This window comes from Hyperolius riggenbachi, chromosome 2 (genome assembly GCF_040937935.1).
Source record: "Hyperolius riggenbachi isolate aHypRig1 chromosome 2, aHypRig1.pri, whole genome shotgun sequence".
NCBI classification, from domain to species: domain Eukaryota; kingdom Metazoa; phylum Chordata; class Amphibia; order Anura; family Hyperoliidae; genus Hyperolius; species Hyperolius riggenbachi.
The window spans coordinates 564,760,764-564,981,037 of NC_090647.1; the positions used below are offsets into that span (position 1 = coordinate 564,760,764).

The 220,274-nt window shown below is 48.7% G+C and overlaps 1 protein-coding gene across 6 annotated transcripts; it reads left to right on the forward strand.

The window, feature by feature from the left end:
* Positions 1–25,775: 25,775 nt before the first annotated feature.
* On the forward strand, positions 25,776–193,643 carry GSK3B (glycogen synthase kinase 3 beta). Of its 6 annotated transcripts, none has more exons than XM_068270964.1 (12): positions 25,786–27,917; positions 115,481–115,674; positions 139,197–139,280; positions 142,788–142,898; positions 144,004–144,134; positions 148,562–148,668; positions 153,109–153,206; positions 178,444–178,539; positions 179,381–179,482; positions 187,623–187,827; positions 188,513–188,611; positions 193,408–193,643. In XM_068270964.1, the coding sequence occupies exons 1-12, from the start codon at positions 27,830–27,832 to the stop codon at positions 193,473–193,475; spliced, it is 1,383 nt and encodes a 460-aa protein (XP_068127065.1). In that variant the 5' UTR covers positions 25,786–27,829; the 3' UTR covers positions 193,476–193,643. The 6 variants fall into 6 exon arrangements, with proteins under 6 accessions (XP_068127067.1, XP_068127065.1, XP_068127066.1 ...); XM_068270965.1 differs by having other exon boundaries at positions 25,789–27,917; positions 187,641–187,827; XM_068270966.1 differs by lacking the exon at positions 188,513–188,611 and having other exon boundaries at positions 25,776–27,917.
* Positions 193,644–220,274: the final 26,631 nt, after the last annotated feature.

Genomic DNA, 220,274 nt, shown 5'->3' on the forward strand with positions numbered 1-220,274 from the left:
CCATATAAACTCTTACTCTACCACACACAGTCTGATCGTGAGATTAAACCATAACAACCCTAATTCATGGAGATGGGGGGGGGGGGGTAATCGGGGAGGGGGGACATTTAGTATCAATGAGTTTTTACACAACTGGTGTGAATATGTTGTCTATGCTGTACTGTGTCTGTGTGGCTTTTGTGCCTATGTGGCGTTGTGTCTATGTGGCTTTGTATCTATGGGCCTGATTCACAAAGCAGTGCTAACAGTTAGCACGCTGGTGAAAAGCCCTTTATCATGCCTAAACTCATGATAAGTTTAGGTGTGATAAGTTTAGGCATGATAAGTTTAGGTGTGATAAGTTTAGGTGTGATAAGTTTAGACATTATTATTATTATTATTATTATTTAGTATTTATATAGCGCCGACATATTACGCAGCGCTGTACAATGTATATATATATCTTGTCACTAACTGTCCCTCGAGGGAGCTCACAATCTAATCCCTACCTTTGCCATATTTCTATATTATGTAGTGTAAGTACTGTAGTCTAGGGCCAATTTTTTAGGGGGAGCCAATTAACTTATCTGTATGTTTTTGGAATGTGGGAGGAAACCGGAGTGCCCGGAGGAAACCCACGCAGACACGGAGAGAACATACAAACTCTTTGCAGATAGTGCCCTGGCTGGGATTCGAACCAGGGACCCAGCGCTGCAAGGCGAGAGAGCTAACCACTACGCCACCGTGCTGCCCATGACATGATAAGTTTAGGTGTGATAAGTTTAGGTGTGATAAGTTTAGGCATGAAAAAGTTTAGGCATGATAAGTTTAGGCGTGATAAGTTTAAGCACCAACTGGGTTAGCACCGCAGTGCACAGCTGATCAAAAGTTTTGCGCTAGCAAAGTCTGGTGCACTTCGCATAGAGTTTAATGGCGCTGCTTTGCGTGCGGGACTTTGCGCGCGATCTAAACTTATCTAAACTTATCATGCCTAAACTTATCATGCCTAAACTTATCATGCCTAAACTTATCACACCTAAACTTATCACACCTAAACTTATCACACCTAAACTTATCTAACCTAAACTTATCACACCTAAACTTATCTAACCTAAACTTATCTAACCTAAACTTATCACACCTGGGGCTCGATTCACAAAGCGGTGATAACCCAGTTAGAGACTTTAGGCATGATAACCATTGCACCACTCTGGTGAAAAGCCAGGTTAGGTGTGATAAGTTTAGGCATGATAAGTTTAGGTGTGATAAGTTTAGGCATGCTAAGTTTAGATAAGTTTAGATCGCTTGCAAAGTCCCGCACGCAAAGCAGCGCCATTAAACTTTATACGAAGTGCACCAGTCTTTGCTAGCGTAAAACTTTTGATCAGCTGTGCACTGCGGTGCTAACGCAGTTGGCGCTTAAACTTATCATGCCTAAACTTATCACACCTAAACTTATCATGCCTAAACTTATCACACCTAAACTTATCACACCTAAACTTATCATGCCTAAACTGAGTTTAGGCATGATAAAGGGCTTTTCACCAGGGTGCTAACTGTTAGCACCGCTTTGTGAATCAGGCCCCTAAACTGGCTTTTCACCAGCGTGGTGCAATGGTTATCACGCCTAAAGTCTCTAACTGGGTTAGCACCGCTTTGTGAATCGAGCCCTATGTGACTTTTGTGTCTATGGGCCATATGCAATTCACTTTTTCACCTGAGTTTTCTCCTCGGAGATAAGTTTTCATCTTCAATTTAAAATAACTTTTCAGTACTTTTTTTTTAACTAAAAAAGTACCAAAAAGTAGGTTAAAAAGTACTATCAAAATAATTTTGAGTATTTCCTTGCTTGCTGGTGGCTTAAAGGGACTCCGAGCAATGCAGTAACTATGGAAAGATGCATATCACTTTGAAGCTCTCTTTCTCCTCTTTCCAATGATATATAAACCGCCTACGACTTTTAGTTTTCGCAATTTTCCCGATCGAAATCGCGACCGCTGCAATTTCGATTGCGAAAATAGCGAAACTAAAAGGCGTAGGGCGGCGGTTTATGTATCATTGAAAAGAGGAGAAAGAGAGCTTCAAAATGATATGCATTTTTCCATAGTTTCTGCACTTTTTGAGTCCAGCATTGTATTACACACGTTTAAAAATATTACCTAGGAGAAAACACAGGTGAAAAAGTGAATTGCATATGGCCCTTTATGTCTCTGTGACTTTTGTGTCTATGTGGCTTTGTGTCTCTGTGACTTTTGTGTCTATGTGGCTTTGTGTCTCTGTGACTTTTGTGTCTATGTGGCTTTGTGTCTCTGTGACGTTGTGTCTGTGTGGCTTTGGTTACATTGGAGACGTACTGTATGTGCCAGTCAGATTCCAGGAATATACCATGTCAGGAAGGATGGGGGAAGGTGCAGGAAGATAAATTATGTACCACAAAATATGGGTGACACTGTTTGTTAAATGTCTGGGGAGGTGGCAGCCCCTCATAGGGAAGATTGAAGAGATCAAATACGACTTCATCCAGAAACGAAACTGATCTCTAGAACTGGCCCTTCACAAAATGAGCTGATTTGTGCCTACGCATTCATTATCTATATCTGGCAGATCACATCTCCACTCCTCCTCATTACCTTCATTTTGCACTTATTGTTCCCTTTCCTGCCCATTAATTTCTGTCTGTTTCCTGTACATGTATATCTGTGTTATACCTTTTAGGTAGGGTCATATAAGTCATTGTCACAACCGCCCCCATGCTTGTGTGACTGGGTAACCCAGACAGAAGAGTATGATGGAGCAGAGTGTCCTGTACACACAGATAGGCACCCAGTATAACAAGTTACAACCCCTTATGGAAAAAACATGCAGACAAAAATCATACACACCATCAGGAAATGCAACTTACTTGGAACAGAGAGGAACACAGGAAGTAACAATGCCATAGAGATCATCATAACATTTTATACACAGTGACACCTTGTGGTTGTTTTACTATACTTCAGTATAGATAATAATCCAGTTGATACTTACAACAGAGATCACCTGATTTGCACAGTGAGGCAGGTTGGCACTTGGCCTTGCCTACCTAATGGTTTGTCCGATATCAGTTAGAGAACCAAGAAAGCTTTGAATAGTAGAAAACCTATGTGACCATTTCTGGGGGTGGAGCTTGAAGCCATGACCATCTCAGGAGATATGGGGAGTACCTGAGGCATGTAGGTGGCCTCACCAGGTGAGTGGGACTGTATGTAGCCCAGGCAGTGGTGGGCATGGCTCCTAGGTCACCGCTTTTCTCAGCATATGCTGCCTCTTTGTATGTCAGCTGCAGAGCCGAGACAAGGTCCTCCAGCACGCAAGGCTGAGAGACCAGAGTGCGCCCCTCCATCCCTCCCACCCCAGCTGTCACACACTAGTTGCTATTAGACTAAGAGGCGCACCAAGGCCCCCAACACCTTCATCTCTAGTTATCTGGCTTGCAGGCACTGCCATGTATCCCCTTTTCTTATTTTACTATGCTTCAAACACAATAGGAGAATGATAGCAGAGTGAGTTGTGCGCCCCTCCTACACTGCGCCCTGAGGCTGGAGCCTCTCTCGCCTCTGCCCACCTCCTCCTACACTGCGCCCTGAGGCTGGAGCCTCTCTCACCTCTGCCTCAGCCCTGCACCCCCTCCTACACTGCGCCCTGAGGCTGGAGCCTCTCTCACCTCTGCCTCAGCCCTGCACCCCCTCCTACACTGCGCCCTGAGGCTGGAGCCTCTCTCGCCTCTGCCCTGCCCTGGTCAGCTGTTTGGAAATAAAGGTATGAAGGTTTAGGAATCCAGTATACCCAGTTTGTGTACATTTATGTTGCTTTTAGACATATTTTATGTATGGAATTTGAGCAGCTGTTATATACCTAGCAGCTGTAATGATCTGCTAGTGTGTGGGAACACTAGCAGACAAACGAATATCAAAATGTAACGATCTGCCAGTGTATGAGGGCACAAGCAGATCGACAATAATCAGACGTTCCCAACAGGGGAAATGTCTTACAGCCAGTGACAGCAGAAGGCAATACTGTCACTGGTACAGATGTATAGAATGGTCAACAAATTGGGTCGGTAACAGATCTGACAGATAAGGTACAAAATCGGCAGGCAAGATCAGAGTAAGTATTCAGGCAGAGGTCGGCAACAGATCAGATAGGCAGAGGTACAGAATCGTTAGGCAAAATCAGAGTGAGTATTCAGACAGAGGTCGGCAACAGATCAGATAGGCAAAGGTACAGAATCGTTAGACAAAAGAGTAGTTAGAGCAAGGCAGAGGTCAAATAATACAATCACAATAATATATATTTATTCCTGAGCTAGTGTGAAATCCCCGGGGTCCTGCCGGTTCAAAGCACACACGGATCTGACTAAGGTCTGAAGCCTTCACTGCGAAGTGTTAGCTAGAGCAGACAGTGAGCAAGTGTCAGCACAGCTCTTAAATAGCCCGGGTAAGCAGGCAACCACGCCCCTAAGCCGCTTGGCCAATCTGGAACCGGAGGTGGAGCCATGCGTGTCAGCTGACAGGTGATCAGCTGACACGCTTCCTTAGAGCCCTTTTATAATGATGAGGTAATTACACTTCTCACACTAGTTATTTATAATTCAATTTCAAATATTTTTTTTTGTAAGTTTTTAATTAAAAAAAGTTCCTCTGTTTTTATATAGAATTGCAGGATTGAAACCGGTACTCTTTATGTGAAGTGTGAATTGTGTTTTACGTTGGACTGGTGATGAGTAATTTAATTGTGAAAAAAGTATTTCCTTTAAATTAAAGCAACACTGATCTTATAACTGTTCTGTGTCTTTGTGAACTGAAGTATGGTATGTACTGGCGTTAGTCGTGGAGCAGATGTGAAACCAACTAACGGTGATTTTGGTAAGACCTTTACTGATTAACTGTACATGGATTATTGCACGCTTACCAAAAGTTTCTTCTTCGTGCATTAAACAGAATCGGGGGCAGCTTGGTGGCGTAGTGGTTAGCCTGGGGCGTAGCAATAGGGGTTGCAGAGGTTGCGACCACATCGGGGTCCGAAGGGCCCTTCCTCAACTGCAGTATTAGCTCTCTATTGGTCCTGTGCTGATAAAAATCACTTCTATAGATACTTTGAATATTGGTAATCATAAACAAGCTGTTCCCCATCCCCTTCTTACCCCTCTGACACTGTAGTTGCCATTGGCAGGTTTTGGTGCGCCGTATCAATTGTTACGTATAGAGTGCTTGGGGGGGCCCCATTGTAAAACTTGCATCGGGGCCCACAGCTCCTTAGCTACGCCACTGTGGTTAGCGCTCTCGCCTTGAAGTGCTGGGTTCCCGGTTCCAATCCCAGCCAGGTGAACATGTGCAAGGAGTTTGTATGTTCTCCCCGTATCTGTGTGGGTTTTCTCCGGGCACTCTGGTTTCCTCCCACATCCCAAAAACATACAGATCAGTTAATTGGCTTCCCCCTAAATTGGCCCTAGACTACGATACATACACTACACAATACATACATAGACTATGACTATGGTAGGATTAGATTGTGAGCTCCTCTGAGGGGCAGTTAGTGACAAGACAATATACTCTGTACAGCGCTGCGGAAGATGTCGGCGCTATATAAATACTTAAAATAATTAAATAAAAAAAAAAAAATAAACTGGATCAGAAGCGTACAAAAGTGCATGTAACATACAGAGATTTATGTCTGATTCTGTAGGCTCCATCTGACATCATGTCACACAGTATTACCTCCTTTAAAATGTAAAAGACTTCCTCAATGTTCAGATCTATTTGATAATCATTTGCAAATCGGTGCTGCCAAAATCTGGCCTGATCACCAGTAAAGGGCTGAAATTTGTCAAATCGTCGGAGTGCATTGATTGTACATGCTGCAAGATGTCAAGCCAACTTTGTCGATGGAGTGTATGACGGTTACAGCGTGCGATATCGGGACAAGCAAGGAACACGACTGAACCTCGGCACTGTTTCCCCTAATGTGAATGTGCCCACTTCACCAGTCCGCAGTCTCCTGCCGTGGTCCCCATGCATTGTTCGCATTGACGCTGGGTTCCTGTGAAGCACTCGGTGTGTGTGTGACGTCACACGTGTCATGTGCTTAATATTGGACCAGGGCGGAAGACAGGTAAAGTCTTCGGGTGCCCGAGTGCTCCTAAAGATGGGCGGCTCTGTACTGCTCATGTGTGAGTGTGCGAGAGAGCGGGAACGCGCATGTGCACCACAGATTTACTGCTCATGTGTGAGTGCGCGAGAGAGCGGGAACGCGCATGTGCACCACAGATTTACTGCTCATGTGTGAGTGTGCGAGAGAGCGGGAACGCGCATGTGCACCACAGATTTACTGCTCATGTGTGAGTGCGCGAGAGAGCGGGAACGCGCATGTGCACCACAGATTTACTGCTCATGTGTGAGTGCGCGAGAGAGCGGGAACGCGCATGTGCACCACAGATTTACTGCTCATGTGTGAGTGCATGAGAGAGTGGGAACGCGCATGTGCGCCACAGATTTACTGCTCATGTGTGAGTGCACGAGAGAGTGGGAACGTGCATGTGCACCACAGATTTACTGCTCATGTGTGAGTGCACGAGAGAGCGGGAACGCGCATGTGCACCACAGATTTACTGCTCATGTGTGAGTGCGCGAGAGAGTGGGAACGCGCATGTGCACCACAGATTTACTGCTCATGTGTGAGTGCACGAGAGAGCGGGAACACGCATGTGCACCACCGATTTACTGCTCATGTGTGAGTGCACGAGAGAGTGGGAATGCGCATGTGCGCCACAGATTTACTGCTCATGTGTGAGTGCACGAGAGAGTGGGAACGTGCATGTGCACCACAGATTTACTGCTCATGTGTGAGTGCACGAGAGAGCGGGAACGCGCATGTGCACCACAGATTTACTGCTCATGTGTGAGTGCGCGAGAGAGCGGGAACGCGCATGTGCACCACAGATGTACTGCTCATGTGTGAGTGCACGAGAGAGTGGGAACGCGCATGTGCACCACAGATGTACTGCTCATGTGTGAGTGCACGAGAGAGAGGGAACGCGCATGTGCAGCACAGATGTACTGCTCATGTGTGAGTGCGCGAGAGAGCGGGAACGCGCATGTGCACCACAGATGTACTGCTCATGTGTGAGTGCGCGAGAGAGCGGGAACGCGCATGTGCACCACAGATGTACTGCTCATGTGTGAGTGCACGTGAGAGCGGGAACACGCATGTGCACCACAGATGTACTGCTCATGTGTGAGTGCACGAGAGAGCGGGAACGCGCATGTGCACCACAGATGTACTGCTCATGTGTGAGTGCACGAGAGAGCGGGAACGCGCATGTGCACCACAGATTTACTGCTCATGTGTGAGTGCGCGAGAGAGCGGGAACGCGCATGTGCACCACAGATGTACTGCTCATGTGTGAGTGCGCGAGAGAGCGGGAACGCGCATGTGCACCACAGATGTACTGCTCATGTGTGGGTGCACGAGAGAGCGGGAACGCGCATGTGCACCACAGATGTACTGCTCATGTGTGAGTGCGCGAGAGAGCGGGAACGCGCATGTGCACCACAGATGTACTGCTCATGTGTGAGTGCACGAGAGAGCGGGAACATGCACCACAGAGCCGCCAATCTTCAGGAGCACCTGGGCTCTCGAAGGCTTCCGAAGTCTCCTGCAGTGGAAGAGAGCCGTCTCTGTCCCATCAGATGGAGACTGTGTGGAACGCGAGCATCAGGAGAGGAGTGGGAAGGCTCTATAGCACCCAGAGCCTTCCTTAGCTGACTAGCTGTTTTTTTTATTTGAATTACACTTCAGGCTCACTTTATGTATGGGGACTGTAGACAGTCATGAAATCCCCAAAAGTAGGCAAAAGCAACTTTCATTGGATAAGTTCCTTGTTAAAGCCACACAAAAAGAGAGCTCTGATGAGCCACCAGAAAGCAATGGTTAGTTATAGATCACACACCTCCCAACTTTTTGAAATGAGAAAAAGGGAAACTTAAGGCACGCCCCTGCCACACCCCTGATCACGCCCCTAGTCACGCATACCATAAAGATTTAATACGAAAAATATGTTGTTTTATAAGTCAAACCACACTGGTCCTTTCTATCCTGGTTCATTTTCCTTCATGGTAATATTTTAAAATTAGTAATATATCAATTTAAAGGATGGGAATAAAGTTTAGAGTCAAACACATTGTTTAGTAGAGAAATATATATATTTACATAGAAAGAGGGACAAAGTCCTGAAAGAGGGACAAATGAGGAGGAAAAAGGGAAGGTTAGGAGCTATGGAATCAGAATCATTTATTTTGCCAAGTACAAAGCGAGGGGCAGCACCCGGAATTGCTTTTGCCTCATACAGGTTCTGGAAGAGGGGGGGGGGGGGTTAGTTGGATGGTGAGAGTAAGAGGGGGGGATGTCTGAATGTCAAGAGCCGAGGCTGTCATACGGCGCCACCAGTCGCTAGTGAAAGTCTTGTTTACATTTTTATTTTATACAGTACAGTCAGTGCTTTGTATTAAACATTTTCTCTATAACTGTATTTGGATTGTGGAGAGAATCACCTGCGTTTCCATCAAAGGTGTATCTAGAGGGGTGCAGGCATGGCTCACGCCATGGGCGCCATGTCTGCCCCTGTGCTGCACCCCCATGCCTGTGCCTGTGCCTCCCTGTCACTCAGACCTCAGATCAGATTAATTCTGTTACCCGGGGAACATGGTTACTTAACTTATAAATGTAGGGCGCACTTGGCTTAGTGTTCGAAAAGAGGGCAGAGAGGAAATAAGAGGAAATATTAAAAAAAAAAAAAAAAAAACAACAGCCAGCCACAGACAGGATCTGTTTGTACAGGGGAAGGTGGCACTGATCCGTGGAAGGAAAGGGGGAGCGTTTTTAGAGGGGATAGGGGCTCTGACCGGGGGGGGGGGGGGTTCTCTGCACACCTTCAGTGTTTGCCATAGGCTCTTTGACATATGAGTGCTTTGGATTACAGGTCTCTGGGAGGAATTGTTCTGCATATATCACGTTTCATCTTCTTCTTGTGGTCGTGGCATTGCAGGAAGCACAAGTGGCAGATAAGGAGAGGGTGGCTGTCACTTCGCATGCTGTTCTGTACCTGTAAGGTCCTCTGGCCGCTCATGGCGGCAGAACGCCGAGACCCACGCCGAGGCGCAAGCCTCTGGGTCTCACAGCCCACTGACGTCACTGGAGCGCAGGGCGCTCAGCTCCCATTGGATTCGCAGCGGACGCGTTCTCAGTACGCGCTCCGTCGCTGTAAACAATAACCACATGTGCTCACTGCGTGTCAGCTGACCTGCTGACACGCTGCTATGGGATTGGGTACTTTAGATGCCTTTGCTTTCTGATTGGTTAGTCCTTGTATAAATGAAAGGTGAGCGCCCTCAGTTATCGCCCGTGATAGCCTATGCTGGGCTTGTTGATGAGATTACACTCACAGTTGATTGATATCGTTGCCGACTTTGCCTGTATCCTGACCAAGCTTTATTCTAGATTGATTTCCTGTTACCGACCACTGCTTGTTTCTGACCACGCTTTCTGATTGGATCACCTGTTACCGACTCTGCTTGTACCTGGACTTCCCAGATTGACCTCGGACTGGATAAGGACTTGCATGAACGCTGCCTGCTCTGACAACTGGCTAGTATGGACCACGTTATCTCTAAGCACCTGATCTGCATACCATTACTCCAGCTTGCAGTCATCAGATTCTCATCTGGATAGTCTCATCCGTCAGGCCTCAGGTGACTATATCATTGTAATACTGTGCTTGGTATTATCGCTATTGGTTCTGTTTGGTGGATACTATCTGTCAGTTTGTATGTTAAATCTACCTACAGGGTTATTGTAGTTTTGTACTAGTATTCGTGGAGAGAGCTGAGAAAAATCGGCACAAGATGTGGACCTGGCAGGTCGGGAGATGCAGGTGCAATAAGCAATTGTGCCTCCAGCTGAGGAAAATATGGACAAGAAAAAAAGAAAGAGATTTTCCGGGCACCAATTGGTGAGTTGTCACCTATTTATTAATGCTCCCGACACCTTCAATGTACATGCAAAAAATCTATCCATACAGCTGTTTCATGGGAAAACCTGCTTCTTCAGAGGCAGCAGATACAAGTTAAGTCATACAAAACACGATATATATATATATATACATAAGCAATAACAGGTCTTACCCCACGCTGCAATTGCCCATCACTGCCGAGCGCGTGCCAAAGTGTATCACCGCCCCGAGCCGGTCAGTCCGCCTGCTGGAGGAGGCACGCCCCCTTTCTGGGAGCGTGCAATGGGATTTCCCCAGGCGTCACGTGATACACGTTGTGGTCCGGAATATTTTAGCCTTTTACCTACAGTGACCACCTTTACGTGTAGCTATAGTCCCTGTTTATCTAGACATGTTGCTTATTGCCAGTGTTGTAGCTGGGTTTTCTCACTCAGCACGCTGGTGTAGCTTTAAGGGTCTCGTTGATTGCTGATATGCGACCGCATGATCGTGCTTTGTTTATTGATAAATATGTCATGTATTTTCAATTGCATTATCTTATAGCTGAAACTCTGAATGATCACTGTAACTGCGTTTTAAACTTATGTTTTTACTTGTATTGTTTATATTTCAGGTCCACCCTTAGCGTGCCTAGTTGCTAGGCAACTCTGTGTGACGCTGTCTTCCTCACTGATACCGGCAGCCAATCAGGAGCGGAGGATGTGACGTTGGCGGTTCACGTGACGTGTATCACGTGACGCCTGGGGAAATCCCATTGCACGCTCCCAGAAAGGGGGCGTGCCTTCTCCAGCAGGCGGACTGACCGGCTCGGGGCGGTGCTACACTTTGGCGCGCGCTCGGCAGTGATGGACAATTGCAGCGTGGGGTAAGACCTGTTATTGCTTATGTATATATATATATATATAGTGTTTTGTATGACTTAACTTGTATCTGCTGCCTCTGAAGAAGGGGTTTTCCCGTGAAACAGCTGTAAGGCTAGATTTTTTGCATGTACATTGAAGGTGTCGGGAGCATTAATAAATAGGTGACTACTCAGCAATTGGTGCCCGGAAAATCTCTTTCTTTTTTTCTTGTCCATAGTTTTGTACTAGGTAGGAGTTTGTGTTACGGGCTGCGCTATAGGTCAGTCATATGAGCATACAGCCGGACCTATAGTCATTGACCAGATAAGCCTGACAGCACCGGTGACTTGATTTTACAGCAAGATGTCACTAGAGGGCGCAGCTCCTCCACTTGTAGCCTAGGCAAGATGGATGCTATGATAGACCACAGGATAATTGTATTTGTAGGCTGGGTAGTTGTAACGGGTACGGGTATAAGGCCCGGTACTCATTGGCCTATAAAACGGACGGTTTATCGTGCCGTAACAGACAAGTACAAAAGCTATGAAAAGAGATTTTGCAGCATTGCTATACTTAACATTGAATCTCGATCGCTAGTGCGGGTAAAGCGATTGGCTCTAGGGGGCTCGTCTCCTTCCACTTTCATTGGCAGAGCTATTTTTGGAATTGCCGGCATACACAGTTCCTGAAACCGTTCTCGTGGCTCCTAGGCCCAAGGCTTAGCTGACACTGCAAGATGCAATCGTTACGTGCTCAGCGATTGCGATTTTCAGAGTGATTTTTTATGGAATGTGCATTTTTCACATCCCTTAAGATGAATCTCCGAAAAAAATGCTACATGTAGCAAGATTTTGGTTTTCTAAAAATCGAAACGCTGCTGTGCAACAACCTTGGCGAGCTCAGTGCAGTAGTCGCACACGAGTCCAAAGAGGCAACCGGTCCATCCGCGAGGGCGGTGCCAGCTCACGTTCTGTAGCTCCGCCCCATGCTGCATGCACGCAAGCGAAATATGTATTTACACACCTCAGTTGGGTCCTGAAGGATAAAAAGTCCAAGCAGCCCAACAACATGCCGGACTATATCCCAGGTCGGAGTCCATGTGCCCCCATGTGTTTATATTATTTGGCTCAGCATTAGAGATTTCCCGAACTGTTCGCCGGCAAGCAGTATTCTGCAAACATCCGAAGTTCGCATTTGTGGCGAATAGTGAACATTTGCCGTGTTCGATTCCCCCCTATACATCATCATTGAGCTAAGCTTTGACCCCTTACCTCACAGTGAGCAGTCACATGGCAGCCAATCATCTAGCACCCCCTGCTGGACCCCCTCCACCCCCCCTATCAAAAAGCAGTTGCGGTGGCCATATTGGATTAATTCTCTGCTGGCTGCTGACTGTTAGAGAGAGCAGGGTCAGACTTGCTGCAGATATGCAGGGAAAGCATTAGCTAGGCCTGTGTTCTTGTTCCTCACTTGCTGTGAAAGCACCCCAAACAGCCCTTTTGAGGGCCAGCACATCGTTCTCCTGTGTTTTGTGTGTGCGACACTCCACAGCCCACTGACACCCAGAGCCGTGTGGGCACTACTGCTGTTGTCTCATAAAGTAACAGGCACAGAACCACTCCAGTGCATTATTTCCACAAAGAATGCACAAAAGGACTCTAAAAGTTTGAAACTCAGAAAAATAATTGACATCCATCATGTATTCTGTATTTAAAGGGCACCCCAAGTTTGCTCAACAATGAATGTTAACTCATCAACGTTAGGCAATAATAATAGTTCGGTTTGCAAAAATGTGTTTTACGCATCCGCTCGCCCGAAAAACATGTGGGTAGCTGAGAGCCCCCCTTCCAACTAAACTGCTGTGGCGTTTTTTCCCGAAGCAATGCTAGGCCAGCCCCCAGCTCTGTGACCGCACCCAGCTCTGTTACCTTGGCCTGCCTCCCAGCCTGGGGAAATCCCATTGCACGCTCCCAGAAAGGGGGCGTGCCTCCTCCAGCAGGCGGACTGACCGGCTCGGGGCGGTGATACACTTTGGCGCGCGCTCGGCAGTGATGGACAATTGCAGCGTGGGGTAAGACCTGTTATTGCTTATGTATATATATATCGTGTTTTGTATGACTTAACTTGTATCTGCTGCCTCTGAAGAAGGGGTTTTCCCGTGAAACAGCTGTATGGATAGATTTTTTGCATGTACATTGAAGGTATCGGGAGCATTAACTACTACTAGTGACTACTCAGCAATTGGTGCCCGGAAAATCTCTTTCTTTTTTTCTTGTCCATAGTTTTGTACTAGGTAGGAGTTTGTGTTACGGGCTGCGCTATAGGTCAGTCATATGGGCATACAGCCGGACCTATATTCATTGTCATTGACCAGATAAGCCTGACAGCACCGGTGACTTGATTTTACAGCAAGACGTCACTAGAGGGCGCAGCTCCTCCACTTGTAGCCGAGGCAAGATGGATGCTATGATAGACCACACGATAATTGTATTTGTAGGCTGGGTAGTTGTACCGGGTGGGTATAAGGCCCGGTACTCATTGGCCTATAAAACGGACGGTTTAGCGTGCCGTAACAGACAAGTACAAAAGCTATGAAAAGAGATTTTGCAGCATTGCTATACTTAACATTGAATCTCGATCGCTAGTGCGAGTAAAGCGATTGGCTCTAGGGGGCTCGTCTCCTTCCACTTTCATTGGCAGAGCTATTTTTGGAATTGCCGGCATAAACAGTTCCTGAAAACGTTCTCGTGGCTCCTAGGCCCAAGGCTTAGCTGACACTGCAAGATGCAATCGTTACGTGCTCAGCGATTGCAATTTTCAGAGTGATTTTTTATGGAATGTGCATTTTTCACATCCCTTAAGATGAATCTCCGAAAAAAATGCTACATGTAGCAAGATTTTGGTTTTCTAAAAATCGAAACGCTGCTGTGCAACAACCTTGTCGAGCTCAGTGCAGTACTCGCACACGAGTCCAAGGAGGCAACCGGTCCATCCGTGAGGGCGGTGCCAGCTCACGTTCTGTAGCTCCGCCCCATGCTGCATGCACGCAAGCGAAATATGTATTTACACACCTCAGTTGGGTCCTGAAGGATAAAAAGTCTAAGCAGCCCAACAACGTGCTGGACTATATCCCAGGTCGGAGTCCATGTGCCCCCATGTGTTTATATTATTTGGCTCAGCATTAGAGATTTCCCGAACTGTTCGCCGGCAAGCAGTATTCTGCAAACATCCGAAGTTCGCATTTGCGGCGAATAGCGAACATTTGCCGTGTTCGATTCCCCCCTATACATCATCATTGAGCTAAGCTTTGACCCCTTACCTCACAGTGAGCAGTCACATGGCAGCCAATCATCTAGCACCCCCTGATGGACCACCCCCCTATCAAAAAGCAGTTGCGGTGGCCATATTGGATTAATTCTCTGCTGGCTGCTGACTGTTAGAGAGAGCAGGGTCAGACTTGCTGTAGATATGCAGGGAAAGCATTAGCTAGGCCTGTGTTCTTGTTCCTCACTTGCTGTGAAAGCACCCCAAACAGCCCTTTTGAGGGCTAGCACATCGGTCTCCTGTGTTTTGTGTGTGTGACACTCCACAGCCCACTGACACCCAGAGCCGTGTGGGCACTACTGCTGTTGTCTCATAAAGTAACAGGCACAGAACCACTCCAGTGCATTATTTCCACAAAGAATGCACAAAAGGACTCTAAAAGTTTGAAACTCAGAAAAATAATTGACATCCATCATGTATTCTGTATTTAACCACTTTGTCCTCCTTGACGTATAAAAACGTCAAGGAGGACAGGCGCGCTCCCGCGCGCTCCCGCGGCCGATCGCGCGCGTGCACGCGCACTCCCGGCCGCGGAGTCGGTAGCCACGGAATCAATGTATCGGGCTGGGGAGCCCGATCATTGATTCCTCTCCCCCGCTGAAAAAGCGACAGCTTCTCTCGGAAGCTTCGCTCTTTCTGAAGCTGTGTCCCTCTAAGCGTACATTGTACGCTTAGAGTGACGTCATGTAAAAAAAATCGAGATTGCCATCTTGTGGCCAAAAAGTAAAACTACAAGTAAATACCCAAAAACATTACACTACACCAATATTTCCCCAAATAAAACACTTTTATATCCCACCCTCCCAAAAATGCCCACATAAAATGTTTAATAAAAAAAACAAAAAAAAACATTACTATAAAAAAAAAAAAAAACATAAATATTTACCTAAGGGTCTAAACTTTTTAAATATCTATGTAAAGATAAAATATTTCTCTCTATTTTTTTTTTATAAGCTTGTAAATAGTGATGTATGCAAAACGGAAAAAATGCTCTTTTATTTCCAAATAAAATATTGTCGCGATACATTGTGATAGGGACATAATTTAAATGGTGAAATAACCGTGACAAATGGGCAATAACAATACGTGGGTTTTAATTATGGAGGCATGTATTATTTTAAAACTATAATGGCCGAAAACTGACAAATAATGAATTTTTTAATTTTTTTTCTTATTCTTCCTGTTAAAATGCATTTACAGTAAAGTGGCTCTTAGCAAAATGTACCCCCCAAAGAAAGCCTAATTGGTGGCGGAAAAAACAAGATATAGATCAGTTCATTGTGATAAGTAGTGATAAAGTTATAGGCTAATGAATGGGAGGTGAACATTGCTCGGATGCATAAGCTGAAAACGACTGAGATGTTAAGTGGTTAAAGGGCACCCCAAGTTTGCTCAACAATGAATGTTAACTCATCAATAATAATAGTTCGGTTTGCAAAAATGTGTTTTACGCATCCGCTCGCCCGAAAAACATGTGGGTAGCTGAGAGCCCCCCTTCCAACTAAACTGCTGTGGCGTTTTTTCCCGAAGCAATGCTAGGCCAGCCCCCAGCTCTGTGACCGCACCCAGCTCTGTTACCTTGGCCTGCCTCCCAGCCTTATCGCATTAGATTCTTCCTTGAGAGAAGCCTCAAGCTCCTCATGTACAGCTCCTTTGGACATGTGTTGCACCATTTGTGAAGCCTCCCTATTCAGTCTGCATTCTGCTCTTCCATATACAGCAACCCCTCTTCTATGTCTATCTCCTATTAGGGCGGTAGCCATCTTATGGCCCTGTCCATGTGATCTTTGCAGAAATTCAGCCTTGGTCTCCAATATTCAGTCTCATCATTACCTGCAGTGCTGTTTATGTGTATCATAAAAGCATATAAATATTTTTTACAGTTAGTCTAATTAACTGTAGACTAAATAAAATGTAACTTGTTGAAGACGAAACTTCAGACAGAAAGGGCCACAAACAGCAATTGAAAGCCGCTGCAGTAAAGAGTAATAACAAGGAGGAAACCAGCATATGGTGATGTCCACGAGCTTAAGACTTCAGGCTGTCATTCATTGCCAGCAAAGGAGGAAACCAGCATCTGGTGATGTCCATGAGTTCAAGACTTCAGGCTGCCATTGTCAACAAAGGAGGAAACCCAGCATCTGGAGATGTCCATGAGTTCAAGACTTCAGGCTGTCATTGCCGGCAAATGAGGAAACCAGCATTTGGTGATGTCCATGAGCTCAAGATTTCAGGCTGCCATTGCCAACAAAGAAGGAAACCAGCATCTGGTGATGTCCATGAGTTCAAGACTTCAGGCTGCCATTGCTGACAAAGGAGGAAACCCAGCATCTGGTGATGTCCATGAGTCAAGACTTCAGGCTGTCATTGTCAACAAAGGAGAAAACCCAGCATCTGGTGATGTCCATGAGTCAAGACTTCAGGCTGTCATTGTCAACAAAGGAGGAAACCCAGCATCTGGTGATGTCCATGAGTCAAGACTTCAGGCTGTCATTGTCAACAAAGGAGGAAACCCAGCATCTGGTGATGTCCATGAGTCAAGACTTCAGGCTGTCATTGTCAACAAAGGAGGAAATTAGCATCTGGAGATGTCCATGAGTTTAAGGCCACATACACACATCAGACTATAGTCTTTGGAAAATGAAAGATCACAGACCAATTTTACCCCCTTCCATGTAGTATGAGAGCCATACTCTACACAGTCTATTCTATGGAGCTGCACTCCCCATCAGAGAAAAATCTTTGCAAGATGCTGCACACAAAGATGCCCGTACACACTCAAAAGATCATTATCTGCAAAAGATCTGTTCCTGCAAAAAATCCATTCCTGCAAAATGCATTCATAGTCTATGAGATCTGCAGATCCTCATACACACCTGGTTTAACAGACAATCATCTGCAGATCAGATCCACCAGGATGGATTTTCAGATCTGCAGATGATTGCCAGATATGCAGATGAAGTCTGTTAAACCAGGTGTGTATGAGGATCTGCGGATCTCATAGACTATGAATGCATTTTGCAGGAATGGATTTTTTGCAGGAACAGATCTTTTGCAGATAATGATCTTTTGAGTGTGTACGGGCATCTTTGTGTGCAGCATCTTGCAAAGATTTTATCTGATGGGGAGTTCAGCTCCATAGAATAGACTGTGTAGAGTATGGCTCTCATACTACATGGAAGGGGGTAAAATTGGTCTGTGATCTTGCATTTTCCAAAGACTTTTATCTCAAGTGTGTATGAAGCATAAGACTTCAGGCTGTCATTGCCAGCAAAACCCAGCATCTGGTGATGTCCATGAGCTCAAGACTTCAGGCTGTCATTGCCGGCAAAGGAGAAAACCCAGCATCTGGTGATGTTCATGAGCTCAAGACTTCAGGCTGCAACTGTCAGCAAAGGGGTTTCAACCAAGTATTAAAACATTTTATTTCCAGTTATTTAATTTGTTCAATTACTTTGGAGCCTCTGAAATGAAGGGATTGTGTAAAAATTGCTTTAGTTGCTTCATATTGTTATGCAATTATTTTGCTCAACCCATTGAATTAAAGCTGAAAGTCTGCCTTTCAACTGCTTCTAAGTTGTTTCATTTAAAACTCATTATGGTAATGTACAGAACCAAAATTAGGTAAAAAAAAAGTCTTTGTCCAAAGACTTATGGACCTCACTGTACGTAACACTGCATATTCTAGAAGCATGGTAGATGAAACTTTTATCTGTAGTTCCAAAATATATATATATATTTTTTTTTTTTCCGGAGGAACAGACCCTCTTGAGAACCAAAGGCCCCTATCCCTCTTTCTTCTGCATTTGTCCCTCTTTCAGGACTTATGTACAGATTTAGGTAAATTTACTTGTATTCCCATCCATGGAATTAATACATTTCTTATTTTCAAAGGTTAATATGATGAAAGAAAGAACCAGAGTGGTTTGAATTATAAAACGTCTTTTGCTTATGAATTCCTTGGGGCGTGTATGACTAGGCGTTTCGTAAAGGTGTCCCTCTTTTTCATCTCAAAAAATTAGGATGTATGAGTACAGATGAATTCACGTTATTCGGAAATTCAGGTGATCGACGCTCTCAAGCAACCAGCACAAATACCCCTAGAGAGGCTACTTGTGCTGCAACTACTGGGCTCCCAATAAACTACGCCACCTCTCCAGGGCTCAGGCAAGAGCTCCAGAGTTGTGTGCTGCCGATCTACCATGCGACATCCGTTGCTGCCACCTTCAACTCGAGGCCTTGGCTTCTGAATCGCCTAGGTCTGTTTCTAACATTGACTCTCATGCAACCAGCTGCCACAGCATTGCGAATTGGCTGAGCTGGTGAAATCAGACCTCAAGGAAATGATCTTAAAATGCCACATATGTTGCATCTCGTGGTTCTATTATTATGATTTGTGAAGTGTGGAAAACAAAATCTCTTGTTTTAAATGATGTTTCGTATCCCCAGCGGGGAGCTTGTCCTCAGGGACACAGACGGTAATAAACAAAACTTTTCTTTTGCAGGATAGAGAAATGTTAGACCCCGCCTTCACGTTTTCACCGTCCCTCATTTTCTGCACCTGAGAACCCCGGACTCCATTCTGAAGACAAAATCCCAGGTACGGAAATGAGGGAAACCAGCTCCGGGTTCCCAGTTAAATTGTAAGCTTGGAAGGGCAGGGCTCTCTCACCCTTTTGTGTATTGGACCATGATTCTTTCAGAGCAGTCTGTGAACTAATGACCTCTCCTCTGGCAGATAAAAAGAAAACTGTTCACTTACAGCTGAGATAATAAAAGTCAGAAGACAGCCCTCTTCTAAAAGTCATAGAGGTTAATGGCTTTTTTTGCATATAGATAACAACTGGAGTTTCTTAACTCTTCCTGTACTGGAAACAATTAGACTGATGTATCTGATCTTAATGTTTTATTTCTTAGCTGTACTACACATACAAATCATAATATCATCATTTTTTTTCCGCTTCAGTGTCTCTTTAAGGACAATTTCCTAGGTGTGTAGTACCATCTCATTCATAATTTCTGACTCAACTCCCTGTGATTAATACAGTGAGAAAGGTTAAAGAGTACCCACTCTGGGGGGTACTCACCTCGGGAGGGGGAAGCCTCAGGGTCCCAATGAGGCTTCCCCCACCCCTGTAGCTGCAGGCAGTCCAGCGCTGGCTCCCCGACACGAGAGGATTTATTTTCCTCTTCGGCATCCAGCGCAGGCGCACTAGCAGCTCTTCCTTTGGGCTAGAGCTGTCAATCACCGCCACGTGGGCCAGAGTGGACTGTGCAGGCACAGAACTACTACCACCTGCGCAGTCCGCTCCGGCCCACGTGGCAGTGATTGACAGCGCCGCCCGCGCATGTGCAGTACAGAGCGACCTGGAGGTCACTCTGACGTCATCGCCGGGGACCGGGACGGAGCTGCGGCGAACGACTGCGGGCAGAGCTGCGGCGAGGGACATGCTGGGAGCTTGGGGCTGGAGGAAGCCCCCGGTAAGTAGCGCTTATTTTATTAAATTTTCCCTGATAACTCCTTTAAAGGAAACCTAAACCGAAAAAAATGAGTTTCACTTACCTGGGGCTTCTCCCAGCCCCCTGCAGCCGTCCTGTGCCCTCGCAGTCACTCATGGCTCTTCCGGTCCCCCGCTGAGCCCCCTGCAGCCGTCCTGTGCCCTCGCAGTCACTCATGGCTCTTCTGGTCCCCCGCTGAGCCCCCTGCAGCCGTCCTGTGCCCTCGCCGTCACTCATGGCTCTTCTTCCAGTCCCCCGCCGCCAGCTAGTTTCGTTTTTGCTGACTGGTAGTCGGCCGGCTGCCATGTGTACCTTTTTTACGCATTCCCGCTGGTGCAGGAAGCTATCGTGGACATCAACAAATGCTTTTTTACGCGTTACGGGTGCCATGCATAAAATTTTACGCATGGCACCTGTACTGCGTAAAATGTATTTGTTGATGTCCGCGATAGCTTCCTGCACCAGCAGGAATGCGTAAAAAGGTACGTATGGCAGCCGGCCGACTACCAGTCAGCAAAAACGAAACTAGCTGGCGGCGGGGGACCGGAAGAGCCATGAGTGACTGCGAGGGCACAGGACGGCTGCATGGGGCTCAGCGGGGGACCGCAAGAGCTATGAGTGACTACGAGGGCACAGGACGGCTGCAGGGGGCTCAGCGGGGGACCGGGAGAGCCATGAGTGACTGCGAGGGCACAGGGTGGCTGCATGGGGCTGGGAGAAGCCCCAGGTAAGTGAAACTCATTTTTTTCGGTTTAGATTTCCTTTAAAGAATAAATAGCCTTTGTTTATTGATACAATCTTTTCTTTTTCATTTGAGAAGTTTTCTTTTTTCTCTTTACATAAGAGAATTAAGATTTACTGTATATATAAATATATATTGTTTTCTTTCATTTATGTTTTAAATAATAAGAGCACATAGAATTCCATATTTTATACAGTACTTATGATATAATTTGTGCTTGTTTATAGAGATGTCGCAAACCTCCGATTTTTGGTCGCTTTCAGCGAAACTTTCAGCATGTACTGTTGGTGGTATAATGGTTAGGATAGCAGCCTACAGAGTGGTAGGCCTGGGTTCTATTCCCAGCCAATGTGAGTTGGCTTTTGACATGCTACAAATCCTTAAGCAAGCTAATTTTTATCTTGGATTGATCATAATGGTACATGCTAGGCTGGCTTCAGCATGTAGTGTTGGTGGTAAAACTTCCTCTCCTTGCCCCGGATCTTCTCTGAATCTGTCTAATAGTCTTTCTAAACAATCTTGTATTTAACCATTTACTGACATCCTAACATATTAAAACATCATGATTACCGCTATTAACAGCAACATGACGTTTTAATACGTTGCGCGTTCCCACCGCTGCTACCGCCGTGTGCACGCGGCTACCGCCGCTGTTTCCGTCGGGATCCCGTGCTGGGTGATTGGGGAAGAAGACCGAACGGTCCTCTACCCAATCGCAGTGCCTGGAGTGAATGGACGTGACCGCGAACAGCGGCTATGTCCATTCACAAAAACAGGAAATGTAACAATTAAATAAAGTGAAGAAAAAAAAAAGTGAACACTTCCTATGACGAGTGTTCACTAGCGCCATCTTGTGGCCAAAAAGTACATTACACCTACAAAATACATACATTTTCAAGTACATACACATCATTAATAAAATTACACTTCCAACCCTCCCTCCCCCCCCCCCAAAAAAAAACACTTGTAAAAAAAATAAAAAAAAAATAGTTGCCTTAGGGACTCAGCTTTTTTAATCTATATTTTATGGGGGAAAATTAATTTTAATTTATTACATAGGGGCTTGTAATTATGGCCAGAACAAAAAAAAAACAGAACAGAAAAATAACCACTTATATTTTAAAATAATATACTGTCGCCATACATTGTGATAGGGACATCATTTAAACGGTTTAAAGAGACACTGAAGCGAAAAAAAATGATGATATTATGATTTGTATGTGTAGTACAGCTAAGAAATAAAACATTAAAGAGACTCTGTAACAAAAATTGCATCCTGTTTTTTATCATCCTACAAGTTCCAAAAGCTATTCTAATGTGTTCTGGCTGACTACAGCACTTTCTACTATCACAGTCTCTGTAATAAATCAACTTTTCTCTCTCTTGTCAGACTTGTCAGCCTGTGTCTGGAAGGCTGCCAAGTTCTTCAGTGTTGTGGTTCTGTGATGCATCTCCCCCCACCAGGCCCCTCTATGCACACTGCCTGTGTATTATTTAGATTAGGGCAGCTTCTCTCTTCTCTCTTATCTTTTACAAGCTGGATAAATCCTCCTCTGAGCTGGCTGGGCCTTCACATACTGAGAAATTACATACAGGCAGAGCTGTCTGCACTCTGCAGGAAGAAACAGCCTGACACTTCAGTGGAAGATAGCTGCAGGGGGAAAGAAACACACAAATGATCTCTTGAGATTCAAAAGGAAGGGTGTATACAGCCTGCTTGTGTATGAATGTATTTTCTATGTGTGGACATACTGTACATCAACCTACTTCCTGTTTTGGTGGCCATTTTGTTTGTTTATAAACAAACTTTTTAAAACTGTTTTTAACCACTTTTAATGCAGCGAGGAGCGGCGAAATTGTGACAGAGGGTAATAGGAAATGTCCCCTAACGCACTGGTATGTTTACTTTTGTGCGATTTTAACAATACAGATTCTCTTTAAGATCAGATATATCAGTCTAATTGTTTCCAGTACAGGAAGAGTTGAGAAACTCCAGTTGTTATCTCTATGCAAAAAAGCCATTAAGCTCTCCGACTAAGTTAGTCCTGGAGAGGGCTGTTATCTGACTTTTATTATCTCAACTGTAAGTGAACTGTTTACTTTTCCTCTAGCAGAGGAGAGTTTATTACTTCACAGACTGCTCTGAAAGACTCATTTTGAATGCTGAATGCTGTGTAATCTGCACATATTATAGAATGATGCAATGTTAGAAAAAACACTATATACCTGAAAATAAAAGTATGAGAATATTTTCTTTGCTGCTAATCTTCTAGTAATTATTCATAGTACACAACCAATTCATTATATCATATATTTTTTTTCGCTTCAGTGTCTCTTTAATAATCGGGACAACTGGGCAAATAAAACGTGTTTGTTTTATCCACAGGAGAATGTTTAACCACTTTACCCCCGCGCGTACGTATTTCTCCGCCCCTTTTTCCATCCTTTAAAAACCAGGGACGGAGAAACACGTACTTTCCGCGTTCCCGACGCTGTCCGCGCTCCCGCTCGTAAACACGCCGCCCGCCGCTAGTAAAACCGCCGCCGCCCGCTCGCCCGGAGATCAATGAACGGGAAAATCCATTCCCGTTCGTTGATCTAAGCCCCACAATGACCCGCTGCTCTCCTATGGGCAGCGCGATCATTGTGAGAAGAAACTCACGTGTCCAGCTTCCTTATTCTTCCTCCAAGCTTCCGGAAGGAGGCTTGGAGGTCGCAATAAAGCAAAAAGTTACTGTGGCCATCTTGTGGCCAAATAGTAAACTACACCCTACACATTTTTCACATACAAATAAATGACTTTTACACAAAAAATTAACTCATTACCTCCCACACTCCCCATTTTTTTTTTTTTGTAATTAAAAAAAAATTCAAAAATTTACAATTAAAAAAAATACATAATTAGTTACCTTAGGGACTGAACTTTTTAAATATTTAAGTCAAGAAGGTATAACACTGTTACTTTATAAACTATGGGCTTGTAATTAGGGATGGACGCAAAACTGAAAAAAATGCACCTTTATTTCCAAATGAAATATTGGCGCCAAACATTGTGATAGGGACATAATTTAAACGGTTTTATAACCGGGACAAAAGGGCACATAAATTTCATGGGTTTTAATTACAGTAGCATGCATTATTTAAAAACTATAATGGCCGAAAACTGAAAAATAATTTTTTTTTCCCCCACATTTTTCCTATTTTCCCATTAAAACACATTTAGAAAAAAATAATTCTTGGCATAATGTCCCACCTAAAGAAAGCCTAATTGGTGGCGGAAAAAACAAGATATAGTTCATTTCATTGCGATAAGTAATGATAAAGTTATAGACGAATGAATGGAAGGAGCGCTGAAAGGTGAAAATTGCTCTGGTGGTTAGGGGGTAAAACCCCTCAGTGGTGAAGTGGTTAATTTCAAAACTATAATGGTTGAAAACTGAGAAATAATGATTTTTTTCTTTTTTTCTCATTAAAACGCATTTAGAATAAAAAAAATTCTTAGCAAAATGTACTATCAACAGAAAGCCTAATTGGTGGCGAAAAAAAACAGGTATAGATCATTTTCTTGTGATAAGTAGTAATAAAGTTATTAGGGAATAAAAGGGAGGAGCACTGACAACTGAAAATTGCTCTGGTCCGTTAGGATAAAAACCCTTGGGGGTGACTGGTTAATTGCCACAGCTTAGAAGAATTCAAGAAATGTTACACATGCAGGCTTTCTGATGTGAAATTTATCTGAAAACAGGTACCCAAGGGGTTAACAAACACAGCCTTGGTATTCCAGAAAGCCTATTTTGTTCTGTTCTCACTGCTGCTGCCTCGGAAGGTCTGTCTCCATTAGCTTGCCTGTTATCCGCTCTCTTATCATTTCTAAACAGACGGTATTCTCCGTCCCAATATTGCCTGCTCTAATCTTTATGAATTGACATGTGTTGAGATAATCACCGCATAAGGAGGTAATTTCCCGCACTGATCAGGAATTTCAGCTTTTCATGCAGTAACAGCTTTTATGAATTGACATTTTGCTAAGTGGTCGGTAAAGTCAGCTGTTTTGAGCATTACCGCATGCGGGAATGCTTTATGAATAGAGGCCATAGTCTTTGTCTTTCTTTTTTCTCTTTCTTCTCTCTGGATGCACAATTATCAGAGAATTTGTATGTTTATGACCTCAACTACCTTCTCTGTTTATTTTGTATTGTATTATTTTAGGATTGTATTTTCTATACTCTTCTTTGCACATCCTATTATTTACTCAGTTGATATTCACTGTTCACTTCAGTTCCCCGTTGTTATGACTGTAGTGAAGCTCTAACAAGTATGTACTGTTTATCTTCATTTTCAATAAAGATTTTTGATCGCAAAAAGAAAAAAAAAACATATTTGATGTATAGCATTGTCTGTATCATTATGTACCCCATGTTTGCTTTTCTTTTATAAATGAATATAAATTAGCGGTCTCGGCCCAACTGCAGCGAACCGATGTTGGTCAGAGAAACACTGCAGGGTGGCCTCTTGAGCGCGTCCCAGTGGCTGCAGCTCTTGAGCGCTTTGAGTCCGACAGGAGAAAAGCACTTTACAAATGTCCAGATTATTATAGGAGTCCCGCGAGGTGCCCTCAAATAGACCAGTGACAGAAAACCTCTCCAGTGGGGACACTAACAGCAATAACAAACAGAAGCCCCTCACCCTGCAGATGGGTGGATATATTGGAGTAACAGTGCATTATGTATATTATATATGTATATATGGCCCACAGAGCACAGAGGACACAGGAGGTCTCTCATTCTCCACAAGCCACGTGACCTGGCTGCTGCCACCCTTCACTGTCCCCTCACATTGCCATGGCAACGGAGCCCCCCTGTCAGAGCAAGTGAAAGGTCACACTTCCGGCAGCTTAAAAGGGATAGGCCCCACCCATTTCCGCGCTATCAATGCGGGGATAACCGCTCCTCCCAGCCAATCAGGGAGGGCCTTTCATCCTCGGGCCGCCTCGCCTTTCTTCTCAGGCCTGAAAGAATGACAGGCAAGGCCGTCGGCCAATCAGGTTCCTTCCTTTCTCCGGAGGCGGGCCAGAACGCGTGCTCTGGCCTCCCATTGGATAAGATGAGCAGAGAACGCTCAGCCCGCAGCCAGTGAAAGGCGAATATCCGGAGCAGCGCGCCAGGGGGCGGGACCGCTGTGAGCGCAGGGCGAGACGGCGGCTGGCATTGGACGTCTCCTGTTCAGTTGCCCCGCCTCTTCTCCCTGTCGCTCGTGGACATTGGCTGCCGAGCGCTGGCGATTGGGGTGGGCGGGGCCAGGCGGGATCATGACGTCACGAAGGAACTGGCTACGTGCTCCCCGCCCCTCCTCCTATTCTTCGTATCGACTTGCGCCACCTGCGCAGCGTAGCGGCCGTTGTGAGGGCGGGCGCTACGTCACTGGAGCACAGAGGGAGGAGGGCATTGCGGGAGAGCAGAGAAAAAAAAAAAAAACCCGACAGGCAGATGCGGTCAGGCGGACGGAGGGTGACAAAGGGAAAGCGAGCAGCGAGGAGCGGAGCGGAGACGTCACACCGCCCGGGAGGCTGCTGAGGAGACAAGCGCCATTACCGGGGGAGGAGGAGGCCGCCATGACCCCTCCCTTACCGCGGCTGTGACCGGGGCCCGAGCACCTGTCACCGGACTGGAGGGACCCCCATTATCCATCCCTCCCTTCATAGTGATACCCCGGCCTGAGGGGTCCCCAATATCTCCCCTCCCCCCCATAGTGACACCCCGGACTGAGGGCCCCCCTATATCCAACCCTCCCCCCACAGTGATACCCCGGCCTAAGGGCCCCCAATATCCTGCCCCATATTGTTAGCCCTGACTGAGGGGCCCCCAATATCCTCACTGACACCCCACACTGAGGCCCACAATATCCTCCCCCCAGAGTGACACCCTGGACTGAGGGGCCCCCCAATATACTCCCCTCATACTGACACCCTGGCCTGAGGGGCCCCCAATATACTCCCCTCCCCCCATACTGACACCCTGGCCTGAGGGGTCCCCAATATCCACCCCTCCCCCATACTGACACCCTGTGCCGAGGTTTAAATTAATCACACCCCAAGCCAGGGTGACCCCACTGGACTGAGGGGCTCAGATATCCCATGTGCCAGGGGACCCCAGAACATTTACCTCTGGAATTAGGAGGACCCTAAAATTGCCCCTATACCCTAAATCATCCACCTGGGCTGAGGGACCCCCAGTTACCTACAGCCCCCTTTTATTGCCAGGACGCACAATCATTCAAAGCCTTGGATTTAGGGGAAACCATAAAAATCTGCCGCCTTCTATCCCTCCACCTATAATCTCCCTGGTCTGCAGGGCCTTTTACATTTCACTTCCTTTGAATAGTAGCCCTCCCCCCAAATTTTTAATCCATTGACAGAGACCCCAAAACTGAGGGACCCCTGGCACCCAAGGACTCTAGATTAGCACCCCTAACCCCAAGAGCCCAGTATATTGGTACTCGATATAAAATCAGAGCATGCTGTGCTGAAGCCCCCTAAACTATATATAGACAGCAGACCCTGCAAAATTGGCCTTTCAGGATTGGAAGCTGTCAGATTTAAACCCTTGCATTGATTTTTCACCAAGCTGAAGATAACCTCCAATAGCCTTAGTAGCTCTGATTTGGCCAAATACGCCTATGCTGAGATTGATAACGTTGATACTTTAGTGTTTGGTAGACCACCACCCCTAAACTGAAGATTACCCAGCATTTGTCCTTTCACTAAGAGTACCCCTCTCTGCATCAGGAGAACCCCATTATCTAAGAACTGCCCGGCAACACCCATTACTCTGGTGACCCCATATTGGCTTTTCATATATAGAATTTCATTTCAAGGTGAACCTGCTAAGGGTACCCCCATTTTCCTTCTGTAAAGATTGGCTTCATAATCTGAAATCCATGCTTTGGACTGGACAGGACCTTACTTGTCTGTGAGACTCATATATCCCTGATTCACTGTCTGCATAACCCTACAAATCCTACCGCATACTCCAGACTGAGGAATCTGAACGTTTTAGCCTTGCACGGCCCTTGGATCCAGGCCAAGAGACCCTCTCTTTTATCCAGTGCACTGTTTTATTGCTTCATGGGCCTGTGACATCCTCCTCAGCTGCTGCCATATTGTGCCCCCGAGGACAGACTCCCAGGGATGCTGGATAAGGAGTGACTGGAGCAGACACAGGAGGAGAGATTTGGTGACCGTACCGTAGGGGGTGTTGGACGGAACTCTCATAGAACCCTTCCCCCCTACATTGCCTGGCTTTAAAGGGGTGACTGTTTGCTTGGCTGGGGTCTTCTTGATGGTTTTTGTCCTTGCTGGCTTTTATAACTAAGTGAAGGAGGAGCAGTACCACCACCACCATGTCAGGGAGGCCGAGAACCACTTCCTTTGCAGAAAGCTGCAAACCGGTGCAACAGCCGTCCTCGTTTGGCAGCATGAAAGTGAGCCGTAAGTATTCTTTACCTCTGCATTACTGGTTTTACATTGAAATGTTCTATGGCTGTACCCTGGAACCTGCATTGGTGTGAAGGCACCTGCTTCTCAGGCCCATCTGTCACTGTGTGAGTCTCTAGGAACCCCCCCCCCCCCCGGCCTAGGGTGGGCCCTGAGAGCTACTGGCACTACTTCACCTCACTCCACCTCCGCCTTCCATGTTGGTGATTTGTCTGGTGGTGTTGAGTATATCCCTTGGAGGACCTGTCATTAAAATTGCATTGCTTCTAGGAAAGTTAAAATTGGTGGTAACAAAAATTAGAAGATACTTTGCGCCCCTTCACTGAGATAGGAGGTTGCCATGTAATATGTTACTAGGCCATTTACCATTCCGTCTCCACCCATTGGCTGACACGCATGTACAGCTTCTGTTTCTTGCCTATGGCGGACCAGTACCATCATTATGTATTGGCTTGGTGCTTGGTGTCCGGAGGGCGGAGAGGGAATTGGCCATGCTTCAGCACTTAGCAGAATGGTGCTACATTGCCTTATGCCTGCTACACACCATGCAATTTCCCATCAGATTGGTCAAATTGATCATTTCCGAGGGGTCCGATTTGATTTCCAATAGTTTTTCTTATTTTCCGATCACTTCTATACAAAAATGATCGGGAATCAGATCAGACCTGTCGGAAATCTTTGATCTGACCATTCTATATGCCGGGAAATGACATGGTGCGTACCAGGCAATTAGAAGAGGTGGTCTCAGTATTACAAATACTGCTGGTATTTATTTCGTAAGGGAAGGGGGTAATGTCACAAGCCTCCCCATTTTCTGTCTCTTCCGGTGGCAGGTCCTCTTTAAATGTCTAGTGAGTTCAGTACCAGGATAATGTCGCCTAGCAGGCTGGCACGCCTCGCACTCCTTTCATAATTTACAAGTTGTAGTAACGCAGTGGCGGTTATGGACATTGCTGCATGTGGCAGCTGTGATTCATGGTGTGTGCTGCCTGCTTTACATTTGGGGTTTCTAGGCCTGGAATATTCAGAGGGGCAGGTTGTGCGTTAGGGGCATCAGAATGGACTATAGCAATAATGACATCTGATGTCCAGAGGGGCAGGTTGTGCGTTGGTGACATCAGAATGGACTATAGCAATAATGACATCTAATGCCCATGCTCCTCCTGTGCCCATCATGGGCTTAGAGATGGTTTGTGGAAAATGTAAAGAGCTTTAAATGGGCTCTGCGGTTCCATCAAAGCTGGATAACTACAAATCTCAGCAGTCCGGGCCGGCTGGAGCCTGCAGTCTGTGCACAGTGCGTGTAAGTGATTTATCCCCCCCCCCCCCTCCATGACTGATGGTATGACCTCACCATATCTTCCAGGCACAGCTGCCAGTATGTGGATTGTGCAATGCCAGCCGTGCCCGCCATTGCTGCAGTCCACAGAGGCAGATTCCTTCCGGCAGCCGCACGGTTAAATACTATGGCAGCATAATAGAGAGAGCAGTGTCCTTTTCATGTCTGTGCTGTATAATGGGGTGGCTGTCTGCGGCGAAGCTTGTCGCCTTCTTTCAGCGGCTTTCATTCAGCGCTCCATCGAGGTTTCCTTGCATTGTGTAGCAATATGCAGCTGTCTCCATGGGCTTGCAGACAGCCCCACCTTAAATGCAGCCCACAGCATGAAGAGGGCCGCTCTCGCTCGAGCGGGCTAATGTGTGAGCCCTCCTCCGCATCCGCCGTGCACACACACACCAATCTCTGTCACTGGCTCCTGGGATCTCCAGTGTGAGGAGACTACTGGCAGCAGATGAGCCCTGTCACCCTCCCACCCCCCATTCTTCTTTATAGCTGCTCATCCAATCCTCCAACCCCACCCTATTCACCTTCAGTAGACACAGAAAATGCTGTTACAGCTGCGGATCTGTCATGCCCTGTGCTGGATTCCATGCGGGAGTCTGCCAGGTGCATAGCTCTACCCACTGACTCATACTGCCACCTGATCAGGCCTTCTGTGGATTCTGTTGTCCCATCCGCCCGTCTCAGGCCCATTGTACAGCCTCATCAGTCCTTTCTATGAATAGGGGGACCAGTGTTGGATTATATGTACTATCAGGCTGCCTATACCATGCCTCAGTCTTGGGTAATCTTTCACAATCCTATGCAGTAAATGGATCAACAGACAGAAGTCTTTTCTGAGGCCCAGTGCACACCAAAAAGCGCTAGTGTAATCGCAAATGCTCAGCTCTTCAAGTGATTGTTCTAGGCCATTCTAGGCTTGTGCACAGCGATTTTTCTAATCATGCCTAGCGATTTTTAGAGCGTTTTGGTGTAGCATTTTTATTTTTTTGTTACAGTAGAGCTGTAACTGAACAGTTTCTGTAGCAAAAACGCTTGGAATATCGTTCTAATCTAGCGATTTTTCACTTTCCTATACTTAACATTGAGGCTGAATCGCCTCAGAAATCAGCAGAAATGCTGCTAGACCTGCGTTTGGGAGAAAATCACATCGCTCTGGTGTACTCCATCCCATTCACATACATTAGTCAATCGCTTTTCATAGCGCTGGCGTTTGTAAAAGCGCTCAGAAGCGCTCTTGGTGTGCACCAGCCCCAAGATGATGATTTAGCTAGACCTATAGGGTTCACACTGTACTTAAAAAGAAGAAAAATTTCAATTTAGCAGAACGAAACAGATCCCAGCGGATGTGACTGGATCCTATGTTAATCCATAGGATCAGTTTACATAAGTCAGTTTGATTTGGATCCGTTTAGTCCATTCTGCCAAACGGAATGCAAATATGAGCATTTCGGATCAATGGGTCCGTCGTATTGACTGAGCTGTAATGGAATGGAACTTGCGGAGGAAAAAGCTGATGCCCAATGTAAAAACTGATCTGTTTGGATCAGTTTTTACTTGGATCAGTTTTTGATCCATTCAGTGTTAACCGAGCCCAAAAGTGACGATACATCTAGCCAGGGCTGTGGAGTCGGAGTCGTGGAGTCGGGCAATTTTGGGTGCCTGGAGTCGGAGTCGGGAAAAAATGCACCGACTCCGACTCCTAATGAATTTGTAACTGTAATTAAAATAGAAAATATGATAAAATGTTCTATTTCTCAGATAATAGTCATTAAAAATAATGTATATATACAGTAATAGCTGTGCTTAGTCCACAAAAATGAAATAAACCAATCAAAATTAGTTACTTGTGCTGCTTCAATAAAGCAGTCCCCGTATTTTTAAGGTCAGATATACACATCTGATTGTGACTGTATATATGATGTGTACACAGGAATCTCTTATATATACTAAATAACATCTATGCTGTAAGAATAAAGCCTGATGTGTAGCTGTGTCACTAATAGAGATGGTCAATGAGATGGAAATAATTCTGCACTGATGCTGATTTATGCAAATGTATGCACTCCCTTTGCTGATGAAATCAAATAATTTGATATGTTATTAAAATTTGGTTTGGTGACTACAAATTAAAGGGTACCTGAGACGGATGAAAAGTAAAGTTTTATACATACCTGGGGCTTCCTCCAGCCCCCTTCAGGCTAATCAGTCCCTCACTGTCCTCCACCACCCGGATCTTCTGCTATGAGTCCTGGTAATTCAGACAGTCAGCGCAGTCGGCCGCATGCCACTCCCACAGCCAGGAACATTCTGCACCTGCGCAATAGTGCTGCACAGGTGTAGTATGCTCCTAGCGGTGGAGTGTGTTCATGCGCACTACGCCAGACTGGCTCAAGTACCTGGACTCATAGCAGAAGATCCAGGTGGTGGAGGAGGACAACGAGGGACTGATTATCCTGAAGGCGGCTGGAGGAAGCCCCAGGTATGTATAAAACTTTAATTTCATCTGTCTCAGGTTTACTTTGTTACACAGTAGTACTATACTCTACATATGCACTCCTCACAGAGCTGCAGGGAATCCACTGAGAATGCTGTGCACATTGAACACAGAGGTGTTGTCTGTTTACAATCTCCTCATTCCCCTGCAGAGTACCTGCACATCATTCTTACATGTACCCACAGTTACATTGCCTAGGGCCTGATAGATGTTCTTTGTTCCGGTTTGTACCTTTTACACGTACTATTACTAAGGACTAGTTTTAGTCTAAAGGGAATAAATATAGTAGTCTACATATCCTTCTCACTTCAGTTGTCTTGTAAAATTCCTAAGCGTTGGCAGTTATGAGACGAATTTCATGTTACATACTTTTAATCAACAAAATTGTAATATGCAAATTAGAGGAGTCGGAGTCTCGGAGTCGGTGGAATCCTAAACTGAGGAGTCGGAGTCGGTGGATTTTTGGACCGACTCCACAGCCCTGCATCTAGCGCGATGATGGGCAGATTTGACCAAGAGACAAATCTCTGATCGAATCTGATTTTAGAGAGATCTGTGAGCTGCCCATACACCACAGGCCGATTCCTGATCAATTTCATGCTTAAATCGATTCGGAATCGGACTTGTGACGCCGCCTCCGTCGCCTCGCTGGCTCGATGCTGTCCCCCATAATGTTCAATGTGTCTCCCCCCCCGGTGCCCAACACATTACCTGTCCATGTCCGCAGCTGGCTGTGTCCTCTCTCCATACAGGCACCCCACATGGTTGCCGGAGCAACGTGGGCACATGTATGGATGTAGCCTGGAGCCAGCGGTGGGCATGGACAGGTAATGTATTGTGCACGGGGAGGGGGGCACATCTGTTACTGCCACGCAACCAACCGACCACCTGACGGTTTGCATCTCCGATGTACATGCTCGGCCTGAAATCTGTCACGCCGTCGATCGGGCGTGCACTTGGCGGTACCAATTTTTATTCAATGCTTATCGAATCGGATGTTCGATCGGCCGCCAAGTCGCTACATGTATGGCTACCTCAAAGATGGAGAGGAGATAGGTTAAGGTAACCATACACTCTACAATGTTTGTTTTTTGTCCAATTAAACATTTGATTAGTCTCAAATCATATAATCGTTTGTAAATTAAAGTGGATTTAGGCTGCTTTCACAATAAGACGTTACAGGCGCACGTTAGTGCAGCCTGTAACGCACCTCACCGCACAGTAATGAAAAATCAATGGGCTGTTCACAGTGCCCACGTTGCGTTACACTGTAACGCAGCATGTCTACATAACGTACTGCATGCAGTACTTTACATGCGGCTAAGCCACGTTAGACTGTTTGTACATGCTCAGTAGGTTTTTTTTTTTTTTTTTTTTTCCATTTTATGGGCGGAGAGGAGGCGGGGAGAGGCCACTACGTAGCCAGGCACATGGCTACTTATTATTCACTGCACTTGCAGTGTTTACATCCTGCAGCGGCTGCGGATTGGCTGGCGGGACCACGTGATGCGGAGAGCTCCGCTCACGTGGTCTCCGCAGTGCCTCCGACAGAGCAGGCGCACCAAGAGCTGCTTGTAACGCGGCTCTTGGTAGCATCCTGCTCCAACACCACCAGGCGTTGCGTTAGGGGCACGTTATGTGCCCTATAACGTCCCCTAAACGCAACGTCCTGGTGTGTAAGTAGCCTTAAATGTTAAGGTGCGTAAACACGCACTACGGCCGCCAACGACTGGTCCGACAGACCCTTCTGCTGGGCGGTCGTTCTCCCGACAGTAATGCGTGCGTACGCACTGTCGGCGGACTGATAAGGCTGTGTCTGAGCGATCCGTTCAGCGGGAGGGTCTGACGGACCCGTCGTTGGTGGCCGTAGTGCGTGTGTACGCACCTTAACATTTACATCCACTTTAATTTACAAATGATTATATGATTTGAGACTAGTCAAATGTCTAATTGGAGTACGCACCTTTAGGTTTGGTACACACAATGACATTTTCCCATTGGATCGACGGAAAACTTCCCATTTGATTTCCAAAAAACATCCAACTCCTCTGTTTATGAAACCAAAGACTCCGACTCCAGGTACTCAAAATTGCTCCGACTCCGAATCCTCGACTCTTTCGTCTAATACTTACCTGTTATACTGTTGAATTGGTACAAAAAAAAAATCCGACTCTTCAAGTTGACTAAACCACCGACTCCTCGACTCCAAATCCACAGCCCTGACTTTTTGTGCAGTAGTGATCTCAGTCTCTCCCTTTTTCAATCGGAAGTAGATCTGACCAGCAGGAAATTATCGAACGACAAGAAATTTCCCATTGATCCGCTGCGAAAATTGCATGGTGTGTACAAGGCAGTAATGATCATATTGTGATCACTATCAAGTGCTAAAATTGATGAAAAGATTGATCTGCAGTGTTGATCTTTAATCAGTCATAAAATAATCTATATATTGATTGTAATATCAAACAAAATCGTGTGATAATTGGCTATTGTATGGCCAGCTGTAGGCTAATGGGTAGATGTATTGATGGCATTCGCATCTTCATATAAAGACCTGGTGTGGCTGTACAACCAAGACTGGTGACTATCCAACCTAGGAGCTTTCCTCTGATTTATGCCATTCTTTACTGATCGACTCCTTGCATCCAGAATTCATCCGCTTCACACAAGCACCAGGATTTGTTGAGTAGCAGATATATAACTGATATCCTACATAGAGGCCATGTAGTGACAAGTAGTAGAATGCATTAAATGATTCAAGATACCCAAGTTTATGTTGGTTATCCTGGTTTAAGAGTCAAAAGCATTTCCTATATCTGTGTATTACTGTTTGATATTTACCCCCCCCCCCCCCCCCCAGTGCTGTTTAGCTACCATATGTGTAATTCCCCCCCCCCCCCCCCCTTCATGCCTTCTGGGAGGCCAGGTATATTTTGTACTGGCTTTGAAATTCTCAGAAACAAACATTCCGCAGAGATCACCTGCCAGCAGTTGTCGCCACCTGTGAAAATTGTCAGACTATAAATCAGGATGAGGAAAGATTTTACAATGGCAAACACTGAATAAATCATTTTATACATAATTATTGTGAAAATGAAGCGCTTTATTACATCATTTTCACTGGAGTTCCTCTTTAAAGTAAACCTGTTAGCATGGAACATTTAAAACTTAGGTACTTACCTGGGGAGAAGGACGCTTTTTATTTTTTTTTAAAGAGGCTTTTATGAGAAGATGGAGGGGGTGCTCTGGCAAGCACCTGGCAGAGGGTGGGCTGTGGAGTTCCTCAGGTACCCAAAATTGCTCCGACTCCTCAACTCTGACTCCTTAGTCTAATTTTTACAAGGGCTATGGATTTGGTTTAAAAATATGGCTATATCTCTCGCTTCAGTTGTCCTTTAAAAGGAAGTAAATATGGCAGCCACCATTACGCTTAACTTTTCCATCTCAATGCATCATAAACGATCATAATGGGTGACAAGGGTATAATCAAGTCTGCGGCCTTATCAGTATAGTTTCAGTAAAAAATTGCCTGCAACCGGTTTGTCCCGTCTGTTGGTGTGTAGCGTATCCTGTATGCTGGATCCTCCGATCAGCAAGGTATCTGGGATAGGGCAGTGCAGAGACCACTAATGATCTGTGCAGAGTACGGCTCTCCGGCCAGCCAGCCAATCAGCTCTCAGCAATCTGTAACCAGGTCAGCGGAATATCACATGGATTCCGATCGCCGGAGCTTACAGCGCTTCGCTAATGTTCCCCGCCTCGTCGGATGCTGCAGATTGCTCATCAATAAGTGATGACTCATTATTGGTGAAATCCTGGAAGGGGTCAGCCTCAGAGGCCCTCCTGAGAGCATTAAGCATCTGGTGATCCTGCAGCGAGATGTGCGAGAAGTACTGACATCACTAAAGAGAACCTCCGCCAAGATGTGTCTATACGTGCCACATCCAGGTATCGGCTCCCCGCAGGCCATTCTCTGCATTTCTGAATATTCAGGAATGAGTCCGTCATGACGCTGTGCGGCCTCCAGGCTGTGCTGTATGTAAATCTGCAGACAGATGCTCACTTTCTGCTCCCCCAGGACAGTGGTAAATAATCTTTAGAATGCTGTACAGACACTTTCTTGGCCAAATCCTGAGCTGTGTAGCCAAGGCTTCCTAAAGCACCTTTATTCACACATTCACGCTTAACCACTTGAGGACCCTGGACTTAATCCAAATCCCCTCCCCAGGACTTTATGCCGCTCTGTGTTAGGCGATCCTGGGGCTGCCCCCCCAAGCACGCCAATCGGCGTGACGCAGTCAGGTAGTAGTTAATATATACATTGAATATCATCCTGTTAAAGTACACTTGAACTGAGAGGTCTCTTTGGCATCAGTAGTATCTGAATTACACACCTGAAACAAGCTAATCTAGTCAGACTTCAGTCAGGGCACCTGATCTGCTGCACTCTTGTTCAGGGTTTTTGGCTACAAGTATTAGAGGCAGAGGATCAGCTGAAAAGCCAGGCAACTTGTATTATTTTAATGGAAAACTGAAGTGAGAGGTATATGGAGGCTGCCATATTTATTGTCTTTTAAACAATACCAGTTGCCTGGCAGCCCTGCTGATCTATTTGGCTGAAGTAGAGTCTGAATCACACCAGAAACATTTGCGTAAGTAATGAGGGGGACGGGGGAGTTTTCATTTTTTAATTTCTTTCATCTCTGGTATCCTTTTGAAAGGAAGTAAATGTCAGCCACCCTATGACTTTCACTTCAGGTGTGTTTTAAAGGATGCAGTAGTGGTCACATGATTGTTGCTGGTCCTTGTTGTCCCCCATTGTTGGAGCTGACAAGTTGGGTTGTCCCGGGTCTATCTCTGTATATGTGTCTGGAATTAGGGAGATGACATCACTTCCTGCTGCGGGCTATGTCACAGGAAGTGAGGCCAAATCTCCCCAGCGGTAACCTTTTCTCCTGCATCCAAAAATAAAGACTGGAAATAGTTTAGAGTTCCACAGAAAAGCTTCTACTTGTGCAGTACATAGAGTGTAAGCTGTACAGTGTACTTCCTGCTCAACTACCAGCAGCCCACATATCAGCAGATGAGTAACCCGGCATCATAAGCTAGCCAAACTACTTCTGCTTTTTGTGGCAAAGGTTGTGTCCCTTCCTCTGTACGGGGGAGTGCTTCCGTCCTAGAACACTGTACCCATTCAAGACAATCCCTTGTTTAAAGGGAACCTAAACTGAGAGGGATATGGATGTTTTCTTTTAAACAATACCAGTTGCCTGGCAGTCCTGCTGATCCCTTTGGCTGCAGTAGTGGCTGAATCGCACACCTGAAAAAAGCATGCAGCTAATCCAGTCTGACTTCAGTCAGAGTACCTGATCTGCATGCTTGTTCAGGGGCTGTGGCTGAAAGTATTAGAGACACAGGATCAGCAAGAGAGCAACAGGTGGTATTTTAAAAAGAAAAATCCATATCCTTAGTTTAGGTTCCCTTTAAAGAGACACTGAAGCCTAAAAAAAGCTATTTTTACCTTGCAGTCGTCTTCAGCAATAATGCCATAGCTGAAACACCGCATTCCCGCAGCACAGCGAGGGCTTAATCACCCCACAAATCCCTGGGGCAAGATTCGGGGCTCCTGCCGGGTAGAGGCAGAGCTTTGTGCAGCAGCTCTGCCTCTCCCCGCCCCTCTGTCTTCTTTCACTGTGAGGGGCGGGGAGAGGCGGCAATCAGCGCAGATTGACTGTACTGGAGGCGGAGCTACAACACAAAGCTCTGCCTCCCCCGGGCAGCAAAATCCACGACTTGGACTTTTCCCCGGGATTTTGGGGGGTTAACACCTCGTTGTGCCGCGGGGATGCGGTGTTTCAGCTCTGGCATTAATGCTAAAGAGGATTTAAATGTAAAAACAGCAATTTTTTTTTTTTTTTTTTTTTTTTTTTTTTTTTATACACTCCAGTCTCTCTTTAAAGAGGACCTGTATTGACATACATTAGAATGCAATAAATGATCCAGGATACCCACTTTTATGGTAATATTCCTGGTTTCAGCAACTCTTCCTATATCTGTATATTGGTATGTAGTCCCGCCTCCCAGTGATGATTAGCCATGCGGAATTCTTCTGTCAGAGCATTCTGGGAAACCAGGTATATTTTGTACTGGTGTTGGAATTCTCAGAAACAAACATTCCACAGAGATGACCTGGCAGGACTAAAGCTGTCACCACCTATGATTATATTTCAGAATGAAGGTCAGGGAGAGGGAAGATTTTACAGTTGGCAAACACTGACTAATCTATAAATGGATGGTGTAAAAATAGATTTTGAAAACAAAACAAAAAACTATTTGACTTGTTGTTGCCATCCAGTGGCTTAGTGATCAGGCGGTACCTTGCTTTGTGAAATTAGGTTTCCACAACTTAAAATCGCATCCTGAAATTTTGATCATATGACTACCAATTTCAATGACTTGATGGCATCATCCCCACTGGACTGCAAGGGGGCATTTCCAGTGGCTGATCATGTGACAATCTGCTGCAGCAGAGATCAGAGGCTGCAGTCACATGACTGAGCCTTGTCCAGGTCTGCATTACCCTGTAGGCCTGGTTATGATGGCGGCATTGTTGGCTCACAGTGGCTGATCATGTGACTCTGCACTACAGCAGTCGGTAGAGATCAGAGGCTGCCGTTAGGTGACTGAGCGTTGTTCCCTGTAGGCCTGTGTGTGATGGCGGCGTTGTTGGCGCACAGTGGCTGATCATGTGACTTACAGTGGGCAGAGATCAGAGGTTTCAGTCACATGACTGAGCCTTGTTCCTTGTAGGCCTGGGTGTGATGGTGGTGTCAGTGGCTGATCATGTGACTTACAGTGGGCAGAGATCAGAGGTTTCAGTCACATGACTGAGCCTTGCTCCTTGTAGGCCTGTGTGTGATGGTGGCGCACAGTGGCTGATCATGTGACTTACAGTGGGCAGAGATCAGAGGTTTCAGTCACATGACTGAGCCTTGCTCCTTGTAGGCCTGTGTGTGATGGCGGCATCAGTGGCTGATCATGTGACTTACAGTGGGCAGAGATCAGAGGTTGCAGTCAGGTGACTGAGCCTTGCTCCTTGTAGGCCTGAGTGTGATGGCGGCGTCAGTGGCTGATCATGTGACTTACAGTGGGCAGAGATCAGAGGTTGCAGTCAGGTGACTGAGCCTTGCTCCTTGTAGGCCTGAGTGTGATGGCGGCGTCAGTGGCTGATCATGTGACTTACAGTGGGCAGAGATCAGAGGTTGCAGTCAGGTGACTGAGCCTTGCTCCTTGTAGGCCTGAGTGTGATGGCGGCGTCAGTGGCTGATCATGTGACTTAAGCAGCCCATACACTCAGCCGATTTTCTGGCCGACCGATCGATCGCGATCGATCGATCGATCGCAAATCGGTTGGCCAATCGACCGATCGACGGCCGATTTCGATCGATTTCGATGGATTTCCATCGAACTTGCAGGGTGGAAAATTTAGGTCGATCTGATGAGATTGCTTATCAGTTTGCATTGGCCTTAATGGAAATCTGATGGCAAAAAAATGCCATCAGATCGAATTTCAACAGATTTCAAACTGAAATCTATTGGAATTCTATCCTGGTAAAAAATGTTCTAAAAACGCATCAGATAGATCATCAGATGCATTTCTTATCTATCTTCTGCCAATCTGACGAGTGTATGGGCACCTTTACAGTGGGCAGAGATCAGAGGTTGCAGTCAGGTGACTGAGCCTTGCTCCTTGTAGGCCTGAGTGTGATGGCGGCGTCAGTGGCTGATCATGTGACTTACAGTGGGCAGAGATCAGAGGTTGCAGTCAGGTGACTGAGCCTTGCTCCTTGTAGGCCTGAGTGTGATGGTGGCGCACAGTGGCTGATCATGACTCTGCACTACAGCAGTCGTTAGAGATCAGAGGCTGCAGTCACATGACTGAGCCTTGTTCCTTGTAGGCCTGGGTGTGATGGCGGCATTGTTGGCGCACAGCGTCCGCACTGACTGTTGGGTATTTCCATTGCCAGTTGCTGGAGATGAGGACACCTACGGAATCGCACACGTTCCTCCGTGTAGTGGCAGCAGTCTTGGGACGCCGCACAACAGCTGATCAGCCGTAAACACAGTGGGCGTACGCAGCCAGGCTTCACATTGCCAAATCAAATGTTCAGTCAGCGCTGCAGTTGTCTTGGTCTTCTTGCGAAGGCATCCTGGAGCCGTCCATGCTTATGTGACGTCTCCTGAGCGAGATCATAAAATCATTTCATTACTGGCTTTCCCGTGTGTCACGTTACAGGTCCACCCGTTATAGAACAGCCAGGCTTCCTTGTCCCAGAGAAGCCATATTTGCTACCCCATGTATGTATCCATGGATGTGAATCGAACAATAAAGGCCAGTATTCTCCCCAGAGATTTTTTCCAGCCAGGTGGCATGAAGTAGCCGGGTGGGGCGAGATGACAGAATGCAGGGCCGGTGCTTATCTGCACAATACTGCTTACAGCATATGAGGCGGTGAGCCGATGACAGCCGGGTGCTCACCAAAACTAGCTGGGCGGAGCACCCGACTAAAAGGGCTTGGGGAGAACACTGAAGGCTATGTGAAAATTATGTGGTAGGTACAATCAGGGCTGTGGAGTCGGAGTTGGAGTCAGTGGGCTCATAAACTGAGGAGTCTGAGTCGGTCGTCGGATGATTTTTGTACCAAATCTACAGCCCTGATAAGTATTAGACGGAGGAGTCGGGGGCGTAACTGACACAATCACATTTTGGCTGATGCGTAGTGTGAACACATGCAGCGCTGTCTAGTTAAATCCACGTGGACCCTACTGTATGAGGCTGTGGCACGACTGGGATGTGTGTTTTACGTGGAAAGCGACCATCAGACCTGCAATTTACTGCGAAAGAGCAACTATGTCAAGAACGTTGTGTCTGCGCTGTCACAGTGCAGGTCCCCAATCTGTTGGTGGCTTACATTAAATACCAGCCACCAGTGGTGGTGACAATTCATCAGCTGCCAAACTTTGGCTTCATAGAAACATCATACTACCAGTTAATTAACCAGCAGCTGCTGAATATGATTACCGTCCCCCACCCCCCCTCTAAAAGTCTTCTTTGCAACCAAGATTTCACCGTGAAAGGAGCTGGAAATAAGTTCAGACGGGTGTTCAGGGAGCGTAGTGTAAAATGGCTGCCGGTTCATTTAGGCGCAGGGTAGAGAAGAAAGACCCGTAATTTGGGCAGAGACTATTGCTGGTGGACAAACTATTCACTGAGCACCGCTATAGCCGTAATACTCATTACGGCCTATGGCGGCACCCAGAGGATCTTCGTAGCACTGCGCCGGAATTAGCCGATCCGTTTGTGGATGTCTCGCTTAGCCGATGCTAAATGCTTTTCTGCAAATGAGTAGAGAAGCGTTTGGCATCGTTTCTCGTCTTTCGCATCGCGTTTTGTGTCTCCTAAGGGGACACAAGTGGCGATGTTGCTGTTCCTGGAAGCCAGACGGAGCATCCAGGACGAGAAGGGATAGATTGCTGCGTTTATGCAAATGACGTGAAAAGCCGGAATTATGTATGTGAAAGGACCGCGCTGGAGCGAAAAGCGCCATGAATAAGGCCCATGTGAAGCGGGCTTTACCAGCGTGTGATTTCAATGATTGCTTTCCTAGGACCGCTGTGTATCTGGGCACATTCTTACTGTACAGCAGCACTAATATCTATAGACCTCCTGCGTGGAGATTGGTATTAATTCAGGAAATTGGCAATCGTTCCTCTGTTAGTAGCTCTGTCGCCCGGCGTCCAGCGATCGTCCGATGACATCATCATGAGCTTTGGCGTATATTGATACCCCGGAGTATAGTGTGATGTGTTTAGGGCTGTCCTGTGTTGGATTTCGGTTGTTCGGTTTGCAGTCTTGCCTTTCTCCGGACCGGTTCCTTTCATTCACTGCATTTACTTTTTCTCTTTTAGTCTTTTGCACAGTAGATATGGAAATGGCGCCCCCTGGGGTGGCGTTTGTTGTGACACCTGTCCCTGCCCCCTGGGGTGGCGTTTGCTGTGACACCCCTCCTTGGTCCGTGGGTTGTGCTGCTCTGTGCGCCCTGTTGGGCTCTCCTCCATGCGGAGGAGCAGAGAGTGCTTGCTATGCCACTAGTCAGCTGCTGCTGTGAGCTTATGTTATGCTCATGTGTTGTGGTGGGCGGAGCCCTGTCGCCCAGGTGACAGATTGCAGGTATGACATTCCCAGGGTGCTTGTCCTGGAGTCACCTGCTGTGACATTGCTGGAATTCGGGAAGTGACAGTTGCCAGCGCTGGGACACGTGCTGCTGCTTTGTGTAATTGTTGACTGACTGACTCCTTCCTGGAGGCCTTCCTCCTGATTGCTGGATACCTCCATCCATTATTACATCCTCCTCCTTGGAGCTGCACAGCGCTGCCTTACTGTCACTCTGATATATTACGGTCCCCTAGTTTCAAACTCCTTGAGTTGCAATGTAGCAGAGAGAGAGTGCTTTTCATGTATAGAGTACACAGTACTACTTTTTTATGACATATTTTTATGGGCAGCACGGTGGCGAAGTGGTTAGCGCTCTCGCCTTGCAGCGCTGGGTCCCCGGTTCGAATGCCAGCCAGGTCAACATCTGCAAGGAGTTTGTATGTTCTCCCCGTGTCTGCGTGGGTTTCTTCCGGGTACTCCAGTTTCCTCCCACATCCCAAAATCATACAGATAAGTTAATTGGCTTCCCCCCAAAATGGCCCTAGACTATGATACATACACTACACGATACATTCATAGACATAGGACTATGGTAGGGAATTAGATTACGATACATACACTACACCATACATAGATATAGGACTATGGTAGGGACTAGACTGTGAGCTCCTCTGATGGACAGTTAGTGACAAGACAATATACTCTGTACAGCGCTGCGGAAGATGTCGGCGCTATATAAATGCTAAATAATAATGTTACTGTATTGTATAAACTGCTATTAAGCCCCATCTACACAATACAATTTTTTGTGGATTTGATCAAATCGAATTCGATTGCTCGATTTAAATCAGACATGTCCGATCGGGATTCGATTTTTATCGGTAGTGTGATCGATTTGCCATTGTTTTGCAATGACATTCAACCACGCAATCTAATCGAATTCCGATCGGACACGTCGGATTTAATCGATCGATCGAAGTCGATCCGATCGAATCACACAAAAAAATTGTATCGTGTAAATGGTGCTTTAGTCGTTTTAAACACTTTGAAAACACCCGAAAAAAGTTTTTTGTACTAAAAGGCCTCATTCACACTAGTGCGCTCCTGTCCTCAGCAATGCGTATTCATCTGTAACATTGATGCGCTGATATAAAGCGGACAGAAGCTGGCATAGTGTGAATGAGGCCTAGATCCAGAGGTGTCCGACAGGAAATCATTTATCCAGGTTTCACCGTGTGTAACACAGGAATCAACTTACACACAAATTCAACTTACAAACGCCTGGAACGGAACCTGCGTGTAAGTAGGACACCGCCTGCATGGGTCTTATAGTCTGACTACTGGTGAATTTTAAAGGGAACCTGAAATGAGGATATGGAGGCTGCCATCTTAATTCCCTTATTAACAATGCTAGTTGCCTGGCTGTCATGCTGTGTTTTTTGGCTTTAGTTGTGTTCCAGTCATACACCTTGAACAAGCATGGAGTCCTGGAACAAGCATGCAGCCAGTGGGGTCACAGCATCTGATTTGCTCCCGATTCTGGAGGAGTGACTTATAGTATTAGAGGAGGAGCTTCCGCACAGGAGTCGGGCAACTGGAATTGTTAATTACTGAATGAAGATGGCCTTCTCCGTATTCCTCTCACTGCAGCTTCCGTTTAACTCGGCTACACATTTAGCAGCCTTTTTCTTTTTAAATAATTATGTTAGTCAATTAAGATCTGTTTACGTACACCTGACATGAGAGGGATATGGAGGCTGCCATATTTATTTCCTGTTAAACAATACCAGTTGCCTGGCAGTCCTGCTGATCTATGGCTGCAGTACTGTCTGAATCACATCAGAAGCAAGTATGCAGCTAATGTTGTCACACTTCAGTCACAGCACCTGATATGCTGCATGCTTGTTCATGGGCTATGGCTAAAAGTATTAGAGGCAGAGGATCAGCAAGACAGCCAGGCATCCTGTATTGTTTAAAAAAAAAAATACAACAGCCTTCATATCCCCATCAGCGCCCTCTATCAATATTCAGTCTTTTTATCAGGGCTGTGGAGTCAGAGTCGGAGTCGTGGAGTCGGAGTAATTTTGGGTGCCTGGAGTCGGGAAAAAATGCACCGACTCCTAACGAATTTAAAATGTAATTAAAATAGAAAATATGATAATGTTCTATTTCTCAGATAAGTCATCATAAATAATTTATACATACAGTAATAGCTGTGCTTAGTCCACAAAATGAAATAAACCAATCAAAAATTAGTTACTTGTGCTGCTTCAATAAAGCAGTCCCCGTATTTTTAAAGTCAGATATACACATCTGATTGTGACTGTGCAGTATATATGATGTGTACACAGGAATCTCTAATATATACTAAATAACGTCTATGCTGTAAGAATAAAGCCTGATGTGTAGCCGTGTCACTAATAGAGATGGTCAATGAGATGGAAATAATTCTGCGTTGATGCTGATTTATGCAAATGTATGCACTCTTTGCTCATGAAATCAAATCATTTGATATGTTGTTAAAATTTGGTTTGGTGACTACGAATTAAAGGGTACCTGAGAAGGATGAAAAGAGAAGCTTTATACATACCTGGGGCTTCCTCCAGCCCCCTTCAGGCTAATCAGTCTCTCGCTGTCCTCCTCTGCCACCTGGATCTTCTGCTATAAGTCCCGGTAATTAAGCCAGTCAGCGCAGTCCGGCCGCATGCCGCTCCTACAGCTGGGAGCATTCAGGAACCTGTGCAATAGTGCTGCACAGGTGTAGTATGCTCCTGGCGGCGGAGTGTGTGCATGCGCACTACGCCCGATTGGCTCAAGTACCTGGACTCGTAGAAGAAGATCCAGGTGGTGGAGGAGGACAGCGAGGGACTGATTAGCCTGAAGGGGGCTGGAGGAAGCCCCAGGTATGTATAAAACTTTAATTTCATCTGTCTGAGGTTTACTTTGTTACACAGTAGTACTATACTCTACATATGCACTCCCCACAGAGCTGCAGGGAATCCACTGAGAATGTTGTGCACATTGAACACAGAGGTGTTGTCTGTCACCCATAAACCTGGTTCAGATTGTGCATGAAGAATGTGTAATACAGGAAGAATCGCCTCATTCCCCTGCAGAGTACTTGCACATCACTCTTACTTGTACCCACAGTTACATTGCCTAGGGCCTGATCCATGTTCAGATTGTGCATGAAGAATGTGTAATAGAGGAAGAATCCCCTCATTCCCCTGCAGAGTACCTGCACATCACTCTTACATGTACCCACACTTACATTGCCTAGGGCCTGATAGATGTTCTTTGTTCTGTCTGTACCTTTTACAAGTACTCTTACCAAGCACTAGTTTTAGTCTATGACTAAAGGGAATAAATATGGCAGTCTCCATATCCTTCTCACTGCAGTTGTCTTTTTTAAAATTCCTAAGCGTTGGCAGTTAAGAGACGAATTTCATGTTACATAATTTCAATCAACAAGATTGTAATATGCAAATTAGGTTTTTAAGTCGGAGGAATCCTAAACTGAGGAGTCGGAGTCGGTGGGTTTTTGTACAGACTCCACAGCCCTGCTTTTTGTCAAACATTGATTCAGAAAGGTCATGATATCGGGTAGATCTTCTTCTTTTCCTTATTATTATTATTATTATTAATATTATTATTATTATCATTATTGTATTTATAAAGCGCCAACATATTACGCAGCGCTGGACATTAGTTTAGGTTACAGACAATATTTAGGGGTGACAAACAGCAATATGACAATACAGGAATACAAGAAAGACCAGATCACGTAGCACAGTATGAGTACAAGGTAATGCTTAGTCACTGGATGGAGCATGGAGATCACACAGCACAGTATGAGTACAAGGTAATGCTTAGTCACTGGATGGGAGCATGGAGATCACACAGCACAGTATGAGTACAGGGTAATGCTTAGTCACTGGATGGAGCATGGAGATCACACAGCACAGTATGAGTACAAGGTAATGCTTAGTCACTGGATGGGAGCATGGAGATCACACAGCGCAGTATGAGTACAAGGTAATGCTTAGTCACTGGATGGGGCATGGAGATCACACAGCACAGTATGAGTACCAGGTAATGCTTAGTCACTGGAGGGGAGCATGGAGATCACGCAGCACAGTATGAGTACAAGGTAATGCTTAGTCACTGGAGGGGAGCATGGAGATCACACAGCACAGTATGAGTACCAGGTAATGCTTAGTCACTGGATGGAGCATGGAGATCACGCAGCACAGTATGAGTACAAGGTAATGCTTAGTCACTGGATGGGAGCATGGAGATCACACAGCACAGTATGAGTACAAGGTAATGCTTAGTCAGTCACTGGATGGAGCATGGAGATCACACAGCACAGTATGAGTACAAGGTAATGCTTAGTCACTGGAGAGGAGCATGGAGATTACACAGCACAGTATGGGTACAAGGTAATGCTTAGTCACTGGATGGGGCATGGAGATCACACAGCACAGTATGAGTACAAGGTAATGCTTAGTCACTGGATGGAGCATGGAGATCACACAGCACAGTATGAGTACAAGGTAATGCTTAGTCACTGGAGGGGAGCATGGAGATCACACAGCACAGTATGAGTACAAGGTAATGCTTAGTCACTGGAAGGAGCATGGAGATCACACAGCACAGTACGAGTACAGGGCAATGCTTAGTCACTGGAGGGGAGCATGGAGATCACACAGCACAGCATGAGTACAAGGTAATGCTTAGTCACTGGATGGAGCATGGAGATCACACAGCACAGTATGAGTACAAGGTAATGCTTAGTCACTGGAGGGGAGCATGGAGATCACACAGCACAGTATGAGTACAAGGTAATGCTCAGTCACTGGATGGGAGCATGGAGATCACACAGCACAGTATGAGTACAAGGTAATGCTTAGTCACTGGATGGAGCATGGAGATCACACAGCACAGTATGAGTACAAGGTAATGCTTAGTCACTGGAGGGGAGCATGGAGATCACACAGCACAGCATGAGTACAAGGTAATGCTTAGTCAGTCACTGGAGGGGAGCATGGAGATCACACAGCACAGCATGAGTACAAGGTAATGCTTAGTCAGTCACTGAAGGGGAGCATGGAGATCACACAGCACAGCATGAGTACAAGGTAATGCTTAGTCAGTCACTGAAGGGGAGCATGGAGATCACACAGCACAGCATGAGTACAAGGTAATGCTTAGTCAGTCACTGAAGGGGAGCATGGGGATCACACAGCACAGAATGAGTACAAGGTAATGCTTAGTCAGTCACTGGAGGGGAGCATGGAGATCACACAGCACAGTATGAGTACAAGGTAATGCTTAGTCAGTCACTGAAGGGGAGCATGGGGATCACACAGCACAGAATGAGTACAAGGTAATGCTTAGTCAGTCACTGGAGGGGAGCATGGGGATCACACAGCACAGAATGAGTACAAGGTAATGCTTAGTCACTGGAGGGGAGCATGGAGATTAGGCAGGTTAGGTTCACTCAACGCCTGGGTTCTCAACTTGTGGTACGCGTACCACAAGGGATACTTCTGATGGTTCCAGGGGGTACTCAGGCTTGATATACTTAACCAAGAATAACAAATTTAGAGTTTTAAAAAATGAAATGATAAATCTTATTTAAAGAGACACTGAAGCGAAAAAAAAAATGATATTATGATTTGTATGTGTAGTACAGCTAAGAAATAAAACATTAGGAGCAGATACATCAGTGTAATTGTTTCCAGTACAGGAAGAGTTGAGAAACTCCAGTTGTTATCTCTATGCAAACAAGCTATTAAGCTCTCCGACTAACTAAAGGTGCCCATACACTCGTCAGATTGGCAGCAGATAGATAAGAAATGCATCTGATGATCTATCTGATGCGTTTTTAGAACATTTTTTACCAGGATAGAATTCCAACAGATTTCAGTTTGAAATCTATTTAAATTCGATCTGATGGCATTTTTTTGCCATCAGATTTCCATTAAGGCCAATGCAAACTGATAAGCAATCTCATCAGATCGACCTAAATTTTCCACCCTGCAAGTTCGATGGAAATCCATCGAAATCGATCGAAATCAGCCGTCGATCGGTCGATTGGCCAACCGATTTGCAATCGATTGATCGATCGGGATCGATCGGTCGGCCAGAAAATCGGCTGAGTGTATGGGCTGCTTTAGTCCTGGAGAGGGCTGTTATCTGACTTTTATTATCTCAACTGTTCCTGGACTATTTACTTTTCCTCTGCTAGAGGAGAGGTCATTAGTTCACAGACTGCTCTGAAAGACTCATTTTGAATGCTGAGTGTTGTGTAATCTGCACATATTATAGAATGATGCAATGTTAGAAAAAACACTATATACCTGAAAATAAAAGTATGAGAATATTTTCTTTGCTGCTAATCTTCTAGTAATTATTCATAGTACACAACCAATTCATTATATCATATTTTTTTTCCCGCTTCAGTGTCTCTTTAAAGGATACCCGAGGTAACGTGACATGAGATAGACATGTGTATGTACAGTGCTGAGCACAGAAATAACTATGCTGTGTTGCTTTTTTTTTTTTAATCTTTCTCTGCCTGAAAGAGTTAAATATCAGGTGTGTAAGTGGCTGACTCAGTCCTGACTCAGACAGGAAGTGACTATAGTGTGACCCTCACTGATAAGAAATTCCAACTATAAAACACTTTCCTAGCAGAAAATGGCTTCTGAGAGCTGGAAAGAGATAAAAAGGGTCAATAGTTTATATATTTTAGCGTTGGCATACTTCAATTAATGTGTCATTGAGTACAAACAGTTAAAACACAAAAAGTAGATTTAAATATAAAATAAAACTCTGGAATATCTTAAGTCATTTTTAGGAGAAGGAAGATGGATAAAATTGTTTTTTTTTCAGTAGTTTTTTGCCTCGGGTGTCCTTTAAACAACACCAATTTAGTATTTTAGCTAATAAAAAGATCTTCGTGTCACTGCCCTGAAGGGTGGCTTCAAAACGTCAAATGATCGATTTAATAGCAGAAACAAAATTTATAAATTGGTTCAAAGCTGTGGAGAAGGGTTTGAATAAGGACAACAACTTTTTATATTGGTATGAGGCTGATGATATTTGAACTGTCTCAGCCATTCTAGCTGAACTTGTGAACTAAGAATTTACGATACCTCTGGGTCAATCCTAATCCCAGGTCTGTGAGCATGGAGTAAACAAGGATCCTTATCTCAGCTAACAACCTCTAACCCCATTTAGATGGTCTGTTTGAATTAAGGCATCTTAATGACATGTATTTATGCTTGAAAAAAATTATCCGTTTTCCCTTTTGATGTTGCATGTATATAGCTGTCTGTACCACCAGCCTGCAAACTAACAGGATGTAAAGCCCAACGAAGGCTGCAAGGCCGAAAGATTGGTTATTTGTATTCATTTTTAGATAGCCAATAAATGGTATCATCCAGATTTAAAACTTCTAGCTAATAAAAAGCAATAGTAAATGCTTGGAAGTTGTTTAGAACCAATTATCTGCTACGATTAAATATATATTTGTCAAGGGGTACTTGTGATAATGTTTACTGTGCTAGTGGGGGTACTTGGTGAGTACAGGGTTTGAAAGAGGTACATACCAATAAAATGTTGAGAAACACTGGTCTAACGCATCTAACAGTGTATGGCCACTTTTAGACCGTATCAGTCTGAAGCATGGCCGACCGTTACAGTCTCGCCAGTCAGGGTGACGGACAGCTGCGCACTTCTGTAGAGATCTAGCCATACTGTGGTTCAGCTTGTTTGTGATTTAAAACCAGGAAGTTACAGTAAACATGGGGTTAAACGGAAGAGAGAGACGCTGCTGTCTCTGTGGCCAGCGTCACGGCAGACGTGTTTCTTTGATGTGGTTGGAGACGATAATAAAAAGGATTGCTTAACTTTTTTACATTGTACGAAACTTTTTTCTTTTTTTAGACCCAGTTTGAAGTCTGTCCAGATAATTACGTTTGACAAATGGAAAAGCTGGTTGTCCTGGCAACAAAACATCCTAAGCGCGTGTTTAGATAGCCGCCCTGATTGCAGCGTTCTAATGTGCGGTGATCAAAATCCAGTGATAGGAATGAGGCACTGCGCGGGTTCTACTTCCTGTCTCCAGCCTTGGCAGGGGCACAAGTCAAATGAGGGGAGTGGGCGGAGCACAACAGCAAGAGCTCGGGGCATCCAATCAGAAGACGGGACATAGCACAGTTCAGGCTCAGATCTTTATAAGTGGCTAATAATAATTTTTTATGAATCATCCGTTTTTAGTTTTGAAAGAAAAGTTGTAGTTTGCAAAATAAAAAAAAGAAACCATCCTTTGCAGCTCCTCATAGCGTCATGTTTGGCGCTCAAACCCACTAGCAGCCTTTTCTAAGCGTTAGTGATTTGGAAAGCTCTTGCTAAAGGTGGCCACACATCCATACAATTTTTAAAATATTTTTTTCAATTCAAGAATTGCACTCAATTTTTCTGATTGGTCAGATTTTATCAAATATTACAATGTACCACACACGTGTGGTCAATTTTTTGACATGCTGGGTTCTCTTTTTTTTTTTTTTTTTTTTTTGCTTCTCTAATTTCCCTCAGACTTGACTAATGCTGCCTGATTGGCTGAAGCCTCTTTCCCCTTCCACGCCTCTGTTCCTCTGATTGGCCAATATTTCTCATGCTGAGACAATGCACTTTCTATAGTGGAAGGCGGGCAATGCATACACACTCAGGCAGAGGAGAGTGAGGGAGGAAATGGCATCAGGATTGGCTTCAAAATAGTTAAAATGGGAAATGCGAAGAAGGATTTTCTTTTAGGGCTCGTTCCCACTGTTGCGACGCGATTTCGGCCGCATTCCGACGCTTGTAAAAACGCATGCGGATGAGTTTCAGCATGCGTTTTTACCCGCGATTTCGCGTGCGATTTCGCATGGCAGGGTGCCATGCGAAATTAACCATGACACTGCCAGGGCTAAATAAAATTGAAAAAGGTGCGAAATCGCACGCGAAATCGCGGGTAAAAACGCATGTAACAAACGCATGCGTTTTTACTATTAAATACATTAGCGGCGATTCGCACGGATTCCCGACGCAGGCGAAATCGTTGGCTCTTTTGTGCGTTTTTTCACGCTGAAAAAAACGCACCTCAACAACGCTACAGTGGAAACGGGCCCATCCACTTGCATTACATGTGCGGATATGCATGCGTTGGACGCATGCAGATTCGCGATAGTGGGAACGAGCCCTAAGGCTTCTTGCACACCAAGACGTTGCATTAGGTGGCACGTTAAGGTCGCATAACGTGCACCTAACACAACGTATGGTGCTGCAAGAGCCGACGGTAGAGTGAGCCGCGTTAGGCGGCTCGAGTCCTATAATGTCTCCCAGAGTGGCGCTGATTGGCCAGCGGGACCACGTGATGCGGAGCGAGACACTCCGCATCACGTGGTCCCGCCGGCCAATCAGCGCCCGCCAGTGCAGTGAATATTAAGTAGCCATGTGCGCGGCTACTGTAGCTGGCTCTCCCCGCCTCCTCCGCCCCCCACTGCGCATGTGCAAACAGTCTAACGCGGCTATAGCCGCTTCAACGCCGTAGCATGCTGCACTTTGCACAGAACGTGCAGCGTTACATGTAACGCAACGTGGGCTGTGTGAACAGCCCACTTGTGTTACATTGCTGTGCGTTGGGGGAGCGTTACAGGTGCACTAACGTGCGCCTGTAACGTCTTGGTGTGCAAGCAGCCTTACTGGCTGACAGCTCCTTTTAATGACCTCCTGCTGCCTGCTCACTCCCAGTGGTCAGTCTGAAGCCGTGGTAGGGGATGGTAGTAGCAGGGCTGCGGAGTTGGAGTGGAGGAATCGGAGCAGTTTTTGGTACCTGGAGTTGGAATCGTGATAACATGTTCCAACTCCTAACAAAGTCATTAACCTCCCTGGCGGTTTATTTATTTTGCCAGGGAGGCTGAAATGGGGTTTTTTTTAAATTAAAAAAAAAAATATTTCATGCAGCCAACTGAAAGTTGGCTGCATGAAAGCCCACTAGAGGGCGCTCTGGAAGCGTACTTTCGATCGCCTCCGGCAATCGAAAGTAACAAGATAGGCCGCAATGAGCGGCCTATCTTGTTTCGCTTTCCTCGTCGCCATGGCGACGAGCGGAGTGACGTCATGGACGTCAGTCGACGTCCTGACGTCAGAGCCGCCCGATCCAGCCCCTAGCGCCGGCCGGAACTGTTTGTTCCGGCTGCGCTGGGCTCGGGCGGCTGGGGGGACCCTCTTTCGCCGCTGCACGCGGCGGATCGCCGCGGAGCGGCGGCGATCGGGCAGCACACGCGGCTGGCAAAGTGCCGGCTGCGTGTGCTGCTTTTTTCAGAATGCAAATCGGCCCAGCAGGGCCTGAGCGGCGACCTCCGGCGGCATACCCCGAGCTCAGCTCGGGATTACCGCCAAGGAGGTTAACAGGAAAACATATAAGATAAAGTTTTCTAGTTCTGAGATAATAGTCATCATAAATAACTTATATATACAGTATCAGTAATAGCAGTGCTTAGCCCACAAAAATAAAATAATAAACCAATCAAAAAGTAGTTACTTGTGTTGCTGCAATAAAGCAGTCACCGTATTTTTAAAGTCTGATATACACATCTGATTGTGAATGTATATCTGGTGTGTACACCGGAGTCTAATATATAGACACACATCTCTGCTGTAAGAATAAAGTCTGCTGTGTAGTTGTGTCACTCGTACGGATGGTCAAGGAGATGGAAATAATTCTGAGTTGATGTAGGTTTTATGCAGACTTTTTTATGCAAATGAATTCACCTTTAAAATGAACAGATCAAATTTCACTCTTTGCAGGATTTGATTATCCTATTCCAAGCTGCATACATTTTATAGACATTTGCATAGTCTTGCATTTCATCGACCTTCACTTGTGACATTCAGCTGAGCTGTTGTGCAAACTGACATTCATGTATCATTATACATCGGACCTGAACTCTGAACTTCCTTTCTGCTCTCTTTTAGAGCAGAGAGGAAGCAACAGCATAATAACCATTGAGGCTGGATTCACGGTGGGAGGTTATTGTCCTGCGTTATACAGTCATTATAACGCAGCTTACCGCACTGCAATGGTAACCCTATGCGACGTTCACATTAGTCGTGTTGCAAATGTTGCGTTTATTGACGCACTGCTGAAGTGTGTTACCGCTAAACGCAGACGTTAACCGGTACAGGGAAGCATACTGTTCATTGGCTTTATGCTCTACTGTATTAGTATGATTATTTATAAAGCGCCAACATATTCTGTGGCACTGTATGCGACAGTAATGCAGTGTTAAGGTTTTTTTTTTTTTTTTTTTTGGTGCATTACGATTTTAACGTCGCATCACAGCGCAACGTCCCACTGTGCACCTAACTTTTGTTACAGCTGATACAAATCCTGCAATGAATCTGCAGTGTCTACTTCCTGCTTTCACTAATGCAGACATAGGGTTAAAGGGAACCAGAGACGAAAGCACCCTCATGTATTTTACCATATATATCAGTGGGAACATTAGAAAAAACACCTATCCTGCTCTCTGCTTCATCCTTCACTGCTCAGCCTGCTTGTTATCAGCCCTGATAAAATCTCCGCTTTGCTCAGGAATCATCATAGCTGAGTCTGTCTTCTGTGCTGTCTTGTCAAGCCCAAGCCTGCCCCCTTGTGGCTCTGCTCAGGAATCATTATGGCTGAGTCATTATAGCAAAGCCAACAACAACAACAAATAACATTTGTAAAGCGCTTTTCTCCCATGGGACTCAAAGCGCATAAGCATGGCTCAGACCATCGTGGTACAGAGGAAGAATTTTATAAGTCTGGAAATGCCAGGCTCAACAGGTGGCTTTTCAGTCTGGATTTGAATAGCTCCAGGGATGGTGCTGTCTTTACTGGGTGTGGCAGGGAGTTCCAGAGAGTAGGGGCAGCATGACAGAAGGCTCTGTCTCCAGATTTTTTGAGGTGCACTCTGGGAGTGACCAAGTTTATAGAACTTGCTGATCTGAGGTTGTGAGAGGTGTGGTGCAGCTTCAGCAAGTCCTTCATGTATCCAGGGCCCAGATTGTGCAGGGATTTGAATGTCAGCAGTCCAATCTTGAAGAGTATTCTCCATTCTACTGGTAGCCAGTGCAGTGAGCGAAGGATCGGTGTAATGTGACAGCGGCGAGGCTGGTTTGTTAGCAATCTGGCAGCAGCATTCTGCACTAATTGCAGGCGACGCAGGTCCTTTTTGGGGAGGCCAGCATAAAGGGCATTGCAGTAGTCCAGCCATGATGTGATGGAGTGGATTAGAATTGGAAGATCCTCTGGGGGAATCAGATGTTTAATCTTTGCAATGTTCTTCAGATGAAAGAAGGAAGATTTAAAGAGAATCTGTATTGTTAAAATCGCACAAAAGTAAACATACCAGTGCGTTAGGGGACATCTCCTATTACCCTCTGTCACAATTTCGCCGCTCCCCGCCGCATTAAAAGTGGTTAAAAACAGTTTTAGAAAGTTTGTTTATAAATAAACAAAATGGCCACCAAAACAGGAAGTAGGTTGATGTACAGTATGTCCACACATATAAAATACATTCATACACAAGCAGGCTGTATACACCCTTCCTTTTGAATCTCAAGAGATCATTTGTGTGTTTCTTTCCCCCTGCAGCTATCTTCCACTGAAGTGTCAGGCTGTTTCTTCCTGCAGAGTGCAGACAGCTCTGCCTGTATGTAATTCCTCAGTATGTGAAAGCCCAGCCAGCTCAGGAGGATTTATCCAGCTTGTAAAAGATAAGAGAGAAGAGAGAAGCTGCTCTAATCTAAATAATACACAGGCAGTGTGCAGAGAGGGGCCTGGAGGGGGGAGATGCATCACAGAACCACAACACTGAAGAACTTGGCAGCCTTCCCGACACAGGCTGACAAGTCTGACAAGAGAGAGATAAGTTGATTTATTACAGAGATGGTGATAGTAGAACGTGCTGCAGTAAGCCAGAACACATTAGAATAGCTTTTGGAACTTGTAGGATGATAAAAAACAGGATGCAATTTTTGTTACGGAGTCTCTTTAACTACAGATGAAATTTGGTTTCTGAAACTCAATTCCCCATCGATTAGTACTCCAAGGCTGTGCACAAGGTTGGAGCTGTTTATGTCTGAATTCCCAATCCTGATTGGTGTTGCTTTAGGATAGAGCTGTTTTGATGGCGAGTGTTGGCTTTGGACAAACAGGACCTCAGTTTTGTCAGCATTCAGTTTCAACCAGTTATAATTCATCAGTTATCAAGCCAGACTGAATGCTCAGTCGGTGATTTTATCAGAGCTGATAACAAGCAGGCTGAGCAGTGAAGGATGAAGCAGATAGCAGGGTAGATGTTTTCTCTAATGTTCCCACTGATATATATGGTAAAATACATGAGGGTGCTTCATCTCTGGTTCACTTTAACATCTTGTGTTTACCAATGAGCAGTCAGCTGACACAGCTGAGAGAAAACATTACAGTTGTGATTAGTCACAGATGAGGGGGGATTAGACAGGCTACACTCTCGTAAATGCATACAGGGTGCATTTCTGTGTTTTTCCTTCCTTCATGTGCAAGAGTTCAGGCCCACTTTAATATACAGTGTATATTGTAATACATTTCAAAGAGTAATCATTTTGTGAGCTGCAATTTGTTTAAACAATTGCATTTGCGTGTTAACTTAACACGTGCAACTTTTGTCAGCTTCTGTAGCAATTCTACATGAGTTTAGCGTGTCCGCTTCCTGGCCAGGAGCTGTGTTTTGTTCTCAAAATCAGATGCCATCTTAACCTCTTGAGGACTGCAGGGCTAAACTCCCCTAGTGACCAGGCAATTTTGAGTATTGACCACTGCAGCTTTAAGGCCAAGCTGCAGGGCCGCACAACATAGCACACGAGTGATTCCCCTCTCCCCCTTTTCTCCCCACCAACAGAGCTCCCTGTTGGTGAGGTCTGATCGCTGTGTAATCTGCACATATTAGAGAATGATGCAATGTGAGAAAACACACTATATACCTGAAAATAAAAATATGAGAATATTTTCTTTGCTGCTAATCTTCTAGTAATTATTCATAGTACACAACCAATTCATTATATCATATATTTTTTTTCGCTTCAGTGTCTCTTTAACATAACTTTAAAATCCCTAAAGGGGCCCATACACTAACCCGATTTCCCGCTGATATACAGCAGATTCGATCACTGTGATCGAATCTGCTGTGAAATCGTTGCACAAACGCTGACCGAACGATCGATTTCCGTCTGAAAGGAGTAGGGACGGCAGCAGCTCCACAGATTGTGAATTGGTTTCATAGTGAAATTGATTCAAAATCTGTTTGCAGTGTAGGCAAGCAATAGATCCCTCTTTGTTCAGATTAGATCACAGAGGGATCTATCTGCTTGTCGATCTGGTGGCAATCGACCAGAGTGTGGCAGCCTTTATCGTTGCCAGTGATGAGATGCCTTTTATGTTACATAGTTTTCAATCAACGGCACGGGGGCAGCACGGTGGTGTAGTGGTTAGCTCTCTCGCCTTGCAGCACTGGGTCCCTGGTTCGAATCCCAGCCAGGGCACTATCTGCAAAGAGTTTGTATGTTCTCTCTGTGTCTGTGTGGGTTTCCTCCGGGCACTCCAGTTTCCTCCCACATTCCAAAAACATACGGATAAGTTAATTGGCTCCCCCTAAAATTGGCCCTAGACTACAGTACTTACACTACATAATATAGACCTATGGCAATGGTAGGGATTAGATTGTGAGCTCCTTTGAGGCACAGACTAACCAGCAAGCTCATGGTGACCCAGAACTCATTGGGGTGTGTGAGGTACTACAATGGTCCTAAAAGCCCCCTTACTAAGATGTTAAGAAAAACAAGTTTGCTTTCCTAAAACAGAAAGAATTTGCGATAATTCAGGTTGGAGTGAGCTCGAGATGTCTCCCAGTGCATCACTGCTGAATATATGCAAATTAACCATTGTACCCTTTGAGGGACAGTTAGTGACAAGATATATATATATATATATATATATGTATGTATGTATGTATGTATGTATGTATGTATGTATGTATGTATGTATGTATGTATGTATGTATATATACATACATACACACACTGTACAGCGCTGCGTAATATGTCGGCGCTATATAAATACTAAATAATGATAATAATAAACAAGATTGTTTTATGCAAATGAGTCAGAGGAGGTGGTATCCTAAACTGACTCCGCAGCCCTGGTTACTAGGAAGGCGGTGAGCCTCAGGGCATGTATTTATGACAGGAAGAGAATTTTGTGCTGCACATAATGCTGTTATTTGTGACATGCCTGCTGATTCATGGGAAGTGTCATCTGACTGGCATGTCCCCTTTAACTGATGACATGTCACAGGCATAAACTTTCCTGAAGCAGAACATGCCTTGTTGTCAGGTACAGCCAATCTGGTTTCTTTTTTTTCTTTTTTTTTTTTTTAAAGCTTATAAAAAAATCCGTTAGAGGATGTGTAGAATAGTTTCTATGGTAGAATTAGAGTGTGAGCTCCTCTGAGGACAGTCAGTGACATGGCTATGTACTCTAAAGTGCTCCAGAAGATTTGGGTGCTATATAAATACATAATATGGAAGGCCTCTCCTCTCCCCTCAGTGTAGTGATATGGAGGCACAGGTGAGATGTAGGAGGGGTGGAGGCTGTGGCCTGTATATAGATGAGGCTCCCCACACAATGCAGTGATATGAAGGCACAGGGGAGATGTAGGAGGGGTGGAGGCTGTGCCCTGTATATGGTTGAGGCTCCCCACACAATGCAGTGATATGGAGGCACAGGGGAGATGCAGGAGGGGTGGAGGCTGTGCCCTGTATATGGTTGAGGCTCCCCACACAATGCAGTGATATGGAGGCACAGGGGAGATGCAGGAGGGGTGGAGGCTGTGGCCTGTATATGGTTGAGACTCCCCACACAATGCAGTGATATGGAGGCACAGGGGAGATGTAGTGAAGGGAAATGAAGCCTGAGGTAGTCTGGTGATGCAGGGATCCGGGGTGGAGCCCAGTCACTTGCATGTGTAGACATGTTGCCGGCAGCTGTGACTCGCACACCTCATCTTACACGTCTCTCTCTTACACTTGTCTACAGCTGTGGTAAAAGCTATGTGTGGGTTGTTTTGTTTTTTTTAAATTAGGATAGGAAATGATTGTTCTTTTGTGATCCGACCTGCTTGTAATGCTGGGAATACACGGTTCGTTTTTGCCTTCGTTTAAACCTTCGATTCGTTCGGTAAACGAATCGAGTGTTGAAAACGTATGTGAAAATAGTCATAATCTCATTATAGTTTCGATTAATAGACCCCAAAAACGAACGACTAGTGATCGAACATGTTTGATATTATCTCTCTTTATCCATCTAATCGAGCCATTGGTAGGCTTGATGGCTGTTCAGATCGATTATATATTCGTTTATGCTAGTCCGTCCCTGTAAAAAGGGATTTTCGTTTCTTTGCAGCCTTCGATCATTGGAAAAATGAAACCATCAGAATCGGAAAAAAAAACGAAACCGTGGGTGGTGATATTAACCGTATGACTGATTATTTCGGGATCGAAAAGGACAAAAGGCACAATCGAAACGAAGGTTTAAACGAAGGCAAAAACGAACCGTGTATTCCCAGCATAAGAGAGGGAAGGGCAATTGGGGCAATCCTTTCCTCTGAGGTATGGTCGGCCCCTCTCACACTATGAGCTCTCGGTCTGCACATCTGTCTGTTGGGTGCGGCGTGCGTGTTTCGGTGTGCGCTGGCATTTCTTTCTTCTATTGAGTATATTAAATTGCCTGTTTCCTGATTACCAGTCCAGCACCCTGCACTCTCAGAATGTGACGCAGTGTGAGGGAACGCACGTGTGTGAGAGCTGCAGGGGTCTTCCTGTGGCACTCTGCAGTGTGAGGGAACGCAGGTGTGTGAGAGCTGCAGGGGTCTTCCTGTGGCACTCTGCAGTGTGAGGGAACGCAGGTGTGTGAAAGCTTCAGGGGTCTTCCTGTGGCACTCTGCAGTGTGAGGGAACGCAGGTGTGTGAAAGCTTCAGGGGTCTTCCTGTGGCACTCTGCAGTGTGAGGGAACGCAGGTGTGTGAAAGCTTCAGGGGTCTTCCTGTGGCACTCTGCAGTGTGAGGGAACGCAGGTGTGTGAAAGCTGCAGTGGTCTTCCTGTGGCACTCTGCAGTGTGAGGGAACGCACGTGTGTGAAAGCTGCAGGGGTCTTCCTGTGACACTGCAGTGTGAGGAAACGCAGGTGTGTGAAAGCTGCAAGGGTCTTCCTGTGACACTCTGCAGTGTGAGGGAACGCACGTGTGTGAAAGCTGCAGGGGTCTTCCTGTGACACACTATGCAGTGTGAGGGAACGCAGGTGTGTGAAAGCTGCAGGGGTCTTCCTGTGGCACTCCGCAGTGTGAGGGAATGCAGGTGTGTGAAAGCTGCAGGGGTCTTCCTGTGGCACTCTGCAGTGTGAGGGAACGCAGGTGTGTGAAAGCTGCAGGGGTCTTCCTGTGGCACTCTGCAGTGTGAGGGAACGCACGTGTGTGAAAGCTGCAGCGGTCTTCCTGTGGCACTCCGCCGTGTGAGGGAACGCAGGTGTGTGAAAGCTGCAGGGGTCTTCCTGTGGCACTCCGCAGTGTGAGGGAACGCAGGTGTGTGAAAGCTGCAGGGGTCTTCCTGTGGCACTCCGCAGTGTGAGGGAATGCAGGTGTGTGAAAGCTGCAGGGGTCTTCCTGTGGCACTCTGCAGTGTGAGGGAACCCAGGTGTGTGAAAGCTGCAGGGGTCTTCCTGTGGCACTCCGCAGTGTGAGGGAACGCAGGTGTGTGAAAGCTGCAGCGGTCTTCCTGTGGAACGCTGCATGTACTGCTATACAATGCTGCCAGTGTGATCGGGGGCGTGTGAGCGTGTGACTAATGCATAAGCCTCTGACGCTTGGTCTCTTGGGATTTGTGCTTTACGTTGCTCATTAACGGTACGATTTTTCCTTCAGATTAAATCTTTCGATGCAGTTGGAATGTTCGACTTGTATAGAAAACTGTGACGTGAGTGGCGCAAATCAATGTGAAATTATTCCTTTGTCAATTTGGAAATATCAATCTGAAAGTTGGATTTTATGTTCAAATTGGAATGCAAAACCTTCTTAAATCGTATTAATGGGAGTAATTTATAATTGTCTTCCTATTACATAGATTGAGGACTGGGACGCACCAGGGGTGCTTTGACGGTGCTTATCGATAGCCGGATGAGTTGTGTGAGGGTGCTCAGCAGGGAGTGGCTGGTATTTGGCGCTCAGCAGGGAGTGGCTGGTATTTGGCGCGCTGCAGGGAGCGGCTGGGATTTGGCGCTCTGCGGGGAGCGGCTGGGATTTGGCGCTCTGCAGGAAGCGGCTGGGATTTGGCGCTCTGCAGGGAGCGGCTGGGATTTGGCGCTCTGCTGGGAGCGGCTGGGATTTGGCCCTCTGCGGGGGGCGGCTGGGATTTGGCGCTCTGCGGGGAGCGGCTGGGATTTGGCGCTCTGCGGGGAGCGGATGGGATTTGGCGCTCTGCGGGGAGCGGCTGGGATTTGGCGCTCTGCAGGTAGTGGCTGGGATTTGGCGCTCTGCAGTGAGCGGCTGGGATTTGGCGCTGTGCGGGGAGCGGCTGGGATTTGGCGCTCTGCAGGGAGTGGCTGGGATTTGGCGCTCTGCAGGGAGTGGCTGGGATTTGGCGCTCTGCAGGGAGTGGCTGGGATTTGGCGCTCTGCAGGGAGAGGCTGGGATTTGGCGCTCTGCGGGGAGCGGCTGGGATTTGGCGTTCTGCGGGGAGCGGCTGGGATTTGGCGCTCTGCGGGGGGCGGCTGGGATTTGGCGCTCTGCGGGGGGCGGCTGGGATTTGGCGCTCTGCGGGGGGGGCGGCTGGGATTTGGTGAATATATGGACCACGCAGGTTTGAAGCGCAGCCAGGGGACTGAGCATAAATTGTGACATAATTGCGTTGTTACCACGTGTGCCGTTCCAGAGGGAAAGCAATAAACTCCTATCGTAAATGCTATTAAATTAGCTCTTGGGCGTAGGGGATCCTGTGACGCCAGAGCGGTATAATTATGTAAAGCTGGTATAAGCTGCAGTGGAAGTGTGCCCAGAGCTGCCAGGCGTGGTGAAGTGTTTGAAGACCTCTTTCCTGAATGTGTTCATTAGCAACATATTTTACGTTCTGAATGCATATAAAATATTATTTATAAAGCAGTTTGTGCAATAAAATAAATGTAAAATACCTGGTGCGGAGGTTCCTCACCCTCATCCGGAATGCAGCTCCCTGCGGTGACCTCCTCAGAGGCCACGCCTCCCTACTGACCCCACACCTACCTACCTCCTCACCGAGGCCATGCTTCCTACTGTCCCCACACCTACCTTCTCACTGAGGCCACGCCTCCCTACTGTCCCCACACTTACCTCCTCACTGAGGCCACGCCTCCCTACTGTCACCACACCTACCTCCTCACTGAGGCCATGCCTCCCTACTGTCACCACACCTACCTCCTCACTGAGGCCATGCTTCCTACTGTCCCCACACCTACCTCCTCACCGAGGCCACGCCTTCCTACTGTCACCACACCTACCTCCTCACTGAGGCCATGCTTCCTACTGTCCCCACACCTACCTCCTCACTGAGGCCACGCCTTCCTACTGTCACCACACCTACCTCCTCACCGAGGCCACACCTCCCTACTGTCACCACACCTACCTTCTCACTGAGGCCACGCCTCCCTACTGTCCCCACACCTACCTCCTCACTGAGGCCACGCCTTCCTACTGTCACCACACCTACCTCCTCACCGAGGCCACACCTCCCTACTGTCCCCACACCTACTTCCTCACCGAGGCCACGCTCCCTACTGTCCCCACACCTACCTCCTCACTGAGGCCACGCCTTCCTACTGTCCCCACACCTACCTTCTCACTGAGGCCACGCCTCCCTACTGTCCCCACACCTACCTCCTCACTGAGGCCACGCCTTCCTACTGTCCCCACACCTACCTCCTCACTGAGGCCACGCCTTCCTACTGTCCCCACACCTACCTTCTCACTGAGGCCACGCCTCCCTACTGTCCCCACACCTACCTCCTCACCGAGGCCACGCCTTCCTACTGTCACCACACCTACCTTCTCACTGAGGCCACGCCTCCCTACTGTCCCCACACCTACCTCCTCACCGAGGCCACGCCTTCCTACTGTCACCACACCTACCTCCTCACCGAGGCCACGCCTCCCTACTGTCCCCACACCTACCTCCTCACTGAGGCCACGCCTTCCTACTGTCCCCACACCTACCTCCTCACTGAGGCCACGCCTTCCTACTGTCCCCACACCTACCTTCTCACTGAGGCCACGCCTCCCTACTGTCCCCACACCTACCTCCTCACCGAGGCCACGCTCCCTACTGTCCCCACACCTACCTCCTCACTGAGGCCACGCCTTCCTACTGTCCCCACACCTACCTCCTCACTGAGGCCACGCCTTCCTACTGTCACCACACCTACCTCCTCACCGAGGCCACGCTTCCTACTGTCCCCACACCTACCTCCTCACTGAGGCCACGCCTTCCTACTGTCACCACACCTACCTCCTCACCGAGGCCACGCCTTCCTACTGTCACCACACCTACCTCCTCACTGAGGCCACGCCTTCCTACTGTCCCCACACCTACCTCCTCACTGAGGCCATGCTTCCTACTGTCACCACACCTACCTCCTCACTGAGGCCACGCCTCCCTACTGTCCCCACACCTACCTCCTCACCGAGGCCACGCCTTCCTACTGTCACCACACCTACCTCCTCACCGAGGCCACGCCTCCCTACTGTCCCCACACCTACCTCCTCACCGAGGCCACGCCTCCCTACTGTCCCCACACCTACCTCCTCACTGAGGCCATGCTTCCTACTGTCACCACACCTACCTCCTCACTGAGGCCACGCCTTCCTACTGTCACCACACCTACCTCCTCACCGAGGCCACGCCTCCCTACTGTCCCCACACCTACCTCCTCACCGAGGCCACGCCTCCCTACTGTCCCCACACCTACCTCCTCACCGAGGCCACGCCTTCCTACTGTCCCCACTCCTTACTGAGGCCATGTTGCTTAGGCTATTATTTTTTAAGGAGGTGTGGTTTCAGTCCCTGCAGTGATCTATCTACTGTGAAAGCCAATGCATAGACTAGCACCTGGGTGGACTGCTGCCAGCCTGACATGTTTGTGGCACTGGGGGCAGCGGGGAGGATTGCTGACATGTTTGTGGCACTGGGGGCAGTGGGGAGGATTGCTGCCAGCCTGACATGTTTGTGGCACTGGGGGCAGTGGGGAGGATTGCTGCCAGCCTGACATGTTTGTGGCACTGGGGGCAGTGGGGAGGATTGCTGCCAGCCTGACATGTTTGTGGCACTGGGGGCAGCAGGGAGGATTGCTGCCAGCCTGACATGTTTGTGGCACTGGGGGCAGTGGGGAGGATTGCTGCCAGCCTGACATGTTTGTGGCACTGGGGGCAGTGGGGAGGATTGCTGCCAGCCTGACATGTTTGTGGCACTGGGGGCAGCGGGGAGGATTGCTGCCAGCCTGACATGTTTGTGGCACTGGGGGCAGTGGGGAGGATTGCTGCCAGCCTGACATGTTTGTGGCACTGGGGGCAGTGGGGAGGATTGCTGCCAGCCTGACATGTTTGTGGCACTGGGGGCAGCAGGGAGGATTGCTGCCAGCCTGACATGTTTGTGGCACTGGGGGCAGTGGGGAGGATTGCTGCCAGCCTGACATGTTTGTGGCACTGGGGGCAGCGGGGAGGATTGCTGCCAGCCTGACATGTTTGTGGCACTGGGGGCAGTGGGGAGGATTGCTGCCAGCCTGACATGTTTGTGGCACTGGGGGCAGTGGGGAGGATTGCTGCCAGCCTGACATGTTTGTGGCACTGGGGGCAGTGGGGAGGATTGCCTCCAGCCTGACATGTTTGTGGCACTGGGGGCAGCAGGGAGGATTGCTGCCAGCCTGACATGTTTGTGGCACTGGGGGCAGCGGGGAGGATTGCTGACATGTTTGTGGCACTGGGGGCAGTGGGGAGGATTGCTGCCAGCCTGACATGTTTGTGGCACTGGGGGCAGTGGGGAGGACTGCTGCCAGCCTGACATGTTTGTGGCACTGGGGGCAGCGGGGAGGATTGCTGACATGTTTGTGGCACTAGGGGCAGTGGGGAGGATTGCTGCCAGCCTGACATGTTTGTGGCACTGGGGGCAGTGGGGAGGATTGCTGCCAGCCTGACATGTTTGTGGCACTGGGGGCAGCGGGGAGGATTGCTGCCAGCCTGACATGTTTGTGGCACTGGGGGCAGCGGGGAGGATTGCTGCCAGCCTGACATGTTTGTGGCACTGGGGGCAGCGGGGAGGATTGCTGCCAGCCTGACATGTTTGTGGCACTGGGGGCAGTGGGGAGGATTGCTGCCAGCCTGACATGTTTGTGGCACTGGGGGCAGTGGGGAGGATTGCTGCCAACCTGACATGTTTGTGGCACTGGGGGCAGTGGGGAGGATTGCCTCCAGCCTGACATGTTTGTGGCACTGGGGGCAGCAGGGAGGATTGCTGCCAGCCTGACATGTTTGTGGCACTGGGGGCAGCGGGGAGGATTGCTGACATGTTTGTGGCACTGGGGGCAGTGGGGAGGATTGCTGCCAGCCTGACATGTTTGTGGCACTGGGGGCAGTGGGGAGGATTGCTGCCAGCCTGACATGTTTGTGGCACTGGGGGCAGTGGGGAGGATTGCTGCCAGCCTGACATGTTTGTGGCACTGGGGGCAGCAGGGAGGATTGCTGCCAGCCTGACATGTTTGTGGCACTGGGGGCAGTGGGGAGGATTGCTGCCAGCCTGACATGTTTGTGGCACTGGGGGCAGCGGGGAGGATTGCTGCCAGCCTGACATGTTTGTGGCACTGGGGGCAGTGGGGAGGATTGCCTCCAGCCTGACATGTTTGTGGCACTGGGGGCAGTGGGGAGGATTGCTGCCAGCCTGACATGTTTGTGGCACTGGGGGCAGTGGGGAGGATTGCTGACATGTTTGTGGCACTGGGGGCAGTGGGGAGGATTGCCTCCAGCCTGACATGTTTGTGGCACTGGGGGCAGCAGGGAGGATTGCTGCCAGCCTGACATGTTTGTGGCACTGGGGACAGTGGGGAGGATTGCCTCCAGCCTGACATGTTTGTGGCACTGGGGACAGTGGGGAGGATTGCCTCCAGCCTGACATGTTTGTGGCACTGGGGGCAGTGGGGAGGATTGCCTCCAGCCTGACATGTTTGTGGCACTGGGGGCAGCAGGAAGGATTGCTGCCAGCCTGACATGTTTGGGGCAGTGGGGAGGATTGCTGCCAGCCTGACATGTTTGTGGCACTGGGGGCAGTGGGGAGGATTGCCTCCAGCCTGACATGTTTGTGGCACTGGGGGCAGTGGGGAGGATTGCCTCCAGCCTGACATGTTTGTGGCACTGGGGGCAGTGGGGAGGATTGCCTCCAGCCTGACATGTTTGTGGCACTGGGGGCAGTGGGGAGGATTTCCTCCAGCCTGACATGTTTGTGGCACTGGGGGCAGTGGGGAGGATTGCCTCCAGCCTGACATGTTTGTGGCACTGGGGGCAGTGGGGAGGATTGCCTCCAGCCTGACATGTTTGTGGCACTGGGGGCAGTGGGGAGGATTGCCTCCAGCCTGACATGTTTGTGGCACTGGGGGCAGTGGGGAGGATTTCCTCCAGCCTGACATGTTTGTGGCACTGGGGGCAGTGGGGAGGATTGCCTCCAGCCTGACATGTTTGTGGCACTGGGGGCAGCGGGGAGGATTGCTGCCAGCCTGACATGTTTGTGGCACTGGGGGCAGTGGGGAGGATTGCCTCCAGCCTGACATGTTTGTGGCACTGGGGGCAGTGGGGAGGATTGCCTCCAGCCTGACATGTTTGTGGCACTGGGGGCAGCGGGGAGGATTGCTGCCAGCCTGACATGTTTGTGGCACTGGGGGCAGCGGGGAGGATTGCTGCCAGCCTGACATGTTTGTGGCACTAGGGGCAGCAGATCCCCAGGAAGGTGAGAGTAAAGCTGCAGGCTCGGCAGGCTGATAAGGCTGTGTGAATCATAGCAGTGGCTGGCCAGGATCACACGCTTTGTTAGAAGCTGTAGGTAAATCCTCAGTCATTGAGTGGAATGTGCAGGATGTTCCTGCTGGGATTCCAGACATCACTAGTTGCCTGCAGGATGTGATGAAAGGAGCGAGAGGGATGTGGTTGATGGACGGCCTGAGGTCACAGAGCAGCCTGCTGGAGTCAGGTCATTACTATGTATGTCATCTCATGCATGAATCAGGCTTCCGCTCATGTCTTGGGTGACTGCCATGGATGGTCCAGCCTATAGAGCACGTCACAGCATTCCAGCTACTGCAGCGTGTTCATCTGCAATCCACGGCCTCCTCTTCCTAATACTTCCCAGATTGGCTGACCTCTCCTAACACTTCCCAGATCAGCTGACCTCTCCGGGCCTCAGCCATGCGTTCATCTGCAATCCACGGCATCTTCCTAACACTGCCCAGATCGGCTGACCTCTCCTAGCACTGCCCAGATCGGCTGACCTCTCCTAGCACTGCCCAGATTGGCTGACCTGTCCTAGCACTGCCCAGATCGGCTGACCTCTCCTAGCACTGCCCAGATCGGCTGACCTCTCCTAGCACTGCCCAGATCGGCTGACCTCTCCTAGCACTGCCCAGATCGGCTGACCTCTCCTAGCACTGCCCAGATCGGCTGACCTCTCCTAGCACTGCCCAGATCGGCTGACCTCTCCTAGCACTGCCCAGATCGGCTGACCTCTCCTAGCACTGCCCAGATCGGCTGACCTCTCCTAGCACTGCCCAGATTGGCTGACCTCTCCTAGCACTGCCCAGATCGGCTGACCTCTCCTAGCACTGCCCAGATCGGCTGACCTCTCCTAGCACTGCCCAGATCGGCTGACCTCTCCTAGCACTGCCCAGATCGGCTGACCTCTCCTAGCACTGCCCAGATCGGCTGACCTCTCCTAGCACTGCCCAGATCGGCTGACCTCTCCTAGCACTGCCCAGATTGGCTGACCTCTCCTACAGGGCTGTGGAGTCGGAGTCGTGGAGTCGGGCAATTTTGGGTGCCTGGAGTCGGAGTCGGGAAAAAATGCACCGACTCCGACTCCTAATGAATTTGTAACTGTAATTAAAATAGAAAATATGATAAAATGTTCTATTTCTCAGATAATAGTCATTAAAAATAATGTATATATACAGTAATAGCTGTGCTTAGTCCACAAAAATGAAATAAACCAATCAAAATTAGTTACTTGTGCTGCTTCAATAAAGCAGTCCCCGTATTTTTAAGGTCAGATATACATATCTGATTGTGACTGTATATATGATGTGTACACAGGAATCTCTTATATATGTTACGGCCAGAACCCGAAGTTTGGCCAGAACTAGAAGTGGCCGGCCACTTCGGGTTCTGGCCGGCCAATGCGCGAACTGGCCGCTGCGCTGCGGCCAATGTGAGAAATGAAACAATTCCTGTAAGGTTAATGTGATGTTGTGGCCGCAGCGCAGCGGGTAAATGTATCACACATCTTTACTTTATTCAATGGCATTAAGCCGCCCGGCTTTTTCCCTCCGCCTCTCTCTCCTCCCCCCGCCTCTCTCTCCTCCCCCCCCCGCCTCTCTCTCTCCTTCTCTTTATGGGCACAGCCGGGCCAGGGACACGCGTGTCCCTCCGGAGTCGTTCGTCGCGGCAGGGGAATCCTGCCGTTCTTGCAGAGCGGGTGCTGGCAGAAGCAATGTCTGCAGCCTCCCCGCTCTGCTCTCCTGCCGCGAGGAACGACTCTCCTGGACACGCGTGTCCCCCGCCCGGCTGCCCATAAGAGAGAGAGGCGGGGGGGGGGGAGGAGAGAGAGGCAGAGGAAAAAGCCGGGCGGCTTAATGCCATTGAACAAAGTAAAGATGTGATACATTTTGCCCTGCTGCGCTGCGGCCACAACATCACATTAAACCTTACAGGAATTGTTGCATTTCTCACATTGGCCGCAGCGCAGCGGCCAGTTCGCGCATTGGCCGGCCAGAACCCGAAGTGGCCGGCCACTTCTAGTTCTGGCCAAACTTCGGGTTCTGGCCGTAACATATATACTAAATAACATCTATGCTGTAAGAATAAAGCCTGGTGTGTAGCTGTGTCACTAATAGAGATGGTCAATGAGATGGAAATAATTCTGCATTGATGCTGATTTATGCAAATGTATGCACTCTTTGCTCATGAAATCAAATAATTTGATATGTTATTAAAATTTGGTTTGGTGTCTACAAATTAAAGGGTAACTGAGACGGATGAAAAGTAAAGTTTTATACATACCTGGGGCTTCCTCCAGCCCCGTTCAGGCTAATCAGTCCCTCGCTGTCCTCCACCACCCGGATCTTCTGCTATGAGTCCTGGTAATTCAGCCAGTCAGCGCTATCCGGCCGCATGCCGCTCCCACAGCCAGGAACATTCTGCACCTGCGCAATAGTGCTGCACAGGTGTAGTATGCTCCTGGCGGCGGAGTGTGTGCATGCGCACTACGTCTGACTGGCTCAAGTACCTGGACTCATAGCAGAAGATCCAGGTGGTGGAGGAGGACAACGAGGGACTGATTATCCTGAAGGCGGCTGGAGGAAGCCCCAGGTATGTATAAAACTTTAATTTCATCTGTCTCAGGTTTACTTTGTTACACAGTAGTACTATACTCCAGTGTTCTCCCCAGGCTCTTTTAGCCGGGTGCTCCACCCAGCTAGATTTGGTGACCACCCGGCTGTCATTGGCTCACCTTCTCACCTCCTCCTATGCTGTAAGCAGAGTTGCCCTGCATTTTCATCTCAACCCACCTGGCTACTTTTTCATGCCACCCGGCTGGAAAAAAATTCTGGGGAGAACACTGTACTCTACATATGCACTCCCCACAGAGCTGCAGGGAATCCACTGAGAATGCTGTACACATTGAACACAGAGGTGTTGTCTGTTTACAATCTCCTCATTCCCCTGCAGAGTACCTGCACATCATTCTTACATGTACCCACAGTTACATTGCCTAGGGCCTAATAGATGTTCTTTGTTCCGGTTTGTACCTTTTACAAGTACTCTTACCAAGGACTAGTTTTAGTCTAAAGGGAATAAATATAGTAGTCTACATATCCTTCTCACTTCAGTTGTCTTGTAAAATTCCTAAGCGTTGGCAGTTAAGAGACGAATTTCATGTTACATACTGTTAATCAACAAAATTGTAATATGCAAATTAGAGGAGTCGGAGTCGTGGAGTCGGTGGAATCCTAAACTGAGGAGTCGGAGTCGGTGGATTTTTGGACCGACTCCACAGCCCTGCTCTCCTAGCACTGCCCAGATCGGCTGACCTGTTCTAGGACTGCCCAGATCGGCTGACCTGTCCTAGCACTGCCCAGATCGGCTGACCTGTCCTAGCACTGCCCAGATCGGCTGACCTGTCCTAGCACTGCCCAGATCGGCTGACCTGTCCTAGCACTGCCCAGATCGGCTGACCTGTCCTAGCACTGCCCAGATCGGCTGACCTGTCCTAGCACTGCCCAGATCGGCTGACCTGTCCTAGCACTGCCCAGATCGGCTGACCTGTCCTAGCACTGCCCAGATCGGCTGACCTGTCCTAGCACTGCCCAGATCGGCTGACCTGTCCTAGCACTGCCCAGATCGGCTGACCTGTCCTAGCACTGCCCAGATCGGCTGACCTGTCCTAGCACTGCCCAGATCGGCTGACCTGTCCTAGCACTGCCCAGATCGGCTGACCTCTCCTAGCACTGCCCAGATCGGCTGACCTCTCCTAGCACTGCCCAGATCGGCTGACCTCTCCTAGCACTGCCCAGATCGGCTGACCTCTCCTAGCACTGCCCAGATCGGCTGACCTCTCCTAGCACTGCCCAGATCGGCTGACCTCTCCTAGCACTGCCCAGATCGGCTGACCTCTCCTAGCACTGCCCAGATCGGCTGACCTCTCCTAGCACTGCCCAGATCGGCTGACCTCTCCTAGCACTGCCCAGATCGGCTGACCTCTCCTAGCACTGCCCAGATCGGCTGACCTCTCCTAGCACTGCCCAGATCGGCTGACCTCTCCTAGCACTGCCCAGATCGGCTGACCTCTCCTAGCACTGCCCAGATCGGCTGACCTCTCCTAGCACTGCCCAGATCGGCCGACCTCTCCTAGCACTGCCCAGATCGGCCGACCTCTCCTAGCACTGCCCAGATCGGCCGACCTCTCCTAGCACTGCCCAGATCGGCCGACCTCTCCTAGCACTGCCCAGATCGGCCGACCTCTCCTAGCACTGCCCAGATCGGCCGACCTCTCCTAGCACTGCCCAGATCGGCCGACCTCTCCTAGCACTGCCCAGATCGGCCGACCTCTCCTAGCACTGCCCAGATCGGCCGACCTCTCCTAGCACTGCCCAGATCGGCCGACCTCTCCTAGCACTGCCCAGATCGGCCGACCTCTCCTAGCACTGCCCAGATCGGCCGACCTCTCCTAGCACTGCCCAGATCGGCCGACCTCTCCTAGCACTGCCCAGATCGGCCGACCTCTCCTAGCACTGCCCAGATCGGCCGACCTCTCCTAGCACTGCCCAGATCGGCCGACCTCTCCTAGCACTGCCCAGATCGGCCGACCTCTCCTAGCACTGCCCAGATCGGCCGACCTCTCCTAGCACTGCCCAGATCGGCCGACCTCTCCTAGCACTGCCCAGATCGGCCGACCTCTCCTAGCACTGCCCAGATCGGCCGACCTCTCCTAGCACTGCCCAGATCGGCCGACCTCTCCTAGCACTGCCCAGATCGGCCGACCTCTCCTAGCACTGCCCAGATCGGCCGACCTCTCCTAGCACTGCCCAGATCGGCCGACCTCTCCTAGCACTGCCCAGATCGGCCGACCTCTCCTAGCACTGCCCAGATCGGCCGACCTCTCCTAGCACTGCCCAGATCGGCCGACCTCTCCTAGCACTGCCCAGATCGGCCGACCTCTCCTAGCACTGCCCAGATCGGCTGACCTCTCCGGGCCTCAGGATTGCTGTAGCTCCAGATAGGCAATGCTTGAGCCAGGCAGCGACAGGGGGGCGCTTATTTCTTTTACCGAATTCCTCCACCTCCACTATAAACTGCTGTACCAGTTGTCATCACACTCACCTTTTGTATTTAAATACAACGGAAGTGAGAGGGATATGGAGGCTGCCGTATTTATTTACTTTTAAGCAATACCAGTTGCCTGGCTGTCCTGCTGATCCTCTGCCTCTAAGACATTTAGCCATAGCCCCTGAACAAGCATGCAGCAGATCAGGTGTTTCTGACATTATTGTCAGATCTGACAAGATTAGCTGCATGCTTGTTCCTGGTGTTGTTCAGACATTACTGCAGCCACATAGATCTTCAGGGCTGCCAGGCAACTGGTATTGTTTAAAAGGGAGTGCAAATTCACAGTTCAGTCAGTACCAACCTTCCCAGGTGATCACGCCTTGCAGAGACACTCAGATGTTGGGAAATGTGCTTTCTGATGTGTGCTGACATCTGCTTAAAGGGAACCTGAACTAATAAAGATAAGGGAGGCTGCCACATTTTATTTCCTATTAAACAATACCAGTTGCCTGTCAGTCCTGCTGATCTGTTTGGCTGCAGTAGTGTCAGAATCATACCAGAAACCAGCATGCAGCTAATCCAGCCGCACTTCATTAAAGAGACTCTGTAACAACAAAAACCTCCCCTGGGGGGTACTCACCTCGGGTGGGGGAAGCCTCCGGATCCTAATGAGGCTTCCCACGCCGTCCTCTGTCCCACGGTGGTCTCGCTGCAGCCCTCCGAACAGCCGTCGACAGAACCGACTGTAGCTTCAATATTTACCTTTGCAGGCTCCAGCGGGGGCGCTGTGGCTGCTTTCAGCACGGAAATAGACGGAAATACCCGATCTCCGTCGGGTCCGCTCTACTGCGCAGGCGCTGGAAACTTGTGCCTGCGCAGTAGAGCGGTCGCGACGGCGATCGGGTATTTCCGTGTAGTTCGGAGCCGACAGCCGTCAGAGCGCCTGCGCAGGAGCTGGGAAGGTAAATATTGCGTCACGGCTGTACGGAGGGCTGCAGCGAGACCCCTGAGGGACGCAGGACGGCGTGGGAAGCCTCATTAGGATCCTGAGGCTTCCCCCACCCGAGGGGAGTACCCCCCAGGGGACGTTTTGTCGTTACAGTTCCTCTTTAAGTAATAATGTACAACCAAGGAAAGGGTGATGCACACCAATACTTATGCCTGATACATGAAAACCATACATGGTTGTGGTGTAACATCCAGATGAAGAGGAACCAACACCTGTCTTCAAGTAGAAATATAATCCAGGAGTAACGCACTGTGTATTACATGTATAAAACTTCCAAACCTGAAACCCAGTCTTCATAAAAGCGAAAACGGCATATGAGAAAAGCGTGTACTTATCAGCACATGCGGAGGAGGGACTTCAGTCAGTAACATCTGATCTGCATGCTTGTTCAGGGGCTATGGCTAAAAGCATTAGAGGCAAATGATCAGCAGGATAGCCAGGCAATGTGCATTGTTAAATATGAAATGTCAGCCTCCATATCCCGCTCACATCAGGTGTCCTTTAAATCCTGACCCAATGCCTGAAACGGACGGATTAGAATTCTGGGAAGTGTAGAATTCTGTGTCTTGCTGCTGTGGTATTCAGCAGTTATATTAGTAAGCAATAGCTGCTACAGACTTAAAGGGAAATAACCAGGGCTGTGGAGTCGGAGTCGGGGCAATTTTGGGCGCCCGGAGTCGGAGTTGGAGTTGGAGTCGGAGTTGTGGTTTCAGAAACTGAGGAGTTGGAGTCGGAAGATTTTTGTACCGACTCCACAGCCCTGGAAATAACATATAACTGCATTAGATTATAAAATTATTTGTGCTGTATTGATATCTATATTGTAATTTTTCTGAAATGAGGGTGGAGCTTGACTTGTTAGGCCTGGCTGCACCGTTCTTGTGTACACTTGGGCAGGCTAAATCTGGCTTGACTTGTCAGGCCTGCCCTGTTCTTGTGTATGCATGGGCAGGCTGAATCTGGCTTGACTTGTAAGGCCTGGCTCCACCATTCTTGTGTACACTTGGGCAGGCTGTATCTGGCTTGACTTGTCATGCTTGGCTCCACCATTCTTGTGTACACTTGGGCAGGCTGTATCTGGCTTGACTTGTCAGGCCTGGCTTCACTGTTCTTGTGTATGCATAGGCAGGCTGAATCTGGCTTGACTTGTCAGGCCTGGCTGCACTGTTCTTGTGTATGCATAGGCAGGCTGAATCTGGCTTGGCTTGTCAGGCCTGGCTGCACTGTTCTTGTGTACACTTGGGCAGGCTGTATCTGGCTTGACTTGTCAGGCCTGGCAGCACGGTTCTTGTGTATGCATGGGCAGGCTGAATCTGGCTTGGCTTGTCAGGCCTGGCTGCACTGTTCTTGTGTATGCATAGGCAGGCTGAATCTGGCTTGGCTTGTCAGGCCTGGCTCCACCGTTCTTGTGTACACTTGGGCAGGCTGTATCTGGCTTGACTTGTCAGGCCTGGCAGCACGGTTCTTGTGTATGCATGGGCAGGCTGAATCTGGCTTGGCTTGTCAGGCCTGGCTGCACTGTTCTTGTGTATGCATAGGCAGGCTGAATCTGGCTTGGCTTGTCAGGCCGGGCTGCACTGTACTTGTGTACACTTGGGCAGGCTGTATCTGGCTTGACTTGTCAGGCCGGGCTGCACTGTACTTGTGTACACTTAGGCAGGCTGTATCTGGCTTGACTTGTCAGGCCGGGCTGCACTGTATTTGTGTACACTTGGGCAGGCTGTATCTGGCTTGACTTGTCAGGCCTGGCTGCACTGTTCTTGTGTACGCTCAGGCAGGCTGCATCTGGCTCGGCTTCTTTGGTCTGGCTGTGTTGCTGCAGTGTCTGGGGACACATCTGGAATCACTTAGCAGGATGAAAGGAAGGAGTGTAGAGCCAGAAACTCGCAGGACATTTGGTCTTGCTTCTTCCCATTCTGCAGACAATTCCATATCTGGAGGAAACGGTCAGACTTGTTGTGTCCCTGAAATCTCGCGTCACATGACATTCATCTGCATTGCAAAATAACATTCTTATTTTCGCCTGAGAAGGATTATTCTTGGATAAGAAATGGCTGCTCAGCTGCTTCCCCTGTGCCTAGGCATTAGTGTTCATCATTGAGAGGCTAATACTTTCAGCTTGCGTTTCACTTGTACGCTGCTAACATTCATGGCGGCTGCTATACACACCCCAGAGTCTCAGCAGAAACTAGCGTGCTTCTTACAGGGAAACTGAAGCGAGAGTTATGTGAAGGCTGCCATATTTATTTCCTTTTAATTAATACCAGTTGCCTGGCCATCCTGCTGATCACTTTGGCTGCAGTAGTGTCTGGATCACACACCTGAAAAAGCATGCAGCTAATACAGTCAGAGCACCTGATCTGCATGTTTGTTTAGGGGCTGTGGCTAAAAGTATTAGAGGCAGAGGATCAGCAGGACAGCCAGGCAATGTGCAATGGTTTAATAAGAAATAAATATGGCAGCCTCCATATCCCTCCCACTTTAGGTTCCCTTTAAAGGTAGAAGCTACCTGATCTTCTAGGTCTTTGGCCTTCAATAGATGAGCGCGTCTGTACTGCGCATGCGTGGGCTTGAACTCAGTACGGACGTGCTTGGCTTCGGAAATACTCAGGGCTGCGAGTAGTTCTCCTGAAGTGAGGGATATGGAGGCTGCCATATTTATTTCCTTTTAAACAATACCAGTTGCCTGGCACAGGGATCAGAAAGGAGTGAAATGGGCGGAGCATGGGCTGGGAATGCTGTATGTTATCCAGAACCCTCCGCCAACATAGGGATGTATAAAAACGGAGTTTGACTTTAGCCTTCGGATTTGCTTGGTTTAGCAGGTTACTATTATACTTGGAAGAAGTTTTGAATCCGGATGATACCATTTATTGGCTAACTTAATCGGCTAGAATAAGAGTAAGCTTTTGGCTGTGCAGCCTTCTTCTGTTTAGGATCACACCTTGGTCACATTAGGCATTTGGACACCAGTGGCCGCCTGGTAAAAAGGGCGCAGCAGAGAACGCTATGCTAATCGCGGCTGTGCCGGTGGCTGACAGGTAATGTGGGTGCTGGACTTGCTCAATGCCGGCGTTAAGCAGGACGTTGCGGCTATTGTCTGTTTATATAGCCGATGCTGAACATCCAGGGCCGTAGCTGCTGTTGTGTGCCGAAGGGCAGACATTTGTGGCAACTGTTGGCGGCGGTAGCCTTGGGGGGGGTGTGGTTGCTGCTTGGATGGGTGGTGTTCGGTTAGTTAGTGTTAGGCATAGGTTTGGCTTTAGCAATAGGAAAATATCGGTAAAGTTACCAATATTTTACTATCAAAATGAAAGTGTAGCTGAGAGAAGAAATGTCTCAGGTTCCATGCTTGCCTGGGGCTTCCTTAAGCCCTGTCAAGGCTGCTCGTCCCTCGCCGTCTCCCCGGGTTTCACCAGTCCCCCGCAATTCAGCCCGGAAGCCTGGCCGAGTCGCGCTTCATACTGCACAGACGCAGAACACTCCCAGGGCACGCGAGAGTACCGGCCACCCAATGCGCAACTCTACCAGGTTTTCGGCTGCATTGCCGGGGACAGGAGCCACCCGGGGAGACTGGGAGGGACGAAGGGACGAAGCCCCAGGTTAGTGTGTAACCTGCGACGCTGCTCATCTCAGGTTCCCTTTAAGTAATAACAAACAATCAGGGGTTGCTGAGCTGGGCTTCAACACCAGGTATCTCACCTGGTCCGCCGGTGCACAATCCCTCTTTCGTGGTTCACCACTCCACATTGACTGGATCCAAATAGAAATGAAGGAGGCACTCAAATGGCGTTTTAAACTTGCGTTTATAAGAACAGTGGCAGACACGACATGTTTCGGGGTTTCCCCCTTTAAGTAATAGAATATTGGTAATTTTACTGATTCTGGCAGCTGTCTCCTGCACCAAATCACTGCAGCACCATTTATGAAGTGTACGCCACATCTGGAGTCCTGGGGACTGGAAGTGAGAGGATTTTCCGTATTAGGTTCCTTATTTAGCAACCTGGAAAAGAATCAAACAGTAAAAACAAATAAGAAACAAAATGCGTCTTTTGCCGCCCTGCGTCCTTCCTGCCCAGCCGAGCTGAACGCTGGACTCTGTGTGCCTGAAATCCAACACTCAGGGATGTGTGAGAGTGGCCTGAGAGACAGGCCCAGCCGCCGGTATCCAGGGACTGGCTGTACACAATGCATCGCCTGGTTGTCAGGCAGGAAGTTTGCTGTCAGTAAACTCTCCCGTTGCCGTGCTGGGCTCGCCCGAGTGCGTAGAAACCACTGCTGGCCCCGTCTGTGCTGATGTGCAGCGCTATGTCTGCTTCAGCTCGCTCTGTGAGAGAAATATCCCTCCAGAAACCGCTGCTGGCCCAGTCTGTGCTGATGTGCAGCGCTATGTCTGCTTCAGCTCGCTCTGTGAGAGAAATATCCCTCCAGAAACCGCTGCTGGCCCTGTCTGTGCTGATGTGCAGAGCTATGTCTGCTTCAGCTCGCTCTGTGAGAGAAATATCCCACCAGAAACCACTGCTGGCCCCGTCTGTGCTGATGTGCGGTGCTATGTCTGCTTCAGCTCGCTCTGTGAGAGAAATATCCCTCCAGAAACCGCTGCTGGCCCCGTCTGTGCTGATGTGCAGCGCTATGTCTGCTTCAGCTCGCTCTGTGAGAGAAATATCCCCTCCAGAAACCGCTGCTGGCCCAGTCTGTGCTGATGTGCAGCGCTATGTCTGCTTCAGCTCGCTCTGAGAGAGAAACATCCCCTCCAGAAACTACTGCTGGTCCCGTCTGTGCTGATGTGCAGCGCTATGTCTGCTTCAGCTCGCTCTGAGAGAGAAACATCCCCTCCAGAAACTACTGCTGGTCCCGTCTGTGCTGATGTGCAGCGCTATGTCTGCTTCAGCTCGCTCTGTGAGAGAAATATCCCTCCAGAAACCACTGCTGGCCTCGTCTGTGCTGATGTGCAGTGCTATGTCTGCTTCAGCTCGCTCTGAGAGAGAAATATCCCTCCAGAAACCGCTGCTGGCCCCGTCTGAGCTGATGTGCAGTGCTATGTCTGCTTCAGCTCGCTCTGAGAGAGAAATATCCCTCCAGAAACCGCTGCTGGCCCAGTATGTGCTGATGTGCAGTGCTATGTCTGCTTCAGCTCGCTCTGTGAGAGAAATAACCCTCCAGAAACCGCTGCTGGCCTTCTCTGTGCTGATGTGCAGCGCTATGTCTGCTTCAGCTCGCTCTGTGAGAGAAATATCCCTCCAGAAACCGCTGCTGCCCTTGTCTGTGCTGATGTGCAGTGCTATGTCTGCTTCAGCTCGCTCTGTGAGAGAAATATCCCTCCAGAAACCGCTGCTGGCCTTGTCTGTGCTGATGTGCAGCGCTATGTCTGCTTCAGCTCGCTCTGTGAGAGAAATATCCCTCCAGAAACCGCTGCTGGCCTTGTCTGTGCTGATGTGCAGCACTATGTCTGCTTCAGCTCGCTCTGTGAGAGAAATATCCCTCCAGAAACCGCTGCTGGCCCCGTCTGTGCTGATGTGCAGCGCTATGTCTGCTTCAGCTTGCTCTGTGAGAGAAATATCCCTCCAGAAACCGCTGCTGGCCTTGTCTGTGCTGATGTGCAGTGCTATGTCTGCTTCAGCTCGCTCTGTGAGAGAAATATCCCTCCAGAAACCACTGCTGGCCCCGTCTGTGCTGATGTGCAGTGCTATGTCTGCTTCAGCTCACTCTGTGAGAGAATTATCCCTCCAGAAACCGCTGCTGGCCCTGTCTGTGCTGATGTGCAGCGCTATGTCTGCTTCAGCTCGCTCTGTGAGAAACATCCCCTCCAGAAACCGCTGCTGGCCCCGTCTGTGCTGATGTGCAGTGCTATGTCTGCTTCAGCTCGCTCTGTGAGAGAAATATCCCTCCAGAAACCGCTGCTGGCCCTGTCTGTGCTGATGTGCAGAGCTATGTCTGCTTCAGCTCGCTCTGTGAGAGAAATATCCCACCAGAAACCACTGCTGGCCCCGTCTGTGCTGATGTGCGGTGCTATGTCTGCTTCAGCTCGCTCTGTGAGAGAAATATCCCTCCAGAAACCGCTGCTGGCCCCGTCTGTGCTGATGTGCAGCGCTATGTCTGCTTCAGCTCGCTCTGTGAGAGAAATATCCCCTCCAGAAACCGCTGCTGGCCCAGTCTGTGCTGATGTGCAGCGCTATGTCTGCTTCAGCTCGCTCTGAGAGAGAAACATCCCCTCCAGAAACTACTGCTGGTCCCGTCTGTGCTGATGTGCAGCGCTATGTCTGCTTCAGCTCGCTCTGAGAGAGAAACATCCCCTCCAGAAACTACTGCTGGTCCCGTCTGTGCTGATGTGCAGCGCTATGTCTGCTTCAGCTCGCTCTGTGAGAGAAATATCCCTCCAGAAACCACTGCTGGCCTCGTCTGTGCTGATGTGCAGTGCTATGTCTGCTTCAGCTCGCTCTGAGAGAGAAATATCCCTCCAGAAACCGCTGCTGGCCCCGTCTGAGCTGATGTGCAGTGCTATGTCTGCTTCAGCTCGCTCTGAGAGAGAAATATCCCTCCAGAAACCGCTGCTGGCCCAGTCTGTGCTGATGTGCAGTGCTATGTCTGCTTCAGCTCGCTCTGTGAGAGAAATAACCCTCCAGAAACCGCTGCTGGCCTTCTCTGTGCTGATGTGCAGCGCTATGTCTGCTTCAGCTCGCTCTGTGAGAGAAATATCCCTCCAGAAACCGCTGCTGCCCTTGTCTGTGCTGATGTGCAGTGCTATGTCTGCTTCAGCTCGCTCTGTGAGAGAAATATCCCTCCAGAAACCGCTGCTGGCCTTGTCTGTGCTGATGTGCAGCGCTATGTCTGCTTCAGCTCGCTCTGTGAGAGAAATATCCCTCCAGAAACCGCTGCTGGCCTTGTCTGTGCTGATGTGCAGCACTATGTCTGCTTCAGCTCGCTCTGTGAGAGAAATATCCCTCCAGAAACCGCTGCTGGCCCCGTCTGTGCTGATGTGCAGCGCTATGTCTGCTTCAGCTTGCTCTGTGAGAGAAATATCCCTCCAGAAACCGCTGCTGGCCTTGTCTGTGCTGATGTGCAGTGCTATGTCTGCTTCAGCTCGCTCTGTGAGAGAAATATCCCTCCAGAAACCACTGCTGGCCCCGTCTGTGCTGATGTGCAGTGCTATGTCTGCTTCAGCTCACTCTGTGAGAGAATTATCCCTCCAGAAACCGCTGCTGGCCCTGTCTGTGCTGATGTGCAGCGCTATGTCTGCTTCAGCTCGCTCTGTGAGAAACATCCCCTCCAGAAACCGCTGCTGGCCCCGTCTGTGCTGATGTGCAGTGCTATGTCTGCTTCAGCTCGCTCTGTGAGAGAAATATCCCTCCAGAAACCGCTGCTGTCCCCGTCTGTGCTGATGTGCAGCGCTATGTCTGCTTCAGCTCGCTCTGAGAGAAGCTTCCCCTCCAGCCTGAATTACCAGGAGTGCCTGGAGCCAGCTATGGTCACTGGCCTGCCTGGACTTGTGGGGAAGATCTGACAGCTGAGGTGACGTGGCTGCCATGTGATCTCTGCCGGGAAATTTTCACTACAGAGCCCAATGTTCAGAAATAATACTAAGGCTGGCGGGGAAATGAGCTAGAAATCTGTGTGTTTCTAGAGAATTATCATTTATATAGCGCTGACATCTTCTGCAGCACATTACAGAGTACATAGTAGGCCTGAAGGATTTTAAGAAAAAATTGAATTGAGCGATTTCTTTCTGAAATTGCGATTTAGATTCGATTAATGATTTCCTTCAAATCTAACTTTGTTCCCCTCTTTGCCTGTTCCCAGTCTGTCTCCCTTTGTGCCCCCTTTGCCTCCTCTGGGTCTTTCTCTTGCCCCCTTCGTGTCTCTGTGCGCACTCTCTCTTTCTCTCTCTCTCTGTCTCTCTCTCTCTGTCTCTCTCTGTGCCCACTCTCTCTTTGTCCGCTCTGTGTCTCGCTGTGCCTCCTCTGTCCCCCAAGCTGCATCTGTTCTGGACATAGCTTCAAGCACGAGTCCAGCGATGCCCGTCTATCCACCTTGCCTCCTGCAGGCTCTGATGCACGGATCACTTCCTGTATGTCACATGACAGAGTTTTGCCAAGCACAAGAGTCGGCAGATGTTGATAGAGGACGGCCAGCTTTTTGACTCGTGCGGAAGGTATGTCCAACGCTGCAGGCTGCGCTCGCCGAGGCTTTGGGAAAGTTTTAAGCCGCTTCATCAAACTTTCCCCATGTGGAAATGACGTGATTGCGATAATCGCCGCTTTGACGATTCTGAAGTTGTGATCTTGGTGATCGCGATTTTGATTTAAATTTGATTTATCTTTCAGGCCTACTACATGGTCATGTCACTGACTGTCCGCAGGGGAGCCCACACTCTAATCCTACCACAGTCATAGTCTAATGTCCTACCATATTATTATTATGTATTTACAGTATATATTACTGACATTTTCTGCAGCATATTACAGAGCACATAGTCATGTCACTGACTGTCCTCAGAGGAGCTCACACTCTAATCCTACCATAGTCATAGTCTAATGTCCTACCATATTATTATTATGTATTTATATAGCACTGACATCTTCTGCAGCACATTACAGAGTACATAGTCATGTCACTGACTGTCCTCAGAGGAGCTCACAATCTAATCCTACCATAGCCATAGTGTAATGTCCTACCATATTATTATGTATTTATATAGCACTGACATCTTCTGCAGCGCTGTACAGAGTACATAGTCATGTCACTGACTGTCCTCAGAGGAGCTCACACTCTAATCCTACCATAGTCATAGTCTAATGTCCTACCATATTATTATTATGTATTTATATAGCACTGACATCTTCTGCAGCACATTACAGAGTACATAGTCATGTCACTGACTGTCCTCAGAGGAGCTTACTATCTAATCCTACCATAGCCATAGTGTAATGTCCTACCATATTATTATGTATTTATATAGCACTGACATCTTCTGCAGCACATTACAGAGTACATAGTCATGTCACTGACTGTCCTCAGAGGAGCTCACACTCTAATCCTACCACAGTCATAGTCTAATGTCCTACCATATTATTATTAAGTATTTACAGTATATATTACTGACATTTTCTGCAGCACATTACAGAGCACATAGTCATGTCATTGACTGTCCTCAGAGGAGCTCACAATCTAATCCTACCATAGTCATAGTGTAATATTCCACCATATTATTATGTATTTATAAAGCACTGAAATTTCTCGCAGCACTGTACACAGTAAATAGGCATGTCACTGACTGTCCTCAGAGGAGCTCACAAGCTAATCCTATCATAGTCCTAGTGTAATGTCCTATCATATTATTATGTATTTATATAGCACTGACATCTTCTGCAGCACTTTACAGCATACATAGTCATGTCATTGACTGTCCTCAGAGGAGCTTACAATGTAATCCTATATTATAGGTTCAGGGGTGTTGGATCCCTGGCCAGTCATGTCTGGGACATAGTACCAGCTCTGTGGTGGTGGATCCCTGCCCAGTCATGCCAGGGACATAGTACCAGCTCTGTGGTGGTGGATCCCTGCCCAGTCATGCCAGGGACATACCAGCTCTATGGTGGTGGATGCTGCCCAGTCATGCCAGGGACATAGTACCGGCTCTGAGGTGTTGGATCCCTGCCCAGTCATGCCCGGGACAGAGTACCCAGCTCTATGGTGGTGGATCCCTGCCCAGTCATGCCAGGGACATAGTACCGGCTCTGAGGTGGTGGATCCCTGCCCAGTCATGCCAGGGACATAATACCAGCTCTATGGTGGTGGATCCTGCCCAGTCATGCTTGACATAGTACCGGCTCTGAGGTGGTGGATCCCTGCACAGTCATGCCAGGGCATAGTGCCAGGTTTTGTCAGCGCTCCCCACCCTGCCCCTCACATTCTGAGGACCTCTGTGCTCTTTTTCTTTGTCCTTCTTGTCTCTGGCTTCTCAGACACCCAACAAAATGACATTTGGCCACCAGCGAGAACACAAGGAAGGAACAATGAGCTCTCTGTGACTGTCTGAAGTTACTCAGCATCACTGAGCTCTGCCAGGACTTCAGTCTACTGTCACAGCTACCAGATCAGCAGTGGCCGCTGCGTGCAATGAGGAGCTGATCCAGCCACTCGCCAGCCTGAGGAGCGTGACCCTGCCACTGTATGAGCGAGCCTCCTGCCTCCAGCAACACTGCTGCTCCCCCGACCTCCAGTGACGCTGCTGCTCCCCCGACCTCCAGTGACGCTGCTGCTCCCCCGACCTCCAGTGACGCTGCTGCTCCCCCGACCTCCAGTGACGCTGCTGCTCCCCCGACCTCCAGTGACGCTGCTGCTTCCCCGACCTCCAGTGACGCTGCTGCTTCCCCGACCTCCAGTGACGCTGCTGCTTCCCCGACCTCCAGTGACGCTGCTGCTTCCCCGACCTCCAGTGACGCTGCTGCTTCCCCGACCTCCAGTGACGCTGCTGCTTCCCCGACCTCCAGTGACGCTGCTGCTTCCCCGACCTCCAGTGACGCTGCTGCTTCCCCGACCTCCAGTGACGCTGCTGCTTCCCCGACCTCCAGTGACGCTGCTGCTTCCCCGACCTCCAGTGACGCTGCTGCTCCCCCGACCTCCAGTGACGCTGCTGCTCCCCCGACCTCCAGTCACGCTGCTGCTCCCCCGACCTCCAGTCACGCTGCTGCTCCCCCGACCTCCAGTGACGCTGCTGCTCCCCCGACCTCCAGTGACGCTGCTGCTCCCCCCCAACACTGCTCCTGCTCACAATGAGGAGCTGATCCAGCCACTCGCCAGCCTGAGGAGCGTGACCCTGCCACTGTATGAGCGAGCCTCCTGCCTCCAGCAACACTGCTGCTCCCCCAACCTCCAGTGACGCTGCTGCTCCCCCGACCTCCAGTGACGCTGCTGCTCCCCCGACCTCCAGTGACGCTGCTGCTCCCCCGACCTCCAGTGACGCTGCTGCTCCCCCGACCTCCAGTGACGCTGCTGCTCCCCCGACCTCCAGTGACGCTGCTGCTCCCCCGACCTCCAGTGACGCTGCTGCTCCCCCGACCTCCAGTGACGCTGCTGCTCCCCCGACCTCCAGTGACGCTGCTGCTCCCCCGACCTCCAGTGACGCTGCTGCTCCCCCGACCTCCAGTGACGCTGCTGCTCCCCCGACCTCCAGTGACGCTGCTGCTCCCCCGACCTCCAGTGACGCTGCTGCTCCCCCGACCTCCAGTGACGCCGCTGCTCCCCTACTGGCGTCCAGTGACGCCGCTGCTCCCCTACTGGCGTCCAGTGACGCCGCTGCTCCCCTACTGGCGTCCAGTGACGCCGCTGCTCCCCTACTGGCGTCCAGTGACGCCGCTGCTCCCCTACTGGCGTCCAGTGACGCCGCTGCTCCCCTACTGGCGTCCAGTGACGCCCCTGCTCCCCTACTGGCGTCCAGTGACGCCGCTGCTCCCCTACTGGCGTCCAGTGACGCCGCTGCTCCCCTACTGGCGTCCAGTGACGCCGCTGCTCCCCTACTGGCGTCCAGTGACGCCGCTGCTCCCCTACTGGCGTCCAGTGACGCCGCTGCTCCCCTACTGGCGTCCAGTGACGCCGCTGCTCCCCTACTGGCGTCCAGTGACGCCGCTGCTCCCCTACTGGCGTCCAGTGACGCCGCTGCTCCCCTACTGGCGTCCAGTGACGCCGCTGCTCCCCCTACTGGCGTCCAGTGACGCCGCTGCTCCCCTACTGGCGTCCAGTGACGCCGCTGCTCCCCTACTGGCGTCCAGTGATGCCGCTGCTACTGGCGTCCAGTGACGCCGCTGCTCCCCTACTGGCGTCCAGTGACGCCGCTGCTCCCTACTGGCGTCCAGTGACGCCGCTGCTCCCTACTGGCGTCCAGTGACGCCGCTGCTCCCTACTGGCGTCCAGTGACGCCGCTGCTCCCTACTGGCGTCCAGTGACGCCGCTGCTCCCTACTGGCGTCCAGTGACGCCGCTGCTCCCTACTGGCGTCCAGTGACGCCGCTGCTCCCTACTGGCGTCCAGTGACGCCGCTGCTCCCTACTGGCGTCCAGTGACGCCGCTGCTCCCTACTGGCGTCCAGTGACGCCGCTGCTCCCTTCTGGCGTCCAGTGACGCCGCTGCTCCCTTCTGGCGTCCAGTGACGCCGCTGCTCCCTCCTGGCGTCCAGTGACGCCGCTGCTCCCTCCTGGCGTCCAGTGACGCCGCTGCTCCCTCCTGGCGTCCAGTGACGCCGCTGCTCCCTCCTGGCGTCCAGTGACGCCGCTGCTCCCTCCTGGCGTCCAGTGACGCCGCTGTTCCCTCCTGGCGTCCAGTGACGCCGCTGCTCCCTCCTGGCGTCCAGTGACGCCGCTGCTCCCTCCTGGCGTCCAGTGACGCCGCTGCTCCCTCCTGGCGTCCAGTGACGCCGCTGCTCCCTCCTGGCGTCCAGTGACGCCGCTGCTCCCTCCTGGCCTCCAGTGACGCCGCTGCTCCCTCCTGGCCTCCAGTGAGGCCGCTGCTCCCTCCTGGCCTCCAGTGAGGCCGCTGCTCCCTCCTGGCCTCCAGTGAGGCCGCTGCTCCCTCCTGGCCTCCAGTGAGGCCGCTGCTCCCTCCTGGCCTCCAGTGAGGCCGCTGCTCCCTCCTGGCCTCCAGTGAGGCCGCTGCTCCCTCCTGGCCTCCAGTGAGGCCGCTGCTCCCTCCTGGCCTCCAGTGAGGCCGCTGCTCCCTCCAGTGAGGCCGCTGCTCCCTCCAGTGAGGCCGCTGCTCCCTCCAGTGAGGCCGCTGCTCCCTCCAGTGAGGCCGCTGCTCCCTCCAGTGAGGCCGCTGCTCCCTCCAGTGAGGCCGCTGCTCCCTCCAGTGAGGCCGCTGCTCCCTCCAGTGAGGCCGCTGCTCCCTCCAGTGAGGCCGCTGCTCCCTCCAGTGAGGCCGCTGCTCCCTCCTGGCCTCCAGTGAGGCCGCTGCTCCCTCCCGGCCTCCAGTGAGGCCGCTGCTCCCCCCCGGCCTCCAGTGAGGCCGCTGCTCCCCCCTGGCCTCCAGTGAGGCCGCTGCTCCCTCCTGGCCTCCAGTGAGGCCGCTGCTCCCTCCTGGCCTCCAGTGAGGCCGCTGCTCCCTCCTGGCCTCCAGTGAGGCCGCTGCTCCCTCCTGGCCTCCAGTGAGGCCGCTGCTCCCCCCCGGTCTCCAGTGACGCTGCTCCCTCCAGTGAAGCTGTTCCCTCCAGTGACGCTGCTCCCCCCCCCCCCCCCTAGTCTCCAGTGACGCTGCTTTCCCCCCCCCCCCCCTAGTCTCCAGTGACGCTGCTTTCCCCCCCCATGCCTCCAGTGACGCTGCTCCCCCCCCATGCCTCCAGTGACGCTGCTCCCCCCCCCAGTCTCCAGTGACGCCGCTGCTCCCCCCCCATGCCTCCAGTGACGCCGCTTCCCCCCCCCTAGTCTCCAGTGACGCTGCTTCCCCCCCCCATGCCTCCAGTGACGCTGCTTCCCCCCCCCCCAGTCTCCAGTGACGCTGCTTCCCCCCCCCCCCCCCTAGTCTCCAGTGATGCTGCTTCCCCCCCTCCTCCCTCCAGTGACGCTGCTCCCCCCCCATGCCTCCAGTGACGCTGCTCCCCCCCCCTAGTCTCCAGTGACGCCGCTGCTCCCCCCCTCCTCCCTCCAGTGACGCTGCCCCCCCCCCTAGTCTCCAGTGACGCTGCTCCCCCCCCCCATGTTTCCAGTGACGCTGCTCCCCCCCCCCCAGTCTCCAGTGACGCCGCTGCTCCCCCCTTGCCTCCAGCGACTTCCCTCCCGGTGTGACATCTGCCCGTGTATGGGTGAGTTATCACTGCTGCATTCTCGTGTAATCCGAGACTGTCTGAGCTTCCCTGGCAACCCGTGCAGCTGCAGCGCTGTGTAAGCTGTGTACACGTTGCTAGTGTGGTGGGTAAAGTGAAAACACACACAGGGCCAGCAGGTGGGTTCAATTACCCCCCCCCCCCCCCCCCCCCACACACACACACACACACACACACATTCCTTCCAGAAGCTCATTTCATCAAATTCTGGCGAAATTCCAGCCAAACAGCTGAATATCCCAGCTGCAGCCTGGCCTGGGATGTGATACCTGCCTCACTACAGACCTGGTGTGTGTGCCTGTGTGTGTGCCTGTGTGTGTGTGCCTGTGTGTGTGTGCCTGTGTGTGTGTGCCTGTGTGTGTGTGCCTGTGTGTGTGTGCCTGTGTGTGTGTGCCTGTGTGTGTGTGTGCCTGTGTGTGTGTGTGCCTGTGTGTGTGTGTGCCTGTGTGTGTGTGTGCCTGTGTGTGTGTGTGCCTGTGTGTGTGTGTGCCTGTGTGTGTGTGTGCCTGTGTGTGTGTGTGCGTGCCTGTGTGTGTGCGTGCCTGTGTGTGTGCGTGCCTGTGTGTGTGCGTGCCTGTGTGTGTGTGTGCCTGTGTGTGTGTGTGCCTGTGTGTGTGTGTGCCTGTGTGTGTGTGTGCCTGTGTGTGTGTGTGCCTGTGTGTGTGCGTGCCTGTGTGTGTGCGTGCCTGTGTGTGTGCGTGCCTGTGTGTGTGTGTGCCTGTGTGTGTGTGTGCCTGTGTGTGTGTGTGCCTGTGTGTGTGTGTGCCTGTGTGTGTGTGTGCCTGTGTGTGTGTGTGCCTCTGTGTGTGCGCCTGTGTGTGTGCGCCTGTGTGTGCGCGCCTGTGTGTGTGTGTGTGTGTGTGTGTGTGTGTGTGTGTGTGTGTGTGTGCGCCTGTGTGTGCCTGTGTGTGTGTGCCTGTGTGTGTGCGCCTGTGTGTGTGCGCCTGTGTGTGTGCGCCTGTGTGTGTGCGCCTGTGTGTGTGCGCCTGTGTGTGTGTGCGCGCCTGTGTGTGCGCGCCTGTGTGTGCGCGCCTGTGTGTGCGCGCCTGTGTGTGTGTGTGCGCGCCTGTGTGTGCGTGTGCCTGCGTGTGTGTGTGTGTGCGTGCGCAACGTGGAGGCTGCCATAGCTGATTCCTCCAATGTGCGTGTATTTATTATGTATTCGTATACTGCTGACACTTTGCATTGTACTTTACTGAGTTCACTAATTAATGAATGTCCCTCAGGAGCTCACAATCTAATCCTACCATAGTCATAGTCTAATGCCCTACCATATTATTATTATTATGTATTTATATAGCACTGACATCTTCTGCAGCACTGTACAGAGTACATAGTCATGTCACTGACTGTGTTCAGAGGAGCTCACACTCTAATCCTACCATAGTCATAGTTATTAATGTCCTACCATATTATTATGTATATGTATAGCACTGAAATCTTCTGCAGCACATTATAGAGTACATAGTCATGTCACTGACTGTCTTCAGAGGAGCTCACAATCTAATCCTACCATAGTCATAGTGTAATGTCCTACCATATTATTATGTATATATAATATATATAATTTCTTATTAATGCAATTATCTAATCAACCAATCACATGGCAGTTGCTTCAATGCATTTAGGGGTGTGGTCCTGGTCAAGACACTCTCCTGAACTCCAAACTGAATGTCAGAATGGGAAAGAAAGGTGATTTAAGCAATTTTGAGCGCGGCATGGATGTTGGTGCCAGATGGGGTGGTCTGAGTATTTCACAATCTGCTCAGTTACTGGGATTTTCATGCACAACCATTTCTAGGGTTTACAAAGAATGGTGTGAAAAGGGAAAAACATCCAGTATGCGGCAGTCCTGTTGGCGAAAATGCCTTGTTGATGCTAGAGGTCAGAGGAGAATGGGCCGACTGATTCAAGCTGATAGACGAGCAACTTGACTGAAATAACCACTCGTTACAACTGAGGTATGCAGCAAAGCATTTGTGAAGCCACAACATACACAGCCTTGAGGCGGATGGACTACAACAGCAGAAGACCCCACCGGGTACCACTCATCTCCACTACAAATAGGAAAAAGAGGCTACAATTTGCACGAGCTCAACAAAATTGGACAGTTGAAGACTGGAAAAATGTTGCCTGGTCTGATGAGTCTCGATAGTCAGAATTTGGCGTAAACAGAATGAAAACATAGATCCGCTAGCAGACCCAAGCCCATTAAAAAACGGGCTCTAGGGTCTGTTTCTCGCTCCCACATGTTACAGTGCGCACCAGCCGTACGCACACCCGGCCACCCGCTCACACGCCCGCCCTTCTCCCTGGCCCTGTCCCCGCTTTCCTGTCTCTGTGAGGCTGTGTCCGTGCTGCGCACATGCGCAGTAGCAAAAAGCACGGACCCAGCTACACAGGGATGGCATGACGCAGGGACACAGGTTTTGTTATAGAGGATCATGCCTTGTTACCACTGTGCAGGCTGGTGGTGGAGGTGTAATGTTGTGGGGGATGTTTTCTTGGCACACTTTAGGCCCCTTAGTTCCAATTGGGCATCGTTTAAATGCCACGGGCTACCTGAGCATTGTTTCTGACCATGTCTATCCCTTCATGACCACCATGTACCCATCCTCTGATGGCTACTTCCAGCAGGATAATGCACCATGTCACAAAGCACCAATCATTTCACATTGGTTTCTTGAACATGACAATGAGTTCCCTGTACTAAAATCGCCCCCACAGTCACCAGATCTCAACCCAATAGAGCATCTTTGGGATGTGATGGAACGGGAGCTTCGTGCCCTAAATGTGCATCCCACAAATCTCCATCCACTGCAAGGTGCTATCCTATCAATATGGGCCGACATTTCTAAAGAATGCTTTCAGCACTTTGTTGAATCAATGCCACGTAGAATTAAGGCAGTTCTGAAGGTGAAAGGGGGTCAAACACCGTATTAGTATGGAGTTCCTAATAATCGTTTAGGTGAGTGTATATAGTACTGACATCTTCTGCAGCACATTACAGAATACATAGTTATGTCACTGACTGTCCTCAGAAGAGCTCACAATCTAATCCTACCATAGTCATAGCCTAATGTCCTACCGTATTATTATTATTATGTATTTATATAGCACTGACATCTTCTGCAGCACTTTACAGAGTTAATAGTCATGTCACTGGCAATAAATAGAGAATATTTGCTGAAAGGGAACCAGAGATGAAGCACCCTCATGTATTTTACCATATATATCAGTAGGAACATTCGAGAAAACACCTACCGTGCTCTGTTTCATTCTTCACTGTTCAGCCTGCTTGTTATCAGCCTTGATAAAATCCCCGGCTGAGCATTCAGTCTGGCTTTGCTCAGGAATATTTATAGCTGAGTCTGTGTTCTCTACTGTCTTCAAGTCCAAGCCTGCCCTGTACTGGCTCTGCTCAGGAATCATTATAGCTGAGTCATTATAGCAAAGCCAGACTGAATGCTCAGTCTGGGATTTTATCAGGGCTGATAACAAGCAGGCTGAGCAGTGAAGGATGAAGCAGAGAGCAGTGTAGGTGTTTTCTCTAATGTTCCCACTGATATATATATATATTAAAATACATGAGGGTGCTTCGTCTCTGGTTCACTTTAAAGCGGACTATAAAATGTGATAGTTCTGAAATGTAGATCCTCAAAGCTTGAAAACTCAACAATGCAGTGATAAGTGTCAGTTATTCCATTTTTTTCACATGGAATTCCATGGTGAGGTAGTGCCTGTGCTTCTCGATAGATAGATGAATGGATAGATGTAGGACCTTTACAGCCTTGGTTTTTGTTTTAGCAGGTTGAGGTCTACAGCTGCTGCATTTGTGGTTGGTTGATTTCCAAGTTGCATAAGTAAGCATATAATTTGCATCAACTCTGAACTGTTAGCATCCCATTGACCTTCCATTCTCACCACCCTGATCTACAACTTTCCATCCTCCCATAGAGAGCTTCTTCTACGGTGATGCAGGGAATAGTAGTCGGGGATCTCTTCTTCCTGCTTTGGGTTTCACATGGTCCTACCAGATTAACCACTTCACAACTGAGGGGTTTTACCACTTGAGCACCAGAGCAATTTTCACCTTTCAGCGCTCCTTCCATTCATTTGTCTATAACTTTATCATTACTTATCATAATGAAATGAACTATATCTTGTTTTTTTTCTCCACCACTTAGGCTTTGTTTAGGTGGGACATTATGCCTAGAATTATTTTATTCTAAATGTGTTTTAACGGGAAAATAGGAAAAAATGTGGGAAAAAAATCATTATTTTTCAGTTTTCGGCCATTATAGTTTTTAAATAATGCATGCTACTGTAATTTAAAATCCATGAAATGTATTTGCCCATTTGTCCCGGTTATTACACCTTTTAAATTATGTCCCTATCACAATGTTTGGCGCCAATATTTTATTTGGAAATAAAGGTGCCTTTTTTTCAGTTTTGCGTCCATCCCTAATTACAAGCCCATAGTTTATAAAGTAACAGTGTTATACCCTCTTGACATAAATATTTAAAGAGTTCAGTCCCTAAGGTAACTATTTATGTATTTTTTTTATTGTATTTTTTTTCTTTTTATTACAAAAAAAACCCAAAAATTGGGAGTGTGGGAGGTAATGAGTTAATGTATAATATAACACTATGTATTTATATATGGAAAATGTTTTTGGGTGTAGTTTTACTATTTGGCCACAAGATGGCCACAGTAGTTTTTTTGTTCATGCGACCTGTAAGCGTAGGAAGTACACTTACAGGAAGTGCAATGAGGCTGGGGATTTTTTTATTTTTTTTTACAATGATCGCGCAGCTTCTCATAAAAGCAGCCGATCATTGCTGGGGGGCTTAGATCAACGAATGGGAATGTTTTTCCTGTTCATTGATCCCTGGGCGACGGGGTGCGGGAGTGCACGAGTGAGCAGGAGCACGGACATCGGCGGTAGCTGCGGAGGTGCTACGCCCCTGGTGGGGAAAGGGTGTTAAAAGGGGCATAGATACACGCACCTGTGGTGGTGAAGTGGTTAATTCATTCATGAGCTTAATCCAGGGAGGAGAGCGAGCCAGTCATGGTAAAGGATGAGCAATCTCTGGCCCATGAAATGGGTATCCAGTCCAGCGCTTTGCTTCTACACATTGTTGATATTTGCTTAGCCTTTTGATGGCTGTATGAATTCAGCAAGTTTTATTTTAGATTTGGTGAGGTTTTGACTGGTTTCCTGGTAACTCCTCTTTCACAGCCTCCTCCCATAGAGCCCTATCCATGTCTTACACTGATGAAGCCAGCGTAGGGTGAAACAGCTGCCTTCACGTTGGTTGGTATTCTGTAAAATGACTCTGGTAAAGATGTGCTATAAACCAGCAGATCTGGAGATTATAGGGGCATATTCCATCTGCTGGCATAGAGTGGTGCATTATGGGTGGTATTATTTAAAATAGCCATAAATGACCACTGGATTTCAGTTTAGTAGTCCTCTCTAGTGCATAAAGTGATTGATTGAAAGTGATGCTGAACTCGGTACAGTCATTTCTGGAGTCTTACAAATGAATTAAGAAATGAGTTGTCGGTCTTGTCACCCACCCATATGGAGAGTGAGACACCGTGATACTGTATGATAAACCATGGAGAAAAGCTTCTCCCTAACTAGTTCTAGAAACACCCCTTACTCTTCTGTCTCCCCATATTGTATTCCCTTCTACCAAACAAGCCCAGCTGTTGGCTAGTTACTCAGACCCTGCAGTTCATACACAGCCCTCCTCTCTACACTCTGCTGCTCGGGCCTAACAGATAACACAGATCTGCACTCTGCTGCTTAGGTCTAACAGATCACACTCCACTCTCCCCTGCACTCTGCTGCTTAGACCTAACAGATCACATTCCACCCTCCCATGCACTCTGCTGCTCAGGCCTAACAGCTCACACACAGCTCTGCACTCTGCTGTTTAGGCCTCACAGCTTACACACCACTCTGTACTCTACTGCTCAGGCCTCCTCTCTGCACTCTGCTGCTCAGGCTTCACACTCCACCCTCCTCTCTGCACTCTGCTGTTTAGGCCTTGCACTTCGCCCAACTCTCTGCCTTCTGCTGCTCAGGCCTCACAGCTCACACACCACTCTGCACTCTACTGCTCAGGCCTAATCGGTCACACTCCGCCCTCTTCTCTGCACTCTGCTGCTCAGGCCTTACACTCCGCCCTCTTCTCTGCACTCTGCTGCTCAGGCCTTACACTCCGCCCTCCTCTCTGCTGGCTGCATGGAGGGATTTGCCTCTGGTGATGTCACATCCATATTCCATACGTGTATAATCATTAGAAGAGGACCATCTATTCCTTGTAAGCGACGTGTTTGCTGCAGTCCAGCTGCCCTGGGCCAGTTATCCGTATTCAGTATCACTTTACCAGTAAACGAGTGATGAGCGAGTGATCACAGCAGACTGGGGTTTCCTGGTAACGTGTTGTGTGTTGTTGTTCCGCCGTCTCCGGTCACACATGCACCGTGATGGAGCAGCACAGGTGTGTCGCTGCCCGCAGTACACCTCTATTCCCTGCGGGGAGCGCTCTCTGTGGGAGAACCTCGCCTGCCCCGGGGGATTGTTAGATGGCAGGCTTCATGTGTTTGTTTTCACTGCTCGGAATAAAGATGTGAAATGTCACGAAGCGGAATCTGCTGAAGTGTCAGCCCATTTGTGAGGCATCTCAAACCTCTGACCCTCAACTCGCCTATATTGGTGCAAACACTCCAGAGCCTATGGGAATACACTGAACACGAGCCCTTGTTACAGATTGGATTGTTACAGTTTCAGGTGATATTCATGTGTGTGTTTTTCACTATTGCTTTGCTGTGATAAAGCCTGGCTCGTATGTTCTCTGTTTCTGCTGGGCTCACTTTCACCCCTCTGCCCAGAGATATACTGGTAAATTGTTTTGTTTCCTTCTTTCCCATGGACTGAAGATGGGGACTTCAGATTGGCATCCCCTGCAGTGTTCTCCCCAGGCTCTTTTAGTCGGGTGATCCACCCGGCTAGTTTTGGTGAGCACCCGGCTGTCATCAGCTTACCTCCTTCTATGCTGTAAGCAGAGTTGTGCATTTCCTCATCTCGCCCCACCCGGCTACTTTTTCCTGCCACCCTGGTGTAAAAAAATTCTGAGGAGAAAACTGCCCTGTTAGGGGCAAGTTGGTTTGGGAGACCCTGTGACGGCTGGTTAGATTGTGGTTTGATGCAGTGTGTGTGTGTGTGTGTGTGTGTGTGTGTGTGTGTGTGTGTGTGTGTGTGTGTGTGTGTGTGTGTGTGTGTGTGTGTGTGTGTGTGTGTGTGTGTGTGTGTGTGTGTGTACGTGTGTGTGTACGTGTGTGTGTACGTGTGTGTGTAGTGTGTGTGTGTAGTGTGTGTGTGTGTGTAGTGTGTGTAGTGTGTGTAGTCTGTGTGTAGTGTGTGTAGTCTGTGTGTTGTGTGTGTGTGTGTGTGTTGTGTGTGTGTGTGTGTGTGTGTGTACGTGTGTGTGTGTACGTGTGTGTGTGTGTAGTGTGTGTGTGTACGTGTGTGTGTGTGTGTGTAGTCTGTGTGTAGTGTGTGTAGTCTGTGTGGTGTGTGTGTGTGTGTGTGTGTGTGTGTGTGTGTGTGTGTTAGCTGCAGATGTGGAGTGACGGCACATTTTTCTATTTTTCTGTGTTAGCTGCAGAGGGATGATTCTGCGGAGCCCTCTTTCTTTGATCAGCAGTCATGTAGCGGTGGTGATGATGCAGTGACACTGGGCTGTGATCAGCAGTCCGATAGCGGTGATGATGCAGGGACACTGGGCTGTGATCAGCAGTCAGATAGCGGTGATGATGATGCAGTGACACTGGGCTGTGATCAGCAGTCCGATAGCGGTGATGATGATGATGCAGTGACACTGGGCTGCGGGGATGATGACATTGGGCTGCAGGGGACACAATAGGCTGGCGCACCTTGCAGGCCGGGAGATGCTCAGTATTGCAGCATCAGCAGTCTCCGCTGTCAGGCCCATTTCTCTGCAGTAAGTGAAACTGATTGCTTTCCTGCTGCTCTGGTCTCTTCCTGTCCATTAATAGGATTGCAGCAGTATGCCGCTGTGCTAATGCGCTTTCTTGTCACGTGACCCCAGTGCATCTCACAACTCGCGTCTCAGGCAGAGAGGGCGGACGACGCTACCCGGCTGCTACACATATCTGAGTGGTTTTGTCTTTTCACTACTAAACATAGCACAAGTAGCCAGTAGTATGTGTGTATTGTTATAGGGCAGGGTAGGTGACACTATGCCCATAGACGTGATCCAGGCTGCCACAGACGTGCCTGTCCCCATTGGTCATGTGACGATGTTCCCATAGCAAGCGGGGCTCCGCTGAGACACATGTACGCACACGTGTGCGGTATGCAGAGGGGTTGGTCTCTCGGTTGGTGCGCAGAAATTACAAGTTGTGCAATCACCTGGTCATGCGGTCGGTCATGACTTCAGGTTGGTTGTGCGTAAAAGTTGGACATGTGTGTGCCCACTTTAAGGCAGCCTCACCACTACCCCTGCATTGTCCTATCGTGATCTGCAGAGGGTCCTTCACTTCACCAGCTGCTTACCCAGGACATCTAGTATAAACTATAGTTTTGATAGTTCTCAATGTGCTTTTAAAGTGTGTTAATCTACATATAACAGTTTATATAAAACTGTACCATTTAACAACAAAAATATATAATAATAATAATAAAAAGCAGTGCTGTATATTATGTACATGGAGATAACTTTATCCGTGTCTCTGAAATGTGGTAACTTGAGTCATTTGTTAGTAGGGAACTGTCTGTACATTAGTTTCCTCCCACCGCTTCAATACTTAACATCCCTACTGTTCTATAGTGAGATGAGGACGTCACTGACCAATAGGAGAGCTTTGCAGATACAGGCCCACCCCCCCCCCCCCCCCCCCCGATATACACAAATGCCTGATAGCTTTTCAGAAGGATTATTGTTTGTGGCTGCGAATCTTCCCATAACAGGGATCAATGAATGCACTGCTGACCGCACAGGAATTGGGCTTCTGCTGAAATCTGATTGTGGTTGTTACAGGGTGTTATCAATTGGTGCACCCAGAGCAATTGGTTGCCGGATGGGGACATTATTGACCAGTGTGTGCCTAGTTTTAGGAGCTTGGCTTTGCCTTGTGGATGATGGTGTGATGCCACGTGACCTGGGATATCGTTGACCAGTGTGTGCCTAGTTTTATGGCCCATACTCACGGGCTACAATTGTCACAGCAACACGCGGCACACGCGTGTTGTGGCGACAGGTCGCCCGTGAGTATGCGGCGTTGCACGGGCGCGCACCCCGAACTGTCGCCCGTCGCTGATGTCGCCAGGCGATTGAACCGCTCAATCACCTGGCGACAGTCGCGGCCGCAACTGTCGCTAGTCCGCGTGAGTACGCGGACTAGCGACAGCAACATACATAAAGGAATACGGAGCTTCCGCCGGGGGGAGGAGGAACGTCGGCGACAGCTTCCGTCGCACCGCTGGTCCCTCTTCCGCGTGTGTACGCAGAGGGACCTGGCGAGGAGCTGTCGCCGGCCTGTTGCGCACACGCTCACGTGTGCTGGCGACAGGCCAAAAAGTTGCCCGTGATTATGGAGCTTGGCTTTGCCTTGTGGATAATGGGGTGATGCCACACGGCCAGGGACATTGTTGACCAGTGTGTGCCTAGTTTTAGGAGCTTGGCTTTGCCTTGTGGATAATGGTGAGATGCCACGTGGCCGGGGACATTGTTGACCAGTGTGTGCCTAGTTTTAGGAGCTTGGCTTTGCCTTGTGGATAATGGTGAGATGCCACGTGGCCGGGGACATTGTTGACCAGTGTGTGCCTAGTTTTAGGAGCTTGGCTTTGCCTTGTGGATAATGGTGTGATGCCACGTGGCCGGGGACATTGTTGACCAGTGTGTGCCTAGTTTTAGGAGCTTGGCTTTGCCTTGTGGATAATAGTGTGATGCCACGTGGCCGGGGACATTGATGACCAGTGTGTGCCTAGTTTTAGGAGTTTGGGTTTGCCTTGTGGATAATGGTGAGATGCCACGTGGCCGGGGACATTGATGACCAGTGTGTGCCTAGTTTTAGGAGCTTGGCTTTGCCCTGTGGATAATGGTGAGATGCCACGTGGCCGGGGACATTGACCAGTGTGTGCCTAGTTTTAGGAGCTTGGCTTTGCCTTGTGGATGATGGTGGGATGCCGCGTGGCCGGGGACATTGATGACCAGTGTGTGCCTAGTTTTAGGAGCTTGGCTTTGCCCTGTGGATAATGGTGAGATGCCACGTGGCCGGGGACATTGTTGACCAGTGTGTGCCTAGTTTTAGGAGCTTGGCTTTGCCTTGTGGATAATGGTGTGATGCCGCGTGGCCGGGGACATTGATGACCAGTGTGTGCCTAGTTTTAGGAGCATGGCTTTGCCTTGTGAATAATGGTGAGATGCCGCGTGGCCGGGGACATTGTTGACCAGTGTGTGCCTAGTTTTAGGAGCTTGGCTTTGCCTTGTGGATAATGGTGTGATGCCACGTGGCCGGGGACATTGTTGACCAGTGTGTGCCTAGTTTTAGGAGCTTGGCTTTGCCTTGTGGATGATGGTGTGATGCCACGTGGCTGGGGACATTGTTGACCAGTGTGTGCCTAGTTTTAGGAGCTTGGCTTTGCCTTGTGAATAATGGTGATGCGCCGCGTTGCCGGGGACATTGTTGACCAGTGTGTGCCTAGTTTTAGGAGCTTGGCTTTGCCTTGTGGATAATGGTGTGATGCCACGTGGCCGGGGACATTGTTGACCAGTGTGTGCCTAGTTTTAGGAGCTTGGCTTTGCCTTGTGGATGATGGTGTGATGCCACGTGGCCGGGGACATTGTTGACCAGTGTGTGCCTAGTTTTAGGTGCTTGGCTTTGCCTTGTGGATAATGGTGTGATGCCACACGGCCGGGGACATTGTTGACCAGTGTGTGCCTAGTTTTAGGAGCTTGGCTTTGCCTTGTGGATGATGGTGAGATGCCGCGTGGCCTGGGACATTGTTGACCAGTGTGTGCTTAGTTTTAGGAGCTTGGCTTTGCCTTGTGGATGATGGTGGGATGCCGCGTGGCCGGGGACATTGTTGACCAGTGTGTGCCTAGTTTTAGGAGCTTGGCTTTGCCTTGTGGATAATGGTGTGATGCCGCGTGGCCTGGGACATTGTTGACCAGTGTGTACCTAGTTTTAGGAGCTTGGCTTTGCCTTGTGGATAATGGTGAGACGCCACGTGGCCGGGGACATTGTTGACCAGCGTGTACCTAGTTTTAGGAGCTTGGCTTTGCCTTGTGGATAATGGTGTGATGCCACGTGGCCGGGGACATTGTTGACCAGTGTGTGCCTAGTTTTAGGAGCATGGCTTTGCCTTGTGGATAATGGTGAGATGCCACGTGGCTGGGGACATTGTTGACCAGTGTTTGCCTAGTTTTAGGAGCATGGCTTTGCCTTGTGGATGATGGTGAGATGCCACGTGGCCGGGGACATTGATGACCAGTGTGTACCTAGTTTTAGGAGCTTGGCTTTGCCTTGTGGATGATGGTGTGATGCCGCGTGGCTGGGGACATTGATGACCAGTGTGTACCTAGTTTTAGGAGCTTGGCTTTGCCTTGTGGATGATGGTGTGATGCCGCGTGGCTGGGGACATTGATGACCAGTGTGTACCTAGTTTTAGGAGCTTGGCTTTGCCTTGTGGATGATGGTGTGATGCCGCGTGGCTGGGGACATTGATGACCAGTGTGTACCTAGTTTTAGGAGCTTGGCTTTGCCTTGTGGATGATGGTGTGATGCCACATGGCCGGGGACATTGTTGACCAGTGTGTGCCTAGTTTTAGGAGCTTGGCATTGCCCTGTGGATAATGGTGAGATGCCACGTGGCCGGGGACATTGTTGACCAGTGTGTGTCTAGTTTTAGGAGCTTGGCTTTGCCTTGTGGATAATGGTGTGATGCCGCATGGCCGGGGACATTGATGACCAGTGTGTGCCTAGTTTTAGGAGCTTGGCTTTGCCTTGTGGATAATGGTGTGATGCCACGTGGCCGGGGACATTGTTGACCAGTGTGTACCTAGTTTTAGGAGCTTGGCTTTGCCTTGTGGATAATAGTGTGATGCCGCGTGGCCGGGGACATTGATGACCAGTGTGTGCCTAGTTTTAGGAGCTTGGCTTTGCCTTGTGGATAATGGTGTGATGCCGCGTGGCCGGGGACATTGACCAGGGTGTACCTAGTTTTAGGAGCTTGGCTTTGCCTTGTGGATGATGGTGTGATGCCGCGTGGCCGGGGACATTGTTGACCAGTGTGTGCCTAGTTTTAGGAGCTTGGCTTTGCCTTGTGGATGATGGTGGGATGCCGCGTGGCCGGGGACATTGTTGACCAGTGTGTGCCTAGTTTTAGGAGCTTGGCTTTGCCTTGTGGATAATGGGGTGATGCCACGTGGCATTGGTTTCCTGCTGGGTCACAGTAACATGGCCGTCTGCCAGTCTTGCGTAGGGGTTTGTTGTGACACTGGACGGCTTGGCTCTCGTTCAGGTGAGTCTGCAAACCAAATGTTTGCCGAGAGTACACAAGAGTCTTCCCATGAGCCAGGAAGTGACAAGGTACAAGGTCCTCGGGTGTGCTGATGTCATCAAAAAGAGACAGATGTGGGCACCTCACCAGGGCTACGGGGAGAAACATGCTGTAAGATGACTAGCTCATGCGGCTGGTTGTGTTGTCCATCTACCATCAGTCTGCTGCTGTGTAAAAGGGCAGTTATCATGAGCCGCTCAGCCCAACACATGTATACTGTGTGTCTACACTACGGAATGGGAATGGTGCTATAAAAATCACCTTACCGCCTCCATCTCTGTCTCCAAAAGAGCAGGCCTTGTGCAGTGTCCTGGTATGCAGCAAAAAGTACCTACCATAAGTGGCATAAGGGTGCACACTGGGGTGATGGGCACTGAAGGCTCCGGTGTGTACAATGCTGGCCATGAGAGAGAGCTGTCAGTACATTGCAGTGGCTGCAGACATGTCAGTGCCCATGTGATTCCTGTCCTCTGCTGTACAGTGGGCACCATGAATGTCAGAACCAGGCAATAGAGGAAGGTGGCCTGATCTGAGGATTGGCCTTTCCTTCGGCCTCCATTTGTCCAAACCTGAACTTCTGAACGTCTGTGGGCTGTGCTGGAAAATTAAAGGACAACTTAAGCAAGAGTGGTACGGAGGCTGCCATATTTATTTCCTTTTTAAGCAATGCCAGTTACCTGGCTGCCCTGCTGATCCTCTGCCTCTAATACGTTTAGCCTAATGCTGGGAATACACGGCTCGATTCTGAGCCATTTAGATTGCTCGATAGATAATTTCCGACATGTCTGATCTCCCGCCCGATCGTTTCCACGCTCGATTCTACATGTAGGACAATGGGAAAAGATAAGAGAATCGTGCGGCAGATAAGTGAATCGCCTGCAGAATTGAGCACGGAAAATGATCAGGCATGGAATCGAGCCGCAAAATCAAGCAGTGCCCAGCATTAGACCCTGAACAAGCATGCAGCAGATCAGGTGCTCTAATTAAAGTGTGACTCGGATCAGCTGCATGCTTGTTTCAGTTGTGTGATCCAGACACTACTGCAGCCAGAGAGAGCAGCAGGGCTGCCAAGCAACTGGTATTATTTAACAGGTAATACATATGGCAGCCTCTATATCCCTTGCACTTCAGTCATCCCTTTAAATTGGACCCAAATCAAAAGTACAAGATTTCAGAAATAAAATCTATTTTCTAAATTACAATAATAAATAGCAGCCTTTTTTTCAGCTGCATGATGACAAATATAAGATATTTTATATTTATTGGAGGGACCCCTCCCTTCCTTTCATATTGCCGGGACAGAATCCAGCAGACTGGTGGAGGAGATAAAAAGAAAAACACAGGCTGCTACTGATGATGTCACAGGGGAAGTGATCTCAGCTTGTGTGAGATTTCACATAGACAACGCCCCTGTGAGGGAGGGTAGCTGATGACAAACACACCCATGATCTAAAACCTCCGACTAAGCTCAGAAGTAATGGCTGCCACCTGTATAACCCTAGTTATGCAAGGAGAAGGGTGAAAAGCATGCACTGAAATGCTCATAGGCTTGAAGGAGTGTTTATTTATCTCTGTATGTGTCAGAGTGGTGCAACTAAATATTTTGAATTGAAAAAATGTTTGGTTTGGGTCCGCTTTAAGTCTGAATCTTGGAAGCCTCACCTCACAGCTTACAGGAATTAAAGGATCTGCTGCTAATGTTTTGGCAGGACACCTTGTGGAGTTCAGGCCCCAAGGGGTCAGCCAAAGAACCTGCACAATATATAGACAGGAGGTTTTATGTTGTGGTGTTCAGTCAGTGGATACTAGTACTGTACTTATATACATGCTGCGTATTCTTGTGAGTGCAATAAATAGTATATAATGTCACCTTATGCATTTTTGCCTTCAGCTCACTTTTGTGGTTAGAGCAGTGTGATTATATTTAGGGCTTAGTAATTGCTGTGTGAAATCTGCGCTGTATGCAGTCATCCCTGTCTGTGAAAGGCTGTCATTACACTGTCCTGGTGTCACCTCTCTCCACACTCCCTTCCCACATTCACAGCATCTCCAGAACCTGCTCTCTCTCCATAATACCTCTCACTATCCAAAGACCAGCTAAGGCCCCATGCATGCCGTCATAATCTGTGCTCTGGAGTACAACCTCTCCTCTAACTAGACTCTGCTAGAAATGCTGCAGCAAGACTAAGCTATCCTTTTTACCACTCCTCCTCAGCTGCTCCTCTCTGCAAATCTCTGCATTGGCCCCTCCCACTGCTCCTCATCTGCTGCTCCTCTCTCCAAATCCCTTCTCTGGCTCCTCCCATTACTCCTCATATGCTACTTTTCTCTCCAAATCCCTTCTCTGGCTCCTCTCACTACTCCTCATCTACTGCCCCTCTGCAAATCTCTACATTGGCTCCTCCCACCACTCCTCACCTGCTGCTCCTCTCTGCAGCTCTCGACACTAGCTCCTCCCACCACTCCTCATCTGCTGCTCCTCTCTCCAAATCCCTTCTCTGGCTCCTCTCACTGCTTCTCATCTACTGCCTCTCTGCAAATCTCTACATTGGCTCCACCCACCACTCCTCACCTGCTGCTCCCCTCTCCAACGCTCTACACTGGTTCCTCCCACCACTCCTCATCTGCTACTCCTCTCTCCAAATCCCTCTTCTGGCTCCTCTCACTGCTTCTCATCTGCTGCCCCTCTGCAAATCTCTACTTTGACTCCACCCACCACTCCTCACCTGCTGCTCCTCTCTCCAACTCGCTACACTGGCTCCTCCCACCACTCCTCATCTGCTTCTCCTCTGCAAATCCTGACCCTGGCTCCTCCCACCACTCATCTGCCTCTCCTCTCTGCAAATCTCTACCCTGGCTCCTCCCATTACTCCTCATCTGCCAGGGGATCACCGGAGGGGGATTCGTGTCAGGGCACATGACATACAGAAAGAAGCCGGGTACTAGAGTAAGCAGGAGGCAGAGAGAAGAGGGAGATCAGCACTTCTGCTGCAGGGGAGCTCTGCAATAAAGATTAGACCAGGGGGTCACAGGAGGGGAATGCGTGCCAAGGCACGGGAAAAGTCTGAAGCTGCCCCATCAAACTTCCCCCTCGGAAATGACATCACTGCGACGATTGGGCCATTTGTATCTGCAGGTCACCCCCAACTTGGGGACTACCTGTACTGTATTTCTACATCACCAATAACTACTGTCCCACCTACACATGCAGTCTTGTATGGTATTACACCCCTTGCCATGTTTCCTTACTCATAGCTTTTTCCTATGCATGTTTCCAGGACTTCTCAAGGGCTGTCCCTACTCTTTCAGAGAGTGGGGAAGCCTAACAAGGCAGTAATAGGTGTACATCTGGGCATATGTGGTAATAAGTGTATATTGGGGTATATATGGTAATGGGTATATCAGTGACATGACTATGTACTCTGTAATGTGCTGCAGAAGATGTCAATGCTATATAAATACATAATAATAGTAAGGTAGGACATTACACTATGACTATGGTAAGATTAGATTGTGAGCTCCTCTGAGGACAGTCAGTGACATGACTATGTATGCTGTACAGTGCTGCAGAAGATGTCAGTGCTTTATAAATACATAATAATAATATGGTAGGACATTATACTATGACTATGGTAGGATTAGATTGTGAGCTCCTCTGAGGACAATCAGTGGGATGAGTATATATTCTGTAATGTGCTGCATGAGATGTCAGTGCTGTATAAATACAAAATAATAATAATAATAATAATAATAATAATATGGTAGGACATTAGACTATGACAATGGTAGGATTAGATTGTGAGCTCCTCTGAGGACAATCAGTGACATGACTATGTACTCTGTAACGTGCTGCAGAACATGTCAGTGCTATATACAGTAAATACTAAATAATAATAGGTGTATATGTGGTGATAGGGGTATATTCAGGTCTAATTGGTGATGGTAATAAGGATATATCTGGATATATATGGTTATAGGTGTATGTGTGGTAATAGATCTATACTGGGAGATCTATATGGTAATAGGTGTATACCTGGGTACAAATAGTGATAGGGGTATAGCCAGGTATAAATTGTGATGGTAATAAGGATATATCTGGATATATATGGTTATAGGTATATGTGTGGTAATAGATCTATACTGGGATCTATATGGTAATATGTGTATACCGGGGTACATATGCTGATAGGGGTATAATTGGGGATGGTGATATTGGTCATGCTATGTAGCATGGTATATTCTGTACATAGGAGTGACACATGTGACTACATGCGGGTGAGATGTAGATGTTATCAGCAGATTGTAGGGCAGGAAGTGACTGGTAATTATTACATGAAAGCATTTTGCTTTAGTAGTGATGACTCAGTCCATCTGACTCACCCGGCACTGTCTGTACCTCGTATTACTGCTGCTTCACCTCTCTTCCCCCTGCCAGGGCTCCAGGTTCATGCTCTTCTCATGTAGGGGCGGGAACACCCCAGGGTGGGTGTGCCTCTCCCAAGCTACAGCTCTGAAAGTAGCACAGCTGGGGATTTGTGATTGGTGGAGTCTGAGATGGAAGAAACAGCGTTAAGGGGGGGATGAGACTCCACTTTAAAACCTTTCATATGAATGTAGCTTCACTATTGTAGCTGTAAACAATGGAAAGTATGTGCTGCTGAATTGTGGGGTGTGCAATCTCTGTCCTCAGATTTGGGTGTCTTCTCTCCCCAGCTCAGTGTCTTGTGGGTGCCCAGATGAGCCAGCTCTGTGGTGTGTCACAATCAGTGCGGTCGCTGGCTGTTTCCTTTTGCGATGTGGCCTAGCTGTGTGCTCACCAGTATAAACAGGATAAAGGGGAAAGAGGCACCCAGAGAAGATAAAATGCGTTAAAAAAAAAATAAAATGAAAAAAGCGATGTGGCTAACCTCAATGAAGACAAATTCACGTATTAATAGAATTTTATTGCACTGGCAATGCGTTTCGTGGGTGCATAGCCACTTCCTCAGGCCAATTAGCAGTGCCTAATAGTGCTTGCAGCCACAAATTAGGCGCCTCACTTATTTGTGGCTACAGCACTATTAGGCACTGCTATTTGGCCTGAGGAAGTGAATATGCACTCACGAAACGTGTTGCAATAAAATTCTATTAATACGTGAATTTGTCTTCATTGAGGCAAGCCACCTCACTTTTTTCATTTTATTTGTTTTTAACGTATTTTATCTGCTCTGGGCGCCTCTTCCCCCTTTACCTTGTGCCTTTACCCTCCTTTTGGAGGGGGATCCTCCCTCTTTGACCAGTTTAGGCCATTTGAGGTTTGCTTCTTACCAAGCGTGCGACCATCACCAGCTCTGTCTGGTCACCCGAGTGGAGGCGGGGTTATACGTCTCCACCTGCTTCTAGTGGTCGGTTGCCCTTCTGCAACCCACCTTTGTGAGTATAATCTATCCGCATATTTTATATACTTCTGGTACTGTGACATACTGCACCATCTGGGCTCCTGTTGTCTGTGTTTCTGCAGGGTGCAATTTTTATTATCCCTACTTTTTGACCAGTATAAACAAAGCGACACAGCTGTGCGGGGGCATCTGAGGGCACAGAGGGGCGGGGCCATGCAATGCCAGCTGTGTGAGGGCACAGAGGGGCGGGGCCATGCAATGCCAGCTGTGTGAGGGCTTAGAGGGGCGGGGCCATGCGATGCCAGCTGTGTGAGGGCACAGAGGGCGGGGCCCTGCGGTGCCAGCTGTGGGGAACAGATGGACTGCCCAGCTGGTGCCTCCCCCTTCACAGGGAACCATTACTCTGAAGATGAGCCTGAGTCCGGCTGCCTCACGGACTGCTCATCTCTCTCGTTTACTAATCTTTCCCTGAAAAAGGGATCATCAGTGTCTCCGAAATGTCAGATGAAGAGAACATGCTACTTTGCCAGCGTCGTGTGCGAAGAATGGGCATTCCCGATGAAACTAAAGCTGGCCATTAACTGTCCAATTTCTAGTGAAAAATCGTTCGAGCGATCAGAAATTCTGATCGGACGAAAAATCGTTCACTACACCATCAACTAACCAATCATTGCTTCCTAACTATCACGACCACCAAGAAAATCCAAATTTTCGTTCGACGAAAATTCATTCGGGCGAGATTTTTTTCACTCGTTCATAATAGATTGTGTCCACCAATGGAGATTTACAACCAATCCGATCAGAATTTCTGATCGCTCGAACGATTTTTCGCTAGAAATTGGACCGTTAGTGGCCAGCTTTATCAATACCTTGGTGAAATATCAATTAGTAATGTTTTAAAAGCTTTTTTTTGCTTATACCCAATTCGTCAAATTTATTAAAAGCAGAACTACAGTAACTGTCACAATAGATTATCCACACTATTATAAGTCCTATGCACCAGAAAGGGTTAATAGGTTTACTTTCATTTTGTCCTGGTAACTTTTTCAGTGTACTGAACTGCAGTGCGATCTCAGTGCGGGTGTCTTATCTCTGTCTGCTGGAGAGAAAAGGCTCATTCCCAGTGGTGAGCTTCTCTGTACAAAGTACACTAATAGTCATTGGCCTCAATTCACTAAGCTTAACTCCTGTATTTAATAACTCTTCAGAGCTGTTTTACAGTTATCACAATTATATCACCATGGTGATAACTGTAAAACAGCTCAGAAGAGTTATTAAAGACAGGAGTTAAGCTTAGTGAATTGAGGCCATTGTATTTTCCTGACTGCAGATATTTCTATAGGTGTATGGGCAGATCGATCATGAGACATACCTCTCTCTGATTGAATCTGATCAGAGGAGGATTCTGTTGCCTACCCATACACTGCAGACCAGTTACTGTTAGATTTTGGCATGAAATCTGTCCGGAATTGGCCTAGTGACTCCTGACCTCATCCACTATTATCGCAGCGCCACCACGTGACGTGTGGGATGTCACACGTGCCTGGTGCCACATGGGGGTGACGGTGTATGGGGTCAGAAGTCACACCAGTGGCTCGGGGTACGTCGTTCGTCATGATATTACACAACACTGCTGTGCTTCTGATTGACCACGTCAGGCCCAGATTTTTCTGCATTCTCCACCTATACAGATTCAGCCTAAAATTGATCGATTGGGATGCAAAATTTCTAGACAAAGACGAGACAAATAACATTTATATTGCGCTTTTCTTCTGGTGGACTCAAAGCGCCAGAGCTGCAGCCACTAGGGAGCGCTCTATAGGCAGTAGCAGTGTTAGGGAGTCTTAAAGGATAACTGAAGTGAGAGGTATATGGAGGCTGCCATATTTATTTCCTTTTAAGCAATACCAGTTTCCTGGCTGTCCTGCTGATCCTCTGCCTCTAACACTTTTAGCCATAGCCCCTGAACAAGCATGCAGCAGATCAGATGTTTCTGACATTGTCAGATCTGACAAGCTTAGCTGCATGCTTGTTTCTGGTGTTGTTCAGACACTACTGCAGCCAAAGAGATCAGCAGGACTGCGAGGCAACTGGTATTGTTTAAAAGGAGATAAATATGGCAGCCTCCATTTTCATCTCACTGCAGTTCCTCTTTAATGAATAAGGGCTGGCTTACTGAACAGAAAGAGGAGAGATTCAAACCTCCTGTCTCCTGTGCCAGAGGCGAAGCATTAACAAGTACACTATCCAGCCGCTAGATGTATGGGCACCTTAAAGGGGCACTACAGCGAAACACTGTAAAATTTGAAATATGTGCAAACATATACAAATAAGAAGTATGTTTCTTCCAGAGTAAAATGAGCCATAAATTACTTTTCTCCTATGTTGCTGTCACTTACAGTAGGCAGTAGAAATCTGACAGAAGCGACAGGTTTTGGACTAGCCCATCTCTTCATAGGGGATTCTCAGCAAGGCTTTTATTCTTGATAAAGATATTCCCTAGAAAGCATTTAAACGATGCTGGTCAGCTTCCCCTGCTCGCTACACAGTTTTTTTGGCAGTTGGGCGGAGCAACTGCCATTCACTAAGTACTTTTGTAAATAAATATATCCCTAAGAATCCCCTATGAAGAAATGGACTAGTGTGGCCCCATGCTGCGTGAGGCCATGCTCCCCTGTAGCCGGGCGTGTTCTGTTCTTGCCCAGCAAGCAAATATTGCTACTGCACATGTGCAGAATGCTCCCGGTAATGGGAGAGTGATTGAGGAGGTTCACAGCCGGCTTACAGAGGGGGACAGCGGATAAACCGCGCAGCACTGAAGAACGGCGCTAGAGCAGGAAGACTACAGGTGGCTAGAAGAAGCCCCATGTAAGTAACTGGCCACTTTTTTTTTCAGTTGTGTATCCCTTTAAGTGAACTGCATATGCAAATATTATGCACGATGGCTGCTTTCTTTAGTTGCTGTGACCGGGGTAGGGGGGAAATTTATGCTTGTCACAAGCATGACATTACTTTTAGGTTAGTTAAGCTAACTATAGAGGCAATGTGGAGTTGAGGAAACTGGTTTTTCATTTGTATGTTTATGGGAGAGCCAGTGTATGCCTAGCCGTACCCCTGCCACTCTAGTGTGATGACAGCTGAGGTCTCTGGGATCAGGACGTTGCCTCGGCATGTTGCTGTGATGTGTCTGTACGGGAGGGACTTCTCTCTGTACTTTCTGGCTGGACGGTATCTGCTGTATCAGTATCTTATGGTCCAGACTGCCCTCACATGTGACTCTCCCAATCTCCTCACCTCTCACCCACTGGCAGTGATTCTGCTAATCCTGTTAACTATTACCCAGTAATCTGAGGGGGTCAGGGCTGCAGGGGGAGTGCTGGCAGCGCTGGGCTCTGCATAGATGGGCAGTGTCTGTGATGTAACACCTGATAAGCATCGCATTGTAAGCACATTACCAGATCCTTACCAGATATTCAGCCGCTTCTAAATCCGAGACGCCAGAGCAGTCCTGTCTGTTAGGGAGGCCACCTGCGCAGCCAATACTGTGTGTGGTTGGACATTAAAGGTGCTTTTTTTTAATTAACTTTTTATAAACCAGAAGCACTATTGTATAAGGGAAGGAAGGAGGCCGCTGTACACGCGTTAGTCTCAGGAGAGGTGTCCCTCCACAGAGGAGCAGTTCAGCCTTTTGTGGGAAAGAGGCCTTACCTAGATAGAGCTAAGCCTGTAGATAGTCCAGAGACTTCCCGTTCCCTCCTCGCCCCACCGTAGCCACGCACAAGTTTGTCAGATATGTGACACGCCCGCGCTCCGCATCCTCAGCATCCAGAGGCCGGATATGTGACGCGCCCGCGCTCCGCATCCTCAGCATCCAGAGGCCGGATATGTGACGCGCCCGCGCTCCGCATCCTCAGCATCCAGAGGTCCGGATATGTGACGCGCCCACGCTCCACATCCTCAGCATCCAGAGGCCGGATATGTGACGGGCCCACGCTCCACATCCTCAGCATCCAGAGGCCTCCCTCTTTATAGGCAAGTATCTGTTTTTTGTTGCAGCTTTCACCGTAGCTCACTTTAAGGCCAGTTTAGTGAGAAGACAGTTGGTGTACCAGTATGTTTCTGGGATGTGGAAGAACACCACAGTGCCTGTAGGAAACTCCTTCCTGGCCTCTAACTTATACCTCACCTGTAGATAAAAAACTCCTTCCTGGTGTCTACCCCTTACCTCACCTGTAGATAAATACTCCTTCCTGGTGTCTACCCCTTACCTCACCTGCAATTAAAAAACTCCTTCCTGGCGTGTACCTCTTTCCTCACCTGTAGAGAAAAAACTCCTTCCTGGTATCTACCTCTTACCTCACCTGTAGATAAACTCCTTCCTGGCTTCTACCCCTTACCGCTCCTGTAGATGAAAAACTCCTTCCTGGTATCTACCTCTTACCTCACCTGTAGATAAACTCCTTCCTGGCTTCTACCCCTTACCGCTCCTGTAGATGAAAAACTCCTTCCTGACGTCTACCCCTTACCTCACCTCCTAAACAAAAATTCCATTCCTCATGTCTAAACGTAATCTTCCTACACCATTTAAAAAATCTAACCTCCCCTGCCCCCACCCCAACTCTCCTAATAAACGACTGTCTTACACTCTCGTTTTATTGTCCTCATCTGTGCCTCCAACTTGGCATCCAACAGCCTGTCCACCAGCTCACTGCTGATAGATGTCCACATGCTCGAACTAATGGTGCTGAAACCACCAGCTTTCTCCCTCCTTCTCTGGTGATCACCTTCTGTCGCTCAGTTTACTGTCCCTACAGCTTTCTCCAGTACTCTTGTATACCCCCCCCCCCCCCTCCATCTCGCTCTCTTTTCTCCTCTCTATCCCTCCTCCCCGTGTGACGTGTGCGGTCTGCACCTCAAACCCCATCTGTGGACGAGTCGGCCACATGTTAGATGAAAGGCCGCCTGGCAGGCCTCTATCCTGTTATGAAGTAAACAGAGCTGTGCTGAATTTGTTGTCGGCCTGTAAATCTTCGAACAACAAGTTTCAGGAATGTCCTGTGGCAGAGAGCCTACGTGTTGTACTGAGTGGTGGCTGGATGGGGATTGTATCGTCTGGTGAGTCAGGTGAGATGTTCTTTATAGGCCCGCCGTGCTGATCTGCAGGTCTATCCCATTACCTGAAGTAGCCGGGGAACAATCCATCTCTTCCGGGGAGGTCTTCAGCATCTGTAGCCAGGGGACAATCCATCTCCTCTGAGGGGTCTTCAGCATCAGTAGCCGATGACAGTCCATCTCTTCCGGGGAGGTCTTCAGCATCAGTAGCCGGGGGACAATCCGTCTCTTCCGGTGTGGTCTTCAGCATTAGTAGCCAGAGGACAGTCCATTTCTTCCAGGGCGGTCTTCAGCATCAGTGGCCGGGGGACAATCCATCTCTTCTGGGGTGATCTTCAGCATCTATAGTCGGGGCACAGTCCATCTCTTCCGGGGTGGTCTTCAGCATCAGTAGCCGGGGGACAATCCGTCTCTTCCGGTGTGGTCTTCAGCATTAGTAGCCAGAGGACAGTCCATTTCTTCCAGGGCGGTCTTCAGCATCAGTGGCCGGGGGACAATCCATCTCTTCTGGGGTGATCTTCAGCATCTATAGTCGGGGCACAGTCCATCTCTTCCGGGGTGGTCTTCAGCATCAGTAGCCGGGGGACAATCCGTCTCTTCCGGTGTGGTCTTCAGCATTAGTAGCCAGAGGACAGTCCATTTCTTCCAGGGCGGTCTTCAGCATCAGTGGCCGGGGGACAATCCATCTCTTCTGGGGTGATCTTCAGCATCTATAGTCGGGGCACAGTCCATCTCTTCCGGGGAGGTCTTCAGCATCAGTAGCCGGGGGACAATCCGTCTCTTCCGGTGTGGTCTTCAGCATTAGTAGCCAGAGGACAGTCCATTTCTTCCAGGGCGGTCTTCAGCATCAGTGGCCGGGGGACAATCCATCTCTTCTGGGGTGATCTTCAGCATCTATAGTCGGGGCACAGTCCATCTCTTCCGGGGCGGTCTTCAGCATCTGTAGCCGGGGGACAATCCGTCTCTTCTGGGCTGGTCTTCAGCATTAGTAGCTGGGGCACAGTCCCATCTCTTCCAAGGCGGTCTTCAGCATCAGTAGCCGGGGGACAATCCGTCTCTTCTGGGCTGGTCTTCAGCATTAGTAGCTGGGGCACAGTCCCATCTCTTCCAAGGCGGTCTTCAGCATCAGTAGCCAGGGGACAATCCGTCTCTTCTGGGCTGGTCTTCAGCATTAGTAGCTGGGGCACAGTCCCATCTCTTCCAAGGCGGTCTTCAGCATCAGTAGCCAGGGGACAATCCATCTCTTCCGGGGTGGTCTTCAGCATCTGTAGCCGGGGGACAATCCGTCTCTTCTGGGCTGGTCTTCAGCATTAGTAGCTGGGGCACAGTCCCATCTCTTCCAAGGCGGTCTTCAGCATCAGTAGCCAGGGGACAATCCATCTCTTCCGGGGTGGTCTTCAGCATCTGTAGCCGGGGGATAATTCATCTCCTTCGGGATAGTCTTCAGTAGCGGGGGACAATCCATCTCTTCCAGGGTGGTCTTCAGCATCAGTAGCCAGGGGACAATTTATCTCTTCCGGGGTAGTCTTTGGCATCTGTAGCCGGGGGACAATCCATCTCTTCCGGGGCGGTCTTCGACATTGGTAGCCGGGGGACATTCCATCTCCTCTGGGTTAGTCTTTGGCATCTGTAGCCGGGGGACAGTCCATCTCCTCCGGGGTAGTCTTTGGCATCTGTAGCCGGGGCACAGTCCATATCTTCCGGGGTGGGCATTGGCAGCCGAGATGTCACATGACCCGAAGGCTGGCTCCCCTTCTGCCCAGCTCTCATTGCACTTGTCTGTATTTCAGCTCAGAAGAGCAGTGTGGCAGTCCCTGCCGTGTGCTCAGAAAGGACCAAATGGAGAATTGCTTTGCAAACCGCCATGTAACCACTTAGCTGAACCTCTGCCACTTATTTCAGTGGAACAGCAGCAGAGCGGCTGCAGCTCAGGCTGTGGTCGATAAACGGCTGAAAAGCAATTTCTTCTGCAGCTGCTGCTGTCTCTGTGAGTGGTAACCCAGTGCACAGGCTGTGCAGGGCCAGTTAGCTTGCATGGTAACCCAGTGCACAGGCTGTGCAGGGCCAGTTAGCTTGCATGGTAACCCAGTGCCCAGGCTGTGCAGGGCCAGTTAGCTTGCATGGTAACCCAGTGCACAGGCTGTGCAGGGCCAGTTAGCTTGCGTGGTAACCCAGTGCACAGGCTGTGCAGGGCCAGTTAGCTTGCGTGGTAACCCAGTGCACAGGCTGTGCAGAGCCAGTTAGCTTAGGGCCAGTTAGCTTGCATGGTAACCCAGTGCACAGGCTCTGCAGGGCCAGTTAGCTTGCGTGGTAACCCAGTGCACAGGCTGTGCAGGGCCAGTTAGCTTGCGTGGTAACCCAGTGCACAGGCTGTGCAGGGCCAGTTAGCTTGCGTGGTAACCCAGTGCACAGGCTGTGCAGGGCCAGTTAGCTTGTATGGTAACCCAGTGCACAGGCTGTGCAGGGCCAGTTAGCTTGTATGGTAACCCAGTGCACAGGCTGTGCAGGGCCAGTTAGCTTGTATGGTAACCCAGTGCACAGGCTGTGCAGGGCCAGTTAGCTTGTATGGTAACCCAGTGCACAGGCTGTGCAGGGCCAGTTAGCTTGTATGGTAACCCAGTGCACAGGCTGTGCAGGGCCAGTTAGCTTGTATGGTAACCCAGTGCACAGGCTGTGCAGGGCCAGTTAGCTTGCATGGTAACCCAGTGCACAGGCTGTGCAGGGCCAGTTAGCTTGCATGGTAACCCAGTGCACAGGCTGTGCAGGGCCAGTTAGCTTGCGTGGTAACCCAGTGCACAGGCTGTGCAGGGCCAGTTAGCTTGTATGGTAACCCAGTGCACAGGCTGTGCAGGGCCAGTTAGCTTGTATGGTAACCCAGTGCACAGGCTGTGCAGGGCCAGTTAGCTTGTATGGTAACCCAGTGCACAGGCTGTGCAGGGCCAGTTAGCTTGTATGGTAACCCAGTGCACAGGCTGTGCAGGGCCAGTTAGCTTGTATGGTAACCCAGTGCACAGGCTGTGCAGGGCCAGTTAGCTTGTATGGTAACCCAGTGCACAGGCTGTGCAGGGCCAGTTAGCTTGTATGGTAACCCAGTGCACAGGCTGTGCAGGGCCAGTTAGCTTGTATGGTAACCCAGTGCACAGGCTGTGCAGGGCCAGTTAGCGTGCATGGTAACCCAGTGCACAGGCTGTGCAGGGCCAGTTAGCGTGCATGGTAACCCAGTGCACAGGCTGTGCAGGGCCAGTTAGCTTGCATGGTAACCCAGTGCACAGGCTGTGCAGGGCCAGTTAGCTTGAATGGTAACCCAGTGCACAGGCTGTGCAGGGCCAGTTAGCTTGCACGGTAACCCAGTGCACAGGCTGTGCAGGGTCAGTTAGCTTGCGTGGTAACCCAGTGCACAGACTGTGCAGGGCCAGTTAGATTGCATAGTAACCCAGTGCACAGGCTGTTTATCAGCTCTGTTCAGTTACCTGCTCCGTATACCATCGTATTCCGCCACTCCCTCCCATAGGGAACAGTAGCCTTGCTTGCCCCTCCCACAAATCCCTGCACCACAAGTCCGAACCTTTCAAGCTGAAGCCACACCTATAGAAACACAGCAGGGGCGGGATGTTGGTTCTGTATAAACCATATACTCCCTCCAAGTGCCACACCTCCTCCCAGGCAGGAGGCTGTGATGATGTGGGAGCCCTGTTCCGGAAAACCTCTAGATGCTGCTGGGAGCCTCTGTAATGTGGGCAAAGCATGGCAAGTATTTGGAGGTGGAGTCACGTGACCTCAGTCACATGACCTGTGGCCAGAGAGCAGCATAAACGGCAGTGCAGGTTTCAGTAACATGGTTTACGTTGAGGTAATGGCATTGCCTGTATATGAGAAGACTATAAATTGCCTGTAATGGTACTTTGTGCTGTGCTCTGCAGCGCTCGCACCTTATATAAGAGGGAATATCATTAGTGCGGCTCTGTGCTGCCGGTCAGCGCCCCAGCGTGGCGGTCTCCAGCTGTGCCGTGCATGAAAGGCTGTTTCTAGCTGCGCAATGAGCCTTCACCTAATTAGTGCCAGGCTGGATAATAAGCCATGGAGAGCAGTGCGGATCCCCCTCACCTGCTGGGGAGCGATAATGGCTGAGACTGACAGATGAAGTCACAGGACCCCGCCCCCAGACTCGTGCCTGCGGTGCTGCTCAGTTACAGTGCTGGAGACCATTACCTGAGCCATTCCTGGCAGCAAGGGTAGTGAGACTCTTCTAGATCACATTGCAGCTCGCTTCTGTCATATCTGACCTCTGCAGCAGAAACACTCCAGCAGCTCAGAGGACAGGCAGTGGTGGTACGGGAGGTGAGGAGGTGGTTTGGTCATTCAGCCGTTGTCTTCTCCTCCAATTAGGAGGCCTCGCTGAGACTCACAGGAGCTCCATTTGAGGCAAGAGATGGTCTTTGTGATGCTGAGAATTCTGAGCTGATGTAAACGCATGCTGTTCACTGATGGGCCAGTCACTTGATTGGTCCGTTTCCAAGCTGCAGAATTCTTTTATTGTGAAACTCTGCATTTCGTTCACCTCACGATTTGTGTGAGCGGCCGATACTACCAGGTTAATAGGGCGGCCTGGCGTGCAGCCTTGTGGCCTGGTTGGTACCCTATAATGGAGAAGCATACGTGCGATGCCTGGTTCACACCCTGTCACCCGGGCAACCTTCATTGGGATGGACTTGTCTAGATTGGTAAAGTATCAGACGAGTGTACAGTGGTTCTCTGGCGCCACCTTTTGTTTCCAGAAAGTGGGGATGAGCGTTTGTCCGTAGCGATTGGTTGTTCAGACAAACCCGTGATGTGCGCAGAAACGACCGTCCACCTCCTTATCCAACCATTATCCTGAGGTGATAGGGATATGGAGGCTGCCATATTTGTTTCCTTATAAACAATACCAGTTACCTAGCAGCCCTACTGATCTCTTTTGCTGCAGTAGTGTGTCACTACCCTGAATCCAGTCAGACTTGAGGCATAGGCATCTGATCTGCTGCATGCTTGTTCAGGGGCTATGGGTAAAAGTGTTAGAGGCAGAGGATCAGCAGGACTGCCAGGCAACTGGTATAGCTTAAATGCAAATAAATATGGCTGCCTCCATACCCCTCTCTCTTTGACACCTGAGAAGCCTGTCTTTTCTCTGACAGCTTTGCTGAGCCGGGATAAGCATTCACTTCAGTTGCCCCACACTATTGCCATGTGAGCCTCTGCAGTGACGGATGGAGGTACCTCATACCGTATGGCAGAATAGGGAGACAGGACTTGTAGATCTGTCTTAGCGGAGCACAAGCAGAACAGAAGTGTTGGGTGCACACTGCCCAGCCCCCGATGAGTACTGATGTACGAAACGCATTGGGTGGAGCGGCAAGTCGGCACGGTGAAATCTGGATTGTGATATGCGTGATTTTATTGTGGGAATGTGAGTGCACTACTTTTAAAGTTTTAAACTAAATAGTACATTTTACACTATAAGCTCCTTTTAGTTACTAGGCACACTGCATGAGATGTGAAGCTGCGAGCTCTACCATTAGGAACAGTGATCCGTTCTGCTGAAGTTGTGCTTTGGAGACGGCCTGCGATAAACACAAGTGTGGCTGCTGTCTTATAACCTGGACAGCAATCAGTAAGGTGAGAGGCCACTGGTGATGGTATAACAGATGCACAAGGAGAGGAAGCTACACCGTGGGGTTTAAGGCTTTTTTTTTGCTGTCTGTTCCCTGGCAGCTAGAATATATGGCAGTGTTCTCCCCAGAAATCTTTTCCAGCCGGGTGGCATGAAAAATTAGCCGGGTGGGGCGTAATGAGAGAATACAGGGCAGGTGCTTCTGTGCGCAACTCTGCTTACAACATAGGAGGAGGTGAGCTGATAACAGCCGGGTGCTCAACAAAACTAGCCAGGTGGAGCGCCCGCCTAAAAGAGCCTGGGGAGAATACTGTATGGTAAGACCCTGTTTCTGGTGTATGCACTAGGAGGCGATTTCCATCACTGGGCATTGTGGGAAGAGCGGTGATTGTTATGTGGTTGCTATTGCTGTCTGAGATCTGGCAGCTATGATATATGGTGAGGACCTGTGATACCTGGTGGATGGAAACACAAGTGGCTATGTGACACTGGGGTGAATTTGAATAAGAGACAATTATATTAATACAGTATTACGCTATGTTTTTTTCTTTTGAATGATCTCATTACAGAATACGAAGTTGCTACATGAGAGCGCAGTATTGCTTGGAGAAAAGAAGTGTTGGGTGCCTCTGTGTTGTGACCTCTGCATGTCTGTAGATTCCTCCTTATACTGATTGTATTTCTCACGTTTTCTGAACTCTCCTCCTCTTGTTCCCTCAGGAGACAAGGATGGCAGCAAAGTTACCACTGTGGTGGCCACGCCAGGCCAGGGTCCAGACCGGCAGCAAGAGGTCAGCTACACAGACACCAAGGTGATTGGGAACGGCTCCTTCGGTGTGGTCTACCAGGCCAAGCTGTGTGACTCGGGGGAACTGGTGGCAATCAAAAAGGTTCTGCAGGACAAACGGTTCAAGGTGAGTGCCGAGATGATTGGCGTGACTCTATTGTGATAGATTGATGGGGCAATCACACACTGGAGAGGACTGCTGCATCCAATGCCAGATGCCTTGTGCTTTACTAATTCATAATTTATGCAAAGTCGTGCAAGGAAGCAGGTTGTTCTATGGGTTCACTTACACATCCTCTACAGAAGCCGAGGTGGCCCACCTAAAAAGTTTTACTTCTTTAGGTAGAGGGAAGCTTCCCATCTCCTGCTTGACCCCACCGTTGCCACACATGGACCCTCTGAACATATACTAGAGCTTTTCTGATATGTTCTCCTTCGTGTAGGAGCCCTCACAGAGGTTGTGGACATGTGCCTCCAGCTCAGGCCACGATGACACGATAACATCTGACGAGCTCTTGTCTGATATGTTCTCCTTCATGTACGAGCCCTCGCAGACGCTGTGAGCCTGTGGACACGTGGCTCCTGTTCCTCTGTGCAGGCGTGGTCGTACTGTGCATTAGTGCATGCAGAACACCGATGCCACGATAACTTCTGACGAGCTCTTGTCTGGTATGTTCAGAGGGGTTGTGCAGGTCAGCAGAGGGGCTGAGGACACCGGAGGCCTCGGGACTACCTAAAGGCCTCTACCTGGGAAAGTATGTCACTTTTTTTTTGCATTCGGGCCACATCAGGTCCAAATTCTGGAAAAAATCGCATTCTGATTTGGAGTCAATTCGTTCCTCTTTTTGTTTTGCTAATAATAGTACACATAAATATAAAAGTGCGCTGCTTCCCTAAATCTGCTTCATGTGTCTTGGCTGTTTTTGCAGATGAGAATGAAGCCATGGCGTGTAGGTTGTTAAATTTATTTATTAGATAGCAGGTGGGGATAAAGCTTGCTACACACAGGCAGATATGAGGCTTTTCTGGTGGAAAGTGATTGTTTTGAATGATTTCACGATTGGTGAGAGATCAGACTGGACAGCGGTATCAGTGTACCCACGTCTATGATGGCGTGACACTTACATCTGATCAAGTGCCTGTCCCTTCAGTGTGTCAGTAAATCATTCTAACACCCATATACGCTTCAGCGCTATTTACCAGCATATCCCAAGTTTCAGCAACCAAAGACTCTGCTGTAGACCGACCCACTGATTGCTGGGTTAACTTCTCTAGATCAGGAGGTCTAAATTGCACAGAGAATGAAATGTGATTTGCCTAATGTGAGTTACTGAACAGAAGCAGTAGAAGGTTGCGCAGTAAAAGCAAGAAGTCATTCAAAACTTCTTGCTGAACAAGAAGAGAAAGACTCAGTCTATCAGACTCCTGAACAGTTACAAGACAAATAATTTTTATTGTGCTTTTCTCCTTGTGGACTCAAAGTGCCAGAGCTGTAGCCACTAGGGGGTGCTCTGTACTCAGCAGCCCTGTTAGGGAGTCTTGCCCAAGGTCTCCTACTGAATAGGTGCTGGCTTACTGAACAGGAAGAGCCGAGATTTGAACTCTGAACTCCTGTGTCAGAGGCAGAGCCCTTAACCAGTAAACTACCCAGCCACGTACCACTCCAGCGAAAAATTAAGCAGTTATAATCTGACAGAACAGACATGTTTTGGACGAGTCCATCTCTTCATGGGGGATTCTCAGTCTTTCTTTTGTTTTCAAAAGAATTTCCTCAATGGCAGCTTAACTGACAAATTAGTAAGATGCCAACCTCCCTGCTTGCTTGCACACTGTTTTGGCAATTAGATTTTGGACCTAAGCCCACTAACATAGTTGTGTCCACTTTTCAGTTACACATCAATGTTACAGATGCTGAAGCGGACACAGCTGCGTTAGTGGGTTTAGGCCCTTATCAACTGCTGTTCAGGAAATGATTTTGAAAAAAAAAAAAAAAATGAGATATCCTCCCATGAGGAGATGGACTAGTCCAAAACCTGTCAGTTGTGTCAGATTTTAGCTGTTTACTTTTTTTTGCTGGAGAGGTCCTTTAAAGAGGAACTCCAGTGAAGATAATGTAATAAAAAAGTGCTTCATTTTTACAATTACGTATAAATAATTTAGTCAGTGTTTGCCCATTGTAAAAACTTTTAAATCCCTGATTTACATTCTAACATTTATTACATGGTGACATTTTTACTGCTGGCAGGTGATGTAGCTGCTGCTTGCTTTTTTGGCAGTTGGAAACGGCTGTAAACAGCTATTTCCCACAATGCAACAAGTTTCACAGACAGGAAACTGCCAGGAGTACCACGGTCCTCAGTTTCTTGTGGGAGGGCTTTCACCACAATATCAGCCATACAGCGCCCCCTGATGGTCTGTTTGTGAAAAGGAATAGATTTCTCATGTAAAAGGGAGCATCAGCTATTGATTGGGATGAAGTTCCATTCTTGGTCACGGTTTCTCTTTAAGGTGCATACACAATTTTAATCCCAATACTGTTAGTAAAAAACGAAAACTCTTCCCCCAACCCTAACCTGCACCTAGCTGTAATCTGCAGTAACTTACACATAGGGGTCTCGTGTGTCCTGTAAGCGCAGTTCGCATACAGCCCAGCAGGTGGCGACTCGTGCCGATGCCATTGGCTTGCTTGGACCGAGGTTGGGAGTCCTGGTTCTGCTCTGTGGGGACCTCAGTACTGGTGTCTTTGCTGGAATCAGCTGTGGATCTGTCCTGATTGGCTCTATAGAAGGCGTATTGGAATAGTTGTGCTATTTGTGCCGCTCGCCCCCGTGACATGTGCGGCGCTGTGCTGGGACGCCTGTGGGCGGCTCTGTCACGGCTATTAATACGTATGTTGTGCAATAGACGCTGTGTGATGGTGACATGGCTGACATGCTTCTCTGCTGCTGCGTCACACATGCCAGAAGTGACAGCTGGAGCTGCGCGGAATCTCACACTGACTCTAACCAGCTCTGCTCAGACAGCATATCAGAGCCTTGGTAAACTAATACTGTGCATAAGTGAGGCCTGCAGCAGGCCTGGAATACCTTTGTTATACTCCATGTGATTGGGGGCTCCGGTTCCAGGAGGACTCCGAGTTCAGGCCGTGACTCCTCTGACCTCGAGCTCTGCTCCGCCCCTTCCTGCTTATCTATGATGATGCTGCCAGTGCATGGAGCACAACAGGAAGGGGTGGAGCTCCACGGCTAGATGAGGCCAGTATGGGCATGACATTGTAGTGCTATAATATATAGGCCTTATAAAGCATTCGCTCAAAACAGTTTCATACATTTAATTGAATAATACCAGTGTTCTCCTCAGAACTTTTTTCCAGCCGGATGGCATGAAAAAGTAGCTGGGTGGGTTGCGAGGGGGGAATGCTGGGATGGTGTAACTCCACTTACAGCATAGGAGGAGGTGAGCCGATGACAGCCGGGTGCTCACCAAAATTAGCCGAGTGGAGAGTCTGGGGAGAGCACTAATTATATTTAACACATTACACTTATAAAAAATGGAAATTGTAGACAGGTACAAAAATCTTCCGACTACAACTCCTCAGTTTCTGAAACTCCGACTCCGGGTGCCCAAAATTGCCTCGACTCCAACTCCGACTCCACAGCCCTGGTTGTAGAGGAAAGAAGATCCTCTCCAAATAGGCCGATGTCATTTTCTCTGACCTACCGTTGCCTGTAGGCTTCTAGTTAGTCTGAAACATTCCCCTTTAAGGTGCGTACACACGCACTGCCAACGACCGGTCCGCCAGACCCTCCCGCTCAGCGGATCGTTCAGAAACAGCCTTATCATTCTGCCGACAGCGTGTACACACGTGCTACTGTCGGCAGAACGTTCGCCCAGCGGGAGCGTCTGGCAGACCCATAGTTGGCGGCAGTAGTGCATGTGTACACACCTTAAGTCACGTGGCCATGAAAGACAAGACCAGACACATTTATATTGCGCTTTTCTCCAGTTGGACTCAAAGCACCAGAGCTGCAGCCACTAGAGCGCACCCAGTAGGCAGTAGCTGTTAGGGAGTCTTACCCAAGGTCTCCCAACACTGAATATGTGTGTCTGTGACAGTATTGGGGGCTGTAGCGGTGTTGAAGGACTGTAGTTGTGTTACATTTTGTGTGGCTGTGGTGGTATGGGGCGGACTGTGACAGTTTTGGGGGTACTGTAGCTGTGGCATTGTTGGGGGAGTGTAGCTGTGGCAGTGTTGGGGGACTGTAGCTGTGGCGGTGTTGGGGGACTGTAGCTGTGGCGGTGCTGGGGGACTGTAGCTGTGGCGGTGCTGGGGGATTGTAGCTGTGGCGGTGCTGGGGGACTGTAGCTGTGGCGGTGCTGGGGGACTGTAGCTGTGGCGGTGTTGGGGGACTGTAGCTGTGGCGGTGTTGGGGGACTGTAGCTGTGGCGGTGCTGGGGGACTGTAGCTGTGGCGGTGCTGGGGGACTGTAGCTGTGGCGGTGCTGGGGGACTGTAGCTGTGGCGGTGCTGGGGGACTGTAGCTGTGGCGGTGCTGGGGGACTGTAGCTGTGGCGGTGCTGGGGGACTGTAGCTGTGGCGGTGCTGGGGGACTGTAGCTGTGGCGGTGCTGGGGGACTGTAGCTGTGGCGGTGCTGGGGGACTGTAGCTGTGGCGGTGCTGGGGGACTGTAGCTGTTACGGTGCTGGGGGACTGTAGCTGTGGCGGTGCTGGGGGACTGTAGCTGTGGCGGTGCTGGGGGACTGTAGCTGTGGCGGTGCTGGGGGACTGTAGCTGTGGCGGTGCTGGGGGACTGTAGCTGTTACGGTGCTGGGGGACTGTAGCTGTGGCGGTGCTGGGGGACTGTAGCTGTGGCGGTGCTGGGGGACTGTAGCTGTGGCGGTGCTGGGGGACTGTAGCTGTGGCGGTGCTGGGGGACTGTAGCTGTTACGGTGCTGGGGGACAGTAGCTGTGACTGTTGGAGGGCTGTAGCTACTGAATGCAGCAGCTGTGGTTTCCAGGGTCATATTGTATTAGCTGAACAGCTGTGACCACAGACAGACTCAGCTGTAGCCTTCCCTACCCCCAATTCTTCCCTGCCTTCCAGGACAAAGGAATTCCTAGAGGTCACATGGTCATTAACCCTTCTCTCTCCTCACTGAGAAGTCCTGCATCCTCCTGGAGAGGCTATATACATTGTATACAGCATGGCTGAGCCCCCTCTGTCATCACGTGCTGGTGTGATGTCATAGAACGCTGTGCGCTGTGCTCTCGCACTGTATGCTGCCACACCACTACTTTGCTTGATGAAGTGGAAACATCATTTCCGTTTCTGCCATTTCAGAGGTTGTGTGAGATCTCTGCTTACAGCAGCATAAGATGAGAGCAGCATACTGGTACCCACAATGCCGAGCGCGGAGGTACGGGGTCCCCAAGGCTAGAGAGCAGGGCTACCGGGAATATCCAGACAGGATTATTAAAGCCCAGCTAAGCCGGAGATGGAACAAGGCAAATTCTTATCTCGTGATCAGTGTATAGAAGCAGCGTATAGAAATACAGAATACCAGCATTATGTCACTGCAGTACAACTTCCTTCCTCTCCTCTGTGGATGCAGCAGGTGGGCGGGTCTAGAGTGCGCACGTGACAGCCAAAGTATGGAGCACAATAATATGTATAAATACATCAGAGGGCTATATAATAGCTTGGCGGATGAGCTTTTTGTCCCTAGGCCTACACAAAGGACTAAAGGACATGATCTGCGCATGGAGGAAAAACGTTTTAGCCATTTATTTAGGAAAGGGTTCTTTACAGTAAGAGTGATTAAGATGTGGAATGCATTGCCACAGGAAGTCGTTATGGCAAATTCTATACCTGCATTTAAAGGGGGCTTAGATGCTTTCCTTGCGTTGAAAGACATCCATGGCTACAATTACTAGGTAATGCCTAATGATGTTGATCCAGGGATTTTATGTAGGCCGTCGTGTCCAAGGACGCCCTCAATGGGCCCTGGCCAGGATTTGAACCCTGGTTTCCCATGTCAGAGGCAGTGCCCCTAACCAGTACACTATCCAGAACCACCATAGATCAGATTACATTTCCCAGCATCCCACCTTTGCAGTAAATGCCATCTGTTTACATCGGGAGGCAGGACTTGCAGTTCACAGGAAGTAGATAGTGAGCAATTAAAGCGCACCTGAAATCAGAACTTAATCTTTGCTCAAAAGATAAGCAGCATAATAACCTTGAAAGAAAAACATTTCTTGGTTACAGCTGATACATATCCTGCAATACATCTGAAGTGTGTCTACTTCCTGCTTTCATGGAAGCTGACATATTATCATCCTGTGTTTACCAGTTAGCTGCTCTGCCGAGGTAGTCAGCTGACACAGCTGATGGATCAAATTACAACTTATGATTAGTCACAAATGAGGAGGATAAACTCTCTGCTATGGAAATGTAGCCACGCCCAGACCCACCTGACCATAAGCTAGCTCCTCATTGGATCCCGAACACAACAGCAAATCTGGAAGCGAACGGTGTGAATTGGCTGCACCAGAAAAGCATTTTACACAATTGATGCACTTAAAGCCATTACTGGATATATCCACGTAGAGTACAGATAGGCTAGAACATCTTTGAGTTGTTATTGCGGTCTGTGATCCCATTGGAGAGAGACCTCATGCCCTGCTGGTGACAGCAGCGAGTGTAGGGTGGCATTGTGGGCCAGCTGCTGACAGGAAGCGCTTGCCTCTCGCCCGGGGGCAGCTTCCTGTTTTGCTGTGCACAGAAGACGGTTATCTGTGTCAGAGGGAGGAAGTGTTTACTGTGATGACAAACATCAACCTGCCGCCTCCGTGTACCCATGAAACTACACAGAACCAGTTTTCCTGAGCAAAGGTGACGCTCCACGCTGCAGTGACAGCCGTGTTTACCTTGTCACTGGCCTCCCTCTGTACAGAGCAAGCTGCATGGACTGTCTGCATCATCAAATCTACAGCCTAAATATACAGCCATTTATCCAACTGTACATCCAGATCTGCTGGTTTATAGCACAGATACAGGCTAAATATACAGCCATTTATCCAACTGTACCTCCAGATCTGCTGGTCTATAGCACAGATACAGCCTAAATATACAGCCATTTATCCAACTGTACCTCCAGATCTGCTGGTTTATAGCACAGATACAGCCTAAATATACAGCCATTTATCCAACTGTACATCCAGATCTGCTGGTGTATAGCACAGATACAGCCTAAATATACAGCCATTTATCCAACTGTACCTCCAGATCTGCTGGTTTATAGCAGATACAGCCTAAATATACAGCCATTTTTCCAACTGTACCCCCAGATCTGCTGGTTTATAGCACAGATACAGCCTAAATATACAGCCATTTATCCAACTGTACATCCAGATCTGCTGGTTTATAGCACAGATACAGCCTAAATATACAGCCATTTTTCCAACTGTACCTCCAGATCTGCTGGTTTATAGGACAGATGCAGCTTAAATATACAGCCATTTATCCAACTGTACCTCCAGATCTGCTGGTTTATAGCAGATACAGCCTAAATATACAGCCATTTTTCCAACTGTACCCCCAGATCTGCTGGTTTATAGCACAGATACAGCCTAAATATACAGCCATTTATCCAACTGTACATCCAGATCTGCTGGTTTATAGCACAGACACAGCCTAAATATACAGCCATTTATCCAACTGTACCTCCAGATCTGCTGGTTTATAGCACAGGTACAGCCTAAATGTACAGCCATTTATCCAACTGTACCCCCAGATCTGCTGGTTTATAGCACAGATACAGCCTAAATATACAGCCATTTATCCAACTGTACCTGCAGATCTGCTGGTTTACAGCACAGATACAGCCTAAATATATAGCAATTTATCCAACTGTACCTCCAGATCTGCTGGTTTATAGCACAGATACAGCCTAAATATACAGCCATTTATCCAACTGTACCTCCAGATCTGCTGGTTTACAGCACAGATACAGCCTAAATATATAGCAATTTATCCAACTGTACCTCCAGATCTGCTGGTTTATAGCACATACACAGCCTAAATATACAGCCATTTATCCAACTGTACCTCCAGATCTGCTGGTTTATAGCACAGGTACAGCCTAAATGTACAGCCATTTATCCAACTGTACCACCAGATCTGCTGGTTTATAGCACAGATACAGCTTAAATATACAGCCATTTATCCAACTGTACCACCAGATCTGCTGGTTTATAGCACAGACACAGCCTAAATATACAGCCATTTATCCAACTGTACCTCCAGATCTGCTGGTTTATAGCACAGGTACAGCCTAATATACAGCCATTTATCCAACTGTACCCCCAGATCTGCTGGTCTATAGCACAGAAACAGCCTAAATATACAGCCATTTATCCAACTGTACATCCAGATCTGCTGGTTTATAGCACAGATACAGCCTAAATATACAGCCAGTTATCCAACTGTACCTCCAGATCTGCTGTTTATAGCACAGATGCAGCCTAATATACAGCCATTTATCCAACTGTACCTCCAGATCTGCTGCTTTATATCACAGATGCAGCCTAAATATACAGCCATTTATCCAACTGTACCTCCAGAACTGCTGGTCCTATAGCACAGATACAGCCTAAATATACAGCCATTTATCCAACTGTACCTCCAGATCTGCTGGTTTATATCACAGATGCAGCCTAAATATACAGCCATTTATCCAACTGTACCTCCAGATCTGCTGGTTTATAGCACAGATGCAGCCTAAATATTCAGCCAATTATCCAACTGTACCACCAGATCTGCTGGTTTATAGCACAGATGCAGCCTAAATATACAGCCATTTATCCAACTGTACCTCCAGATCTGCTGGTTTATAGCACAGATACAGCCTAAATATACAGCCATTTATCCAACTGTACCTCCAGATCTGCTGGTTTATAGCACAGATACAGCCTAAATATACAGCCATTTATCCAACTGTACCTCCAGATCTGCTGGTTTATAGCACAGATGCAGCCTTATATACAGCCATTTATCCAACTGTACGTCCAGATCTGCTGGTTTATATCACAGAGGCAGCCTAAATATACAGCCATTTATCCAACTGTACCTCCAGATCTGCTGGTTTATAGCACAGATACAGCCTAAATATACAGACATTTATCCAACTGTACCTCCAGATCTGCTGGTTTATGGCACAGATACAGCCTAAATATACAGCCATTTATCCAACTGTACCTCCAGATCTGCTGGTTTATATCACAGATGCAGCCTAAATATACAGCCATTTATCCAACTGTACCTCCAGATCTGCTGGTTTATATCACAGATGCAGCCTAAATATACAGCCATTTATCCAACTGTACCTCCAGATCTGCTGGTCTATAGCACAGATACAGCCTAAATATACAGCCATTTATCCAACTGTACCTCCAGATCTGCTGGTTTATATCACAGATGCAGCCTAAATATACAGCCATTTATCCAACTGTACCTCCAGATCTGCTGGTTTATAGCACAGATGCAGCCTAAATATACAGCCATTTATCCAACTGTACATCCAGATCTGCTGGTTTATAGAACAGACACAGCCTAAATATACAGCCATTTATCCAACTGTACCTCCAGATCTGCTGGTTTATGGCACAGATACAGCCTATATATACAGCCATTTATCCAACTGTACCTCCAGATCTGATGGTTTATAGCACAGATACAGCCTAAATATACAGCCATTCATCCAACTGTACCTCCAGATCTGCTGGTTTATAGCACAGATACAGCCTATATATACAGCCATTTATCCAACTGTACCACCAGATCTGATGGTTTATATCACAGATACAGCCTAAATATACAGCCATTTATCCAACTGTACCCCCAGATCTGCTGGTTTATAGCACAGGTACAGCCTAAATATACAGCCATTTATCCAACTGTACCCCCAGATCTGCTGGTCTATAGCACAGATACAGCCTAAATATACAGCCATTTATCTAACTGTACCTCCAAATCTGCTGGTTTATAGCACAGATACAGCCTAAATATACAGCCAGTTATCCAACTGTACCTCCAGATCTGCTGGTTTATAGCACAGATACAGCCTAAATATACAGCCATTTATCCAACTGTACCCCCAGATCTGCTGGTTTATAGCACAGCTACAGCCTAAATATACAGCCATTTATCCAACTGTACCACCAGATCTGATGGTTTATAGCACAGCTACAGCCTAAATATACAGCCATTTATCCAACTGTACCACCAGATCTGATGGTTTATAGCACAGGTACAGCCTAAATATACAGCCATTTATCCAACTGTACCCCCAGATCTGCTGGTTTATAGCACAGCTACAGCCTAAATATACAGCCATTTATCCAACTGTACCACCAGATCTGATGGTTTATAGCACAGGTACAGCCTAAATATACAGCCATTTATCCAACTGTACCCCCAGATCTGCTGGTTTATAGCACAGCTACAGCCTAAATATACAGCCATTTATCCAACTGTACCCCCAGATCTGCTGGTTTATAGCACAGCTACAGCCTAAATATACAGCCATTTATCCAACTGTACCTCTAGATCTGCTGGTTTATAGCACAGATACAGCCTAATATACAGCAATTTATCCAACTGTACCTCCAGATCTGCTGGTTTATAGCACAGATACAGCCTAAATATACAGCCATTTATCCAACTGTACCTCCAGATCTGCTGGTTTATAGCACAGATACAGCCTAAATATACAGCCATTTATCCAACTGTACCTCCAGATCTGCTGGTTTATATCACAGATGCAGCCTAAATATACAGCCATTTATCCAACTGTACCTCCAGATCTGCTGGTTTATAGCACAGATGCAGCCTTATATACAGCCATTTATCCAACTGTACGTCCAGATCTGCTGGTTTATATCACAGATGCAGCCTAAATATACAGCCATTTATCCAACTGTACCTCCAGATCTGCTGGTTTATAGCACAGATACAGCCTAAATATACAGCCATTTATCCAACTGTACCTCCAGATCTGCTGGTTTATATCACAGATGCAGCCTAAATATACAGCCATTTATCCAACTGTACCTCCAGATCTGCTGGTTTATATCACAGATGCAGCCTAAATATACAGCCATTTATCCAACTGTACCTCCAGATCTGCTGGTCTATAGCACAGATACAGCCTAAATATACAGCCATTTATCCAACTGTACCTCCAGATCTGCTGGTTTATATCACAGATGCAGCCTAAATATACAGCCATTTATCCAACTGTACCTCCAGATCTGCTGGTTTATAGCACAGATGCAGCCTAAATATACAGCCATTTATCCAACTGTACCACCAGATCTGATGGTTTATATCACAGATACAGCCTAAATATACAGCCATTTATCCAACTGTACCCCCAGATCTGCTGGTTTATAGCACAGGTACAGCCTAAATATACAGCCATTTATCCAACTGTACCCCCAGATCTGCTGGTCTATAGCACAGATACAGCCTAAATATACAGCCATTAATCTAACTGTACCTCCAAATCTGCTGGTTTATAGCACAGATACAGCCTAAATATACAGCCAGTTATCCAACTGTACCTCCAGATCTGCTGGTTTATAGCACAGATACAGCCTAAATATACAGCCATTTATCCAACTGTACCCCCAGATCTGCTGGTTTATAGCACAGCTACAGCCTAAATATACAGCCATTTATCCAACTGTACCCCCAGATCTGCTGGTCTATAGCACAGATACAGCCTAAATATACAGCCATTTATCCAACTGTACCTCCAGATCTGCTGGTTTATAGCACAGATACAGCCTAAATATACAGACATTTATCCAACTGTACCTCCAGATCTGCTGGTTTATGGCACAGATGCAGCCTAAATATACAGCCATTTATCCAACTGTACCTCCAGATCTGCTGGTTTATATCACAGATGCAGCCTAAATATACAGCCATTTATCCAACTGTACCTCCAGATCTGCTGGTTTATAGCACAGATGCAGCCTAAATATACAGCCATTTATCCAACTGTACCTCCAGATCTGCTGGTTTATGGCACAGATACAGCCTATATATACAGCCATTTATCCAACTGTACCTCCAGATCTGATGGTTTATAGCACAGATACAGCCTAAATATACAGCCATTCATCCAACTGTACCTCCAGATCTGCTGGTTTATAGCACAGATACAGCCTATATATACAGCCATTTATCCAACTGTACCACCAGATCTGATGGTTTATATCACAGATACAGCCTAAATATACAGCCATTTATCCAACTGTACCCCCAGATCTGCTGGTTTATAGCACAGGTACAGCCTAAATATACAGCCATTTATCCAACTGTACCCCCAGATCTGCTGGTCTATAGCACAGATACAGCCTAAATATACAGCCATTTATCTAACTGTACCTCCAAATCTGCTGGTTTATAGCACAGATACAGCCTAAATATACAGCCATTTATCCAACTGTACCCCCAGATCTGCTGGTTTATAGCACAGCTACAGCCTAAATATACAGCCATTTATCCAACTGTACCCCCAGATCTGCTGGTCTATAGCACAGATACAGCCTAAATATACAGCCATTTATCTAACTGTACCTCCAGATCTGCTGGTTTATAGCACAGATACAGCCTAAATATACATCCATTTATCCAACTGTACCCCCAGATCTGCTGGTTTATAGCACAGCTACAGCCTAAATATACAGCCATTTATCCAACTGTACCACCAGATCTGATGGTTTATAGCACAGCTACAGCCTAAATATACAGCCATTTATCCAACTTTACCACCAGATCTGATGGTTTATAGCACAGGTACAGCCTAAATATACAGCCATTTATCCAACTGTACCCCCAGATCTGCTGGTTTATAGCACAGCTACAGCCTAAATATACAGCCATTTATCCAACTGTACCACCAGATCTGATGGTTTATAGCACAGGTACAGCCTAAATATACAGCCATTTATCCAACTGTACCCCCAGATCTGCTGGTTTATAGCACAGCTACAGCCTAAATATACAGCCATTTATCCAACTGTACCCCCAGATCTGCTGGTTTATAGCACAGCTACAGCCTAAATATACAGCCATTTATCCAACTGTACCTCTAGATCTGCTGGTTTATAGCACAGATACAGCCTAATATACAGCAAATTATCCAACTGTACCTCCAGATCTGCTGGTTTATAGCACAGATACAGCCTAAATATACAGCCATTTATCCAACTGTACCTCCAGATCTGCTGGTTTATAGCACAGATACAGCCTAAATTTACAGCCATTTATCCAACTGTACCTCCAGATCTGCTGGTTTATAGCACAGATACAGCCTAAATATACAGTCATTTATCCAACTGTACCTCCAGATCTGCTGGTTTATAGCACAGATACAGCCTAAATATACAGCCATTTATCCAACTGTACCTCCAGATGTGCTGGTTTATAGCACAGATGCACCCTAAATATACAGCCATTTATCCAACTGTACCTCCAGATCTGCTGGTTTATAGCACAGATACAGCCTAAATATACAGCCATTTATCCAACTGTACCTCCAGATCGGCTGGTTTATAGCACAGATGCAGCCTAAATATACAGCCATTTATCCAACTGTACATCCAGATCTGCTGGTTTATAGCACAGATGCAGCCTAAATATACAGCTATTTATCCAACTGTACCCCCAGATCTGCTGGTTTATAGCACATACGGCATAGTTCTGGATAAATCGCACTCCTGGACTCTACATGAGGTAAAAGACACATCTGAACATTTGGTATTTTTCTAAGGGGATAGAACCATTATCCCATGTCTAGGGCAGAAGGTGCAGGGGGGGCTTAGTTCCTAGGGCAGGCGGTGATGTAGCCACTGCTATGTATTTGTGTACAGGTTGCTCTGGAATCTGTTGGGAGGCCAGAGTTAGTATGCTGATTAAAGTGGACCTGAACTCTTGGACAGGAGGAAAACATTGAGAAATACACCCTGTATGTATTTAGAGAGCTTAGCCTGTCTAATTCCCCCTCATTTGTCACTAATCGCCAGTTGTAATTTGATCTCTCCCCTGTGTCACATGACTGCCATGGCAGATAAGCTCATTGGAAAGCACAGGATGTTAACAATATGTCTGCTTCCATGAATCAGGAAGTAGGAACAGTGCAGATTTATTTTAGGATCTGTATCAGCTGTAACAAAGAAACGTTTTTCTTTAATGTTATTATGCTGTTGCTCATCTTTTAGAGCAGAGAGGAAGTTCTGAGTTCTGGTCTGTAAGGTGGACAGGAACTGGCCAGCCCTCCCCTCCCTCCCACCCCACACATTGTCCTGCAGAGCAGCATACATCACATGATCACCAGCTGGCGCACACCATGTGCTGGAGATTATGGAGCTGCTCAGACTTTGCCTCCCTGTATTACAGATGAAGTTGTTTTCAGTTGGAGTTTCTGTGTATTCTGTAGCCTCGTATGAACACGTTTACACATTCACACAGCACCACTATTTCTGCGAACGCTCTGCAGAGCACATTAAATAATACATGCCACTAAAGCCAGCCATGCCTCTAGAGATGATGGCCAGATTCAATCTAGAGACAAATCTCTTTCTGATGGAATCTGATTGGAGAGAGATCTGTCAGCTGCCCAGACACCGCAGGCCGAATCCCGATCAATTTCTTTTACAAATGTCTTTATTAATAGACTCCAGAATCAAATACAACGGTGCATCTGAACATTATAGAATAAAGTCAAAGCCAAAGAAGTTATATCAGTTCCAACTTATGACAATTTTTACAAAAGCACAGTATCAAATAATAGTTCTGTGCTGTAAATCCAGTACCATAAGAAAAAACAATCATAGAACAGGAAACATAATCTAAACTCATAACCATATTAGTACTTGCTCTTTCAAAAAGTCCAGGTCTAGCAACCGCAAAAGGACAAAATGATCAGATAACTCTGATTTGAATAAAATTTGCCAATTTTGCCTTGTTGTTCGCTTTAGTCGTCTCATCAGAAGTAAACTGCTGCAAAACGAGGGGTTTAGACCCCCCAAATCCCCGGGCAAAGATCCACAATCAACTTGGTCGTGGATTTTGCTGCACTGAGAGGCAGAGCTTCCTGCTGTAGCTCTGCCTCTCCTGCCGTCAATTGCTTCGCAGATCTCCGCCCCTCTCTTTGAAGGAAGACTGAGAGGGGCGGGGAGAGGCGGCGATTTGCCGCGATTGACAGCAGTAGAGGCAGAGCTGAAGCTGAAAGCTCTGCCCCTTCCAGGAAGCGCCGGCAGGATTGCTCCCCGGGGATTTGGGGCGTCTAAAGCGCTCGTTATGCGGCGGTTTACTTCTGATGAGGGTACTGAAGCGAATTATAACGTAACCATGTCAAATTTTTTTTTGCTTCAGTCTCTCTTTAAAGGTGACCTTAGTGAGAGGTTGTATGGAGGCTGCCATATTGATTTCCTTTTAAGCAATACCAGTTACCTGGCAGCCCTGCTGAGCTATCTGCCTGCAGAATCACACCAGAAACAAGCATGCAGCTAATCTTATCAGATCTGAGAATTATGTCAAACACCTGATCTGCTGCATGCTTGTTCAGGGTCTAGGGCTAAATGTCTTAGAGGCAGAGGATCAGCAGGATTGCCAGGCAACTGATATTGCTTAAAAGGAAACATGGCAGCCTCCGCATACCTCTCACTCCAGTTCTCCCTTAAGTAGCTCCATTAGGCTGGTTTCACAGTGGGACGTTACAGGCGCACGTTAGAGCAGCCTGTAACGCACCACACAGCAATGAAAAATCAATGGGCTGTTCACAGTGCCCACGTTGCGTTACTCAGTAACGCTGCGCCACAAGACAACGTACTGCATGCAGTACTTTATAAGTGGTAGAGCCGCGTTAGACTGCTTGCACATGCTCAGTAACGTTGGGGAGGAGCGGAGAGCGGCCGGGCACATGGCTAATTAATATTCACTGCACTCAGTGACGTGCAGTGTTTACTTCCTGGAGCGGCCGCTCTGTGCGGTGATTGGCCGGGCGGGACCACGTGATGCCGCATGCGTCCAAGTGTACGCATCACGGCATCAGGGACGCCAGAGTGAGCTGCACAACGCGGCTCACTCTGACGTCCACAGCAGAGAGCACCAGGCATTGCGTTAGGGGCACGTTATGCGACCATAACGTCCCCTAAAAAGCAACGTCCTGGTGTGTTAACTAGCCTTAGGGTACATTTTAATTATACTCCATTCATCCCATTCTCCATCATATTTATGTAGCGTATTTTACATAGAGTGATCTATGAGATCCATAATTCTCAGATCTTCAGACTAATAATACAGTGAGTTGTTTCCAACTTCTAGCAATCGCCCAAAGGATTGATCCTATAAATACATAATATACCAGAATCAGCCTTGTGATGCTGACTCGCTGGCTTGACGCTGTCCCCTCTATTGTGCATTGTGCACTTCACATTACCTGTCCTTGTCCACTGCTGGCTACGGGTGCAGTCCTTCCTCCATACGTGCGCCCCATGTGGTGGGACAGCGTTGTTTCGTTGCACATCTCGATATCGTTCGCTGTTATTACCGCACACCCGATTTGAGCGAGTCGGCCTTACATCTTGTAGCATGTCCGACCAATTCATCTGACCAATGTCGGCCCGAAATTGTTCGAATAGTCAATCAGGCACTTAGCGGCAACGACTTTCATCCGATTTGATAATTATTGAATCGAATTGGCCGCCAAGTCGCCTGATGTATGGCCACTTTAACTGGCAGCACATTATTCTTGTTAATATTTATATAGCTCTAACGTCTTCTGTAGCGCTGTACATAGTGCACATAAAGTGGGGAGCACAGATACACAGTAAATGTAAAGGACACTGTATAGGGAACGCTGTGGAGCAGAGGGGACACTGAAGCCAGGACACTGTATAGGGAACGCTGTGGAGCACTGAAGCCAGGACACTGTACAGGGAACGCTGTGGAGCAGAGGGGACACTGAAGCCAGGACACTGTATAGGGAACGCTGTGGAGCAGAGGGGACACTGAAGCCAGGACACTGTACAGGGAACGCTGTGGAGCAGAGGGGACACTGAAGCCAGGTCACTGTATAGGGAACGCTGTGGAGCAGAGGGGACACTGAAGCCAGGACACTGTATAGGGAACGCTGTGGAGCAGAGGGGACACTGAAGCCAGGACACTGTATAGGGAACGCTGTGGAGCAGAGGGGACAATGAAGCCAGGACACTGTACAGGGAACGCTGTGGAGCAGAGGGGACACTGAAGCCAAGACACTGTATAGGGAACGCTGTGGAGCAGAGGGGACACTGAAGCCAAGACACTGTATAGGGAACGCTGTGGAGCAGAGGGGACACTGAAGCCAGGACACTGTATAGGGAACGCTGTGGAGCAGAGGGGACACTGAAGCCAGGACACTGTACAGGGAACGCTGTGGAGCAGAGGGGACACTGAAGCCAGGACACTGTACAGGGAACGCTGTGGAGCAGAGGGGACACTGAAGCCAGGACACTGTATAGGGAACGCTGTGGAGCAGAGGGGACACTGAAGCCAGGACACTGTATAGGGAACGCTGTGGAGCAGAGGGGACACTGAAGCCAGGACACTGTATAGGGAACGCTGTGGAGCAGAGGGGACACTGAAGCCAGGACACTGTGTAGGGAACGCTGTGGAGCAGAGGGGACACTGAAGCCAGGACACTGTATAGGGAACGCTGTGGAGCAGAGGGGACACTGAAGCCAAGACACTGTATAGGGAACGCTGTGGAGCAGAGGGGACACTGAAGCCAGGACACTGTATAGGGAACGCTGTGGAGCAGAGGGGACACTGAAGCCAGGACACTGTATAGGGAACGCTGTGGATCAGAGGGGACACTGAAGCCAGGACACTGTATAGGGAACACTGTGGAGCAGAGAGGACACTGAAGCCAGGACACTGTATAGGGAACGCTGTGGAGCAGAGAGGACACTGAAGCCAGGACACTGTATAGGGAACGCTGTGGAGCAGAGGGGACACTGAACCAGGACACTGTATAGGGAACGCTGTGGAGCAGAGAGGACACTGAAGCCAGGACACTGTATAGGGAACGCTGTGGAGCAGAGGGGACACTGAAGCCAGGACACTGTATAGGGAACGCTGTGGATCAGAGGGGACACTGAAGCCAGGACACTGTATAGGGAACACTGTGGAGCAGAGAGGACACTGAAGCCAGGACACTGTATAGGGAACGCTGTGGAGCAGAGAGGACACTGAAGCCAGGACACTGTATAGGGAACGCTGTGGAGCAGAGGGGACACTGAACCAGGACACTGTATAGGGAACGCTGTGGAGCAGAGAGGACACTGAAGCCAGGACACTGTATAGGGAACGCTGTGGAGCAGAGGGGACACTGAAGCCAAGACACTATATAGGGAACGCTGTGGAGCAGAGGGGACACTGAAGCCAGGACACTGTATAGGGAACGCTGTGGAGCAGAGGGGACACTGAAGCCAGGACACTGTGTAGGGAACGCTGTGGAGCAGAGGGGACACTGAAGCCAGGACACTGTATAGGGAACGCTGTGGAGCAGAGGGGACACTGAAGCCAAGACACTGTATAGGGAACGCTGTGGAGCAGAGGGGACACTGAAGCCAGGACACTGTATAGGGAACGCTGTGGAGCAGAGGGGACACTGAAGCCAGGACACTGTATAGGGAACGCTGTGGATCAGAGGGGACACTGAAGCCAGGACACTGTATAGGGAACACTGTGGAGCAGAGAGGACACTGAAGCCAGGACACTGTATAGGGAACGCTGTGGAGCAGAGAGGACACTGAAGCCAGGACACTGTATAGGGAACGCTGTGGAGCAGAGGGGACACTGAACCAGGACACTGTATAGGGAACGCTGTGGAGCAGAGAGGACACTGAAGCCAGGACACTGTATAGGGAACGCTGTGGAGCAGAGGGGACACTGAAGCCAGGACACTGTATAGGGAACGCTGTGGATCAGAGGGGACACTGAAGCCAGGACACTGTATAGGGAACACTGTGGAGCAGAGAGGACACTGAAGCCAGGACACTGTATAGGGAACGCTGTGGAGCAGAGAGGACACTGAAGCCAGGACACTGTATAGGGAACGCTGTGGAGCAGAGGGGACACTGAACCAGGACACTGTATAGGGAACGCTGTGGAGCAGAGAGGACACTGAAGCCAGGACACTGTATAGGGAACGCTGTGGAGCAGAGGGGACACTGAAGCCAGGACACTGTATAGGGAACGCTGTGGATCAGAGGGGACACTGAAGCCAGGACACTGTATAGGGAACACTGTGGAGCAGAGAGGACACTGAAGCCAGGACACTGTATAGGGAACGCTGTGGAGCAGAGAGGACACTGAAGCCAGGACACTGTATAGGGAACGCTGTGGAGCAGAGAGGACACTGAAGCCAGGATCCTCTATACCCTTCCCTTATTTCCGCACCCCCCCATGTTAATGCTTTGTTTTGCTTTGGCAATGCTAAATGTATTTGGTCCTGCCAATAAACCTTTTTTGGATTGGATTGGACATGCTATCGAGGGCACTGGGAATGTGGAATACACTGTGGGAATTCTGGGAAGCTGGGACACACTAGGGGACGACTCTTGGAAGCTGGAACTCTGTATTGGGGCGTGGTGGGAGGTGGAGTGGGGGGCTTTGGAAATTCTATATTATAATTACCAAGTGTCTGCGTCCCCTGTCCCTGTGCCCGTGCGCTTGTGTTGGGACAGGGGAGGACGGGGCCAGGTAGCTGGGCGGTCGTGTGTGTGTGCGCATGCGCGCTGACATGCGGCGCTCACAGGGGTGAGAAGCGGGTTTGTGAGACAGACCTAGAGCCCATTACATTAACAGTCTTAGGTCTACTTGTCTGGAATATTATCGATGCAGCGGGGGTGGCTGGGCACATTATGGGAGGTGAAGGGCACTTGGGTCCCGGGAAACTATGGGTTGAAATTGGGAATTTGGGAATCGCTGGAAAGTGGTGTAAAGTGGGATGCTCTGGAAAACAGAGAGCTGATTATTATTATTTAGTACTTGTATAGCGCTGTACAGAGTATATTGTTTTGTCTAATACCTACCATACCAATCTAATCCCTTCCATAATCGTTTGTCTATTTATTGTGTAGTGCATGTATCATATTCTAGGGCCAATTATAGGAGGAAGCCAATTAACTTATTGCTACGTTTTTGTGGGTTGTGGGAGGAAACAGGAGTGCCCGGAGGAAACACACACAGACTCGAGGAGAACATACAAACTCCTTGCAGATAGTGACTGGCTGGGATTTGAACTGGGGACTCAGCGCTGCAAGGTGAGCGCTAACCACTACGCCACCATGTAGACCCGGAATACTAGAAACTTGCAACAAACTATATATAGTAAGGAAATGGTAAAGATGGCGGTTAGTACGGGACCAGTAGATCCTGACGGTGAACTTGGCCTTAGTTGTGATTTAGCTGATATCATTTGATGAGTGTCTATATTTATCCTGATCCATTTTTTTAGTCCATTGTTTTCTCTTCCTATCCTCTGTACACCTGACGTCCCGGCATCTCCTGCCCTCCCGGCATCTCCTGCCCTCCTGGCATCTCCTGCCCTCCCACATCTCCTGCCCTCCACAGGCCACTTTTCTGGTTTGTGCTGTGCTGCTGCCCCATCTCTCATCGCTGGCTATAATTATCTTTTATAAGCTATGGAATGATTCATGTGCCAGAAATAGCGTTGCGGAAGTGTGCGCTGTAAAATGTGCCACATCAGTGCCGTGTAACTGCAGCCTGAGCGCAGAAAGAAGTCATTACCCCAAGTGTGTGGAGCGCCGCCCTGGTGGCAGCACTCAGTACTGCAGTGCCAGGTAACTGCAGCCTGAACACAGAAAGAAGTCATTACCCTGTGTGTGTGGAGCGCCACCACTCAGTACTGCAGGACATCCTTTAGAACTTATTGGAGTAGGACAGCACTACCCACCCCTCACCACATAAGTGCCATGTAACTTGCCCTGTGTGTGCAGTGCCCCCCTGGTGGCAACACTCGGTATTGTGTGAAATCTGTTAGAAATTGTGTTATTCGAGTAGGACAGCCCGCCCGCCCCCAGCCCTGTGTATGGTGCCATTTCGCAGCCTCTTCCTCCCAGAGTGACAGAATGCCGATTAGTCACACTCTCTCCTCTCTGATTCTCTCGTTGGGCGCCAGACGCACGTTTATCAGCACCTGTCATAAAATCATCCGTTTTCTACTTTGTCTGCAGATCCCACGTCTTCCTCTCCTGCCGCCGGCGCAGCGTTGGACAAATTAGTCAAATTGTCTGATCATTTATTTATAAGAGCTGCTATTTTTGAGGCCGGGTAATTGATTTATATATTCGCTGTAATGACGTTGGGCCAAGCGGGATCTCTGCGTTCCAGGACTGCCGGCTTCTGCCTTCGCTGTGAGATTTTTATTTTTCTCACTGCCTTCGTTTTCTGGATTGGTTGGAAGGCCTCACACATGAGAAGATAACGGTTCCCGGGCTTCAGACCTGGGTGCAGGATAAAAGCACGATTGTGAGGGGAAAAGCTGTACCTTTTAGGGCTTGTGGTACAGCGGACCTGAACTCAGAACTTCCTCTCTGCTCTTCAAGATAAGCAACAGCATAATAACCTTTAAAAGAAAAAACATCTTTGTTACAGCTGACACACATCTTTGTTACAGCTGCAATAAATCTGCAGTGTGTCTACTTCCTGCTTTCATAGAAGCTGACATACGGTTAACATCCTGTGCTTTCAAATTAGCTTCTCAGCTGTAGCAGTCAGCTGACACAGCTAAGGGATCAAATTACAACTTGTGATTAGTCACATATGTGGTGAATTGGATAGCTCTAAATGCATACAGGGTGCATTTCTATGTTTTCTAGAGTTCAGCTCCACTTGAATGTGCGTTTTCATATCTGACCGGCATTTTTAGAACTTGGATTTTGCATCTAAAATGTGAAATAATCCGATCAGAATCCTGATAAAATCACATTGTAGCTCTTTATACAGAGATGATCAATATCTCATGCATAAATTATTATTAACCTCAGTCTATTTAGCACGAGCATCTTCCATACCGCCACACAAATATAATATGAATGTCTCCATTAAAGAAATTAACCGCAATACAGATAATATGGGGATGTACAGATCTTGTCGTATAGAAGGGATATAGTGATTCCAAGGTACAATAGGAGAGCGACCTCTGCCCATAACAGAATACAGTGTAAGGGCATAATAGGGGACATGAGATGCTTCAGCTCTCTTTTATACAGCTTACTGACTCCCCTTACCTCCTGTGTCCCCCATTAACTCCTTACACTGTAATCTGGTATGGGCAGAGCTCTCTCTTCTATTGTATTTTGGTAGACACACAGCTCCATCTTATATACAGCTTACTGATTGCCCTTACCTCCTGTGTCCCCCATTATCCCCCTACACTGTAATCTGCTATGGGCACAGCTCTCTCTCCTATTGTATCTTGGTAGACACACAACTTACTGACTCCCCTTACCTCTTGTGTCCTCCAATTATCCTCTTACATGGTTATCTGGTATGGGCACAGCTCTCTCTCCTACTATATCTTGGTAGACACACAGCTCCATCTTCTATATACAGCTTACTGATTGCCCTTACCTCTCGTGTTCCACCCCCCCCCCCTCCCCATGATCTCCTTATCTGGTATGGGCACAGCTCTCTCTCCTACTATATCTTGGTAGACACACAGGTATGGTATGGGCAGAGCTCTCCTACTGTATCTGGGTAGATACACAGCTCCATCTTCTATACAGCTTACGGACTCCCCTTACCTCCTGTGTCCCCTCATTATCCCTTTGCACTGTTATTTGGTATGGGCAGAGTTCTCTTGGCAGACACTCAGCTCCATCTTCTATCCATCTATCCATCTCTATAGTGCCAGCAGCAGTTTCCCGCAGGCCTCATGGCAGTGCATGGCACAGCTGTAGCAGTTTGCTGGTGGTGGCTTTGCTTTCAGAAAGTGATGCAGCACTCGGTGGGCCCTGGTCTCCTGTGTCAGAGGCGGAGCCTCTGTACACCATCACAGCGGGAGCGATGTGATTTGTTGAAGATCACAGGAAGTGGTTCCCGAGAGGAGTGTGATGATGATGAGTTTCTCTATTACATAAGCTGCTTCTGTTATAATGTGTTTGTTTCTTTGTATCTGGTTCTGTTCTGTTATAATGTGCGTATATCTGTGCATGTGGTCCTGTAATATGTCAGAAGCAGAGAATGGCTTGCTGTGTCCCTGGGGTCCCTCTGAGGTGTGTGCAGTGTTCTGTATGCTCCGCCCCCATCTCATGCCTCCTACACACCGAGCAAATTCCTATCAGATCGATAATATCCATCCTGTCTGATCTGCTCCCGATTAGTAACTGGATCGATTTCCTGCAGCACTGCTCTGAAAATCGATCCCGTGGTGGAAATTATGGATCTGATCTGACGTGGAATGGCATGGTGTGTACTGGGCTGCAGAGGGCCCCGCACGGTGCTGCAGGTTACTGTGTGATGTCCGTGCAGAGCTGTAACCCGTCCACTCTTTTGTCTTGCAGAACCGGGAGCTGCAGATAATGCGGAAGCTGGATCACTGCAATATCGTGCGGCTCCGCTATTTCTTCTATTCCAGCGGAGAGAAGGTGAGTGTCGTCAGCTGTCTGTATAGTGCAATCACGGCTGCCCCTCGCCTGCAGGCTTCCCGATGACAGCCCAAGAGCTTGCACTCTGATGTACACACACCACACCAGGGAGAACCTAAAGCCAGGCTGCCATAATTATCTCCTGTTAACCTGCCTGGCGTTCTATTAAGATCGCCAGGCAGGCTGCGGGAGGGTTTTTTTTTAATAAAAAAAAAACTATTTCATGCAGCCAACTGAAAGTTGGCTGCATGAAAGCCCACTAGAGGGCGCTCCGGAGGCGTTCTTCCGATCGCCTCCGGCGCCCAGAATAAACAAGGAAGGCCGCAATGAGCGGCCTTCCTTGTTTTGCTTACATCGTCGCCATAGCGACGAGTGGAGTGACGTCATCGACGTCAGCCGACGTCCTGACGTCAGCCACCTCCGATCCAGCCCTTAGCGCTGGCCGGAACTTTTTGTTCCGGCTACGCTGGGCTCAGGCGGCTGGGGGGACCCTCTTTCGCCGCTGCTCGCGGCGGATCGCCGCAGAGCGGCGGCAATCAGGCAGCACGCGCGGCTGGCAAAGTGCTGGCAAAATATTGATTGTAAATGGTTTAAATCCAATTCAGTTAACGATCCCGCTGATGGCACCAGGAGCATACTGCGCAGACACAGACCATACTGGGCTTCTGCTATACATTCCTGGTGACATCGGCGGGAGCGAGGACACGGCAACGCAGGCACAGTGGTTTTCTGACTTTAAAGTCAGAAATTCCAGAAGTGATCTGGAGGCGGGGCCGGAGCATCGGTGAGTGGCTGCGCCAACACAGGATGTCTGCGGGGGACCATTAGAAGCCCCGGGTAAGTTCAGCTCATTTTCCCCCGACCCCCCTACAGTATCCCTTTAAGTTTTGTTTAGTTGAATGTCTATTGGGCAAAAAAAATTGTAGTATGTATAGCCAGCTTTACAATGCAGTTAAAGAGAACCAGAGACGGATTAAAATAAGTAAGCTACTTGCCTATGAAGAGAGCTGTCTCTGGATCCTGCGGAAGCTTCCAATGTCCTCCCTGGAGACCACCGCCGCTGCCCGGGACCCTCTGGAAGATCAAAAATCAAATCGTTAGTGGAAGCACAAAATTCGGCAAATGTGAGTAGCGTATATACTCGCATATAAGCCGAGATACCCACGTTTCCCTCAGAAACAAGGAAAAATGATTGACTCCCGTATAAGCCCCTTGTAGTGTGCACATCATGTGGTCTGCACACACTGAATCCATGCACACATACATAATCTATACATACGTGTGCACATCATGTGATCTGTACACGTTATGTGATTTTGCACAAACTGAATACATGCTCTCATACATGATCTACACATACATGTGCACACCATGTGATCTGCGTGCACTGAATCAATTCACACATGATCTACACATACGTGTGCACACCATGTGATCTGCGTGCACTGAATCCATGCACTCATACATGATCTACACATACGTGTGCACACCATGTGATCTACACAGACTGAATCCATGCACTCATACATGATCTACACATACGTGTGCACACCATGTGATCTGCGTGCACTGAATCCATGCACACATGATCTACACATGTGTGCTCGTCATGTGATCTGCACACACTGAATCCATGCACTCATACATGATCTACACATACGTGTGCACGTCATGTGATCCTGCAAACACTGAATCCATGCACTCATACATGATCTACACATACGTGTGCACACCAGGTGATCTGCGTGCACTGAATCCATGCACACATGATCTACACATATGTGTGCTCGTCATGTGATCTGCACACACTGAATCCATGCACTCATACATGTGCATGTCATGTGAAATGCACACACTGAATCTATGTAATATACCCATACGTGATCTACACAAATGTCATGTGCTCCTCCACACCATGAATCCATGCACACACACACGTGATCTACACACATGTGCACACACTTAATCCATGTAATATACCCGTACATGATCTACCATGGCTACACACACACACACACACACACACACACACACACACACACACACACACACACACACACACACACACACACACGCACACACACGTGTACACACACACACACACGTACACACACACACACACGTACACACACACACACACGTACACACACACACACACACACGTACACACACACACACACACGTACACACACACACACACGTACACACACACACACACACGTACACACACACACGTACACACACACACACACACGTACACACACACACACACACACGTACACACACACACACACGTACACACACACACACACACACGTACACACACACACACACGTACACACACACACACACGCACGCACGCACGCACACGTACACACACACACACACACTGTGCACACACTGTACACACACACACACACACACACACTGTACACACACACACGTACACACACACACACGTACACACACACACACGTACACACACTACACACACACACTGCACACACACATACACACACACACACACACACACACACACACACACACACACACACACATACTGCACACACACACTGCACACACACACACACACACTGCACACACACACACACACACTGCACACACACACACACACTGCACACTACACACACACACACACACACACACACACACACTGCACACACACACACACACTGCACACACACACGCACACACGCACACACGCACACACACACACACACGCACACACACACACACACACACACACACACACACACACACGTGCCCACTCCATGTGATCCTGTACATGCTGGGTCCATGGCTATACACACACTCAGCAGCTCTCCTCCTCGCTGGGATTTCGGCCCACAGTCTGGTGGATGGGCTGCTGCCTTTGAAGTCTGTCACATGACTCCCATTAAATCCATCTTGAGTGGCGGTGTTAACACTTCCCCTCCCAGTCTGCAGCTCGGTATGTTCCAGGCCCGCCCCCTCCCTGCAGCTCGGTATGTTTCAGCCCCGCCTCCTCCCTGCAGCCCAGAAATACTTCTGTGTGTATTTTTATTCTCTCCAGTCACCGAGCAACCAAAAATATCCCGAGCCAAGGATGTGACTCTGCTGCGGTGGGGGGCCGAGGGGGTTTCTAGGAATCATCAAGAGTGGCTGCCCCCTGCTCTCACCTCCATCTGCTGGAAGCATTATCCAGAGGCCTGGACACCTGACCTCTCCTTGTTCCTGAATCCACGGCTTCTGCAGCAAAGGAGAGCGCCCCCCCACCCCCAATCACTGCTTCTGCAGCAGAGCCCCCCCCCCCCATTTACTGAATCCCCCATCACAGCTTCCGTTGCTGCTCAGGTCCGCTTACATGGCAGCAGTCAGGACGTAGCAGTACTTCTAATGGTTGTGCATTGTGAAAGGTTGTTATTGCATAGAGAAATGATGTACATGGTTAAAGCTACTCCCAGGTCACATGACCATGTCGGCCATTTTGTCTCCTCTCTGTTGCAGAAAGATGAGGTGTATCTAAACCTGGTGCTGGATTACGTTCCTGAAACCGTGTACAGAGTGGCCAGACATTACAGCCGGGCCAAGCAGGCCCTCCCCATGATCTACGTCAAGGTAAGATTCACACTGCTGAGGTGTGTGTGCCATACACTGTATCATTGTATGGGCAGATGGGGGCCGTGCATAGAGATCTGATCATTGGGTGCTTTTACAGAGGAGGAGACTTCAGAGGTCACATGACTGGGACCATCCTGACTCCCGTCATCATGGACTGCCATGGCTCTGCCTTCATGCATGGAGGTCAGGGACTGGGGGGAGGAGACGTCAGAGATCACATGACGGACTGTCCTGACTGACCTCATCATGGACCACCATGGCTCAGCCTTCATACTTGGTCAGGGCTGGAGGGAGGAGACATTAGAGATCACATGACAGGGACTGTCCTGACTCCCCTCATCATGGACTGCCATGGTTCAGCCTCCATGCATGGAGATCGGGGAGGAGGAGACGTCGGAGCTCGCGTGACGGGCCATCCTGACTCCCCTCATCATGGTTGCCATGGCTCAGCCTCCATGCATGGAGGTCAGGGTCTGAAGGGGAGGAGACTTCAGAGCTCATGTGACAGGGCCCGTCCTGACTCCCCTCATCATGGTTGCCATGCATGGTGCAGCCTTCATGCATGGAGGTCAGCGAGGGGGGGAGGCGGTGGGATTTCGGAGATCACATGACTGGGGCCATCCTGACTCTCCTTATCATGGCCGCCATGGTTCAGCCTTCATGCCTGGAGGTCAGGGGCTGGGGGGAGGGGTGTGTGGATATTTCAGAGATCACATGATTGGGGCCTTCCTGACTTTCTTCATCATAGACCGCCATGGCTCAACCTTCATGCATGGAGGTCTGGGGGAGGGAACATCAGAGATTACATGACTGGGGCCGTCCTGACTCCCCTCATCATGGACCTCCATGGCTCCGCCTTCATGCATGGAGATCAGGGGGAGGAGACTTAAGTGGTCACATGATTCGTGCTTTACTACATAATCCTACACCAACTCAGAATTATTTGCAGCTCATTGACTGTGCAAATCCCTGCTGACTTGCCCTGCTGTCCTACTGACCACACCTTCCTCTCCTGATCACACCCATACCCATTGACAGTCCCACCCCCAGGCTGTCTTTGCTGATGATTTGATTCCCCTCCTTTCTGTGCTTTGTCTTGCAGTTGTACATGTATCAGCTGTTCCGCAGTTTAGCCTATATCCATTCCTTTGGGATCTGCCATCGGGATATCAAACCACAGAACCTGCTGCTGGACCCCGAGACGGCTGTGCTGAAACTCTGCGACTTTGGCAGGTAAGTCACCCCAACAGCGGCTGTGTAAACCCGACTCGCGTCTACTTCCTGTCGGATACCCCACATATAACAGGAAACTGCTGAACATCCCATCTGAGGCTTTATCGCTATCTGTATCGCTTCTTCCTGTCTCCAAAAAAGGGGCATTGGGACAGGAAATGGAGCATACCTCTAGATTTTACTGCTATCCCTGGCACAGGAGTCGGATCAGCTTATATGTTCTGGTGAGTCAGAGGGGGCAGATCTGATAGGCCTGTATTCAGGGAGGGCGGAGCGGTTATGGCCTGTATGCAGGGAGGGCGGAGCTGATGGGCCTGTGTTCAGGGAGGGTGGAGCTGATGGGCCTGTGTTCAGGGAGGGCAGAGCTGATGGGATTGTGTTCAGGGAGGGCAGAGCTGATGGGATTGTGTTCAGGGAGGGCGGAGCTGATGGGCCTGTATTCAGGGAGGGCGGAGCTGATGGGCCTGTGTTCAGGGAGGGCGGAGCTGATGGGCCTGTGTTCAGGAAGGGTGGAGCTGATGGGCCTGTGTTCAGGGAGGGCAGAGCTGATGGGCCTGTGTTCAGGGAGGGCGGAGCTGATGGGCCTGTATTCAGGGAGGGCGGAGCTGATGGGCCTGTATTCAGGGAGGGCGGAGCTGATGGGCCTGTATTCAGGGAGGGCGGAGCTGATGGGCCTGTATTCAGGGAGGGCGGAGCTGATGGGCCTGTATTCAGGGAGGGCGGAGCTGATGGGCCTGTATTCAGGAAGGGCGAAGCTGCGTTACCTCTGATGTCTGCACACGTGTGGCTGGCGTGTCCCTGCGTTGCTGCAGTCCCTCTGATTGCTGCGCACATATGCCTGCTGTGTTGCTGCGGTTCCTCTGATTGCTGCACACATACGCCTGCGGTTTTTGCTACGGTTCCTCTGATTGCTGCGCACATATGCCTGCTGTGTTGCTACGGTTCCTTTGATTGCTGCGCACATATGCCTGCTGTGTTGCTGCAGTTCCTTTGATTGCTGCGCACATACGCCTGCTGTGTTGCTACGGTCCTTTTGATTGCTGCGCACATACGCCTGCTGTGTTGTTGCGGTTCCTCTGATTGCTGCGCACATATGCCTGCTGTGTTGCTGCGGTTCCTTTGATTGCTGCGCACATACGCCTGCTGTGTTGCTGCGGTTCCTTTGATTGCTACACATACGCCTGCTGTGTTGCTACGGTCCCTCTGATTGCTGCGCACATATGCCTGCTGTGTTGCTGTGGTTCCTCTGATTGCTGCGCACATACGCCTACTGTGTTGCTGTGGTTCCTCTGATTGCTGCGCACATACGCCTGCTGTGTTGCTGTGGTTCCTCTGATTGCTGCGCACATACGCCTGCTGTGTTGCTGTGGTTCCTCTGATTGCTGCGCACATACGCCTGCTGTGTTGCTACGGTCCCTCTGATTGCTGCACACATACGCCTGCTGTGTTGCTACGGTCCCTTTGATTGCTGCACACATACGCCTGCTGTGTTGCTACGGTCCCTCTGATTGCTGCGCACATACGCCTGCTGTGTTGCTACGGTCCCTCTGATTGCTGCGCACATACGCCTGCTGTGTTGCTGTGGTTCCTCGGATTGCTGCGCACATACGCCTGCTGTGTTGCTGTGGTTCCTCGGATTGCTGCGCACATACACCTACTGTGTTCTCTCTGATTGTTGCGCACATATGCCAGCCGTATTGCTGCGTTCTTTGTGATGGCTGTGCAGGCACACAGAAGCGTGTCGGAGTTTCGGTCTGATGGGTAGAAATGGATTTTTTACATTCCAGTGACCTTAATCATGAAGTTTCGCTTTGACACACAAATGTTTGTCACCTGGCTGTGTGTGGTGGTGAGAATCCAGAGAGACTGTGATGTTATTGTGTTTGTGCAACACTCTCTACGCCTGCCACTGGTGTCTGTATATATCGCTGTGCAACCAAGATTATATTCCCCTCTCTCTGCCTTTACACATTGCTGTGCAACCAAGATTATATTCCCCATTCTCTGTATACATTGCTGTGCAACCAAGATTGTAGTCCCCTTTCTCTGCCTGTACATATTGCTGTGCAACTAAGATTGTAGTCCCCCCTCTCCGCCTGTATACATCACTGTGCAACCAAGATTATAGTCCCCTCTCTGCCTGTACACAGCGCTGTGCAACCAAGATTATAGTCCCCTTCTCGCTGTGCATTCAAGATTATAGTCCCCTTCTCGCTGTGCAACCAAGATTATAGTCCCCCCCTCTCTGCCAGTACACAGCGTTGTGCAACCAAGATTAGTCCCCTCTCTGCCTGTACACCACTGTGCAACCAAGATTTTATTCCCCTTGCTGTGCAACCAAGATTGTAGTCCCCCTCTCTCCCTGTACACAGCGCTGTGCAATCAAGATTATAGTCCCCGCGCTGTGCAACCAAGATTATAGTCCCCTCTCTCTTGCTGTATACAACGCTCTGGGCAGTGTACAACCTAGATTATATTCCCCGCTCTGCACAAAGCTTCAAGCGATGTGTACGGGCAGAGAGGCAAATATAATCTTGGTTGCACACAGGTCATATCATTATATACAGCAAGAGAGGGGAATATAATCTTTTATTATTATTATTTAGTATTTATATAGCGCCGACATATTACGCAGCGCTGTACAGTGTGTGTATATGTGTATCTATCTATCTATATATATATATAGAGAGAGAGAGAGAGAGAGAGAGAGAGAGAGATATGTAGATAGATATACATATACACACACTGTACAGCGCTGCGTAATATGTCGGCGCTATATAAATACTAAATAATAATAATAATAATAAAAGATTATATTCCCCTCTCTTGCTGTATATAATGATATGAGCTGTGTGCAACCAAGATTATATTCCCCTCTCTGCCCGTGCACATCGCTTGAAGCTTTGTGCAGAGCGGGGAATATAATCTAGGTTGTACACTGCCCAGAGCGTTGTATACAGCAAGAGAGAGGGGACTATAATCTTGGTTGCACAGCGCGGGGACTATAATCTCTTGTCACTAACTGTCCCTCAAAGGAGCTCACAATCTAATCCCTACCATTGCCATATGTCTATATTATGTAGTGTAAGTACTGTAGTCTAGGGCCAATTTTAGGGGGAGCCAATTAACTTATCCGTATGTTTTTTGAATGTGGGAGGAAACTGGAGTGCCCGGAGGAAACCCACGCAGACACGGAGAGAACATACAAACTCTATGCAGATAGTGCCCTGGCTGGGATTCGAACCAGGGACCCAGTGCTGCAAGGCGAGAGAGCTAACCACTACCCCACCGTGCCTGTACACAGCGATGTGTACAGGCAACCAAGGTTATATTTCCCTTTCTCTACCTGTACACATCATTCTGAGCTGTGTGCAACCAAGATTGGATTCCCCTCTTTATTTGTCTGACCTGCTTCAGTATGACGAGGTATTGTATGGTTGAGGTCTGGGAATCGGGCCAGGTAAGTATAATATTGCATTCCCTATGCAGAGGTTTATACTAATGGAACACTTATATACTTTAAATGCAGTATTCTTAAGGTAGCCAGCCGTGGCTCGATTTATGAGGTGATGTGCCTAGCCTTTGTTCTCTGATCAGATTGTGATCGATTCCTTCCACACACTGCATACCGATTTTCAGATGCAGCAAGCTTGTGTGAGCAGAGCAAGCTAGGCTGCAGATATTTGCCTATGTCTGCATTATCCTATATACAGCAAAGTCCCCGTTATCTGTACCTCAGGCAACGGGAAGTCTCAACTAACTGGCATGTCTGAGGGGATACAGGGGACCGTGCTTGGGGGAAGGGGGGGGGGGGGGTTCAGAGGTTTTGCAGGGCAAACAATACTCAGTGAGTGTCCAGCGCTGTCTTCTATCCTTGCTGTAGCTCCTAGTGGCTTTCAGGCATCCGTGCGCAGCTGCTGGCATGTCATGTGACCCTATGTGGGTCAGGTGACATGTAGGAGCCGTACATGGAGGATGCCAGAAAGCTGCTAGGAGCTGCAGGAAGGTTAGAAGACACCGCTGGACACTCACTGAGTATTTTATGCTGTACGGGGGGAAGGTTTGTGCTTTTTTTTCGTCTGGTTGCTCAAGCACTAAGTACATGTATCCAGCATCAGGCGATCCCTGCAGTGCCGGAGACCAGGAAGTGTGCTGTAATAGCAATCAGGTTCTCATTTTTATTCCGTCTGTGCATTGTGGGACGGGGAGAAAGAGAAGCTGATTGGTTGCTTTGGGCAGGAAGGGCCGTTCTCCCCTCTGATGAGTCCCAGTGTGGTATGGAAGCGTGGAGCTGGGAGGTGATTGTATAAATTGTGGCGGTGGAATTGCTGCCTGCTCGATGCTGCTGTGACGTGTGAGCCTTGATGCTGCGGCCTGCTGTGACATGTGATCCTTCCCTCACTAACGCCGTGTCTTCTCTCTGACAGTGCGAAGCAGCTGGTCCGCGGGGAGCCCAACGTCTCCTACATCTGCTCTCGGTACTATCGGGCCCCGGAGTTGATCTTTGGGGCCACTGACTACACCTCCAGCATAGGTAAGTGTGCCTTTTCTCTGGTCTGGTGGATGGGATTGTGTCTGGCATGTGGGGGGCTTCCTGATTGGGCTGGGGAATAACACACATGGCTTAGAATCAATCGTGAATAATAAATTCCAGTACAGTAAAGCAGCAGAACCCCCCCCTTCCGGGTTTTCCAGTACTGGGGGATTCTGGGAAACAAGCATGGTATCAGCATCCACATTCAGCTGATTAAACTGATCCTTTCACTACCATTAGTGTGAGGTAGCAGCGATCCTGGCACACACTTTCCATTTATATTATTCAGAAGTTGCAGTATGAGCTTTTGTTCCAATTTGCTGCAGCTGTTCCCCTTGCCAGGCACACAAACCTGATGGAGGGGAGAACCCTGGAACATGTCTTGTTTTATTCGCTGATCCTTCAGGTTAACATAAGCTTATTGAACTAGTAAAGTGCCTTCTCCATTTATACTATTTTGGAGCATTTGTCCACATGGTCAGTGGAAAAAACTAGGTACACACGATGAGATTTACTGGCAGATTCATTATTTCCGACATGTCCAATTTGATTTCTGATCGATTTTCCCTATAAGTGAACAGTAAATCGATCAGAAATCAAATCAGACATGTTGGAAATAATTGTTATGACCTTAAATCTGCCATAAAATCTCATCGTGTGTACCAGGCATAGGGATGGCCATACACTAGCAGATGACAGTCAGACAGCTCTCTGAATCTGATCAGAGAGGGATCTCTTGGCTGCCCACACGCTGCACACAGATTTTTAATCGATTAAAAGTATGTGGAGCTGCTACTACCGCCTGCCTTGCTGCTCAGTATTCCCCCCCCCCCCCCCCCCCCCCTGTGCGGGCAGCAGTAATCTCCCGGGTCCGGTGCCTTTACTTCATGCGGCTCCTTCCTGTGTCGCTCTTCTCTTCCTGGTCATGTGACACGAGCCGAAGTTCAAATACTAGAGGTCCGGCGTGTATGCTGCTGGAGCTCTGGTGTTTAGACTTCAGTTTGTGTCACATGACCAGGAACAGAAGAGGACAGAAGGAGGAGGAGACTCGCCGCATGGCGTAAACCACTGGACCCGGGGACGTCACCGAATCGAACGCTGCTATCGACCTGATGCCGTTTGAGCAAAATTTTCCATCCTGCCTAATCGACCAAATGAGTGATTTTGTACATAAATCAAACGGCCACAATTGCATTACCGATTTTAAGCAGATTCGATCACGGCGAGCGAATCTGCTGTATATCGAATGGTACACATAGACAAGTGTATGGCCTAGTGAGTGTTTCTGCCTCTTAGCTTAGGTTGGATGGGGAAAAAGGTGAGAAAACTATTGGCTGAACGATAGCACTAGATGACAGTTTCTGCTCATCCTTTTCAGTCACATTTATTGAAACATGCCTCTGTCTTAACAGATATTATCTTTATTTTGCAACAGCAACAACCACAGCTGGTTTTGATATTTTGAATATTTCTGATCATTTAATGTTGTGGATTGATTTAATTAAATTGTTTCTTCCAATAGAATTGTTTCTTCCAATTTGAATGATCTTTTTGAAAATAGGATTTGCTGATAATTGCCTTATTGATGGGTGCCTTTGCAACTTATCTCCATATGTGTGAAAACCGGAAAGGCTCATATTAATAGCACTAGTTTAGGTGCAGCTTTTGGACCATAACCGACCACAAGCCTGAGTTGCATTACTTTTCCAATCCGGAATCTGCAGTCTGCCTTGCACTAGTTTCCATTACAGACAGCCCAGGTATTTTCCACTTCCTTTGAGTAATTGGCTTCACAGACCAGGATCGATTGTTGCTTGTTTTCCACAGCTGCACAGACTGAGTTATTGGCAGTAGCTCTGCCCCTCCCAGTATGGTTAGACTCTGTTCTCACTCAGTGTAGACTGGCTGAGCATTGCAGCTCATAGATATAAGCTATGCTGTAGGAAATCATGTTTGGCATAGGTCCCAACATTATGTAGAGCTGAACTGAAGGGATTACTGTATTCTGTCCCTATAAAGGAGGATTTGTGTAATAATAGATGCTAGTTTTGTCCACAAGCAGCAGTTTCTTTGATTCAGCTCTGTATATAGCAAGGAATTATGGGAAATGTTAACTTATATTGGAAGGTTATGTAAAAGACAGGCGTTTCATAATGTTCCACTAGATACCAGATGGGAATGTCACAACCGGCTAACTGCTTGATTAGTGCAGGTGTGCAAAAGAAGTAACCAGGTCTGTGCAGGCAAATCTGGCAGGAAGATCGTGATTCCTAGGCAGTCTTTACCCCAAATAGAGCACTGATACCTTGCAGGTTTTTCTTAAAGTGAACCAGAGACGAAGCACCCTCATGTATTTTACTATATAGATCAGTGGGAACATTAGAGAAAACACCTACCCTGCTCTCTGTTTCATTCTTCACTGTTCAGCCTGCTTGTTAACAGCTCTGATAAAATCCCCGACTGAGCATTCAGTCTGGCTTTGCTCAAGAATCATTATAGCTGAGTCTGTCTTCTGTGATGTCTTTTCAAGCCTAAGCCTGCCCCCTTGTGGCTCTGCTCAGGAATCATTATAGCTGAGTCATTATAGCAAAGCCAGACTGAATGCTCAGTCGGGTATTTTGTCAGGGCTGATAACAAGCAGGCTGAGCAGTGAAGGATGAAACCGAGAGCAGAGTAGGTGTTTTCTCTAATGTTCCCACTGATATATATGGTAAAATACATGAGGGGGCTTCGTCTTTGGTTCACTTTAATGTACAGGACTAAAATTTCAGTTTTAGAATCGGCTTTGGTAAATTCATAGATGGCTATACATTGAAATAGAGGAATTGTTTAACCACTTTACCCCCGCGCGTACGGATTTCTCCGCCCCTTTTTCCATCCTTTCACCCCCAGGGACGGAGAAATCCGTACTTTGCGCACTCCCGCCGCTGTCCGCGCTCCCGCTCGTAAACACGCCGCCGCCCACTCGCCCAGAGATCAACGAACGGGAAAATCCATTCCCGTTCGTTGATCTAAGCCCCGCAATGACCTGCTGCCGCTCGGCTGAGCAGCGCGACCATTGTGAAAAAATAACAAAGTCCCAGCCTCTTTCTACTTCCTGCAAGCGTCCGGAAGGACGCTTGCAGGTCGCATGAAACAAATTGGTAATGTTGCCATCTTGTGGCCAAATAGTAAAACTACACCCTAACCATTTTTTACACACAAATAAACTTGTTTTACACAAAAAATTAACTCCTTACCTCCCACACTCCCCAATTTTTTTTTTTTTTTTGTAATTAAAAAAAAAAAATAAAAAATTTACAATTAAAAAAAAAAACATAAATAGTTACCTTAGGGACTGAACTTTTTAAATATTTATGTCAAGAGGGTATAACACTGTTACTTTATAAACTATGGGCTTGTAATTAGGGATGGACGCAAAACTGAAAAAAATGCACCTTTATTTCCAACTAAAATATTGGCGGCAAACATTGTGATAGGGACATAATTTAAACGGTTTTATAACCGGGATAAATAGGCATATACATTTAATGGGTTTTAATTACAGTAGCATGCATTATTTAAAAACTATAAAGGCCGAAAACTGAGAAATAATTTTTTTCCCACATTTTTTCCTATTTTCCCATTAAAACACATTTAGAATAAAATAATTCTTGGCATAATGTCCCACCTAAAGAAAGCCTAATTGGTGGCGAAAAAAACAAGATATAGTTCATTTCATTGCGATAAGTAATGATAAAATTATAGACGAATGAATGGAAGGAGCGCTGAAAGGTGAAAATTGCTCTGGTGGTCAGGGGGTAAAACCCCTCAGTGGTGAAGTGGTTAAAAACCTACATTTTCAGAAAACACCTGCCGCATCGAAGCAATTTTTTAGCGAAAGTGACATTTTCCTTCTCATTTGTGTATCTGAGGTCCTATATCTATCACTGTTTTGCTTTGCAGTTTGTTGTGGTTAGTAAAAGGACAACTGTAGTGAGGGGTATATGGAGGCTGCCATTTAGGCAATACCAGTTGCCTGGCAGCCCTGCTGATCCTCCTGCCTCTTAATAATTTTACCCATAGCCCCTGACCAAGCATGCAGCAGATCATGTGTTTCTAACATTATTGTCAAATCTGACAAGAATAGCTGCATGCTTGTTTCTGGTGTGATTCAGACACTACTGCAGCCAAATAGACCAACTAGGCTACCAGGCAACTGGTATTGTTTACCAGGAAATAAATATGGCAGCTTCCATATCTCTCTTACTTCAGTTGTTTTTCAAAGCAATACTGAATCCATACCAATCCTGTCTAGGGCCAGTACTTGTTCAGTAGGAAGTCCTTAGGCAAGACTCCCTAACACTGCAGGTGGCCCCTTGAGCTAGACAGGAGAAAAGCGTTATACACATGTTGGGATTATTAATGACCGCCTGTGACCTCTGCTTGTTTCCTCCCCAGATGTGTGGTCAGCGGGCTGTGTGCTGGCCGAACTGCTCCTGGGTCAGCCCATCTTCCCCGGGGACAGCGGAGTGGACCAACTAGTGGAGATCATAAAGGTGAGAGAGCAGCTTCTGCAAGGCCATTCAGTGCCCCCCGTGTCCCCCTTTCTGTTTCCACTCTGGGTCCTTCAGAAAGTGAATAAAGGGTACCTACAAGGAAAACGCAAATGAAAATGATGCAGTGCGTGATAACGGTTTAAGTTTTTGCAAGGACTTCCCACTGCTTGCAGTCGCTGGTCCCCCCCCCCAAGGTCTGGTGAATTAGAGTCTCTGCTATTGAAGCCACACACTGCACTCACAGCCACAGCTTCTCTATGAATCCAGGACAACTATAGGTATATGTTCTGATGTCTCACACCTGCTCATCTGTCATCTGTGTGTGTGTGTGTGTGTGTGTGCGCTGCTTTGTGTGTGTGGTGTGAGCGCTGCTTTGTGTGTGTGTGTGTGTGTGTGTGTGTGTGTGCTGCTTTGTGTGTGTGTATGTGTGTGTGCTGCTTTGTGTGTGTGTGTGTGTGTGTGCTGCTTTGTGTGTGTGTGTGTGTGTGTGTGCTGCTTTGTGTGTGTGTGTTGCTGTGTGTGTGTGTGTGTGCTGCTGTGTGTGTGTGTGTGCTGCTGTGTGTGTGTGTGTGTGTGTGTGTGTGTGTGTGTGTGTGCGTTTGTGTGTGTGTGTGTGTGCTGCTTTGTGTGTGTGTGTGTGAGCGCTGCTTTGTGTGTGTGTGTGTGTGTGTGTGCTGCTTTGTGTGTGTGTGAGCGCTGCTTTGTGTGTGTGTGTGTGTGTGTGCTGCTTTGTGTGTGTGTGTGTGAGCGCTGCTTTGTGTGTGTGTGTGTGTGTGTGTGTGCTGCTTTGTGTGTGTGTGTGTGTGCTGCTTTGTGTGTGTGTGTGTGTGCGCTGCTTTGTGTGTGTGGTGTGAGCGCTGCTTTGTGTGTGTGTGTGTGTGTGTGTGTGCTGCTTTGTGTGTGTGTATGTGTGTGTGCTGCTTTGTGTGTGTGTGTGTGCTGCTTTGTGTGTGTGTGTGTGTGTGTGTGTGTGTGTGCTGCTTTGTGTGTGTGTGTTGCTGTGTGTGTGTGTGTGTGCTGCTGTGTGTGTGTGTGTGCTGCTGTGTGTGTGTGTGTGTGTGTGTGTGTGCGTTTGTGTGTGTGTGTGTGTGCTGCTTTGTGTGTGCGTGTGTGTGTGTGTGTGTTGCTTTGTGTGTGCGTGTGTGCGTGCGCTGCTTTGTGTGTCTTCTTCCAACTACCATTTTCCAAATCCAACTGTAAGCACAAACATCCTGGAATTTGTACTCTTCACCCTGAGGACGCCAGGTATTAACACTTCCTTCCTGAATAATCCACTGCACAAAGCAGGAGGTTTTGTGGTTTTTCACACCTGCAGTAATTGATTGGCAGCAGCATGTATCCTCTTGTCCATACGATCATGGTGGAGGGGGGGCGTGTCCTCATGCTCGGAGCCGAGGTACATACGGAAACAGGAGGTCTGGCTGAGCCATCTGTAGAGCTGAGCTGAGGGGATTGCTTATTCCTCAAACAAAGGTAGAGTTTTCCTTTAGATTCTGGAGGTTTCTCTCTGAGTTTCGACAGACCTGCTCCCTGCCTCTCTGCATAGGTGGGGCAGGGAGTCAGATCTGCTTCCTGCGGCTTCATTCTCTGCATAGGCGGGGGGAGGCGGGCAGACATGCTCCCTGCCTCTCTGCATAGGCGGGGAGGCAGACAGACCTCCTCCCTGCAGGATAGTGGCTGGACTGTGTAATGGTTAAGGGCTCTGCCTCTGGCACAGGAGACCTGGGTTCAAATCTCTGCTCTGCCTGTTCAGTAAGCCAGCACCTATTCAGTAGGAGACCTTGGGCAAGACTCCCTAACACTGCTACTGCCTATAGAGCGCGTCCTAGTGGCTGCAGCTCTGGCGCTTGGAGTCCGCCAGGAGAAAAGCGCAATATAAATGTTCTGTGTTTGTTGTTTGTTGCAGCTCCGTTCTCTGCATAGGCGTGGGAGGCAGACAGACCTTCTCCCTGCTGCTCCGTTCTCTGCATTAGCGGCAGAGGAGGGCAGACCGGCTCCCTGCAACTCCAGTCTCTGCATAGGCGGGGGAGGCAGACAGACCTGCTCCCTGCAGCTCCAGTCTCTGCATAGGCGGGTGAGGCAGACAGACCTGCTCCCTGCTGCTCCGTTCTCTGCATTAGCGGCAGAGGAGGGCAGACCGGCTCCCTGCAACTCCAGTCTCTGCATAGGCGGGGGAGGCAGACAGACCTGCTCCCTGCTGCTCCGTTCTCTGCATAGGCGGGTGAGGCAGACAGACCTGCTCCCCGCTGCTCCATTCTCTGCATAGGCGTGGGAGGTGGGCAGACCTGCTCCCTGCTGCTCCGTTCTCTGCATAGGCGGGGAGGCGGGCAGACCTGCTCCCTGCTGCTCCGTTCTCTGCATAGGCGGGGAGGCGGGCAGACCTGCTCCCTGCTGCTCCGTTCTCTGCATAGGCGGGGAGGCGGGCAGACCTGCTCCCTGCTGCTCCGTTCTCTGCATAGGCGGGGAGGCGGGCAGACCTGCTCCCTGCTGCTCCATTCTCTGCATAGGCGGGGAGGCGGGCAGACCTGCTCCCTGCTGCTCCATTCTCTGCATAGGCGGGGGAGGCGAGCAGACATGCTTCCTGCAGCTTCGTTCTCTGCATAGGCGGGGGAGGAGGCAGACCTGCTCCCTGCTGCTCCATTCTCTGCATAGGAAGGGGAGGCAGACAGACCTGCTCCCAGTGGCTCCGTTCTCTGCTTAGGCGAGGGAGGCAGGGTCTGTTCTCTGTGTAGGCGGGGGAGGCAGGGTCTGTTCTCTGCGTAGGCGGGGGAGGCAGGGTCTGCTCTCTGTGTAGGCGGGGGAGGCAGGGTCTGTTCTCTGCGTAGGCGGGGGAGGCAGGGTCTGTTCTCTGCGTAGGCGGGGGAGGCAGGGTCTGTTCTCTGCGTAGGCGGGGGAGGCAGGGTCTGTTCTCTGCGTAGGCGGGGGAGGCAGGGTCTGCTCTCTGTGTAGGCGGGGGAGGCAGGGTCTGTTCTCTGCGTAGGCGGGGGAGGCAGGGTCTGTTCTCTGAGTAGGCGGGGGAGGCAGGGTCTGTTCTCTGTGTAGGCGGGGGAGGCAGGGTCTGTTCTCTGTGTAGGCGGGGGAGGCAGGGTCTGTTCTCTGTGTAGGCGGGGGAGGCAGGGTCTGTTCTCTGCGTAGGCGGGGGAGGCAGGGTCTGTTCTCTGCGTAGGCGGGGGAGGCAGGGTCTGTTCTCTGCGTAGGCGGGGGAGGCAGGGTCTGTTCTCTGCGTAGGCGGGGGAGGCAGGGTCTGTTCTCTGCGTAGGCGGGGGAGGCAGGGTCTGTTCTCTGCGTAGGCGGGGGAGGCAGGGTCTGTTCTCTGTGTAGGCGGGGGAGGCAGGGTCTGTTCTCTGTGTAGGCGGGGGAGGCAGGGTCTGTTCTCTGTGTAGGCGGGGGAGGCAGGGTCTGTTCTCTGCGTAGGCGGGGGAGGCAGGGTCTGTTCTCTGGCATAGGCGGGGGAGGCAGGGTCTGTTCTCTGGCATAGGCGGGGGAGGCAGGGTCTGTTCTCTGCGTAGGCGGGGGAGGCAGGGTCTGTTCTCTGGCATAGGCGGGGGAGGCAGGGTCAGTTCTCTGCGTAGGCGGGGGAGGCAGGGTCTGTTCTCTGCGTAGGCGGGGGAGGCAGGGTCTGTTCTCTGCGTAGGAGGCAGGGTCTGTTCTCTGCGTAGGAGGCAGGGTCTGTTCTCTGAGTAGGCGGGGGAGGCAGGGTCTGTTCTCTGTGTAGGCGAGGGAGGCAGGGTCTGTTCTCTGTGTAGGCGGGGGAGGCAGGGTCTGTTCTCAGCGTAGGCGGGGGAGGCAGGGTCTGTTCTCTGCGTAGGCGGGGGAGGCAGGGTCTGTTCTCTGCGTAGGCGGGGGAGGCAGGGTCTGTTCTCTGCGTAGGCGGGGGAGGCAGGGTCTGTTCTCTGCGTAGGCGGGGGAGGCAGGGTCTGTTCTCTGCGTAGGCGGGGGAGGCAGGGTCTGTTCTCTGCGTAGGCGGGGGAGGCAGGGTCTGTTCTTTGCGTAGGCGGGGGAGGCAGGGTCTGTTCTCTGCGTAGACGGGGGAGGCAGGGTCTGTTCTCTGCGTAGGCGGGGGAGGCAGGGTCTGTTCTCTGCGTAGGCGGCAGGGTCTGTTCTCTGGCATAGGCGGCAGGGTCTGTTCTCTGGCATAGGCGGCAGGGTCTGTTCTCTGGCATAGGCGGCAGGGTCTGTTCTCTGGCATAGGCGGCAGGGTCTGTTCTCTGGCATAGGCGGGGGAGGCAGGGTCTGTTCTCTGCGTAGGCGGGGGAGGCAGGGTCTGTTCTCTGCGTAGGCGGGGGAGGCAGGGTCTGTTCTCTGCGTAGGCGGGGGAGGCAGGGTCTGTTCTCTGCGTAGGCGGGGGAGGCAGGGTCTGTTCTCAGCGTAGGCGGGGTAGGCAGGGTCTGTTCTCTGCGTAGGCAGGGTCTGTTCTCAGCGTAGGCGGGGGAGGCAGGGTCTGTTCTCTGCGTAGGCGGGGGAGGCAGGGTCTGTTCTCTGCGTAGGCGGGGGAGGCAGGGTCTGTTCTCTGCGTAGGCGGGGGAGGCAGGGTCTGTTCTCTGCGTAGGCGGGGGAGGCAGGGTCTGTTCTCTGCGTAGGCGGGGGAGGCAGGGTCTGTTCTCTGCGTAGGCGGGGGAGGCAGGGTCTGTTCTCTGCGTAGGTGGGGGAGGCAGGGTCTGTTCTCTGCGTAGGTGGGGGAGGCAGGGTCTGTTCTCTGCGTAGGCGGGGGAGGCAGGGTCTGTTCTCTGCGTAGGCGGGGGAGGCAGGGTCTGTTCTCTGCGTAGGCGGGGACTCAGGGTCTGTTCTCAGCGTAGGCGGGGGAGGCAGGGTCTGTTCTTAGCGTAGGCGGGGGAGGCAGGGTCTGTTCTCTGCGTAGGCGGGGGAGGCAGGGTCTGTTCTCTGCGTAGGCGGGGGAGGCAGGGTCTGCTCTCTGCGTAGGCGGGGGAGGCAGGGTCTGTTCTCTGGCATAGGCGGGGGAGGCAGGGTCTGTTCTCTGTGTAGGCGGGGGAGGCAGGGTCTGTTCTCTGCGTAGGCGGGGGAGGCAGGGTCTGTTCTCTGCGTAGGCGGGGGAGGCAGGGTCTGTTCTCTGCGTAGGCGGGGGAGGCAGGGTCTGTTCTCTGCGTAGGCGGGGGAGGCAGGGTCTGCTCTCTGCGTAGGCGGGGGAGGCAGGGTCTGCTCTCTGCGTAGGCGGGGGAGGCAGGGTCTGCTCTCTGCGTAGGCGGGGGAGGCAGGGTCTGCTCTCTGCGTAGGCGGGGGAGGCAGGGTCTGCTCGCTGCGTAGGCGGGGGAGGCAGGGTCTGCTCGCTGCGTAGGCGGGGGAGGCAGGGTCTGTTGTCTGCGTAGGCACAGCAGGAGAGGCACAGTGTGCAAAGGATGCGGATAGCTGCGTTTCGGTAGGATTCCGGCTTCTGCAGTATGGAAATGTAGCGGCTGCAGATCTTTACTTGGCACGTCTCTGCTATGTAGCATCTTTCTGCCACTAGATGGCGCCCCTCTCACTTCCAGCGGCTGTATGCGCCCTTCAGCTGGGAAGATGGCTGCTGCAGAGACCAGCTGTCACATATACAGACTGCTGTTAGAGGGTCTCCTCTGTGTGACTTGGTGGTCCCCGGAGAAGCCCCTGTGTAAATGTAACAACTGCTGGGGATTTTATATGATTTATCCTGATTCCAAGGCTGAGAGTGGTGGGATGTAAGGGAGACATTGGCCTGGCATTTCCTGTCGGTGAGCAAAGCATGCTGGGAGTCAGGGATTTGCGGGACTGCAGCCTGGCACAGTGCATGTGGTGTGGAAAGAAAGGCTTACAGTGCCCTCTGGTGACCACAGTTGGAATGACACCGCCGTTATATCAGCGTGTCATAGCTCTCTGGCAGAAAGGATTTTAAAATGTCCGTCTCTTTATTTGAATCTGACATTCCTGGTTATCGGATCGTTGCTGGAGAATTCCTGCTTCTGCTGGATTATCTCACGGGGTGACTATGGCGATGAGATCTCTGCAGTGTTCTCAGCTCTTTACCTGGCTGCACCCGTTACCCTGTCAATCTCTTCTGTCCGGAACTCTGATGGTGAGATCCCTGCATCACAGTCTGGCGCACCCATTGCTGGGTCTATGTTCGTGAGATCACTGCACTCCTGATTTCCCAGCTTCGCACACCTGCCTCCACTGTTCCCAGCGGGTTCTTCTTCACCCTATTTGGGTATTTTGATGTTTTCTTGTATGAGAAACGCAGCAGGAGGAGATATCGCAGTATAGGGAGGGTGACAATTCCTCAAACCAAATGGAGGGTCAGCCAGGATCTTTGGTGGTGATCTCCTACTAAACAAGACACAACATTTATATCACTCTTTTCTCCTGCTGGACTCAAAGGCCTAAGGATTCAAAAGGCCAAAGTGCCCTTTGTCTTCTCCTCATTCATAAATTGGAAAGCATACCAGCCATTTATAACTCCCACAATCCCCTGCTCTGCAGACTGTAGGCAGCATGTGGGCTGATTATATAGTACAATCACTCTGACATGTTTCAGGCGCTGGGGGCTGGGAGAAGACGGTCTTTACCCTTGTGATGAGTTGCCTGCTGGGAGTTGTAGTTTCCAGGATATAACCTGTAAATGAGGCTAAACCGTAGAGCCAGCCATTAATAAATCCTGCTACATATCAGGTACTCTCTGCAGCTCCTCATGTTCTTCTATCTGATCCCCAACATTGTCATTTACAAGAATTCACACTGAGATAGCCGCATATAAAACCAAGGCTTGTCTGCAGCTCTGACAATCAGTCTGTTAGCCTCCTGCAGGCAGGAAGAGCTCGTATCACCCTTACTGCAGCAGCTTCTATTCCCTGTCATTAAAGAGGAGCTGTCAGCCATACTCAGAAAAAAAAATCACATTTATTAGTAGATAAATACTTGCTCTACTTACTTAACATATGTATTGTACTGTCCACCTTTTGATTTTAGTGATATTTCTATAATAAAAAAGAAAAAATCCTTCTTAGGATTCTCCATTTTAACTGTGGCCATTTTGAAGCCAATCCTGATGTCATTTCCTCCCTTAGGGCCCGTTTCCACTATCGCGGAAACTGCAGCGATTCCGCAGAGTTTCCCCGCACATGAATGGCACGGGGAAACTCTGCCATAGGGGAGACTGGCGCCGGCGAATCGCTTGAAGTAGCGATTCGGCCGGTACTGGCCGCAGAATTCGCTGCGGAGGCTGCAAATTCCATGCACGGCTCATGGGATTCGCCTGCGATCCCGCTCAGTGACGGCGAGCGTCTCGCAGCCGCATGCCGCACTAGTGGAAACTAGCCCTTACTCTCCTCTGTCTGATTGTGTATGCAGTGCCCGCCCCCCTCCCAGTCTTCAGGCTTTCCCACCCAGCTCTGCAATAGAAAGTGCATTGTCTCAGCATGAGAAATATTGGCCAATCAGAGAGGAACAGAGGTGGGGGGGGGGGGGGGGGGGAACAGGAGGGAAAAAGGCTTCAGCTAATCAGGCTGCATTAGTTAAGTCTGAGAGGAAAGTAAAGAAGCAAAAAAGGACAACCCAGCATGCCCTGCAACTTCCTTTGTGTACCAAATATGAGTCAGTTAAACTGGGGAATGATCATTTATCAACAAGAAAAGTAATAGTGATTTTAACTTTTGGATTGCCTGATTAGCATCCTTATTACTTGTTTACCAGATAAAAAGAAAAAATTGATTTTGTAATTTATGCCCGACAGTTACACTTTAAAGTTAATGGGAAACAAACATAAAAAAAAAAGATACTTGCCTAAGGAGAAGGAAGACTCTGGCTTCTATAGAGCCTTCTCACTCCTCTCTCGGTGCAGCGGCCGCTCCCCTGCTTGAATCCCCCGCCGTGGGAGACTTTGGAAGTCTTTGGGATCCGAGTCTCCCAAAGACAGATGGCTCCATACTGCGCAGGTGTGAATGTGCGATAGAGGGTGCTTGCGTATGCACAGTATGGAGCGGCCCGTCTTCAGGAGCACTCGAAGATTTCCAAAGTCCCCCGCAGGTGAATACTGCTACCAGGAGCCAGCACCGGAATGCGGGGACCAGGAGAGGGGAGGCTCTATAGGACGAGGAGCCTTCGTGGCATATAGCGGAGTGCAGTACATTATTCTGCATACCCACTTTTATGGTAATTTTCCTGGGTTCACCATCAGAAACACTGCCTCGTCTATCTATATATTGCTGTGTATTGGCATGTAGCACCACCCTCCCAGTGATGTCACAGCCTAGGCTGATTAGCTATGCGGAATTCTCCCCCTCCAGTGCATTCTGGGAGACCAGGTATATATTCTACTGGCTTAAGACGCTGAGAAACAAACATTCCTCAGAGATCGCCTGACAGCAGTAAAGATGTCATTGGAAAAATTGGGAGACCAAAAACCATATCCTCAATGGTGTGCCAGAACATCAATAATATAACCATATAAGAACAAGGATATATAGTAAAAAATAGTTTTGAAGAGACAAAAAAGTTTCAAGATGATCTTAAATTTTAATGTATCAAAAAGTTATTTTGTAAAAACAGAGTTCACATCACAAATCTTCAAACGAATTCATCTTTGTAAACATCCCATTATCCAGTACCAAAAACATTGGACACAGCGCACAGGCAAGATGTACCACACTCTCCTGGTGCACCTCGCCTGTGTGCTGTGCCCAATGTTAGTCTAAGTGGTGTTTCCTGGCTTGATTTTGTCCAGATGGTACCCGTCCCAATTTTTGTCCTGTACATTACAGATTACAATTGTTTGTGAAGGCCTGAAGAAGGTTACTCCAAAACAAGTCGACGTTGTCGCCTTTTTAAACAATTGCATATTTCAACATATGTTTTTGGTACTTGATAATGGGGTGTTGTTTGCAAAGATGAATTCGCTTGAAGATTTGTGAACTCTGTTTTTACAAAAGAACTTTTTGATGCATTAAAATTTAACCACTTCACCACTGAGGGGTTTTACCCCCTGACCACCAGAGCAATTTTCACCTTTCAGCGCTCCTTCCACTCATTCGTCTATAACTTTATTATTACTTATCGCAATGAAATGAACTATATCTTGTTTTTTCCGCCACCAATCAGGCCTCTTGCACACTGCACGCGATTCCGATTCAGATTCCGCTTTTTAATCAGTTTTTACATCCGATTCAGATTCTGATTTGCAGTTTGCTCCCTGCACACTGCAAATCTGAATCGGATGTAAAAACTGATTAAAAAGCGGAATCTGAATTGGAATCGCGTGCAGTGTGCAAGAGGCCTTAGGCTATCTTTAGGTGGGGCATTATGCCAAGAATTATTTTATTCTAAATGTGTTTTAATGGGAAAATAGGAAAAATGTGGGAAAAAAATTATTTTCCAGTTTTCGGCCATTATAGTTTTTAAATAATGCATGCTACTGTAATTAAAACCCATGAAATGTATTTGCCCTTTTGTCCCGGTTATAAAACCGTTTAAATTATGTCCCTATCACAATGTTTGGCACCAATATTTTATTTGGAAATAAAGGTGCATTTTTTTCAGTTTTGCATCCATCCCTAATTACAAGCCCATAGTTTATAAAGTAACAGTGTTATACCCTCTTGACATAAATATTTAAAAAGTTCAGTCCCTAAGGTAACTATTTATGTATTTTTTTTTAATTGTACATTTTTTAATTTTTTTTAATTACAAAAATAAAATGGGGAGTGTGGGAGGTAATGAGTTAATTTTTTGTGTAACACTAAATTTTTTTCTATGTAAAAAATGCTTAGGGTGTAGTTTTACTATTTGGCCTCAAGATGGCAACAGTAACTTTTTGTTTATTGCGACCTTCCGGACGCTCGCAGGAAGTACAAGGAGGCTGTGAGTGTTTATTTTTCATAATGATCGCGCTGCCCATCGGAGAGCAGCAGATCATTGCGGGGCTTAGATCAACGAACGGGAATGGATTTTCCCGTTCATTGATCTCCGGGCGAGCGGGCGGCGGCGTGTTTACTAGCGGCGGGCGGCGTGTTTACGAGCGGGAGCGCGGAAAGTATGGATTTTTCCGTCCCTGGGGGTTAAAGGATGGAAAAAGGGACGGAGAAATTCATACGGGCGGGGGTAAAGTGGTTAAGATCATCTTGAAACTTTTTTGTCTCTTCAAAAATATTTTTTTTTTACTATATATCCTTGTACTTGTATAGCATTAAAGATGTCGCCAGCTGTGATAAATGTCAGAATGTAAATCGGGGTGAGGAAAGATTTTACAATGGGGCAAACAATTTATTAATTAATCTGAAAAAACAAAAACCATTTTATTAATTTTGTTAATTTCACTGCAGTTCCTCTTTAATGTGTTACATAAGACAACCTCCTTGTGTGACCGTTCCATTGAAATGATCTATCGAACCATCTAACACAAAATTGTACGGTGTGTACCCAGCATAAGGGGTGTGTAGCTGGGAACAGGCAAACAGTAGCAGCACCTGACTGTATATGTGTAAGGGGTGTGTAGCTGGGAACAGGCAGACAGTAGCAGCATCTGACTGTATATGTGTAAGGGGCGTGTAGCTGGGAACAGGCAGACAGTAGCAGCCCCTGACTGTATATGTGTAAGGGGTGTGTAGCTGGGAACAGGCAGACAGTAGCAGCCCCTGACTGTATATGTGTAAGGGGTGTGTAGCTGGGAACAGGCAGACAGTAGCAGCCCCTGACTGTATGTAAGGGTCGTGTAGCTGGGAACAGGCAGACAGTAGCAGCCCCTGACTGTATATGTGTAAGGGGCGTGTAGCTGGGAACAAACAGACAGTAGCAGCCCCTGACTGTATATGTGTAAGGGGTGTGTAGCTGGGAACAGGCAGACAGTAGCAGCCCCTGACTGTATATGTGTAAGGGGTGTGTAGCTGGGAACAGGCAGACAGTAGCAGCCCCTGACTGTATATGTGTAAGGGGTGTGTAGCTGGGAACAGGCAGACAGTAGCAGCCCCTCACTGTATGTAAGGGGCGTGTAGCTGGGAACAGGCAGACAGTAGCAGCCCCTGACTGTATATGTGTAAGGGGCGTGTAGCTGGGAACAGGCAGACAGTAGCAGCCCTTGACTGTATATGTGTAAGGGGTGTGTAGCTGGGAACAGGCAGACAGTAGCAGCCCCTCACTGTATGTAAGGGGTGTGTAGCTGGGAACAGGCAGACAGTAGCAGCCCCTCACTGTATGTAAGGGGCGTGTAGCTGGGAACAGGCAGACAGTAGCAGCCCCTGACTGTATATGTGTAAGGGGCGTGTAGCTGGGAACAGGCAGACAGTAGCAGCCCCTGACTGTATATGTGTAAGGGGTGTGTAGCTGGGAACAGGCAGACAGTAGCAGCCCCTCACTGTATGTAAGGGGTGTGTAGCAGGGAACAGGCAGACAGTAGCAGCCCCTCACTGTATGTAAGTGGCGTGTAGCTGGGAACAGGCAGACAGTAGCAGCCCCTGACTGTGTATGTGTAAGGGGCGTGTAGCTGGGAACAGGCAGACAGTAGCAGCCCCTGACTGTATATGTGTAAGGGGTGTGTAGCTGGGAACAGGCAGACAGTAGCAGCCCCTGACCGTATGTAAGGGGTGTGTAGCTGGGAACAGGCAGATAGTAGCAGCCCCTGACTGTATATGTGTAAGGGGTGTGTAGCTGGGAACAGGCAGACAGTAGCAGCCCCTGACTGTATATGTGTAAGGGGCGTGTAGCTGGGAACAGGCAGACAGTAGCAGCCCCTGACTGTATATGTGTAAGGGGCGTGTAGCTGGGAACAGGCAGACAGTAGCAGCCCCTGACTGTATATGTGTAAGGGGCGTGTAGCTGGGAACAGGCAGACAGTAGCAGCCCCTGACTGTATATGTGTAAGGGGCGTGTAGCTGGGAACAGGCAGACAGTAGCAGCCCCTGACTGTATATGTGTAAGGGGTGTGTAGCTGGGAACAGGCAGACAGTAGCAGCCCCTGACTGTATATGTGTAAGGGGTGTGTAGCTGGGAAAAGGCAGACAGTAGCAGCCCCTGACTGTATATGTGTAAGGGGTGTGTAGCTGGGAACAGGCAGACAGTAGCAGCCCCTGACTGTATATGTGTAAGGGGTGTGTAGCTGGGAACAGGCAGAGACAGTAGCAGCCCCTGACTGTATATGTGTAAGGGGTGTGTAGCTGGGAACAGGCAGGCAGTAGCAGCCCCTCACTGTATGTAAGGGGCGTGTAGCTGGGAACAGGCACACAGTAGCAGCCCCTGACTGTATATGTGTAAGGGGTGTGTAGCTGGGAACAGGCAGACAGTAGCAGCCCCTGACTGTATATGTGTAAGGGGTGCGTAGCTGGGAACAGGCAGGCAGTAGCAGCCCCTGACTGTATATGTGTAAGGGGTGTGTAGCTGGGAACAGGCAGACAGTAGCAGCCCCTGACCGTATGTAAGGGGTGTGTAGCTGGGAACAGGCAGATAGTAGCAGCCGCTGACTGTATATGTGTAAGGGTTTGTAGCTGGGAACAGGCAGACAGTAGCAGCCCCTGACTGTATATGTGTAAGGGGCGTGTAGCTGGGAACAGGCAGACAGTAGCAGCCCCTGACTGTATATGTGTAAGGGGTGTGTAGCTGGGAACAGGCAGACAGTAGCAGCACCTGACTGTATATGTGTAAGGGGTGTGTAGCTGGGAACAGGCAGACAGTAGCAGCCCCTGACTGTATATGTGTAAGGAGTGTGTAGCTGGGAACAGGCAGACAGTAGCAGCCCCTGACTGTATATGTGTAAGGGGTGTGTAGCTGGGAACAGGCAGACAGTAGCAGCCCCTGACTGTATATGTGTAAGGGGTGTGTAGCTGGGAAAAGGCAGACAGTAGCAGCACCTGACTGTATATGTGTAAGGGGTGTGTAGCTGGGAACAGGCAGACAGTAGCAGCACCTGACTGTATATGTGTAAGGGGCGTGTAGCTGGGAACAGGCAGACAGTAGCAGCCCCTGACTGTATATGTGTAAGGGGTGTGTAGCTGGGAAAAGGCAGATAGTAGCAGCCCCTGACTGTATATGTGTAAGGGGTGTGTAGCTGGGAACAGGCAGACAGTAGCAGCCCCTGGCTGTATATGTGTAAGGGGTGTGTAGCTGGGAACAGGCAGACAGTAGCAGCCCCTGACTGTATATGTGTGAGGGGTGTGTAGCTGGGAACAGGCAGACAGTAGCAGCACCTGACTGTATATGTGTAAGGAGTGTGTAGCTGGGAACAGGCAGACAGTAGCAGTCCCTGACTGTATATGTGTAAGGGGTGTGTAGCTGGGAACAGGCAGACAGTAGCAGCCCCTGACTGTATATGTGTAAGGGGCGTGTAGCTGGGAACAGGCAGACAGTAGCAGCCCCTGACTGTATATGTGTAAGGGGCGTGTAGCTGGGAACAGGCAGACAGTAGCAGCCCCTGACTATATATGTGTAAGGGGCGTGTAGCTGGGAACAGGCAGACAGTAGCAGCCCCTGACTGTATATGTGTAAGGGGCGTGTAGCTGGGAACAGGCAGACAGTAGCAGCCCCTGACTGTATGTAAGGGGTGTGTAGCTGGGAACAGGCAGACAGTAGCAGCACCTGACTGTATATGTGTGAGGGGTGTGTAGCTGGGAACAGGCAGACAGTAGCAGCACCTGACTGTATATGTGTAAGGGGTGTGTAGCTGGGAACAGGCAGACAGTAGCAGTCCCTGACTGTATATGTGTAAGGGGTGTGTAGCTGGGAACAGGCAGACAGTAGCAGCCCCTGACTGTATATGTGTAAGGGGCGTGTAGCTGGGAACAGGCAGACAGTAGCAGCCCCTGACTGTATATGTGTAAGGGGCGTGTAGCTGGGAACAGGCAGACAGTAGCAGCCCCTGACTGTATATGTGTAAGGGGCGTGTAGCTGGGAACAGGCAGACAGTTGCAGCCCCTGACTGTATGTAAGGGGTGTGTAGCTGGGAACAGGCAGACAGTAGCAGCCCCTGACTGTATATGTGTAAGGGGTGTGTAGCCGGGAACAGGCAGACAGTAGCAGCCCCTGACTGTATGTAAGGGGTGTGTAGCTGGGAACAGGCAGACAGTAGCAGCCCCTGACTGTATGTAAGGGGTGTGTAGCTGGGAGCAGGCAGACAGTAGCAGTCCCTGACTGTATATGTGTAAGGGGTGTGTAGCTGGGAACAGGCAGACAGTAGCAGCCCCTGACTGTATATGTGTAAGGGGCGTGTAGCTGGGAACAGGCAGACAGTAGCAGCCCCTGACTGTATATGTGTAAGGGGCGTGTAGCTGGGAACAGGCAGACAGTAGCAGCCCCTGACTGTATATGTGTAAGGGGCGTGTAGCTGGGAACAGGCAGACAGTAGCAGCCCCTGACTGTATATGTGTAAGGGGCGTGTAGCTGGGAACAGGCAGACAGTAGCAGCCCCTGACTGTATATGTGTAAGGGGCGTGTAGCTGGGAACAGGCAGACAGTAGCAGCCCCTGACTATATATGTGTAAGGGGCGTGTAGCTGGGAACAGGCAGACAGTAGCAGCCCCTGACTGTATATGTGTAAGGGGCGTGTAGCTGGGAACAGGCAGACAGTAGCAGCCCCTGACTGTATGTAAGGGGTGTGTAGCTGGGAACAGGCAGACAGTAGCAGCCCCTGACTGTATGTAAGGGGTGTGTAGCTGGGAACAGGCAGACAGTAGCAGCCCCTGACTGTATATGTGTAAGGGGCGTGTAGCTGGGAACAGGCAGACAGTAGCAGCCCCTGACTGTATATGTGTAAGGGGCGTGTAGCTGGGAACAGGCAGACAGTAGCAGCCCCTGACTGTATATGTGTAAGGGGCGTGTAGCTGGGAACAGGCAGACAGTAGCAGCCCCTGACTGTATATGTGTAAGGGGCGTGTAGCTGGGAACAGGCAGACAGTAGCAGCCCCTGACTGTATATGTGTAAGGGGTGTGTAGCTGGGAACAGGCAGACAGTAGCAGCATTCTCTCCCCCGCATCTGTGACATGTAAGAAGCCAGGAATCCCCCAGCTGCCCAGGTTCTGCAGCCGCGCCTAGTGATGATGTCATTGTCTTGTGTGTGGGGCGGGGGCCCATTGTGTTGTCGTTTCTCATTCCTTCCCCCTCACTGGCTCAGTGTTTTCTGGCCCACGACCTCTTCCCACCGGAGGTCGATTGACCCACTTTTTCCGAGTCACTGACATCAGCAGGCTGGCGTCTGTGCACAGCTCACACCATCTCACATCATCCCGTTACGTCTGAATCCTGTGCTGACTCTGAGCGCGCGCTACCTTCACAGGGCACAAGCTCTTCAATAAATCCAAATGATATATACAGCGTAGTTTTAATATGTAGCATACATACTCATGCGGCTATGTGACCTAATAAGCCGTAATGCTAAGAGTTAAAGGTTTTTTGCTTGAAAGTGGAACTGAACTCAGAACTTCCTCCCTGCTATAAAAGATGCACAACAGCATAATAACATTTTAAAAAAAAACATTTCTTTGTTATAGCTGATACAAATCCTGCAATATATCTGCAGTGTGTCGCCTTCCTGCTTTCATGGAAGCAGACATATTGTTAACATCCTGTGCTTTCAAATGAGTTTATCCACCATCTCTGCCATGGAAATCATATGACACCGGGGAGAGGTCAAATTACAACTTGATGAGGGGGAATTAAACAGGCTAAATTCTCAAAATACATACAGGGTGTATTTCTCTGTTTTCATTCTGTCCTGTGCAAGAGTTCAGGTCCATTTTAGAGCAAATCTGAAGTCAAAATATACTTCTGAGATAGTGAATTGTATGTGTAGTACAGCTAATGCTTGGAATACACCATACGTTTTTACCCCTGATAATTTCCAACATGTCTGATATTCTTTCCGATCATTTTTTGGCTCAATTTCTCTTTTCCATTCTCAGTGAATGGAAAAGATAAGAAAAATGAGCGGGAGATAAGGGAATCTAGCAGAAAAAACGATTGGATGGAGAATCGAAGCGGAAGAACGTATCGTGTGTACCCAGCATTGGAAATACAACATTAGTAGCAAAGATATGGGTCTCATTGTTTTCCAGTACAGGAAGAGTTAAAAAAAACAAACCTTCAGTTGTTTTCTATGCAGTTTTCTGAACCACTATTGCTAGGTACAAACCACACAATTTTCTGTTAGATTTACCTGCCAGATAGATGTTTTCCAATGTTTTAAACTGAGGTGCAAGGTCAGTCCGCTAGAGCATCAGGTCGGACACCCAGTATAAAGTCCACAAGGACCAGCACACTCAGGGATTTCTTCCAAAACCCATAGAAGTGTTTATTACAGAATCTTCCAACATCATAAATACGATAACTACCAATGTCAATGTCCATCGAAAGCCTAGCCCCCAAGCAGATGGAGTATTTATAGCAGTCGGGTAGTGCACTTTACTTGGCTTAACCCTCCTGGCGGTTTGCAAAAAAATCGCCAGGGGGCAGCAAATCTTTTTTTTTTTAATTTTTTTTTTTTCATGTAGCGAGACAAAGTCTCGCTACATGATAGCCGCTGCTCAGCGGCATCCCCCCAGCCCCTCCGATCGCCGGCGGCGATCGGAGATCCGGAGATCCCGTTCAAAGAACGGGATCTCCCGGAGGGCTTCCCCCATCGCCATGGCGACGGGGCGGAATGACGTCACCGACGTCATTGACGTCGTGACGTCAAAGGGGATTCCGATCCACCCCATAGAGCTGCCTGGCACTGATTGGCCAGGCAGCGCACGGGGTCTGGGGGGGGGGGGGGGCGGCTGCGGCGCGACGGATAGCGGCGGATCGGCGGGTAGCGGCGGCGATCGGGCACTGCACGCAGCTAGCAAAGTGCTAGCTGCGTGCAGCAAAAAAAAAATTATGCAAATCGGCCCAGCGGGGCCTGAGCGGTGCCTTCCGGCGGCTTACCCCGAGCTCAGCTCGGGCTTACCGCCAGGAAGGTTAAAGATGGGCTGTACGCCCGAAACAGCTCTTGGCCGGTGTCGGTCGCCATGAAGTTTGGACTTTCTATATGATGGTGACCTTAGTCTACCTGACTGCATAAATACTCTGTCTCCTCGGAGACTAGGCTGTCAATGGACATTGACCGTCTTTTGTGGTTATCGTATTGCTGGATTGTCATTGTCACGGCTCACGCATTTTATTGTTTATGATGAAGATTTTGTAATAAAGATTTCTATGAGTTTTGGAAGAAATGCCTGAGTGTGCTGGTCCTTGTGGACTTTTAAGATAGATTGTTTTTAAGATAGATTAGGTAAATCTAACAGAAAATTGTATGGTGTGTACCTAGCATAAAACAGCCATGAAACCGTGAGAGACAGCTTGGATAAGGTTTTACTGTAGGAAAGTTCAAAGGGTTTATTGCTTTGTTTGCTTTGTTTTATAGTTTAGAAAACAGAGTGTGGTTTGTAAACTGCAAATATGACAGAATGATGCAATGTTATAAAAATAAAGCTATATAACTGAAAATAACGAGACTCCTATCTTTGCTACCATACTAATGTACTATTTGTGATCCGTACTACACATACAAATCATTATCTAAAAAGGTTTTTGTTTTCGTTTATTTTGGCTTAAAGTGGACCCAAATTAAAAATACAAGATTTCAGAAATAGTCTATTTTCTAAATAATAATAATAATAATAATATAATTAGCAGCCTTTTTTCAGCTGCATGATGACGAATATAAAATATTTTACATTTATTGGAGGAACCCCTCCCTTCCTTTCACATTGCCGGGACAGAATCCGGCAAACTGGTGGAGTAGGTGGTGTCCAGCAAAGGAGGAATTGCTAATGGCTGCCACCTGTATAATTAGCTATCAAAAGAGAAGGGTGAAAAGCATGCACTGAAATGCTCATAGGCTTGAAGGAGTGTTTATTTATCTTTGTATGTGTCAGAGTGGTGCAACTAAATATTTTGAATTAAAAAAAATGTTTGGTTTGGGTCAGCGTTAAAGAGAACCCGAGGTGTGTTTAAAGAATGTTATCTGCATACAGAGGCTGGATCTGCCTATACAGCCCAGCCTCTGTTGCTATCCCAAACCCCACTAAGGTCCCCCTGCACTCTGCAATCCCTCATAAATCACAGCCGTGCTGTGAGGCTGTGTTTACATCTGTAGTGTCAGTCTCAGCTGCTCCCCCGCCTCCTGCATAGCTCCGGTCCCTGCCCCCGTCCCTTCCCTCCAATCAGCAGTTAGGGAAGGGATGCAGGCGGGGACTGGAGTTTTGCAGGAGGCGGGGAGAGCAGCAGGCTGACACTATAGAGATGAACACAGCCAGCTCTGACAAGCTGTTTGTCAGCAGCGTGGCTGTGATTTATGAGGGATTGCAGAGTGCAGGGGGACCTTAGGGGGGTTTGGGATAGCAACAGAGGCTGGGCTGTATAGGCAGATCCAGCCTCTGTAAGCAGATAATATTCTTAAAACCCACCTCGGGTTCTCTTTAAGGATTGCTTTAAAAAAAAAAATCAGCAGTGATGCATTATGGGACATCTCGGGACTCACTCCAACATGAATTATCGCAAATTCTTTCTGTTTTAAGAAAACAAACTTTTGTTCTCCTTTCAATAAAAACAAACCTATTTATAGACGTTTGTGGAGTGCTCCTATATGCCGTGAAAGGTGTTGGGAGGGGGGATGAGGGAGGGAGGCTGCGCAATGGAGGGCACTTGGCAAACACTGGCCATCATGTGATAATGCTGAGAAGTGTTGCTTTACTACACCAAAATGCAGAATGTTTCCCGGCTGTCTGGATCCTTTTTGACGTCATCTTCCAGACTATTGATGGAGAGATTCTGCCACGGATCTGGTTTAAAGTGAACCTCCAGACTAAAAATCTACTCAGCAGCACTGAGAAGGCCTGGTGTTTCTTTCACAGTTTTACAGCATCAGAACTTTGTTTTTCTTACCCAAGCCTCATCTTTAGCTGCACAGCAGAAAACTGCCTGGGCGGTTTTTCCCCTGATGCTGTGCAAAGCATGATGGGATTTCTGATGTTGTTACTCTCCTTCTGCTGTTTTGGTGCAAATAGTTTTTTCGTAAATGTTGAATTTGAGATTTAAAGCCTAGCACGTGCAGCTGGGAGGGGTGATCAGGACACAGGACAGTTGGAACTGTGTCCCATGCTCTCTGTCACCTCCTTTCAACCAAAAAGATGGCTGCCCCCATGAAAAAAGATGGCTGCCCCCATGAAATCACAAACATTTGCCTGCTGTTTTAAAACAGGGTGGGTAAGAGATTGTTACCTCGAATGTAACTTAAAGATAACCTGAACTGAGAATAAAAAGTCAAATTAACCATACACAAGTCATACTTGACTCCCGTGCAGTCTTCTCCTCAATCTCTTTCTCCTCTCCTTTGTCCCATTTGTCCACTGTGATCAATGGAATTCTCTGTCCCACATTTTAAAAATGGTCATTACCCGATAACAGCTTGCTGGTCAGCACACTGTTAATTGTAATATTGCCCACTTGAGCCATAGGGAAACATGGACACTACCTTGCACATTCAGTTGTAACTGACAGCTGCTGATATATAACTGACAGCAACTGGTATATTTCATTCCTGACAAAATCTTGTCAGAACTGGAAGGGATCACTGTAAGAAGAAAATGGTGAGCTTCTGAGAGGAACTGACGGTGAGGTTAGTATGTAATGTTCATTTGCAGCTACTTCATGTGTTTATTTTAAATAATTTTACTCCCTTCAGGTTCCCTTTAATGACAGTATGTTTGTTTAGGCTGAAAGTTCCCCTTTAAGCCCCATCAAAGCCAAGCGCACACCTGGTCATCCATCCAGGCAGAGTTATCGCACCGGAAGAGCGATTCAGCCTCGTAGCTGGCCTCTTGGATTGTAAAGCACACCTGAAGTTAGAGGGTTATGGAGGCTGACCTATTTATTTCCTTATAAATAACACAATCTATGCTAGCATGAGAGGACTAGTATCAAAAAAACTTCCCTTATAATATTATCTATATGCAGCGGCCGCCTGATAGTACACATCGCTTACCAGTGAGTGCGTGCCCAGCTGCATGGACTTTCCTGGGTGATATTCTTGGATAGACCTGTTATGCCTTGATGAAGGGGCTTACGAGTCCCAAAACACTGGCTTCTATCTGCAACGATTAAACATTGCACTGGGGTTGCTGACCTGTATCTGCTTCCTGTCTGGAAAGGAAGTGATAACAGTAAGCAAGACATGCTGCCCAAAATTTCTCTTGTCGTATATGAAATGGCATCTCTGTGTGTCTGGAGTCTACTGCGGTGTGTGCGATTGTGATGATGTACCGATCTCTCCTGTGTCATACGTGAAGCCAGATATCTGTGTGTGGGATCTGCTGAGTCTCTGCTCCTGTGTGTGCGATTGTGATGATGTACCGATCTCTCCCGTGGTGTACATGAAGCCGGGTGTATCTCTGTGTGTGGGATCTGCTGAGTCTCTGCTCCTGTGTGTGCGATTGTGATGATGTACCGATCTCTCCTGTGTTATACGTGAAGCCAGATATCTCTGTGTGTGTGTGTGGGGATCTGCTGAGTCTCTGCTCCGGTGTGTGCGATTGTGATGATGTACCGATCTCTCCCGTGTCGTACATGAAGCCGGGTGTATCTCTGTGTGTGGGATCTGCTGAGTCTCTGCTCCGGTGTGTGCGATTGTGATGATGTACGGATCTCTCCCGTGTCGTACATGAAGCCGGGTGTATCTCTGTGTGTGGGATCTGCTGAGTCTTTGCTCCGGTGTGTGTGCGATTGTGATGGTGTACCGATCTCTCCCGTGGTGTACATGAAGCCGGGTGTATCTCTGTGTGTGGGATCTGCTGAGTCTCTGCTCCTGTGTGTGCGATTGTGATGATGTACCGATCTCTCCTGTGTTATACGTGAAGCCAGATATCTCTGTGTGTGTGTGTGGGGATCTGCTGAGTCTCTGCTCCGGTGTGTGCGATTGTGATGATGTACCGATCTCTCCCGTGTCGTACATGAAGCCGGGTGTATCTCTGTGTGTGGGATCTGCTGAGTCTCTGCTCCGGTGTGTGCGATTGTGATGATGTACGGATCTCTCCCGTGTCGTACATGAAGCCGGGTGTATCTCTGTGTGTGGGATCTGCTGAGTCTTTGCTCCGGTGTGTGTGCGATTGTGATGGTGTACCGATCTCTCCCGTGGTGTACATGAAGCCGGGTGTATCTCTGTGTGTGGGATCTGCTGAGTCTCTGCTCCTGTGTGTGCGATTGTGATGATGTACCGATCTCTCCTGTGTTATACGTGAAGCCAGATATCTCTGTGTGTGTGTGTGGGGATCTGCTGAGTCTCTGCTCCGGTGTGTGCGATTGTGATGATGTACCGATCTCTCCCGTGTCGTACATGAAGCCGGGTGTATCTCTGTGTGTGGGATCTGCTGAGTCCCTGCTCCGGTGTGTGCGATTGTGAGGATGTACTGATCTCTCCTGTGTCGTACATAAAGCCGAGTGTATCTGTGTGTGTGGGATCTGCTGAGTTTCTGCTCCGGTGTGTGCGATTGTGATGATGTACCGATCTCTCCTGTGTCGTACATGAAGCCGGGTGTATCTCTGTGTGTGGGATCTGCTGAGTCTCTGCTCCGGTGTGTGCGATTGTGATGATGTACGGATCTCTCCCGTGTCATACATGAAGCCGGGTGTATCTCTGTGTGTGGGATCTGCTGAGTCTCTGCTCCGGTGTGTGCGATTGTGATGATGTACCGATCTCTCCCGTGTCGTACATGAAGCCGGTTGTATCTCTGTGTGGGGTCTGCTGAGTCTCTGCTCCGGTGTGTGCGATTGTGATGATGTACCGATCTCTCCTGTATCATACATGAAGCCGGGTGTATCTCTGTGTGTGGCCATCTGCTGAGTCTCTGCTCCAGTGTGTGCGATTTGTGAGGATGTACCGATCTCTCCCGTGTCGTACATGAAGCCGGGTGTATCTCTGTGTGTGGGATCTGCTGAGTCTCTGCTCCGGTGTGTGCGATTGTGAAGATGTACCGATCTCTCCCGTGGTGTACATGAAGCCGGGTGTATCTCTGTGTGTGGGATCTGCTGAGTCTCTGCTCTGGTGTGTGCGATTGTGATGATGTACCGATCTCTCCTGTGTCATACATGAAGCCGGGTGTATCTGTGTGTGTGGGATCTGCTGAGTCTCTGCTCCTGTGTGTGCGATTGTGATGATGTACCGATCTCTCCTGTGTCATACGTGAAGCCAGATATCTCTGTGTGTGTGTGGGGATCTGCTTAGTCTCTGCTCCGGTGTGTGCGATTGTGATGATGTACCGATCTCTCCCGTGTCGTACATGAAGCCGGGTGTATCTCTGTGTGGGATCTACTGAGTCTCTGCTCCTGTGTGTGCGATTGTGATGGTGTACCGATCTCTCCCGTGTCGTACATGAAGCCGGGTGTATCTCTGTGTGTGGGATCTGCTGAGTCTCCGGTGTATGCGATTGTGATGATGTACCGATCTCTCCTGTGTCGTACATAAAGCCGGGTGTATCTGTGTGTGTGGGATCTGCTGAGTCTTTGCTCCGGTGTGTGCGATTGTGATGATGTACCGATCTCTCCTGTGTCATACATGAAGCCGGGTGTATCTCTGTGTGTGGGATCTGCTGAGTCTCTGCGATTTGTGATGATGTACCGATCTCTCCTGTGTCATACATGAAGCCCGGGTGTATCTCTGTGTGTGGGATCTGCTGAGTCCCTGCTCCGGTGTATGCGATTGTGATGGTGTACCGATCTCTCCTGTGTCGTACATGAAGCCGGGTGTATCTCTGTGTGTGGGATCTGCTGAGTCTCTGCTCCGGTGTGTGGGATTGTGATGATGTACCGATCTCTCCTGTGTCATACATGAAGCCGGGTGTATCTTTGTGTGTGGGATCTGCTGAGTCTCTGCTCTGGTGTGTGCGATTGTGATGATGTACCGATCTCTCCTGTATCATACATGAAGCCGGGTGTATCTCTGTGTGTGGGATCTGCTGAGTCCCTGCTCCGGTGTGTGTGCGATTGTGATGATGTACTGATCTCTCCTGTGTCATACATGAAGCCGGGTGTATCTCTGTGTGTGGGATCTGCTGAATCTCTGCTCCGGTGTGTGCGATTGTGATGATGTACTGATCTCTCCCGTGTCGTACATGAAGCCGGGTGTATCTCTGTGTGTGGGATCTGCTGAGTCTCTGCTCCGGTGTGTGCGATTGTGATGATGTACCGATCTCTCCTGTGTCATACATGAAGCTGAGTGTATCTTTGTGTGTGGGATCTGCTGAGTCTCTGCTCCGGTGTGTGAGATTGTGATGATGTACCGATCTCTCCTGTGTCGTACATGAAGCCGGGTGTATCTCTGTGTGTGGGATCTGCTGAGTTTCTGCTCCGGTGTGTGCGATTGTGATGATGTACCGATCTCTCCTGTGTCGTACATGAAGCCGGGTGTATCTCTGTGTGTGGGATCTGCTGAGTCTCTGCTCCGGTGTGTGCGATTGTGATGATGTACTGATCTCTCCCGTGTCGTACATGAAGCCGGGTGTATCTCTGTGTGTGGGATCTGCTGAGTCCCTGCTCCGGTGTGTGCGATTGTGATGATGTACCGATCTCTCCTGTGTCGTACATGAAGCCGGGTGTATCTCTGTGTGTGGGATCTGCTGAGTCCCTGCTCCGGTGTGTGTGCGATTGTGATGATGTACTGATCTCTCCTGTGTCGTACATGAAGCCGGGTGTATCTCTGTGTGTGGGATCTGCTGAGTCCCTGCTCCGGTGTTTGCGATTGTGATGATGTACCGATCTCTCCTGTGTCATACATGAAGCCGGGTGTATCTCTGTGTGTGGGATCTGCTGAGTCTCTGCTCCGGTGTTTGCGATTGTGATGATGTACTGATCTCTCCCGTGGTGTACATGAAGCCGGGTGTATCTCTGTGTGTGGGATCTGCTGAGTCTCTGCTCCGGTGTGTGCGATTGTGATGATGTACCGATCTCTCCCGTGGTGTACATGAAGCCGGGTGTATCTCTGTGTGTGGGATCTGCTGAGTCCCTGCTCCGGTGGGTGCGATTGTGATGGTGTACCGATCTCTCCTGTGTCATACATGAAGCCGGGTGTATCTCTGTGTGTGGGATCTGCTGAGTCTCTGCTCCGGTGTGTGCGATTGTGAGGATGTACTGATCTCTCCTGTGTCATCCATGAAGCCGGGTGTATCTCTGTGTGTGTGGGATCTGCTGAGTCTCTGCTCCGGTGTGTGCGATTGTGATGATGTACCGATCTCTCCTGTGTCATACATGAAGCCGGGTGTATCTCTGTGTGTGTGGGATCTGCTGAGTCTCTGCTCCGGTGTGTGCGATTGTGATGATGTACTGATCTCTCCTGTGTCGTACATGAAGCCGGGTGTATCTCTGTGTGTGGGATCTGCTGAGTCTGCTCCGGTGTGTGCGATTGTGATGACGTACCGATCTCTCCCGTGGTGTACATGAAGCCGGGTGTATCTCTGTGTGTGTGGGATCTGCTGAGTCTCTGCTCCGGTGTGTGAGATTGTGATGATGTACCGATCTCTCCTGTGTCGTACATGAAGCCGGGTGTATCTTTGTGTGTGGGATCTGCTGAGTCCCTGCTCCGGTGTGTGCGATTGTGATGGTGTACCGATCTCTCCTTTGTCGTACATGAAGCCGGGTGTATCTCTGTGTGTGGGATCTGCTGAGTCCCTGCTCCGGTGTGTGTGCGATTGTGATGATGTACTGATCTCTCCCGTGGTGTACATGAAGCCGGGTGTATCTCTGTGTGTGGGATCTGCTGAGTCTCTGCTTTAGTGTGTGCGATTGTGATGATGTACCGATCTCTCCTGTGTCATACATGAAGCCGGGTGTATCTCTGTGTGTGTGGGATCTGCTGAGTCTCTGCTCCGGTGTGTGCGATTGTGATGATGTACCGATCTCTCCCGTGGTGTACATGAAGCCGGGTGTATCTCTGTGTGTGGGATCTGCTGAGTCCCTGCTCCGGTGTGTGCGATTGTGATGATGTACCGATCTCTCCTGTGTCATACATGAAGCCGGGTGTGTCTCTGCTCCGGTGTGTGCAATTGTGATGACGTACCAATCTCTCCCGTGGTGTACATGAAGCCGGGTGTATCTCTGTGTGTGGGATCTGCTGAGTCTCTGCTCCGGTGTGTGCGATTGTGATGACGTACCGATCTCTCCCGTGGTGTACATGAAGCCGGGTGTATCTCTGTGTGTGGGATCTGCTGAGTCTCTGCTCCGGTGTGTGCAATTGTGAAGATGTACTGATTTTCTCCCGATTTCTAACTGTTCTGTGCTTTGTTGCAGGTCCTGGGCACACCGACACGTGAGCAAATCCGGGAGATGAACCCCAACTACACAGAGTTCAAGTTCCCCCAGATAAAGGCACACCCCTGGACTAAGGTGAGGGAGACCCCGATTCCTTCTGCTTGTGTCACTTCATGCATGCAGTGTGAGCTGAGAGTGTTTGTTCATACGAGAGCTGAGCAGACCTAAAACGCCATCCAGAAGGGAGATTTCCAGCTGCTGGAATCTCATCCTGGAATTTGGTTTACCTCTGCTACATGTAAATGCCAGCATTCTCAAATCTGCCCAACGGCCACTAGTATCCTGGCCTCGGGCCTAGGAGGGAGGTGTGGTCATGCAGATCCCGCCCCTTTGCAATGAATAGAGGGGGTAGCATGGCCAGCAGAGGGTGCTGGTTCCCAGGAAGACAAACAGGCCAACTGCTGTGCTGCAGGTACCTGCAATCCTAGTTCATGTTTTGTATTAGTGTGATATATTTTTGGGGGGTGTTGAGTGGGAGAATGTAATAAAACATTGTGGTGCAGAGGGGCTTTGCAGGAAACAATGTCAGCACCATAGGGGGAGGCCGTGGCGGTAGAAAATGCATGCAAGAGCAGCGGGAGGCAATGTCAGTGTTTTTTAGTGGCCTTTGTGTGAATAAGCCTCGAACACGATTGACTGATGACCGTATATCGGAGGGGGTGACCAGTGAGGTGCTAATGATTCTGAGATGATGCCACTTATATGCTAATATATACAGCCCGAGATGCATTCTGCATTCTGATTGGTCCATTTTGCAAGCTGCATAGATTAGCACAATTGCTGTCATTGACCCCTCCTCCACGTAGACAATAAAGGCTTCTTCACAAACGGGCTTGAGAAACCCTCGGAATGCCGCCTTCTGCCTCGCAAGCATTTTCATGCAGCTTTTACAGCCATCTTCCACTCTTGTTAATAGAAAGAAAAACACAATGTCCTCACTACAGACCTATTCATGCCAAGAGAACAGTTAACTCAGCAGAGACAGCCGCATGCACAGCTCAGCCTTCCTGCTGCCACTGTGAGTATTGGGGTGTCACTTTTCTGATTATTGCAGGTGATACTCTTCCGGGGTGGTGGAGCAGCCTGTGTGCAGCTTATTACACATGCAGGAAGGGGGGGGGGCAATACTCTTCCAGGTGGAGAAGCAGTGTATGTGCAGTGTATTACACATGCAGGAAGAGGACGGTTTCGGAGAGTTTAGGGTTAGGCACCACAAGGGGTGGGGTTAAGGAGTTAGGCACCACAAGGGGTAGGGTTAAGGGTTAGGCACCACAAGGGGTGGGGTTAAGGGTTAGGCACCACAAGGGGTGGGGTTAAGAGTTAGGCACCACAAGGGGTGGGGTCTAGAGTTAGGCACCACAAGGGGTGGGGTTAAGAGTTAGGCACCACAAGGGGTGGGGTTAAGGGTTGGGCACTACCAGGGGAGTGTTCTGTGTGAGAGTAGGGAAAGGTTAGGTCATAGTAAAAGATCAGTAAATATTACCAATTTTTTTTTACTATATCAATATACTAGAATGTTGGTAACACTACTGATATTCTATTGTTGCTTTCCTGTGCCTTTTTGTAATGTATGTCTTACTGGGCAGTTCATTCTTTACACAAACCACCAAGAAGCAGGGCTGTGGAGTCTGTAACAGACGGGACATTGCTGTGTTTAAAATGTGCTAAAGAACTTATTTTAACCTTTTTTATACTGGGTGACACTACACCCCTTCCCAGCCAGTGTGTTACCAGTTCAGTTGCTGCTGTAGTTTGCGGTCCTCAGAATCTGACTGGGACTATCCTTTAGTTAAAGGACAACTGTAATAAGGGATATGGAGGCTGCCATATTTATTTCCTTTTAAACAATACCAGTTGCCTGGCAGCCTTGCTATTCTATTTGGCTGCAGCAATGGCTGAATAACACACCAGAAACAAGCATTCAGCTAATAATGACAGATCTGACAATAATGTCAGTAACACCTGATCTGCTGCATGCTTGTTCCGGGGCTATGGCTGAAAGTATTAGAGGCAGAGGATCAGCAGGACAGCCAGGCAACTGGTGTTGCTTAAAAGGAAATAAATATGGCAACCTCCATATCCCTCTCCCTACAGTTGTCTTTTAAGTTTCAGCACCAAACTATATGAAGATGAAATGTTGCTTGCCGGCTGGAGAAGACTGTCACACCGCCCAGCTAGCAACAATGGTAACATACACCTGACCCGGGGCGGGGCTACCTGAAGTGCGCACAGAGGTGCGTTCATGCTGGATCTAAACTCCTCTGTGCGCTGTCCGTTCTCTACTCGTAGTCAGACAGGAAGAGGCGGGCTGCTGCAATGTTTCCTCCTATCACTCTCCTAATCCCTCCTTTTAAAGGGAGGGTATGGGGCGGGGAAGAGGAGGGGCTGGGAGGGTAATGGGCGGAAACATGGCAGCAAGCCCGCCTCTTCCTGTCTGAAAATGTGACTTTAGCAGAAAGTCATATTTACAGGGAAGGGGAAGGATGGACAACACAGAGGAGTGTGGCCCCAGCTTGACCCTCTGTGCTTAGCTCGGGTAGCTTTGCCTCGGGGCAGGTGTATGTTACTCGAGGAAGATAAAGCATAAAACTGGTGACATGTAATTCCCGCTTATTTGTTGTGCTTCTGGCAGATCTCCCATCATGCATTGCCACACTCAGCACCTGCATGTAAGAGCCACCAAGACCAGCAATAAAGGTCCGGAGGCAGCTCAGCATGATTCATCTTATAGGGTCTCCACATCTGAAGGGGGTATTAATAGTTCTAGGAAGGCGGAGCAGCTTGTTGGGTTTTGTATTCAGTGATGAGATCTCCGGCCATGGTTTCCATTCCAGGCAACTATGACATCTCCTCACCACCACCTCGGGGTGCTCCCCCTTTTCTACATACTTGTATAAATCAAATGAGGAGATTCCACAGAAGTCCCTCACTTTAGGTGCACAATGTGTGAAGCTGGGCAGTGCGGAGGTCTCCCTCCCAGACACTACCACTCTGCATCCAGTCTGGTAGTAGAGCTATTCTGTATAGTTTGCAGCTTCACTTCCCCACAAACTGGGCTTTACTGGGCTCCTGCAAGTTGTCTGTTTATCTCCTCCTCCCCATGTGATCACTGAATAAATTCCATACCACCGGTACGGCATGAGGGCGTGGCATGGGCCAAGGGAGGCGTGACTGAAACAGGAAGTCCAGTCAATCTACCAGCACTCCTCAGGGCTCAGCAGTGAGAGCAGCCTAAGCTGCTGTATAGAGATGTATGGCATGAGGGCGGGGCATGAGCCAAAGGAGGCGTGACTGAAACAGGAAGTCTAGAAAATCTACCAGCACTCCTCAGGGCTCAGCAGTGAGAGCAGCCTAAGCTGCTGTATAGAGATGTATGGCATGAGGGCGGGGCATGAGCCAAAGGAGGCGTGACTGAAACAGGAAGTCCAGTAAATCTACCAGCACTCCTCAGCAGTGAGAGCAGCCTAAGCTGCTGTATAGAGATGTATGGCATGAGGGCGGGGCATGAGCCAAAGGAGGCGTGACTGAAACAGGAAGTCCAGTCAATCTACCAGCACTCCTCAGCAGTGAGAGCAGCCTAAGCTGCTGTTTAGAGATGTATGGCATGAGGGCGGGGCATGGGCCAAAGGAGGCGTGGCTAAAAACAGGAAGTCTAGTCAATTTACCAGCACTCATCAAGGCTCAGCAGTGAGAGCAGCCTAAGCTGCTGTATAAAGATGTATGGCATGAGGGCGGGGCATGGGCCAAAGGAGGCGTGGCTGAAAGAAACATGAGGTCCAGTAAATCTACCAGCACTCATCAAGGCTCAGCAGTGAGAGCAGCCTAAGCTGCTGTATAAAGATGTACGGCATGAGGGTGGGGCATGGGCCAAAGGAGGTGTGGCTGAAAAAGGAAGTCTAGTCAATCTACCAGTACTCCTCAAGGCTCAGCAGTGAGAGCAGCCTAAGCTGCTGTATAGAGATGGTCAATAAGATGTAAAGAAAGCCACCTTGCCTGCAAATGTAATGCAGATTGTATCCTCTCATAACAACCTGTATGTGGGTCAATCTGTGAGAAGAGAGGGTGTGTACGATGGCTCTGAGGGTCCCTTTATTGACCTGTATAAAGGGTCTTGTCTTTAACCACCATTACAAGGCCACTGTGTTTTTGTAGTAAATATACCTGTCTTTGGGTGGAGTGACCCCTTAACTCTGAGCTCTTGTGTGAACTGACATGCTTGGATCTGTATGCTGCGTTTGTGGTGCATGATGGGAGCTCACGCCAGCACAGCACACTGAATTATACATTAATGCTGCATGCCTGTAGTCCTTTCTTGAGGGGCAATTCTCATTAAAGAGAACCCGAGGTGGGTTTGAAGAATATTATCTGCATACAGAGGCTGGATCTGCCTATACAGCCCAGCCTCTGTTGCTATCCCAAACCCCCCTAAGGATCCCCCAGCACTATGCAATCCCTCATAAATCACAGCCACGCTGCTGACAAACAGCTTGTCAGAGCTGGCTGTGTTTATCTCTATAGTGTCAGTCTGCTGCTCTCCCCGCCTCCTGCAGAACTCCAGTCCCCGCCTGCATCCCTTCCCTCCCTGCTGATTGGAGGGAAGGGACGGGGGCAGGAACCGGAGCTATGCAGGAGGCGGGGGAGCAGCTGAGACTGACACTACAGATGTAAACAGAGCCTCACAGCACAGCTGTGATTTATGAGGGATTGCAGAGTGCAGGGGGACCTTAGTGGGGTTTGGGATAGCAACAGAGGCTGGGCTGTATAGGCAGATCCATCCTCTGTATGCAGATAACATTCTTTAAACACACCTCGGGTTCTCTTTAAAGGATACCCGAACTGACATGTGACATGATAAGATAGACAGTGGCACACAAATAACTAGGCTGTGTTCCTTTCTTTCTCTGCCTGAAAGAGTTAAATATCAGGTATGTAAGTGGCTGACTCAGTCCTGGCTCAGACAGGAAGTGACTACAGTGTGACCCTTTACTGATAAGAAATTCCAACTATAAATCACTTTCCTAGCAGAGAATGGCTTCTGAGAGCAAGAAAGAGGTAAAAAGGGGAATTTCTTATCAGTGAGGGTCACACTGTAGTCACTTCCTGTCTGAGTCAGGACTGAGTCAACCACTTACATACCTGATGTTTAACTCTTTCAGGCAGAAAAAGAAAAAAAGGAACACAGCCTAGTTATTTGTGTGCTAGGCACTGTACATACCCATGTCTATCTCATCATGGCATCTCGGGTATCCTTTAAACGTGTCACTTGGAAACATTCCTGCCAAGGTAAGAGTTCTGTTCTAAATTACTGCTGCATTGTTATCTGAAAAGACATCTTTAACTCCATGCCACACCCAGAGGGGGAAAGTGAGATGGTATATTCCATCACCGTGAGGGAAAGTAGCATGTATGCGCATGGTAAGGGAGGTCACAGCAGGGGGAAGTGAGATGGTATATTCCATCACCGTGAGGAAAAGTAGCATGTGTGCGCATGGTAAGGAAGGTCACAGCAGGGGGAAGTGAGATGGTATAGTCCATCGTGGGGGGGGGGGGGGAGTGGCATGTGCGTGCGTATGTGATACCACAAATGGGGTGGGATGCCACAAGGGGGAAAGGGGCTTGTAAGATGGTATATTCCATCATTGTGGGGGTGGGGGCGCGAGTGGCATGTATGTGCGCGTATGTGATACCAAAGATTGAGTGGGGGGCCCAGCAAGGGGGGATGTGAGATGGTATATTCCAGAACTGTGGGTAAGAAGTGGGGGAGAGAGAGAGAGAGATGCAGCAGATGGGGATGGTGCCACACGGGAAGGGGGGGGGGGGGCAATGGTGATTTGAGATAGTACATTCCAGTACTGTGTGGAAGTGGTGTGTGTGTGTGAGTGCAGCAGATGGAGAATGAAGCACGCCTACAAAAGGGGGGGGGGGGGGAAGTATGTGTGATGGTACATTCCAGCACTCCATTGAGAGAGAGATGCAGCTGCTGGGGACTGGTCCACACCTAGAGGGGGTTTGTGAGACGGTATATTCCAGTTCGTGTGTGTGATTGTGGGTGGGGAGGGAGCCACACCCAGAGGTGGGGGATCCAGATGGTATAATTAAAGGCTGTGGGGAAGCAGTACATGCCAGTGCTGCAGGGGAGTAGTGTGTGAGATGCAGCAGATGGGGTGGAGCCATACCAAGGAGGGGATTAGGGATGGTATATTCCAGTGCTGTGGGGAGTGGTGTGTGAGATGCAGCAGATTGGGTGGAGCCATACTAAGGAGGGGATTAGTGATGGTACATTCCAGTGCTGCAGGGGAGTAGTGTGTGAGATGCAGCAGATGGGGTGGAGCCATACTAAGGAGGGGATTAGTGATGGTATATTCCAGTGCTGCAGGGGAGTAGTGTGTGAGATGCAGCAGATTGGGTGGAGCCATACTAAGGAGGGGATTAGTGATGGTATATTCCAGTGCTGCAGGGGAGTAGTGTGTGAGATGCAGCAGATGGGGTGGAGCCATACTAAGGAGGGTATTAGTGATGGTATATTCCAGTGCTGTGGGGAGTGGTGTGTGTGAGATGCAGCAGATGGGGTGGAGCCATACTAAGGAGGGGATTAGTGATGGTATATTCCAGTGCTGCAGGGGAGTAGTGTGTGAGATGCAGCAGATGGGGTGGAGCCACACCAAGGAGGGGATTAGTGATTGTATATTCCAGTGCTGTGGGGAGTGGTGTGTGAGATGCAGCAGATGGGGTGGAGCCACACCAAGGAGGGGATTAGTGATTGTATATTCCAGTGCTGTGGGGAGTGGTGTGTGAGATGCAGCAGATGGGGTGGAGCCACACTAGGGAGGGGATTAGTGATGGTATATTCCAGTGCTGTGGGGAGTGGTGTGTGAGATGCAAGATGGGGTGGAGCCACACTAAGGAGTGGATTAGTGATGGTATATTCCAGTGCTGTGGGAAAGTGGCCTGTGTAATGGGGCATACACAATGCCGGATTCCAGTAAATGACGGATCGTCAGACCCACCCGCAGGGCGGCCGTTCTAGCGACTGTCGGCAGGCTCAGCGGATCTGTCTTATCAGCCTGCCGGCAGCCTGTACACACAGGAAGACTGTTGCTAGAACGGCCGTGCCGTGGGCGGGTCTGACGACCCGTCGTTTGAATAAATCAGGCGTGTGTACGCACCTTAAGAGATGCCAGCAGATGGGGAAAGAGGCACGCCTAGAGGGGTGGACCACGGATGAGGGCGGAATCACCACCTGAGTCCCGGTAAGCTGCCTCTCTATCACAAACACACAAATATTGTCTTAAATCTTGCACTGTAAAGCACAAACATTTGATCCACTGATCCCTAGGAGTGACCAGTTAAAACAACTTTTATTGGGGTAAATTAAAACAGCACAAGGACTACGATGTGTTGTAAGTGGCTACAGGGGTTAGCTTCTCTATCCAGTAACAGCCTATTTCTTACACTGCAGCTGACTGTGTGTGATTGATGTCATGCCTTTTTACTGCACTCCACTTTCGCATTTGGCTCTTCATTTTACCCCCCTGATGAAGCCTCCATTTGAGGGCGAAACTTGTTGGTTGAGGGTGGTAGGTCACTTTGCTTATTGGGAAGGCAACTAATGAGAAATATTATCTAATACAGTTGGATGGTGCTGTTTGCCATCTGCAGTGTTTTTTTATTGAGGTCTACTAAGTGAACATTTGCCAATACCACTCATGGTGGAGCAGATTATGGCTATTCTGTTGCCCCCTGCCTAGTTACATGCTGCAGTGTAAGGAATAGGCTTTCATTCGATAGATCAGCTGACCACAGGGACCACTTACAGCCGCACCTTACTGGACAGGTGGTTTACTTCAGTAGCTGTATCTAGTATCAGCTGCTCAATAATGTTTGATTTTCAACCCTTAGGTTTCTTTTAAAGGGAAGATCCACGCAGACTATAAAAAACAAACTGCACTTACCTGGGGCTTCTTCCAGCTCCTGGCAGTCGATCGGTGCCCTCGCCGCAGCTCCTCTCCCGGCGTCCAGCGGTGAAGAAGCCGACCTCGCCAGGTCGGCTTCCGTGCGCTCCACGGCGTTGGGGTCACGTGGTGTAGGGACGTCATTGGGTCTCTACTGCGCCTGTGCAGTAGAGACTAGATGACGTTACTTACACCACGTGACCTGCGCCGTGGAGCGCACATGAAGCTGACCTGGCGAGGTCGGCTTCTTAACCGCTGGACACCGGGAGGCAGAGGAGCTGTGGCGAGGGCACCGATCGACTGCCAGGAGCTGGAAAAAGCCCCAGGTAAGTGCAGTTTGTTTTTTATAGTCTGCTCGGATCTTCCCTTTAGGCTCTGCACACACACTAGAAGAAACTTGACCATGGTGGCCAATCCAGCATGTGCAGCAACGCCAACCCCTCCTGACCGCTTGGCCAATCCGATGTTGTATTGCGGCCGAGCTATGCTGAGAGTGTTCTCCCCACTCACTCGAATCTGGCATGACGTTACATCACCTCCGCCCCTGCATGCTAGTGATGTGTCCGCCTCAGCCCTGCAGTTTCGCTCGAGGCACCGGATACCATTCCCCACAGGGCAATATTACTTGTATGTGCCCACAGGCCTTTAGTTCTTGTGCTGTCTTTTCCTGACCCAAATAAGTTATAGGAAACCTGAAGTGTAACAAAAGAGGGCAGTTTAACTTACCTGGGGCTTCTTCCAGCCTCCTGGTCCCTCGCCACCATTCCCCGCTGCTCTGTTCCTCCGCCATCCCCTCCCAATGTTGCATGCCTTTTCCATGGCGCTCTCATGGCCGGGAGCCTTCTGTGCTTGGACATGCCCAGCTTACCGAGGGGGGGGGGGGGGCAGCGGCTGAGTGGAGTAGTGAGAGGCCAGGAGGACGTCAGGGGGATAGAGGACCTTTGGGTTGGTTTAGTGGAGCAGGGAGGGACCCAGGAGGACGTCAGGGGGGTAGAGGACCTTTGGATTGGTGGATCCAGTGTCTGTGCTGATTATATGATGTCATGTTGTGTTGCACTTGAATGTTCATGTTGTTCACTGGCTGCCAGGTGCTGGAGTTGTCCAGTAGCTGCAGCCTTGTCACTCATCTCATCCACCCCGTAATTGGGGTCGCAGGCGTCACACTGAGTCCGATCTGTTTTCTCTCTTCTTTTTTTATTTTTAAAGGGTTCTGTCTTTTTACAGGTGTTCAGAGCTCGCACCCCGCCAGAGGCAATAGCGCTGTGCAGCCGGCTACTGGAGTATACGCCCACAGCCCGCCTCACCCCCCTGGACGCCTGCGCCCACTCCTTCTTCGATGAGCTGCGAGACCCCAACCCCAAGCTTCCCAACGGCCGTGACTTCCCCGCTCTCTTCAACTTCACCACTCAAGGTGACGGCGTGCTTTCTGTGTGCAAGATCCAGGGGAGGGGAGTAGGGGGAGGGGTGCCTGTTGGACCCAACCCTCCATTGCCAGCGGGTGCCTGTGTCTATCTTCACAGTCACGTCATCACTCTGCCAGCTTTCCCCACATTGGCTGTTACAGATCACATGACGACGTCACAAGGGGCAGCTTTCCGTTTACTGGCTGAGAGTGATGATATGACCTCTTCATATAGCCACCTCTCACTGTATTGGCTCTGGGTGAGCACATGATGTCATCCCACCGTCTGCTTTCACTACATTGGCTTTAAATAGATACACAATATCCAATTGCCAGCTTCCGCTGCATTGGCTGTGAGTGGTCACATGACATCGTCAAACTGCCAGCTTTCACTACATTCGAGTTGGAAAGTACTATGTGATTGCAATGGCAGCTTTCGCTATGTTTGCTCCGAGTGGTCACGTGACGTTATCATGGTGGCAGCGTTTGCTATGTCTGCTCTGAGTGGTCACGTGACATCATCATGGTGGCAGCTTTCGCTATGTTTGCTCCGAGTGGTCACATGACATCATCATGGTGGCAGCTTTCTCGCTACATTGGGTTTGGGTGATCTGGACTTGCACAGGAACAGTCCAGTCACCAGCTATACGTAGGAAGTTTGTTTCATTCTGATATTTATTTGTATGTATTGCAGAACTGTCAAGCAACCCCTCCCTGTCCTCTATCCTCATCCCACCCCATGCTCGGAACCAGGCCTCTGTGTCTACACCCACCAATGCCACAGCGACATCAGGTGAGGGCAGGTGCTGGCTGCATGGCCTGTATATCTCAGTTGTTGGGGAGATGTCTGCTGCTTTATCAGCTATGTGATATTCCTGTCTGAAATGCATTGTGAGCTCTGCGGAGTGTCAAGGAGATTTGTTTGCTTTGCAGAAAGTCACCAACATTTGGTGCTCTACAGGGCACCAAATCACAGCGACTCTCTGCAGAGACTTGCCAAGATTTGGTGCTCTGCAGAAAGTCGAGGAGATTTGTCTCTCTTCAAGTAGTCACCGAGATTTGGCGCTCTTCGGGTAGTCACTGAAATTTGGCGCTTTTGGGGTAGTCACCGAGATTTGGCGCTCTTCAGGTAGTCACTGAGATTTGGCGCTCTTCGGGTAGTCACCGAGATTTGGCGCTCTTCGGGTAGTCACCGAGATTTGGCGCTCTTCGGGTAGTCACCGAGATTTGGCGCTCTTTGGGTAGTCGCCGAGATTTGGCGATCTTCGGGTAGTCACTGAGATTTGGCGCTCTTCGGGTAGTCACTGAAATTTGGCGCTCTTCAGGTAGTCACCTAGATTTGGCGCTCTTCGGGTAGTCCCCTAGATTTTGAGCTCTTCAGGTAGTCACCGAGATTTGGCGCTCTTCGGGTAGTCACCGAGATTTAGTGCTCTACAGGCACTTGCTGAGATTTGGTGCTCTGCAGAAAATTTCTCTGATTTGGTGCTCTCCAGAGACTCGCTAAGATTTACTGGCATTTGGTGCTCTTCAGAAACTCGCCGAGATTTCGTACCGTGTTGTACCGTATCTCTTAGAATCTCTGTAAAGTATTTCTGTAGAGCAACATATTTTGGAGAATCTCTACAAGGCCACATTTGATAATCTCAGTATTGGAGATACCAGTCATTAGAGAATCTTTGTGGAGAGACATAAATGGACCAGTACCACATGTCGGAAAACCCCTGCAGATCACCACAAGTCAAAGAATCTCGGTAAAACGTCAACTATTTGTGAAACCCTGTAGAGCACCACACTTTGGAGAAGCTCTGTAGATCACCATATATCAGAATCTCTGTTGAGCACCAAATGTTGGAGAATCCCTCTTTGTAGAACGCTGCTTGATGGGGAGTCTATGGAGAGCACCAAATGCTGAAGAATTTCTGTAGAGCACTAAATGTTGGAGAAGCTCTGTAAAGCGCTGTGTTTCGGAGAATCTCTGTAGAGCACCAAATGTTGGAGAATCTCTCTCTGTAGAGCACTGCATTTTAGAGAAGCTCTGTAGAGCACCATGTCAGAAAATCTCTGTAGGACACAGCATGTCATAAAATTTTTGCAGACCGCCACATAGACTACCCCAATGATGGAGAATCTCTTTTATAGAACACCAAATGACGCTTAAGCTCTGTAGGCCGCCCCTCGTCGGAGGCTCTCTGCAGGCCGCCCCTCGTCGGAGGCTCTCTGTAGGCCGCCCCTCGTCGGAGGCTCTCTGCAGGCCGCCCCACGTCGGAGGCTCTCTGCAGGCCGCCCCACGTCGGAGGCTCTCTGCAGGCCGCCCCACGTCGGAGGCTCTCTGCAGGCCGCCCCACGTCGGAGGCTCTCTGCAGGCCGCCCCACGTCGGAGGCTCTCTGCAGGCCGCCCCACGTCGGAGGCTCTCTGCAGGCCGCCCCACGTCGGAGGCTCTCTGCAGGCCGCCCCACGTCGGAGGCTCTCTGCAGGCCGCCCCACGTCGGAGGCTCTCTGCAGGCCGCCCCACGTCGGAGGCTCTCTGCAGGCCGCCCCACGTCGGAGGCTCTCTGCAGGCCGCCCCACGTCGGAGGCTCTCTGCAGGCCAGCGTACGTCGGAGAATTCCTCTAAAGACCTGACCTGCAGTTGGATCTATAGAGCTCATTGTTCTCTGCTCTGCAGTGTGATTTGTGTTGGCAAACACAGATTAGTTATGCAAACAGGTCTAATCAGTCATATGGGTTTCATTATTGTAGATTTTATAGGCTGCATTATACAGCTGAATTATATGCATGTTTCTGGAAGCTCGGAGCTAAACGTTGTGCACTTTTTAGAAAGACTTTTTAGTGTGTGTGTGTGTGTGTGTACTGTGTGTGTGTGTACTGTGTGTGTGTACTGTGTGTGTGTGTGTACAGTGTGTGTGTGTGTGTGTGTACAGTGTGTGTGTACAGTGTGTGTGTACAGTGTGTGTGTATAGTGTGTGTGTATAGTGTGTGTGTCTAGTGTGTGTGTCTAGTGTGTGTGTGTGTGTGTACAGTGTGTGTGTGTGTGTGTGTGTGTATATATAGTGTGTGTGACTAGTGTCCCTTTTTGCCCACACTTCCCTGTCTGCACCTTCCCTCGAGGGTCAGTTTGAATATGTAATCAAAGGATGCCACAAACAGGAAGTCTGGCTCAGGTACGCACAGCTGCTGGAGTCCTCCCGCAGGTTGGTCCATGGGTGGCCACCGAACAGGCATGTATCACACGAACCAGCAATAGAGATTTGTGTATCTGCTGATTTCAGCTAGCGGAGGTCTTTCTGAATTTGTGCTATACGATTACCTCCAGCCATCCTGACACTTTGTCACACTGTGGCAGTCTGCTGTGGTCTCTGCTCCTGGCCACCTGCTCTGCTCAGTGTAATGCGGAACGGATAGGTGGTGGGCGGAACAAGATAACGCAGTCACAGCCTGTGCAGCTCTGGATGCCGTCAGCAGTGAATGGCGTCAGCTGTGAGGTTACACCAGGTGAGTATAATTTACTCTTTTCTCCACTCTTTACAGATGTTATGCTGGGAATACACCATGAGATTTTTTTGGGCAGAGAGATGGCTCGATAGATAATTTCCGACATATCCGATCTGATTTTCTCATAGAAGGGAATGGAAATCGATCGGAAGAACGATTGAAAAATCATTCGGACAGTAAATCTGCTGAAAAATCGTATATTCCCAGCATCCAAGATAAAAACTCCACAATTGCTGAATAAAGTTAACCTTTCCAGTCCAAACCTGTAAATTGTCAGGAATAATGGCAAATTAAGAAAGACAGCAGAGCATCGACTAACCAAACAATGCCCTCAACTTTATTCTGAGTGTTATTTACCTCCTGAATACTGAAAGTATTTTACAATAATCCAGCTTTAAGTGAACATCTGTGGTTACCCACAATGCACGACTACTGAATAAGCAAGTTATCTCTTTATGCCCCGGAAGCCAGGCTTACGAACCACTGGCTTCAGGGAGATGAAGCATAACATTTATAAGCCTAACATAAGAATGTTCAACCCAGCATGCAGCTATCTTACAGCTGATTCCTGGTGCATGGAGGGTTCTGGGCAGTCTGTTCTCAACAATGTGTGAATTCCAGGCTGGCAAGCAACTACTTTGGTTGCTCAAGTGGGCGCTGCCGCCCTCCGTGCTCAAGTGGGTGCTGCCGCCCTCCGTGCAGTGGAGTAGTGTGATATTTCCCTGCTCCTCCCCCTCCTGCAGAGTAGTGCAGTGGAGTAGTGTGATATTTCCCTGCTCCTCCCCCTCCTGCAGAGTAGTGCAGTGGAGTAGTGTGATATTTCCCTGCTCCTCCCCCTCCTGCAGAGTAGTGCAGTGGAGTAGTGTGATATTTCCCTGCTCCTCCCCCTTCTGCAGAGTAGTGCAGTGGAGCAGTGTGATATTTCCCTGCTTTTCCCCCTTCTGCAGTGGAGCAGTGTAATATTTCCCTGCTCCTCCCCCTTCTGCAGAGTAGTGCAGGGGAGCAGTTTAATATTTACCTTGTCCAGGGTCTCCTCTAATTCTCCTGACAGCCGCTTGCTCTATGCTGCATACCTCTGGCTCCTGAGGCTTGTCACATGATCGGGAAAAGGAGGCATTGAAGCACAGAGCGTGCGACTGCCAGGAAGAACAGAAGAGACTATGCGACACTGCAGCAGGTAAACATGATGGCTACTCTGTGGGGAAATGATGTTAGGGGGTGGGGGGTGTATGAGTTACCGGAGGTGGGGGCAGGGGATCCAAGGAGGGACCACCATGCTAATTTTGCTTGGGGGGGGGGGGTCGGGTGTCCTATGGGTTATCGGCACAAACAGACAAGGTTTCAGTATGTGCTGACCTTTTGTTGCTTACAATAATGGACATTGGAATATGGGCCACATAAAATAGCCAGGAGGGCTGCCTTCGGCCCGCGGACCTTGCGCTGTAGAGGCTCCTTACTGAGTCCTCCGGACCTCAGTTGTTGCGTGAAAGACATCACGAGACGAGAGCTTGTTGGATTGAAGATGGGGGCGTGTTCCTCTTCAGGGCGAGGGCGCCTTTACTGCGCAGTAAGCTTGAGCCGCACGTGCGTGAAGAGGGGGCGCCCTAGTGGCAGCGGCGAGGAGGACACGGGAAGCCTCTGCAGTACCCGAAGGCTTACCGCTTCTTCAGTAGGTTTGTTTACTTACCAGAGCCTCATCTCAGCTTCTCTAAATGACTAGTGGAGGGTGCCATATTGATTTCCTGTTAAACAATACCAGTTGCCTGGCAGCCCTGCTGATCTTCCTGCTTAGTGTTGTTTGAATCACACACCTGGAACATGCATCATCTGCATGCTTGTTGAGGAGCTGTGGCTGAAAGTAGTAGTGGCAGAGGATCAGCAGGACTGCCAGGAAACTGGCATTGCTTAAAAGGAGATTAATATCGGCCTTCATATCCCTCTCACCTCAGGTTCTCTTTAAGCCAGAGGCGGGAGGGAGACATGACTGAATATGTCAGTGTTATTGTGCTCTGCGGACAGGCGTATTCTGTGCATCATTGTCTGTGTGCTGCCGGGATCTTTCCCGTTCTCTTAACTCTGTCTCCATTCTCTTCCAGATTCAAACGCTGGGGATCGCGGGCCGACCAACAACGCAGCGTCAGCATCAGCCTCCAACTCCTCCTGAGCCAATTGCAACGCATGTTCCGCGCACGGGCGAGAAGGAAACGGGCAAAGTAGCAAGAGGTTGGGGATTGAGAGAGGGGGTGGAGCTCACCCCGTCCCTGGACTCTCCCGCTAGACACTGGCCACACCTATTAAGGAGAAAAAATATATATATATACATAACTGTAAAGACACGCCATCCTCTGTCAATTTTAGTGGTTCAGTTTTTTATTATTATTATTATTATTGTTATTTAACCTTGTAAAATATCTATAAATACAGGTTTTTTTTTTGTTTTTTTCCTTTTTAATTTTTTTCTTTCCTGTTTATTTTTTAATTCACTCCGTAGGAGTTTTCTGGGCGAGAGGGGAATGGGCGGGATGCCGCCGGTTCCTCTGTTTCCCAGACCAGTGCTGACCATTGCTATTTTTTCCAGCACAGGGTGACTTCAGAAGAAGCCGCTGTTGACGCACTTTTCCCCTTCCGAGCCCCTCCCCTATCTGTGGTGAGCGAGGGATTCTGGGAGATTGGGCCAACAGTCAGCACCACAGCACTGGAATTGATTCTCAGAGTGCCTTATTGTCTGAGATCTGTGCAACCCTCCCAGTGCGCACACACCCTGCGGTCACCCCTGTACAGCGACAGCGCTGGGCAGCCTGTAGGCCATTGGGCCAGTTGGACCTCTGGATAGGAGGCCGGGCTTTGTGTAAAGGTTATATGTCTGTTGTCGACACTGCACTAGCAACCTCTGTTCAGTCACAAAGGAAGCATCATCTGATTGGACGCTTCAGAAGGCACCTCTAGCTGTCCCAGCATGCCTTGTCCATCTTTGGGCTGCTGATGAGTGGTCATTTTCATTCGATAAAGTATTCTGTTAGAGGTCTTCAAGGAAGAGCTGTATAGTAAATGACACTTGGCTTATTATAGTGATGGGATAGACAAAGGTCTTGTGATGTCTAAACTATTATTTTGAGAACAGCTGAGCGAAACTGGTTGTGTAGGAGCAGCGAAACCGGGCGTGTTCATTATGCTGAAACCCCTGTGGATTCTACCTTCGCTAACAGCCGGTGCTAATCTCTGATAGTTGTTCAGACTTCACACAGCTGTAAATCACAGATGAACAGGTGGAAAGGGTTATCCTCTTATAGAGTGGCGATTACACACCTCACCCATACGAGGGTGTTCATGGGCATTACAGGCGTGGCTTTGAGCACAGGGACTTGGCTCCAGTTCTTTTTTTTTTGTTGTAGCCATAAGTTGTGCTGATCTGTATGTCTGCTGCTGCGTCTGCTTTTATTTGGTCCCAGTTATATAGTATGGCTCATGTATGGGTATTTGTACCCTCCGGGTGTGTTGGGTCTTCCTCCTCCCATTATGAACTCTGCAGCCCCGCCCTCTTGTCATTCAGTTGTCCCCTCCACCTGGAAAATGGAGTACCCCATTGGCCTGCCTCATTCTTTTTGCTGGCAATTCTGAAAAAGGCCCCCTTAGATCTGAGCGGGAAGCTGATGCGAGCAGCGTTCTGTAAGCTCCACCCTGCTTTCATTCCTGATTCCCTTCTGCGCTGGGCTTTTTGCATAGTCTGTTCTTCCTGCCGTAGCCTTACACTGAGTGTTGCGTGTTTGGAGGGGAGGGGGGGTATTTGCTTTTGATAATGCAGTGCAGGTTCTCCTGCCTCCAGTAAACCCGACCATACACAAGCTAGAACAGCAGGCTAATCTGACTAATCCCCAACTGGATGTAGCTATTGTTTCACCGCCTGATCCCGACCAGATTGCAGTAAAATTTGAAATCAAAATCGGTTATAAGGCGGCTCCATTCGCTTAGCCAAGCTGGACTCCCTATAGATGTATGCAGCCATTGATCCCCCACAGCTCCCAGTAGCTTTATGTGATCCACAAATTGACTGAAATTGAGCAAAAAATGTATTGATGAACAAGGTGATGGGGAGAGACGACTGGCAGCTTCTATCGAAGTTATTACATTTGCTGGAACAATCCAGCCATTGGCGATGGTCAGTGAGATGCTAATAAGTAGTGTTCTGCATTTTACGGGCTTCCAAATGCAGATCCCTAAATTTGAACCACACACTTCAGCATCCATAGAATGGAAGAGGCAAAGCAGGGCACCACTTCAATAAAATCCCTTTTATTCCGGTTGGGATAGCAAGGTACAAAACAGGGGGGTATTCTAGTGCCTGACAGCTGTTTCACTGGCTAAACCAGCTTCTTCAGAGGCAGAATAAAAACACTTCAGCATCCAGATGAGTGGGCGGAGTCATGGGGAGGACAGTCACCCAAGTGGGTGGGTTTATGGAGAGGTCACTTGCCCAAGTAAGCAGGGTCATGGGGAGGTTACTCTCCCGAGTAAGCAGGGTCACTGGGAGGTCACTCTCTTGAGTGGGTGCAGTCATGGGAAGGTCATTCACCCCCCAAGTAGGCAAAGTCATGGGGAGATTTCTCACCCAAGCGGGTGGGGTTACAGAGAGGTCACTCCTCTGAGTGGGTGGGGTTACGGGGAGGTCGCTCTGCTGCTTTCTTCTTCTGGCTTGGAAGGTGGAAAGATCAGTCACCTAAAGCGCAACGTGGACCGCGACCCCGTGGCCCGTCCGCTAGCTTAGGTGCTGGAGTCGGGTCTTCGGCATAAGTGGGGTTTCCGAGTGCAGGATCCCAAATTCAAACTCCCACAGTAGGAATAATTTGGGGTCCATGCCAATTTTTTGCCACTTAGAATTACAGCAGTGTCTACATTTGCAAGCTGTATAAAATTGGCATCATCTCTGAATTATTAGCATCCCATTGACTTTTCATAGTCTTCATCCCTTTTACGAACATCCATCCGAAACCATCAGCTTCCAGCAAACTTGCCTGAAAATACTGCCCCCTTGTGGTGGTACTTGTGAACATCCTGAAGTCATTTCCTGTACACCTGGGGACCCTCTGGTGCGGTCTGTATGAGTAGCCTTGTCCTTTATTCCTCCCGCAGTTCCCGTTAGATCTGCCCTCAGCCAACTATTGGTCCAATGATCAGAGGTGTCAATAAAATGCACTGGACCTGCCGTTAGTGGAAGCCTTCTCTTGTACAATACACCAAAAACTTCCTCGGTCCCCTGAGGTGGACCTGACAGTTGCAGGTACTTTACTAGCAGTGTTGGTACGGTGATGTTTTTGAGACTCGACCTGTATCTTTAAATTTCTACCATTTAGTGCCATCCCTCTTGTTTCCTCTAGTCTCAGTATATACACGTTCCTCACTCTCCGCATTGCCACACCTCTGTCATTAGACCCCCGATAAATGTTGCGTTCTGCTAGCTGCGGTGGTCATTCCGACTTCCTATTTTATTTTAGATATTCGTCCGCTTTTAATATGATCAGTTCTGAAAAAATAAAATCTTATCCATTGTTGTACATCTATTTTAAAATGTTCATGCGGTTAGCCAAAAGGAAAGTAATTCTGGACACACCCAGATCTTCAGCGGAACATTGTTTTTTAAGTTACCCTTTCCCTGCCCAAAAAAGTTTATGATGAAGCACAGAGTTGCCACAGTAACGCCCCAGTTCTGGTGCCCCTGATCTCCAGGGCTTTGGTGTTATTGGCACAGAGGGGAGGCTGGCATTTCGGAGGGGTACAGGCAGTGTTGTCCATAATCTTTACATTTTATTTTTTAAAAATTGTAGAAGGTCTGCAATAATTTTATTTTTTATCTTTTTAATTTTTAAAAAAAAATTTTTGTTTTAATTTTATTTTTAAGTCTTACCTGGGTTTGGAAAGGGATGTGACGGCGACGTACTTCAGAATGTAGCTTTCAGCTGTGATTGACTTCTCTATAGAATATATACATATATATATATATTTTTTGCTTTGCCTGTAACATTGCTTCGACGTGTGTCTCGGATGGATGGCTTGGCGAACGAAAAAAAAAATTAAAAAAAAAAAACTCAGCCAGGAAACGATCCATCAAACTGTGTATAAGACAAAAAATTACAAAAAATCAAAACAAAAAAAAGCAAAAACTCCACAACTACAACTGGTAATCTATGAAAAATACTGCATTCACGACAAAAAACAAACAAAAAGAAAAAAAAAAGAAAAATGTGTATAACATTATTACTACTTGAATGCCTTTGTGACTGAAAGTTTGTTTTATTTTGACCTCTGCTGTCCTTGAGAAGAATTCTGACGGCGCCGAGGTCCCATATTTCGTTTTTTATTTTATTATGTCAGAACGTATGCCTGATGTCCTTTTCCCACTTCCCCTCCCCCCCCCCCAAAAATCCTTTTTTTTCCCTCTTTGTAAATACAGTTTGTTCTGTGTGACACAATTCCGGAAATAGTTAACTGGTATCTGTAATTTGCATTAAATAAAAAAGAAAAAAAAGAAAAAGTAGGTTTAGTCTGGAAATGAAATAATAAAAAACAAAAATACAAAAAAAAAGAAGAAAAATATTTTTGAGTGAACTAATTGTTTGGGGTTTGCGCCTTGTTTGGTTTCTGGGATAAAGTTTTTGCCTCAGTAATGTTGAGGTTAAAGAGGAGCTGTTAGGTATAGGGTCTCAGAGAAAAAAAAACACATATATCAGTAGCTAAAGATTGGCTGTACTTACATTACATATGCATTTCACTGTCCACGTTTGGATTTCACAGAATTGTTATATAGTATTTGCAGAGATTGATGCTCCTGACAGCTCATGGCAGGTTCCATGTTTGTCTGTCTTGTATGAAGCCGATTGTGATGTCATATCCTCCCTTACCCTGCTTCCTGGTGATTCGACTCACAAAAAAGATCCGGATCAAAGATCCTAATGATTCATGATCCGGACAACACTACTGTGCAGTGAATATTAATTAGCCATGTGGCTAGGAACAATAGCGGACTCCTGCAGTATACTCTAACGGAACATGTGCCCTGTGAACAGCGCATTGATTTTTCAGTGCTGTGAGCTGGGCTGCAAAATACAAGCTGCTGTAACATGAGCCTGTAACTTCCCACTGTGAAAGCAGCCTTAGGGCGTGATAGGGAAATGAAGAGGAGGACCAAGGGAGTGCAGTAGGGAGAAGAAGCAGCCCCAGCATGCTTTGCAGTATCTGTTATGCGTCCTGCCGGCCTCCTTAGGAGCTTGGTAATAAAGAGGCTTGCTGTTCAGCAAACATCAAAGTAAGAGAGATTTTTAACTTCAGTATTGCCTTTTTGGCTTCCTTCTAAGCTGTTTAACACAGGAGAATAGAGGTTTAAATTAGCTTTTGCAGCCTGACAGTTACTCTTTAAGGTGGACCTGAACTCTTGCACAGGACAGAAGGGAAACAGAGAGAAATGCACTCTGTATGTATTTAGAGAGTTTAGCCTGTCTAATTCCCCCTTAGGGATGATCAATGAAATGCAGATATTTCTGAGCTCGTTCAGATTTTAGTAAATTTTTGGGAAAATATATGCAGCTTAAAAATGGACCAATCAATTTAAAGCTGAGTGGGGGCGTGATTGGTCCAAGCTGCATATATTTGCATGAAAATGTACATAATACTGCATGAACTCAGACATATTTTCATCACATTGATCATCCCTCTCCCCCCTCATCTGTCACTAATCACAAGTGTAATCTTATATCTCAACTGTCAGCTGGCTGCCTCAGCAGAGCAGCTAATTTGTAAACACAGGATGTTAACCCTATGTCTGCTTCCATGGAAGCAGGAAGAAAACACACTGCAGATTTTTCTTTTCCAGGATTGTATAAGCTAAAACATTTATTATGCTGTTGCTTATCTCTTTAGGGCGGAGTTCTGAACACAGGTCCACTTTAACTTACTTGGCGGGCATTTGTCTCGCTCCGTGTTTCTGATTGAGCTTTCCACATGCATTTCCGTGAAAGGTAGCATTTTGGGGGGGGGGGGTGTTTGCAACGCAGTGTATCTAATTAAGAAATGCACGGAAATAAACTGAATGCTGTGGGTTTTCAAAATCACAAACAAAAAAATACTGCAAATTAAAAAAGCAACACATATGAGTCCCAAGCGGGCCTTTGTCTTTCATGCGTACAATTCAAAGACGTGTGCTCCCAGCCTTAAAGGGAACCAGAGACGAAGCACCCTTGTGTATCTTACCATATATATCAGTAAGAACATTAGAAAAAACACTTACCCTGCTCTCTGTTTCATCCTCACTGCTAAAAGTGTCTGTTATCAGCTGTGATAAGAATCCCGGACTGAGCATTCAGTCTGGCTTTGCCGGGAATGATTTTAGCTGAGTCATTATAGCAGAGCCACAAGGGGGCAGGCTTGGGCTTGAAAAACACCAGAGAAGACAGACTCAGGTATAATCTTTCCGTAGCAAAGCCAGACTGAATGCTCAGTTGGGGAATCTTATCAGAGGTGATAACAGTCAGATTAAACAGAGAACAATGAAACAAAGAGCAGATTAGGTGTTTACTGTCATGTTCCCACTGATTTATAAGGTAAAATACAAGAGGGTGCTTCATCTCTGGTTCTCTTTAAGAAGAATATGGAGGCTGGCATATTTATTTCTTGTTAAACAATACCAGTTGTCTGGAAGCACTATTTGGTTGCATAGTGCTTCCAGACAACTGGTATTGTTTAGTAGCTGCATGCTGGTTTCAGGTGTGTGAATCAGACACTGCACGGTAGAGCCTGCAGAATTCGCCTGCGTGTGGAATGCAGGCGATTCGCAGGCAATGTATTTAATAGGGGAAATCGCACATGCGTTTTTTTGCAGCGATTTCGCGTGCGAATTCGCACCAAAAGTAATCTGGTACTTATCCGTTAGCCGGGCGCATCCGGCAGGTGGCGACAAAACTCCACCAGAGTTACATCTTTCCCTACTATCCATGTCGGCCTGGAGGGGGAATAGTAATTAGCGCCACCTGCCGGATGCGCCCGGCTAACGGATTAGTACCGTAATCTAAATTGAACCAGGCAGTGACATGGTTAAATTCGCATATACCCTGCCTATGCAAAATCGCGGCAAAAAACGCTCGCGGAATCGCATGCGATTTCGTCAGCGGTGGAATCCCGGCGATTCGCACCGCACTAGTGGAAACAAGCCCTTAGAGGCAGAGGATCAGCAGGACAGCCAGGCAACTGGTATTGCTTAAAAGGAAATAAATATGGCAGCCTCCATATTCCTTTACCTTCAGTTGTCCATTCGGAGCTGGAGAAGAGCAGCCGTCCGGCAGACCTGCGGTGTCGCCTCGGGGCAGATAATATTTACTAACACTTGCAACCCTTGCCTGGGCTGCTGCAGAACGCACTGCAGTGATGATTGTGTAAAGGGTTGTTACTGAGAGTTTGAGCAGTTGGAGTTGCATGCAGCACCCAGGAAGGAGTAAGTCCTGGAACCCACTAGGGGCACTTTTCTGAGCGCTTTGTGATGTGAGAAGCTCTTGCTAATGTAATGCTATGGGTGGGATCCCACTGGAGGGATGTGATTTCATAAATATCCCCCATAGCATTGCATTAGCAAGAGCTTCTCAAATCACCAGCGATTACAAAAGGAACACAGAGAGCCTAATATAGTGTACTATGTACCAGAAATGGGTGAATACTAAAGTATGAGAAAAGGATACAAACCAGGGTTACCCTTCCAGGCAACCACTGTCAATGCAGGTGGGAAGATTAGACCTGTCCGCACTCAGAAGTCGCTCTCTGTAGATAGGAAAGAAGGGAGTATAGCACCCCTCCACCAGGAGGGGGGGGGGGGGGGGGTACAGTATTCATAGAAAGAAAACAGAGGCGCCAACAGGATAAAATAAACTAACATTTTTAAAAATTGCTTGGGAGGCAGTGGTGGACTTACAGCAGACACGACAACTGTCCATTTCAAAAAGACATACATTTATTGTATATGTTACGGCCAGAACCCGAAGTTTGGCCACTTCTCGTTCTGGCCGGCCAATGTGCGAAGTGGCCGCTGCGCTGCGGCCAATGTGAGAAATGGAATGATTCCTGTAACATTAATGTATCTTCTGGCCGTCTCGCTGCGGCCAAATGTATCACAACTTAGTTAATTTTAACGAAATGAAGCCGCCGGCTTTTGCTCTGCCTCCCTCTCCTCCCCCCGCCTCTCTCTCTCTTACGGGCAGCCGGCGGGGACACGTGTGTCCCCGAGAGTCGTTCGTCGCGGCAGGGAATCCTGCCGTTCTTGCAGAGTGGGTGCTGGCAGAAGCGATGTCTGCAGCCTCCCCGCTCTGCTTTCCCTGGCGTGACAAATGACTCTCGGGGACACACGTGTCCCCGCTGGCTGCCCATAAGAGAGAGGCGGGGGGAGGAGAGAGAGGCAGAGCAAAAACCGGCGGCTTCATTACATTAAATTAACTTGTGATAAATTTGCCCGCTGCGCTGCGGCCAGAAGATACATTAATGTTACAGAAATCATTCCATTTCGAACATTGGCCGGCCAGAACGAGAAGTGGCCAAACTTCGGGTTCTGGCTGTAACATATACACCCAACAAGTGCTGTCACAGAGGCGCCTGGTGCATCACTGACTGCATACTATTTATACCCCGTTTATTACCCGATGAAGCGGGTTATAGCTGCAAAACACATTGCAGCACTTTTTGGGAGTATACAATAAATGTATGCCTTTTTGAAATTGACAGTTATCGTGTCTGCTCCTAGGGGGAGTAAGTCCACCACTGCCGCCCAAGCAATTTTTAAAAAATGTTAGTTTATTTTAGCCTGTTGGCACCTCTGTTCTTTATTTTTATGAGCGCTTAGAGAAGGCTGCTAGTGGGTTTAAGCCAGGCATGGGCAAACTTGGCCCTCCAGCTGTTAAGGAACTACAAGTCCCAAAATGCATTGCAGGAGTCTTACAGCCACAGTCATGACTCATAAAGGCAAATGCATTGTGAGACTTGTAGTTCCTTATCAGCTGGAGGGCCGAGTTTACCCATGCCTGGTTTAAGCCCTCATACTGATGCAGGATTTTACAAATTCTGTATGGACTGATTTACTCCAAACTTTGCAAGGTTTGGCTCAAGATGCATACATTTGCATACAAAGTATTGCATCAGCTAGCATTTATTTGCATCTCGTCGATTGCCACTACTTGGTTATTACACATATGGGGACACCAACGCATTATCGCTGCTCCCTGGAGATGGCAAACCAAAATTGGAGGAGTGATTAGAGATGCTAATGATCTGGGTTTGCATGCAGTTTTAATGCAAATTGTACGGTTATCCCAGTTTCATGATGCATACGTTAAATTTGCATACAAGCTGGAACTATTTACATCTAATTGGAGAAGGGGTGTGTCTGCTGCTTATGGGGGAGAAGTAGGGGTGTGTCCGCTGCTTATGGGGGAGGAAGTGGCCACCAGTGAGCAGAGCTGGTCAATGACATGCAAATAATTGTGGCTTGCATGCAGATGTCATACAAGTTGTATGCAACGTGTCTGGAGAATGTCCCTTATTTTGGAAGCTGAAAAAGAGAACGTTTTTTTCAGGGCTGTGGAGTCGGAGTCGTGGAGTCGGGCAATATTGGGTGCCTGGAGTCGGGAAAAAATGCACCGACTCCTAATGAATTTGTAACTGTAATTAAAATAGAAAATATGATAAAATGTTCTATTTATCAGATAATAGTCATTAAAAATAATGTGTGTATATATATATATATATATATATATATATACATATATATATATACCGTAATAGCTGTGCTTAGTCCACAAAAATGAAATAAACCAATCAAAATGAGTTACTTGTGCTGCTTCAATAAAGCAGTACCCGTATTTTTAAGGTCAGATATACATATCTGATTGTGACTGTATATATGATGTGCACACAGGAATCTCTTATATATACTAAATAACATCTATGCTGTAAGAATAAAGCCTGATGTGTAGCTGTGTCACTAATAGAGATGGTCAACGAGAGGGAAATAATTCTGCACTGATGCTGATTTATGCAAATGTATGCACTCCCTTTGCTGATGAAATCAAATAATTTGATATGTTGTTAACATTTTGGTTTGGTGACTACAAATTAAAGGGTACCTGAGACGGATGAAAAGTAAAGTTTTATACATACCTGGGGCTTCCTCCAGCCCCCTTCAGGCTAATCAGTCCCTCGCTGTCCTCCACCACCCGGATCTTCTGCTATGAGTCCTGGTAATTCAGCCAGTCAGCGCTGTCCGGCCGCATGCCGCTCCCACAGCCAGGAACATTCTGCACCTGCGCAATAGTGCTGCACAGGTGTAGTATGCTCCTGGCGGCGGAGTGTGTGCATGCGCACTACGCCCGACTGGCTCAAGTACCTGGACTCATAGCAGAAGATCCAGGTGGTGGAGGAGGACAACGAGGGACTGATTATCCTGAAGGTGGCTGGAGGAAGCCCCAGGTATGTATAAAACTTTAATGTCATCTTTCTCAGGTTTACTTTGTTACACAGTAGTACTATACTCTACATATGCACTCCCCACAGAGCTGCAGGGAATCCACTGAGAATGCTGTGCACATTGAACACAGAGGTGTTGTCTGTTTACAATCTCCTTATTCCCCTGCAGAGTACCTGCACATCATTCTTACATGTACCCACACTTACATTGCCTAGAGACTGATCCATGTTCAGATTGTGCATGAAGAATGTGTAATAGAGGAAGAATCTCCTCATTACCCTGCAGAGTACCTGCACATCACTCTTACATGTACCCACAGTTACATTGCCTAGGGCCTGATAGATGTTCAGATTGTACATGAAGAATGTGTAATAGAGGAAGAATCTCCTCATTCCCCTGCAGAGTACCTGCACATCATTCTTACATGTACCCACACTTACATTGCCTAGGGCCTGATAGATGTTCTTTGTTCCGGTTTGTACCTTTTACAAGTACTCTTACCAAGGACTAGTTTTAGTCTAAAGGGAATAAATATAGTAGTCTACATATCCTTCTCACTTCAGTTGTCTTGTAAAATTCCTAAGCGTTGGCAGTTAAGAGACAAATTTCATGTTACATACTTTTAATCAACAAAATTGTAATATGCAAATTAGAGGAGTCGGAGTCGGTGGAATCCCAAACTGAGGAGTCGGAGTCGGTGGATTTTTGGACCGATTCCACAGCCCTGGTTTTTTTCAGCAACTGTGAATCTTGGAGCGATTTCTGTTTTCATGCAAAAGTGAACTCAAGATCAGCGCTTACCCAGGAGGAGTATACAGAAGAGTATTTCCCAGGGTGCCCGGCTTCTGACACAGGAAGAGGTGTTCAGGTAAAGTAACTACATTTATTATGAAAGCACCAAATATTTTTTTTTTTAATTAATTATGTATAAAGTGTAATCCCACTTAAATGAGGAATGTATAGGATAACACTTTGGAGTTTTCACACCTTTGAAAAAGATTTGTATTTTTACCATGCATGTTAGGGTGAAACAGGTTAATCGTTTTTCTGAAAGTTTTTAAATTGAAAACAAAATAAATACATTTGTGAACCAACAAATCACTTCTTTCAACTGTCTTGTGGAAGAACTGGAGGCCTTTTATTATATATATTTTTTAAAGTGCAAAGGCTGCTGTTAGCAGCTTCAAAGGAATTATCTCGTTTGAGATCAGTGTGCTTCTTTTCACCTCATTCGTGCTGCAAATTTTAGGAATGCTTTGATGTCTCTGCTAGCAGAAAATATAGAAACTGAAAGCAAAAGTCCTCTTATTGTCTCACACTGCCCCCTAGTGACAATTGGCCATAAAAACACATTACAGCAGTACTAATTGGTAGCAAGGAAATGTAATAAATACATTTTTTAAAATAAAGTGCATGGAGCACTTGCACGCCTCTAAATAAATTGGCTGCTAAGGGGTTAAGGGTGTGTACACACATCCATTTTTTTCTCGTCGGTACATTTTTTTCATTTAAAACACAAATGAATCTTAACGTTTAACCTTTAAGTTTGGCACTATTTCTAAGGATACAAAGAAGTTTTGAATTAGAATGATATTTATTGGCTAACTTAGAAGAAAAACGGTAAGCTTTCGGCTAATAAGCCTTCTTCAGACTCAATAGCTGAAAGCTTACTGTTTTTCTTCAGAGTTGGCCAATAAATGGTATCAGCCTGATGTAAAGCTTACTGCTGTTACTGATGGCTAACAAGGTACAATACTCTACTGCTACTACTTAGGATAAAGGTGAGAGCCTGAGAGCTCCTGAAATGAATTCATATTCCATGCGACAAGGGCCGAGGAGAGTACCTTCCCTATGATCAGATCGCGCTAAAGAACAGAAAAAGAGAGAAATAAAAGAAGGAAAAAAGTAGAGGGGGATAGGAGAAAAAAACTTCCCATGCAAGAAGATTAGTTATGTAGCTGTATCCTCAAACCTATGGCTCCCAATTCCATGGAAAACCAGCACTCTATGGTTAATCCTTCTGCCTCAATTTCAGAACCACAGGTTGGAAAAAAAATATTACCAGAGATCTTCTAGGCAATGGTTTACAGTATAATGTCATTATAGTAAACTCCAGGGGAAAAGTGGTTTACTATATCAGAAATTGTCCTAGAAATGGCCCAGCATGCCCTGCTGCATTCTCTGCTGCACAGGAGCAGCTCTGTCCTCCCATTGGAGGTACAGTACAAGCACTTGTCCTAGAAATGGCCCAGCATGCCCTGGTGCATTCTCTGCTGCACAGGAGCAGCTCTGTCCTCCCATTGGAGGTACAGTACAAGCACTTGTCCTAGAAATGGCCCAGCATGCCCTGGTGCATTCTCTGCTACACAGGAGCAGCTCTGTCCTCCCATTGGAGGTACAGTACAAGCACTTGTCCTAGAAATGGCCCAGCATGCCCTGGTGCATTCTCTGCTGCACAGGAGCAGCTCTGTCCTCCCATTGGAGGTACAGTACAAGCACTTGTCCTAGAAATGGCCCAGCATGCCCTGGTGCATTCTCTGCTGCACAGGAGCAGCTCTGTCCTCCCATTGGAGGTACAGTACAAGCACTTGTCCTAGAAATGGCCCAGCATGCCCTGGTGCATTCTCTGCTGCACAGGAGCAGCTCTGTCCTCCCATTGGAGGTACAGTACAAGCACTTGTCCTAGAAATGACCCAGCATGCCCTGGTGCATTCTCTGCTGCACAGGAGCAGCTCTGACCTCCCATTGGAGGTACAGTACAAGCACTTGTCCTAGAAATATCCCAGCATGCCCTGGTACATTCTCTGCTGCACAGGAGCAGCTCTGTCCTCCCATTGGAGGTACAGTACAAGCACTTGTCCTAGAAATGGCCCGGCATGCCCTGGTACATTCTCTGCTGCACAGGAGCAGCTCTGTCCTCCCATTGGAGGTACCGTACAAGTACTTGTCCTAGAAATATCCCAGCATGCCCTGGTACATTCTCTGCTGCACAGGAGCAGCTCTGTCCTCCCATTGGAGGTACAGTACAAGCACTTGTCCTAGAAATATCCCAGCATGCCCTGGTGCATTCTCTGCTGCACAGGACCAGCTCTGTCCTCCCATTGGAGGTACAGTACAAGCACTTGTCCTAGAAATATCCCAGCATGCCCTGGTGCATTCTCTGCTGCACAGGAGCAGCTCTGACCTACCATTGGAGGTACAGTACAAGCACTTGTCCTAGAAATATCCCAGCATGCCCTGGTGCATTCTCTGCTGCACAGGAGCAGCTCTGTCCTTCCATTGGAGGTACAGTACAAGCACTTGTCCTAGAAATATCCCAGCATGCCCTGGTGCATTCTCTGCTGCACAGGAGCAGCTCTGTCCTCCCATTGGAGGTACAGTACAAGCACTTGTCCTAGAAATATCCCAGCATGCCCTGGTGCATTCTCTGCTGCACAGGAGCAGCTCTGACCTCCCATTGGAGGTACAGTACAAGCACTTGTCCTAGAAATATCCCAGCATGCCCTGGTGCATTCTCTGCTGCACAGGAGCAGCTCTGTCCTTCCATTGGAGGTACAGTACAAGCACTTGTCCTAGAAATGGCCCAGCATGCCCTGGTGCATTCTCTGCTGCACAGGAGCAGCTCTGTCCTTCCATTGGAGGTACAGTACAAGCACTTGTCCTAGAAATGGCCCAGCATGCCCTGGTGCATTCTCTGCTGCACAGGAGCAGCTCTGTCGTCCCATTGGAGGTACAGTACAAGCACTTGTCCTAGAAATGGCCCAGAATGCCCTGGTGCATTCTCTGCTGCACAGGAGCAGCTCTGTCCTCCCATTGGAGGTACAGTACAAGCACTTGTCCTAGAAATATCCCAGCATGCCCTGGTGCATTCTCTGCTGCAGAGGAGCAGCTCTGTCCTCCCATTGGAGGTACAGTACAAGCACTTGTCCTAGAAATGGCCCAGCATGCCCTGGTGCATTCTCTGCTGCACAGGAGCAGCTCTGTCCTCCCATTGGAGGTACAGTACAAGCACTTGTCCTAGAAATGGCCCAGCATGCCCTGGTGCATTCTCTGCTGCACAGGAGCAGCTCTGTCCTCCCATTGGAGGTACAGTACAAGCACTTGTCCTAGAAATGGCCCAGCATGCCCTGGTACATTCTCTGCTGCACAGGAGCAGCTCTGTCCTCCCATTGGAGGTACAGTACAAGCACTTGTCCTAGAAATGGCCCAGCATGCCCTGGTGCATTCTCTGCTGCACAGGAGCAGCTCTGCCCTCCCATTGGAGGTACAGTACAAGCACTTGTCCTAGAAATATCCCAGCATGCCCTGGTACATTCTCTGCTGCACAGGAGCAGCTCTGTCCTCCCATTGGAGGTACAGTACAAGCACTTGTCCTAGAAATGGCTCTGCATGCCCTGGTGCATTCTCTGCTGCACAGGAGCAGCTCTGTCCTCCCATTGGAGGTACAGTACAAGCACTTGTCCTAGAAATGGCCCAGCATGCCCTGGTGCATTCTCTACTGCACAGGAGCAGCTCTGTCCTCCCAGTGGAGGTACAGTACAAGCACTTGTCCTAGAAATATCCCAGCATGCCCTGGTGCATTCTCTGCTGCACAGGAGCAGCTCTGTCCTCCCATTGGAGGTACAGTACAAGCATTTGTCCTAGAAATGGCCCAGCATGCCCTGGTGCATTCTCTGCTGCACAGGAGCAGCTCTGTCTTCCCATTGGAGGTACAGTACAAGCACTTGTCCTAGAAATATCCCAGCATGCCCTGGTCCATTCTCTGCTGTACAGGAGCAGCTCTGCCCTCCACCCGCTTTTTGTGAGTGGCTCAGATACCTCTGTGGGCCGGACTTGCAGGAGCAGCAGACCCTGGGTTTTACACTGACGTATGACGCATGCACCGCCCACTGACATATGACGCGCGCCACCCAATGTTTACGATATCCAGAGTCAGCGTCATGTAGGGGCTAAAAACCATGTTTACATACAGACGTTTTATTGTATCAGAGTTTACTATACCAGGCGTTGCTCCCAAAGATTTATAATGGAGACTGGCCAGGACCTGGAGAGGTAGTTTACTATACCAGATTTTACTGTAACGAGATTATACTGTATTTTTATGAAGCAGCATCTTTACACTCCAATCAAGATAGCCATACTGTCATATATTTAATTAGATTGTCTTATAAAGACTAGATTGATTCTTCCATTTCTCAGATTGTTTTTGAATAAACCAGTATTTTATGCTTGGGGCACAAGTAGTTCTCCATAACATGCTCAGCTGCTTAAAGTGAACCAGCGGCAAAGCTCGGGTCAGACAGGAAGAGGGAGGCTGGGAGCACACTGGGCTGTACAGAAAGCCAGCCGGTTTCTGCAGTGTGCATTTTTCGGTACATTTGCATCATGTTGTTTTTCAACATTCTCCCTGGCGTAGAACACAGCATCAGATTGATTATATAAAAATCTCATGCACTGTATTTTGGATCGCCATGAGTTTTAGGGCTGGTTCAGACGGATGCTTGCGGAGCGTTTACCGCAAGCGTTCGGACCGTCACGGTAAACGCTCCCATTCAAGTGAATGGGAGCGTTTACACCGAGCTTTTGCGCACTTTTACCCGAACGCGGCGTTCGGGTCCCGATTTTCGCGAGCATTCGGGCTGCCCCTGGAAGCAACATGTAGCTTCCAGGGAGTGGCCAACCGCGACGGTTAATGTTCCCCTACGGGAGGAAAAAACGCGACGGCATCACGACGCGACCGAAGGCTACTGAAAGCCTGACCGCGCAGCCACCGCAACGCCCCCAGACGCGACGCTACGCAGACGTCCGTCTGAACCAGCCCTTAGAGAAATATGCAGCAAGTTGTGTGTTCTGAAAAACGCATATTGTAAAACGCAAAGGACGCTTTTATTATGCAGCCTATAGACTTTCATTAGGTGCAAAGAAAATGCATGGGGTTTCTGCAAAGCTAGCGATTCTGCCTAGTGCGCTCTTAGACGGAAGCCTCTGGACTCTATAAAGACTTCCTTCTCGCTCCTATAGCCGCTCACCAGGACCTTCCTTAAAGTGTACCAGAGCCGAATGTAATAAAAAGATTTATACATACCTGGGACTTCCTCCAGCCCCATACGCTCTGATCGGACCCACGCCGCTGTCCTCCGCTGCCCGCAGCATTGGGACCCGGGTCCCGTCACTGACGTCAGTTGGCGCCATTCTTCGCTGGAGAACTGTGCCCTCTTTGTATCTCTCCAGGGGCTGCTGCAGAGATACGCAAACAGCGCACTTCTCTTACGTCAGACTGGAGCTGAATGATGGAAGTGCAGGGACCCGGTTCCCGAAGCTGCAGAAGACTGAGGACGGCGGCGTGGGAGCAATCCAGGCAGATGGGGTGGAGGAAGCCCCAGGTATGTATACATCTTTTTATTACATTCAGCTCTAAGTCCCTTTAAAGTTACTTTTTTTTGGGGGGGGGGGGGGAACCTTCTGGGGGATACTTACCTCAGGAGCTTCAGGGTCCCAATGAAGCTTCCCCCACACCTGTAGCTTCAGGGAATCCAGCGCTGGCTCCCCCGAAACCTCCCCCAACAAGCTAAGATTTATTTACCTCTCTGGGATCCAGCGCAGGCGCAGTAGCGGCTCATTGTCTGGGCTAGGCAGAAATGGCCGAGCCTGATCGTATCCGCTCTACTGCGCAGGCGCACAGGACTCACACCTGCGCAGTAGAGCAGATCGATCGGGTTCGGCTATTGCGGAGAGCGGCTAGTGTGCTTGCGCAGGATCGCAGTAGGTAAATATTTACCTTGCTGCAATTCAGGGGGTCCCAGCAAAGCCAAAGGTGGTCATACAAGATACAAAATAATGTAATGTTTGTGCAATTTTATGAATGATGTTTTATTTTGTCACAGCCTTTTCATCAACGTGGAATGGTCTTTATGTTGCTTACTTGAGAATCCATTTGACCAAATGGGAAATTAGTTATTTGAGTGACTGACCCCCTGAGATGGTCAATGAGACTGAAATGTACAGGTATATGACTTTCTTTAAAGTGAGTCTGAATTGAATAATAAAACATACTCACCTACGAAGAGGGAAGGCGCGGGGTCCTATAGATTCAAACAGACAGACGAGGGAAGCACTCGTGTACAATATAAGGTATATTGCCAAGCAAAACAGTAAACAAACGTTTTCGAGCTACTCGCTCTTCCTCAAGTGTACACTCGAGGAAGAGCGAGGAGCTTGAAAACGTTTGTGTACTGTTGTGTACCATATAAGGCACTAGTCTACCTAAGCCCGTTTAAAAACAGGCTCTAGGTACTGATACCGCGCCACCGTGCGCACACACGGCCGCCGTGCTCCATCATCCTGTCCCAACGGTTGACTGTACTGCGCAAATGCGCAGTACAATAAAAAAAACGGACACACAGCCATTCTGTTGATGATGCAGGGACACTTACAGATTATTATAGAGAATACTGTCAAACAAGAGTGCACCGGCATCCAGGTGGAAAGTTCCCCTGGAAGGAAGTTAAGGAAGGGTCATCTATTGCGCAAGTCTGGGTCCTATAGAGCCTTCCTGTTCCTGTCACGGTCCTCTTGTTGCAGCGCTGGCTTCCCCATTCAAATGCCACACCACGGGAGTCTTCGGAAGTCTTTTCCATACAACTAATGCGTGAGAATGCGTGCTCACATTTTCGGGAGCACTCGGACTTCCAAGGACTTCTGAAGCCTCCCGCAGCGGCAGAGAGCAGTCTCTGACTTTCCCTCTCCTTAGGGGAGTATCTATCTGTCTTTTGTTTTTTAAATTTTGCTTCAGACTCCCTTTAGTTGGCAAAACGGTGCATTTACAGCCACCCAATTTTCCTGTTAAAATGAATTTAGAATAAAATAATTCTTAACAAAATGTACTAACCACAGAATGCCTAATTAATGGCAAAAAACAAACAAGGTATAGATCATTTTGGCGTGATAAGTAGTGATGAAGTTATTGGTGAATGAAAGGGAGGAGCGTTGACAGGTGAAAATTGCTTTGGTCCTAAAGGGAGGGGGGGGGTGCTAACCCTTGGGGGTGAAGTAGTTAAATTGTGTTCTCTGCAGGCAGGAGGAGATCACGATCTTAGCAGTATGTACAGTACCGTATGTTCCTATTAAATCTGTGAAAAATTTGCCAGTGTTTTATGAAGATTTATATTAAATCAGTGAGAAGCGCTGCAATTAGAACATTGCCCACAAGATGGCAGAAAAACACTTTTTCAAGCTTTATAAAGTTATGCAGATATCACAATCATCCACTTGGTGGCATCAAACCATTTCCTGATCACTGATGACTCACTATTCTTCCTATCCTGTAATAGGAAATCTTATGCTGGGCTCATTATAAACCTCAGTTTTGGACAGAATAAGATTTATCACATCACATGTTTTATTACACAGACTAGGAAACTGCTGAACTGCACACAGGAAGTCAAGCATTAAGAATAGGAGCCCTATTATTAAAGTGGATCAGAGATAAACTTTTACTCATTGCATAATTGTGTTCCTTTTATATAGTTTATAGGGCATTCCTCAAGCCAAACACTTTTTTTGGTTTGGTTTAATACTCTAATTCCCTATAAACTAAACAAGCCTCGCCCACAGATTTTTCAGTGCCTTGGCACTGTAGCAAGGGCTTATGGGAGCTCAGTCTGGGCAGGAAGAGGAGGAGGTTACTAGCCAGAGATTCCAGATGCAGAGGGAAGGAGGGAGGAGGAGAGGGGACTGAATTTACACACAGGCATGCTGATAGCATCTCCAGCCCTGAGCCTGTGACAATGTGACAAACAGAACATGGCTGCCCTCGTATCACAGGAATAAATAATCATAAACTGTTGAAGCTGTTTGCAGCTAGATTTGCTGTGTAAACTATCTAAACTTTAGATACGTTATATAGACAAGTTACTTGTTATAGTTAGTTTTTCATCTCGGATCCGCTTTAAACATGGCTAAATGTTAGGATTCGCCTCAACTCCTGTCCCAGGAAATAAGCAGTTTCTATCTGCCCAACAGGAACAAAAACACCTGCCACATATCCCTCTGATGCCAATCTCATTATTACCTCATATTGTTTGTCCCTGTGGGCGTACCAAATAAACTTCTAGCAGTGTGGTGCTGTTTGTGTATCCCCCTTCCCTCTCCACAGGGCAGTACACTCTGCTGAAAGTGGAGCCAAGCAGTGTGTCTGTACAGTGATTGCTCCTAAACTGCAGCTCAAAATAAACTGTAAAGATTGTTCTGGGTGTAACTATAGGTGGTGGGGGGTGTCCTTTGGGTTGTAGATACACTCCTGTGTTATATGATTGTGCTTTATTCCTATTAGCCTTCTTTGTCCAGGTAACATAATTTGTAAAATATTTCTTTCTACAGCACTGCAGAAGATGTTGGAGCCATACAGTATAAATAACTAACTAACTGTATGCCTGCCTGTTATTCTGAGCGGATTGTTAAGAAACAGCCTTATCAGTCTGCTGACAGCGCGTACACACGTGCTGTCAGCAGAACATCCGCCCAGCGGGAGGGTCTGGCGGACCCGTCGTTTGCGGAAATATGGCGTGTGTATGCGCCTTAATACTTTTAGCCGCAAACCCTGAATAAGCATGCAGATCAGATGCTCTGATTGAAGTCAGACTGGATTAGCTGCATGCTTGTTTCTGGTGTTATTCAGACACTACTGCAGCCAAAGAGATCAGCAGGACAGCCAGGCAACTGGTATTGTTTAACAGGAAATAAATATGGCAGCCTCTCATTTCTGGTATCCTTTAGGGCTTGTTCACTTTATAAGCCTTTTTTTTTTTTTAACCACTAGCGGTTCTAAAAGCGTCGGGCTCTTTTCCACTGAACGCCATTCGATCGGAATCGCAAAAGGTCAGCAATTCTCGAATCGCAAGGGTTGTTGGTTGTAAATAGGAATCGCAGAAAGTATGCTCCACTTTCATAATTCAATTGTATGTGAAGCGCAATACTTTTTGGAGCGATTTTATGTACGATTGCGCTATATTTTTCTTTCCGGCCCCATCCATGCCTGTACACCTGTGCTTAATCGCATCTACAGTGGGTTGCAAAAGTATTCAGCCCCCTTGAAGTTTTCCACATTTTGTCACATTACTGCCACAAACATGCATCAATTTTATTGGAATTCCACGTGAAAGACCAATACAAAGTGGTGTACACGTGAGAAGTGGGACGAAAATCATACATGATTCCAAACATTTTTTACAAATAACTGCAAAGTGCGGTGTGCGTAATTATTCAGCCCCCTGAGTCAATACTTTGTAGAACCACCTTTTGCTGCAATTACAGCTGCCAGTCTTTTAGGGTATGTCTCTACCAGCTTTGCACATCTAGAGACTGAAATCCTTGCCCATTCTTCTTTGCAAAAAAGCTCCAGCTCAGTCAGATTAGATGGACAGCGTTTGTGAACAGCAGTTTTCCGATCCTGCCACAGATTCTCGATTGGATTTAGATCTGGACTTTGACTGGGCCATTCTAACACATAGATATGTTTTGTTTTAAATCATTCCATTGTTGCCCTGGCTTTATGTTTAGGGTCATTGTCCTGCTGGAAGGTGAACCTTTGCCCCAGTCTCAAGTCTTTTGCAGTCTCCAAGAGGTTTTCTTCCAAGTTTGCCCTGTATTTGGCTCCATCCATCTTCCCATCAACTCTGACCAGCTTCCCTGTCTCTGCTGAAGAGATGCAACCCCCGAGCATGATGCTGCCACCACCATACTTGACAGTGGGGATGATGTGTTCACAGTGATGTGCAGTATTAGTTTTCTGCCACACATAGCGTTTTGCATTTTGGCCAAAAAGTTCCATTTTGGTCTCATCCGACCAGAGCACCTTCTTCCACATGGTTGCTGTGTCCCCCACATGGCTTGTGGCAAACTGCAAACGGGACTTCTTAAGCTTTCTGTTAACAATGCCTTTCTTCTTGCCACTCTTCCATAAAGGCCAACTTTGTACAGTGCATGACTAATAGTAGTCCTATGGACTGATTCCCCCACCTGAGCTGTAGATCTCTGCAGCTCGTCCAGAGTCACCATGGGCCTCTTGACTGCATCTCTGATCAGCGCTCTCCTTGCTCGGCCTGTGAGTTTAGGTGGATGGCCTTGTCTTGGTAGGTTTACAGTTGTGCCATACTCCTTCCATTTCTGAATGATCGCTTGAAAAGTGCTCCGTGGGATGTTCAAGGCTTTGGAAATCTTTTTGTAGCCTAAGTCTGCTTTAAATTTCTCAATAACTTGATAACTGACCTGTCTTGTGTGTTCTTGGACTTCATGGTGGTGTTGCTCCCAATATTCTCTTAGACAACCTCTGAGGCCCTCACAGAGCAGCTGTATTTGTACTGACATTAGATTACACACAGGTGCACTCTATTTAGTCATTAGCACTCATCAGGCAATGTCTATAGGCAACTGACTGCACTCAGATCAAAGGGGGCCGAATTATTATGCACACACCACTTTGCAGTTATTTATTTGTAAAAAAGGTTTGGAATCATGTATGATTTTCGTTCCACTTCTCAGGTGTACACCACTTTGTGTTGGTCTTTCATGTGGAATTCCAAAAAACTGATTCATGTGTGTGGCAGTAATATGACAAAATGTGGAAAACTTCAAGGGGGCTGAATACGTTTGCAACCCACTGTAGAAAACTGATAGAAAATTGCTTGCGTTGGCACTTTGCGATTGCTAGTGGAATAGAACCCTTACATCAACCCCTTTACTACTGGAACGTGTTACAACTTTCTTCTTAAAAACGACACAGATAGAACATTGTGCGCTCAGTATGTCCCATGTGACCCCCCCTCCCCCACTGGTCATCAGACCACATGACCCCCATCCCTCTGTCCTCAGACCACATGACCCCCATCCCTCTGTCCTCAGACCACATGACCCCCCCCCCCCCTCAGAGAACATGCTGAATAACAACACAGGAAACAGGCAGAAACGGGTTATATAAAGTGTAGATCCTCTTTATTACAATCACCCCTCCCCCCACCAGTGTCCCGTGACAGCCAGACACATTCACACTACAAAGTCAATATTATCATTTTCTGGACAAAGGTCACTCCAAGCTACTGGCATTTCAGCTACTCTTCAAGGAAATCTAAAGCCAAAATAAAAACATCAGTTTAACTTACCTGGGTCTTCTTGCAGCCCCCTGGAGTCATTCTGTGTCCACAACGCCAGTCCAAGACCCTCCGGCCAGCAGCGGCGACCCCGGCTAAGCTGGCTGACCATGTGCCAAGAGCGTTTTGCACATGCTCAGAGCACTCGGTGGGTGTGGCTCGGGGCCGCACATGTGCAGTTCCCTCCGACTGCCCACTACCAGCCAGCTTTGTGGGGGTCTCCCCTGCTTGCCAGAGGGTCTCGGAAAGGGGGTGCAGGTACAGGATGCCTCCAGGCAGATACAAGAAGCCCCAGATAAGTTAAAGGACCTCTGTCGCGAAAATCTTAAAATGTTACATACATGTAAACACATACAAATGAGAAGTACGTTTTTTCCAGAGTAAAACGAGCCATAAATTACTTTCAGGGAATGTCTTTATTAAGAATAAAGGCCATGCTGAGAATCCCCCATGAAGAGATGGACTAGCCCAAAACCTGTCGGTAATGTGAAATTTCTACTACCTACTGTAAGTGACAGCAACATAGGAGAAAAGTCATTTTTGGCTCATTTTACTCCAGAAGAAACGTACTTCTTATTTGTATGTGTTTTAAACTAAGATTTTCGCGACAGTTTCTCTTTAAAATGATTTTTTTCTTTTGGCTTTCATAACCCTTTAACTGCCCAGGGAACCAAAGCCCCTCAATGGGCACAGCAACAAGAGCACTGGGGCTCCCCTCCCCAATATTACTGACTTACTGGAGGCAACCCAGTACACCTAGTTTCTGTGGCCACAATTGGTTTTAATACCAATTACAGGCTTCTTTTGTGAAGCTGGTGCTGAGATCTCTGCAATCCTTGGTTCCCAGCTCCACCTACCTGTTGCAGCCATTACAATGGTGGATAACACCTCAAAGTGGGCAAGAATTATGGCAGGAGGATCTCATTACTGGAGTCCACAAGAACCAGAAGATTCCTGGCAGCTGCATCCGCCCACTAGGCTCCAGTTATAACAGAATCATCCCATCTGGGCAGAGTGGCACATGTATGCAGCACACATACACAAAGCAGACACACCATACTTACATAGCACATGCAATGCACATGGATACAGCACATATACACCATAGGGCGCATACACACAGAATATGGATACAGCACATGTACACACCTAAGCACACACACAGCATATATACACATAGCGCACACATTAAAGAACAGCTATCAAAGAAACTATTCTTCTGTAAACCCCTGCATACCTACAGAGCTTTTAGCCAGCAACACTAGAAAGCTTTCCAGAGGTCTCTCACCACAGCCTGTGTGAAAAAAATGCCTTGTTTATCAGCTGTTTGTAACAGTTTGTGTCAGCGTCCATGCTAGAGCTGTACCATGTAGCTAGGTTTCACTTCTCTGTCACTGTTCACAGAGGAGGGATTTACTGTTTTCTGCCCTGCCTGCTTTTTCACAGATCATATGAGAACAGCTGAGTGATTTTTAGATACAAAAAAAAGGACCTGTACTTTTTCCTTACTTGGATGCTCCTCTTAACCCCCATTCAGAGTGAAAGCTCCCAGGCAGTAATCGGTTTACTTTACACTGCGTGGCAGAGAGAGACACACAGACAGGAACACAGAACTGCTGCAGCTGATGATTATTTACACACATTTGAAGCTATATTTCTGCTTTTTATCATTCTGAACAGATTCCAATCACAGTATTAGAGTCAGTGAGGATTGTTTCTGTATGCTGGATGTGCTGGACACAGTCCTCCATAGTTATGCCCACAGTGATAACTGTACTCTGTAAATGTCATTTTCTTCACATAAATCATAAAAAACCCTTTGTATTGCTATCTGATAGTAATTACTGGAAATATGTGGCATTTAAAATTTTAGTTAACTTTGGTAGTTGTCCTTTAAGCACATAGAAAGCACATACACACAGCGTGTATACACACAGCAAACACATTGAGCACATGTACAGCATATAGACACAGCACGTGTACATACAAAGCACATATATACAGCACATGTACACCCAGCACGCGCACACACACATTCAGTGTCAGAAGTGATTCCTGTGAAGGCGATTGGTCCCGCGATTAGTGACATCACAATTCCTGAGATTATCCCTGTCAGACATGCACATATGCGTAACCCTGAGGAGCGTCTGTAAGGAGACATAGAGGTTAGAATCATCAAAGGTGAAGGATGGAGATGGTTAGCTGCTGGGGAGGAGTCTGCTGTGGTGTGTCCACAAGCCGGTGATGGGCTTTCGAAACAGAAGCCACTCAAAACCGTGATTAAAATGAGGCTTAATTGCCTCAGGTGTGTGCATGGGAGACAGGGGGTTAATTACCCCGAAGTCCGTGCGCTTCTATGCGTATCACACGTCTCGTACGCGGCTCATGGGGCGACTTGCAAGACTCACTACTGCGCACTGCCTCCCTATGGCTCGAAGGAAGTGCGCGGTAGTGAGTCGTGGAACGCATCCCACTGGACGTGTGATACGCATAGAGGCCAGCGGACTTCTGGGTAATTAACCCCGTCTCCCATGCACACACCTGAGGCAATTAAGCCTCATTTTAATCACGGTTTCGAGTGGCTGCTGATTTGGAAGCCCATCCCTGTCCACGTTTCTGCACCATCACGAGGGATCTGTGCACGTGTGGCATGACGTTTGTAAACAACGCTACAGTGCAACCGGAAAGTATTCACTTTCCCCACATTTTGTTATGTTACAGCCTTATTCCAAAATGGATACAATTCAAATTTTACACCCAACATCCCAGAATGACAACATGAAAAAAAAAAAACCTGAGAAATCCCATGTACAGAAGTTTTCACAGCCTTTGCTCAATACTTTGTCGATGCTCCTTTGGCAGCAATTACAGCCAAGTCTTTGTGAATGTGACGCCACCAGCTTGGCACACCTATCCTTGGCCAGTGTCACCCATTCCTCTTTGCAGCACCTCTCAAGCTCCATCAGGTTGGATGGGAAGTGTCGGTGCACAGACATTGTAAGATCTCTCCAGAGATGTTCAATGGGATTTAAGTCTGGGCTCTGGCTGGGCCACTCAAGGACAATCACAGAGTTGCCTTGAACCTCATCTTTGAGCTCTTGGCTGTGTGCTTAGGGTCATTGTCCTGCTGAAAGATGAACTGTCGCCTAAGTCGGAGTTCAACGCTGAAAAACCTCCTCATCGCATGCTGCTGCCACCAGCTTTACTGTAGGGATGATATTGGCCTGGTGATGAGCAGTACCTGGTTTCCTCCAAATGTGACGCCTGGCGGTTACACCATAGAGTTCAATCTTTGTCTCATCACACCAAATCATTTTTTTCCTCATGGTCTGAGACCAGAGTCCTTCAGGTGCCTTTTGGCAAACTCCAGTCGGGCTGCCATGTGCCTTTTTACTTACGACGGAGTGGCTTTTGTCTGACCACTCTACTGTACAGGCCTGATTGGTGTATTTCTGCAGTGATGGTTGTCCTCCTGGAAGGTTCTCCTCTCACCACAGATGACCTCTGACAGAGTGACCATCGGGTTCTTGGTCACCTCCCCGACTAAGGCCCTTGTCCTCGATCACTCAGTTTAGATGGCCGGTTAGTTCTAGGAAGAGTCCTGGTGCTACTGAACTTCTTCCACATACGGATTATGGAGGCAACTGTGCTCATTGGGGCCTTCAAAGCAGCAGAAATTTTTCTGTGACTTTCCCCAGATTTGTGCCTCGAGACAATCCTTCCTCTGAGGTCTACAGACTATTCCTTTGACTTCATGCTTGGTTTGTGCTCTGACATGAACTGTCCCTGTAGGACCTTCTTTAGACAGGCGTGTGACTCTCCAAATCATGTCCAATCAACTTAATTCACCACAGGTGGACTCCATCCTTGAGATGTTTATGCAGCTTAATTGATCAGGGGGAACAGGACGCACCTGAGCTCAATTTTGAGCTTCATGGCAAAGGCTGTGAATACTTATGTACATGTGCTTTCACCATATTTTTAATAAATATTTGCTAAAATCTCAAACTTTTTTCACGTTGTCATTATGGGGTGTTTTGTTTAGAATTCTGATTCCATTTTAGAATAAGGCTGTAACATAGCAGATTGTGGAGAAAGTGATGCACTGTGAATACTTTCCGGATGCACTGTATATGGGCGGAGCTCTGTGTTCTCAGGGGTTATCTGAAAATAGGGGAAAGCGCAGCAGAAAGTTCTTTGAGTCGTCCATACTGCAGCGAACCTGCAGAAACATGAACATTGCTTCACAGGAGATTTTATAGTGCGGCGCAGCAAGGTGACTTTTGTATGAACATTTCTGCGTTGACTATTTGGACACTTTAATCTGTGTGAC

What these genes read in the sequence shown, in the direction of transcription:
- GSK3B (XM_068270964.1), top strand. Translation starts at nt 27,830, where the DNA reads ATGTCAGGGAGGCCGAGAACCACTTCCTTTGCAGAAAGCTGCAAACCG. An exon ending in AAACTCTGCGACTTTGGCAG is followed by an intron (nt 144,135 to 148,561) that starts GTAAGTCACCCC and finishes TCTCTCTGACAG; the next exon opens with TGCGAAGCAGCTGGTCCGCG. An exon ending in TGACTACACCTCCAGCATAG is followed by an intron (nt 148,669 to 153,108) that starts GTAAGTGTGCCT and finishes TTTCCTCCCCAG; the next exon opens with ATGTGTGGTCAGCGGGCTGT.